Raw genomic sequence first — 267,874 nt, 5'->3', positions numbered from 1 at the left:
GCAGACTCAAGGACCATTAATGTCTAAGACCCAGACAAGAGAAGCCCTTAGAGGGCCTTCTCTGGCTCTCCTTAGGGTGAGACCAGGGGACATGCCCACACAGAATCTGTGCACTGAGGGTTGTGGCCTGGAACCTGCTGCCTAACTTTCCCATGACTGTATCTATGGCTGGAAGAGTCCTCTTCCCTGGGTCTGTGGCCCAGGTGGACTGCCCCTCAGCTGTGCAAATGTGCCTACGTGGCGGGAAGGGGAGGCGATTTGTGAGGTGCACAGGCAGAGCTCGGAATGTCCACCTGTGTGCCTGTCCCTGGGATGTGGGACAGAACAAAGCTGTAGGGAGAGACCAGCCCCCTAGGCTACCAAGTTCTGCTGCAGACCTCCAAATCTGAACATGGACTTCAGGTCATCATGAACATATATTTTTCAAGGTAGGAGGACAGAACACATTTCATTTTACATTTTGTTAGCGTGACGTACAACTTTTATATATTTAGTCATATTTTACCCCAGGTCCTAAAAAAGGTGGAGCTGATACTTAAAAAAAAAAAAAAGTTTTATTATGGAAAATTCCACACACATACAAAAATACAGATTAGTATAATCAACTCTCACGTACCCATCACCCAGTTTCAACAACTCTCAATTCATGGCTAGTCTTGTTTCTTCTTTTTTTTTTAAAATTTATTTATTTATTTATTTATGTATTTTTGGCTGTGTTGGGTCTTCACTGCTGTGCGAGGGCTTTCTCTAGTTGCGGCGAGCGGGGGCCACTCTTCATCGCGGTGCGCGGGCCTCTCACTATCGTGGCCTCTCTTGTTGCAGAGCACAGGCTCCAGACGCGCAGGCTCAGTAGTTGTGGCTCATGGGCCTAGTTGCTCCACGGCATGTGGGATCTTCCCAGACCAGGCTCGAACCTGTGTCCCCTGCATTGGCAGGCGGATTCTCAACCACTGCGCCACCAGGGAAGCCCCTCTTGTTTCTTCTTTACTTACCCTCACCCAATTCACCCCTCTCATGGTATTTTGAAGCAAGTTAGGGTGGTATCAGATTAACACATTTAGGACATGATTTGCAGGAGCTCCTGGAGTTCTGTCTTCCCAAAAAAACAGCACATCACAACCTGGGATAACCCATCAAAGCCTTGAAAGGCACAGGGGTGGGGACCCCTCTCCCTCAGGGGTACTCTGGTGTTGGGGTTCTGCTCCTGCTCCTTGCTGGCGGTGGCACTTCAGGAAATTGCTTAACCCTTTTAAGCCTCAGTTTCCACATCAATAAAATGGTGATAAACGTATCTTCTGACATTGTTACACAGCTTATAGTGTAGTGCTGGGAACACACTGTCAGCTTGCAGTAATTGTTAGCTATTCCCCATCACCCCTGTTTAGGCATTTTCCCTGTTTAGTGTAGAAGATGGACAGATAAGTTTCTCCTCCCTGAGAAAGGAGAGGCTCGGAGGAGGGCACCCATTTTGTGACTGCCTCCCTTGCCATGAGGAGGGACACCCAGACATGAAGAAGGTGCCAGAGGCAGTAAGGATTTCCCAGGTGACATCCCTGGACCCCAAGCCAACCTCCAACCCTGAATCCTAAATAAGTTATAAATGTCCTGGCGATTTAGTCACTGTTAGTGGGTTTCCAGGCAATGGAGTGGTAAAGAGCACAGACTTTGGGGCCTGTGTTTCAATCCCAGGTCTGCTGTTTATTACCTGGGCCTCCTGGGGCAACTTCTCGGTCCCCCAGTTTCCTGTCTACAAATGGAGATAAAAATGACTTCCTCCTTCCTAGGGTTTTATGCGGATTCAAGGAGGAAAGGTTTGTAAAAGGCTGAGAACAGTACTGCCAGGTACTCAAGGCTATGGAAGTCTCTGTTGTTGTCCGGGGTTCAACAGGCCTGTTCCTCCTGTGTTATGTCCCGCCCCCGCCCCCGCCCCCATGCTTAGATCCTCTTCCTTCACACCTCTGCAGCACAAGTTCTCTATCCTGCCAGCTGCGCCCTCCTTGCCCCCTCTTCCCAGAGCTCCCCACTCAGCCTTCACTCTCCAAACTACAGGCACCGAAGGTGTTCCGGGCGGACCTGCCCCGTGCCGTTGCCCCGCTGCCCGCGCCCCGCGTGGCCGCCCTGCGCGCTTTTCTCCGCCGGGAGCGCGGGGCTGGGGCCGGGCCGGGCCAGGGCGTCAGATGGCGCAGCGAGATTCCTCCTGGGAACCCCAGCCGGCGGGCCGTGCGCCCAGGCAGCGCCGCCCGCTTTGTGCTCGACCCCGTCAGGTCCCCGAGGCCCACGAAGCTTCCTGACTGCGCTTCTGCTCCCCTCGGCCCGGGGCATTTCTGGCCAGTCGTCTGGCTGAAGCGTGGGAGAAGCGCACGTGGCCCTCCCCTGGCTCTTCCCCAGCCGGCCAAAGGGGGCCACTTCGGTCGCCCCCGGAGCAGAAGCCTTTGTCCCCAGGGGGTGCTCCAGGCCGGCCCAGTGGGCCCTGGAGCTGGAGCCCACAGTCCCCAGACGTGAATCCACCCACCTGGCTGCTGTACAGGCTTTTAATACAGAAAAAAGTCTGTCAAAAATATTTTTCCTAGGTTATGTTGCTTTTTACTTAGGTTATTTTTGCAGGTAAGACTTTTTATGATGACCTGTCATTTCTGATTTCTTTTAAGCTTAATGTAACCCTCTTTAGAGATCTCATATTCACATTCAGCTCCCTCCTGTTTGATGAAGAAGTGAAAGCTTTTTTTATTTTTATTTTTTCCTTGCTCCTGGTGCAGACCCAAGGTAGTTTCATGCTAAGGCCCAGCATTTTTCTTATGTTTGTTGCCCCTGCTCAACGCACCCTCTTCGATTCATTCAGTCAGCAGTTCTTGGGCTCCTACGTTTGCTCACTTTCGTTCCTCTGCATAGTTCACAGAGCATTTGTGTGACCACACTGCCGAAGTTCCTTGAGTCAGACTAATAGCAAGCAGATGAGATGACACGCTAGCAGACCTGTTTGAGAATGAGGCCACCCCCTTTGGAGGGTAGCAGAGATGTCATTATAGTACAAGCACTGGGTTGACCCTGAGAAAAAAGGAATAAGAAACAGGAGTGGGGGGCAGTTGTCACCTGTTCTCAGAAAAGAGGATCTAAGGGTAAGGAAGTACTTAACATTCTGAGATTTGGGTTTAATCTGGAGGCTTGCAACTCTTTGTTATGTAAAGATTTCTGAAAATTCTAACCCCTTATAGCACTTTCAGATCTGATTCCCTTAAGACCTCAGTGAGATAGGACATGGGGTCAGTACATCAAGCAACCTTGGGAACAGGTGTGACTCGCCCAAGGTCACACAGTAACTCCCTGGAGAGCTGAGGCTGGTACCCAGGGCTCCCCTCCCTCCCTTCCTCCTTTCCATAATTTATTGAAAACTCACTGTGTGGCAAGCATGTACCAGGAGTGGGGTTACAGTATGGAACACAAAGGATGGAGTCCTTTCTGCCCTGAGGCTTTCATACTAGAGGGGGTACAGCCATACATACAAAATAATAATAATAATAATAAACAAGTGAACTGCAAGTTGTAGTAGGTGATATTAAACCCATCAACATAGACCCAACTTAGAAAATAACTGAGCTAGGTGTGAGGTATGCTCCACGTGGGTGCTCAGGGAAGGCTCCTCTTGGGAGATGACACTTTAAAGCAACAAGGTGAATCCCAGGGATAGGTGAGGGTAGGCAAGCCTTTTAGGACAAGGAGACAGTAGGCTCTGAAATTCCAAAGCAGGGATGGAAAGAAGCAGATAGTTCGAGATAGATTTTAGTGGTAGGACTAACAGAGTGAGGGAAAGCAATGGATCAGGGTGAGTCCCAGGTTCTGGGAGGACCAGCTGGCTGGATGGTGGTATGATTGCAGGGCTGGAGAACCCTGGGAGAGAGCAGGGGAGCAGCTAAGAATCAGGAGTTGACCATGTTAAGCTGGAAAGGCCTATTGAATATCCAAGGGGAGTTGTCATTGGGCACTTGGGGGAGAGGCCCAAGATGGAGGTATGAATTTGAGAATCATTAGTTTGTAGAAAGTATATAAAATTATGTGGTTAGAAGCAATCACCTAAGAAGAGAAGAGAAGAGAAGGGACACAGGACTGAGACCTGGGATACTCCAACATTTAGAAGTCAAGGTCAAAGAGGTAAAGTCAGAAAAGGAGACTGAGAAAGAACATCCAGTGTGGTGGATTTTAAAAGCATATATTTAAAAAGGACAAGTGCAGAATTCTCTGGCTATCCAGTGGTTAGGACTTGGCAGTTTCACTGCTGGGGCCCAGGTTCAATTCCTGGTTGAGGAACTAAGATCCTGCAAGCCACAAGACGTGGCAAAAAAAAAAAAAAAGACAACTGCTCAACCATGTTGAATGCTACTACATGGACATGACCACCAAATATGGTAATACAGAGGTAGTTTATGACCTTGATAACAGGAGTTTTAGTGGACTGGTTTGGGCAGAAGCCTGAATGGAGTGAGTTGAAGAGTAAATGTTGACTTCTGGATAAAAATGGCAGTTGGACAACAATGAAAAACAAAGGTGATCACTAACTCCAGGGAACACAAAAAGTTGTTCAACGATGGAAAGTTCATCATAATATACCATATGGTTTAGCTTGGAGGTTTAGCTTGCAGTCTAACTTGTAATAGTGACCTAACCATTATGACATTATTATATCAAGAAAATGGTGTGGGAGGGTACTGTGAAGGGTGGTGGGGAAGGACTGGTAAAAGAGTTAATCCTCTCTTTCCAAGTGACACTGAATCAAGATCATGAGCTAAGTTGTAGAAGATGTAAGGGTGGCAGAGGTGTGAAAAAGTAGTTTTGGAAAGGGAACATATAAGGGAAGTGAAGAAGGAAGGGGTGGGGGTGTCCTCAGGGTCCACGTGACCTGTGAGGTGTTATACTGGAAATGCAGCCAGTCAGCACAGTAACGGGACTTTTACCAGCCAGTGTGGGTTCCAAGAAGGTGGTATTGGGAGAAGCAGGCTCTCTGGTATCTGTGTGGAGGTGGGATTTGGGATCTTCAAGGGGCCCTGGTATGGGAGGCAAGTCTTAGAATGGTGATTCAGGTAGACACGGCTAGTCAGGACACAGCTTGTACCAGAGCTTGAGTCCTTCATTTCCTGTAGCTCCTTCAGTTTTCAGTTGGTAACTCAGACCGAAAGTGCAGAGAGGGTAAGGTGCTGGGCCAAGGCACAGCTGGCCTAAGCCAGGCCTCTGGCCGCCCCTCTCAGTCTGCCCCACAACGCAGAGTCTCAGGAGGGCAATGTCCAGACCAAGTTTATTTCTAGGCCATGAACGGAATGAAAAAGTTTATCCTGCATTAACTCAGGAAGCTACTCTCTCTGGAAGAAATCTCTTAAGGTCTTATTAAGAATAATGGCATTAATAATACTACAATACTACTATTAATTAACTTTACAGTGGTGCGGGCACTTTTCCAAATTTCTCCTACCTTACATTATCTCAGTCCTCACGACAACCTGGTGATGTGGGTGCAAGTATCTTCCCCAATTCACACTGTAGAAAAATGAGGCACAGAGAGGTCAAGTGATCTCCCGAGTCATGATGCTTTGAGGAACAGAGGCCAGATTTCAACAGGCTGCTGGGCTCCAGCATCCTCACAGCCCCCCGTCTCTGGGACCTGGGACCCTGCACTGCACGTGGTGGACAGGAAGCAGCTGGAGCTTCCCAGCAGCACTCTGGAGAGGAGGCCAAGCGTCTGGGGGCTGGGTGAGCTGGGGGCTGTGCAGAGCCTGAGAGGTGCAGGGTGGCTAGCTTGGATTCAAGGACCAGAGGGCCACTCAGGCGGCCCAGGGAGGGAGACTTCCATCCCTTAAACCCACCAGCCTGGGGTCATAAACCAAAGCCTGCTTCTCAGGCTGGGCCCATTTGGCTGTGGCTCTGCCCCTCCCCGAGCCTCAAAGCCCCCTGAGGCCCCAGGCCTGAGCTGGTACCTGCTCTGGTCCCCACAAACTAGCGTCCTGGTCAGGGTAGGGATTGGGGCAAACTGGCTGTCAGTTTACCCCCCGACCTTTGAACCTTACTGGGTCTGGATTTCCTCATTCCCCCATAGATACTCCCCTTACCCCATGCTCCTGCCTGGAAGGGGAGTGATGGGGACATGCCACGAAGCTGTCCCCAAGGTCCCCAGTCCCTGAGTCTTTGGACCCTGGTGTGGGTGTGTGTGTGGGGTGGGAGCATCCCCAGCTCCCCCCAGGAACCTGCCCCACCCACCAAGTGGGAATGGCCCCCTGATTCTATGTTCGTCTCTTGCCTCCATTACACGGGGCTGCAGGCAGCACTTTCTGTCCTAGTGCAGCCGGTACAAAGGCTTCTGTCTGCACCACCTCGAGTGTGTGCCGTTCTTGGTCACTTGTCCTCTCACAGGACTAATGCTCCTGATGGGGTCCTGCATACCGACTGTCCCCTGCTCATCACTCCTGGGCTGGGGCCTGACCTGCTCCTTACACAGCAGCCCCTCGGGTCCCCCCTGCCCCCTTCTCTGGGGTCTGTGTCGGGGGACAGGGCCTGTTGACCCCCAGCCTCTTCTGGGCACCAGAAAGCTTGGAGACAGTCTGCAGGTGACCGCCCCCCCCCCCACGTCTGTCTCTCTCCCTGAGTCCAGAGAGTCACAGTTACAGTCACAGCAGCTCCTGTCACACCGCAGCCACACCGCCGCCAGTGACAGCCCAGAGGCTGGCACCCCTCCCCCACCATCCCCTGCACAGGTCCACGTGCGTCCCCAGATGCCTGAATCACTGCTGACGACTGGGACCTGGTGGCCATGGGCTCCTGGGGAGCCACTGGGGAGGGGGGTACTGGCCACGTCACCTCAGAGGGAACACCTGCAGACATAAATAGGCGGCCAGCGAAGGCAGCACAGCACAGTCCACAGAGCAGCGCTGCAGACTGTGCCCACCTGTGCCAGGATGCCCGACGCCACACTGCCTGCCTGCTTCCTCGGCCTGCTGGCCTTCACCTCCGCTTGCTACTTCCAGAACTGCCCAAGGGGCGGCAAGAGGGCCATGTCCGACCTGGAGCTGAGACAGGTATGACCGAGGCCCATCTCAGGGCTGCTGGGCCAGGGCAGAGGCCCAGGGATGGCACCACAGTGCAGGGGATAGGAAGGGAAGTCGTGGGAGAGGCAGGCTTTAGGGGAAGTGCCCAACAGAAGAAGGGAGGCTTGGCATGGCCAGACAGAGGGGACCAGGCTGTCGGGCGGGCTAGGACGGGCTACAGGACTTCCTGAACACTGTCCCCATCCAGAGAAGGGATGCAGGAAAGAGAGGTTTCCCCAGTAACTGGACTTGGTGCTGGATCAGGGAGAACTGGATGGCAAGACCTCCTCTGTGCCCATGGCGGCCTCTCCTCCAGGACTAGCTGGAGCTTCGGAGGCTCTGTCTTCTCCAGCACTTGAGGCCTTCCCTGTTCAACTTCTGGCCTCTCCTAGCCATGGGCCCCAGCCCCCCAGCCCCCAGAAGCTGGCCATTGCCCTGAGCTTGCCTGAGTGGGAGGTGCCACCCAAGTATCCTGTAAGGAAGTTCTGCTGGGTACCTAGCCCAATTCTTTCATGCTGCATGTCTAGTGATTCCCTCTTATTCCACCTTCAGCAGAGCTAAAGGAAATCCAATCACCATGCTCAATTCTGCCAAGGCTACAGGTGGCCAGTTTTGAGCTGCTGAACAAACTAGGGTGGGTAGGTGGGCAGCCCCCACAAACAACCCTTCCCTCTGCTTGGCAGCTTTGGAAGCTGGAGTCACCTAGGTGCCTCATGCCCTCCTCTAGGGCTCATGTCCCTGCCACCCACAGGGTCAGTCCATAGGTGAGTGAGCAGAGGTCAGGGCCCCAGTGAGACCCACTGGTTTGAGGGGCAGGGTAAGACCAGAGAGGGAACAGGACATGGGAAGAAGGGCCTGAGTGTATTCTGGAGGGGGGCAGGGGCCCTCCCTGCACGGGGTGGGGTGGGTGTGGAGAGGGGGTGCGTGCTAGAGAGGGAGCTGGAGCAACGCGGGCAGAGGAGGAAGGTCAGCATTAAAGGGAGGGTAGTGGGCAGCTGAGAGAGGGGTGCACACCAGGAGGCACCAAAGCTGAGAAGGAAGGTCTCTCCCATGCAGCCCATGAGGGACCCCTCCCTCACCGAAGGGAGAGGATGCTGAGGGCTGTCACTGAGAGCTGTTCCTCAGTCACCTGAAAGCCAAAGCAGCCGAGTAGCTTTTGAGTCCCCTCCTTCAACCGCTTCTGGGGCCCAAAGAGCGCCAGGGAGACCCCGAACCTCCGGCGCTCCTCTGCCCTGTCCTCCCCGACCCGGCTCAGCCCCCCGCCCGCAGGGTCTCCCTCCCGGGCCCGGGCCCCTCCCCGCCCGCGGCTCACCCCCGCCCTCCCGCCAGTGTCTCCCCTGCGGCCCCGGGGGCAAAGGCCGCTGCTTCGGGCCGAGCATCTGCTGCGGGGACGAGCTGGGCTGCTTCATGGGCACGGCCGAGGCGCTGCGCTGCCAGGAGGAGAACTACCTGCCGTCGCCCTGCCAGTCGGGCCAGAAGCCGTGCGGGAGCGGGGGCCGCTGCGCCGCCGCCGGCATCTGCTGCAACGACGGTGAGCGGCCGAGTCGGCGGGGGGCGGGCGGGGCGCTGGGGCCGGGCCGGGGCAGGGGCCGGGCCAACCTGGGTCTGGCGGGGGCGGGGCCTGGGCACCTTGTTGCGCCCCCGCGCCGCGCGCTCAGCCCATGCTCCCCGCAGAGAGCTGCGTGACAGAGCCCGAGTGCCGGGAGGGCGCCAGCTTCCCTCGACGCGCCCGGGCCAGCGACCTGAGCAACGCGACCCTGCTGGACGGGCCGAGCGGGGCCTTGCTGCTGCGGCTGGTACAGCTGGCGGGGGCGCCGGAGCCCGCTGAGCCCGCCCAGCCCGGCGTCTACTGAGGCGCCCCCACCCCACCCCCCGCCCTCGCAGCACGAAAAATAAATGGTCTTAAAGGCATTGGCTAGCGTGCGTCTCCGTCTCTGGGGGTGGAGAGGGGAGAGGACAGGAGGGTGGGGGACCAGTTCCCGGACCCTAAGTCGTGGGCAGACCCACCCCAGAAAAGGGACAGATCCTGTCGGGAAGCGATCTTGGGCCAGCACGATTCTAGATAGAACTACTGACAGGGAGACCTGGGGGGCGGGGAGGGGAAGGGCCACTGTCCGGGAGTAGCCGTGGAGAGGCTGGGTTGGGGATCTGGCAGAAGGATGGAAATAAAGGCAGAGAGGGGGAAAGACATGGGTGGACAAGATAGCAAGAGACAGAGCGACAGCAGAACGATGGAGAGAGAGAGAGAGAAACATTGAGAGTCATGGAGAGAAGAGTGAGAGAGAGAGGCAAGGGGATGCACCAAGGGTGACCGCAGTTCTTGTCCCCGTTTACATCCCGGGAGGCTGAGGCACAAACAGCTTCAGGAATTCCCAGCCTATCTCATCCAAGGCTGTGCTTTATGTGCCCGCGTGGAGGGGACAACATCACCCCAGACCCAGCAGAGAGGGGGGCCAGGTACTGTCGGTCCAGGAGGAAACTCAGCATCCCCATTTGGGCCACTCAGCCAGCATGAGAGACAGAGCCCACGGAAACCCTAGGTACATCCCCCCTCCCCCCCAAAACAGCCACACCAACCACACACACACAGCCAGACAAACAGACAAGAAAAAAATTGTTTGGGACATGCCTGGTGATCTTTGACCACAGTCAGAGATACAGACCCTGAGATACACATTGGGAAGCACAGACACACCCAGAGAAACACAGACCCAGCTGACTGGACCATAGACAGGCACATGTACACACACACACACACACACACACACTCCACACACACACACACTCACATTAGGACCTTCCAGCCTTGACTATGCAGCTTCAGGGTAGAAGTCTGCTAGCATTTGGCAGATCCTCTTCTATGTGCCTCTGTCCCACTTTGTCCCCTCTATCCCATCTGCCCCTTTATCCCCTTTCCCCTCACTGGTCTCTTTTCCCCTGTCCACCCCCTGACCCCCAGCTCCTTGGCCCTCTCGTTCCTCTTGCTTCTCTCCTTATCCCTCTTCATCCCTTCCTTGCCTCTTCTGCCCCAACTTTCCCCTCCGTTACCTCCCATCCTTCTCTCTCTACCCCCTCTCTTCTCTGCATCCTCTCCTTGGGATTTCTTGCTCCAGGTCTTGGGACCACAGGGGCTGCATCTCCTCTGGAATCCTCCCACACTTGGAGGCCAGGAGGGAGGCCAGGAGGGAGCGCAGGCAGAGAGAAGTCACTCTGAGCCCTGACCCCAACACCCTGCCTTGGGCGGAACCTGGTGACTCAGTCTCAGTCAGCCCCAAGCTCTCTTCTGGTCTTAGAGCTCTGCTCTGCCATCATCCTGACCCAGCTCAGTGTCCAGCATGATTAAGTCTGGTCGGGGCAGGGCCCACACTGGCTTCTCTCCCTGCCATGGCATCCCGCCTCTACCCTAGTGTGGCACACTCAGGACCAGTCCCCAGGTCTAGGAAGACCTGGGGCAGGACCAGACCTAAAAGGAATTTAGTAACCCATCCAGACAGAGGGCGGTGGGAAGAAGCAGCTTGGTTTTTAAAAAAGGATCATATGCTCAACGTTGCTAATTATTACAGACATGAAAATCAAAACTACAATGAGGTATCACCTCACACCAGTCAGAATGGCCATCATCAAAAGGCCTACAGTTAATAAATGCTGGAGAGGGTGTGGAGAAAAGGGAACCCTCCTACACTGTTGGTGGGAATATAAATTGGTGCAGCCACTATGGAGAACAGTATGGAGATTCCTTCAAAAACTAAAAATAGGGCTTCCTGGGTGGCGCAGTGGTTAAGAATCCATCTACAAATGCAGGAGAAATGGGTTCCAGTCCTGGGCCAGGAAGATCCCACATGCTGTGGAGCAACTAAGCCCGTGAGCCACAACTACTGAGCTTGTGCTCTAGACCCTGCAAGCCACAACTGCTGAAGCCCGAGTACCACAACTACTGAACCCCGCGTGCCTAGAGCCCATGCTCCACAACAAGAGAAGCCATCGCGGGACTTCCAAGTGGCACAGGGGTTAAGAATCTGCCTGCCAATGCAGGGGACACGGGTTCCAGCCCTGGTCCGGGAAGATCCCACATGCCGCGGAGCAACTAATCCGGTGCGCCACAACTACTGAGCCCACGTGCCACAACTACTGAAGCCCGTGCGCCTGGAGCCTGTGCTCTGCAACAAGAGAAGCCACCACAGTGAGAAGCCCGTGCACCACAATGAAGAGTATCCCCTACTTGCCGCAACTAAAGCCCGCGTGCAGCAACGAAGACTCAACACAGCCAAAAATAAAATAAATTAAAAAAAAATTCTCTTTAAAAAGAAAAACAAAAACAAGAGAAGCCATTGCAATGAGAAGCCCGTGCACCGCAATGAAGAGTAGCCCCCACTCGCCGCAACTAAAGAAAGCCCGCGTGCAACGATGAAGACCCACCGCAGCCCAAAAAAAAAAAGAAAACTAAAAATAGAGTTGCCATATGATCCAGTAACCCCACTCCTGGACATGTATCCAGAAAAGACAAAACCTCTAATTCGAAAAAAGATACATGCACCCCAATGTTCCTAGCAGCACTATTCACAATCACCAAGACATGTAAGCAACCTAAGTGTCCATCAACAGATGAATGAAAAAGATGTGGTATATACATATACAATGGAATATTACTCAGCCGTAAGAAAGAATGAAATAATGCCATTTGCAGCAATATGGATGGACCTAGAGATTATCATTCTAAGTGAAGTAAGTCAGACAAACACAAATATCATTTGATACCACATAGGTGGAATCTAAAAAAATGATACAAATGAACTTATTTACAAAACAGAAGCAGACTCACAGACATAGAAAGCAATCTTATGTTTACCAAAGGGGAAGGCGGGGGGATAAATTAGACGAGTTTGGGATTAAAGTATACACAGTACTATATATAAAATAGGTAAACAACAAGGACCTACTGTTGCACAGGGAACTATATTCAATATCTTGTAATGAGCTATAGTGAAAAAGAATCTGAAAAAGAATGTATAGAAAAGAAAAAGAAAAAAAGAATATATATATTCGTATATATGTATAACTGAATCACTTTGTTGTATACCAAAAACTAACACAACATTGTAAATCAACTATACTTCAATTAAAAAAATGGATCATAGACTTAAATGTAAAATCTAAAATTATAAAACTTATTTTTTAAAAAATTTATTTATTATTATTTATTTATTTAGGCTGTGCTGGGTCTTCATTGTGGCGCACTGGCTTCTCTAGTTGTGGCACGCACACTCTAGAGCATGCCGGGCTCAGTAGTTGAGGCATGTAGGCTTAACTGGTACATGGGATCTTAGTTCCCGACCAGGGATCGAACCCAGGCCCCCTGCATTGAGAGAACAGAGTCTTAATCACTGGACCACCAGGGAAGTCCCTAAAATTATAAAACTTCTTGAAGAAAATATAGGGGAAATTCTTTAGGACCTCAAGTTATACAAAAATTTCCTAGCTCTGACACCAAAAGCAAGATCCATAAAAGAAGAAATTTGATACATTTGGAATTCATCCAAAATTAAAAACTTCTGCTCATTTTAATTAATTAATTAATTTTGGTTCATGATACGTCATATATACGACAATATATAATGTTTTTACAGCAGAATGACAATTTGGTTGTGTACAACTGGAACAATTTTGCCCACTAAATATATTTTAAAAAGTCTTCAATCAAAGAATAGACATCTGCTTTAAGAATACTGATGACTGGATTATTGGACATGTCACTAATTTGTCTGTCAGAAATATTCATACATTATCCATGAACATGTAGTTGTATTACCTTGTAGAAATTTTGAAGTTTTGTCTTTCATACATGAAATAACTGAATCCTTGGAAGACACAATGAGCATGTGTTAGCTTCAGTCCCAGGAGTGGCTTCGAACCTGGAAAGTCTGCCTCTTAGAGAGTCCAGATCTGACCTGAGCTTGCTGTACCTCCAGAGGAAGTGCTCCTGTACAAGGAACAAGTGCACTGACCCCAGCCCCATTTTCATTCCAATGTCACCATCCTCCAACCAGATTGGGGGAAGGAGAGCTAACCATGCAAATCAATGTCTAAGGGGGTGTGAGAAGCAATGGGACCATCCCACAAGACTGGGGAGTGTGAGGAGGTACAATTGTGGAGACAACACTTTACCACGATCAGATACACAGGACAGGAACAGGACAGTTTTAAAAGCTTTCTTTATATGAAAACAGAACATTCTGAAGTTCTTACCATACTTTGTTAGAGTACTACCCCAAAGGTACCCTGAGTCTAATCCTTGTGACCCATGAAATTCTATTACGTGGGAAAAGATGCTTTACACATGGAATGAAGTTAAGGATCTTGAGATGGAAAATGGCTCTGGAGTATCCGGGTGGTCCCTCCATGTAATCTCAGTGTTCTTACGAGAGAGAAAGAGGCAGAGGGAGGCTGGACTGTAGGAGTGTGGACGTGGTCATGAGAGCAGGAGAGAGCTTCTGCTCTTTAAAGTACACTGTTAAGAGAATGAAAAGACAGGCCACAGACTGGGAGAAAAGATTCACAAATCACACAACTTATAAAGGACTTATACCCAGACTATATAAAGACTGCCCTCTCAAAACTCAATAATAAGAAAATGACTCAACTTTTAAAATGGCTAAACAATTTAAGCAGATACTTTACCACATAAGATACATAGATGGCAAATAAACACATGTAAAGATGTTCAACATCATTAGTCATCAGGGAAATGCAAATTTAAACCACAGTGAGATATCCATTTCAGTGTCTTAAAAAAAAGGGGGGCGCTGACAATATCATGTGCTGATAGGGATATGGAGCAATCGTAACCGTCATATATTGTGGATGCGGATACAAAATCATTCATCCACTCTGGAAAACTGTTCTATAGTTTCTCGTAAAGTTAAACTTACAATTACCATTTAACCCACCAGTCCCATTAACAGGTAGTGATCCAAGTGAAATGAATATCTATATTCACACAAAAAGCTGTATGTGAATGTTTATAGTGGCTCTATTGTAATCACCAAAACTTTATAAGTTTTAAACAGATTAGAATTTAAACTGTGATCCATTTTGAGTTAATTTTTGTATAGGGTACAAGTTGTGAATTGAAGTTCATTTTTTACATCTGGTTATTCATTTGTTCCAGCTCTGTTTTAATTTTTTTTCTTTTCTTTCTTTCTTTTTTTTTTTTTTGGCCATGGGGCTTGCGGGATCTTAGTTCCCCGACTAGGGATTGAACCCAGGCCCTTGGCAGTGAAAGTGTGGAGTCCTAACCACTGGACCGCCAGGGAATTCCCTCCAGCTCTATTTGTTGAAATGACTATTCTTTCTCTATTCAATTGTCTTTGTAACATTCTCAAAATCATTTGACCATACACATGTAAGTCTATTTCTGGCCTCCCTGATCTGTTGCATTGATCAATAGGCCTGTCTTTTCTCCACTCCCACCCTGTCCTGAGTGTGGTAGCTTTACAGTAAGTCTGGAAATTAGGTAGTGAGACTCTTTCAACTTTCTTCTTCAAAACTGATTTAGCTATTTTAGTTCCTTTGCAATTTGAACCAAAAAAATCCTTCTGGGAGTTTGATTGGAACTGTGTAGTAATAGAATTGTAGCTACATTTTCCAGCTTCATTTGCACTGTGTGTCCATATGACCATGTGCTTGTCAATAAAATGTGAGTGAAAGGAATAGTGAACTTGGGGTCTTAACGACAGTGTGAGCCTCCTCCACACTCTTTCCCTTCCCACCCAGTGGAATCCACAACGTCCTGGTCTCAAATATGCAGACAAAGATGAGGCCTAGGGGATGACAGAACTATATGACAGAAGAAACCTGGGTCCCTAAGTGACAAAGTGGAACAGAGCTGGGAATGCTCACTGAGGACTGATAGGACAGGGGGAATTAAACAGTGACCTTCTCTACCTCCCTAAGGTCTCCTTACGGTTTGGGTGTTTTTATAATGGCAGCCTAACTTTAACTAACTATAACCCCTGAATTCTGAAACAATTAAAAAATGAAACAAAAGAATGTGACATTTGGAGGCCAGAAGACTACCTTTATTATTGATAGAACTGATATTAGACAATGCAACTTGGACCTGCTGGCGAGGAGGCTTCACAAAGCTGAGTAACAAGCTAGAGCTGTTTACTGTCCCAGACACAAGGAGCTGGACCTTCACAGGGCTTTCCGCTGAGCTCCTGCATTTGCGCTGTGACAGCACGTGCTTCCTGGGATGGCAGCCTCATCCCAAGAGGAATCAGAGAGGAAGGGGTGGCATTATACCTACTCCTTTCCTCTCACCCTGTCCCTCAAGTCAGCTACTCCCTGGGAGGAGTGTTATCTCAGGGAAACCCCTCTACACGGAAGAAAATATCGGGAAAGGGAAAGAATATTTCTGACCTCTGCCCCATGGACAATCACCTCCTATGAGGCTGGGAAAAACTTCTGGTATAATTTCAAACCATTCCAGATTTAAAAACTAAACTACATGAAATTTAGTAGGTATGGAAGCAGGGCAAACTTATTGTCCACATAGACCCTACAGAAAACTGAAATTGCTGTCCTTCAATGTTGTACTGGAGGAGCTGGATAGTACAGAGTGACGTAAAAATAAATCACAGCAATAAATGCTCAGTGATCCAGTCAATGATTATAGTTTTCAGACTGGAATGCTCTGTCCTAAAGCTTCTCACAGCTGTGAAGAGCTCATCTCTGAGATTGCCCACAGTATTCTGGTATGCACACATATGAATTTTTATTTTACAAATTAGTATTATTTCATAATGTACAGATACTAATTCACATCTTTTTTAACAAAGTAAATTTGGGGCATCTCTTCATATCAGGATATTTACCTCTACCACAATCTTTTTGTTTTTTTAGTTTTTATTAAGAGAAATTTCAAATATACAAAAAAGTAGGGCCACTAAACAAAGACCCCTTGGGTACCTACCCCCTCCTTCACTCCCACAATTATCAACACATGATCCTTCTTTCACCTCTACCTTCACCCCCTCCTCCCACCCCCAAGTCATCCCAGCAGTCATCCCATGTCATCTGTAAACGTTCCAGTGTGCATCTCAAATGAGAGGGACTTTTGTTAAAGATATGACCACAGACTGTTACCACACACATGCAAGCCCCAAGCCAAAACTCAACAATATATATTATCATCAAATATATACTGTTCAAATTTCCCCAGGTGTCCCATGAATACATTCTTTGTTATTCATTGATATCTGAGTCCATCTTTTCTTAAGGTACAAAAAAGACTATTGATCCTCATGGTGCTTTGACCGTCTTATTTTCCTGAATGTCCTGTAGAGGTTGGCTTCCAATCTCTTTTTACTGTATTTGATATAAGCAGATATAATCATGAGATGACCTTATTCTGTGTATGTCACCCAGTGTAGCCTGACCTGTTTAGCTACATATTAAAATAGTGTTATTTTGTACTAAATTACTTTCCTTTTCTCTACTTTATATTACTGCTAGGACTAATTATATGTTTTTGGAATTGTGTGTGGGTGGGCATGTTATCTCGGAATTTCATTCCCAGGTAGTTAAATGGGTTCACAAAGTACTAGTTATACAAAGCGGGGGTTGGGAACCACCACCCTGCACAAGCCCCAAGCACTTTGGTGGTTTGAAGGAGTCATTCCAAGGAGGACAAAGGCCATGGGTCTGAGCCAGGAGGAAGAGTGAAGAATGGCTTCTGCACCGTCTGGCCATTGAACCACTTCACTTAGCACACGTGGCAGCTCTCCCAGCTCCTCTTCCTCACCAGGCCCAGGTTGGTGCCACCTCTGCATCATCCCCTGAAAAAGAGGTGTCAATATGCCCCTGTGTTATTGAGACCAGAAAAGAAAACACTGCATGGGTGAGGGGACCCTGAACTCTCTCTCCAGGTGGGGAGACCTGGGCTGACATGGCTCTGCTCTATGGAATCCTCTGGGGTTTGAAGGGTATGCAGGGCACTCAGAGAGTGAGGTCCCAGAGGGAGATCCCAGGCTTCCTGCTGATGTGGCAGGTGGACGCCCAAGCTTGGAAAAGCACAAATCCCTAACCTTGTGTCTCTCTAGTTGAGTAGTGTGGTTCCTTCTGGTTGCTTCCCTCTTCATCTGTGTGGTTTCTGAGGGACCAAAGAACTTTGACATGGTTCTCAAACACCAATTTATGAGAATCACATACTTCCCCATAGTTGATTTGAACAGGACTCAGCTTTCAGTCATTTCTTGTTCCAGATATGGGGTAAGAGGAGGGACCTGCTCTCACAGCCTTGTCAGCAACCACTGGGGCTTTCAAAAGCTTCATCTCTATTCTCTTCATACATCTTGGTAATAATGATAATTTTTTCATTAAAAAACTTTTATTCTAGTATAATATACCTACAAAAGTGAACAAATCACAGGTGTGCAATCTGAATGAATTTTAATAAACTGAACACACTTGTTTTACCAGCTCCCAGGCCAAGAAACAGAATATGACCAGCACCCCAGAAGCCCCCTTACACCCCTTCCTGTCACCACCACACCCAAGACCTCTAGCACCATAGCTTAGTTTTGCCTGGTTTTGTAATTTATACAAAGAAAACCTTACAGTCTTCTTTAGTATACTTCTTCTCTCTCCACTCTGTGAGACGACACACTGCTGTGGTGGGTGGGAGACCTCTGAGTGAATTCTCATTGCTTCAGTGTGTGAGAAAGCCACAGAAATAACAATTAAAAATTACTAACAGATAGTGATGCGCTCCTGTTTTATTTGGAGTGGGTGTGTGGGTGTCTGGGCATGCACCTTCTGAAATCGCTTTTGTCCCACAGCACGAGTGAGTGAACAGCGGCACATTCTGGGGGAGAGGGGTTAGGCTTTTATAGATGCTCCAAAATGGTCTTTGATCCAGGAACGGATGAGAAGTGTAGGTTGCAGGAGTCTCTCTGTTAGTGTCCTCTGCATTTTGTGGTCATTTCTGTGGCTATGGGCTCTCAGGAACCCCTGTTCTGCAGGGTCCCCAGTGCTGTCACGTTTCTTTACTGCACAGTCAGGAGCAGGGCTCCTGGCTTCCATGCAACACTGGGAACCCAGGGCCTCATTGGTGGGACAACAAGCCACAGGGGTGGGTGGTGCTGGCCCTCCCGCCCAGCCTCCCCAGCTTGGCCACCCCTTCTGAGAATACAGGTGGCCTCCTGCGGCCTGAGAGTCCAGCTCCTTGGAAACATGAAGGCCCTTCAGCTGCCCCAGCCAAGCTCCCCTCCCCCAGGCCAGCCCTCATGTGTGGCCCAAGCCTGCTTCCAGATATCAGGAAGTCTTTCACTCTCTGCGACCAACCTCCTGCCCTTCCTCTGGTCCCCCGTCAGACTCTTATCTCTGCAGGCCCCACTCTGTCGCTTTGGACCTTAGACAGCTCCGCTCATGTCCAGCCTGCTGTAGGGCCCCAGCTCTGTCTGGAGTGGGAAGCTGGGGGCTGTTTCCGTCTCCCTGGGAGCCAGCCGTGTCGTCCCCCTCCTTCCTCCATCCACCCCTACAGGATGGCACCGCAGAACTGCACCCTTCTCCCCTCGGGGCGGCGGCTTTAATTCCCTATGAAGCGCCGAGAGCCGGCGATCTTCGACTCCCCCAACGCCCTCCCTTCCCAGTTCTGACACTTAGACGCGAGTCGGGTTGGAGGGGAAAAAATCTGCTTTATTTAATAGTCATAATTCCTGGGGGTGGCTACGGAGGGAGCGAGGGCTGCGCTCCGACGGTGTCGGGGGCCGGCGGGTCTCAGAGCTGGGAGAAGGCGGCCTCGGGGTCGCAGGCGGGGTCGCCGCGGCAGCCATCTGCATGGAGAGACGCCGGGTCAGGGCCCGCAACGGCCCGCCCCTCCTGGTCCCGGTGTCCCGATCCCGCCCCGGCCCCAGCCTGACTCACCCGGGCTGCAGCAGATGCCGGCGGCGGCGCAGCGGCCCCCGCTCCCGCACGGCTTCTGGCCCGACTGGCAGGGCGACGGCAGGTAGTTCTCCTCCTGGCAGCGCAGCGCCTCGGCCGTGCCCATGAAGCAGCCCAGCTCGTCCCCGCAGCAGATGCTCGGCCCGAAGCAGCGGCCTTTGCCCCCGGGGCCGCAGGGGAGACACTGGCGGGAGGGCGGGGGTGAGCCGCGGGCGGGGAGGGGACCGGGCCCAGGAGGGAGACCCTGCGGGGCGGGGGGCTGAGCCGGGTGGGGGAGGACAGGGCAGAGGAGCGCCGGAGGTTCGGGGTCTCCCTGGCGCTCTTTGGGCCCCAGAAGCGGTCGAAGGAGGGGACTCAAAAGCTACTCGGCTCCCTTGGTTCCCAGGCCAGGAGGGGCCGGCGCGGGGTCAGCGCGGGAAAGGGAGCGGCAGGGGCGACCCTGTGGCTGCGGGTTGCCCAGCCTCAAGCGCCGCGGGACTAGGGCTGGGCGCTCACCTTGCGTACGTCGAGGTCCAGCACGGCCCGCTTGCCGCCCAGGGGACAGTTCTGGATGTAGCAGGCGGAGGTCAGAGCCAGGAGGCCGAGCAGGCAGCAGGCGAGGCTGGGTCCGGCCATGGTGCGGGCGCGCTGGGTCCGGGGTCCGGCGGCTGCGCCGTCTCTCTGGTCCGGCTTTTTATGCCCAGGGGCCGCGTAGGCGGAGCAGTATCTAAGAGGGCCGCCGCATGACTGGTCACAGCAGGCCGCTGCGGGTCAGGCCCTGCGCCCCCGGCGTGCCCCCTCATTTGCAGGGGCCAGGCCGGGTCAAGGTCACCGCATCGGCTAATGGCTAACGGACCTGGCGATGATAGCGAATGCCGCTAGGGGAAGGAAGCAGCTCTGGGAGGAGAGCCGGTGCCGTGGCCTGGGCCCTAGGGTGGGACAGGGTTTGGGGGGGGGCCCTGCAGCCCCCTCCCCCATTCCCAATACCTTGGGGTGGGGGTCAGGCTGGACCCTCGGGCCCCTCCAAGCCAGAAGAAACTCCGGCAGGACTCCCCCTCTGCCCTCTCGGTCAACCACACACGCAGCCTAGCTCCCCTCTGCAAAGAAGTTATTCTCTTCCTGAACACAGATTTCCTGGAACCCCAGCCCCACTCCCCACACCAGCAACCATTTCCCTGCACCCGGAACTGGGATCGGAAAAGATTTTATTTTCTCTCACTTCTAACTGAAATTCAGCCTTTCCTCAACTGTGGGGTAGACAACAAACCACAGTGGAATTTGCAATACCCATGGCTTTGTTGCAAATCAAAATGGCAGATGTCCTCCTATCCCATTACAACATCTATTGCAAATGTCTCTAAACATCAGACTCATCATCACTTTGAAATTATGGCAGTTATTGGACCTGCCACTAGATCTTGTTATCTAATGCTTTAAATAAAGAAGCACAGTTGTGACTGTATCTCAAGTGTTTTTAATATTTTGATACCTGCTCATAAATATAACTGGTTTCATTTGTAATTCCATGTCTTTAGTTATGCATTTAAAAACAGTGATTTTGGGAGACTTCCCTGGTGGTCCAGTGGTTAAGAATCCGCCTTCCAATGCAGGGAACTAAGATCCCACATGCTGAGGGGCAATGAAGCCCGTGCACTGAAAGTACTGAGCCTGCGGGCCACTACTAGAGAGAGAAGCCTGCTCGCCACAACTAGAGAGAGAAGAAGGCATGCCACACGAAAGATCCTGCATGCCGCAATGAAGATCCGCGTGCTGCAACTAAGACCCAACACAGCCAAAAATAAAATTTAAAAAAACTTATTTTTTTTTGCATTTTTAATGTACAGTATCTTAAAATGAAAATAATTAAAAATAAAAGAAAGACAGACTGCCTCAGTGGAAAGGGTGTTGATCAGTGTTGTCATGACCAGGGAGGCGCTCAGCATGGATCCTCCTTCAAGAAGGGACTTGACACCCAGCTGCTGGGAGAGTGGTCAGCAGATAGCCTTTGGCTGACAGCCCATCCAAGGCCTGCCTCAGCTACAGAGAGCCGCCTGTCCCAAGGTCATAGTCACATCCTCCCCCAGTGGCCCACATCCAATGACTGGTCCATTCTGGCCTAATGCCGGACAACTCTGAAGGATTATTTCAGCTTAGGACATCCCTGTGGGGTCAACTGAGGCTTGCATGGAAGTTCTCCCTCCGCCTAGCCTTGTTTCCACCTCCTCCCTCCCACAAGTATGGGTCCCAAGGGCCCTTGGTAATAAGCATCCTGCATGTTAAACTCCATCTCAGTCTGCTCTCTGGGGATCCCAACGTGCAATAGGAAAAAATGAGGTCCTTGTCATCCCTGGGAGAGGAGACAGCCTCCTCTGCACTCCTGTTGACCCCCTCAAGGTGGGTGCTGAGGCTGCCAGGCTGAGCAGATCAGGCTGACCTGGATTACCAGTCAGCAGCTGGTCTTGTTTCTCACCCAAATCAGCTCATTGGCATTGCCGGGCTAGAAGGCCGAGGGCTTGACCCTGGAGGCAGCCCCAGAAAGGCCTCCCGCCTGCCCTGTGAGCACAGTGACCTCACCCAAGTTAACAACACATGCACATAGATTATTTTAGCATAGTGGCCCCCACAGGACAGCGTTCCCTCAGCTGTTCAACAACTGTCATCTGAAGATGCACCAGGTCCCAGTACAGATGCTTGGAAACATCAGTGATACAAACAGACAAAAATCCCAGCCCTCAGGGACTTATATTCTAGTGGAGGGGGAGAAGCAAGAAACATATTTCAGTGGGTTAGGAAGCAGTAAGTGCTATGGAGGAAAAGGTGCGACTTGTTGCAGTTTTCCTGAGATGCTCAGTCTAGGCCTGTTTGTGAAGGTGACATCTGACATTTGAAGGAGGTGAGGAAAGAAGCCATGTGGATATCTGAGGGTGGACTGGTTTTCTATTGCTATGTCACAAATTACCACAAATTTAGCAGCTTAAAACAACATCCACTTATTACCCCACAGTTTCTGTGGGTGTGGGCACGGCTCAGCTGGGTCCTCTGCTCAGTGTCTCACAGGGCTGCAGTCAAGATATCAGCCAGGCAGCATTCCTTTCTGGAGCCTGGGATATTGTTGGCAGAATGGATTGCCTTGCAGCTGTAGAACTCCTGTGATTTGCATCTTCAAGGCCAGCAACAGAGAGAAAGATTCTTTGGTACTTCAAGTCTCTAAGTGCAGGCAACCCTCTTTTATTTTATTTTATTTTTTAAATAACTTTTTAAACTTTATGTATGTTTTCTTTTTTTTAATGTAAATTTATTTATTTATTTATTTTTGGCTGCGTTGGGTCTGCATAGCTGCGCGCGGTCTTTCTCTAGTTGCTGCGAGCAGGGGCTACTTTTCGTTGCGGTACGTGGGCTTCTCATTGCGGTGGCTTCTCTTGTTGTGGAGCATGGGCTCTAGGCGAGCGGGATTCAGTAGTTGTGGCATGCGGGCTCAGTAGTTGTGGCTCTCGGGCTCTAGAGTGCAGGCTCAGTAGTTGTGGTGCATGGGCTTAGTTTCTCCGCGGCATGTGGGATCTTCCCGGACCAGGGATCGAATCTGTGTCCCCTGCATTGGCAGGCAGATTCTTAACCACTGCACCACCAGGAAAGTCCCCAACCCTCTTTTAAAAGGGCTCACCTGATTAGGCCAGGTCCACCAGGGTCATCTTTTTTTTTTCTTTTTTAAAAATTTTTATTTATTTATTTATTTATGGCTGCGTTGGGTCTTCGTTTCTGTGCGAGGGCTTTCTCCAATTGCGGCAAGCGGGGGCCACTCCTCATCGCGGTGCGCGGGCCTCTCACTATCGCGGCCTCTCTTGTTGCGGAGCACAGGCTTCAGACGCGCAGGCTCAGTATTTGTGGCTCACGGATCTAGTTGCTCTGCGGCATGTGGGATCTTCCCAGACCAGGACTCGAACCCGTGTCCCCTGCCTTGGCAGGCAGACTCTCAACCACTGCGCCACCAGGGAAGCCCCAGGGTCATCTTTTAACTCAAAATCAAAGTGATTAATTTGGATAATTGGGCCCTTAATTACAGCTGCAAAATCCCTTCATCTTTAGCTTATAGTATAATCGTGGGAGTGATCCTCCAACACTTTTACCATATTCTTCTATGGGTTAGAAGAAAGTTACAGGTCCTACCCACATGCAACTGGAGGAGATTACACAAAGGTATGGATACCAGGGGTGGGAATCACAAGGCTATTTTAGAATTCTGGAGGGAGACTATTCTAGGCAGGGGAAAGAGCCTGATGGTCCTGGTGCAGAGCCAGTCAAAGCCCACATGAAGTGGTCCCCCAGCAGCAGCTAGAGGAAGAGTAGGGCTGAGAGAATTTTGGTGCGTAATGGTGTCCCACACAACCTTGATCTTCAATGCTGCAGCTTCCTTCTCTATTCTTATGCCAGAGTGACTGAGTACGGCTAATGGAAATCTCACAGCTACAAAGAGTGAGCAGTTTCTAATTTCAACTAGTCTCTCAGTACTGTTCATGAATTATTTTCCTTTGTTGAGTCAGCTATTTTTTCCCACACCACTGCCTATGTGGAGACAGTCCCACACACTGATTGTAGATTCAGAAAACAATCCAACCCCAGGTGTTGTCTCTGAGCTGGCACCGTAACTCCATCTTCAATAGGCTGTTCTGGTGTTCTCCAAGGCCAGCTGCTTCTGATGAATGGGTGCATGGTAAGACCAGGAAAATCCACTGCCCTCTTTCTTTTCCTATAAAGGGAGCTCTTTGGTCAAAAGCAATTTGGCGGAATATCCATCATGCTGTATCTCAGTGTCTATAAATGTTGGTGCTAGCAGTGACTGGCTGGGTCCCAGGGAATGGTGCCCAACTTGGTCTCTGCTGTTGGTGGGTTAGATTCTCAGCGGTGCTGGTAGCCAGGTCAGCCTTCGTGGTTGAGCCCACACACAGTCTCAACCCCTGCCACCATGACCACTTTGTTCATGAGTCCACTGAGCAAGAATTAGGGTGGATGGGATAGAGGATGTCTGACATGCACAAGTCACCTTGTTCACCTGATTACTGACAGCCACCTCTGTAGTAGGTCCCTTTGGTGAGATTCAACAAATATTCCACAAATATTCTCCAACTTCATTCTGAGAGGTCCACTCACATACTTTTCCACAGGCCTCCAAGTTACCAACCTCCCATGATATTCCTGCTAAGTCCCAACTCCCTTATCATGCAGCCAAAACATTAGCTACTTCTCTGTCCCTAAGGTTCTCTCTAGTTCCAGGTTAAGTGGTTGCAATGTAACTTATCAAGTACAGCCAGTTGGAGAAAATTCATCTCCTTACTGTCTTTCAGGGCCACTTAAGCAAGTAGCCATCTGCCACCTGGATATGAGCTGTCTGAAAACTGGACTCCATTTTTTCCTCTTTGGTCAACTGGACATATAAGACTCCCCATGAGATCACATGTATGGGCTGGGGAAGGAACATGAGCTCAGGAAGAGTCCATCTGTCCATGGAGCTAATCTGACCCACAGCTGACCACATACCGTGAATGAGCCTGGCCAAGAGCAGAAGAATCATCCATGAGACTTAGAGACTCATGAGCAGTAATAAGTATTCATTGTTTCAGGCCAGTAATGTTTGGGTGGTTTGTGTAGAGAATAAGCTAACTGATACACCCTGGAGTCTCAGCATCAGGTAGTCTCCGACAAGGAGCTAGTGACTTGTCAGAAAGGGTCATAGCTTTGTTCTAAAACCCTAGGGACTTCTGATGTGAGACCCCACTGGGGCTTGCCACAGGCTTCCCCAGCATTCTGGTCACCCGTGGGCATCTTGAGCATGGGGGGGTCGGCTGGGTCCTAAGGCCTAAAAAGCAGAGCTGCCTGCCTTACAGCTGGATCTCCTGTGGTATCCTCTTGCCCTGGATGACCCTCAAAGCCCACAGCCCTTCTGGTTCTGCTAAATGGGTCAGAGTAGTACATTCAAATGTGGCCAATGTGGATTCCAATATCCGGAGGTCCACTGTTCAATGCATCTCTTTTTCAGGGTTAAAGGGCTCAAGGTATAGCATTGTATTTTTAGGGGTAGAAAGACATCTGTTTTGCTGTTACTATAAGAGCAACACACTTATTTACATAAGAGGGCATTCATATGATGCGCTCTCTGCTTTCTTGGCCAACAAATTTATGCAGTCATTTCTATCTATGTCACCTTGTCTCATGATGGGAAATATTTCTCCTTCACTTTTACTTATCAGAGTAAAATTTGCATAAAGTGCACAAATCTTAAATGTGCAGCTTAGTGGATTTTTACCCATTTATACTTTGTAAAACACTACAATGATCAGCACCCTAGAAGACTCCCACATGCTCTCTCCTAGTCAGTATCCTCTCAGAGACAACCTGTACTCTAATGCGTATCACAATAGATTAGTTTTGCCTGTTTTTGAACTTCATATAGATGTAATTATATGTCTGGCTTACTTTGCTCTATATAATCTCATTGAGGTTCATCCATGCATATGCAACAATGCATGTAGCAGTGGTTTAATTCTTTTTCATTGCTGAGTAGTATTCAGTTGTAAGAATATACTAACTTTTTTTTTTTTTTTTTTAATGTCTGTGTTGGGTCTTCGTTTCTGTGCGAGGGCTTTCTCTAGCTGTGGCAAGCGGGGACCACTCTTCATCGCGGTGCGCGGGCCTCTCACTATCGCGGCCTCTCTTGTTGCGGAGCACGGGCTCCAGACGCGCAGGCTCAGTAATTGTGGCTCACGGGCCCAGTTGCTCCACGGCATGTGGGATCTTCCCAGACTAGGGCTCGAACCCGTGTCCCCTGCATTGGCAGGCAGATTCTCAACCACTGCGCCACCAGGGAAGCCCTATACTAACATATTTATCTATTATTCTGTTGATGGACTTTTGGATTGTTTTCAGTTGTTAGCTATTGTGAATAAAGATTCTATGAACATTCTCCTACATACGCAAACATAAACATCACTTCTCTTGGGTATATACCTACAAGTGGAATTGCTAGATTCAAGAAATTTTGTACGTTTAGCTTTTCCTATCAGCACAGTGTGGGAATTCTCTTTCACTTTTGACAGGATATCCCAACATGGCCCAGGCCACTGCATTCCTAGAAACTTCATTGACGTGCAAGCCTCTGTATTTTCGTGAGATTTATCTCCTGCCCTCTAACACACATACATTTTATAAAGGTATGATGTTACTTCCTGCTTCCTACATCCTACTTACCTCCTGACTAAGGCAAGATTTGGCTCTGATCACTGGACCACAGTGGAACTTTGGGTCGCTGGGGATTAGTGTACCTTCTAGGAAGGTCTTGGTATTTTTTCCCCACTCCAGTTACACAGGTCACAGGTCTCTTTGGCAAATGCCAGGAGGAAGATTTACAGTACAAATATGTAACGTTATTGCAGGGTTCTTCCTTCATCTGGTCTTTCCTTCATCCAAGTGGCTCTGGGTCTGTAACCAAAACAGAGGTCTGGCAACTGGGTAAAGGACTAGGATGCTATGTTGTGGTGGCTTAGGTTAGGCCCTGATTCACCGCAGATGATAGAGTACTTTTGGTCATATAGAACAGGTGGGACCTTAATGGGCTTCCTGATTATTTCAGTCCTTGGGAGACTCATGACCACTTAGTGCCTCCCAAAGATCCCTGTGGATCAAACCATTTTTATTACCCAGCATATATACTCAACAAAGGGTTTGTAGTCAAAATCTAAAATAAATGCCTACAGGGAATTCCCTGGCAGTCCAGTGGTTAGCACTAAGCATTTTCACTGCCGAGGGCCTGGGTTTAAATCCCTGGTCAGGGAACTAAGATCCCACAAGCCGTGTGGCCCGGCCAAAAAAAAAAAGACACATGAACCAGAAAAAAAAAAAAAAAAACACGAAAAAAGCTATACAATTGTCTAATAAGAATGAAAAGGTACTTATCCCATTGGTTATTGGGGAAATTAAAATTAAAACCATCATGAGATATGCACCCACTGGAATAGCTAAAATTAAAAAAGGCTGGTATTTGCATAGCACAGGGAGATCAGCTCGGTGCTTTGTGACCACCTAGAGGGCTGAGATAGGGAGGGTGGGAGGGAGACGCAAGAGGGAGGAGATATGGGGATATATGTATATGTATAGTTGATTCACTTTGTTATATAGCAGAAACTAACACACCATTGTAAAGCAATTATACTCTAATAAAGATGTTAAAAAAAAAAAAGGCTGGTATTACCAAGGGAATACAGAACAATGGGAACCTTCATACACTGCTGGAGGGAGTGTAAGTTGGTACAACTACTTGGGAAACCTGGTTCGCAGTATTACGCAAGCTGCCCATGTACATACCATGTGGTCCCACAATTATGCTCCAGAAATACATACATGTGAGTGAGCATCAAAAGACATGTCCAAGAATGTTTACCATAGTGGCACTATTTGTAATAGCCCCACTGAATACAACCCAAATGTCCATTACCAGTAAAATGGAATAAGTAAATTTATACAACAGAATACCATAAAGCAATGAAAAATGCAGAAACTACTATTACATATGAAAACATCTCACAGACATTATGTCAAATGAAAGAATGCGTATGAATAGAAATGTATGATTTCATTTATATAAGGTTCAAAAAGAGGCATACTCAATCTACTGAGTTAGAAGTAAGAGGAGAGTGGCCACTATCAGGAGGTAGTGATTGGGAAGGGCATGAGAGGTGCTTCTATTTCTTGATCTGATGTTGACTTCACAGTATGTTTACTTTGTGAAAATTAGGTAAATACTGAAGATTTGTGCACTTTTATGTATGTATGTTATACTTTAATTTAAAAGTTTAAGGGACTTCCCTGGCAGTCCAGAAGTTAAGACTTGGAGCTTCCACTGCAGGGGGTGTGGGTTCGATCCCTGGTTGGGGAACTAAGATCCCACAAGCTGTGCAGTGCAGCCAAAAAACAAACAAACAAATAAATAACAGTTTAAAATAAAAAAAGTTTCTTGTTCTGCAGAAGATGGAACAAGCATACTCCACCTGGTCTCTCTCGTTGAATGTAAGTATAAATTTTGGACACAGAGTGGCTACATGAGGACTCTGAAATGTACATGGTAGCAGGCAGATAAGTAGACTAGCATTCAAAGTTCCCAGAACTGGCAGTGGGTTTACTATTTTTCTCCTCTAGTATTGCCTAGCTAGAACTCAAAGAGTGCATCAGATGTTGAACAGAAAGTATTCCAAGAGAATTCCTCCTCTCTTCCTGATCTGAGGAGTGAAAGGTATCTCCTAAAGCTCAGAGAGAGTAATTTCCCCTTTTTCTACCCCTCCCTTCCCCCCTTATCACACTGCAGCCACCAGGCAATGCTGCTATGGCCGCAGAAATGGTGGCAAAGGTGGCAGGAAAGCAAAAGCAGTGACATCCAGACAGGCGCCCAAACCTCTGAGGGAGGGAAATGCTTCCTCTCTGACCAAAGAGCATGGGGTCACTATCCATTGCTTTTCATCTTTCTCTATCTTTCTACCACTTGGCTCTGGACACAGATATAGTCACATGAAGGATGTGGCCTAACAGGGAATGTAAAACTCCAGCTTTCTGACCAGAGGACCAGGAAGGAAGGCCCTTAGAAGCTGGAAAGTATCAGGGAGACTGTTGAGAGTGAAGAGAGCAAATGCATAAAGTTGGGTATGAACTCCTGAGCCCATCTTCAAGCTGAATAGGCAGATCTGACACTATACAGTACACCACAGGCTTTAGAATTCAGCTAGACCATAGTGCAAATTTGAGACCGGTCACTGAGTGGCACACATGAGGGTCTGATCCAAATAGCATTGCAAATGCTTTGAAAATTGAACAAACATTAGAACCACAGCCCACAAAAGGCAGGTCAGAAATTGTGACCTGAACCTAACCTGGTCAACTATTTGCTAAAACAAACAAAAATTCTTAGGATTGAAACAAGACCTAGAGTCTCATAACATAATATTCAAAACATCAAGATAGGGACTTCCCTGGTGGTCCAGTGGTAAAGAATCTGCCTTCCAATGCAGGGGACGCGGGTTCAATCCCTGGTCAGGGAACTAAGATCCCACATGCCTGGGGCAACTAAGCCCGTGCACCACAACTGCTGAGCTCATATGCCTCAATGAGAGAGCCGGTGTCCCGCAACTACAGAGCCCACACATTCTGGAGCACGCACGTCACAACTAGAGAGAGAAAACCCACACACCACAACTAGAGAGAGAAAACCCACACACCACAACTAGAGAGAAGCCCACGCACCGCAACGCAACAAAGAGCCCGCACACCGCAACGAAAGATCCCACATGCCTCAACGAAGATCCCACATGCTGCAACTAAGACCCGACTCAGCCAAATAAATAAATAAATAAAATAAAGTAAATGATGATAACAAAGCATTAAAAAAAAATCAAGATACAATCCAAAATTATTTGGCCTATGAAGAATCAAGAAAATCTTGACTGGCAAAGGAAAAGACAATCAGCAGATACCAACAATGAAATGACATAAATGTTGGAATTATCAGAAAAAGACACTAAAACAGCTGTTATAACCATGTTCTATGACATAAAGGTGAAATCTCTTGAAATGAATGGAAAGATAGTCTCAGCAAAGAAATAGAAGACATAAAGAAGAAGGAAATGGAAAATTTAGAACTGAAAAACACAGTAACAACAACAAAACCCTATGGGCTCATGTATGATCAGGCCACCCAAGATGGCTGTTCTCTTGCTTTCTGTATATCCCCTGCTTGACCAGTCCCTGCTTCACCTACACACTACTCATGTGACTGACCTTCCTCTTAATCATAGAGCCTAATCTGTAAATGCCTACATACTTGCCTCTAGCCCCAGCTAGTGATTGTTCTAATCTTTAGATCAGAACATCTACACCATGATAGCTTCTCAAAGGCACAGTGAGGGGCATGCTGCTCTGCTGGTTTCCCTGGTAACTGATGAGCCAGCCTGATGTCAATTCCCCCTTCCTCTCCCCCGCGTAGCGAAGACTGCTGCCATGTCCTGCCCACCATCTGCCACACATGGTGGGGTGTCACTTCAGGGCTTTGCTTCAGACATGTAAGATCCCTCTATCCATTAAACCATTGATGTCTCTGTCACTGACTCTGGGCTCTTTCTTCAGTCTTGAGGCTGGGAAATACAGGGCTTGCTGGCCTGTAGGGTGCAGCCCAACAGCTCAGTAACACAATGGAGATAGCAGAGGAATAAGTAAATAAGCTTGAAGATAGAGCAACAGAAATTATGTAATCTGAACAACAGAGAGAAAACAGATTTTTAAAAATGTTTATAGAGCCTCAGGGACCTGTGGTATAATCTGAAGAGATTAGCATTTGTTTCATCAGAGTCCCAGAAGGAGAGAAGAAGAAGCTTGGAGCAGAAAAAAATATTTGAAGAAATAATAGCTGAAAATTTCCTAAATTTGGTGAAAGACATAAACTCACATATTCAAGAATTTCAGTGAAACTCAAATAGGATAATGTCAAAGAAATTCATGCCCAGACAAGTCATAACAATAGTGCTGAATACTAAATGCAAGCAAAAAATTTTGAAAACTGCCAAAGAAAAACAATCTATTACTTAATTGAGGAAAAAATTACATGACCGTGGATTTCTCATCAGAAACTATGGAGGCCAGAAGGAGGTACAGCTTCTTAAAGTACTGAAACAAAAGAGCTGTTAACTCTGAATTCTATTCCAGTTAAAATATCATTCAGGAGTCAAGAAAAAAGAAAGATAGTCTCAGTGAAGGAAAACCAAGAGAATGCATTACCTGCTCTAAAATAATTGCTAAAGGACATTTTGCAGATAGAGAAAATGATACCAAAGGGAATCAGAACATTAGGATTGAAGGAAAAGCTACAGTATAACATTGTCTAATGGAGTTTTAAAGTATGTAGATGTAATAATAAGACAACTACAATATAAAGAAGGAGGGTAAAGGGACATTTATTGTGGTAAGGTTTCCACTTGAAGTGGTAAAATGTTGATTCTAACACAACTGTGAAAAATTAAGTATTAAGTAATCCCTAGAGTGAACAGTAAAGGAAACTATATAAAGATATAGTCAAGTCACAATAGACTAATTAAAATGAAATATGAAAAAAAATCCAAATAACTCAAAGAAGGCAGAAGTGGGGAAATGGTAGCCCTAAATCCAAAATATCAAAAAATGCATTAAATGTAAATGGTTTAAGCATACCAATTAAAAGACAAAGATTTTCAGAATGGATTTTAAAAAACCATGCCCCAACTATATGCTTTCTACAAGAAACTCACTTGAAATATAATGATTTATGTAGATGAAAAGTAAATGGATGGACTTCTGGATTTATCTCTGATTTGTAAAGAGCTAGGAAATCATCACTCCCATCCTCACAACAATAAACCTGTTGAATAAACTGAAAATTATTGACTTTTCTTTTCTTTTCTTTTTTTTAAATTACACTATACTAGGTGTGCTTTATTTATTTATTTATTTATTTTTGGCTGTGTTGGGTCTTTGTTTCTGTGCGAGGGCTTTCTCTAGTTGTGGCAAGCGGGGGCCACTCTTCATTGCGGTGCGCGGGCCTCTATCGCGGCCTCTCTTGTTGCGGAGCACAGGCTCCAGACGCACAGGCTCAGTAATTGTGGCTCACGGGCCCATTTGCTCCACGGCATGTGGAATCTTCCCAGACCAGGGCTCGAACCCGTGTCTCCTGCATTGTCAGGCAGATTCTCAACCACTGCACCACCAGGGAAGCCCAATGACTTTTCTTAGATCCATCAGAGACTTAAGGTCACAGGGCAAACTGCCACCCTAAAAATTAGAAAGACTTGTGAATATAGATAATCAGAGCCAAAATCAGCTTATTGAGGAGCAGAAGCCACTGAAGCCAGCAATTTTTAGGAACACTCAAATGGTAATTGACTAATCCTGGAGGTGGAGTATGGACTAGTGATAGAAGAAATTTTCACATATTGAGGTATGGGGAAGTCATTTTGGCTTACAAATGATTTAACTTGAACTTTATGTTAACTGGAACAGCCTGTTTTGTGGACTGTCAAACATGAATTATACATCTGCTTTAACCATTAGAGAAAAGAATGCATTTAAAAATAAAAATGGAGTAACTGTGGTTCAGGCATTCAAAATGGAGCTGGGTGGCCATTGTGGATATGGTTTCAGACACGTTCCAGTATTACCGAGAAGTTGAATTTTCTGAACTGTATCAGACTCAAGGACACCAACAGCCATTCTCAAAACAATATCTGCTAGCAGCTGCCAGCTGCAGCCTTATAAGTCTTGAGACAGGCTGGGACCTGGGACCCTTTGCTGCAGTGCTGCAATGCTTGCACCTGGACACACCTCTCCTCAAGCAACAAAATACAAAGAAACTGAAAGTAAACTGCATGCATGCGCAGTTGGGGCAAATTATGGACAAAAAGATGCAAAAGACCAAAAAAACCCCTACTGCCACTTTGGAAGAGCCTGGAGCAAAAACAGGGTGTTGGGAGCAAAAGCAGGGTACTGAGCATGCCCCCTGCACACAACACCACCTAGGGGGTGAGCAAAACACCTAAGCCACCCCTCTAGCCTGACCACTGGACACATCCCTACCCTCACCCCATGTAAGGAACAAGCTCGTCCCCACTCAGGGAGCGAGCAAGCAGGGAACCTGTTGTTTGTTCTTGCTACCCCCTGCTGTAGCAGGGGTCCCAATAAAGCCTTGCCTGAATTTCTTGTCGAGCCTCTAGTCAATTTCTATTGATTGGGGAAGGCCAAGAACCCTGGTCGCTATCAGTTTCAAGGTCTCCCCTTGTGAAACTGAGTGGGGCCCTGTGGGACTCTCAGGCACAGAGGCCTTTTTGTCCCCCATTTCTTGGAGGAAAGACTCCAGCCTCCATGACCTTCCCTGAGTTCCAAAGGGCGGACTCGAACAGTTGCTAATCAAGGGAGGAACAGCCAAGAAACAACTTGAGACAAGATTAAGGGAGTGCAAGCCCTGCACATACCCTAATCTTGTCAGCAACACCACCCTTGAAGTATTGCTATAAAACCCCTCATCAAATCCTCCCAGTTTTTCGAGGCAGGAGCCCACTGTGTCCCCCTTTGCCTAGCAAACAGTAAAGCTATCCTTTTCTGCTTCACCCAAAACTCTGTCTCCGAGATTCAATTTGGCACCAGTGTACAGAGAAGCTGAGCTTTCAGCATCACTTGTAACTATGCAACAATTTCAGACCCCAAGCAATCCTTGCTTAACAAGCACCCTTACTTCTTGCCAGCTCCAATCCTAATTCTTGACAAACAATTTATGTAATTTTGTCTTTGTAAGCCTCCCCCATTTTATAGTCCAGTGGAACACAAGTGCTTCTTGAATCTGTGTCTCCTGGGCTATAGTCTTCAGTTTGGCTCAAATAAAACTCTTCTATTCTTTTTATAGATTGGTTATTAATTATTTCTGTCCATACCAACTTGAGAGTTAACTCCTAAGGGACCAGTCTTAGGGAAGACCCTTAGAGTTCTGTTGGTTTTGCCTTCAGGAAAGCCATCAATTCTCAAAGTGAAGATTGGAGAAAAATCCTGTAAAGATTTTGAAATACACCCAGAGCACTGTCTATAACAAAGGCCTTCCCTCAAGGGAAACTACTTTATCAAAGCCTTATCTGACCTGGGGGAAGGACAATTAGACACTTCCAGCCCCCTATAGCCTTCCTGTCTCAATTAAGGGGAGGAAAAAAAAGAAAGGCTAAAATAGGCTTCTGAAGGTCACAGCCTAGGGATATAGGCCCATTTAAAAAACAACAAAAACCTGAGATTAAATCATAAGACTGTAGAATGTCTCTCCTCTCCACACTTTACCACTACTTCAATAGCGCTCCAGTATAATACAGTGGATTACAATTGAGAAAGCTGCAAGACACCAACTCTATGTAAGAAGAAATACTTAAAGAAAAGCAAAGATAACAAGGGAGAAAAGCAAAACAAAACATTGAAACTAGAGAAAACGTACGCCCTGGGAACCTACAGCTACAGCAAAGATCTAGACACAGCCCAGATTCTAACCAGATTAACATAAAAAACCTCATACTAAAAGCCTGGTTACCTCAGTTTCTATTACCAGATATATTATGTCCAGCTTTCAAAAGTAAATGGATAGAAAAGGATTTGACATGAAAACATAAATCAAAAGAAAGCTGGAGTGGCTAAATCAGTATCAAAGTAGATTTCAGAGCAAAGAAAATTACCAGGGATAAAGAAATTCATTACATAATGATAAAGTGGTTAATTCATCAGGAAGACAACAATTCTAAGTGTGCATGTGGGACTTCCTTGGTGGTGCAGTGGTTAAGAACCCGCCTGCCAATGCAGGGGACATGGGTTTGAGACCTGGTCTGAGAAGATCCCACAAGCCATGAAGCAACTAAGCCTGTGTGCCACAACTACTGAGCCTGCGCTCTAGAGCCCACGAGCCACACTACTGAGCCCATGAACCACCACTACTGAAGCCTGCGTGCCTAGAGCCTGTGCTCTGCAACAAGAGAAGCCACCGCATTGAGAAGCCCATGCACCGCAACGAAGAGTAGCCCCGCTCGCCACAACTAGAGAAAGCCCAAGCACAGCAACAAAGACGCAATGCAGCCAAAAATAAATAAACAAACAAATAAATAAATAAATAAATTTACTTATTAAAAAAAAATGTGTATGTGCCAAGCAACAGAGTTTCAAAATACTGTAACAGGGAAGAGCAAATACTGACTCCATGTTGGTTCTGTTTCTTTTACTTTAACCTTTGCTTTTCGTTGCTTTTGTTATTATTATAATCACTGTCTATAGCTGTAAACATACATAATGGCCTGCCACAGGGACCCTGCCCCTCTGCCTGACTGTTAAACTAAAAGGCCTTTGTTCAGCTCACAGAGAGACATTCTGACCCTGCCCACCTGTGAATGGCTGCAGAAAAGAAGAAATTCACTCATCCCCTCCCCGGCGAGGGCAGATCGAGGAGATTTTGCAAGACAAATGGCCTTTTTACTTTACTTTCTCACCTCCTCCCCCTCTCTGTTCTATAAAAGAAACTGACATCCAGACCCTGATAAGACGGGGTTTTTTGGGTACACTAGTCTGCCATCTTCTCAGTCTGCCAGCTTTCCGAATAAAGTCATTATTCCTTGCCTCAACACCTCGTCTCCCGATTCATTGGCCTGTTGTTTGGTGAGCAGGGCGAGCTTGGACTTGGTAACAATTTGGCGAGCCAACCAGGAGCCTTGCTGCTCGGGGCTAGCAGGCCCTGGTCAGGGAATATTTGGGCAAGGCCCTCGCAGCTGCCGGGACAATTTCTCCTGAGGATCTTCCCTTCAAAATTCCCTGAAGCGTCACTTGCTACCCCAGCGCTTGGCAGTTGAAGCAAGGAAACGACAAACTTCTGAAAGTCGAAGGCCTCGATTTTGTAGGGTGCATCTCTCAGGTGTGCACACTGGGAACATATTCCCCCCTCAATTAGGGCTTTTCCTTTATGGGACAAGCCAATTTGTTTGATTGGGAACGCTGTTGGAGAGGGAATTGTTGTTGGACTTTACCTAATTTGGGAACTGGTTAGTTGGTGTTGGTTTTGGTTTTGTTTTTGTGTGCATTGATGTTGGAATTTGTTTGGGCCTTTTGTGTTGGAATTTGTTTGTATCTTTTGTGTTTTGGTGTTATCAAACTTATAAAAATGGAAATACTCCATCTATTTCGAAGGAGAGCCCTTTGGGGAGTATATTAGATAAATGGGCAAAACATAGCTGTGAGCCTATGCCTAAGAAAGATATGATATACTATTGTAATAGGGTGTGGACCCAATATATGTTAGGATCAGAAGAGCAATGGCCCCGAATGGCTCACTCAATTATTATACAATCTCTCAGTTAGAGGTGTTTTGCAAAAGAGCAGGGAAAAGAGATGAGATTCCATATGTAGAAGCATTTATGCTACTGCACCAGGAGGAAAAGGAGTCAGAGGGCTGCCACCTTATGGTGCAGTGGTCTGAAAGGAAAACCAAGGGGGAACCTGTTCTACAAGGGGAAGAGGGAGAAAATGAGAGTGGGGACATGTTACTTCAAAATTTAAACCCCCCTCTGGCATATCCAGCTCCCCCACTGGCTGAGCAGGCTGTACCAGCAGTTGTTCCAACTGCCCCTCCATGCCGCCAACATAGTCACTCCTTTCACTGCCTCCTGTTTCCCCTACCCATGGGGATCGAATAGAAGTCTCTATGTTAACTCCTGGAGCACAGGGACCTGGTTTAGTATCACCATCTAAGACCCGACAGGGCACCCAATTTGGACTGGGAGCCACTTCTGCAGCAGGGCAATTTCCCTTGCACCGGTATCCTGTAAAAGGCCAGGGGACTCCCTTGGACTTGAGGCATCCAATTCTAATTTCCCCACAGGAGCCCCGGGTAACTTTCACAGTGGGGAACAAGTTGATTGACTTTCTAATAGACACGGCTCCCCAAACCCTCCCTATTTATCTTAAGAAGTATTAAACAAAGGGGAAACAAAGTCATCTTAGGAGAAACTTGCCTGTATTGAGATGCAAATGTCCTATCTGGTCCTTTTAGGAAACCTCATCTCTGCCATCTTTTTAAAATGCAAATTTTGGGGGCTCCCCTGGTGGCGCAGTGGTTAAGAATCCGCCTGCTAATGCAGGGGACACGGGTTTGAGCCCTGGCCCAGGAAGATCCCACATCCCGTAGAGAAACTAAGCCCATGCGCCACAACTACTGAGCCTGCTCTCTAGAGCCCGTGAACCACAGCTACTGAGCCCGCATGCCACAACTACTGAAGCCCATGCGCCTAGAGCCTGTGCTCCACAACAAGAGAAGCCACCACCATGAGAAGCCTGTGCACTGCAACGAAGAGTAGCCCCTGCTCGCCACAACCAGAGAAAAGCCAGCGCACAGCAACAAAGACCCAACACAGCCAAAAATAAAATAAATAAAACGTAAATTTTGAAAAGAGGGTAAAGTAATTTAGAAATTGACTTGTCAAAGGTAAATAGAAATCCTAAGTGTCTTTTCTATAAATATTTAGCCATCTAGACAAGTGAGCTTGATTTTTTCCATCTGCCAAAAACCTAATTTTAATCCAACCTCTTTTGTAAACTGATGGGTTTTACAGTGCTGTACCCAACTCAGGGCTGAAATTTTGAAATGAGAACTATGAGGTCTCTCTGTTTGAGTGTTTGTATGTATCTTTGTCTTTGGATAACATTGCTGAGGTTATTTGTGGATGAGCTCTGTTTTTTTTTTTTTTTTCTGCAAAAAGCTTTATTGTTTCCATTTGGTCCAAGGCTTGGGAGAAGGCTCCAGGATGGTTAAGAAGTTGCCTACTGGCGGCAGAGGGGGGCTTCAGGTAGAAGCCCTGACACCAGAGGGGGTTCTCAAAGGCCGCTGGGCTCCAGAGGCTCCTAGTCATGCTTGAGGGTGAGCCTCTCAAAGAGGTACTCGCCCAGCCCAGCCTGGGGACCAGCCACCTTTCAGAGGTTGGTCAGGTGGTCACTCATCTTCTTGATGAGTTTCACCTCCTCATCTAGGAGGTGGCTGGGTGAGCTCTGTTTAACTGGCTTAAAGAAAAGTAAGTGCTTACAAACCAAACAATTCTAAACACAAGAGAAATTGAGATAAATGAGTTTCAGGGTCATGTGAACTGGAAAATAGTATTAAATTAATACCTGGTATTAATGTTTTTGTTGATCTAATTAATATAGACATGTCTTTAGGGTCATCAACATTAAGTATAATACTTTCACTGCACCTAGGTTTAATGGAAGTTAAATGAAATCTTGTTATACCTGCTGCAAGTTTGTCAGCAAGAAAAATAACTTGATATGATGAAAGCTTAAAGTAAATGTAAATGAGATAAGAGCCTCAGGTAACCTCTATATGAGTAATTATGTTCTGAAGATTATCTAAAATAGTCTCTCCAGATTTTGGTAACTATTACTTGCCTCTTGGTTTTCACTAGAAATTAAGACTTTTAAGAGTTGGGGATTTTAATTTAAATATATAATTAAAGCTACTGAAAATAATAAAACATTTCAGTATAGTAGAATGTATGCTTTCAGTTAAGAAGGTATGAGGGATGGAATTACATTTTACTGAGAAAGTTTTATACATGGTCAGGATTAACTAAATTTAGATTGAATTTAACTAAGTAAATGCATTTTGTTAAGTAAGCTAATACAAGACTGGAATTTGATCTCTCTGTTAGAAGTGCTCCTTTTTGATAACAGATTGTATGAGTTTCTGTGCCCTTAGGTGATCCGTATTTGCTTTCTTTTAATTGTTTTGTGACTTCGGTTAAATGAATCAGTATTGTTTCACAGTGACCTATGATCCTGTTTTATTTTAAAACCTTTTTGATATTTTTAACAAACTTCCCAAATATCAAAATCTGACAAAAGTTTTTTAGCCTCCAGCTGACTCTGGGTTACTTGGAAAGAACATCTCTGAGACATCTCAGAGAGGAATGTCAAAATAAGTTTATTTGGTATGTTAAATTACTTCAAAAACATTGTCAAGTGATTGCAGATGAACCTTAGTTTATAGTGTATGGATAAATGTCATTAATATAGATATTCCAAAATTTATATAGAATCCTTAACATCTGATATGTCCTGATATGTTATCAATCATAATTCCAGTTATTCTAAAATGTTATACATCACAGAAATATCCAAGTTTCCTGCTAATTTCATTGTACTCAAATCTTTAGATTGGAACCAAGATGGCAGAGTAGAAGGATGTGCTCTCACTCCCTCTTGCGAGAGCACCAGAATCACAACTAGCTGCTGGACAATCTTCTACAGGAAAACACTGAAACTCACCAAAAAAGATACCCCACGTCCAAAGACAAAGAAGAAGCCAAAATGAGTCGGTATGAGGGGCACAATCACAGTAAAATCAAATCCCATAACTGCTGGGTGGGTGACTCACAGACTGGCGAACACTTATACCACAGAAGTCCACCCACTGGAGTGAAGGTTCTGAGCCCCACATCAGGCTTCCCAACCTGGGGGTCCGGCAACGGGAGGAGGAATTCCTAGAGAATCAGACTTTGAAGGCTACTGGGATTTGATTGCAGGACTTCGACAGAACTGGGGAAAACAGAGATTCCACTCTTGGAGGGCACACACAAAGTAGTGTGCGCATCGGGACCCAGGGGAAGGAGCAGTGACCCCAGGGGAGACTGAACCAGACTTACCTGCTAGTGTTGGAGGGTCTCCTGCAGAGGTGGGGGGTGGCTGTGGCTCAGCATGAAGACAAGGACACTGGCAGCAAAGTTCTGGGAAGTACTCCTTGGCATAAGCCCCACCCCCCAGAGTCTGCCATTAACCCCACCAAAGAGCCCAGGTAGGCTCCAGTGTTGGGTTGTCTCAGGCCAAACAACCAACAGGGAGAGAACCCAGCCCCACCCATCAGCAGTCAAACGGATTAGTTTTACTGAGCTCCACCCACCAGAGCAACAGTCGGCTCTACCCACCACCAGTCCCTCCCATCAGGAAAAGTGCATAAGCCTCTTAGATAGCCTCATCCACCAGAGGGCAGACAGCAGAAGCAAGAAGAACTACAATCATGCAGCTTGTGGAACAAAAACCACATTCACAGAAAGACAGAAAGATGAAAAGGCAGAGGGCTATGTACCAGATGAAGGAACAAGATAAAACCCCAGAAAAACAACTAAATGAAGTGGAGATAGGCAACCTTCCAGAAAAAGAATTCAGAATAATGATAGTGAAGATGATCCAGGACCTCAGAAAAAGAATGGAGGCAAAGATCGAGAAGATGCAAGAAATGTTTAACAAAGACCTAGAAGAATTAAAGAACAAACAAAGAGAGATGCACAATACAATAACTGAAATGAAAACTACACTAGAAGGAATCAATAGCAGAATAACTGAGGCAGAAGAACGGATAAGTGACCTGGAAGACAGAATGGTGGAATTCACTGCTGCGGAACAGAATAAAGAAAAAAGAATGAAAAGAGGGCTTCCCTGGTGGCGCAGTGGTTAAGAATCCGCCTGCCAATGCAGGGGACATGGGTTCAAGCCCTGGGTCGGGAAGATCCCACATGCCGTGGAGCAACTAAGCCCGTGTGCCACAACTACTGAGCCTGTGCTCTAGAGCCCGCGAGCCACAACTACTGAGCCCACGTGCCACAACTACTGAAGCCCGCGCACCTAGAGCCCGTGCTCCACAACAAGAGAAGCCATCGCAATGAGAAGCCCGCGCACCGCAACAAAGAGTAGCCCCCGCTCGCCACAACTAGAGAAAGCCCGCACACAGCAACGAAGACCCAACGCAGCCAAAAATAAATAAATAAAATAAATAAATTTATTTTAAAAAAAAGAATGAAAAGAAATGAAGACAGCCTAAGAGACCTCTGGGACAACATTAAACGCAACAACATTCGCATTATAGGGGTACCAGAAGGAGAAGAGAGAGAGAAAGGACCCTAGAAAATATTTGAAGAGATTATAGTTGAAAACTTTCCTAACATAGGAAAGGAAATAGCCACCCAAGTCCAGGAAGCACAGAGAGTCCCATACAGGATAAACCCAAGGAGAAACACGCCGAGACACATAGTAATCAAAGTGGCAAAAATTAAAGACAGAGAAAAATTATTAAAAGCAGCAAGGGAAAAACGACAAATAACATACAAGGGAACTCCCATAAGGTTAACAGCTGATTTCTCAGCAGAAACTCTACAAGCCAGAAGGGAGTGGGATGATATACTTAAAGTGATGAAAGGGAAGAACCTACAACCAAGATTACTCTACCCGGCAAGGATCTCATTCAGATTCGATGTAGAAATCAAAAGCTTTACAGACAAGCAAAAGCTAAGAGAATTCAGCACCACCAAACCAGCGCTACAACAAATGCTAAAGGAACTTCTCTAAGTGGGAAACACAGAGAAGAAAGGACCTACAAAAACAAAGCCAAAACAATTAAGAAAATGGTAATAGGAACGTACATATCGATAATTACCCTAAACGTGAATGGATTAAATGCTCCACCCAAAAGACACAGGCTTGCTGAATGGATACAAAAACAAGACCCATATATATGCTGCCTACAAGAGACCCACTTCAGACCTAGGGACACATTCAGACTGAAAGTGAGGGGATGGAAAAAGATATTCCATGCAAATGGAAATCAAAAGAAAGCTGGAGCAGCAATACTCATATCAGATAAAATAGACTTTAAAATAAAGAATGTTACAAGAGACAAGGAAGGACACTACATAACGGTCAGGGGATCAATCCAAGAAGAAGATATAACAATTATAAATATATATGCACCCAACATAGGAGCACCTCAATATATAAGGCAACTGCTAACAGCTATAAAAGAGGAAATCGACAGTAACACAATAATAGTGGGGGACTTTAACACCTCACTTACACCAATGGACAGATCATACAAACAGAAAATTAATAAGGAAACCCAAGCTTTAAATGACACAATAGACCAGATAGATTTAATTGATATTTATAGGATATTCCATCCAAAAACAACAGATTACACGTTCTTCTCAAGTGCGCATGGAATATTCTCCAGGATAGATCAACATCTTGGGTCACAAATCAAGCCTCAGCAAATTTAAGAAAATTGAAATCATATCAAGCATCTTTTCTGACCACAACGCTATGAGATTAGAAATGAATTACAGGGAAAAAAACGTAAAAAAGACAAACACATGGAGGCTAAACACTACGTTACTAAATAACCAAGAGATCACTGAAGAAATCAAAGAGGAAATCAAAAAATACCTAGAGATAAATGACAATGAAAACAAGACGATTCAAAACCTATGGGATGCAGCAAAAGCAGTTCTAAGAGGGAAGTTTATAGCTATACAAGCCTACCTCAAGAAACAAGAAAAATCTCAAATAAACAATATAACCTTACACCTAAAGGAACTAGAGAAAGAAGAATAAACAAAACCCAAAGTTAGCAGAAGGAAAGAAATCATAAAGATCAGAGCAGAAATAAATGAAATAGAAACAAAGAAACCAATAGCAAAGATCAATAAAACTAAAAGTTGGTTCTTTGAGAAGATAAACAAAATTGATAAACCATTAGCCAGACTCATCAAGAAAAAGAGGGAGAGGACTCAAATCAATAAAATCAGAAATGAAAAAGGAGAAGTTACAACAGACACCGCAGGAATAAAAAGCATCCTAAGAGACTACTACAAGCAACTCTATGCCAATAAAATGGACAACCTGGAAGAAATGGACAAATTCTTAGAAAGGTATAACTTTCCAAGACTGAACCAGGAAGAAATAGAAAATATGAACAGACCAATCACAAGTAATGATATTGAAACTGTGATTAAAAATCTTCCCACAAACAAAAGTCCAGGACCAGATGGCTTCACAAGTGAATTCTATCAAACATTTAGAGAAGAGCTAACACCATCCTTCTCAAACTCTTCCAAAAAATTGTGGAGGAAGGAACACTCCCAAACTCATTCTATGAGGCCACCATCACCCTGATACCAAAACCAGACAAAGACACTACAAAAAAAGAAAATTACAGACCAATATCACTGATGAATATAAATGCAAAAATCCTCAACAAAATACTAGCAAACAGAATCCAACAACACATTAAAAGGATCATACACCATGATCAAGTGGGATTTATCCCAGGGATGCAAGGATTCTTCAATACATGCAAATCAATCAATGTGATACACCATATTAACAAATTGAAGAGTAAAAACCATACGATCATTTCAGTAGATGCAGAAAAAGCTTTTGACAAAATTCAACACCCATTTATGATAAAAACTCTCCAGAAAGTGGGCATAGAGGGAACCTACCTCAACATAATAAAGGCCATGTATGACAAACCCACAGCAAACATCATTCTCAATGGTGAAAAACTGAAAGCATTTCCTCTAAGATCAGGAACAAGACAAGGATGTCCACTATTATTCAACATAGTTGTGGAAGTCCTAGCCACGGCAATCAGAGAAGAAAAAGAAATAAAAGGAATACAAGTTGGAAAAGAAGTAAAACTGTCACTGTTTGCAGACGACATGATACTATACATAGAGAATCCTAAAGATGCCACCAGGAAACTACTAGAGCTTATCAATGAATTTGGTATAGTTGCAGGTTACAAAATTAATGCACAGAAATCTCTTGCATTCCTATGCACTAATGATGAAAAATCTGAAAGAGAAATTAAGGAAACACTCCCATTTACCATTGCAACAAAAAGAATAAAATACCTAGGAATAAACTTACCTAGGGAGATAAAAGACCTGTATGCAGAAAACTATGAGACACTGATGAAAGAAATTAAAGATGATACCAACAGATGGAGAGATATACCATGTTCTTGGGTTGGAAGAATCAATATTGTGAAAATGACTATACTACCCAAAGCAATCTACAGATTCAATGCAATCCCTATCAAATTCCCAATGGCATTTTTTACAGAACTAGAAAAAAAATCTTAAAACTTGTATGGAGACACAGAAGACCCCGAATAGCCAAAGCAGTCTTGAGGGAAAAAAACAGAGCTAGAGGAATCAGACTCCCTGACTTCAGACTATACTACAAAGCTACAGTAATCAAGACAGTATGGTATTGGCACAAAAAGAGAAACATAGATCAATGGAACAGGATAGAAAGCCCAGAGATAAACCCACGCACCTATGGTCAACTAATCTATGACAAAGGAGGCAAGGATATACAATGGAGAAAAGACAGTCTCTTCAATAAGTGGTGCTGGGAAAACTGGACAGCTACATGTAAAAGAATGAAATTAGAACACTCCCTAACACCATGCACCAAAATAAACTCAAAATGGATTAGAGACCTAAATGTAAGACTGGACACTATAAAACTCAGAGGAAAACATAGGAAGAACACTCTTTGACATAAATCACAGCAAGATCTTCTTTGATCCACCTCCTAGAGTAATGGAAATAAAACCCAAATAAACAAATGGGACCCAATGAAACTTTAAAGCTTTTGCAAAGCAAAGGAAACTACAAACAAGACGAGAAGACAACCCTCAGAATGGGAGAAAATATTTGCAAATAAATCAACAGACAAAGGATTAATCTCCAAAATATATAAACAGCTCATGCAGCTCAATATTAAAAAAACAAACAACCCAATCAAAAAATGGGCAGAAGACCTAAACAGACATTTCTCCAAAGAAGACATAGATGCCAAGAAGCACATGAAAAGCTGCTCAACATCACTAATTATTAGAGAAATGCAAATCAAAACTACAATGAGGTATCACCTCACACCAGTTAGAATGGGCATCATCAGAAAATCTACAAACAACAAATGCTGCAGAGGGTGTGGAGAAAAGGGAATGCACTGTTGCACTGTTGGTGGGAATGTAAATTGATACAGCCACTATGGAGAACAGTATGGAGGTTCCTTAAAAAACTAAAAATCGAATTACCATATGCCCCAGCAATCCCACTACTGGGCATATACCCAGAGGAAACCATAATTCAAAAAGACACATGAAAAAAAAAAAAAAAGACACATGCACCCCAATGTTCATTGCAGCACTATTTACAATAGCCAGGTCATGGAAGCAACCTAAATGCCCATCAACAGACGAATGGATAAAGAAGTTGTGGTACATATATACAATGGAATATTACTCAGCCATAAAAAGGAACGAAATTGGGTCATTTGTAGAGACGTGGATGGATCTAGAGACTGTCATACAGAGTGAAGTAAGTCAGAAAGAGAAAAACAAATATTGTATATTAATGCATATATGTGGAACCTAGAAAAATGGTACAGATGAACTGGTTTACAGGGCAGAAATTAAGACACAGATGTAGAGAACAAACGTATGGACACCAAGAGGGGAAAGTGGCCGGGGGGGATGGTGGTGGTGTGATGAATTGGGAGATTGGGATTGACATATATACACTAATATGTATAAAATGGATAACTAATAAGAACCTGCTGTATAAAAAAATAAAGTGAAATTCAAAAATTCAAAAAAAAAAAATAATGGAAAGCCTGATTGCTTCATCCAGATCAACAGGAATTAATTACATGGGACTGAAAGGACTGGTAAATATGATTTATAACTTTATGACTTTGGGAAATATACTGGCTTTAATCTTAGTTTTTCAGAAAAAAACTTTTCTCTTAGGCTATGACCTACAACAGGTTGATAAAGTATGCCTTTGTAAACAAAGAGAAAACATTTATCTTTTTCTCTCTACCTGGTTGATCCTGCCAGTAGTATATGCTTGTCTCAAAGATTAAGCCATGCATGTCTAAGTATGCATGGCTGGTACAGTGAAACTGCAGATGGCTCATTAAATCAGTTATGGTTCCTTTGGTTGCTCGTTATTGCAACTGGATTACAACTAGTTATACTAATCATTGTATTAATTTGTTCTTTGTTTCCAAATTGTTTGTGCTTTGTACTTTGTCAATGTTACTAGCTGCATTACTTATATCCTATTTTATAAGACTGTTTTCTCTTACAGTACCCAGTGTGAAACAAGGCCTCCAACAAAACTTTTATGGCTAAACATCTTGAGGAAATAGATCACATTTGTAACATAAAATAATTGTAATAATGTGATTCTAAGTATGGGAAGAAGCAACAAGGGAAAATGTCTCCTGGATCATAATTGACAGAGGATCCAGAGAATCTTTAATTATTGATAGGGCCTAATCCAAAAATTAGCACCTGGAGTTGCATTTTAAGAATTTTTGCCTGATCTGGGATGAGCCTCCCAGTGCTGTGGGACAAAATTTGATCATGAAGTGTCTCCCAAATATTGGTCAAATTCCTGACCAAGAGGAGAAGATCTAAGAAATGGAATGTTTCCTGCCATGTCAGCCATTAGACTGCAGCCACTCCCTATGGTGAGCCCCCAGGAAACTCAGGATATGAAAATACAGGATACAGCCCCCAGATAGCTGAGGTGCATATCAAAGGAATGATTCAGTGAGCCCAGGCTCTTGCATCTTCCCATACATAGAAAAGCACTAAATTCCTTAACTTGAGATGTTGCCTCCTGGGCTTGAAGTCCTCAAAATTCCCGTTGAATAAAATATAACTCTCAACTTTTTTTTTTTTTTTGAAATTCACGTTCTTTTATTTATTTATTTATTTATTTATGACTGTGTTGAGTCTTCGTTTCTGTGCGAGGGCTTTCTCTAGTTGCGGCAAGTGGGGACCACTCTTCATCGCGGTGCGCGGGCCTCTCACCATCGCGGCCTCTCTTGTTGCGGAGCACAGGCTCCAGACGCGCAGGCTCAGTAGCTGTGGCTCACGGGCCCAGTTGCTCCGTGGCATGTGGGATCTTCCCAGACCAGGGCTCGAACCCGTGTCCCCTGCATTGGCAGGCAGATTCTCAACCACTGCGCCACCAGGGAAGCCCAACTCTCAACTTTTAGGTTGTGAATATTCTTTAAGTCTACAGGTGTAAAGTAGACACTTTCCAAAGAGGAACAAAAGAAGCAACATTTGGAACACTGGCACTGATGGCAGACATTCCTAGAAAGATCCATTTGATGAGACACAACAAGAAGCAGTTAGAACGGTCATCGCCCCTTTTTCCACAAGACTGTGGAATGGACATTGACAGTGGGGAATTGTAACAGGGAAGAGCACATTCTGACTCCATGTTGGTTCTGTTTCCTTTACTTTATTTATTTATTTATTTATTTTGTTTCACACACACACTGTATTTTATTTTTACAAGAGATAAATAGACTGACATGAAGCATTGTACATGGATGACCACAACAAAAGCAACAATGATTGCAATTACCAAACCTGAAACACACTCATACTATGTCATAATATTGACATTCAGTCCAGTAATCCTCCACTGTAACAGCTCCTTTACTTTGCAGTGAAAATTGATTTGTATATTCTTTGCCCCTGAGTCCTTGTGGGATTTTTTTTTTTAATTCAGACAGAAAGTCACAAAAATTATACTAATCCTCATCAGTTCACTCAGTCCCATGTAATTAAATTTTTTTTTCATCTTGATCTTTTGTTAGCACTTTTATGAGTTCATCAGTTTTTCATTAGAGTTCTGAAAATGCTTATTCATTCAGTTCAGCAGTACAGTCAGTTACCAGAAACCTGTACTTGTCAGAGTCTTTTCCATGAATTTCTTGAAGATGAAACCCTTTTATAGGAACATATTTGCAAAAGCATCAGAGTACACACAGAACTGTCTGTAAATGACAAAAGACTTAAAAATGACCCCAGTTAAAAATTTGATGAAAGTTCATAACAAGGCAGTTGACAAGAAAATTAGTTATTTCTGAGATATACATTTTAAGGTAATAACTAGGATTATGACTTATAACATTATACCAGAACATATAAGATTTTTAGAAATTTCATGTAATGTCTGAAACATTTATATTAACATATTTCCATACAAATAACCCAATGAAAGTTTAGTATTAGTTGTTTTGTTTGTTTGTTTGTTTATACTGCAGGTTCTTATTAGGCATCAATTTTATACACATCAGTGTATACATGTCAATTCCAATCGCCCAATTCAGCACACCACCATCCCCACCCCACCGCAGTTTTCCCCCCTTGGTGTCCATATGTCCATTCTCTACATCTGTGTCTCAACTTCTGCCCTGAAAACCGGCTCATCTGTACAATTTTTCTAGGTTCCACATACATGCGTTAATATACGATATTTGTTTTTCTCTTTCTGACTTACTTCACTCTGTATGACAGTCTCTAGATCCATCCACTTCTCAACAAATGACTCAATTTCGTTCCTTTTTATGGCTGAGTAATATTCCATTGTATATATGTACCACAACTTCTTTATCCATTCGTCTGTTGATGGGCATTTAGGTTGCTTCCATGACCTGGCTATTGTAAATAGTGCTGCAATGAACATTCGGGTGCATGTGTCTTTTTGAATTACGGTTTCCTCTGGGTATATGCTCAGTAGTGGGATTGCTGGGTCATATGGTAATTCTATTTTTAGTTTTTTAAGGAACCTCCATATTGTTCTCCATAGTGGTTGTATCAATTTCCATTCCCACCAACAGTGCAAGAGGGTTCCCTTTTCTCCACACCCTCTGCAGCATTTGTTGTTTGTAGATTTTCTGATGATGCCCATTCTAACAGGAGTGAGGTGATACCTCATTGTAGTTTTGGTTTGCATTTCTCTAATAATTAGTGATGTTGAGCATCTTTTCATGTGCTTCGTGGCCGTCTGCATGTCTTCTTTGGAGAAATGTCTATTTAGGTCTTCTGCCCATTTTTGGATTGGGGTGTTTGTTTCTTTAATATTGAGCTGAATGAGCTGTTTATATATTTTGGAGATTAATCCTTTGTCCGTTGATTCGTTTGCAAATATTTTCTCCCATTCTGAGGGTTGTCTTTTTGTCTTGTTTATGGTTTCCTTTGCTGTGCAAAAGCTTTGAAGTTTCATTAGGTCCCATTTGTTTATTTTTGTTTTTATTTCCATTACTCTAGAAGGTGGATCAAAAAAGATCTTGCTGTGATTTATGTCAAAGAGTGTTCTTCCAATGTTTTCCTCTAAGAGTTTTATAGTGTCCAGTCTTATATTTAGGTCTCTAATCCATTTTGAGTTTATTTTTGTGTATGGTGTTAGGGAGTATTCTAATTTCATTCTTTTACATGTAGCTGTCCAGTTTTCCGAGCACCACTTATTGAAGAGACTGTCTTTTCTCCATTGTATATCCTTGCCTCCTTTGTCATAGATTAGTTGACCATAGGTGCGTGGGTTAATCTCTGGGCTTTCTATCTTGTTCCATTGATCTATGTTTCTGTTTTTGTGCCAGTACCATATTGTCTTGATTACTGTAGCTTTGTAGTATAGTCTGAAGTCAGGGAGTCTGATTCCTCCAGCTCCATTTTTTTCCCCTCAAGACTGCTTTGGCTATTCGGGGTCTTTTGTGTCTCCATACAAATTTTAAGATGATTTGTTCTAGTTCTGTAAAAAATGCCATTGGTAATTTGATAGGGATTGCATTGAATCTGTAGATTGCTTTGGGTAGTATACTCATTTTCACAATGTTGATTCTTCCAATCCAAGAACATGGTATATCTCTCCATCTGTTGGTATCATCTTTAATTTCTTTCATCAGTGTCTTATAGTTTTCTGCATACAGGTCTTTTGTCTCCCTAGGTAGGTTTATTCCTAGGTATTTTATTCTTTTTGTTGCAATGGTAAATGGGAGTGTTTCCATAATTTCTCTTTCAGATTTTTCATCATTAGTGTATAGGAATGCAAGAGATTTCTGTGCATTAATTTTGTATCCTGCAACTTTACCATATTCATTAATTAGCTCTAGCAGTTTTCTGGTGGCATCTTTAGGATTCTCTATGTATAGTATCATGTCATCCGCAAACAGTGACAGTTTTACTTCTTCTTTTCCAATTTGTATTCCTTTTATTTCTTTTTCTTCTCTGATTGCCGTGGCTAGGACTTCCAGAACTATGTTGAATAATAGTGGTGAGAGTGGACATCCTTGTCTCGTTCCTGATCTTAGAGGAAATGCTTTCAGTGTTTCACCATTGAGAATGATGTTTGCTGTGGGTTTGTCATATATGGCCTTTATTATGTTGAGGTAGGTTCCCTCTATGCCCACTTTCTGGAGAGTTTTTATCATAAATGGGTGTTGAATTTTGTCAAAAGCTTTTTCTGCATCTATTGAGATGATCATATGGTTTTTATTCTTCAATTTGTTAATATGGTGTATCACATTGATTGATTTGTGTATATTGAAGAATCCTTGCATCCCTGGGATAAATCCCACTTGATCGTGGTGTATGATCCTTTTAATGTGTTGTTGGATTCTGTTTGCTAGTATTTTGTTGAGGATTTTTGCATCTATATTCATCAGTGATATTGGTCTGTAATTTTCTTTTTTTGTAGTGTCTTTGTCTGGTTTTGGTATCAGGGTGATGGTGGCCTCATAGAATGAGTTTGGGAGTGTTCCTTCCTCTGCAATTTTTTGGAAGAGTTTGAGAAGGATAGGTGTTAGCTCTTCTCTAAATGTTTGATAGAATTCACCTGTGAAGCCATCTGGTCCTGGACTTTTGTTTGTTGGAAGATTTTTAATCACAGTTTCAATATCATTACTTGTGATTGGTCTGTTCATATTTTCTGTTTCTTCCTGGTTCAGTCTTGGAAGGTTATACCTTTCTAAAAATTTGTCCATTTCTTCCAGGTTGTCCATTTTATTGGCATAAAGTTGCTTGTAGTAGTCTCTTAGGATGCTTTGTATTTCTGCGGTGTCTGTTGTAACTTCTCCTTTTTCATTTCTGATTTTATTGATTTGAGTCCTCTCCCTCTTTTTCTTGATGAGTCTGGCTAATGGCTTATCAGTTTTGTTTATCTTCTCAAAGAACCAACTTTTAGTTTTATTGATCTTTGCTATTGGTTTCTTTGTTTCTATTTCATTTATTTCTGCTCTGATCTTTATGATTTCTTTCCTTCTGCTAACTTTGGGTTTTGTTTGTTCTTCTTTCTCTAGTTTCTTTAGGTGTAAGGTTAGATTGTTTACTTGAGATTTTTCTTGTTTCTTGAGATAGGCTTGTATAGCTATAAACTTCCCTCTTAGAACTGCTTTTGCTGCATCCCATAGGTTTTGGGTCGTCGTGTTTTCATTGTCATTTGTCTCTAGGTATTTTTTGATTTCCTCTCTGATTTCTTCAGTGATCTCTTGGTTATTTAGTAACGTATTGTTTAGCGTCCATGTGTTTGTCTTTTTAACGTTTTTTTCCCTGTAATTCATTTCTAATCTCATAGCGTTGTGGTCAGAAAAGATGCTTGGTATGATTTCAATTTTCTTAAATTCTGAGGCTTGATTTGTGACCCAAGATGTGATCTATCTTGGAGAATGTTCCGTGCGCACTTGAGAAGAACGTGTAATCTGCTGTTTTTGGATGGAATGTACTATATATATCAATTAAATCTAACATGGTCTATTGTGTCATTTAAAGCTTCTGTTTCCTTATTTATTTTCATTTTGGATGATCTGTCCATTGGTGTAAGTGAGGTGTTAAAGTCCCCCACTATTATTGTGTTACTGTCGATTTCCTCTTTTATAGCTGTTAGCAGTTGCCTTATGTATTGAGGTGCTCCTATGTTGGGTGCATATATATTTATAATTGTTATATCTTCTTCTTGGATTGATCCCTTGATCATTATGTAGTGTCCTTCCTTGTCTCTTGTAACATTCTTTATTTTAAAGTCTATTTTATCTGATATGAGTATAGCTACTCCAGCTTTCTTCTGATTTCCATTTGCATGGAATATCTTTTTCCATCCCCTCACTTTCAGTCTGTATGTGTCCCTAGGTCTAAAGTGGGTCTCTTGTAGACAGCATATATATGGGTCTTGTTTTTGTATCCATTCAGCCAGTCTATGTCTTTTGGTTGGGGCATTTAATCCATTCACGTTTAAGGTAATTATCGATATGTATGTTCCTATGACCATTTTCTTAATTGTTTTGGCTTTGTTTTTGTAGGTCCTTTTCTTCTCTTGTGTTTCCCACTTAGAGAAGTTCCTTTAGCATTTGTTGTAGAGCTGGTTTGGTGGTGCTGAATTCTCTTAGCTTTTGCTTGTGTGTAAAGCTTTTGATTTCTCCATCAAATCTAAATGAGATCCTTGCCGGGTAGAGTAATCTTGGTTGTAGGTTCTTCCCTTTCATCACTTTAAGTATATCATGCCACTCCCTTCTGGCTTGTAGAGTTTCTGCTGAGAAATCAGCTGTTAACCTTATGGGAGTTCCCTTGTATGTTATTTGTCGTTTTTCCCTCGCTGCTTTCAATAATTTTTCTTTGTCTTTAATTTTTGCCACTTTGATTACTATGTGTCTCGGCGTGTTTCTCCTTGGGTTTATCCTGTATGGGACTCTCTGCGCTTCCTGGACTTGGGTGGCTATTTCCTTTCCCATGTTAGAGAAGTTTTCGACTATAATCTCTTCAAATATTTTCTCTGGTCCTTTCTCTCTCTCTTCTCCTTCTGGGACCCCTATAATGCGAATGTTGTTGCGTTTAATGTTGTCCCAGAGGTCTCTTAGGCTGTCTTCATTTCTTTTCATTCTTTTTTCTTTATTCTGTTCGGCAGCAGTGAATTCCACCATTCTGTCTTCCAGGTCACTTATCCGTTCTTCTGCCTCAGTTATTCTGCTATTGATTCCTTCTGGTGTAGTTTTCATTTCAGTTATTGTATTGGTCATCTCTGTTTGTTCTTTAATTCTTCTAGGTCTTTGTAAATCATTTCTTGCGTCTTCTCAATCTTTGCCTCCATTCTTATTCCGAGGTCCTGGATCATCTTCACTATCATTATTCTGAATTCTTTTTCTGGAAGGTTGCCTATCTCCACTTCATTTAGTTGTTTTTCTGGGGTTTTTTCTTGTTCCTTCATCTGGTACATAGCCCTCTGCCTTTTCATCTTGTCTATCTTTCTGTAACTGTGGTTTTTGGTCCACAGGCTGCAGGATTGTAGTTTTTCTTGCTTCTGCTGTCTGCCCTCTGGTAGTTGAGGCTATCTAAGAGGCTTGATGGGAGGCTCTGGTGGTGGGTAGAGCTGACTGTTGCTGTGGTGGTCAGAGCTCAGTAAAACTTTAATCCACTTGACTGTTGATGGGTGGGGCTGGGTTCCCTCCCTGTTGGTTGTTTTGCCTGAGGCAACCCAACACTGGAGCCTACCTGGGCTCTTTGGTGGGGTTAATGGCAGACTCTGGGAGGGCTCACGCCAAGGAGCACTTCCCAGAACCTCCACTGCCAGTGTCCTTGTCCCCACGGTGAAACAGAGCCACCCCCCGCCTCTGCAGGAGACCCCCCAACACCAGCAGGTAGGTCTGGTTCAGTCTCCCCCAGGGTCACTGCTCCTTCCCCTGGGTCCCGATGCACACACTACTTTGTGTGTGCCCTCCATGAGTGGGGTCTCTGTTTCCCCCAGTCCTGTAGAAGTCCTGCAATCAATTCCCACTAGCCTTCAAAGTCTGATTCTCTAGGAATTCCTCCTCCCGTTGCAGGACCCCCAGGTTGGGAAGCCTGACGTGGGGTTCAGAACCTTCACTCCAGTGGGTGGACTTCTGTGGTATAAGTGTTCGCCAGTCTGTGAGTCACCCACCCAGCAGTTATGGGATTTGATTTTACTCTGATTGCGCCCCTCCTACCGTCTCACTGTGGCTTCTCCTCTGTCCTTGGACGTGGGGTATCCTCCTTGGTGAAGTCCAGGGTCTTCCTGTCAATGATTGTCCAGCAGCCAGTTGTGATTCTGGTGCTCTCGCAAGAGGGAGTGAGAGCACGTCCTTCTACTCCGCCATCTTGGTTAATGCCTGTTTCCTTTACTTTAACCTTTGCTTTTCGTTGCTTTTGTTATTATTATAATCACTGTCTATAGCTGTAAGCATACAAAATGGCCTGCCACAGGGAACCCTGCCCCTCTGCCTGACTGTTAAACTAGAAGGCCTTTATTCAGCTCACAGAGAGACATTCTGACCCTGCCCACCTGAGAATGGCTGCAGAAAAGAAGAAATTAACACATCTCCTCCCCATGCGGGCTGAGGGAGGAGATTTTGCAAGACAAATGGTCTTTTTTTTTTTTTAATTTATTTATTTATTTTTGGCTGTGTTGGGTCTTTGTTTCTGTGCAAGGGCTTTCTCTAGTTGTGGCAAGCGGGGGCTACTCTTCATTGCGGTGCGCGGGCCTCTCACTATTGCGGCCTCTCGTTGCGGAGCACAGGCTCCAGACGCGCAGGCTCAGTAGTTGTGGCTCATGGGCATAGTTGCTCTGCGGCATGTGAGATCTTTCCAGACCAGGGCTCGAACCCATGTCCCCTGCATTAGCAGGCAGATTCTCAACCACTGCACCACCAGGGAAGCCCGACAAATGGTCTTTTTACTTTACTTCCTCACCTCTTCCCCCTCTCTGTTCTATAAGAGAAACTGGCATCCAGACCCTGATAAGACGTGTTTTGGGGGTACACTAGTCTGCCATCTTTTCGGTCTGCCAGCTTTCTGAATGAAGATGCTATTCCTTGCCTCAACACCTCGTCTCCCAATTTATTGGCTTGTCGTGCTGCAAGCAGAGCAAGCTTGGACTCAGTAACAATACACGAAGCAAAAACTAACAGAACTAAAAGGAGAAGTAGACAAATCCACAATTATAATCAAAGACTTTAATAGTCCACTCTCAGTAATTGATAGTAGTAGACAGAAAATCAACAAGGATACAGAACTGAACTCCACCACCAACCAGCTGGATCTAATTGACATTTCTGCAATACTTAACTCAAAAACAATATACACGTCACTCAAAAACAAAATACACATTCTTTCTTTTTGTTTTTATTCCTGTTGGGATTTTCTTTTAACCACTTAAAAATATTGAAGTATAGTTAAGTTACAATGTTGTGTTAGCTTCAGGTGTATAGCAAAGTGATTCATATATATATATATATATATATATATATATATATATATATATATATATATATACACTTTTTCAGATTCTTACAACACATTGAATATAGTTCCCTGTGCTATACAGTAGGTCCTTGTTTTTGTTGTTGCTTTTTATTGAAGTATAGTTGATTTACAATGTGTTAATTTCTGCTATACAGCAAAGTGATTCAGTTATCCATATATATACATTCTTTTTTTAATATTCTTTTCCATTATTGTTTATCACAGGATATTGAATATAGTTCTCTGTGCTATATAATAGGACCTTGTTGTTTATCCATTCTATATATAATAGCTTATATCTGCTAACCCCAAACTCCCACTCCATCCCTCCCCTAACCCCCTTTCCCTTGGCAACCACAAGTCTGTTCTCTATGTCTGTGAGTCTGTCTCTGTTTCGTAGATAGGGTCATTTGTGTCATAACTTGTTTAAAATATACATTCTTTACAAAAGCACATGGAACACATTGACCAACAGACTATACTGTGGGTCATAAAATAATATCTAATTGATAAAACAATATCACAACTTTAATCAAAATTCCAGCAGGAATTTTTGTAAATACAGACAAGCTGAATCTAAAATTCAAATGGAAAGCAAAGGAACTGGAATAGCCAAAACAATTTGGTAAAAGAAGAATAAAGGTGGAGGAATCATACTACCTGATTTTAAGAATTACCATAAAGTTACAATAATCAAGACACATAGACCAGGGGGACATAATAGAGAATCTAAAAATAGGTCCACACAAATATGGCCAACTGATTTTTTCAAATACTGTATTTTAAAATATTTAAAGACTCACAAAAAGTTGCAAAAAATAATACAGAGATTTAACCTATACCTTTTACGCAGCTTCCCTCAAGATCCCCCATTGATAGTGTTTTACATAACCCAAAACCAGGAAACTGACAAAGTCAGTTTGTTTATTTATTTATTTATTTATTTATTTATTTATGGTTGTGTTGGGTCTTCGTTGTTGCGCGTGGGCTTTCTCTAGTTGCAGTGAGCGGGGGCTACTCTTCAATGCGGTGCGTGGGCTTCTCATTGTGGTGGCTTCTCTTTGTTGCAGAGCATGGGCTCTAGGCATGTGGGCTTCAGCAGTTGTGGCATGCGGGCTCAGTAGTTGTGGCTTGCAGGCTCTAGAGTGCAGGCTCAGTAGTTGTGGTGCACGGGCTCAGTTGCTCCACAGCATGTGAGACCCTCCTGGCCCAGGGCTCAAACCCATGTCCCCTGCATTGGCAGGCGGATTCTTAACCACTGCGCCACCAGGGAAGTCCCAAGTCAGTTGATTTTTGACAAACGTTCAAAGGCAATTCAAAGGAGAAAAGCTAGTCTTTTCAACAAGTGGTTCAAGAAATACTAGATATCATATGTAAAATAATGAAACTTGACTTAAACTTCACACCTTATACAAATATTAACTGACATGGATTATAGATCTAAATGTAAAACTGAAGACTATCAAACTTTTAGAATAGTAGAAAAAAATGTTTATTGCCTGTGATTAGGTAATGAGTCTTAGATATGACACCAAAAGCATGATCCATGAAAGAAAAAAAATTGATAATCTAGGCTTCATCAAAACTAAAAAATTCAAATAAAAATCACAATGAGACACCCATTGGGATCTATCAAAATCAACCAACCAAACAAAAACAAAAACAGAAAATAACGTGTTGGCAAGGATGTAGACAAATGAACCTTTGTGCACTATTGGTGGGAATGTAAAAGGGTACAGCTGCCATGGAAAATAGTATGGTGATTCCTCAAAAATTTAAAAATAAAATTCCCATATGATCCAGCAATTCTACTTCGGGGTATATATCCAAAAGAATTGAAAGCATGGTCTTGAAGAGATATTTGTATACCCATGTCCATAGCAACATTATTCACAATAGCCAAAAGGTGGAAGCCACCTAAGTGTCCATGGGTGGATGAATGGGTAAACAAAATGTGGTATATACATACAAAGGAATATCATTGTATTTCAATGATCAGTGTGACCTTTTTTAAAAAGGAAGGAGGGAATTCCCCAGCAGTCCAGTGGTTAGGACTTGGTGCTTTTACTGCTGGGCCTGGGTTCGATCCCTGGTCGGGGAACTAAGATCCCACAAGCTGCATGGTATGGCCCGAAAAAAAAAAAAAAAAAAAAAAGAAAGGAAATTCTGACACATGATGCAACATGGATAAACCTTGAAGACATCATGCTAAGTGAACAAGCCAGTCACAAAAAAGACAAATACTGCATGATTTCACTTATATGAGATATCTAGAATAGTCAAATTCATAGAGACAGAAAGTAGAATGGTAGTTGTCAGAGACTCGAAGGAGGGGGAAATAGGGAGTTGATTTCTTGCGTAGATAATAACATTAGAGTTATTTTGGAAAATGACCTTGTTCTGAAATGATATATGTCTAAATGTTTAGAGATAAAGTGTGATGGCTGCAACTCACTTTCAAGTGAGAGACAGAGAGAGGCAGACTGCAAATGTACAGAGAGCAACAGATTTAAGAGACAGAGTGATGTTAGAGGAAACAGACTGAGAGAACAACCACCTAGGTTCCTGATGCCCTTCCTTCTTTCATTTCTTTGTAAAAATAATGTAGTCAAATTTACCAACTTTTGAAGGCCCTGTCACTGTCTTGGTGAGGCTGCCCTCTGCTGGAGGTAGGGGCAGCTGCAGAGTGGATCTTGGCTTCCTCCGGCAATTGATTCCCAATTTTACCGTATTTGGCATATAATTCTTTTGAGGAATCACCATATTGTTTTAGTTCGTGGTATGAGTTTAAGGCCATTCTCTAGTTTCATTAAAAAATAGCATTTAGGGGCTTCCCTGGTGGCGCAGTGGTTGAGAATCCGCCTGCCAGTGCAGGGAACACGGGTTCGATCCCTGGTCCGGGAAGATCCCACATGCCGCGGAGCAACTAAGCTCGTGCGCCACAACTACTGAGCCTGTGCTCTAGAGCCCGTGAGCCACAACTACTGAGCCCACATGCTGCAACTACTGAAGCCCACGCGCCTAGAGCCCGTGCTCTGCAGCAAGAGAAGCCACCACAATGAGAAGCCCGCGCACTGCAATGAAGAGTAGCCCCCGCTTGCCGCAATTAGAGAAAGCCCGCGCGCAGCAACACAGACCCAACACAGCCAACATAAATAAATAAAATAAATAAATTAAAAAAAAATAGCATTTAACATGTATTGAGCACCTACTAAGTCCCAAGCACTGAACTTTAGCTTTACATGAATGTCTCATTTAATTACAATAATCTTATACGTAGATATCAGTATTATTCCTATTTTACTTTTGAGGAAACTGAGGCATAGAGAGACTAAGAAATGTTCCCAAAGACATTGGGAACAAAGTAGTATGAAGGGGAGCTAGGATTCAAACCCAGGCAGATTGCACCAGGTTTGTAACCACTAAGCTACGTAGCCTCTCACCATGCTTTCTCTATTTTTAACTTATTCATATGGATTTCTGGATTGAAGCAGTGAGCAGGGAAATCATGCAAACACTCCCATATCTCTTAGAGATTTTTAATTTCTACTATAAACTCACAAAAGCCCGGAAGCCACAAGGTGTGACTCAATCAGCTCAAGTCATCCCCAAATTAGTTTTCTGGAGCAGTTATTCCACTTGCAAAGATCATCCAAAAACAAAAACCTAAATTTTGCCAGGTCAGGAAGTAACTGAAATACTGGAAATTGTTATTATTGGCTATATAATTTTATTTTTTATTTTTTTATTGAAGTATAGTTGATTTACAATGTTGTTAGTTTCAGGTGTACAGCAAAGTGATTCAGATATATATATACACACACACACACACACATATATATATATATATATAAATTCTTTTTCATTGTAGGTTTTTTACAAGATATTGAATATAGTTCCCTGTGCTATATAGTAGGTCCTTGTTGGTTATTTTATATAGAGTAGTGTGTACCTGTTAATCCCAAACTCCCAATTTATCCCTCCCCCTGACCTTTCCCCTTTGGTAACCATAAGATTGCTTTCTATGTCTGAGTCTGTTTCTGTTCTGTAAATAAGTTCATTTGCATCATTTTTTTTGATTCTACATATGTGATATCATATATTTGTCTTTGTCTGATTTACTTCACCTAGAATGATAATCTCTAGGTACATCCATATTGCTGCAAATGGCATTATTTCATTCTTTTTTATGGCTGAGTAATAGTCCATTGTATATGTACACCACATCTTCTTTATCCATTCATCTGTTGATGGACACTTAGGTTGCTTCCGTGTCTTGGAGATCGTAAATAGTGCTGCTATGAACATTGGTGTGCATGTATCTTTTCTAATTAGTGTTCTCGTCTTTTGCAGATATACACCCAGGAGTGGGATTGCTGGATCATACGGCAACCCTATTTTTAGTTTTTTAAGTAATCTCCATACTGTTCTCCATAGTGGCTACATCAATTTACATTCCCACCAACAGCGTAGGACGATTCCCTTTTCTCCACACGCTCTCCAGCATTTATTATTTGTAGACTTTTTTTTTTTAATGTTGGGGAATGATGATTTATTGAAGGACTACTATGGGCTGAGTGATTTATTTGTAGACTTTTTGATGATGGCCATTCTGACCAGTATGAGGTGATCCCTCATTGTACTTTTGATTTGCATTTCTCTAATAATTAGCAATGCTCAGCATCTTTTCATATGCCTGTTGGTCTTCTGTATGTCTTCTTTGGAGAAATGTATACTTAAGTTTTCTGCCCATTTTTTGGTGGGGTTGTCTTTTCTTCTTGATACTGAGTTGTATGAGCTGTTTGTATACTTCGGAAATTAAGCCTTTGTTGGTCACATCGTTGGCAAGTATCTTTTTCCAGTCCATATGTTGTCTGGGAAATTTGTCATTTAAAAAAATTTCCAGGGGCTTCCCTGGTGGCGCAGTGGTTGAGAATCTGCCTGCCAATGCAGGGGACACGGGTTCGAGCCCTGGTCTGGGAAGATCCCACATGCCACGGAGCAACTAGGCCCGTGAGCCACAATTGCTGAGCCTGCGCGTCTGGAGCCTGTGCTCCTCAACGAGAGGCCGCGATAGTGAGAGGCCCGCGCACCGCGATGAAGAGTGGCCCACGCTTGCCGCAATTGGAGAAAGCCCTCGCACAGAAACGAAGACCCAACACAGCCATAAATAAATAAATAAATAAATAAATAAATAATGACCCCAAAGTTTTTAAAAAAAAAGAAAACTAAATTGAAGCGTTTCCACCTACATTAAAAAAAAAAAAAAAAAAAAGAAATGTGGCTGTCTGAATTGAGATGTGCTATAAGTGTAAAATACACTCCGGGTTAAAAAAAAAAAAAAAAAAATTTCCAAGTGCTGAATGTCACAGGCAGCAATAAAATATTCAGAGGGAAAAAACCATGTGTCTCACACAAAGAAGTGACAATTCTGATAAATGATGATAAAAGAGATGTATATAGAACAGCTGCTTACAAACTGCTGTTTTCAGAAATATGTATTTTAATGACCTTTGCCAAACAATAATTTGGAGATATTTTACATGAAACTCTTCTTGACAAATAAAATTTGTCTATTATTAAAAGTTAGAATTAAACTATATGTTTTTAGACAAAACTATATTTGAAAGTATCACATTTTTCAGATTAAAAAACAAGCTAGTGATACGCTGTTTGTTGCTATTGATAATTTTTGCAGAATTTCAGAAAGTATGAATCCCTGATTGCCAAAATATATGACTGTCTCAAATTTCATTTCGTCTTATTTTAAAGAAGTCCCCATAAAACAATTCTGCCTATACCATTCTAAATACTGTAAGTTGTGAGAAACAGTGCTTCTAAAAAAATTGGTTTGTACCAGTTATTCATCCATAGCTCTCAGATTCACAGGGGGCTGGAGGCCTGCACACATTTCCCAGCCTTCCTTGCCAGCTGTCTTCCATTATGACAGTAACATAGGAGTGACTGACAAAAGATTTGTTTTTAAAGCCAGAGGAAGGGCAAATCCACATTTCCCCTCAGCTTCTGGTACTTCCGGCAGCTGCAGCAGCAGTGGAGGCGGTTAAGTGTGGCTCCTGGGTTCCTTCCTGCACAGGCACTGCAGTTCCAGCAGCAGCAGCAACGGGTCAGCCAGCACCAGCACTTGTGGGCTTGGCTCTGGCAGTGACAGGCAAAGGTGCAATAGTCACGGTTGATGTTTATACCTCAGTTATGGGTTTCCCAGACACAAAGTCCCACTCTCAGACCATTTTCTCGTGCATGAGCCAGCATTAAAAAAATGAGTGTGAACATAACATTTCCCTCAGCGAGGGAAAATGCCCAAAGAATGGTGGAAGATTATTAGATATCAGTGACCCACAGAGCCACTGTAGAGTACTGGTGAGGGTGGGGCTTATGCAGCTCTGCCTTTCTTTATGTCACTTTATTGGGCCCCGTGGCAGTATGGTGTTCTTCCTTACAGGTTCTTGATCTCAAGGCTTTGTAAACTGCACTATGAATTTACCCAGACATGGATGTTCACATTCATGGCTTATGCATTTACCTGCACTGAGGAAATAATCATCGAAGCACCCCTCAGGAGAAATGCCTGTTTGTCTCAGGATTTGGGATTGCAAATATCGCTTTTGATTTCCTATTTGGGAAGGAAAAAGAGTTCCAAGCTTGACTCTTCCTGCCAGAATTCAGAATTGCCCTCATTTTAGCAGTCAACTAGGCTTGCTTCCTAGGTATCCATTTCACTTCTGTACTTGTGTCAGGAAAATAACCACAGGGTTAAGTTCAGGGGGAAATTTCCCAAAGATTTCAGGGAACATTGGATACACACAGAAAATTTGAAGTATACTGCAAAAATATGGGGAATGACTTTAGGCTTACTGAGGTCTAGGTGGTCTCCTTGACGGAACAGACAGAGGCACCCGGCACCCATTCACGTGGCAAATACATTCTTTTCTGTCCACCTGGACTACTACTAGCAGTATGCCTTGCCCTGGCAGCAGTATATCACCACAACCCAGCCCAAGAGGTGAATAACTCTGCACAGTCCAATCCTCAAGACCCTGACCACCCACCCCAAGGACATAATGGTGGTCCACTTCGCTGATGTCATGCTGCTTTTCCTAGAGAACTGGAAGTGGCAAGAATCCTGCGTGTTTTGGTAAAACACCTATGCTTTTTTTTTCTGGCCATACCACGAGGCTTGCAGGGGCTTGCAGGATCTTAGCTGCCCAACCAGGGATTGAACCTGTGCCACAGCAGTGAAAGTGCCGAGTCCTGACCACTGGACCACCACGGAACTTCCCAAAACACCTATGCTTGACTGGGGACATAAATCCTGGGAAAAAAGTGCTCACTCAACCAAGTTCTTGGGGGTCAGCATACCTCTCCCAACAAGTGAAACACAAATTCTACTTGTCCCCATCCTCTCTACCCTATTGTACACAAAGCACGGTAGGCCTCTTCAAATTTTGGTGAAAGCATTTACATTTGGGTATTGTGCTCCAAATGCATTTATTGGGTAGCCCTCAAATCTACTACTAAGTGGGGCCTTGAGCAAGAGAAGATTCTCTCTAGGAGGTACAAGCTCACGTTGTCTGTAGCAGATCCAAACCGTGTTTGGAACTTGAGGTAAGAATCAGAAGAGACCCTGGTGTTTCTGAGCAAGACTGCCCATCAGGTTAACTATTAGGGTTCTACTGGAGATTAGGCATTCTTCCATGGGACACCACATAACTCTGCAACCTGGACTGGGTATGATCTGACAGCTTACGTGTGCACCTAGCAGCACTTTACAATCCATTAAATGCAGGTACAGATGGCATTAGGCTTGAATTAACCCTGAAGTTACTAAACTGCCTATTTGTGCCAAAACCAGTAAGATGGCTGTGGGTGGAGAACAAAAATGTTCATGCTTGGTTTACAGGTAGCTCTGCATGACATGCTGCTATCAGCAATGAATGCTAAGGAATTATAGCCCCATGCAGGACACCAGTGAAGGAAAAACAGCCCAAAGACAGAGTTTCAAGAAGGTATGACACTGTCTCCTGTACCTGAAGACAGATGGCTTGTCTGGATCCTGATAGAGGAGCAGGGACTTCCCCAAACAGGCTCAATGTCCCATGTGAAAGCTCACCAAAGGCTTCCTCTGCAGGGGACCAGATGGCCCACTCCTCACCATAACAAAGCCCAAGGCTGTGGGCATAATCCATGGCCCACAATGTGTGCCCATCAGCTCTCACCCTAGAAATTACGCTGAGCACCTGAAATCCAGGACTCCACTGTGCTGTGCCTGGGCTCAGTGCCAGGGAAGAGCTATTACCAGCCTGAGGAGGGAGGCCATTGCCCTCAGGGATGCAATACCCTGATGGGGACTGTGTCCTAGGCACTATGATAATCATGGCCCTTTGCTTGCATCTCTATTACCTGCTTCCCTACCTGAACGTGAGGGATTGCCCATATTCCCGAAAAGGTTTTCATTTCTTGAGGGTCTCAGGTCCTATCTACAACATGGGCATTAGGGAAAGAAGCAAGGATTCCGTTTTGTTTTTTCCTCTGGTGGTATCTAGGCAAAGTTCAGTGAATGGTGGCAAAGGGACATAAGCTCTGGCTCAGAGAAACATGTCTCTTCCTCACCCTGGATGTTCTTGGAGGGCCTGCACCTGAGTAGGGGCTGTGGATCTGTATGCTCACTTATTCAACCTTGTGAACTTTATTTTATTTTAATATTTATTTATTTAGGCTGCACTGGGTCTTAGTTGAGGCCTGTGGGATCCTTTAGTTGTGGCATGCGGACTCTTAGCTGTGGCATGCATGCAGGATCTAGATTCCCAACCAGGGATTGAACCCGGGCCCCCTCCATTGGGAGCACAGAGTTTTACCCACTGGACCACCAGGGAAGTCCCCAACCTTGTGAACTTTAATCACAAGTATTTCTGGTTTGCTCCAAGTGCTTGACAAGCCACACTGACCTTATAAAGGTCAATCAAGCCTCTGCCAGCACCAATCTGGTGTGTGGTCCAACGAAGCTGGCACTGCCAGGGTAAATGTGGGTCACCGAGGCCAAGGGTGGAGAGGGCCACCAGAAGAAATGGGGTCTTCTTGCCTTCTGTGTCTTGGGCACACCAGACCCTGGCCAGCAAAACTCAGGGTCAAGCAGAAGCAGGTCTTTGGCCAATGGCTACTTTGTGGCTCAGTTACTGGGTGATACCTGCTCCTTGCTGGAGCCTGAAAGCCCTAGATCAGGGGTCAACAAACTTTTTCTGTAAGAAGTCATATAGGACTTCCCTGGTGGTCCAGTGGTTAAGACTCTGCACTTCCACTGCAGGAGGCACAGGTCTGATCCCTGGTAGGGGAAGTTCTGCATGCCGCATGGTGCAGCCCTCCAAAAAAAAAAAAAGTCATATAATGGGGGGGGGCAGCTAAATTAGGAGTTTGGGATTAAAATATACACATTACTATATATAAAACAGATAACCAGCAAGGGCCTACTGTACAGCACAGGGAACTATATTATCTTGTAATAACCTATAATGGAAAGGAATCTAAAAAATAGATGTATATGTATAACTGAATTACTCTGCTGTACACCTGAAACTAACAAAACATTGTAAATCAACTATATTTCAATTTAAAAAGGCACATAACAATATTTTAGACTTTGCAAGTCATAAGGTCTCTGTTGCACCTGCTCATCTCTGCCATTGTAGTGTGAAAGCAGTCAATGAATAGCTGTGGCTGTGTTCCAATACACTTTATTTACAAAAAGAAGCAATAGGTCAGATTTGGCCCAAGGACTGCAATATGCCAACCACTGACCTTGAGGATACTCAGGAGATGACCTGGCTGCCGAGGGGACTATGCTCCTCTGTGAGATGGAAACTTCTAAGGTCTGGTGTTTTGCTAAGAGTTGTACATGGGTGCAGAACAGGGCACTGTGTGTGTGGAGTTTCTGACCAAGTGGTGGGTGCTGAGGCCCAAAAGTGGAGGCTGCACTGGAATAGGTAGAGCCTCCTCCTTCATAAGAAACAACTGCTTTATTCCAGATCAGGCCCAATCCCCCCACCCCCACAGTCCCTGGGTGGGCACTGTCCTTACTGGGCCCTCAGGAGCCCTTGTGCTGTGGCCTGACCACCAGCCCCTCTCTGGTGATGGCCCAATTGTAGCTCTTGGGGGAGTCCAACGCTTCTTCCACCCGCGCCTCCACGTTCTCTCGGGTGATGAAGTTTTTTGCCTCCTCCTATTGGAAGAGAGAAGGCCAGCTGAATGGGAGCCCTCAGAACATGCCTGCTAGCCTTTAGCCCACTGAGGGAGGGGCTCCAGCTCTCCTGTGGGAAAGATGTCTGCAGCCCAGGTCTTCTCTGAGCACCCCGCTGACCTTCCAGTGGAAGAACATCAGGCAGCTTTGCCACTTTCAGTTCTCTTAGACAATCCTCCCCTGGACACTTCGGCCAAAACCCAGACACACCAGCTGTGACAATTCACTGGGTGGAATCAGTCTCTCAATATTGCCTAGATCTCTCAATGTCTCTCAAACTGTCCTTCTCCCTCTATTACTTTAACTCAAGCCTCATTCATTCTCGCTGGATCACTTCTAACTGGTCTCCCTGCTTTTAAGTCTCACACCTGCCATCCCAGGCCAAAATGTTTAAACCCTTCGGTGACTTTCCCACCCTCACGGCAAAATATAAACTCCTTGGGGAACGCGGGGGCCAGTCTCACAGACAGCGGCTAGCCACGTGAACACTGCAGTGTCAACTCTCACCTCCGGGTCTTCACGTCTGACAGGCACTCTCCCTGCACGCCTCCTCTTCCAAATCCTCACTTGCTAACCCCGTGTCAAGACTCAAGGCTACTCTCTTCCCTCTGCATGTAGCCGGGCCCCACCTCCCCCACCTGGCTGCGCGCAGGACTCGCGGCACCGGTGGAGTTCGCGGCCTGCAGCCCCACCCTCTGGAGACACGGCCCACCTGCAGCTGCAGCACTTCACGCTCCTTGAGCTGCGCCCAAGCCTGCGCTTCTCGGGCCTGCCGGGCCTCCTCCTCCGCCTGCCGCCGCTCCTGCTCCCGCGCCTCCTGCCGCAGCCTGGCCATCCTGGGAGGAGTGAGAGGCCGAGGTTGAGCGTGGCTGGGTGTCTCCGGGCCGGCAAGGTGGCCCCGCCCCGCCTCCCGCCCCGCCTCCCGCCCCACTCACCGCAGCTCGCCCAGCCGCTGGTTCTCCGCCTGGTTCCAGGCCATCAGCTCGCGGTGCTCAGCGGCGTCCTCCAGTGCCTTGCGCTCTGCCAGGACCCCGGCCCGGGCCTCGTGCACCTTCTTGCGCACCTCGGACACGAACTCCAGCCTGGACGGAGACGCGCCCAAGGTCGGCACTCTCTTCGCCCGCCCGCCCTAACACACACGCCGGACGGCACCGCCTCCCCCTCCGTCACACACACCTGAGGGCGCGCACCGTCTGGCGGTACTGACGGTAACGCTCCGTCAGCACGAAGAATTCCGCAGGATCCACAGCGGGGGGGGTCGCCACGCGCCCGACCTTGGACTTGGCCGGCGGGTCGTGGCGGGTCTTGCGGCAGCGCACGGGGAGCAGAAACGGGGCTGGGGGCCGGGCCATGGGCCGCGCGCCCCGGGCGCTCAGCGTGCGAAGCATGGCCAGACCGCCCAGCGTCCGGCACGCCGCAGGGCATTACGGGGGCCCGGAAGTGGCCGCGGGGCACCACGGGACGCGTAGTCCGCGGGCTCCGCCCCCACCCTCTGTTGCCCGCTGACATTTGCGTCCGCCCCCGCCCCCCGGAACCTGGCTGTGTCCTCTCTGCGGGGCCGGGTTCCGACCTGCATCCCTCCAGCCCCCACCCGGGGAAGGGTCTCAATGGAGAGAGAGGGGACAAAGGATGCAACAACTTCAGGGACCTCACACCTTTACTGGAGGGCAGCGGGGCGCGGCGCTCGGGGTCGGGTCTGCGGGAGGAGGGGGCGATCATTCCCCCGGACGCTCTGGTCACCTGACCGCCGAGCTGCGGCCTTACCCTCCCCCTCCTCTTCCCTCGCCTCCCGGCTTGGCCTCGCTGCGCAGGATTGGCCGACGGCCGGTGTTGCGGCTCCCACATCCTGCGGACGCCCCCTAGCCTCCTAGAAGACCCAGCCTGCGGGTTCTCTAGCTCATTGTGCTAACGGGCGTTGCCCACCTGATATCTAAAAACCGGAGCTCACACCGACTGAAATTAGGCGATAAGGTCTTGCCTTATAGGAATTTACGCTTTCTCCTTTAGTTATCGTGCTCCCATGGTGCACTTTAAAATACAATTTGCAAAATAATAAACCATCTCCCTACACCTATCTTCTGCTATTGGCCTTGGGGAGCTCTGCAATCACTGAGTCATTCCCAGTGCACGTATCAATGACCACCTGGTTATCGGGGCCGTACTGCGGAGTGTGAGGTCGCACCCCTCACCTCTTTCCACTGGCTGTGGGCCTGCCCACCTTGAGCCACATTGGCTTCACTTGGCTGTCTAGAAGTCTGGGGGACTTCACAGCCGCCACTGTCTTATTTATGGAGGTTTTTAGTACCTCCTTCTAGTCCACTAGTGACTTCTAATCTTTTACTTTAATCTAACATAGTATTTCATCATAAATTGTCTAGGATTGGGGCTTCCCTGGTGGCGCAGTGGTTAAGAATCCGCCTGCCAGTGCAGGGAACACGGGTTCGAGCCCTGGTCCGGGAAGATCCCACATGCTGCGGAGCAGCTAAGCCCGCGAGCCACAACTACTGAGCCTGCGCTCTAGAGCCCGCGAGCCACAACTACTGAGCCCATGTGCCACAACTACTGAGGCCCGTGCGCCTAGAGCCTGTGCTCCGCAACGAGAAGCCACCACAGTGAGAAGCCTGCGCACTGCAATGAAGAGTAGCCCCCCTTCGCCGCAACTAGAGAAATCCCGCACACAGCAAAAAAGACCCAAGGCAGCCAAAAATAAATAAATAACTCAGTGGTGTATCATTCCCCCTCACCCCCAGCCAGTTCTTAGCTGGCCCCTAGTGGCCAACGCTGGGGGCCTTTCACTCTACTTACCAGCAGTGTCTGCACCAGGTGCTGCTTCCTGCAGAGGAGCCACCGGGCCATGGTCCTACTTTCCCTGGGCACACTGTCCTTATGGGGACCCAGAACATCGCTTGGGAGGTTGGGGACAATTTGGCCTGGGCTGTGAGCTGCAGTGCCCAGAACCCTTCCTTAGAAGGGAACTGAGGCTGCAGCCTGCCCTCCCCACCTCCACCCAAGGCTTGAGGTAGATGAAAGAGCCCCAGCCAGCACCTTCTTCTTCTCACTTAGGCTGGGGAGACCCTTCAACTCACGTGGGGGCCCAGGAGTATGTTGGGGGTCATGGAGTGAGCTGGAGGCTTGCTTTCCTTCAGGGTGCCAGCTGTGGGACCAGTGCTGAGCCTTCGAGGGTTCAGGGTGGGTGGTCAGCAGCAGCACCAGGAGGCCTAGCCCAAAGCTGGCCATGGCAGGGCTGCTCCCAGGGACAGTGGACAGCACTCGAGGAGTGCTCCCATCCGTACCCCCTTCCTCTTCCTCCGGGGTCCCCTTGGACAACTGGCGTTGCAGGGGCAGCTTCAGTGTCTCCTCATGTTCTTCTCTCTTCTGCTATTGCTCCTTATACCAGGACTACAGGGGTCTGGACCCTGAGGGCTCCTGGCAACTAGCCACCTCCCAGAACCCCTGGGGCACAGAGGCTCCCCGCTTTGCCAGTTGAGGGCCTTCCCCAGTAGGGCAGGACTACCCTTTCTTCCCTCAGGGATCCCAGAAGTGAGAGAAGGTTGGAGAGGGGAACAGAGGAGTTGTTCAAGAGACAGGCAGCAGTGTGGGGGCATCTGGGGCACCCAGTGCTGGGGGATGTTATTGGCAGGCCCTCAGCTCCTTTTCCCTGTGGGTTGCTATCTCTCTTCCATGGCAGTTGGGGATGTGGAATGGATGTGTGGTGGTTACAGGGGCAAGGGTTTCTACCCCTTGTCCCTCCCACGCTAGGGGCAGCAGGCACAGGAATAGTGTTGTTGGGGAGAGATGAGGGAAAGGGGGCTTTTCTGGGCATGGGTCAGGGGTAGAGGGACTTGGGAGGGGGAAGAGGAGCAGTGTACCATGCACCCAGAATAGAGCTCCATCCCGGAGCCCCAGCCCTGGGGAGGGCAGCCTTTTCACTCACTGAGGGAGAGCTGTGGATGAAGTGGCTCCTTTGAGGTGGCTCCTCCAGGCAGCAGTGGAACCCAGGCAGCCAGACCCAAGATTTATTGCTCAGGTAGTTCCACCCACTGCTCTGGGCCCACAGACTCCAATGATGTCTCAAAGAGGGGACGGGTGGCAGCTCGCCACCAACTCTCTTCCCTTCCCAGTGTATGTTCAGCTGCTGGTCCTGGGGTCACCAGACAGACGCCTCCTTCTTCCATCTTCCCAGGGATCTGAAGTCACAGGACTCCTGCTTCAGCCTGGCCTATGCCCCTGAAGTCTCATCTAGCCACTTCCCTAGCTGCATTCTCAAGCTCCTGCCCTTAGGTCTAGAAAGCCCTCACAGCCCTCTCTGACACAGCAAATTATGGCCCTAAGAGAGGCAATGCCTGGGGTCTCCCTGAGTCCCACCCAGCTCAGGACTTTCTCTGGTAAAAAAGTGGGGGCCTAAGAGTGAGGAGCCCAGCAGCCTGTTAAGAAGTCTGGGGAGAGCTATGACCACTCTTCCTGAGGGCTTGTTTGCCCACTTGTAAAATGGGTTGGGTGGGATGGTCCTCATCCACACACCTGGGCACCAGGACTGGGTCACTCCAGGTGGAAGTAGGTTTGGGTGGGGCATAGCTACCCCACAGGTGGCCTCTCTCTCCTCCAAGCAGGTCTCTGACAGGGGGCCCAGTTAAGGGGGCAGTGCAGCCTTTGTGGGCCTATCCAAAGGTGGTAGGAATAATTTTGTCCCTCAAGGTTCCAACCCCTCCTCATCCTGTACTTGGCCCAGGACCATTCATGGATTTGGGCACAGCCCCTGGAATGCCAGAAACGGCTCCCGCCTTAGTCTGCATCAGCTCAGCTTTCCGCTGCCAGCCACCAGCCTCTGGGGGGCAGAGGCCAACTTATAGGGTTAGCCAATCTCCGCCTTTGGACAGCAATTTGAACAGCAAGTGCGAGGGCAGGGTCAGGCTGGGCATCGCAGTGGCTGGTCACTGGGAGAGCAGGTGTGTCAAATTCTGTGGCAGAGATGGGGGAGATGACATCATGGGCACCTCGACTTCAGCTGCCCAGGCAGAAGGGCATGGGTGAATTTCCAAACTGACTTACCTGAAATGAATATTTGGACTGTATGATCAGTTAAACTGTTTTGGGAAACAGATTTTGTCCCTTTATGTATTGGTTAACCAAGTAAATTTTAGGAAAACATTTGCTTTGTGGTTTAGTGAAAACAATTCTTTGAGTTCAGTAAACTAGCTTAGTTCTGGTTTGGGTTTACAGAATGTTTTATTCAAAGGCCCTGGTGTTTATTTTAAAAAAGGAATGGGGTGCCTTTATTTTTTCTGTAATTTGATTGTGGTTTTTCCTGAAAAATCCAAACAAGAACAAGCTTCCCAGGGGAAAGCTTCCCTTTCTTTCTGGCCACATACTTTGCCTTTCAGGAATATTTGCTTTCCCCTTCCAGATTATAAACTCTGGAATTCATCCTTGTATCCCTCTCAGCAGGACACAGAAAGCCATTTGTTCAGCACTGAGCTCTAGCTCACAATCAGCCCTGAGGCCACATTATTCCAGTCTGGGGGCTGCTGTAATCAGTTGGGAAAGCAGAGGTTTTGAGTTGAATGCTCAGGTGCTGTAGGAGCACAGAGGGGCACACCCCCTGAGCAGGTGGTCTGGGTGAAGGATGGAGAGTTAGGTAGTCTCAGCAATAGGGCTGCAGTGGGTGCTCTAGGGTAAGAGACAAAATGGAGAAGAGCTAACACAAGAACTACGGGGGGATCTGTGGGGGGAGCAGGCCTGTGGGTTTGGTGCTCAGTGGGAGTAGGGCTGGGACGGGGTGGGTGGGGGCAGAGAATGTTGGAGGCTGAACAAAAGGGCAGTGGGCTTTGGCGACTGGGCAAACCGCTGGGTGTGCAGAGCCCGAGACTGGTGCCTCTGGGCCACCCTGTGGAATCACAGTAGGAAGCAGGGTGTGTGGACCAGAAGCTCAGGGCTGGAGGAGGGCTGAGGGTCCACACCACACAGACTGCAGGAATGCCTGACCTCTGAGGAAGGGGGCTGTGGAGGAAAAGCTACAGAGTGAGGATAAAAGTCAGGAGGCAGTCATTACACCAAGCAGGGTGCTAGTGGACAGGGAGACAGTGGATCCCTGGGGCTCAGCACTGAGGATGAAAGGGTAAGGAAGGAATATGCGGGAATGGAAGAACTTAGGCATGGGGGAAGTGCTTGCTTTTTCTTCTTTTAAATGAAAGACGAGCATATTGGGCAGGTGGGGGTAGAGGATGAAGGAAAACCCAGGACAGAGACAATTTGATGAAGTGAGGTCTCTGCAAGTGTGGCAGGCCCCAGAAGTTTGGGTGTGCAGTGGGCACAGTCACAGCTGACTGGCTGAGGAGTGGGCACTAGATGAAGCAATCTCCTCTGCCCTTCCCACACAATTGTGCCATGTGAGCCTCAATACACTTCCCTTTGAGCCTGTCGGGTTTATGTCTCCTGACACCATGTGACCTCTGAATAATACAGGAAAAGAAAGAGGTGAAGAGGGAGAGAAGGAAGCAAAGAGCTGGGATAATTCCTGCTTGAAGATGTCTGTTTAGCAACCAGGGGATATGTTCGTTGCATGGCTTGCTGACCCACGGCTTGCCCTCCTCCATCTGCCTGGACATGGTTACACAGAGGCACCAATAGGTAGCTTGCAAAGAGACAGGGTTTCCTTCCCAAGCATGGCACCCCTCACCAGAAATTCTTTAGATTCTGTCTTTGCTTAATTTATCCATGCTTCTTTTAAACCTCCTGACTTTTGAGTTTATCGCCCCTTACAGTTCCTTGGTTCCTACAGAAGGACCAGAGTACACCTACTGACTTACACGACTTCACCCCTTGCAACCTTCCAGAAGGTGGTCTGTCGTGGCTCCTGGGCTTCGTGCATACACCCTGAATATGTGGTGCAGAACGTGGCTTCTATCTTGGAGCCACTGCGTCTTTGCTTGCCTGGAATCTGAGGCCCTCTGTAATGCTGCTCCGCTGATCTTTCCTCCTTTCGCTCATCTAAACTTCCAATATCCCGCAGGTCCAGTTCAAGTCCTACCTCCTCCAGCAAGCACGGCAGCAGTGATCTCTGTGCATGCCTCCATGGGCCAGATGGGGGTGCCACCTCTCACTCCTGGCAGCCCCGAGGTGCCCCTGGCCCCTGATCCTTAAGAAAGGCCCCGAGGGCTGCAAGGTTCTCTCAGCCCTGCACTGACAGTCATGGCAACCGGTTTCCTCTCCTGTTCCTGTGTTGGGCTGATCATGAAGAAAGGAGGCCATGAACAGACACACGCTCCCAGCTGTGCCCTCAACTAAAGACCACATTTCCCAGCACCCTTTGTAGCTCAGTGTGGTCTTATGACTAGGTTTTAGCCAATGGGGTATGAGTGGAAGTGAAAAGTGCAACTTTTGCTTCATGTCTTTAAAAATGAAATTGTTTGCCCAAGCTCTTTTTGCTTCTCCATGGGAAAAGACAGTGACCTCAACCATGAGGATGAGAACAACATCCTAAGGGACACTGGGACCATGAGATGGAGGATACTGGGTCTCTGGACTGGGTAGACTGTTAACATGAAAAATAAATGAACATCCACCTTATTTAAGACACTCTGTCTAACATGTTAGGCTCAATTTCGAGTTGGGATTTAAGACTCCCACCATCCTGGCCTCTGGATCTGAGGCACTTCCACATAAAAGTCCTGGAAATGAGGACAGATATGAAAGGAAATGGAAGTGGTTTAACACAATAAGTGTAGATATAAACACTTGCTCTGGACAGAGCGACATGATCCAGATAGTTTTGCAGCAAAGCACCAAGGACTGGAGAGGTCAAATTGACTCAAAGCCGAAAGCCAAGCCACCCCTCTCTCCTCCATGCCTCTGTACTTAGGGAAGCAGTGAGGACCCTGGCCATCTTCCCCAGGGAGCAAGGCTGGCTAGGACCACTGCACCAAAGATATGCTGGGAGTGAAAGAAGGGTCCTGATAACTACCTAAGAGCTAGAGGGGCTGTGTTTGTTGGAAAGAAGGAGCCAGGGAGACTGTGCCCTCTCTGCAGCCAGCTAAGACAGAACAGTAACGGCAGGGACGGGAGTGGCCCAGGAGAACCCCAGCCCTGGTATGACTGCCCCACCCCAGACAAAGGGAGAGACGTTTCCTCAGGGAGTCAAAGCTTTTATTACCTGATAATCCCTAGTGTGGTGCCAGAGATACCACTCTGGTCCCTCTACTCGCCATGGTGGGATGTAGGCGGTATGAGAAGGTGGGCAAGGGTGGAAAGGGGAGAGATTATTTACAGAGCAGGGAGGGGAGAGCGGTCTTAACTGGGGGCACTGGGACAACCAATTTCCTCAAGAGTTCTGATAACTTTGTGCTTTTTTTCTTAGTTAATGCCTAGCTACCTGGAATGAGTTTTGTGTTTCTTCTTTAGGAAAAGATGTATAAACCAAAGAACAATAGAGCCCAATTTCCAGGCAGAGGATTTCATGATATCAATCCAAACATCACACTATTTAATTCCCCAATAAAACATTGGAAAAAGGACTATCAGTACTAACACATTTACATATAAAATCTCCACCTAACAGGTAATAGAAGCCTATGTACCAATTTCTAAAACAGTTGTAAGATATATACACAATTTTGGGTATATTAACAAAACAGAATATTACAAAATATTAAAGGCAATTCTCCTGTCCACGGGGCCTCATCGCTTCTCACTTGAAGTTGGCGTAATCTGAGAACGCATCAATATATTCCTGCACCACCTTGTAGCAGAACTCATACTGTTCCTGCAGAGTGAAAGGTGGGGGAAAAGGCCAGGGTAGTTACTGAAGAGAAAAATGTACCTGCAGCTCCTGACAAACCCATTTTTAAAAAAATGGAAAATTAAGAGGAAATGAATGTTTTTGGATTTCCACCTGAGCCCTGAGCTGCCTGCCAGAGTTCTGACAGCATTCCCCTCTGGGCTGAGTGCAGCTACCTTCTACAGATAGAAGAGACTGGACATGCAGATGGCGGTCCTAGGCCTGCAGAGGTCAGACATGAGCTCATGTCTGTCCACATACTCAGTGGTTACTGGTCATCTAGGCTGTCAGGAGACCTGTTGAAAGGGAGCCTGAGGAGAGGAGGTACTCCTGAGTCTTCCCCACCTTGGACCCATGGAGAAGTGAAGAGCCCCATGGGGCACCTGGGCACCCTCTTCTAGCCTTCACAGAGGCCACTTGCATCTCTTACTGGTGTGGGGCTAGGTTATGCCCCCACTGCTCTCCTGCCTCCCAAAGCTCATTCTGTTTGTCTGAGGCACCTTGAGGAAGGATGAGTCTGTGGTTACACAGTCTTCTGACTATCAGATGGGCCCCTCAAAAGAGCCTCCCCCCTGAGGTGGCTTTGGCAGAGGAGCTGCAGATGGTGTGGTGGCATGGATAAACATGCAGGGCGGCATACCAGTGTCTGGACCATGTGTGGCCTCTGCAGCCGCAGGCTCTTGACGGTCTGGAAGACATCCAAAATCCCCTCTGCTTTCACCCGTTCCAGGACTGTGCTTAGGGCACAGAAGGTCCCTGTCCGTCCTGCCCCCGCACTGTAACAAAGCAGATACACTTATCACATCTGCAATGGCTCCCTGTGCCAAGGAGGCGAGTGACAGTGACAATGAGCAGATAAAGGCTGAGGCTGGTGCTCCTGGGAAGGTCAATCATCCAGTGGAACTGCTGGGGGTGGGCACAGGAGCTCACACAACTCTGGGGAGGTGGGTGCACCCCTGCTGCCCTTCTCGCACGACCCATTCTGCTTGCTGAGGGGCTCACTCGCTGCGCAGTGGTGAAGAACCTCACCCTCACCCCCAGCACTGAGGCTTCGCTGTCCACCTACAAACAAGCCGGGGTTGGGGTGGGGGTGGGGGAATCCCCTGGCAGTGGTTAGGACCCCGCACTACCAATGCCAAGGGCACGGGTTAGATCCCTGGTTGAGGAACTAAGATCCCACATGCTGTGTGGCGCAGCCAAAAAACAAACAAACAAAACACACAAAAAACAAAAACAGGCCTGGGGGGCCCTGGCCTGCTGCTCATTTATGTCAAGAGTTCTGGCCCCTTCTTTCCTGCCCCTCTGCACTGGTATATGGTTGCTGATTCTTTTCCATGCTGCTCATTTTCTTCCTAAATCCCAGGAATCCAGACTCTCACCTTGACACGGTCCACCTGTTCAATGTGTCATCACCAGACCCTTACTGAGTGCCTGCTGTGTGGTAGAGACTGCGGTGGGTAGCAGTACCCCCAGACAATAAGATATGCAGTATGAGAAGGAAAAAGAGAACAGCAGTTCTAGGCAGTGTGGGGAGAAGTGCTATTGTGAACAGGGTGGTCAGGGAATGTGAGCAGAGACCCTGAGAAGGTGAGGACAAGGCCCTTGGAAATGAGCATCTCAGGAATGACGCAGGAGTGTGTCTAGGTGCTGAAGCCACTGTAGCTGCATCTGAGGGAGGGAGGGAAGTGGGCAGGGTAAGGTCAGGGCCCTCAGGGAGAAGGCCAGGCCCCCGGTGCACTCCCTGCCTGGCCTGAGCAAGGAGCCCTCAGACATGTCGTACCTTGTGAGCCAGTGTTTGGATTCTGAGTAAAGGAGTGATGTGGTCTGACTGAAGTTTAAGAAGGAGCTCTCATGCTGCTGTGTTGAGAATAAACTACAGGAGGAAGGGTGGGAGCAGGGAAACCAGTGAGGCCAGTATAGTTACTGAGGAGAGAGCATGGTGGCTTGGACAGAGGGCCATGGTGGGGGGAGTGATAAACACTTGATTCTGAAATTATTTTGCAGGTAGAACAGATGTACATGTGTGAGAAAAAGAATGGTTCCAGGCTTCTTATCTGAGTTAAGTGAAATACCACTTCTTGATGTGGGGAAGGCTGTGAAACAGCAGGCTGGGAAAGAAAGATCGGGAGTTCTGAAATAACCCTTTAAAACTGAAGAGGCCCAAGTGGAAATGTTGAGTAGGTAACTGGATATATAAATCTGGAGTTTAGGGGAGAGGGTGAACTGGTGATAAAGATTTGGGAGTTGGTATTAAGCCAGGAGATTGGATGAGTTCACCTAGGAGAGTGACTGTCAGTTGACAGTGGTCCAAGGACTTGGCCCTTGACCACAGATGGGGAGGAATTAGCAAAGGAGACAGAGAAGGAACAGCCAATGAGGACAAAAACCCTGGAGAGAAGCTATGCTGAAAGCATTCCACAGAGAACCAAATGACCAACTGTGTCTAATGCTGATGAAAGTCAAGGATAATGAGTTAGGAAGTGATCACTGGACTCAGCAATGTGAGGGTCATAGGCGGCCCTCACAGGGCAGTTGCAAGGGAGTTATGTGGGGGGTTAACTGAAATGGGCTCAACAGAGGCTGGGAAGAGAGGAACTGGAGAGTTAGTATGAACAAATATTTTGAGAAATTTTACAATTAAGGAAAACAGAGAAATAGAGGGTAGCTGGAGGGGAACTGGAGGCAAAAGGTTTTAAAAATATTAAAATGGGAGAAATTATAGCACATTTTTATGAAGATAGTAGGTATCCAGAAGAAAACCTGATGATGTAGGATAGTGAAGTCAGGTCCCTGAAGAGACAAAAGAGGATGGAATTGGTATCCAAGTGGAGGGTGGGTGTGGCAGACTTTAGCTTGACTCCCAAGATCCCTGCCTCCTGGTGTTCACGTACTTGTGTGCTTCTCCTCCCCTTGAGTGTGGGCAGGACTTGCGATGTACTTCTAACCAACAGAATGTAGCAAGGGTGATGGAGCGTATACAATTACATGTATGTGATTATGTTACGTGGATCATAATGTCTGTCTTGTAAGGAAATACTCTCTTCTTTGTTGGTTTGGAAGAAGCAAGCACCCATGCTGGGAAGGTCCACCATGTGGCAAGGAACTTCAAAATACAAAATTCCACAAGGAACTGAATGCTACCAACAACCAAGTGAGCTCAGAAGTGGATCCTTCCCCAGTCAAGCCTCAGATGGGACCACAGCCCATCTGGTCAACACCTTGACTGCAGCCTTTTGAGACCCTGAAGCACAGGACTCAGCTAAGATGTGCTCAGATTCCTAACCACAAAGACTGCAAGATAAATGTGTGTTGTTTTGCGATGCTAAATGTGTGGTAATATTATTACACAGCAATAGAGGACTAATGTAGCTGACTTCAGAGAGAGTTCAGACAACTCATCCACTGAACAGGAGGGATGCAGGGTCCACAGCACTAATGCAGGTAGATGGGGAGCTGTGGTGGTTAAGAGCAAGTGGAAATTCTCTGATCGCTTCTTTTTTCCTAGGCAAATAGAAAACATGGTCATTTCTTAAATATGAGGATGGGAGAGGTATTGGAGGTTTGAGGTTTGAGAGGAGGATGAAATGATCATCCAGGACAAAGGCTGGCAGGCTTTTCTGTAAAGGGCCAAATAGAAAGTATCTTAGGTTTTGTTGGGAAGAGAGACAAAGTCAAGTTACAACTGCACAACTGTGCTTCTTGTGTGCTGAGCAGCAGTGTGAGGTAGTAAGAGTACCACGAATGGTCTCAATACTGCTGCTGGAGCAGGACAGCAGCCACAGACAATATATAAGCATAGCCATGTTCCAATAAAACCTTATATATGAACACAAATGTAAATTTCATGTAATTTTCACGTTATGAAATATTCTTCTTTTGATTAAAAAAAAATTTTTTTTAATGTAAACACAAGTCTTACCTTGCAGGCCCCCACAAAACCATGTGGCAGGCAAGCTCTGGCACTGGGCCCTAGTTTGCCTACCCCTGGTCTAGAACAGTGGGAGATGCAGAAGGACTGCAGGGCAGCACTAATGGCCAACGATGAAGTCATCAGAAACGTAAAATGAGGCTTGTAACATGGTGCTTTTCTTTAGCCATATTCAGCTGCATGGTGCAGGGTAGCTAGAGAATCTGGGGTTTGCCAAGAGAGGGTGACTAAGGGAGGGAGGAGCATGGGAGATTTAAAAGTGTGGGCAAGGAAGTATTTATTTTTGTAGTTCAAGGAATCCTTTTAATTTGCCAATCCAATGGACAAAAAGCCATGTTTTACTGTTTTCATCCCCATTTCTCATATTGCTAATAAGGATTAGCATCTTTTCATGTTTACTGTACATTTGTATTAGATGGTGGACTTTGCCACTTTTTCTTCTTAAAAACATTTTTTCAAATGATTTATTTTTGTACGGGTAATAAATTAGCATAGTTCAAATTTCAAAAAGGTCAGAAACAGTGGAAAGTCTCCTTCCTACTCTACTTCTTCATCCTTTTAGTTTCTTCCTGGGAAACAACCAATGTCATCAGGTCCTTGTGTGTCCTTCCAGAGATAATTTATGCATATACCCACATAAACAAATTCTTTCCCTGTCTCCCACTGCTTTTCTCACTAAGCAATAAACCTAGAGGATTACTGAATACCAGTACACAAACAGATTTCTAATTAATTATCTGAAGCTCTGTAGTATGAGATATATCAGAGCTTACTGAACCAGTCCCCTATTAATACATGTTTAGATTATTTACCATCTTTTTTTCAATTTTTTTTGGCTGTGCCGCATGGCATGCCAGATCTTAGTTCCCCAACCAGGGACTGAACCCGTGCCCCCTGCAGTGGAAGCCCAGAGCCTTAACCACTGGACCGCCAAGGAAGTCCCTACCATCTTTTACTATTATAAACAGTGCTTCAATTCTTGTAATTACATATTTCATTTTGGCCATTTGAAGAACATTTACTGGATACATTTCTAGAAGTTCCTTTGCTCACTTTTCTATCTTCAAAACCAATTTGTAGGAATTTTAAATATATTCTTCCTTCCCTTTTAAAAGAGATTCCCTTCCCCCAATTATAAAAGCAATACAAACTCAAGGTAAAATTTTTTCTAAAATGCAATCTCATACAATGTGCCCCAAACAAAATCCACCCCCTGCCCCATGGGTCCCCTTGCTATCTTTCTTCTGTCAGTGACACCAGCCATTACCCAGCCTCGAACCTAGGAGACTCCTCTTTTTCACAGCTATGTTTATAGTCTTGCTCATTTTTCTTCTAACTGTTTTCAAAATAGTTGCCCTTTTCTCTTTTCCTGTGTTTCTTAGGGAAACAGGCCTCATTCCCATGTTGCCCAACTGGTCTTCTCCACTGTCAGTGTCCCCTGCTGTTCCCCTTCTGCATCACCTCCCCTGCCCAATATCTTAACATTAGGGACTGCTGTTCCCTAGCACTTAAAGTGTGAAGTTCTTATCATCTGGGCCTGTCCTGGTCATCAAACTTGATTGCCACGTGCTCGCCAACATCCCGCTCTTGTCTGGCTTTCCTCACTGTCTGATACAGGCTCCCATCACACCCCTCTGCCTGCCTCCCATGCCTTTCTCTCTCTTCCCCCTGAGGGTTGGGGTGGGCATACCTGCAGTGCACGGTGATGGGGTGGTTCCCTGACTGCTGCTGCTGCTTCTGCACGGCTGCAATGATGCTGATCATGCCCTTTCCATCACTGGGGATGCCCACTTCAGGCCAGCCATGGAAGTGGAACTGCCGGATCTGCCGGCTCTTGTTCTCCTTTGGAGGAAGGAGGATCAGAGAGGTAGGTGCAACCCTGCTTTCCCTGTGGGAGGAGCCCACCCACCAGGCATCTTACCCTGGTGTTGGTGACCAGGAGGTCTCTGACGGTATAGCTCTCACATTCCTCCTCCTTCTTCAGCTCCACTGTGATGTCTCCATAGGACACCAGTCCATCAGAGGGCCAGTACTGGGCACACTTCTCCTGGGGGACAAATGGGAGAGGTGAGGGGCTCAGAATACCATGTGTGGTAAAAGCAGGGCTGCCCTGTGAGCAGACTGCTCCTCTCAACAGAGCCACTTCTTACACCGACACACTTCTTCCCCAAGGTGTCAAAAACTCAGAGGGTCCTTCTACTACTTAACATCACTCCAGTTTAACTTCTGATCCTCAGCAGGACATCCATATTGAACAACTTAAGTCCACTCATCACTTAACCTTTTGCTATTATTTATAGTCTAATTTGCAACACTGACAGGGTCTGTGAAGAACTCTGACCATCAGCTCATAGCTGCATCTAACACTCAATGGCAGGGTGGAGGGAGAGGAGGAATCAGTGTCTTTGTTCCAATTCCTTTTTCTTTGCTCCTTTGAGGTGTTTCCACATTTGTAGTTACTTATGTATGTCAGACCACTAACCCAGAAAAACTGAACCCAATTACATTCTCACCCAGCCATGGTGCTTCACCAAAGCCCAGTCCACAGTATGCTTTCATTCCTTTCCTCTTTAACACTTTTTTTTTTTTAATGTGTAACTTCTATTTTCTGTTTGTTTTAATTAATTTTATTTTTGGCTGCATTGGGTCTTCATTGCGGTGCGTGGGCTTCTCTTGTTGTGGAGCATGGGCTCTAGGTGCGAAGGCTTCAGTAGTTGTGGCACGCAGGCTCAGCAGTTGTGGCTCGCGGGCTCTAGAGAGCAGGCTCAGTAGTTGTGGCGCACGGATCCGGACCAGGGCTTGAACCCGTGTCCCCTGCATTGGCAGGTGGATTCTTAACCACTGCACCACCAGGTAAGTCCCTCCTCTTTAACTCTTTAATCTGCAGTGGCACGTTATAGTTGCTAGCTCTTGTGTTTTTTGTCCTTGTTAGTGAGCACAAGATGGTTTACTGTTGTCTCTGCTTGCACCTGGCTCAGTTCCTTCTATAGCTCCTTGCGGGCAGGGGCTGCCTCTTTTCATCTTTGTTTTCTCAGCACCTTGCACACTGCCTGCATCTGGTAGGTTCTCAATAAGTATCTGGTAAATGAATGCGTTTAATGTCTGCAGAACAAGCCAGGGTATAAATACATAAACAAAACAAAATACGGTTATGCTGTCCTTCCTTTAGAGCATTTTAGGGGAGATTTTAGATACTTCACTGTTGGCAATTTAAAGATACTCAACCATATGGGACTTCCCTGGTGGCGTAGTGGTTAAGAATCCGCCTGCCAATGCAGGGGACACGGGTTCGAGCCCTGGTCTGGGAAGGTCCCACATGCCGCGGAGCAACTAAGCCTGTGTGTCACAACTACTGAGCGTGCGCTCTAGAGCCCGTGAGCCACAACTACTGAAGCCTGCGCGCCTAGAGCCCACGCTCCGCAACAAGAGAAGCCACAACGAGAAGCCCGCGCACCGCAACAAAGAGTAGCCCCTGCTTGCCGCAACTAGAGAGAAAGCCCGTGTGCAGAAACGAAGACCTGATGCAGCCAAAAATAAAATAAATAAATAAATAAAGATACTCAACCATAAATGTACTCTATGTTCATTAGAACAGACTTGGGGAAATTAAATACAAAAATAAAATCACTGATAGTCTCTCAGTCCGAATAAAATCAGTATTAAAAGTCCATTTTAATGACTTTTCTTGCTTTTCATGTGTGATCATTCTTTACCCCCTTTATAAATGACACTGAGCTCATTTTAAAACACGGGATTATTAAAGTGGTAGATCAAGGAAATGTCACAGACCAGTGCTTTTCAATGTGTGCCCACTAGGAGCCCTGGGGATACCCTGAGGGTCAGAGCTCTGGGCCCTCTCTTCAACCAGAACAGCTTTAGAAAAATCTAATTAAGCCTCACCTTAAACAGAGACTACATTGGTTTTCAGGGCTTGGTGGGTGGAGTGAGCTTTGTTACCACAGTTCCTTCCCAACACTGCCTTTATACAGTTTTATCAGTCAGAACTAAAGACTGGGGCTTTAAAACCATTAGAACTGCTAAGATACAAACAGCTTTACAGCAACAGCGTGTAGGAGCTAGAATCACACTATGGCAAGAAAAGGAAATATTAATGGTCCCACACTTAACAGCCTTCAGACATTTTAGATCTTCTTAGTTTAGGAAAAGAGGCATAACAGAGAAGAAAAGGGGCAGACTGGAAGGAGGACTCCCAGGGATGCAGAGTTGAACCATCAAGAATCCCCTCTTGGCTTCCCTGGTGGTGCAGTGGTTAAGAATCCGCCTGCCAATGCAGTGGACACGGGTTCAATCCATTCCGGGAAGATCCCACATGCCGTGGAGCAACTAAGCCCGTGCACCACAACTACTGAGCCTGAGTGCCACAACTACTGAAGCCCACGCGCCTAGAGCCCGTGCTCCGCAACAAGAGAAGCCACTGCAATAAGAAGCCCGCGCACTGCAACAAAGAGTAGCCCCTGCTCGCCGCAACTAGAGAAAGCCCGCGCACAGCAACGAAGACCCAACGCAGCCAAAAATAAAAAGTAAATAGAATAAAGATAAATTAAAAAAAAAAAGGAGTCCCCTCTTTAGGGAATTCCCCAGTGGTCCAGTGGTTGGGACTCTGCACTCCTACTGCAGGGGGCATGGGTTTGATTCCTGGTCGGGAACTGAGATCCCACAAGCCACGCGGTGTGGCCAAAAAGAAAGTCCCCTCTTCAAACTCTGGACAAGGAGTTGGTCAACAGTGAAAGCATGTCTGCTCTGGCTGCCTAATGGGGACAACCAGCCAAAATGATTACCTGTGGTAGGACCAAGAAGTTAGATCAGTGCTGTTGTAGGGTGAATTTCAAGATGACACAGCTATTGTAGGGAAGCAGGTATGGTGTGCTGAGAGAAAGCAAGCCTGGTAAACTTATGGGGATAGGATTTAAGGGACGACATGAAATAAAGAGAAGCCACATAAGATGATCGCAGATGTTGGACCGATGGCAGGAAATTACCCTACTCAGCCAGGTGAAGGCTTATTTAATTTAGCCCTCTGGGTGGGCCCAACAACACAAACAGAAAAAATCAGGTTGGGCTTAAATGGGACTTGACTCCTGAGGTGCCTCTCATGGCTGTGGGGAAGGATATGGCAAAAAGAGCTGTAACAGAATCCAGAGCAGGGGCCAGCAGTGGCTGTACCCACTGTCGCCCAGGGCTACAAATGCCTTGGTATCCTGCTGAGGATGGAGACATGAGAGCACAGAGCTGGAGACTAGGCCTGTGGGGAATGCAAGGCTGTGACAAATATGGGACCTGACCCTCAGGGAGTAGAGGCTGTGGCTCACCTCAGAATCTATGCTCCACTCTGTACACAGAGGGCAGACGGGGATGAGGGAAAATGGAAACTAGGAGACTTAAAATAAGCAATGGAAACAGGAGAGGAAGAAGGACCCAATTCAAGTCTTGGGACTGGATTATCAACAGGAAAAGTTTCTAAATTTTGAATGCATGGGTAGATTTTCCCTCAAGATGAGGAAGCCCAAAGAGGATTTTAAGACAATGAGTGATATAATTAGATTTATATTTTCAAAAGGATCACTGGCCTCCATGTGGAGAAGTGACTAAAAGGGGATGGGAATGGAAGCAGGCAGACTGGCTGCCAGGCTACTTCAGTGATGCAGGTGAGAGATGATGGTCTGTATGCGGGTGACAGGAGTTACACTGAAGAGAAGTGGATATGCTCAGCATACATCAGGACTCACTGACAGACTGGTTGTGGAGAATGAGAAAAGGAGAGGAATAAAGGTAACTCCTAGACTTCTGATGCGAGCATCTGGGTGGAAGGTGGTACAATTTACTGAGATGGGTAGGGTGGGATGAACCAGTACGAGGGAAAGGAGGAAACCAAATTTTATTTGGGCCATATGAAGTTTGAGATTCTTAACAGACATCCATGAGAAGATATCAAGTAGCTGTGTGGGTACACTGGTCCACAACTGGGAAGATGGGGGGTAACTGGGCTAGAGACATAGATGTGAGAGCCCCTGACATACAGATAGTATTTAAAGCCACGGAGTTGGATGAGATCCTCAAGGAATAGTGTATCAAAAGAGAACAAAAGTGGGTTAAGGCCTGAGTGTTGGACACTCCAATGATTAGAGGTCATGCTGAGGAGGAGGAGGTCACAAAAGAAATAACAAAGGAGTTGCCAGGCCAGTGAGCGGGGAGGGGGTGACATCATCGAAGTCAAGGGAAGAAAGTGTCTTGAGGAGGAAGGAGTGTGTGTTGACGGTTTCACACGCTGCTACAAAGGAACAAGAAAGACAAGAAAAGAGAAATAACTTTTGCATTGGGCAGATGACGGTCACCGGTGATCTTGACTGAAGCAGTCCCAGAGGAGTCAAGCCTAGAAGGAACAGGATGAGGAGAGAATGTGAGGGGAGAAAGCCAACGCTTTTTAAAGGAGTTTTGCTGGGAAGGGGTCCAGAGAAATGGGATGGCAAATGGGAGGAAATGTGGGGTTAGGAGATCTTTGTTTTTTAAAGATAGGAAAGTAACAATAGGCTGATAAGAGTATAGAGGAGAGAGGGGAACTATTTACGGATGGAGGTGAGAGAAGATAATGAGAGCAGCAACATCCTTGAGAAGACAGAGGAGAGGAAGGGACCAGGGCACAGTGGCTAGTTGGACTGAGAAATGTAGGAACACTTTTCTACTGCAACCAGAGAGAAGACAAGAGAATGGATGAATGGATACAGATTCATCCAGCCCCAGGCTGGCTGCTTGGGGGTAAGAAGATGAGAGCATTCTTGTCTGCTTTCCTGGAGAAGAATGAGATCAAAAGATAAGGTGTGAGTGTGATGGGACAGGCAAGAGGGAATGTTGAAGGTCTGAGGAAAGAGAAGGAAGGGTAGTAGGATTGGTAGGTGACACTAATTACACATATTAGATTTGTGGTCACAAATTCAATGTGAGACCACTCAGCACCATTTTGCGTTTTCTCCCAGTAATGTCTGATACCAGATGCAGGCATATAATTGAGTTTAATAGGGTAGAGACCTTGCCATGAAAGTAAGAGACCATGAGGGAATAGTGGATGTTAACAAGGGAGGGATTATTAAGAATGACAAGTCACAAAAACTCTTAACAGAGTAAGAAGGAAGGTGGGGACATGACTGGGGTGATTGAGATTGAGAAAATGGAGGAACCAATGTATCTAAGGACCTGATGAGGACAAAGAATTACTGGAGTAAGAGATGAGAAGTAGTGAGGTGAAAGGACAGGAGATGGTAACAGGGCGGGATGCCTAATGTTGACATTCCAAAGTCAGTGCAGATATGGGGGATGACAAGGTTGTGGTTTGACCATGGAACTGGATGGCTAAGGAGGCTGAGAAGCTGAAAGACAAGAGTAGATGGATCACCCACATACATACTTTTGCCTCCAAGAATAGAAACAGAAATAGGAATCAAAAAAGGGGCAGCAAGCCAGGTGTTGGAGTCATCCGTGGGTGACTGGAGATGAGGAGCTTGGGAACTGGGGTTTAATCTAAGATTTATATTTTCAGGTTATGGACTCTAGGTATTGGTATCCCTAAAGAAGCTGAAACAGAGAAGTTTTTCAGTCTTTTCTCTTGCTGTCTTTGTTTACCCTCTTTCCCCTAGATAGCACTAAGTTTCTTGCTATGGTCTGGGGTTGAAAACAGTGATGGTGATACAGAGCTTTGTGGGCAAGGGTCTAACAAGGGTCTATCATGTTTTACTGTCTCTCTGGAGAAGTAGAATGTGGCCTTGGGTTGAGGTGACACCATGCAGAAACTGCTAGAGCTGCTCTGCCCACTCTGATGATGATGGTGGATGCATCAAGCTGCAGCTGATGAGAGGAACTCAGGCCTTACCAAGCCTCTTGGTGTACCCCCCTGGTTTAAATGGTGCAGAAAAATAAAACAGGGAGAAGAGAATTTTAGGTTTTAATTCCTTTGGAATTTTAATGTATACAGAATTTACATTTTTGGATCAGACTTTTTCTCGGAATTTAAATTGGGGGTAGGGAGTGGTGTCAGAATGTATAAATGGAGACACCCTTCATTGTCTCATTTAGGCTTACTGTGTTAATATCTCTGGGAGCTACACTTGATAAGATGAATGGGAGGTGGAACAGAAAGTAAAATTTTATCTTAGAGGCCGGTGAGGCTGGTAAAGAATGTTACTATAACCTGTTCTGTTCCACTTCAGAAGCTTCTGTTTCACTGGCCCTAAGACAGAAGCATAGGCACAGGCACAGTGTTAGTAGGTAGAGGGGAATGGGCCTCATCCAACTGACTGCAGGCCTGGCCAACGGGCAGGAAAACTTGTGTGTGCATGTCCCCTCTCTCCCCACCTCTACCGGTGAGAAATGCTTCCCACCCTTCTGCCCTGTACTCTCACTAGGTCTACTTCAAGGATGGAAAAGCCTGACAATCTGACTAGACAGAGTCTGAGGTATTCACTGGGCTGCTTTTTATTACAGGGCAGTGGACTGAGAATGTGCTCGCCATTCCAGCTTTTTCTGCCTGTTCTTTGGACCTGCCCATCATAGATCCAGAGGGTGGAAGTGTGGAGGGAACCTCATGTAGGTCCCTGGTCTATATGTACGTTCCCTCACAGCTTATCAGAGAGGGCCAGGAGACATGCACCTAATTCCTGATAACAAAGTAGCTCATCCCCCAACTGGCCTTTGTCACTCAGGTGTACGCTTCCTCCAAATCTCTCACCTCATCAGTATTGTTATTAATGATAGGTGAAGACCTATAATGTATGTCTGTTGATTAGGTACATGATACAAATCTGAGAAGAACAACTAATGAGTTAAATGATTAAATCTGAAAAAAATCTTGACATAACGGAACATCAGGGTGAGCAAATATCAAGGCTGTATCAAGGTTAAAATAAACAAACTGCCCAAGTACAGAATGGGAAAGATGTGGCTTGGAAAAACTAATGTAAAAAACGTATTTAATTCTTCCTCTCCCCCCTTCCCCCAGTCCAGTCCACCCCACCTCTGCACCATCTCTTGGGGCAGACCCCTTCTCACCACCCCTGCTGAGTCCAGGCCACCAGCATTACTGTTGCAGCTTCCTCTCTGCTTCTGGCTTGCTTGCTCATTTCTAATCTGTCCTCCTCACCAGAGCCAGATGGATTTTAAGAAACCTACAAATCTGATATTGTCAAGAGTTCTTAAACTGCTTTACAAAATTCAAACTCTTCACTATGGCTTAGAAGGACCTTTTCCCCCGGGCCCCTGCTGGCCTCTCCTGCTCTTTCTCTCGATTCTGACCCCTGTTAAGCTGCGCACCAGGCATCATGGAGCACCCATTTACTGCACTGTGCACCACAGCAGAAAGAGTCTGAAGATAATAAGCACTATCTGAACACAGACTGAGCCACACAGTAATACTGAGGGGGGTGGGGTGGGAGGTGGACACAGAAAGAGTGACTCCTGAGATTGAAAGTGCTCAGTAGAGGCTGCAAGGTTCTGACTCAGGAATAGTGTTAAGAGATTTCCTACACTGAATGGGAGCTGGCCTAGGGGGCCTCTAAGGTCCCTTTATATTCTGAGTATGCTGACAATTCTCAAGGGATTTTTTCTTTAAAAGATTTCCTTGTTATTGAATGTTAACTTACAAGTTTCTTGTTTTTGTTATTTCTCAAATTCTATTGTTTTCTTTTGTGTAGTCAGCAAAGAAGTGACCCATCTTCCCACCAGTCTTCTAGTTAATTTCTCTGGCTTGGAAGGCACTTTCTCCTTAGAGACACTCACACAAGCTCCATGTGGGAGCCTCAGTCTGTCTCTGTATCCCTCCTCTCACTAGTTCTGCCCTGCCCGTGGAGGTGGGGTGCAGAGGGTGTGCACAAAGCTAGGCTTGGGGAGACTGTATTCAGGAGAGAAATGAGAGGGTGTGAACCGTCTGGGAACCGAATGGAGGCTCAGACCAGTCCTGAGAGAAGCTGACTGTTCAGATACCAAGCAGCTGGGCAATGGCTCTTTGATTAGTTTAAGTCAAAGAAAAAGTCCAAATACCCTCTTAGCACCCCCCCCACCCCCCCTTTTTTTCATGTGTCTTTTGTCTCCTATGGCCCAGGACCTTTTTGAGCTCACCTGGCCTCTCTCCTCCAGTTCTGTTAGCATCACGATAGAGCAGGATTTCCACTCCCAGATCATTCGCCAGAAGTCCTCAATTGTGTGGAGAAGAGGGCCCTGGCTGGCGATGTAGGAGTCCTTCTGCCGGTAGCCCTATACAGTCCAGGTCAATGGCAGGAGTGAGATGGTTTGATCAGGGAGGGGCTAGTGGAGAAGACAGGCCACTGGGATGGGATGGGGGCTGCCTGGAGACAAACACATCCCAGGCAGAGCTCCCCTTTGGCCACGGACCAAACCCTGGCTGGCATGCTGGTCTTGTAAGAAGATGAGGGAAGTGGGGCTGGGGCTAGGATGGAGACAGCAGGAATGGGAAGGACCAGAGGTTAGTGTTTTTAGTCTTTGGTCTGTGCTGTGAACTTTTCCTTCCAAACTGGTGTTTGCCTTCTGTTCCCTCACTTTCTGCTCTTAGGGGCCCTGACAGACCTAGTGCACAGGAAGGGTATCAGTTCTGTATTTGATGACTGACTCAAAGACCACCCTTCCAAGCATTGGGAGGGCAGCACTGCAAGGCCCAGCTGAATCTCCATGGAGTGTTGGGAGCTCCGGGGACACAGCCACCACTTACATCAATGAAGGATGCGTTCACGTAGTCTGTGTTCTCCTCACCCCTCTTAACTGGAATGATCACTCTGTTGAATTCATCTGCAAGAAGGACAGCAGCTTGTGGCTCCCCAGCATCACCTGTCCTCTTCTCCCTCTCTTTCCATCTATCCCCCCCGACCTCAGCTCTGAGCAGATATAATTCCAGCTGGGCAACAACATGCCTGTTCCTAGCCTAGGAGGCAGAAAATCTTTGGGCTTCATGCTCTTTCCAGAAGCCACTGAAGAACTGGGAACAATAAGAGACAATGCCATAATTCTTGTCTCCAAGCTGATCATTACCTAGTACCCAAGAAGTTCAAAGGGTGAAGGGAAAGGGGGATGGGGCATTAAGGCTTTGGGTGGGGAGAGGGCTCTTACATGGAATGATCTGTAAAACCCGGTTCTTCTTCATGTTGGCTGGAAGGTTTCCGGTCCGCATCTTGTCATTCTGGATTTTGATTGATGTTAATTTCTGAATTGGGAAGGGGAGGGGAAACATTACTGATCTCAGTAACTGAACCTGACAAGATTATGTCTGTCACTGGACCTGCATCCAGGGCACACTGGCATACTGCTCTTCTCAGCAGAGCCCTGACCTCCATCATTTCCACATGTTCTTATCAGAACACAGTTTTTCTGTCTTTAATAAGCCAAGAGTGTTTGGGAAACACTGTTTTCCCGGCTCCTGTGGACCATTCTGGGATTCCCTTAGATTGAAACTTTATGATCCTGGAACAAGTAATCTAGTCTTATAGGAGACAGTGTGCCCTTCCTCCCTCTTCTCCCTGCTGTTCTACTCCCAGAGGCTGTCTTAGATTCTTTAGAAAACCTTATTCAAATATATATCCTCCCTTCTCCTTATTCCAAGGTTCCTTCTTGATTTTTGCTACTCAAAGTGTAGCCCATAAACCAGCATCAGCCTCGTCTTGTTATATATGCAGAATCTCAGGTCCCAACTCAGACCAGCTGAAACAGAACCTGCATCATAATAGGATCCCGAGGTAATTCATGTGTACATGATAGCTTCAGGAGTGCTTTAAGGCAGTTGGTCTTCCCCATCCCAATCCAGAATCTCTTGCTTCTGGGAGCACTTTTATTGATGAGAGTGTGACATGTCCCTTAGGTGTGTTGAGAACCACTGTCTAATGGCATACAGCAGGGGTCAGCAATCTATGGTCCACGAGCCAATCTGGTCTGCTGATTGCAAATGAGGTTTTATGGAAACACTGCCATGCTCATTTGTTTACGTGGTGTTTATGGCTGCTTTTGTGCTATAACAGCAGCGCTAAGTAGTTGCAAATAGAGACCGTATGGCACGCAAAGCCAAAAATATTTACTTTGCAGAGAACGTTTGCTCTTGCTGTACATTATAATTACCTGGGAGGGGGAGCTGGGGGACTTAAAAAAAATACCATTGCCTGTTTTTGTTTTTTTCCCCCCCTAAACACAACACAAGTGACTCTAACATGCAGGATGGGTTGAGAATGACTAGGGTATGAGTAAAGGGCCAGAGACCCACCTCCTTAACCACCCACATGCTTTGCAAGGGGATTCACCATTTGTTGGTAAATCCACAAGGAGTCAAGCATCCTGTATTCTGTAGGTCACACAGATCCTTCATCCTGAAAGAGCTCAGCTCCAACTTACCTTAAACTCCTCCTCTAATCCATTGTTGCTGGACCCTGGGATTTTGTTGTAAATTTTCTGCAGATGTGTTTCTAGAGAGGTGACTTCCAGTTCTGTATCTCCATAGAGATAATGCTCCAGAAGGGCTTGGTATATGAAGACGTACTGCATCTGAAATGCAGATGATGCCCCAGTTCCCAGTTACACACATGGTCCTGGTGGTGCCAGAGCACTCTCTCCCACTCCCATTTCACTTCAGTCCACTTCTTCAATACTAGCAGAGATAAAATGATTCACTCTTGTCCCAATTCAGGGAGGCAGGACTCGAAAGGCATGAGTCCCTCTGGGGGTGCTTAAACTTGGAAGGGAGGGTCCTACTCTGGTACCCTCCTGGAGAGGACAACTCCAACTCCTGCTCATTCAGAGAGCACAGACTGGATAGACTGAGGGGCTGTCAAATTCTGGTGACACACAAAACCTGTGCCAGCCCCCCTCCCCTCCCAGTGCTGTGCCCTTTGAACTCCATGCCCTAACCACAGAGCTGATCTCCCTGTTGCTCCTGGACCTGGCTGAGCTGCATCACAACTCTGTGGCAATAGCTCCCTTGGCTGCCCACATACCTACTTCCCTCAGGACCTGTTCCATATCCTTAGTCTAGTGCAAATGACATCTGCCCCACCTTCCAGATTCCCCTAGGCACAGCCTCCTCTGTGCTCCATAGTTCTTTTAATACGTAATTTATAAGGGCCCTTCATCACACTGTATGATGATCATTTACAATAACCTGGGAGGCTGAGTAATCCATGAGGCGGGTAGATGTTTTGGTCCTGGAATGCCCCCTACCCACAAACCACTCACGTCTGTTTGCACCATCTGGCAGCGCTGTGCCCGGATCCGGCTTACAAAGCCATAAACGTCCACCTTCCGCTCTGTATGCATCATGTCCAGCATGGCATCAATGACGACAAAGGTTCCTGTACGCCCTACACCCGCACTGTAGCCAGAGAGCAGGAGTATTACTGGGATGGCTAGCACGTCTTGTGGGAACACTCAGGGAGGGGGCAGCACAGGGTAGGGCTCTTTCTTCAAGGCTTTAAATTCTAATTCTGTATGGGGTAGAGCTGGGACTCTCACGGAGCCAACAACTCCACTGTACCCTGAACTCCTTACCTCTAGTTATCAGGACCAGAGAACCCTGACACTTAGAATGGTCTGAAGATTCCAAGTACACAAGGCAGCACTCAACCTAGCTTCTTGGCTTCACAGCAGTGGTCACCCCACCCCCAATCTTGGAGGACTGCCCTTCCCTCTTTCCTCAAGTGCTTTCCACCCAGCACCTAGTTTTCTTGAGGAGTCTCTCTGGATGCTGCCCTGGTGCCCCAAGAGCTCATCCGCTCTGTGCTAGCCTCCTCAGCCAGGACCCCTGTGCCTTCCCTGCTCTCAGCATGGGAGCAGAATGTGACATGAGTGGGGAGCCAAGGGTCAGGCCACACTGACCTGCAGTGTACCACGATGGCCCCTGCATACTGTGGGTTACAGGCCTTCACCTTCTTGAGGAACTTGAGCATACCAATCGGGGTGAAAGGCACCCCAAAGTCTGGCCAGCTGGTAAAGTGGAACTGAGTGATGAGGCGCTGTGGCTTTCTGTTGGTCACGTCGCCCACCTGTGAATTGAAGAGATCCCTGTGTGTTGGCCCTGATACCCTGGGGTAGGGCAGCACCAGGGGAAGGAGGGTGAGGCTTAGGGGCCAGGGCCAGCTGTGGCTATCACTGACAATGGGAAAGTGAGAGGACTAAACTTCCCAAGAAAGTTTTAACCATGGACAGAGAACCTTCCCAGGAACCCCATGGGGTAGGCAGGCTGTTACTATTATTCACAGCCTACAGATGTGAAATGTGAAACTCAGAAAAGTTAAATGACCTGGTCTAGGTCCCAGGAGTAGTAAAAGGCAAGGTCAGAACTAAAATGCAGGTCTCCTGACTCTTGGTAAGCCCTCTTTTCATAGCACCACACTGCCCTCAGCTGAAGGCAACCTTTGCTCAAGTCTCCAGGGTCGCCCTGGAGGGTCAGGAGCAGGGCCCACCACATCCTTGATGTCAGGAGCCTTTGGGGTAAGAAAGGAGGAGAGGTAAGTCAAGTACCAGAAGATACTGGTGCAATACCTCCTGATGCACTTGGTTCATACCTAAGATGACCAAACTCCATCTCAGTAATACTTTTTCTCCCAGCCATGAAAAGTCATGAAAATGTTCCCCCCTTAGCTTTGACCAAAAGAAAAAAACAAGAAAAAAGAAAAATCCCCTGGGAGCCCAGAACTCTGATTTCAGAGTTTGAACATTTTGCACACTCAGCAATTCCTGACCACCCTGAGTAAGACGGGGATGACTCAGCCTGTCTGCCCTCTTAATGGTCAGCAGATTCTAAATGAGAACCAAGAAAGGAGGTAGGAGACAGTACCTGTTGAATGCAGAACTTCCGCACTGTGTAGTCCACCAGTACGGTCACATCCTCTACTGACACACGGATATTCCCATAGGTCCAGCAGCCTTGGTCTGGCCAGTACTGGGCGCACTTACACTGGAAAGGAACAGACATGCATCCGCCTGACCTCAGACCTCCCGCCCCCAGCACGTGTAAAGGGCCCTAAAGAAAAGGACCACAAAAGCCCAGACTAAAATCCTCAGAAAGCCCTATGGCCTCTTCTCTCACCTCAGTCAGCTACAGACTTATTTAACTGTTCCTTTTTTTTTGCCACGCCATGCGGCTTGCAGGATCTCAGCTCCCTGACCAGAGAATGAACCCAGGCCACAGCAGTGCCCAGAATCCTAACCACTAGGCCACCAGGGAACTCCCTAACTGTTCTTTTTTTAAGTTCCTCAGCTTCCATCCTGTTTAGCATAATCTCTTAACTTATGCAGAGCCCCAGCCCTATACTTCTCACTCTTTCCCACCTCTAGTCTCTCAGTTCAGGGCAAATTGGAAGCCATTTTACCTACAAAATCTGTACTTCCACAATATCCCAGGTCATGCTCTAGGGGCAAGTCTGTCTGATCCCCTGGAATGAGCAACCTGCTATGAGGGAGTCACCAGGGTGGAATGATGCAGACTGTAAACCTGCCAAGAGAGGCCCAAGGCTTTCTCTGGTTGACTAGGCCTTGGACAGCTCCCAAGAGCCAGAGGTAGGGTTGGAGGAAATGAACCTAAAGCCCAGCCCTAAAGCTATCCCTCCTAAGCCAATCAATACATCCAACAGCCCAGTGTGGGTATCAGGTTGACTCTAGGGCCATCCTGGAGAAAGACTGTCACGAATCGGGATTCCTCTCTAGGGCCTGATCCAGGACTCAGGACTGGTGTTGGCTGTGGCCCAGTGATGGAGCTGACCAGGCATGGACTTGGCAGCCACAGAAAGAAAAGAACCAGTCAGAAGGCTGCCTGAAGGATCAGTTCAGGGGCTCACATTTCCTTGTGCCTTGCAGGGTCTCTCAGTTCATACAGCTCCCTCTGCTATCTCAGGAGGAGGAACAAAACAAAAACAAAAACAAAAAACCCAGGGGAGTGAGGGACTAGAGAAGCCAGGGGAGAAAAGCCCCACTATGGCTTTTCCTTGTCTAATGGCCCAAGTCTTTCTTCCAGGATGTTTTGGATCTAAGGTGAGCTGTTTGGCCACCAGACACAGGGTGTGCCCTAGGTATACCTCTGAGTTCATCGGAGGCTTCCAGGCCACAGGAAAATGTAGTAGGCACACTGGCCTGGGTTCTATCTGGATGAAGGACAGGCACAGAAGCCACAAAGGGTGGAGAGCCTAGGCTCAAACACAGAACTCCAGCAAAGCAGTCCCTCTGTTGGTCATGCCTGTATCAGGGGCCATTCCATCAAATTTCTCCACTCACCTCCTTTCTCTCCTTCAGATTGGTCACCATGACGATGGTGGCTGTGTTTTGTTCCCAGATCATCCTCCAGAAATCATTCACCGTTTCTTCTTTTGGTCCTATAGTAGCCAACAGCAAAGATGAGAACACACACCAAGAGGAAGAAAGATGCTGGGAAACTGGGAACATTCATTCCTGACTTTTGGAAGCCTGTGCCCACATGCCCCCAGCTAAATATATCACCCATCTACCCATCCACCTACTTACTAACTGAACATTTCCTGTGTATCCACCATGTATGTGCCAGGCACTTCACTAGGGAGTGAAGTGGGGATGTGAGGTTCTTAAAATAAAAAGAGAACATGAATAATGTTTCCCAAGGATACTACAGTTGAGGATTAGAAATCATGACCCCTATAGAATACCTATGTTATGGGCGAGATAGTGAGCTATGTGCTTTATATCTCATTTACTCCTTCTTACCATGCTCTGAGGTGGGTGTCATTAGCCAGAGAGGTTGGGTAAATTGCTTAGGCTGAAATTTAAAATTTACCTCCCACACAGCCTTTTCCAGAAAGTCACTAGAAGGGCACAAACAAAGAAAAAGAAAAAAGTGGGATCTAACACAGGAGAGAGACTAACAGAATTCCCGGGGTGTTGGTAGAGGGAAGGCTCAGGATAATTATTCTGCCAGAGGCTAGATCAATCCAGAATGGAACTGAAGGAAGAAGGTTCTAGAAGGATCCCAAGATAAAAAATTAAACTAAAAAAATTAAACCTCATGTATCTGAGAGTACTGAGAGGAAATACATACTTCTAGCAAAGAGTTTAAGAGAAAAAAAATCAGTGCTAGGTATATAAAAAACTAAGTGAATAAGGAAAAAAGGCAATTATTAACTCTTGGGAAAGAGGGAAACCAAAAACTGTACCAAAAAAATCATATATTATGTGCTTTAGCTGTGAATAATATTGGCATAGTAATAAGAATGTAAATAACAAGTATTATCTTCACCACAAATTGTGATTTAACTCCACTGGGAGAATGGGGAAAAGGGACATGTCTGTCTGAGTGTGAGGTAGTTTGTAAGAGGATTAAATAAGTTATCATCTGTAATAAGAAAAAGTCAACAGATAAAAATGGCTGCTTTAGACTAAAAAGTGTAGACGAAAGGGGGGAGAACTTTGTTTTTATAGACCTTGTAATACCTTTTGACTTTCTTAAAATTTGTATTCTTTTTGGTAAAAAGAAAAATATTAAAAAGAAAAACAAATAATGACAGAAGTGGACACATACTGGAAAGATGTACAGAGGCAGAATTGTTTCACTGCCTGGCAAGGTCAGGAAAAATCTCCTGGAGAAGATGACATTTGAGCCATATGTTAGGACAGATAAAGTAGATGGGAGTCTAGAAAGGAGGCATAGGGAGAAGAGGTACTCCAGGCAGAGGTGCAGGGGGCTAGCAGCAAGTAAGAGCATGAGACATCCAGGGACTGTAAGGAGTTCAGTGAGGTCACTGTGTAGGGTGTGTAGAAGGTAGAAGATGAAGCTAGAAAGATAGGTGAGGTACCAGGATCTAAAGGGATAGAGGCCAGGCTAAGGAAGGCTTGTTTTACAGATAATGAAAAATCATTCTAGGATTTTCATGAGAGTCTGACAAAAATTTTGCATTAAGAAAGGCCATTCTGGTGGAAGGAATGCAAGGAGCAAAGCTAGGGCCTAGAGGGATCAATCAGTAGGCTACTGCAACAGAGCTGGAACAAGAGATGAGAGTAAGGAAGTGTGGCAGAGAAGGCAGATTTTGGAGAGAGAAACAAGAGGACTAGTCATATGTAAAGCAAGGGACAGGTAGGAGATCTGGATGATCCCAAATCTGGTTTGGTTGATTAGGTAGATTACATTCCAGTCACCATGAATATAGATTACATTCCAGTCTCTAAAGAACATAGGAGAAAAAGCAGCTTTGGGGCTGAGGAAGAGTCACGTTTCACTTTCTGATGCTGAATCTAGAGTCTGTGGGGGTACTCAAGCGGAAGAGTACAAAGTTGGTTTGAAAATGTGGCTCTGGAGCTCAAGAGAGGCAGCAGCCAGTCAAACAGAGGTGGGTATTAGATGAGGTCTCTCAAAGAGGACACGGAGGGGGAGGAGTAAAGAAGGGGTCAAACACAGAATGCTGGGGATCTTCAAGCATTATTCAAGTTCAGACAGAACAAAAAGCCCGGGAGGCAGAAGAATGGACAGAAATGTGCCATGAAAGACAAGAATGGAGTTTCAAGGGAAGTAGTCATCCACAATATTGAAGAGAAACTATACTTAAGGGGCAGAAAGAAGAATAAGAGCTAGAGAAACAATATTTAGAAAAGTGAGAAAAATCAAGAGAACTGAATGGCAGGAAATAACAGGAGGGTTTCAAGGAGTGTGAAGTACTGTGGAGAAGTTCAAGAGGGAGGGAGTCTGATAAAAGGCTAACGGGGAAATCAAAGGTGAACTTAATTAAGAACTATTTTAGCATCAACAAGGCCCCATGGCAAACAAAGAGAGGATGAGGTTATATGTGGCTGTTGGTGCCAAAATCATCACTGAGTAGGTGGTAGCTGAGGTGGGCCTTGGAGGGTGGACCTGAATTGACAGATGGCTACAGAGGGAGGGAAAGTGGGGTCCAGTTAGGCAAGGGCCAGGTCCTGGTGGGAGACTGCAAGGGCAAGGAGGATCTAAGACTTCTGACCACCTCTGCCTCATTTTACCTCTATCCCTATTTTATCACGATCACAGTACTGTCCAACAGAACTTTCTGTGATGATGGAAATGTTTCATATCTGCACTAATATGGTAGCCTCTAGCCACATGTAGCTATTGAGCCTTAAAATGTGACTAGTGTGATTGAGGAACTGAATTTAAAATTTTATTTTATTTTATTATTTTTTGGCCTCGCCACACGGCTTGCGGGATCTTAGTTCCATACCCAGGGATTGAACCCGTGCCCTCAGCAGTGAAAGCACAGAGTCCTAACCACTGGACCACCAGGGAGCTCCCCAAAATTTTATTTTAAATAGCCACATGTGGTTAGTGGCTACCGTATTGAACAGGATAGCCACTTACCAAAGCTTCTGTTTATTTTGCTATAAATTATCCTCTACCAACTAAAGGCTCCAAAAAGGCAGAGACCATATTCTGTTTTATTCCCCTACATACTCCCATCACCTAGGCCAGTGCCTGGCACATAATATTAATAAATGGTCAATAAATATTTGTTGAGTGATTAAATAAATGGGCTTTGATGGACCATAATAACATCAAATACTTTTTAGTGCTGCAAGCATCAAGATTTTTTTTTTGCTAGGATCCCAAAGGTGAGGACACTTGTTAGAACTTCAGGCTATGGAAACATGTGCAGAGCATGTATAGGACCATGGCATTGGGTCCCTGCTCTGAGGGTTCTTAGACCACTTATCTGTGAATAATAGTGGAGCTCAGGCCCATGAGTGGGAGGAGGAGATGAGTCAGCCTGGACCAGTGAGGTGGCCAATCCTCTTTGGAGACTAAATCCAAATTCCAATTCTGAGCAGCCTGGTTTGAACTTAAGGTTCCCAAACGACCCCAAGACAGAGAACCTCATTAAACTGTGTTGTGTGTGTGTATATAGCCTTCTCCAGTACTTTTTATGCACATATATAAAAGAATTTCTTTCAAAGGATCCCTCGACACTAAGTCATCAAGATGAAGGCCCTTAGTTATAAACCTGCAAGGTAGATTATATTTCTTTCAGGTGGTAATAATTACAGAAAAGCTAATATATTCTGAGTAATCTATTAGCATTTGGAAGAAAAATCCCAAATCCATTCATGGTTAAGCCCAAGAGTAAAAAATTATCTTACTTTACCTTGTGCAGCAATGAATTTGTTCTTTTCTTGGTAGCCCTGGGGGTGGGGTGGGAGAGGAGTAGAGGAGAAACAGAAAGTGAAAACCCAAAAATGGATAGGAATGAAATCCTCCAGACTCCCAACCAGTTTACAAAGACTTCCTTGTGAAAAGGTCCAGGCAATTAACAAGGCTTTCCATTCTAGAAATTTTCATGTGATTAGCTTTGGATAGCAGGAAGCAAAGATTACATGGTCTAGGCAGTCTTCTTAAAGTGAATTATTAACAAACATTAGTATAAGAACATCCAAATAACAACTCCTAGGCTAGACCCTGTTCTGATGCTCTCTTAGCTGCTGACAATCTGGGTCTTAGTGTTAATGTGTAGGAACCCTCCAAGTCAGAAGCATGTGAGGCTGGGCCCACACGAGGAAGGAAAAAGGGTTATTTTCTTGCTGATGCTTTACCCAGGTGCAAAAGTTTTCGGGGAATAGCCCATGGGTATGGTGTAACAGCTCCTAGTGTTTGACAAGAGGGTTCTCCATTACAGGAAGTGGGAGACAAAGAAGCCAAGGAGCCTGGGGACGTCACTTAATAGATAAGGAGCCTCTGAAAAACTGACACTGGCAGTAACTTTCTTTACTGTTTAGTCATACATCTTTTCAACCTCATTGTTTAAATATAGTGTTCACTTGAGACGTCCCAGGTAAGTGAAAAATCATTTGATTTAAGGATTGTAAATCACCTTCTGCCTCTCTCAGACGGCACTAAGATGGGCAATGAGGGAGGCAGCTTCATGGATGGGATACCATACCAAGGTGATGATGTGAAATACTAGTCTGCAAGGCAGTGGCAGAGTAAAGGAGGGGGCCGAGTCTGAGAAGCCACTTCCTATTCCAGCTCAAACAAGGTCAGGGCAGGGTTGCTTCCCAGCACTGGAGAAAGCTTTAGGCCTCAATATGGACATGTTTAGAGTTAACAATAAGAAGCTTGTTAAGATTTTTATTAAGAGGAATTCTCCAAAAGTCTTCATCCATTAGAAGATGGAAACTGATAAAGCCTTAATTCAGGATGCTGCATTCTGCTTATAGCACTAAACCTGTAATTAAAACTGAGACGCTCTTAAGAGTATGTTAAGCCGTATAATATCCTTGCTCCAGGAGAAGTTGCTGCCAAGTTCTTGCTGGAGCATGTGGGTCATGAATAGCTTAAAAGCACTGTTGGAGGGCCCAGCCCCAAAGTGCTTCCTGCTCCATCTTTACCAGGAGTGTGCTATATATCCCCCATGAAAACATGCCTACATAGTGATATGCTGACATTGCTCAACCAGTAAGGAATAACTAGAATGAGGCAAAACTACTGATCTTCCTTGTGTTATGTGCAAGGGAAAGATGAAATGTGGCTCCCTGGTTCCTGAGACATCTTTGGATTCTGAAAGTCAAATGCCAAGTTGGCTCTAGGTGGCACCTACATTCCTACCAGTTTAAAAACAAAAACAAAACACTTCTAAAGACCCTCTATACCCTTAGACACCTCAAGGTGACAGAGGAAGCTGGTCCCTCCTAAGACTCCAGGAGGGAAGCCCAGTTGCCGTCTGTACTGCCTATTTCATCTTCTCCTGTTACCGATGTCAGGTTCACTTTCAGACCTTTGTATTCTCCAAACCATAGAACCCATCCCCCCTGCCTGCTGCCACCACTCCGTGGTACCACCTCTCTTCAAGATTCATGTGTGATCTTGGTTCTGTGCGCAAAAAGGGCTTGGTAAATGATTGCCAGGGGGTGGAAATGGGGAGTAACTGTATATGGACAAGAAGGTTCTTTCTGGGGTGAGCAAAAAGTTCTAAAACTAAGAGGCAACAGCTAAAAGGTACAGCGTTTCTCTTCTGAGGTGATGAAAATGTTCTAAAATTGGTCATAGTTGCACGTATCTGTGAATATACTAAAAACCACTGAATTGTAAATTTTAAGTGGGTGAAAATTATGGTATGTGAATTGCATCAATAAAGCCACTAACAAAGTTCTAAAACAATTATAGTGATGACAGCATAACTTGGTAAACTTACTAAAAATCACTGAATTCTACATTTTATTTATTTTTATTTTTTTATTTTTTAGGAAGTTTTTTTTAGTTATGTTGACTAGTTAACATGATAGTGTATGGTCAGATTAGTAATAGATTGCTTTTTTTTTTTAAATTTATTTATTTATGGCTGTGTTGGGTCTTTGTTTCTGTGCGAGGGCTTTCTCTAGTTGTGGCAAGCGGGGGCCACTCTTCATCGCGGTGCGCGGGCCTCTCACTATCGCGGCCTCTCTCGTTGCGGAGCACAGGCTCCAGACGCGCAGGCTCAGTAATTGTGGCTCACGGGCCCAGCTGCTCCATGGCATGTGGGATCCTCCCAGACCAGGGCTCGAACCCGTGTCCCCTGCATTGGCAGGCAGATTCCCAACCACTGCGCCACCAGGGAAGCCCTGAATTCTACATTTTAAATGTTTGAATTTCTGTTACATAAACTGTACCTCTATCATGTTGGGAGGAAAAAAGGGTTTCGTAAGTGTAACTGGCAGCCCACAACAAATGGCCACAATTTGTTTTAGCAAAGGTTATTGCCTGCCTCTATACTCCAAGTCCTAAGGACATCTGCTCCCTCTTTCCCACCGGATCTCTCATCTGCACTCAACCCCGCTGACCACCTAACACTTCTCCATGCTTTACTCTTTGCCCTCTGAGATGCTCTTCTCTCCTCGTCTCGTTCTGTCTCACTAATGAGCACCTCTTGCCCAGTGTGCCTTGGCAGAGGTTTGTGGGCTCCAGGGCCCACTCTTCTCTCTCTAATGACTTCAAAGGCCATGGCTTTGGAATCTCTCCCCTGAGCTCAGATTAATGATGCCCAACTATGCTGGTATATACATCCACGTGGATCACCCTATACTCTTTTTTTTTTAAACAAGAAAGGTATAGGTTGTTTTTTTTCCCCATAATTAAATTTCCACAGCATCTCCCCAAGCATAAGTATTACACAAGAATGTAAAAAATCACATTTTACACATTTACACAATGTGTGTAAAAAATCACGTCTTCAGCATTTAGCTCAAATCTCACCATCTTCAAAAAAATAGATCTCTTGCAAAACTCATCAGCTAAAAGTTCTATCAAAGCAGTGCGAAGATGGCCTTTGCTAGCCCATGGCAATTCTTTTCCCATTTTCCCTCGCCAGTTAGGGTTGAATAGCAGAGTGAGGCTCAGATTGCGGAGGTGAGGTGGGGAGGGACACAAGGGCTAATTTCCCCCAGTACAAGATGGCATCTAAAGCTTGATGGGAGAGCAGAACTGGAGAGACTGAAGGAAAGGGTCCAGGCCCTGTATTCAGTCAGAGTCACTGCTGGAAGAGGAGGAAGAGGAGGAATGCTTGCCATGCCTGTGGTGTTTCTGCTTCTTTTTATGAGCGTTCTTCATTTTCTTCTGCATCTCCTTGTCCATCACCATTCCTGGTCCTACCATGCCAGGAGCCAATACCAGGGTCAGGTGGTGGGTATGGAGGGGGGTAGGGACCTGAGGGTTGGCATCCTGGATACCCTAGTTGTGGCACAGGATGACAGGGCCCACCAGGGTGAAAAGCTGGATTCCCCTGGGGTGCTCCTGGGGGAGTGGGAGAGGGGTCTGGAGGAAAGGTCGGGTTGGCAGGTGGTGGATGAGCAGGACTGCAACCTCCAGGGTACCCGACGTTAGGGGGCTGTGGATATGGCCCTGGCTGCCCAGCACTGGGATTCCACATGTTCAGGTGTTTCCTCCAGCCCAGAAATGGAGAAAGAAGGAAACTCCACCCTAAATACACTCTACAGGGTTTCACCCTATACTCTCTCATATATTAATCAATCACCATATCCTGCTAAATTCTACCTCCAAAGTGGTTTTTACTTTGATGCTTCTTCTTCAACCCTTCTACCCTCACCATCTGTAGCATGCTCCTGTAACAGCCCTCAATCGGCCCTTCCTAAATCCATGTTGCACACGGTAACCTGAGTGATCAATATACAAATGTGGCCATATTGCTCCTTGTCTTTAACACCTTTCAAAGTTATCCCATTGCCTAGAAATCAAAACTCTTAGCTGGGGACTTCCCTGGTGGCGCAGTGGTTAAGAATCTGCCTGCCAATGCAGGGGACACGGGTTCAAGCCCTGGTCTGGGAAGATCCCACATGTTGCGGAGCAACTAAACCTGTGCGCCACAACTACTGAGCCTGTGCTCTAGAGCCCACAAGCCACAGCTGCTGAGCCTGTGTGCCACAACTGCTGAAGCCCGCGTGCCTAGAGCCCATGCTCCGCAACAAGAGAAGCCACCGCAATGAGAAGCCCACGCATCACAACAAAGAGTAGTCCCTGCTTGCCGCAACTAGAGAAAGTCCGCGCGCAGCAACGAAGACCCAACGCAGCCAAAAATAAATAAAAAACAAAAACTCTAAGCTGTACTGAAAATTTGTAGATACCATGAGGTGACTCAATCAGCATCCAGTCCCACCCACTTCTAGCTTGACTTTCTTTCTATAGAGGCTGAAAAACTAAAAGCTAAATTCCCTAGACTCTCTTGCAGCTCAGTTCTGCCTAAGAACCCAGTTTCTTCCTAGCAGTCCCATATAAGACTTGGGATAGAAGTGAGTAATGTGAGATGGTGACTGTGCTAGGAAGATCTGGTCTTTGGGCAAGCATGGCAGCGGAAGCATTGAGTTCTTCTATAGCACCTCTGCAGGGGTTTCACTACGAGAGTCATATGGGGTAGTTGGGTACATCTACGGCTGCTCTGTTCCTGGTGACTCTCCCGCAGATTCTGTAAGCCACCCACTATCTTATAATAAACCCCTTCCTGCTGAAAAGAATAGACAGAAAGTGGACTCTTGTCATCTGCAACTAAGAACCCCAACAGACACACTTGACATTCAATGTCTTCTAAGATCGAGTTCCTACCAATCCCCCAAGCCTCATCCCCCATGACTTCCCATCTTGTATCTTATAACTAAGACTACTGTTTCCAGTCTCTGACTTTGCCCATACTTCTCTTTTTGCTTTGAAGTTTCTGTCCATCTTTCTTCTCTTGAATTCAGACCTACCCTTCAATATTCAGCTCTACTGGCTCATCAGGTTGGCTGAATGTTTCTTTCTCTAAGTCCCAAAGGATCTGGGAATATCTCCTTCACACATGTTGCACACTAAAGGTTATGATCTACCTGTAGGTAGATCACACTAGGGACCATATCTTATCTCTGTAACCTTGGAGCCTACCCCCAGTGCTTACCACACAGCAGGTGATCAAAAAATGTTGACTGAATTTAATAAACCTAAATCTTCTTTAATCCCCGACTCTTACTCATGGTTAACCATAAGCTTTTTCCTGCTTTTCTATTTTCACTGACTTCATAAGTACCTCCACTTTAACCCTCTTCATCTAAACTTTCATATCACCTATTAATAACCTCCGATAACCATCAAGGCTTTATAGGATGCCCTATTGTGAGCTCCAACTAAGCATGGCCAAAGGAGAAGGCTTGTTTCCTTCTAGTGCCTTGCTTATCATGACCATGAATAGACCCATCTTACTTGCTTACCAGCCTTAACATCCAACTTACTTTTGTCTGTCTTCACCTTCAATGTGGGAAGGAGCCAAACTGGTTATGGTGACAGGCACTGCTGGTTACTAACTGAAAAGCTATTCCTTCCCTTTCTTTCTTGCCATCAAAACCATGCTTTTGTTCAGACATTTACCTTTCATTGGCTTGGAAGGTGATCATTCCTCAGCCCCAGAAGGGTAAATCATGATAATTCTCAGTGCCCTAGCCAGTGACTAGAGAGAGGGTGTAAGCATGTGATCCAGTCTTGGCCTGTGGGCTCTGAAGGGTACTGTACCGGAGAGGCTTCTGAGAAAGGTCATGCCCCTAATAAAAAGAAAAGCACATGCAGAAATTCTCCACCTCCTCCTCCTCCTCTATGTTGTTTGTTGTGTTTATAAGAAATGTTTGGAACTGCTGTAACCATCTTGTCAGCATGAGACAATGCCAATAGGCTGAAGATATGAGTAGAAAGATGGAAACACCTGGTTTCTTAAGGATGTCACTGAGTCACAGACTCAGCCCACCCTAGAACTGCTATACACTTGCCTTCAGATTATATGAGAAGTAAATGTTCCTGTGTAGACCACTTCTAGCTGAGTATTCTGTTACCTGCAGATGGAAACATTCTGATATTGCTATACTCTTCCATATAATGTTAAACTCAACCTGTTCCTCCCAAACACTTCATCATAATCTTTGATCTAAATCCTGGGACTCTTAGCTGGTTACTAGCCTTTTTCCATTTTCCTTATCTACTACATCAATCATTTCTACCAGGGTTCCTTTCTTTCTAACTATAAACATATGACCATCACTAAGAAACATATCCAGGAATTTCAGCAAATCCATACTAGTGAGGGTGCCTGCACTACTCCATTTCTGAAGTCCATCTGATAGCCTATTTTTTAGCCACAGCCTCTTGTTCTTCCATCTTTCTCCTTTTCTTATCCCAAGACTGCTCTTTCAATTTCTTGAGACCTAGTCCTTGATCCCTTCCTTTCTCTACTGAACCTGAAGCCCTCGGCTGACTACTTGAAGCAACAACTGACTTCCCTAGCCCCTTTGTCTGAGTACCACATGTTTTCTGTATATCACCAATCCTAGGGTACAACTGGAGAAAATCACACAACTGAGGCCCCTATATATCAAAGATTTCCATCTTAGGTAGTTCCTCGGTGCAGCTAAACATGCTTTTTTCATGCTCTTTTCAGTATTCTTTCTTACTGACTTCAGTACTCTCATGTCACAGTCCCATCCTCCCTTTTCAGCAGATAACCCTGACTTTACTTCTTAGAAAAAAGATGAGTTCCCTCAGCTTGATTTATTCACATCTACAAACCACCTCTATCTATTCTATATTCCTTTACCATCAGTCTCAGAGGAAAAAACATCCTTTCTTATGTTCAACAGTAATCTCTCCATCAGTATTCTTTTAAAAAAAATTGTGGTAAGGGACTTCCCCGGCGGTCCAGTGGTTAAGAATCCGCCTTCCAATGCAGGGGACGTGGGTTTGATCCCTGGTTGGGGAACTAAGATCCCACATGCTGTGGGCCAACTAAGCCCGCGCACCTCAACTAGAGAGCCTGTGTGCTGCAAACTACAGAGCCCACGTGCTCTGGAGCCTGCGTCCCACAACTGGAGAGAAGCCTGTGCACCACAACTAGAGAGAAGCCCTCACACCACAACGAAGATTCCCACATGCCGCAACTAAGATCCGACGCAGCCAAAAAAAAAAAAAAAAAAAAAAAAAAAAACTGTGGTAAAATATACGTACACAAAACTGATCATTTTAGCCATTTTTAAGTGTACAGGTCTGTGGCATTAAGTTTATTCACATTGTTGGGCAACCATCACCACCATCCATCTCCAAAACTTCTGCATCTTCCTCAGCTGAAACTCTGTACCCATTAAATGATAATTCCCTTCTCCCCCCTCCCTCTAGCCCCTGGCAACCACCATTCTACCTTCTGTTTTAATTAATTTGACTATTCTAGGTACCTCATATAAGTGGAATTATACAATATTTATTGTTTTGTGACTGACTTATTTCACTTACCATAATGTCTTCGAAATTCATCCATGTTGTAGCATGTGTCAGAATTTCTTCCCCTTTTAAGGCTAAATAATATTCCATTGCATGTATATACCACATTTTACCTATTCATTCTTCCATTGATGGACACCTGGGTTGCTACCACCTTTTGGCTATTGTGATTAATGCTGCTATAATCATGGGTGTACAAATTCCATCAGTATTCTCTTCATGCTTCAGTAGTCATGCTTGCTCTTTCTAGCTCTCTTGCTTGCTCTCCCTTCCTTTCAAACTCTCTCTTTACTGGTTCCCTCCCGTCAGCCTATAAAACATACTCAAGTCTCGCACACCATCTCTATAAACATTCTCTAAATCACCCCTAAAAACCTCCTTTCAGTTTCAGCTCTTCTCTCAATTCATAGTAGACATGACTAACCAGACTTACCCAGAGTCAGATATTCTAGTCCTATTTGGAGGACAAGGTGTGCTTTTGTTCTTAGTTATCTGAATAAGCTCAATAAAGGATTCACTGACTCTTACAGAAAAGTATACATTTAGGTTCAGATTTCTGCATGGGAAAATTCTGGGAATGATGACACGTAAACATAAGAATACATTTTAAACTGTTTGATCTTTAAAAAAATTTTTTCAGTCTTTTAAAAAAATCAGACTCCTCAGGGAAAAACTGAAATGACAAATATTCCTCCTAACATGCAGCTGAGAAGGAATCAAGGAAATAATGAGAAAAGCTCAAGTTCCTTACATTGATGAATGAAGCATTGATGTAATCAGAATCTGGAACTCCTTCAACTGGTGTCAGATGGACTCTAGAGTGGTCATCTAGAAAAAAAAAATTTTTTTTTCAATTAATTTCAATTTTATTTTTCACTGGTCCCAATGCAACCAGGCCAGTTGTGACATCTATGACTATGTGTAGAGAGACACACAAGTATAAAGTTGTCACTGCAGCACTATTTATAACAACAAAAATTCGGACACATCTCAACCATCATTAGGGGACTAAGTTCAATAAATTAAGATATATCCATAATATGGAATAGTAAGCAGTTGATAAAAAGGAAAGTGAACACTTCTGTTTCTTGACAATTACCAATACATATTAGTTTTGTTTTTATTTTACATTTCTCTATATTATAGTCATTTCGGTATATAGCATTATAGTTCAACATCTGTAATAACTATAGCGATCACCACAACAAGTCTAGCTACCATCCATCACCATACAGTAGGACCCCCCCCACCAATCCATTTCACCCACCTCCAACCCCCTTCCCCTCTGGTAACCAATGATCTGTTCTCTGTATCTATGAGTTTGTGTTTGTTTTGTTTTGTTGGTTTGTTTTGTTTTTTTAGATTCCACATGAGTGAAATCATATGGTATTTATCTTTCTCCATCTGACTTATTTTCCAATATATATGGGGAGAAAAAAGAAAAAAGTCAGAGCAATGTATACAGCATACCAGTTATACTAAAAATATATAATATATATACATGCATTTATACACAAATAAGACATAAGTACCTGTAAATGCCTAGTACAGTGGTCTTTAATATATTATGCACCCAAAATTACACCAGGAATTATTTAAAGGATGAATTTTTTAAAAAAGCAATTATAAAAAATAAAGCAAAGTTCAAACATTTTGCTGTCGCATCCCACTGGATTATGCATATTCCATTCTGGAGACCATTAGCCTAGAAAAATATCTCTTAGGTTATAGATAAACTGATTAGCAATGGCTAACTCTGGGAAGGAGTTACGAAGAGAACTCTGAATTGGAATTTCTTTGCGATGAGCAACAAAAAAACCCCACAACAACCACGTACTTGCTGTCTGGTCTTAGTGAAACTGCTCTCCTTAACTTCCTAGAAACTTTAGGCCTGCCACAAAAAACCTGGTCAAGCACCCCTACTGACTTTATGAGCACCTGGGGTTGCCTGGGGAGCCATAAAGGCTCTTTCAGCCCAAAGGCTTGACTCTATTCTTATTACCAGCTTTCCTATGATCAATCACAAGATTATTTCCATCCTCAGAAAATCTGGCTACAGATGCAGTTTCAGGTTACATCCCAAGAAACCCTACAAACACTCACAAGGCAAGATGTTTACATATCGATTTTTTTCCTTGTTCTCCTCCTTGGAGGCAGCTTCACAGGTGGCCTGGATAGGACAAGCAGGGAGAGCCTGAAAGGTTAAGAGAAATTACAGGAGTTATTAACAGGGATAAACACCAAACATGCAAACTGCTGCACCATACTCTGACCTGGCAGCAAGTTCTACCTTTTCTTGGGGGGAAAAGATGTGCCCAGGTGAATACTTGCACCTAATACAGAGAGTGCACCTCTCTTCTAAATAGTTTCTAAGCTCCTTAGAGTTTGAATACCCAGAGGGCAGAATGCCTTTCCTGTTACTATAAGCATAGCATGCTCTTTATATGATTACTATGTGGTTAGCAGCTTGTTACAATGCTGGGTCAAAATGGACCACCCCAGTATATAGGACTGGGGACATAACTGAAAGGATGGGCCATTTATCCCCATGCTGACCACCATGCAAAGCTGAGATGTATCTCAGAGTAAACCACACAGGAGGGGTCTGGATGGTCAGTTGAGTTAGGAGCCTGACAAGGGGGGTATGGCAGCCCAGCTTCTAGCAGCATGTGGTAAGGAAGCAAGGACAGGTGAGTGGGTGAGAGGGCATTCACATGGATGCAGCAGTTAGGAAGCAGAGGACTTGGATGAGGTAACACTGAATCTGCAGCAGTTTGGGAGCAAATGTAAATCAGCTAGCACTGGGAGGTATGTGGATAAGTATAAATGGTTTGACATGAGATAGTCTGGATTGTATGAACTTGAGCAAATCGGCCGAAGTTTCCCATAAAATTGGGATAATAATATCTGCTACATAAGGAGTAAATAAGATAATCTCATGTTTGGCATAGAATAAGCATTCAATAAATTCGTTTTATAGGAGCAGGAAGCTAAACTTTATTATTTGAACTGTTTTCTTCTGTGTTCTATATATTCAAAACTAAGAAAGCAAAAAGAGAAATAGTTTAAAATTACAACCTAGACAACCTTCCTGATAAGTGATTTGGAAATATGTTTTAAAGCCTTAAAAATATTCATACGCTTTGACCTAGCAAATCTGGATTCTAGCCTAAATAAATAAAAATCTCTGTTCAAATTATTTACTTCATCATTATTTAGAATGACCCCAAACTGAAAACAACCTTAGTATTCAGCAGTAGGAGAACAGTTAAGTAAATTATGGTTCATGTATTACTTTTCATTCATTCTTTCAACAAACATATAATGTGTACCTATTAGGTACCAGGTTAGGTACAGAGCAAACAGTGGTGAATCAATCATATACACAGTTCTTGCTCTCATGAACGATGCAAACTTGTGGGTGAAAGACAGATATTAAATAAATAAAACAAGTAAATATAAAATTACATACCATGATAAATGCAATGAGAGAACAGATTATTAGAGAAAGTATCAGAAAGCCCAAGGAATACCCCAATACAGATTAAGGGTAGGTCTCTATGAGGAAGGATGAGTATGGAAAATAGTATTCCAGGCAAAGAACAGCATGTATGATGACCCAGAGGCAGGAGAAGGCTTGGTTTGTGTAAGGAAATAAAGTGTCAGTGAGGGTGTTATGTAGAAAATGTTGCTGGTGGAGATGGCAAGAGGAAGTGGGAGGAGATGAGTTTTTTGACAAGGTTTATCACATATTTCTACATATGTCCTTGAATAGGAAGTTTGAATTTTACTTTAAGTGCATGAGGAAACCATTCAAGGTTTTTAAACTGTAACCCACTTTACCTGTTAAAGAATCACTCTGGCTGCTACATGGAAAATGGGCTGGGAGGAAAGCAAGTACAGAATGTGGAAAGATGATGGTACAAGGAAATAGATGTATTTGAGATATATTATGAAGTTAGAATGACTAGATTTAGAGATGGAATGAACAAAAGTTGGGGAGAGAAAGAGACAGGAATGAAGGATGACTCTCAGGTTTCTAGCTTGGATAAAAATAATAAAAAAGATTAAGTAAAGGAAATGCCAGCCTAAAAGGAACCAGTTTTACCAGAAAGAAACAAGAGTTTTAAGAAGGAGCAAATATACTTCTTAGGAACCAGCAAGATAGTGGTAGGAGAAATTAAAGTGAAATACCCCAAGATAACAGGAGTCAAGGTCTCATAGTCCATCTACCTTCACTTATTCAAGAGATTTTCTTTTCAGAGTTAAAACCCTGGAGGTTCTGCATGTTACTTTACTAGGAAAGCCAATTTCTTCAGACCCAGTGCTGTCAATACATAAAGGGGAAGAAGGAGTTTCCTGGACGAGAAGATTGGAATTTCCCAGTTTGCACAAACCCACAGTTTGCCTTCTCTTCACCCAGATAGGCTACATTTCCACCTTGATGCAGGGGATGAGACACAAGTTTTTAAAAGCCCTCAAGACTAATCCTGAGGTATTACTTTTCCTGTACATCCCTTGTCTAAAATGATGTAGAACAGATGTACTGACAACAAGATTCTTGAAAATAGTCCTCAGGGTCAGTAATGACAATGACCACATCTCAAAGTCCTGTCAGCATCCCTAGCTCCCCCAGTCATGATGAAGAAAAATTAGGTCTCCAGGTAGGCTGAGGCTCCTAAAAGCAAAGTTAGGAAGAAACAGGAGTCACTGTTTGACAAGAGAAAATAAAAGATTTGCTTTAGAGAACACTGTACTAGATGTAAAATATCAGATTAAAGAGCCTAGGTCAAGGATGAAAACAAGGGGAATCCTACTCCAGGCTGAAAATACCCAGCCTGGAGAGCTGGGCAGAAGTAGCTGAACCAGAAGGCTCTAAGATGTTAAATTCTCCACAAACAGTAGGTGGCATCAAAGACCACTTCATCCCTTGCTTAGGCCTTTACTGGAAGCAAGGCTGTCATTTTTTTTAAAATGTCAGTTAAAAAATTTTTTTTTTCAATTTTTACAATTATTTTTTTAAAAAGTATATCCACCACCCAATTTAACTTATAAGTTCTCTTTCGGCACTTCCTCATCACTTCCTCTTCCTTCTCTCACAAGTAAACTTGGAATTTTGTATTTATTATCCCCTTGCTTTATTTGTATACATATATTCTGTATCCTTAAAAATATATATATTTTTTGTTCAGTCTATTTTTTGATAAAAATGCAATGATAAATGGTGACTTGCTTTTTTTGCCCAACATTATGTTCTGAAGATTCCACTCAGGTTGTTCCATGTAGCCAAAGTTCATTCATTTTAACTACTTTGTAGTCCTCCATTTTTAGACCATACCAACATTTATTTATCCATTCTACTACTGGTGAATATTTGGGTTGTTTACAGTTAACCGTCCTGCTTTGAGCACTAACTGTATGTGTTTCCTCACGCACATGCGCAAGTTTCAGGTATGACTATCTTTAACCTTACCAGATGAGGTCAAATTGTTTTTCAAAGTAGCTGTACCAATTTACACTCCCACCAGCAATGTAAAAAGTATTCCAGTTATTCCATATCCTTGTCAACATTTGCTATGGTCAGACTTTAAATGTATCAAATGTAGGTTTAATTTATATTTCTCTGATTATTAATGAGGTTCACCATCATTTCATAGTTTACTGGTCAACAGGGTTTCCTCTTCTGTGAAGAACCTAGTTGAGTGTTTCCCCATCTTTCTACTGGATTATTTATCTTCTTACTACTCTGCAGAAGTTCTTTATGTGTTCTGGAAACTCATTCTTTATCAGTTATAAGTGTTACAAGTATTTTTTACCAAGTTTGTGGCCTGCCCTTTCATTTTCTTTATAGTATTTATTTATGAACAGAAGTTTTGCATTTTAATGTAATCAAGTTGATCAACCTTTCCCTTTATAAACATTTTAAGTCTTAAAAACACCTTCTTATGTGAGATCATAGTATATTTTCCTACATTATTGTCTCTACATTTTTTCCTTTAAATTTCAGTGTTTACATCAACTGGGACTGATTTTTGGTATGAGACAGGAATTCAATTTCATTTATTCCATGGGGTTACCCAGTTGTCTGAGCACTATTTATTGTAAAGACCATCCTCTACCCAGCAAAACTACAACAGCATTTGTCACAAATAGGTTTCCCTTTACATATGAATCTGCTTCTGGGTTCTCTATTTTATTCCGCTGGTCAATCTATTCCAGTGCCAATACAAAACTGTCTTAATTACTAAACTTTATAATGACTCTTTATACTGGTAAGGCGGGTCTCCTCACCTTGTTCTTCTTCTTCAGGAATGTCTTGGCTATTCTTGAATCTTTTCTCTTCCATATAAATTTTAGAATCAGCTTGTCAAGTTCCACAAAAAACCTGTTGGGATTTTTATTGGAATTGCATTGAATCTATATATCAGTTTGGGGAGAATTGACAACTTTACAATACTGAGCCTTCTAATCCATTGATCTTATCTCTTTCACTAATTTAGGTTTTTTTCTTTAATGTCTTCAAACATTTTTATAATTTTCTCCAAAGATTTTGTAAATATTTTACTAAATTTATTCTTAGGTACTTCACATTTTGGATGTTATTGTAAATGGCATCTTTTAAAAACTATTAGATTTCCTGATTGTGGCTTATGAATAGAAATGCATTCATTTTTTATGCTGTTTTTGTATCTATCAACCCTGTTAAAATAACATTAATTCTAATAATTTATCTGATGAGTCTTTGGATTTCTCTGGGACAATAATCTCCTCTGTGAAAAAAACTGACTTTTTTGTCTCTTCCTTTCCAATCCGTAATACCTTTCATTTCTTTTCTTGCCTTACTGTGCTAACGTCTCCAGTATAGTACTGAATCTCATTCACTTTAAAGTTTGAATCCCCTTCCAAATACTCTGGCCACAGTCACCAGTGCCTGAACACTCTGCTGTGATGGGGAGCCTACTACTTTCCAAGGAAGTTCCCCTGATCTTGGAACAGTTCTGTTTAGAAGGACTTAACACCCAGACACACAATTTGTTTTTCCCTTGTACTGACTAGTGTAAAACCCAGGAGGTCAGCTGGTGCCTTCTCTGCCCCTTGGAAATCCTGAACTCCCAATTCCCTGGACTGTTGAATTCTAAAGCCCTTGACATAGGTACTGATAATTCCCATAGGCCTTTGGCTCTGATACATTTATTTGGAGACAACTCATCAATGTAGAGACTATTCTGCCTCTGGTTCACTCAGATGCCACACAGTTCTGTCACCAAATTACACATAAATGCTTCTTTACCTGGAAATCCAAGAATTAAGCTGTCTCTACTAAAGATGCAGGGTCCTGCGTGGGTTGGGGGGTTTCACATTTCACAATTCACAGATTGTGACCGCCTCACTGCCTCTAGTTCTTTCCCTAGCTGTCTCCTATCCCCTTCATCTCAGGAGCTAAGTAAAGTCTATTTATTTATTTATTAAACCTTAAACATGTTTTAGGGACCTCAATAAGTGGCTTTTCAAAGTGTTGCTTTTAAACAAATTCAGTGCTTCCTTCCGAGACAAATGCTGGTCAGTAAAATGTTCCAGCTTATAACTTTAGGACAAAAGTTCCATTACCTGTAACTTTCAACCACGGTGGGGTTTCATAGAAATGTTACACACTCCCCATTTAGTCTGTCAGATATCCGAAAACAGCTGTCATTTCCTATGCTTATTGTTTCTTGAGCTGTTCACCCCCACGGTCCAGTTTTTCCTCCAAACAACTTCCCATTTAATGATATTCCTTTTCACAGAGACCAGACCACAAGACTCTTGGCACAGTTCAAGCTGGGGACACCAACTCTATTCTATATGCCATCTATACATTAAAGCATAATGGATACTATGCTAAGGCTAATAAGCTTGAATAGCTTTGTTTACTATATTAAAAAAAACTTTTTAAAGTTTTTTTTTCTTCTTCTTTTTGGCTGCACTGCGAGGCACGCAGGATCTCAGCTCCCCAAACAGGGATCGAACCTGCGCCCCCTGAAGTGGAAGCACGGAGTGTTAACCATTGGACCACCAGGGAAGCCCCTTTAAAGTTTTTAATGTCTGCTTTTAAAAATGCTATTTAAAAATATGCTTGTTGTAAAAGAAAGTCAAATAATTCAGTAGAAAGTGGAAGTTCCCTATCATGTCTCTCCTGTCTTCTACCCGTCCTTGTAGGCAACCACTGCTCAGTTCACAGTGTTCCTCCAGACTTAAAAAAAAAAAAAAGGCATTAACACACTCAAAGGCAGACATACATAGATTTTTTTTAAAAAGGGGATTATACCATGTAAAGTCCCTTGGAATATGTTTTTTCCCATATTTTTCTATGTCAACACATTTATTTTAATGACAGTACAGAATTTCATAATAGATGCAAGAAATTATTTAGCCATTCTGCTATTTGATAGATAAATATTTTCCACTTTATCTTCTTTGCTATTATAAGTAATGCTACAATGAACATCCTTGTACAAATATATATTTTGTTTACTGATAGAGTCCCATAAGTTAGGTCAGATAGTGTAAGCATTTAAAATTTGGTTGATACTGCCAAATCATCCTTCCAGTGCTGTATCAATTTAAACTTCCCCTACCTGTGTGAAAGAGTTTCTTTATCCCCATACCCCTGCCCATACTTGATATCAATCTTCTAAAATTTTCAAATCTAACAGGCCCAAAATAATGGTTAGTTTTAATCTGGATCTCCGGATTACTAGATATAGTTGAGCCTCTTTCCCTATGTTTATAGACCATTTGTTTTTCTCCTCTGAACTGCCAATTTTTCTCCTGCAATGTTTAACTTTTTTCTCACAGGTTTGGAGAAGCTCTATACATTATGGAAAATTCTCTGTCTACTTGTGGCAAATAGTTTCTCCCAGTTGGCCACTTTCTTATGGTGTTATTTTTCAGAGATGCTTAACATTTTAATATATTTATTATCTTTCAATCTATTCTATTCTAGCTTCTGAATCTTGTGTTTTGCTTAGAAAGGCCTTCCTCACCCTATGGTTACAAGAATATTATTCTATGATAGTGGACACAAATTGGTGTGTTTGTCCTATGTGTTAACTCTCCTCTTTCCTGCCAGGGCTGACCGATGCAAGCACAGTCACACCTGACCTACATTGTACCAACCAGATTCTCTTTTCCAGGATTTTGAAACCCAAAAGAAGCAGAGGCTTCCCTAGAGGGCCCAGACCCACCAGGATAGGACCTGCTCTGTCCAAAGGCTGGTAGTCTATCTCATCTTTTGATTCTGCCAGCTTCCCCACTTTTTTGCTTGAGTTGACTTCTCCTGTTTTTAAGTAAAAGACCTTAACTCACTTAGCAGTTAGTAACAGAGAGTGGGGTTGTAGGTGAGAGACTGATGGGGGAAATACGGGTGATGTGAACCTGATTACTGAGTTCAGATGAAGGGAAAGGAACTGTTAACCAATTTGCATTATGGGAAAGCTCAAGCCACTCATACCTCACGACTGTAAAACAGTTACTTCATATTGGCTTGCAATCACCTGGGAGGTGCTCTAGCTGATGGTAAAGGAGTTGGGGGAGGGGGAGTGCCAATTAAAAGGAGATGAGAAATGCTGAAACCAAGGAATAGGATTATTTCTGACAATTTTAGATAGTAAAACAAGAAAAAGCCCAGCTCCAAAATCAAATACTTATCTCCAAAGACAGCACAAAAGTCAGGGCCCTTCTATGACTGTGCTATGCATTTTGCTGAACCAAAAGTTAAGGTTTCAGAATTTTGCTGGTTGTTAAATGTTAATGCCAATGGAATTCACATCTTTCCTTGGTTGGTCATGTGAAAGACACGGCTTTAAAGTGAGATAATTGAAATGATGCAGAAAGGAAACAGAGGAGTTGGGGAAAGCCAACTTCTAAAAATCTCTATTATGCTCTCTACTGCATCCTGCTTTCATGATGAAAACTGCCCCACAACCCAGCTCTCATTGCGCATGGATAATCAGGATGCAAACATAACACGATCTGGAGGGTAAAATACATAAAGAAGGTAGAAAAGCAAAGAACTAACACCCAGAAGAAACTGCAGGCATTCACTGAGTTGGATCATCAAAAACCATAGGAATAGTTGTTGATATACATTTTGAGGATGTTAGGCCAAGGAGGGGTCTAATTCTAATTTTTGAATAGGGCTAGATTTCTAGTTATGGTATGGTTAACTGAACTTCTGCAGTTAGTGTAACCGCTCAGGAAACTGGCCACGGTTCTAATGGTGGGGTGGGGTGGCCAATAGGAACCTGGACTGAATGCTGGGTTCAGCTAGGTAGCAAAGAAAAGCCAGAAAACCCTTGGCACAAAGTAGAGGAAATCAGTGTTACAGGGGATCCAACAGCCTCAACCTTCTTACTGACACCTTCACCATGTCCTTGATGGGATCTACAATGCATGCCTCACTAGAGGCTGTACGTGGGTGAGGAAAGCACCTGCATCTTTTAGAAGAAGGAACTGACTTCAAAAAGGGATTCTTGATCTTAGTGGGATGAAAAAAGCCTCAGAGGCCACAGTTCACCAGGGCTCAGACTTCTCTGAGGTGGATAATTTGTTGTGAAGCTCCCAATAATGGAAATGGGAGGCAGCCAGCTCAGGTCAGTTGAGGGGGCCTGACTAGACTCTCATGCTAGAGAAGGGCTCCTTCTCATCCAACTCCCAGGCCTGAGTCAGTTCACAGACCTAGAACTCTTCAATGATGGGCACATGTAAGAAAGAACCCTGCCATAGCACATCAACACTCCTATACCATGAACCTTCCTCCTCATCTTCCCTTAAGAATCTGCAGGCATTTACCATGGTAACCACTGGGTAAAGGCAAATACATCTTTTGGGGTCTACTGGGTTCTGGCCTTCAGCTAACTAATTCCTGGGAACCCAGAATGCTATAATTTCATGCTAGTTTGAATGGAGCCTTTGTAGGCCAGGAGATGGAAGGAGTTTTGGCTTGAAGTGGTCTCATGTTAGGAGCTACCTATTTTCCCAGTGTATGGTTGGAATGGAATTCTACAGCAAGGAGCAGGAATAACCACATTGGTCCCCTAACCCTTTGGATAGGTACCATTCCAGTAGCTAGAGCAAATGCAAGCTGCTGGAGCAGTAATCTCCCTTTACCAAAAGGCTAGGTCCCTAGATGAGTCACAGAGCTCCTAAGTGCTACAGGAGACTTAAAAGTTGTGGGATAATGATGAGATAATCCATTTAGATGTGTGAGTTTAGTGATGGCGTGAAGTGAGTGCTCAATAACTACTAATATTAGCTATTCTGATGCTTCCTATTACTCTCCATGCAAGCTACCAAATAGATAAGCTGACAGTTTTTAAGAATGTCAGTATAATGTCATACATGAACCATGTGGAGCTGCAGATCTGCAGTTGCTTTTCCAGATGTTGTATTTCCTACAGATTAATATAACCTGTGGTACCTGAATTTCGCTATTAATGAGGCAAGTGAGCTTATTTTTTCCTTTATGATACACAAGGACTACATGAAGCAGTTTCCCTTTCTCACGGCAGGAGCAGCTTCAGTGATAAATCATCTTGACCTCTCTCTGCTGTGAACTGGTTCATTGGGATTTTGTCTCACTGTTTCACAGGACATCACCCTGACAACTGTATAGTGGCCTGCCACCTTGGCCAAGTTTTCCGAAAGTCAAAAGCCAGCAGCATGTCAGGATATCCCCTCCAACGTAAAGAATAAGTTGCCACTCCTTGCCCCCATGCCCTCCCCTTGCCCCCACTTCAAGGAGGAGTGATGCTTGCTGGGTCATTATGGATTTTGGAGACAGCATATACCACATGCTGGTGTCCTATTCTGACTCATTTATTGAGTGATCTGAAAAGAGAAGGCTCTCAAGCTGACCCAGGCCATAGAGAAATTAGCTCTGGTAGATTCTACGGGGCCCTAAGTGTCTGTGGTTCAGGCTGAGCAGGAGAATCATAATGAAAAACCTTAGGATGTGGGGACAAGTCCATGATCCTGTCAGCAAGATTATGTTCCTAGCTTAGCACTGGGGTCTGGTAGAGACTGTAAGCCTGACCATGGGACACTAGATATCCATATGATGTCAACTGCCCATCATAAACTAAGTATTATGTGATTCAATAAGCTATAAATTGGGACATGTCCAGAATTCAGCTGAAACCGATGTGTACAGAACGCGTGCCACACACCCACTCCTTCAATAGATTCCTCTGACTTCCTGATGATATTAACAGTTGACTAAAGGAGAAAAAAGTCCAGCCTAGTGTACAAATGGCTCTGTGAGACATGCTAGCCTATTCTGGAAGCAGATTGCTATGGGATAATCTACTTAAGGTATGGCTCTGAATGAGTATAAAAGAGAAACCCGTCTGGTGAACAGAACTTCAAGCAAGGTATCACACCATCCACTTCACTGGATGTCAGGATCTAAGCTGATCCCTGGGTAGTAGATAACTGGGACAAAAAAGACAGGAAATATTTATGCTCCATGTGTATGCTCACCGGATGGCACTCACTGCAAGAACCCAGGAGATGTTGGTCGGCCCTTTCCCTCACCACCCCAGTGCTGGCCCAATGAGCCCATGAACATAGTGGCCATGATAGCACGGCAATTGACTGTCACAATACCTATCTGAATTTGCCTACCATGCCTCTTAGGAACACCACCTCTATCCAGGTATTCACTGGAATGCCTTATTATGGGATCTCAGGGAATTACCTCTAAACAAAGAACCCATTTCACAGAAAAAAGTACAGCCACCAGGTCACATACCCATCACCCAAAAGTAGCTTGCACCATATTTAAAAAACAGCAGAGTGCCTACTGGAGACCTAGCTATAGTGTTGAGGCTGAGGTGCTATCCTGTGGCATGAGGTGAATGTTCATAATCAATAATGAGCATTAAATGGTGTTGTTTTTCTAACAGCCAGAAAAAAGGGTCCAAGTTATTACCTTAACTCTTGCCTGGTAAATGGTCTTCTGCTTCACCTCTTGCTTCCCTCCCATCTATTCTCCACATTGTAGCTAGTGATTTTCTCAGAGTGAAAATATGACCACATCACGCTCCACTCCCCCAAGCCCTTCAGAGGTGGAGCAGATATGAGTGGTAACCCACTCACCCAATAAACATTCCTCCTTGCTACTAGAGCTCCCATTCTGTCTTATCCGCCTATCCTCTACATGACACTGGAATAATGTGGATTGGTCTCAGCCAGTTGCGGTAAGTCTATTTCTCCCTTGCTTATGACTAGTTTAAGAAGGAATATGTGACCAGAGAAGTCTCCAGAAGCTTTTGGGAAAGTTTTCCTCACTAATAAAAGGAGACATACAGGAAGAAACAGTTATTCTCTTCTCACTGGACCTTATTTACCCCCATGTGGTGCCTAGAACTGGGGCAGCCATTATTTTTTTGGGGGGTCACGCTGCATGGCTTATGGGATCTTAGTACCCCAACCAGGGATTGAACCCGGGTCCTCGGCAGTGAAAGCGCAAAGTCCTAACCACTGGACCGCCAGGGAATTCCCTGGGCAGCCATTTTGGCAACATGAGGAAAGCCAGCCTAAGAGACAGGACTGACACATGGCTGAGTGGAAAGATATGAAGGAGACAGAGTTTAACAATGCCCAAGTTGATGAATTAGCCAACTCTGGAACTGTTCCTGTGTCCTTAAATCCATTCCCCTCTCCCTAATCATTACCACTTTACATCAATCTATCAGCGACTCTGGTCTTAACTGCTGCAGCCCCTAACTGTATTTCCTGCTTCTATCCTGGTCTTCCCATGGGCTATTCTCTAACTAGTAGTCTGAGTCATTTTTTTCCAAATTACAAATCTGGTTGGTCTGTGGCTTCCGACTTCTCTCATGACATTCTACAAGATCTACAGTCTGGCCCAGTCTTCTACATTTTCATCTCTTACTACTCCCTTAAGTCTCTGCCCTTCGGCCACTCATAGTCCTTCATTATTTTTTGAATGTGCCCTTCCCTCACCCACCCTCACTACTGACAGATTGCTCCTGATATTCCCAGTGCCTGGAATGTTCCCCATCCCCCTTTCCCCAATGCCCTTGCCTATGATTAGGTCTCAATTAAAATATCATTTTTAAAGGAAGTTCTGAACTGGTGGACTGGAATCATCAACTGGTAGATTCACAAACATGTTCTGCTTCCTTGAGAGAGTTATAAAACATGCAAATGTAAATACTACCCAAGATGAGGCCTGCACTCTGCAGTCTGCCATGGTCCTCATTTTCCACAATGACCTATTCCTACTGTCTACTTAAGATACCCTGTGACCCCTGGCTCTAGACTCTAAAAGGCCACCTCTTAATATAGGTTCCTATGCCTTTGCACCAGTTCTTCATGTTCTATATTGCTGTTTGAACTTACACAGCAATTTCCCTGAGTGTAGGGACTAGATCTGTTTTTGCTCCCCAGCAAATCCCTGGTACCTTGCACATATCAGATGCTTGATAAGTTTTTATTAAACAAAAGTAACAGATGCAATGATGAATGAATGGATAGATGGGTAGAAGTGGGAGGTATGGCAAATCTTTTTGCATTTCCTGTCCATGGTCACATAGGAAAGGAGTCAGATGAACCTGGTAAAAAATTTCTCACCTCTTAACCCATTAGAAACCTGTTTTCTGCCCCATGATTCAAAAGGTTTGACCTTAGGTCTGCCTTCCTCCCTGCTGACACACCAGCCTCAGCAAAGAACTCACGTTGAATTCTTCTCTGAAGAGCTTATTGTCATCAGCCATTCTCCGGTTAATCTCCTCTTCCAGCTTGTCCACAGGCAGGGGCGGATACTTCCTGTTGGTGCTTGGGGACCTGGCCAGAAGTGGTACGCTCTGGGGTTCTGCAGTGCATAAGGGGGAAGGTTGGTCAGGTGCTCTGGGGACACAGCCCTTCTCTGGAGACTAAATTAGGGGTTCTATCTCATGGACCAGGCATCCAGAAACTAGGGGTGCTTTCAAGTCTTTTTTTCTCTTTCCTTTTAGGATGGGGAAACTCCTATTTTCTTGATTTTTCTTCTCCATGAAGGTTCCCCATGTCATTTAGGGGTGTCTTACCCACATCCTCAGTGCGGCCATTGGATAAGCGGAAAGAATTGGAATGGCTCCCAGCTTGCTTGTATTTCTTAAACCTAATGAGAAAATGTTCATAGTGAAACACTAAGCACAGAGTCAGGAGAGACCAATCATTGGCTTTGTAGCTCCACTTACTGATTCAGCCTTTTAAAATATCCTTTACCAAAAAACAGGCTCTTTTAGAGACAGGTTCTGCACACACTGAAGCAGCTCCAGTGGTGACTGAGCACCTCAGTGTGCTCTTGCTCACCCTCAGCACACTAGAATCCAACCCAGAGAACCCCACAGTATGTTCTGGCTTGAATGGCTCCTCTGTGCAGCTCCAGTTCCAGGATTTGCTGCAGATCACAGCCACACCAGGTGGAGGTAGGATGTGTGGGTAGAATACAGTGCGGGGAGATAAGAGTATCAAACAAAAACCCTGGTACTTCCCTGGTGTAACCAGGGAGAAGCCCAGAGCTTCAGACTGGGTTGGCACAGGTCTGGCCACAAGTCTCCTGCAGAAAGGTGGAGACACAGGACAAACTGTAGGGGTGTACAAGGTTTCCCTCTCTTTATTCCTGCAGAAGAACAGAGGGAGCTCAGAGCAGCTTAAGCTAAAAATAAGGGCAGAGTTAAACCCAATTAGTCAGGGCGGTGACTTCAGCAGGAAGAGAACAAATGCACCTCCTTCTTCCCTCCCTTGGGTTTCCCTTCCTGGCTTTGGTACCTGTTTGAGGAGTAATACCTACAACAAGACCCTGGAAGAAAGTCAGAAAGAGAAACTCTGTAGCTCACATGGTTCAGTTCAGCATGCCAGAGTCAGGGGCCCTAGAGGGGTTTGGGGACAAAGCCCCAACTAGAAATAAAGTAGACCTTTACTGAGCACATAATCTTCATTGGGGTGCTTTCAGGGGTTGTTTCAATAGGGCTAGATCTGAAGATCTTAAAACGCCTATCAGTAACAACAGACTGTGGCTTCTTCCCTCAACCTCTAAACCACTGTCCTGGGTTTTAGGTTGAACCGGAGTTGAGGGACTGGACTTGGGACAGAGGGAAGCAAAGGGGAGGGGCTAGGTGTTAAGGAAGACTATGTAAAACTTTAAAACATTTCTAAGCAGAATTTTAATCTTAGGAGTGCTACCATGAGTCATTACCCTCTATCCCATTCACTGTCTTTATCCTACTGTCTTCTGGACTGTGGGGGCTTATTGAGACCCTGGGGTATTGAAACAGAGTCCAAGAGAATGCAGAAGCATTAGCACACTCACCTTAACATGTACAAAACTATGATAATAAACACGATCACTAGCAGAGAGGACAGGGCCACCATCACTGCAATAATTGGCGTCTCATCTGAAATCAAGAGAATGAAACATGTTATTATCATTGTATGTAATGGAGGGCTCAAGTCGGCTGCTCAGGGAAACACCCAGATGAGGAAGAAGGGCTCCTCCAAATGCTTATGTAGATGGCTGGGCATGGGGAGGGAGAGAAGGAGAGAAGGGGGGGCAGGAGGGAGAGAGGGAGAGAAGGGGGGCGCGGAGAGAGAGAGAGAAAAGAGAACACCTTTCACTGCCAGCCCAGGGCTACTGGGTGAAGAGGGGGGTACAGTAGGGTAAGAGCCCAGGGTGACATGTCCACCCCATCTCTGACTTATCATACATATGTTTATTTTGTGTCTCCCTGCATTACAATGTAAGCTCTTTGAAGGTAGAGACTTTCTTTCATTGCTATAGAGACTAAAACAAAAACAGTGCTCAGCACATAAGAAATACTCAGATATTTCATAGAGTATTCATCAATCCTGATGGTAAGCTGGGTGTGCAGGGCCAACAATGTACTTTCTCCCAGGCTCAGTGCGCTCCATCTAGAGGAAGATGGGAGAGAAAGGAAAAATGACAATTTTCCTATCATAAATCCAAATGGTTTCCTGGCACAGAGAATACTGTTCCTGATTAAAGCAAGGACACATTATTAGATCCTTAAGCACTGTGTCAAAAAACGCTGGGTACTCTTTTCTACCTCTTTCCACAGCTACCTTTTACCAGGACCCCAACTACAGCAACATCTGGCTTGGAGATACAGCAACTCTGCCCTCCATTCCATAGGGCCTGGCTTCCTTAACACCCCACACTGAACCTCATGGCAGCTGACCAGGTGCCGCCTCATCCTCTTCCTGCACTCTCATGCCCCCACCACGAACTATACAACCAGTCTGAATTTGTAACTGTCTTCACCATTTTCCATCTTTCCTAGCAGCAGCACTTTTCATCCTCTTTAGCAGATCCCCCTATGTAAAGGGCAATCCTGTCACATATGCTCTGTATTACATCTATTACTGTCACTTCAAAGACCTGTCTTCTTGACCTCATTTACCCTCCTCCAACCACAAACAGCCAGCCCCATGTCTCTCTTCACAGTTAACTTCTCACAACGGTTGTCTTATTTAACAGTTGTTTTCTCTAACCCCTTACCTCTGGGTACTCCTTAATCTATTTTGCTCTGACTCCTACCCTCAGTGAGCCATTTAAATTGCTCATCAAGGACACCAACAAATGGCATATTGCCAAACCCAATGGAAGCATTCCCATCTTCATCTGATTCAACCTCTTAGCAGCATTCATTCAAAAAATATTTATGGGGACTTCCCTGGTGGCACAGAGGTTGAGAATCCGCCTGCTGGTGCAGGGGACATGGGTTTGATCTCTGGTCTGGGAAGATCCCACATGCCTCGGAGCGACTAGGCCCGTGCGCCACAACTACTGAGCCTGTGCTCTAGAGCCCACGAGCCACAACTACTGAGCCCACACACCACAACTACTAAAGCCCGCGTGCCTAGAGCCTGTGCTCCGCAACAAGAGTAGCCCCGCAACTAGAGAAAGCCCACGCGCAGCAATGGAGACCCAATGGAGCCAAAAATAAATAAAATAAATAAATTTACAAAAAATATTTATGGACCAGCAACTGTATGCCAGGCACTGTTCCAGACACTGGGAATAGAGAATTGATTAAACAGACAAGCGACAGAGAGCTGACATTCTGGGGGAAGTGGGAGAAAACTGTTCATAAACAATTTCAGACAGGGGCAAGATATATGAAGAAAAGAAGGGTAAAGGGATAGAGAGTGATGGGTTTTGGGGAGGGGGAAGTGGCTGGCTATGTTAGAGTAGTTTGGGAAGGTCTGAAGTGGTTATACTGAGCCATTACTTAGAGTGGTCTAAATAATGTGAATAAGTGAACCACAAAAAGATCTGTGCAAAGAGCTTTCTAGGCACAGGGAACAGCAAGCATAAGAGCCCTCAGGAGTTTGGTGGGTTCAAGAAATAGCACAAAGACCAATTTCATACAAGATGTGGCTGGAGATGTGGGCAGAAGCCAGAAGACTTAGGGCTTTGCAGGCCATGGTAATGAGTGTGGATTTAGTCCTGAATGTGATGAGAAACACTATGTGATTGGAAGGGTTTGAACAGGGGAGAGATATAAATGGATTTACATTCTTTTAAAAGATCAGCTAGTTAAACTGACTCATAAGCAGCAGTCATGAGGTAGGAGGTAATCCAGCAGAATGTGGTATCATGCAAGCCAAGAACAGAGGTTTTCAAGAAGGAGGGAGTAGTCAACTCAATCAAATACTCAATCAACAGATTCAGTAGGATGAAAACAGAGATGTGAAACTGGATTTGACAAGAGGGCAGTTATTGGTGACCTTTTCAAGAGTGGTTTCAGTTAAGCAGTTGTTGAGAAAGCCCAAATAGAGTGAAATAAAGATGGAAAGAAGAGACAGTGAGATACCGACTCCTTATTTGAGGTAAGGACTTTTATCATAAAGAGATACAGAGAAAAGCAGCAGCTGGAGGGAGAAGCGGGGTGGAAAGTTTGTTTTTAAAGAGATGGTGCTTCTTTGTTGATGGCAATTTTCAATCATACCCTGGTATGTGGATCTCATACTGAAATGAGCATTCAAACTGGCTGACTACGCCCTCCTCTCTTTTTTTAAAATTAATTAATTTATTTATTTATTTTTGGCTGCGTTGGGTCATCGTTGCTGTGCGCAGGCCTTCTCTAGCTGCGGCGAGCGGGGGCTACTCTTCATTGCAGTGCGTGGGCTTCTCATTGCAGTGGCTTCTCTTGTTGTAAAGCACGGGCTCTAGGTGCACGGGCTTTAGTAGCTGTGGCAGGCGGGCTCAGTAGTTGTGGCTCGCGGGCTCTAGAGCGCAGGCTCACTAGTTGTGGCAGATGGGCTTAGCTGCTCTGCGACATGTGGGATCTTCCTGGACCAGGGCTCGAACCCATGTCCCCTGCATTGGCAGGCAGATTCTTAACCACTGTGCCACCAGGGAATTCCCTCCCTCCTCTTTGAAGAACTTTCCTCTCTTGGTTTCTACAACAAAGCACTCTTCTGATTCTATCTCTTGGCTGCTTCAAATTATTTTCCCTTGTCAGTTGTTCCTCTTCTAACACAGATCTCTAAATGTCTGATTTCCTCAGGGTTCTGTTCTTGGCATTCTTCTCTATATGCTATCTAGTTGATCAGATCAGGCTGGAAGCTCAAGTGATATGCTAGCAATTCCCACATCTGCACTGCTTGGTCAGACCTCTCTTCAAACTCTTCTGAAACTATAATGTCACCTCTACTTTAAATTTCACAGGCAATGCAAACTTCCTGGGTCTAAAATAATTTCCCTTACTGGTGATTCAGTAGCTAGTACTGCCACCCATCCACCCTGTTGCTCAAGTGAGAAATGTGAAAATCCCCTTAGTTTCTTCCCCATGCTTAGCTTCTATATCCAACCCAGCTGCAAGTAATGTTTTAGCACTAAAACCAACACCTCAAATTTGTCTGCCTTTTTTCCATTCTGTTGCCATCACTCTAGTCTAAATCTCTGTCCTCTCTCAACTGAATCATGGTAAGCCGCTATTCTCGGCCAGTCCATTTTCCAGAAAGCAGGGAGAGTGATCGCGAAGAAAGCAAATCAGATCATGTTCCCCTCTTAGGTAAAACCTTTCAATGGTTTCCCAAGCCTTTAGAATGAAATCTAATATCCTTACCCTGGCCAATAACAACCTCCCCCATTTAGCCCCTGCTTTCTCTATCTCCTCCCACTCTTTCCTTGCTCACTGAACTTCAGCCACTGGCATCCTTCCATGCTGGGTTCACTCTTTCCTTGGGCCTTTCAACATGTTATTCCTTCTGCTGTTATTCCTTCTGCTGTCCAAGGCTGTCTAGCCTCCCTCTGTTCTTTGCCTGGCTAACTCCTAGTCATCCAGTTCTCATTTCAAGTGTTACTTTTACCAGAGAGGTCTTTTCTGACTTAACACTAAATTAGGTAAGCCTTAGTTTCCTTATCTGTAAAATCAGTTATTCTAAAGATTAAATGAGATCATCCATGTAAAGTTCTTGGCACAGTAACTTGCACACACTATGTACACAGTCTAGTCGGTGTTAGCTATTATTGTTTTTTATTAGTCTCACAGAGCACTCTGTTATTTCTCTTGATAATACCCTCACACTTTGTAATTATATATTTATTTGAGTATAGCTGATTATGAGTGTCCTTCCTTTACACCATAAATTCCACAAAGGCAAGGATTATATACCTGCTTTGCTTTTCACCATATACCTAACACCTAGCACAGAATTTCACACATAGTGGGCACTAAACAAATACTGGATGGACTACACTGAGTGAATGAATAAAAGAATTAATGATTTATCACTAAATATGTCTTTGTTCAATGCCACTCACAGAGGGCTGTATACCAGGTATTAAAAGAAGGTAATTAGAGACATGTGGCTCAAGACAGTGGGCTGAATCCATAATTTTATTTCTTTCTCTTCCCAAAAGGACACTGAAACGATAGAAGAAACATAAAAATACGAATGAAATAAAAATTGCATCTGGGGCTTCCCTGGTGGCACGGTGGTTAAGAATCCGCCTGCCAATGCAGGGGACACAGGTTCGAGCCCTGGTCTGGGAAGATCCCACATGCCACAGAGCAACTAAGCCTGTGCACCACAACTAGTGAGCCTGCGCTCTACAGCCCAGGAGCCACAACTACTGAGCCCATGTGCCACAGCTACTGAAGCCCGTGCACCTAGAGCCCATGCTCTACAACAAGAGAAGCCACCACACCACAATGAAGAGTAGCCCCTGCTCGCTGCAACTAGAGAAAGCCCGCATGCAGCAATGAAGACCCAATGCAGACAAAAATAAATAAATTTATTTAAAAAACTTAAAAAAAAAAAAAGCACATCTGGAAGGCAGCAAAGAGTGGCATCAGCAGACCAGAAACTTTGAGGGATTTGTGGACGACAAAGCAGATGGGATTGGACTGCTGAAGAGATCAATCACAGCTGAAGAGCTTCCAGTTAAAAGGTAAGTACTAGTTCCATCGGTCTGAGCCTAGAAACACCTCAAGTTCAGCGTCAAACCAGGAATGGGGATGAAAGTAGGTCTTGGGGTAGTAGGGTATTTAACCAAAGGCTTGCCAATGCAGTCCGTACACCCACAGGCTGAGCAACAAGCTGTGGTATCTCATCTGGGCTCAGTTTGAAAAACAGCGCTCTATACAGAGTGGGGGTGTACTGATGGCTTCTTTACAAAAAAATATATATAAAAAATTATAAGCTGCATATACATTTTATAACTTGTTATTATGGAAAACTTCCAAACTTACACAGGAGTAAAGAACACTACAGTAAATCCCTATGCACTGACCATTTCACTTTGACAATATTACCAGATGTCAGTTTTTTCATCTCTACCGGGGTTGGGTTTCTCAGCCGCACACTAATAACATTTTGGGATAGATAATTCTCTGCTGTGGGGGGCTCTCGTGTGCACTGTAGGATGTTTAACATCATCTCTGGTCTCTAGCTACTAGATGCCAATAGCAAACCCTTAATTGTGATGACCAAAATCACCTTCAGACGTTGCCAAATGTCTTCTTGGGGGGGAAATCACCCTGAGCTGAGAACCACTGGATTATATTAAGGCAAATCTGAGACATATCATTTCAACTGTATTTACTTCAGTATGTGGCACTAAGAGATAAGGATTCTTAACATAATCACAATACCTTTACCTATTTAAAAAGCAACACTGTAGCCCCTGCTCCCCACAACTAGAGAAAGCCCATGTGCAGCAACAAAGACCCAACGCTGCCAAAAAAAAAAAAAAAACAACACTAATTCCTTGATATAATCTAATATTCAGTTACTGTTTAAGTATCCCTGATAGCCTCATAAATGCTTGTTTTGCTTTGGTTAAAATTGGCATCCAGAGAGGATGCACATGACTGCCAGACACACTAGGTCCACAGAGGGTTTCCTGGGTGGGCCCTAAAGACAGAGGAAGAACAAGAGTGGTACCTGAGGTAATTCTAGGCCACAAGACATGAAGGAGGGGAAAAGAAAGGCAGTGCCGCCTAGAGGATAACTGTGTCCAACTTCCTAAACAATGACTGAACCTCTAGTTAGGATATGTTCCTGTTTGTCCTCCTGAAGGGACACCTACTGTGAGCACATTCCAATCAACTCAGTGCTCCAGAGCAAAGCTCAACCACTGCCCTACAGGAGACCTTCACAAATACCAACGACAGCAGAGGCAGTATAAGAAACAGAATAAATCTTTAAAAATATACTGCAATTTATGCAAGAGGACCCTGCATCGATTAAAAAGAAAAGCCACTATAAAATGAGGAGCAATCTCATACCTATCAGGAAAAAAAAAAGTCCCAGAAAATAACAGGTGTTGGCCAGGATGTGGAGAAATTGGAACCCTTGTGCACTGTTGGTGGAAATGTAAAATGGTGTAGCTGCTGTGGAAAACAGTATGGCGGTTCCACAAAAAATTAAAAATAGAATTATCATATGATCCAGCAATTCCACTTCTGGGTATATGCCCAAAAGAATACCCATGTTCATAACTAAACACGGGTTTAGTCACCATAGCTAAAATGTAGAAGCAACCAAATGTCCTTTGACAGATGAATGGATAAGCAAAATGTGGTATACATATACAATGAAATATTTTGTCTTAAAAAGGAAGGAAACATATGCTACAATATAAGGATGAACCTTGAAGGCATTATACTAAGTGAATAAGCCAGTCACAAAAAGACAAACATTGTATGATTCCATTTATATGAGGTACCCAGAGCAGTGAAATTCACAGAAACAGAAAGTTTAAGGTATATAGTATGATGATCTGACTTACATACATCATGAAATGATTATCACAATAAGTTTAGTGAACATCCGTGATCTGATACAGATACAAAATTAAATAGAAAAATTTTTTCTCTTGTGATGATAACTCTTAGGATTTACTCTTAACAACTTTTCGTACTTAACATACAGTAGTGTTAATTATGTTTATCATGTTGTACATTACATCCCTAGTACTTATTTATCTTATAACTGGAGGTTTGTATCTTCTGACTGCCTTTATCCAATTGCCCCTACCCCTACCCCCTGCCTCTGGTGACCATAAATCTGATCTCTTTTTCTATGAGTTTGTTGGTTGGTTGGTTGGAAAAACATTTTAACTCTCCCAAGCTTTCAGGCCAGAAGAGTCCTCTATCATAAAAGTCAGATTTTACCTCTTGACATCTGAATTACACCCATGTTTTTAATACAGCTAAAGACAATACAGATAGTAAAGATGTTCCCAGGCCTGTGTGAGGGAAGGAGACTCAGATCTATTAATAAAGTAGGAGAGAATTTACAGCTCCCTGTATCAAATCTCAGACTTGGAGACAGGCTCAGAATCCAGCCACCCTCGTAGGGCTCCTCCCAAACCGGATGGACTCATCATATCATTGTGCTTAGCCTTCTCCTGATCTGGGCCCTCTGGAGATGTAGCCTTGCATGATGCAGGCAAGGCAGGAACAGTGGTCCATTCCCTGCCACTCCCACCCCCACGCCCCACTCTCCAACCACCCATTCTAGCAGAAGTTCACTCCCTAGACTCAGACCAGAGGACAGCATTTAAAAAATACTAAAATGGTGTTCTGGGACAACAGTTGTCTATTTGTTTATGTCCCCTTTCCAAGGAAACAAAGGGTCATGTTATTTTAAGGGCTCACATGTAGACAGGTGAATCACTCAAGGACTTAAGACACACCTTGGTCAACTGCAAAAATAATCAGTGAAGGGACCTCCCTGGTGGTGCAGTGGTTAAGAATCTGCCTGCCAATGCAGGGGACACGGGTTCCATCCCTGGTGCAGGAAGATCCCACATGCCACGGAGCAACTAAGCCCATGCACCACAACTACTAAAGCTCACGTGCCCTAGAGCCCACACACCGCAACTACTGAGCCCACGCGCCGCAACTACTGAAGCCTGCACACTTTAGGGCCTGAGTGCCGCAACTACTGAGCCCGTGTGCTGCAACTGCTGAAGCCCGTGCACCTAGAGCCCATGCTCTGCAACAAGAGAAGTCACCGCAATGAGAAGCCCGCGCACCGCAACGAAGGGCAGCCCCTGCTTGTCGCAACTAGAGAAGCCTGCACACAGCAATGAAGACCCAGAGCAGCCAAAAAAAAAAAAAAAAAAAAAATCAGTGAAGTAAAAGCCATACTCCTCTAGCCTCACTTCCTAAGGCCCATTTTTTGTCGTCTTCACACTTTTTGGTAGAAATATTTATCAACACTCAAAGGCAAAGTTGTTTTAAGTGCTTCTTATAGGTTGTTAAGTGCTCTAAAAACAGCAAAAGTCATCAAAAGTTGCCTCAAGTGCCCAAACCTCTGGGATGAACCCAATCACTGTTGTCTTGGGCCAAATTACCATTTGGAAACCTTAATTTCTATTGCCCATCCATCTTCCCTAGGGCCTCTGGAGTTATCTTTCTAAAACAAAAATCTGACCATGTCACTTCCTTCCTTCACATCACCAGGAGACACCCTGAGCTCAATGCACTGCTGCTGAGGCTACCTCTGACCACTTCCCACCTCATGCACGTCAACCATGCACAGCTCCTCAAACACACGACTGGCTCTTTCATGTCTCCTTGCTTTTTTTTTTTTTTTTTTTTTAATTTATTTATGGCTGTGTTGGGTCTTCGTTTCTGTGCGAGGGCTTTCTCTAGTTGCGGCAAGCGGGGGCCACTCTTCATCGCTGTGCGCGGGCCTCTCACTGTCGCGGCCTCTCCTGTTGCAGAGCACAGGCTCCAGACGCGCAGGCTCAGCAATTATGGCTCACGGGCCCAGTCGCTCCGTGGCATGTGGGATCTTCCCAGACCAGGGCTCGAACCCGTGTCCCCTGCACTGGCAGGCAGACTCTCAACCACTGTGCCACCAGGGAAGCCCCTGTCTCCTTGCTTTTACCCTGTCTCGTGAGTCCTCATTTTCCACAGTTACTATATTAAACTGCCCCAAACTCACCTTCATGCCTCCTTCCCACTCCCCAGGTATAGTGAGCCTTTTAAGCTCTCCTCATAGCACTTTGTATGGTATATCCAATAGCATGTAGCTGAGTGGGCTCTGATTTTTGGTGTTCACACGTTTCTTTCATGAGACAGGGAACTTTCTTTTTTTTTTCTTTCTAGAATCCTCAGCACCTCATAGGTGCTGAATGAATATATTATTAAAGGTGCTTAGGGAAAGCCATCATAAATGAAGTTCACTTAATAATGTCACTTACTATGATAATCTCAAAATACCTATTTTTTAAAAAAAATTATTTATTTTATTTATTTTTATGTTTTGGCTGTGTTGGGTCTTCATTGCTGCACGCAGGCTTTCTCCAGTTGCGGCGAGCTGGGGCTACTCTTCGTTGTGGTACATGGGCTTCTCATTGGTACGGTGGTACGGTGGCTTCTCTTGTTGCAGAGCATGGGCTCTAGGCATGCGGGCTTCAGTAGTTGCAGCACGCGGGCTCAGTAGTTGTGGCTTGCGGGTTCTAGAGCGCAGGCTCACTAGTTGTGGTGCACGGGCTTAGTTGCTACGCGGCACGTGGGATCTTCCTGGACCAGGGCTTGAACCTGTGTCCCCTGCATTGGCAGGAGGATTCTTAACCACTGTGCCACAAGGGAAGCCCCCAAAATACCTCTCTAACAAGAATGCCAACCCCCTTCTAGACTTCAACTCTAGCAAAGTATTGAAAGAGAAAGCCAGGGGGAGCAGGTGATCTGATTTGAGAGCTGAGAAACTTTAAGGAGCCTCTGGGGTGCAACAGAATATTTACCCTGCCTGGTTCTAGAACTCTGTAGCTCAAGGACTCCTTCACAAATACTAACAGGGTACTAGTCCAAATTTTTTGAAAAAACCCAGTTACAGAAATGATTACATCTAAAATAATGTAAAGTATGGTTAGAATAGTTTTATCCTGTATTCTTGCTATTTAACAAATATCAGTTATAAAGTCTTCATGTGAAAACCCTAATTTAAAAAACTATTAAAATAAAAAGTAAGATGAGACAGGTTTATGCAGAATTTTGTTTAAAAGGTACAGGGCAGAGGATAAGCTAATGTCTACAGTTGTGGTAGTAAACTGCAGTGTGACCCTGCCTTGGAGCGCACCCTTGTTTCCACAGATTCTGACTGGCTGGCTGAGATTCCTGATCCCCTTAGTCTCCCATCTAATTAACAGTAATAGTAACAGAGTGGTGGTGGTGGTAAGAGTTGCTGAGCAACTGCTATATGCTGACCCAGCAGTAGGCCAAGCACTAGTTCAATGTTAGTTCATTCCTCACAACAACCCTATGAAGGAAATTCTGTTCCCATCCTATTTTGCCAATGGCAAAAGGAGGCAAAGGAGTTAAATACCTACCCCACCCTGCTGGTAAGTGGTAGAGAGTCAACATACAAACTCAGGTGGTCTAGCTCCAGAGCCCATGTTTTAACCACATATACTAATGCTTTTGCTGCCTTTGCTCTGACCCCATGGTATCTCATTTCCTCCCTCTACCCAATACTACTGCCATCACTGTCTCACAGGGGCTGCATGAGAATCTTTATCTCAGAGTCTGTTTCCCCTAGAACAAAACTAATGAAACTGAGACTTAAAACTAGCAAAGACTAAATAATAACTGGAAAGTATACTCATGACCACTGACTTCATGGTGAAGAGCTACTTGGTAGATAATGCCAGAATTGGATTTAATACATTACTATATAGTACACAAATCATCCAAATTAACACCAGTGAAAATGTTTTAAAAGAAAAGCTGGTTACAAAAGAACAAATACTGTATGATTCCACTTAAATGAGGTACACAGAATAGACAAATTTACAGAGAAAGAAAGTAGATTAGTGGTTACCAGGGGCTGGGGGAAGGAGAAATGAGGAGTTATTGTTTAATGGGTTACAGAGTTTTAGTATGGGATGATATTAAAAAAATAAAATAAAAAATTCTGGAGACGGTGGTGATGATTGCACAACAATGTAAATGTACTTAATGCCACTGAACTGTGCGGTTAAAATGGTAAATCTTACATGATTTATATTTTTCAAAATTGGGAAAAGGCTGGCTCTACCAAAATAATTTGGAATACATTTAAAAAATAATACACATGAGAAAATAACTAGTTTCTTCAACTTTGAAAGAAAAGAACCAAAGTTGCTTGCCTCCCGTCCTCTCTTTTTTATGCTTATATGTGCTGGCAATTAAAACACCAGCTATTGCTGTTCAAAAGCATATCAAAGGCCAATGCATAAAAATTTATAACCCTTAATCATCTGCATAAGACATCATTTGCTTAGCAAACCCATTATAATGCAAATGTTTCAAAACAATAGCCTCATTTCTCAAAAAGCACTTGGCTTTAAAATTAGAATGTGATATCAAAATTTATAGCAATACTTCTAAGGATATGCTCTGGTAAAATCATCATTACATATGGGGCTGAGACTGTGTATGCCTCTTCATTTTCCTGTTTGGTCAAAGGCAATTATACAAAATTATTTTTTAAACTTAAAAAGATTTATTATATTAGTATGTCACAATTAGCAATAATCTAGATAATTAAGGTAATTTATTTCTTTTTAATCATAATACTGAAACTACTCACATCTATATTCGTCAGCTAGGTAAAACAGGGATAATATCTGGGGCAAGAAAAAGGCTGAAGAGTAAGAAAATACACACTAAGTAGAGGAAGGAATCAGAGATCTTATGTTTAATTTTGAAGGCTACCACTTTGACTTCTGATTTTATTATAAGATTGGTTAAAAGAGCAGTTTTAGGGAGCAAATATAAGTATCTATTGCAACATAAATCTATTAAGTTCTACATTTGATAGTGAGAATCTGGTTAGTGAAAGTGAATAGCAAGGGCACTACAGTAATCAAATCTAGTTCTTGAGTTTAAGAAAGCGAGAGCTGGAAAATCAAGGGAAATCTGTACACAGTATGATAACACCTCACTGTTCCTCACCAAACACAGTGGCAGATGGGCAACACTTTGGGTTATAGTATCTACTTTTCTTTCCTTTCTTAAATTATAGTTGCTGTACAGAGTATGTACTTTTCTGATTCAAATGCTCCCTACTTAATGGGACTTCATAAGCCTTCAAGTGTTCCATTACTTATGCAGGAAAAATTGTGCATGGTTAAATAATGGAATCAGAAAAAAACAAAACAAAACAAAACACAAGAAGCCTGATTTGATAAAATAGGAAATCAAGATGAGAAAAATTGCTTCACAGATTAACATTTTCCAAATTTAAATGCAATGATCATTTCTTAGACCATTGGATAAATCTATCTTATGCTCTTTGATGGTAGCCTTACCGTTGTCCTAAGAGAAATATGCCACTTCTACAAGAGTACCCATGTATTCTATTCTCTGGTGAACAGGGATTCTGCAGTCCTGCTTAGACCACTGACATAACATCTCCAGTCATAGGGATGTTACACATGAGGGCTGAAAATCCACAAAGTCCATATAAAGTGACAAGAGGTCAACATTTTATAGACTAGGGGAAAAAACAACATCTACATTTAAAAACGTAATGAATACTTATTTCTGTTACTCTTCTCCATGAGGTTAATATGGAAACAACTTAAGGAAAAATAAACATGTAACAGTCAGAGATGCACAAGGTTACCACAGACAGAGCAGAGGAAACGCAACAAATATTGTACACTGTAAAAAGGACAAGAAACATAAGGTGAATGGCTCACCTCTTCTGTCCTTGGAGTCAGAATTACCTGTGTAATAAGTAAAAAAAATAGAAACATTCACTCAGATTAAAGACAAACATTATTATTCAATCTAATGTAAAACAAAATAAGCTCTAGGAATATGGATACTTTTCCCTTTGTGTATGTTGGAGCTACAATGAGGCACCCTCCAACAACTGGGAAATAAGACTGCCCAGATTCACTAAACTTTTATCGATGGTTTGTCCTTCTCCCTGAGTACAAAAACAATGCAGCGTCAACATTCATAAAAAATACAAGAATGCCAAGAGAAATATAAACACAATGGTACTTGAGGTCTTTATGTCTTTTTAAGCCATTAAAATGCAACAGGGGCAAAATTAAGTTAAAAATATAAAAGACCTAAATGATAATAGATAATAAAATCTAAATGGCATAGACCAAACTCTGTATACTAACAGAAAAAACCTTTTCAAAGGCTTATGAAATATCCACAAGCCCTTATAAATTCCTCATAGTAGAAACAGTACAGACAATATCTTTTATCATGATGCAATAAAACTAGAAATTAACAAAGTAAGAAAACACTTGAAAATTAAAATCAAAACCAAACTGCAAAATGCCTAAACAAATAACAAATCACACTTGCGGCAGAATCTACCGACGCTCCCCCAATATCAGTCTCTTCCTCTTCTTGCCTTTATTACAGAACATCCCCCACTTTTAGCTGAGCACAAACCTGCCCATTTAGAGACTACATTTCTGAGACTCTAGGTGCAATCATATGAAGAATTCCAGTCAGTGTGATGTGAACAAAAGCAGTGAGAGTAACTTCTGGGTCACACTCTTTGGAAAATAAACTGTTTGTAACTATTCCCTCTGTTGCTCCTTCCCAGGGGCTGGAACCAGAACCCAGTGATGAGAGCCATCTCTTGACCAAGCAGATGAGGGCAACTGTCAGGACCAGAGGCACAAGAAAAAAGGAATTTGGTCTCTGATGAGGCAAAGCCCCCCTGTCTACTTCTGGAATGTGAAAGGGGAGAGAAAGACACATCTGTGTCTTAAGTGACTTAAGTGGTCAATGAATTTTGGTATGTCTTTGTCAGAGTAGCTTAGACCACTCCCTAACTAATATAACTACCTACAGGAACACTTATAGGATATGCCTAAAGCTGTGCTTATAAAAAATTCATAGCATTAAATACATATTAATTAAGAATAAAAATAAACAAATGAAGCATTCAATCCAGGAAGATAGAAAAAGCACAAAATCAATCTAAGAAAAGCAGAAAAAATAAGAATAAAAGAAATTAATGAAATAAAAAACTGAAAAATGACAGAACTAATAAATATACAACAGCAGGTTCTTTAGAAGAAAAAAGCAACAAACCATGAAATAGATAAATGGTTAGTCAACCTAAATAGGAAAAAGGACTTAAATATATAAAATAAGAAATAGTCACAGCTATGTAAGAAATTAACCCTAAGGGATGACTTTTCCTCACATCTATTTGAATAATTTTGAAAACCTAAATGAAATGCAAAATTTTCTAGGTAAACTTCAATTCTTTCTATGAAGCAAAACAAAACACTGACAAACAAAACTTATCAAAAATAGCATACATACAAAGGAAACACATATACCAATCTCATTTAGAAATAACTTAGAGGGACTTCCCTGGTGGTGCAGTGGATAAGAATCCACCTGCCAATGCAGGGGACACGGGTTCGATCCCTGGTTCGGGAAGATCCCGCATGATGTGGAGCAACTAAGCCCGCGCGCCACAACTACTGAGCCTGAGCTCTATAGCCCACATGCCACAACTACTGAAGCTCGCACACCTAGAGCCTGTGCTCCGCATCAAGAGAAGCCACCACGAGAAGAAGCCCATGCACTGCAACAAAGAGCAGCCCCTGCTCTCCACAACTAGAGAAGGCCCACGTGCATCAACAAAGACCCAACGCAGCCAAAAATAAATAAAAAATTAAATCTTTAACAAAAAAAGAAATAACTTAAAATATCAATGAAAAAATTCGAAATAAAATAATATCAAATAAATTGCAACAGTTCATTCAAGAAAAATACAAGACCAAGTGGAGCTATTTTTGCTGGAATGTAAATAGTTCAAAATTAGAAAATCAATTAATATGATTCACCGAAGCATATGATAAAAAAAGAAAAAAACCCATACAGATCTTGCTCATTGATGCTGAGCTGGCAACTGGCAGAATTTAACACCGCTTCTTGACATAAATACTCTTCAAAACAGGAATGAGTCAATAAATCCTGAACACGATAAATATGTTTATCTCAACGCAAGAGTCAACACCATGTTTAATGAAAAACAACTGAGATCATCCTCCTTAGAGTCAAGTACAAAACAAGGCTATCTACTTTTACTATTATTTCCTAACTTTGTTCTAGAGGTATTCACCAATTCATTTAAACAGAAGAAAAGAGATCTAAAAATTTGGAAATTTAAAAAGAGATATTTGCAGATGAGATGATTTGAAAACTTATGATAATTGAAGAAAATTATGTCAAACACAAAGGAAATTAATTAAGATGATCAGTATAAAATATATTGTATGTACAAAAATCAATGGCCTTATGTTGTACAGCTAAAACTAAAACAGTATTATATGTCAATTGTATCTCAATTAAAAAAAAATAGGTTTCATAGCCCCAACAGCAACCAGTTAGAAGATACCATATTCCACCTATACTAACAAAAAACAAAAACAACAAAACAAAAAGAAAAACCTTTGAAATATGTAGAAATAAGCTGAACAAAACACATGCAACACGAGTGGTGAAAATTTTAAAACACTTCCAAGAAATACAAAATAAAAGACTTTAGCAAATGGAATACGCAGCATTCTTGGATAGGAAGAATTAAAAATATCAATTGTCCCTGTTAATCTATAAACTTAACATGATCTATAAAAACTTTTTTCCAGCTATACAAGTTGATTATATAACACTTATGAAGAAAAATAATCAAGAATTGCTAGCAAAATTCTGAAAAATAAGATTAACAAGGGATGACTCATCTTATCAGACATTAAGTATTTTATAAAGTTACAGTCATTAAAACAGTGGGGGGACTTCCCTGGTGGCGCAGTGGTTAAGAATCCACCTGCCAATGCAGGGGACACGGGTTCGATCCCTCGTCCGGGAAGATCCCCCATGCCACGGAGCAACTAAGCCCGTGCGCCACAACTACTGAGCCTGTGCTCTAAAGCCCACGAGCCACAACTACTAAAGCCCGTGCGCCTACAGCCCATGCTCCGCAACAAGAGAAACCACCGCGATGAGAAGCCCGTGCACCACAATGAAGAGTAGCCCCTGCTCACGGCAACTAGAGAAAGCCCGCACGCAGCAACGAAGACCCAACGCAGCCCAAAATAAATAAATAGATTAATTAATTAATTAAAAAAAAAAACCCAACCTTAACATTGGCTAATAGGGCAGACTGGATAAATACATCAAGGTAAAGCCATACAATGAGGTAGCCCCTTACTATAATACAGAAAAAGTATGATAGGCTAACTGAAAAAAGTAATGTGTAGAAACATACACAGTACATTTATTATCTGTGTTATAAATGGAAGAAAAAAGGTATGTATGTGTGTGTGTGTGTGTGTGTGTGTGTATATATATATATACACACACTTGCTATTTTAGAAAAGTGAAAAACAAACTCAAAGCAAAGGTCAATAGGAAAGAAAAATTAAGATTAAAGAATTAATTCAGGATATGTCCAATATTCAAATAATAAGGATTTTAGACGAACAGAACAAAGAAAATGGAAGAGGGAAGAACATTTTTGAACCAATACAAGAAAAATTTCCAGAACTGAAGGACGAAAGCTCCAAAGCTCCTATCCCAAAATAATTAATGAAAGAAAAAGACCTACATCAAGACCCATTTCTATGAGATTTCAGGGCACCAATGATGAAGAGAAGATCTTTAAAGGCACACAAACAATTAGGAATCAGGATAGCAGTAGAATTCTCCAAGCCTGGGAATTAGAAGTCAGTTAGGACAATGCTTTAAAAATTCTAGGGAAAAAAAAAATCTCCTCAAATTCTATACACATCCCTAAAGGTATTTTTAAGACATGTAATTCCTCATGCAATTTACCTCCCATGGACCCCGTTCTCAGGAAGCTACTGGAGGATATGTTCTACCAAGTGATGGGGTAATCCATGAAAGAAGACAATATGGAAGCCAGGAAGCAGCAAAGGAAATTCCCAGAATGATAGAGAAGGGAAATCCCAGGCTGACACTTGAGTAGCAGCCCTAGTGATCAGAAAAAACCTAGGCTTCAAAAAAAAAAAAAAAAAAAAAAAACCAAAAACAAAAACCTAGGCTTCAATAAGACAATGACAATGGAGGACTCAGGAGGACGATCTCTAGGTAAAAAAGAAATAAACAGATTATCTAATAGGTCTGACTTTGTGGAAAACTAACTGTATTACAAGGCTATGGAAAGTCTGGGAAGAAGTGGCTTCCAATAGCAAAAAATAAAAGGTAATTATTAAATCCAGAAAAAATTGTACAAGAAAGAAAAAATAATCACATCACAGCTCAGCATGGAATAGTATTACATAGTCATAGTAATATAAAACATCAAATACTGATTTTTTAAAAATTTATTTATTTATTTATTTATGGCTGTGTTGGGTCTTCGTTGCTGCGCACGAGCTTTCTTTAGTTGCGGTGAGTGGGCGATACTCCTCGTTGTGGTGCACGGGCTTCTCATTGTTGTGGTTTCTCTTGTTGCAGAGCACGGGCTCTAGGTGTGCGGGCTTCAGTAGTTGTAGCATGTGGGCTCAGTAGTTGTGGCGCATGGGCTTAGATGCTCCGCGGCATGTGGGATCTTCCTGGACCAGGGCTCGAACCCGTGTCCCCTGCATTGGCAGGCGGATTCTTAACCACTGCGCCATCAGGGAAGCCCCTCAAATACTGATTTTACCAAAAGTTACAATGTAACAATTATGGAAGGATGATAAAATGGTGGTGACACGGCAGATGTGGGGTTTCAGGCTGTAACACCTGATGTACCATAAAGTTTTCCTTTTACTGATCTTGAATAAGAGCCACCAGTGAAAGGCAGTCTCACCCTCCTCTGAGACATGAAATGTGTTAACTGTATAGTAACTGGTTTCTCAGCTATGGCATAATTTGGACCTACAGCGGATTATATAAAACTCGGTTCCCTAACAGCAGTGAGAAATAGGTCTTACTTGCTCCTTGACAGCCTTCAGATCTAAGGCAAATTATTTAACCTCTAAGGTCTTACATCAAGCAACTACTAAAAAGAGATAATTACTCCTGGTCATCTCACAGAATTGTTAAATGAAAGACAGTACAGAATAGAAGAACATAGGCTGTGAAGACAGTCAGTGACAGTCTCACCTTTTCCATTTACTACTTCAGCTTATACAAGTTATTTTGCTTTTCCTCTCTAAGCAATGGCCATAATTTACAGAAAGAAATACATTTTTACACCATTACTCAGTATGTGTTTGTGTATAGCTGAAACAAAAGTTTTACAAAATAATATATGTAACATGAAAAGAATAAAAATGGAAGAGGACCATCCACACACACACAAATTTGTGGTGGCTCACTAAACTGATTTCAAGAATCGATCATGACCTGTGCTTTGAAAAACACTGTAAAACTCCTTCACCTATAAAACATAAAATAGAACCTACTTAATAGGATCCATAGGATACTTCACAGGAATTACTTCTATAAAACTCGTAGTACGATGCCTAACACTTAAAATTAGTGCTTACCATATGTAGGCCCCATTATAAATGTTTTACCCATATTAACTTGTTTAATCCTAACAGCTCCTTTATGAAGTAAGTACTATCATCATCATTCATTCTTATATACTGATGAAGAAACTGAGGTAAAGAGGTTAAATAGACTTGCCTATTGTCACACAGCTAGTGTATGGCAGAGTTAGGATTCAAAATCAAGTCGTGTGGCTCAGCAGATTGTGCTCTTAACTGCAAATGCTGCATAACCTTTATAGTAGAAAATATGGGATTAAAGCTGGCAGGTGCAGGGTCTGAGTTGTAAGGTGTAGCTAAAAGATGTCATCAACAAATGAGATTCAGTTCAGTAAATATGCCCCCCAGGAGCCATATGTGATTCCACCTGGGGCACTCACCTTCTAACAAGGAAAAAATATGAGCCAAGGGGATAAGACCAAAGAAGAGTAACAGTGATTTGTGCTAGAAAAGGAATGACAATTATATAGCTGTCAGGGAACAATTATTTCCTTTACTACTCACAGAAGCCCTTTGAGGGACCCCCTCCAGTCCTCGGAAATTTGCCCTACCCCACCTGGTCTCAGATTCAGGTCTCTGATTCTATCTTCAAAGCCACTTCCACTTCAACCAGTGATTGATTCAAGAAGAGAAGTGGGCTGGGCTGAGGCCCTGAACAAACTGGCAGTGTAACTTAACTGTTTCCCTGAATTCCTCTTCCTAACTCTACTCCTGGCCACAGGCCTTCCACTCTTATCTAATTGTTATAGACACCCAGACCCCTTCTCCTTCCCATGGTCTCCATGGATCCCTTCCTTTTCAAGGCTAATACTATTACTCAGTTTCACTATCCTTTCATCTTCAGTCTCTCACATCATCAATTAGCTCTCCTCTTTCTCTTATATTTTCAACCTTCTTCTCTACCATTAAACATGATTAAGTCTCCCCAGTCTAACCAGGATCCCATGCAAACCAGGATAACCTCCAGAATCTATCTTCTTACCTCCTTTTATATATTTTTTTGGCCACATGGCACCCAGGATCTCAGTTCCCTGACCAGGGATCGAACCTGGGCCCCCTGCATTGGAAGTGCAGAGTCTTAACCACTAGACCACGGGGGAAGTCCCCTATCTTCTTTTTTCTTAACTCTGTGTTAACCAGATATTCCTGAGAATCCCCTATATCTAGGTTTCGTTACTTTGTGCTTGGGCGATTTTACTTATTTCAAGAAATTTTACGGCTAGAAAACACAAACAAGAATAATAAAAGGGTGAACAAACTCAAAGAGGAAAAGAAAGAACAAATAGAAACCACCTCTAGTACCTGAAGGAGGAAAGGTTTCTGGAGTGGTTGCTGCAGTGCTGGCATTCCCCTCCCAAGGTTCTGTTCTGGTATCTGTGAACTGGTTATCTGGAAGCCATGTTCCATTTGGTGAAACTGCAGTGACTACAGAATTGGTGCTTACTGTTCTTGTGGTCCCATTGTCAGAGTCTGAAGAATTGACAGTGGTTACATAGGTGGGTCCCAGAGTTAGGCTTGGGCTGAATGTTGGTGCCAAGGAAGGAGAAGTTACCGAAGAAGTAGGATTTGAAGTTTTGGTCTCTTCTTTAAGTGATTCTGCTGTAGATGCTTTAGTAGATCTTGTAACGCCTACTGAAGGTGAAACTACAAACACGAAAAAACAAGAAAACATCACACAAAGAATTTGAGAGCTCAACAGTATGAGGCACAAAGCAGCAAGCCCTTACTACACTCTCAAACACTTGAAGACCAATGAGCAGATACACACACACACGTACACACACACACACACACACACTCACACTCTTTTACTTTATTATCTTTTTTAAAAAATTGAAGTATAATTGATTTACAATGTTGTGTCAATCTCTGCTGTATAGCAAAGTGACTCAGTTATACATATATATACATTCTTTTTTAATATTCTTTTCCATTATCGTTTGTCCCAGGAGATTGGATATAGCTCCCTGTGCTATATAGTAGGACCCTGTTCTTTATCCATTCTAAATGTAATAGTTTGCATCTACCAACCTCAAACTCCCAGTCCATCCCTCTCCCTCCCCCTCTCCCCCTTGGAACCACAAGTCTGTTCTCTATGTCTGTGACTCTATTTCTGTTTTGTAGGTAGGTTCATTTGTGCCATATTTTAGATTCCACATATAAATGGTATCATATGGGATCTGTCTTTCTTACTTCATTTAGTATGATAATCTCTAGTTGTATCCATGTAGCTACAAATGGCATTATTCGTTCTTTTTTTTCATTCTTTTTTATGGCTGAGTAGTATTCCATTGTATATATGTACCACATCTTTATCTGTCGATCGACATTTAGGTTGTTTCCATGTTCTTGCTATTGTGAACAGTGCAGCTATGAACATAGGGGTGCATGTATCTTTTTGAATTACAGTTTTCTCTGGGTATATGCCAAGTAGCACATACTCTTCTTTTAATGCTGAATCCTTCCCTCACTTCCAAAGGATTACTGTCTAATGGAGGGAGAAACTGGATTCTTTACTTAGTTCCTCAGAATCAATATATGAGTCTTAAATAGCAACCGTTTTCTTTTCTTTTTTTTAACTTTTCAGGAATGAATACATAATCTCTTTATTTAAAGTAGTATATGGTATATAGAACACTGCTGAGCATAGCATACACTATAACCCAGAGATGTGCAAAGACATTTTACTATCACTTTTTTTTAAAATTTTTATTTATTTATTTATTTATGGCTGTGTTGGGTCTTCGTTTCTGTGCGAGGGCTTTCTCTAGTTGTGGCAAGTGGGGGTCACTCTTCATCGCGGTGCGTGGGCCTCTCATTATTGTGGCCTCTCATTGCGGAGCACAGGCTCCAGATGCACAGGCTCAGTAATTGTGGCTCACGGGCCTAGTTGCTCCGCGGCATGTGGGATCTTCCCAGACCAGGGCTCGAACCCGTGTGCCCTGCATTGGCAGGCAGATTCTCAACAACTGCGCCACCAGGGAAGCCCTACTATCACTTTTAAGTAAAACTTTAATATTTTTTCTTTCTTCAGTACCACCGAGGCCTTCAAATTTGGGTCATTAAACATAAAACCAAAATTCTATTCCAAATACCAGTCTTATCAAATGGCACTTTACCTATGGTAGTGTTGTTGGCACCAACATGTATCAGACCACTGACAAGCAGAACAAGAAGGAACCAGGAATCCATGTTGACCTGGAAAATAGAGAGCCATTTTAGATAGGGTCCCATTATACTGTAACTACGTCCAAACTACTCACCAAAGGAGTATTTTGGGCAAACTCTTCCTAGCTATTAAAGTGCACACACAGGACCAATGATCTTTTGGGAGTCTGGTAAGCACAATTCCCCAGGAATCTGGCTACTTAATTGAATCTTTACACAACTATAAGTAAGAGCAGTGGTTCTCCACCTTGGCTGTACTTTAGAATCACTCAAAGAACTTAACAAAAAAAAAAATCCCTGTGCCAGACTACATCTCTGGGGGTGAGAGGCAGGTAGCAATCCGTTTAAAAGCTTCCCAGTTAATTGCTATGTGCAGCTTTAGTGTCTTCAGAATGAGAAGTATGGAGAAGGTAGGTTGACTGCATGAACGTACTGCCCTCCAAAGCAGACATTATACAGCTGTTCTCAACCTTTTATTTCACTTCAAACCATATCAGAGGGCTGTGGCACATTCCCATTGGTAGTAGTGGCTCATTCATCCATTCAGATGTCTATGCCCTTTACTAAGCTAGGTAGTAGGGAAACAATTAGGGAGCAATACACTCAGAGGTCCCATTTTCATAAGACTCACAGCCTAGAGGTAATTTAATATGGTAGTGACTCTCCAAGGGAATCAGAACATGCCTCTCCAAGTGGCACATGACAATCTCTGAGGGAGCATGGAGAAATGCAGGTGGTTTATGCACATCCCAGGAGTTTGCCTCTGGTACCAGTAACCATGCCTAGCAGGGAATTTGGGTTCAGCCAGTGGCTTTCCCAAGGTACAGCCATGCAAGATTTGACCAGTTCCCCACTCTTCCCCCCGACCATTATCCAAAATTGGGAAAGCATACAATTCCCTCCATAAGGGTTAGAAAACAGATTGGAAGGCTGATTATTATGTATGTATCCATGTCTATTCTTGATAAACCAATAGGACATGGTTTTAGGAAAAATAACAATGTATTTGCGGGGAGGGGGTTAGACCATCACCTCATTCCATATATCAAAATAAGATCCAGATGGGCTGAAAAATTAAATGCTTACAGACACATTTTAAGAGGGAATAAATGAAAATGTGAGTTCAGAGTGAGGAAGGATTTTCTAAACATAAATGCAATGTAAGAAATCACAAAGGAATAAATCACAAAGGTAAAAATGGAATACCTGACAACAGAAAAAAATAAAAGCTACAAAATATAAAAGAAATCAATCATAAACAATGTTCATGGATAGGAGGACTCAATATTGTCAAGACGTCAGTTCTTCCCAACTTGGTTTATAGATTCAGTGCAATCTCAATCAAAATCCTACCAAGCTATTTTGTGGATATCAACAACTGGTTAAGTTTATATAGAGATGCAAAAGACTGAGAATAGCTAGCTCAATACTAGCTAAGCAGAGAGAGCAAAGTTGGAGGGTTATTGTAAAAGCAAATAGTAATATAAAAAAGCAAATAGTAATCAAGGCAGTGTGGTATTGGTGAAAGAACAGACAAATAGACCAATGGAACACAAGACAGAATCCAGATACAGACCCACATAAATATAGTCAATGGATCTTTTACAAAGGAGCAAAGGCAATACAATGGAGCAAAGATAGTCTTTTCAAAAAAATGGTGCTGGAATAGCTCGGCATACATATACAAAAAAAAAAAAATCTAGACACAGACCTTATACTCTTCACAAAAATTAACTCAAAATGAATCACAGACCTAGATGTAAATGCAAAAGACTCCTGGAAGATAACATAGGAGAAAACTACATGACGTTGGGTTTAGCAATGACTTTTAAGATACAACACCAAAGGCAGAGCCAGAGAAAAATAATCAATAAGCTGCACTTCATCAAAATTAAAAACTTCTGCTCTGCAAAAGACAATGTCAAGAGAATGAGAAGACAAGCCACAGACTGCGAGAAAATATTTGCCAAACACACATCAGGTAAAGGACTGCTATCCAAAATAAAGAACTCTTAAAATTCAACAATAAAAAAACTATCAACCCAATTAAAAAACAGACCTGAACAGACACCTCACCAAAGAAGATACACAAATGGCAAAAAAGCATATGAAAAGATGTTCAGCAACATATGTCATTAGGGAATTGCAAATTAAAACAATGAGACACCACTACACACTTATCAGAATGCCCAAAATCCAAAACACTGACAACATCAAATCCCGGTGCTTCTGCGGAGCAGGAGAAACTCTCATTCATTGTGGGAATGCAAAATGGTGTAGCCACTTTGGAAGGCAGTTTGGTTGGTTTCTTAACAAAACTAAACATACTCTTACCATATGACCCAAGCAATTGTGCTCCTTGGTACTCAAAATAGAACTCAAACTACTGATGGGAATACCAATTAGCCTATAATAACAAACTCCTTTCCAGAAAGATTATACAAGAATCTTAAAGGTGCCCACATTGTTTTCTGACCCATTTCCAAGGTTCTGTTCTTGAGTATATATAAATAATCTGAAACTCAGATTAAAATGATATGGAGCTATTCATTAAGTGGAAAAATACAAACAATCCAAATACCCAAAAATAGGGAAAATAGGGAAAAGTCAGTAGTATTACGCTGCTATTCAAGACAATAATTGTTGCTATTCGATATGCTATATTCGAAGAATTTAAGAAAATGGAACAAGCCCATCATTTTTAAGCTTAAAAAAACCTGTCAGATCAAAATTGAATATAGGGACTTCCCTGGTGGTGCAGTGGTTAAGACTCTGTGCTCCGAATGCAGGGGACCTAGGTTTGATCCCTGGTCAGGGAACTAGATCTCACATGCATGCTGCAACTGAGTTCACACACCACAACTAAGGAGCCCGAGAGCTGCATCTAAGGAGCCCAAGAGCTGCAACTAAGGAGCCCGAGAGCTGCTACTAAGACCTGGCACAACCAAATAAATAATAAAAAAATAAGTAAATAAATACTAAAAAAACCCTCTGAATATACCATTTGATCTCAACTAAATTTATGTATGTATATGAATGTATATGCATGAAAGTAAGACTGGAAGGAAAAATCTATAAACATTTTAGCATAGCATTTTTTGATTTTTATTTTCTTTATATTGTATTTTATTTCCAAGATTTTTCAAATAAGGAGCATGATATTTTTCTAAATAAAAATAATCAATAAAAGTAAGTTAAAAAGAAAATATATTTCACTACAAAGCATGAATATAAGAAGCAAAACTAAAAGAAGGAAACTGCAGAGGAAAGTGAAGTGAAAGAATTCAAGGAAAAGAACAAATGCATACTGGATGGCAAGTTGGAGAGGATTTGTATGCATAAACTAGGGAGTGAGAGGCGTGTCAGAATTTAAGAAGAGCCATGTCAGTAACAAGGTATATCCATGGACCACAACCAGGAAAACCATCGTAAAGGCCTCATTCTTCCCAGAGGATATAAAGACCCTCAGGTAAATTCCTGTGACTTCTGACACCCTGACTAAACTGCAACCACACCTATGCTTACTTTCCCTCCTCCAGTCTCCAAGTCTTTCATTCCAAGTATTCCAAAGCTGCAAAGTCAGGAAGTAGAGTTGAGGCTTCCTCAGTCCTCTAGGATGCCATATGCAAACCACTTTTCCTGGAGTCTGCTCTAATACGCCCTGTTCTTGAGGGCTTTTTTGCCTTATGATTTCCTGGCACTCACTTGTCACTGAAGACACTGCATTGTGGCTCACAGTTTTCTTCCCATTCCAAAGTCCTGATATTCTCCTGGAAGATTTTGTTTCAACATCTTTACAGATGACAGCCACAGTTCACATCCAGACAAGTTTCTGAGTTCCCTGACTTCCTCAACTCCAATGACCTTATACCTCCACTCCACTGGGGCCGGTCATGACAATGGCTGCACTCTAGATTTTGTCAGCACCAGGAAAAGCTCTCATACTGAATCATACTTTCCCACTCTCCAACCATACTCCCTTACCCTTGCAGTTCACACTCTATTATGTCTACTATACCTGCACTTTGACCTCACCCAGGCTTTCAGTCCCTTGAACCTCTAATTTTCTTTCCAATATCTCTGTTCTGTCTTTATTTCCTTCTCTACTCAACCAAGAAAACTTGGTGTTAGCTCAATCACTACCTTGCTAATATCCTAAATTCTTTTGCAACGTTGTTCTTCTATTACACCTACATGGGGGAAATATTCCCCAACCCTGAACTAATCCAACTGTCAGCCCTACACCTGGACTGCCAAATGCTCCTTAAGAAAATCAAACAACCCATAAGGTTAAGATCACTGTTTCTGCCTCAATGGAACTCTGAACACTTTCTGCAATCTTTCTATATTTCCCTACTCAGCTCTCTCTCTAAGGCTCCAGTGATTTCAAAGAACCTCCTCTCCTCTCCAACCATCTCCTCTCATATCCTTGGCTGTTGGCCTTGCCTTCACTGCAGAGATAAGAGAAACCACTAGACTGGGACACCCTTAGCTACCAGTCACCTTATTTACAAATTTCTTCCTTCTCTGCAATTCCTCCCAAGAATCTCAGTCCCTTAGGAACCTTGTCCTGTAGATCCTCTAACACCATCTCCTAGCTTTAACGCCCTTTCATAACAGCGTTTAAACACAATTAAGAATTTCTCAAAGAAAAGAACTCCTTTTAATCTATATCAGTCCTCCAGCTAGCACTCTCTCTACTCCACTTCACAGCCAAATTTCTAGAAAGAGTTGTCTCCATGGCAATCTGGCTTCTTTTTCCACCATTCCACTAAAACAGCTACCTCCATATTTTTAAAGAATGAGCTCTTTAAAAATATTTCCTACTCATTCACAAAGGTCTATTTTCTTCGATATATAAAGGACTCCTACAGATTAAGAGATGGCAAAAGAGCAAGAGATGAAACAGACAATTCACAGAAAACCAAATAGTTCTCTTAAATACTGATATAAGAAAAAATGCTTAAAGTCACTCATGATCAAAGAAAGCCAAATTAAAGCCATACTGCGATATGATTTTTCACCTGTCAGATACGCAAATATAAAAAAACTTTAACAACACTGCGTTGGGGCAAGGGTTTGTGTAAACAAGTACTCTCATACGATCTGTAAATATTTATCAGAATTACGAAAGCACAAACACTTTGACACAATTCTACTTGAGAATTTTACAGATATACCCATACTTTTTTTTTTTTAAAAACATCTTTATTGGAGTATAATTGCTTTACAATGGTGTGTTAGTTTCTGCTTTATAACAAAGTGAATCAGTTATACATATACATATGTTCCCATATCTCTTCCCTCTTGCATCTCCCTCCCTCCCACCCTCCCTATCCCACCCCTCTAGGTGGTCACAAATCACCGAGCTGATCTCCCTGTGCTATGCAGCTGCTTCCCACTAGCTATCTATTTTACATTTGGTAGTGTATATATGTCCATGACACTCTCTCACCCTGTCACATCTTACCCCTCCCCCTCCCCATATCCTCAAGTCCATTCTCTAGTAGGTCTGTGTCTTTATTCCCGTCTTGCCACTAGGTTCTTCATGACCTTTTTTTCCCCCTTAGATTCCATATATATGTGTTAGCATACTGTATTTGTTTTTCTCTTTCTGACTTACTTCACTCTGTATGACAGACTCTAACTCCATCCACCTCACTACAAATACCTCCAGTTCGTTTCTTTTTATGGCTGAGCAATATTCCATTGTATATATGTGCCACATCTTCTTTATCCGATGATGGACACTTAGGTTGCTACCATGTCCTGGCTATTGTAAATAGAGCTGCAACGAACATTTTGGTACATGACTCTTTTTGAATTATGGTTTTCTCAGGGTATATGCCCAGTAGCGGGATTGCTGGGACGTATGGTAGTTCTATTTTTAGTTTTTTAAGGAACCTCCATACTGTTCTCCATAGTGGCTGTATCAATTTACATTCCCACCAACAGTGCAAGAGTGTTCCCTTTTCTCCACACCCTCTCCAGCATTTATTGTTTTTAGATTTTTTGATGATGGCCATTCTGACCGGTGTGAGATGATATCTCATTGTAGTTTTTTTGTTTGTTTTGTTTTTTTTTTCATTGTAGTTTTGATTTGCATTTCTCTAATGATTAATGATGTTGAGCATTCTTTCATGTGTCTGTTGGCAATCTGTATATATCTTCTTTGGAGAAATGTCTATTTAGGTCTTCTGCCCATTTTTGGATTGGGTTGTTTGGTTTTTTGTTATTGAGCTGCATGAGCTGCTTGTAAATCTTGGAGATTAATCCTTTGTCAGTTGCTTCATTTGCAAATATTTTCTCCCATTCTGAGGGTTATCTTTTGGTCTTGTTTATGGTTTCCTTTGCTGTGCAAAAGCTTTTAAGTTTCATTAGGTCCCATTTGTTTATTTGTGTTTTTATTTCCATTTCTCTAGGAGGTGGGTCAAAAAGGATCTTGCTGTGATTTATGTCATACAGTGTTCTGCCTATGTTTTCCTCTAAGAGTTTGATAGTATCTGGCCTTACACTTAGGTCTTTAATCCATTTTGAGTTTATTTTTGTGTATGGTGTTAGGGAGTGTTCTAATTTCATACTTTTACATGTACCTGTCCGATTTTCCCAGCACCACTTATTGAATGGGCTGTCTTTTCTCCACTGTATATGCTTGCCTCCTTTATCAAAGATAAGGTGACCATATGTGCGTGGGTTTATCTCTGGGCTTTCTATCCTGTTCCACTGATCTATATTTCTGTTTTTGTGCCAGTACCAAACTGTCTTGATTACTGTAGCTTTGTAATATAGTCTGAAGTCAGGGAGCCTGATTCCTCCAGCTCCATTTTTCGTTCTCAAGATTGCTTTGGCTATTCGGGGTCTTTCGTGTTTCCATACAAATTGTGAAATTTTTTGTTCTACTTCTGTGAAAAATGCCAGTGGTAGTTTGATAAGGATTGCATTGAATCTGTAGATTGCTTTGGGTAGTAGAGTCATTTTCACAATGTTGATTCTTCCAATGCAAGAACATGGTATATCTCTCCATCTATTTGTATCATCTTTAATTTCTGTCATCAGTGTCTTATAATTTTCTCCATACAGGTCTTTTGTCTCCTTAGGTAGGTTTATTCCTAGATATTTTATTCTTTTTGTTGCAATGGTAAACGGGAGTGTTTTCTTAATTTCACTTTCAGATTTCTCATCATTAGTGTATAGGAATGCAAGAGATTTCTGTGCATTAATTTTGTATCCTGCTACTTTACCAAATTCATTGATTAGCTCTAGGAGTTTTCTGGTAGCATCTTTAGGATTCTCTATGTATAGTATCATGTCATCTGCAAACAGTGACAGCTTTACTTCTTCTTTTCCGATTTGGATTCCTTTTATTTCTTTTTCTTCTCTGATTGCTGTGGCTAACACTTCCAAAACTATGTTGAATAATAGTGGTGAGAGTGGGCAACCTTGTCTTGTTCCTGATCTTAGTGGAAATGGTTTCAGTTTTTCACCATTGAGGACAATGTTGGCTGTGGGTGTTACCCATACTTTTAAAGTGACCAATATACAGGTTAATCAATGAAACACAGTCTGCAATAGAAAGAGACTGAAAATAACCTAAATGTTTATCAATGGGAGAGGGGGACGTGTTTAAATAAATTATGGCATATTCATAAAATGGAATACTATGCAGCTGTTAAACAAAATGAGGCTCTTTGGAGATCATTTTATTTCAGCACACAAGCCTTTTTTTTCTATTCTGAACCATCTTAAAAATAACTTTTGTGGGACTTCCCTGGTGGCGCAGTGGTTAAGAATCCGCCTGCCAGTGCAGGGGACACGGGCTCCATCCCTGGTCCAGGAAGATCCCACATGCCGCGGAGCAACTAAGCCCATGCGTCACAACTACTGAGCCTGCACTCTAGAGCCTGCGAGCCACAACTACTGAGCCCACGTGCCACAACTACTGAGCCCACGTGCCACAACTACTGAAGCCCGCATGCCTAGAGCCCGTGCTCTGTGACAAGAGAAGCTACTGCAATGAGAAGCCTGCACACTGCAACAAAGAGTAGCCCCCGCTCTCCGCAACTAGAGGAAGCCCACGTGCAGCAACGAAGACCCCACGCAGCCAAAAAAACAATAATAATAACTTTCGCAAAAACCTCAAAATTCATGAGAGGAGGGACTTCCCTGGTGGTCTGGTGGTTAAGAATCCGCCTTCCAATGCAGGGGATGTGGGTTCGATCCCTGGTTGGGGAACTAAGATCCCACATGCCGCGGGGCAACTAAGCCCATGCACTCCAACTACTAAGCCCGTGCACCATGACTAGAGAGCCAATGCGCCACAACTACAGAGAAGCCCGTGCACTGCAACCAAGAGCCTGCATGACGCAACGAAAGATCCTGCATGCTGCAACTAAGACCCAATGCAGCCATAAATAAATAAATAGATAAATTTTTAAAAAAATTCACAAGAGGAAAAGCCCACTGGTATTTCTTTCTCCTTCGCCCATCCCCCTTTCTCTTCCTCTCTTCCCCACCCTTCTCTGTGTGTGTCTGTCTCTCTCCCTCTCTCTCACTCTCTCTCACACACACACACACACACACACACGACTTCTTTGTTGTTAAATCCCTCAGCCTCTCTGTCAGATCTGATTTATTGACATCCCATACTCTCCCAAATTTATCTCTTCCCCATACCTCTCTCTGAATTGAGGATTTTGAAAGCTGGTTCTATGACAAAGGCCTAGTCTTGACACAGATGAACAGTTAAATAGTTTGAATCTGAGGGAAATATGCACTATCAAACGTCAGAAGGAAACCAGCCCTCCCTTTTAGCTATAGTCTGCACGATGCCAGGAAGCCTGTGCACAAATTCTACTAGTAGGAATGGTTCTGCCTTGTCACAGCATGATTTTTAGATGACCTATTTGTGATACTTTCATTTTATTTTAAAAATTAGTTTGTCTGGGCTTCCCTGGTGGCGCAGTGGTTGAGAATCTGCCTGCCAATGCAGGGGACACGGGTTCGAGCCCTGGTCTGGGAAGATCCCACATGCCACAGAGCAACTAGGCCCGTGAGCCACAATTACTGAGCCTGCGCATCTGGACCCTGTGCTCCGCAACAAGAGAGGCCGCGATAGTGAGAGGCCCGCGCACCGCGATGAAGAGTGGCCCCCACTTGCCGCAACTAGAGAAAACCCTCGCACAGAAATGAAGACCCAGCACAGCCATAAATAAATAAATAAATAAATAAAATTTAAAAAAAATTAGTTTGTCTGACAACTTCTTTTAAAACTAAATATACACCTAGCTTCATGACCCAATAATTCCATTTCTATAATATTTACACAAGAGAAATAAGAACATATGCCCAAAAAAAGACTAGTACAAGAATGTTTGTAACAAAAAGCTGAAAATAATCCAAGTGACTATCACTAACAGAATATATAAACGGAAAGTGTTTTTTTCTCACAATGGAATATTAGTAATAAAAAAGAAAGAACTACTGATACACACAAAAACATGGATGAATCTAAAAAACATCATGCTGAGTGAAAAAAGCCTTACACAAAAGAGTACATAACATATGACTCCACACAGATGAAGTTCTGGAAAAAGCAAAACTAATCTGTGGTGGAAAAATCAGAACAATGGTTGCCTGGGAAAGAGATGGAGGATTTACTGAAAAGGAACATGAGGGTACTTCGTGGACAACAGTAATACTCTGTATCTTGACAGGGAAATGGGTTGTGTGGGTGTATGCATTTTTCAGAACTCACTGAATGGTAACTTAAGATTTGTGCATTTCACTGTACATAAATTTTCTCTCTAAAAAGATTCCACCCATAAACACATGTTGTAAATGATATGTATGCTTAAATAACTGGGAAGAAGTACACTGATATACACAACTTACTTTGAAATACATTAAAAACAATATGAATTGATGAATACAGGGGATGGATAGACAGATACAGTAGAGTAAAATGTTAATTGTAGAATTTAGCTGGGTGGATATAAAATTCTCTCAACTCTTCTCTACATTTGAAATGTTTAGAATAAAAGGCTGCTTACAAAAATCACTTCTGAGAGAACTGGTATTTTCATGGTACTGCACTGCATAAACTTGGGACATAGTATTTTGCCCATTTATTCAAGTTTTTATGTTCAAAGTGTTACTGTATTTTTTGTCCTATTCATTTCTTCCTGGTTTTTTTATATTATATTACCATTGTGAATGGAATCTTTTTTTTTTTTAAATTTCAGCTTCACTAAGGTAAAACTGACATATAAAATTATAAGATATTTAAAGTGTACATTGTGGTGATTCTATATACACATACATTGTGAAAGAATTTCCCCCATCTAGTTAATTAATACATTCATCACGTCACCTGTTTATCTTTTTTGGGGGGAGAGAAAATTTAAGTTCTAATCTCTTAGCAAATTTCATTTATATAATAGAGTGTTGTCAAATATAGTTACCATCTTTTATGTTAGATCCTTAGACCTTACTCATCTTCTAGCTGAAATGAGTGGAATCTTTTAATGTTATTTATTAAAAGATTACTTTTCTTATATAGGAAAGACATTGGTCCTCCTCCCCTTCACTGAAATTATAAGCTATTAAAATAAATAAATAAAGCATGCTCATTACAAGACATACAAACAGGGAATTCCCTGGTGGTCTAGTGGTTAGGACTCAGTGCTTTCACTGCCATGGCCCGGGTTCAATCCCTGGTCAGGGAACTAAGATCTTGCAAGCTGGGCATGGCGCAGCCAAAAAACAACAACAACAACAAGACATACAAACAGAACAGATGGATATAAAGAAAAATCTAAGTCTCATTCACCTCCTGCCTGTCCCATTTCCCAAAAGTGATCACTAAATACTTTTTCATATCCTTTAGAGATTTTCTATACTATAAAATTATATACCTACACATAAAAAATAAATAAATAAACAGGATAGTAGATCTGCTGTCTACAGCTTGCATTTTTACTTAAATAATAAATCCTGGACATCTTCCACATCAATACTTTCTAGCTACTTTTCTTTTCAATAGCTGCATAGTGCTTTATCATATGGATATACCACAATCATTTTAACCAGTCTTTCTGTTTGCTTTTGTTAGGTAGGAGTTAACTGTATATGATTTCCTCTTCTATCTTACACATTTTTAATATTAATTAATTAATTAATTAATTTTTGGCTGTGTTGGGTCTTCATCGCTGTGCGCAGGCTTCCTCTAGTTGCGGTGAGTGGGGGCTACTCTTTGTTGCGGTGCGCGGGCTTCTCATTGCAGTGGCTTCTCTTTGTTGTGGAGCACGGGCTCTAGGCACATGGGCTTCAGTAGTTCTGGCTCGCGGGCTCTAGAGCGCAGGCTTGGTAGTTGTGGCGCACGGGCTTAGTTGCTCCATGACATATGGGATCTTCCCAGACCAGGGCTTGAACCTGTGTCCCCTGCACTGGCAGGCGGATTATTAACCACTGCGCCACGAGGAAGTCCTTATACGTTATTTTTGATTGGGCAACAAAGGCCTGAGTAAAGACAGAATTATATACTCCAGGAAAGCCAAATAATGGAAGAAACTCAAGCTTATACATTTTTCATTTTTTTCAAACACCTTGTGAATAATAAGCCTTTGGTTATGTGAGTATAGAATAAATGAGCAGGGAGGCTTTGGGAGATGAGTCATGAAGGTCTGGGCAGTTCCCTAATTTATTGGACACAATGGCATACACACTGTATCCTTTCTCCTACCCTACCACACCCAGACAAAAGGCTAATATACAGTTCTTTTTTCATTACAAAAACATTTCTTACTTAAAAAAATTTGTTTCCACTGCACATACATTAGGGAGATAAACCAGGAAAGTTTAACATTCAAATAACAAAGGAAAACCAAGATGCCATTAGCAATACTTAAAAGCCTTATTAGGACAAACAACAAAGGAAGTTCTGAAAAATTATAGCTATTGTTTTCCTAATATTTTAGTGTCTAAGAACATTTCCTAAATGTTCTTAAAATTCAAATTCAGCATAGCAGATCTGAGACATTCCCCAGGGAATCATGTGGAGGCTGAATTCTGCAGTGGGGACATGGATGGTGGGCAGTGTCCACTGGCTGTTAAATCACTCACACTTGCCCTCCCATCTCAAAGCCCAGTTTGCACTGAGCACTTGGTATGCTTCCTCTCACTTAATCCTTCCCAATCCTATGATGCTGATATTGGTGTTATTACAACTTACCATGCTGTGTACCTTGTGGGGGAGGGAGTCTCTCTTGAATTGCAATCAATTATACATGCTTACACACATTTCAAGGGTAGATTATTTGAAATATATATACTGCACCCAAGATGAAGGAACCATCACAGGCATATTGAGTATCTAGTAGAGAAAGAATTTTTGAGCTTCTGGCCAAAGACAAACACTCCTTGCCCAGATGTACACTCCCTGTCAATGGACCCTGAGGTCCGGAGAGACATGCCACCCTCACCTAAGAACAAGGAGAGGAAGAAAGAAAGAAAACTGGATGCTAGTACTAAGGAGAACACGCCCATTCCTCAGCTAGGTGTAGACAAGTGACTAAATTCTGGCCAAGGAGATATAAGCTAAAGTATATTATGAGATCTCTAGGAAGGTGGTTTAACAGGGAGGGAGGTAGGGAGTCTTTTTTCCCTGTCCTCTCTCTCCTGTAATCTAGAATTCAGATGTGATGATTAGAGCCCCAGCAGCCATTATGGACCCTGAAGAGACTTTCAAGATAATAGAATAGAGAGCTAGAAAGAGACCAAGTTCTCTGATGACACTGTTGAACTGCCATACCAGCCCTGCTTACTTTCAGATTTCATATATACAAGAAAGAAATAAATCTATTTTCTGATATATGCAACCAACCCCAATCCTGATACAGATAGTTATAAAGAATAAGAAGATCAACTCCTAACATTATGACTTGCTATGGATAAGGAATGGAAATAATGAGGGTGCTCTGAAATGCATTTTCCTTGGTGCTCTTGCTAGGAAGCACAATGTTGCATACATCTGCTAAAGAAAATATGTTACAAAGAATTAATATTATGAAGTTCCCACTAGCAAAGGAGAGCTCAGCCAATCTGCACATTCTCCAGAGTATAGACCCTGGCTGTGATAGCTTCCATTAAGAGTCCATCTATACAAAGTTAAGCATTCAATATTCAATACATTGATAAAATATGATCAAGTATCAGGTACAATTTATCTCAATATTTGGCCTTTTATCTCAGTTAAATCTCAGAGCAACTCTACATGAGAGATACTCTTCATATTCCCATTTTGAAGATAAAGAAATTGAGAGATGGTCACATAGCTGGTAGTTGTAGAAGTAGAATTCAAATCCAGGTCTACTGGACTTTTCTTCACATATCACTGTTTGACCCTTCAAAAGCTTAAAGACTGTTGAAAGATGTCTCCCAGATGTGGAAGAAACAAAGAAGTGGCAGCTTGGAGTGTTATGCTCTGCCTGAGCCTTCTTCTAGAGCTTTTCAGGTTCTCTGATTTGAGAAAAAGGCACCTAGATGGAGAGTTCAGTTCCTTCAGCTAACTGTTCACTCATCAACGTTATGTTATTTATTATTAAGATCAAAAACTATTTTTACAACTATAATCCTTGGTTGCCTGCTATATGCTAGGCATTTGTATGAGGCATTCTATATACTTTAACCCAATTAATCCCCACAACCACCTTTTGAGTTACTGTTTTTCCATTCTACAAATGAATAAAGATCACAGAGGTTAAGGAATTTGTCCAAGGCCACATACCTATTAAGTGCCTACTAGGATGCAAACTCAGGGCTTTGAAAACTCCAAAGTTCCCTCTTGCCAATGTCGGGGACACGGGTTCGAGTCCTGGCCCGGGAAGATCCCACATGCCGTGGAGCAACTAAGCTCGGGCACCACAATTACTGAGCCTGTGCTCTAGAGCCCGCAAGCCACAACTACTGAAGCCCACATGCCTAGAGCCCGTGCTCCACAACAAGAGAAGCCACTGCAATGAGAAGCCTCCACACCGCAACGAAGAGTAGCCCCCGCTCGCCACAACTAGAGAAAGCCTGCGCGCAGCAACAAAGACCCAAGCAGCCAAAAAAATAAACAAATAAAATAAATGAATAAATATTCCAAAAAACAAAAAACCTCCAACCAGATAATGGGAATACACAGACAGATTAGATAGGGACTAGGTATAGATTGCCATCAAGTAGTTCACTAATCAGCAGTGAGGCACAAATAAGCTATTTATTTCAAACCCTGAATTATCACCTGGCATAATGTTAGTCAATTAACACTAAGGCGAGGTAGTAAAACTGCACACCACAGAAGGAATTTTCAGGGGGGGTAATGCTTGAGATGAACTTGGAAGGATAAAGAGCAGTTAGCCAGGAGAAGGGTCAGAAACAAGAAAAAGTCTTTAAAGCAAAGAGGACTTTGAAGCTTGGAAAGGTCTATCTGGTTCCAGGAATGGCAAAGAGCTAGGTAAGGGCATCAAGCAGGACCTCGATAAACATTTGCTAAATGAACGTGAAAATGGCAGACATGAAAGACTGGGGTCTGTGAGGATATGTGGAGGAAATGCAGGAGATGAGGCTAGAAGAAGCAGCGAACAGATCACAAAGGGGCCTGTCAGGCCACAATAAAAAGTTTTGACTTTCCACTGAACACACTGAGGAACCACCAAAGGCTTTAACACAGGGAGGTTGACCATAACAATTTGGATTTTAAAACAATGACTGACAGTAGGGTAGAGGATCAACTGCTGTGGTTTGAGGTTAGAAGGGCTGCTGACTGACACTTTCTGAAATAATCTAGCCAATAAACCAAGAGGACCTCAGAGCAGGCTGATAAGTGTATAGGGGCAGAACTGAAAACTTAACAATGAGATGCCAGAGGTAAGGAAGGCCCAGGTCCCTGACTTAGATGAATCTCAATGCTATATGCAGGAGGATGATTGTTTTGAGACATACCATAGGGAAGGTGATGAGCTTAGTTCTGGACATTGAAAACAGTGCAGTACTACAGTACATGTTGTACCTACAGGGGAAGGAATGGGGGTGAAGGGTTGGAGAAGGGGCAGAACGGTAGACAGGCAATGACAGAGCAGCTGCCACGGAAGTCAGGCAGTAAGCCAAAGAAAAGAAGAAGACAGCTGTAGAGATGGACAAAAGCAGCAATGAGCAAGCCAGGCAGGAGACATCTGACAAGCACAGGAGGCAGGAGTAGGTGGGTGCTGATGAGTAAAAAACTGACACATGCCTGGGACTTCCCTGATGGTCCAGTGGCTAAGACTCCACATTCCCAATGCAGGGGCCTGGGTTCGATCCCTGGTCAGGGAACTAGATCCCACACGCCGCAACTAAGAGTTCGCACGCGGGCTTCCCTGATGGCACAGTGGTTAAGAATCCGCCTGCCAATGCAGAGGACACGGGTTCGAACCCTGATCTGGGAAATCCCACATGCTGCATAGCAACGAAGCCCATGCACCACAACTACCGAGCCTGCGCTCTAGAGCCCGCGAGCCACAACTACTGAGCCCACATGCCACAACTACTGAAGCCCGCGTGCTTAGATCCCATGTTCCACAACAAGAGAAGCCACCGCAATGAGAAGCCCGTGCACCACAACGAAGAGTAGTCCCCGCCCACCGCAACTAGAGAAAGCCCGCGCGCAGCAACAAAGACCCAGTGCAGCCAAAAATAAATAAATAAAATAAATAAATAAAAAAAAAAAAAAAAAAAAAAAAAAAAAAAAAAAGAGTTCGCACGCCGCAACTCTAAAGATCCCACATGCCGCAACTAAGACCTGGCGCAGCCAAATAAATAAATAAATAAATAAATAAATAAATATTCAAACAAACAAACAGCAAAATATAATTCTCAACTTAAAAAAAAAAATTTTGACACATGCCACTAAGGGAGGGTGGAGTAGGAATGGCACACACACCCTGGATACTTGCTAGTGAGAAAAAAGAACCTGAAAAACTGCTGAAGGGCTCCTGAAGAAGTCCTGGAACACCAGAAATCAACTTTCATTATAGGTCTTCAATGGAGAAAGAAAACGTGATACAGGTCCATAATAAAGGGGAGAGGAACCCCTAAAATTAATAGGAGTCTGAAGCTCTCAAGAGCAGCTCATTTCCAAAGATGAGCTTATGTAGAGAATGAAAAAGGACCACTAAGGCTGAGAAACAGATTGTTAAATTCTACTGTCTTTGAGTCACACCTAAGGCAAGATTCAATTTGGGGCCTGGAGAGAGATGAGCCTGGAGACAATGAAATCAGATTACTTCAATAAACAAAATAGTTTAGTATAAACTTATACTGCAGATTAATTAAGACAAAGAGCAATATGGAGAAGTATTTGTTCTGCTTAAAGCACATACTGGAATAAACTACTGGAGATATAAAGCCAAGATATAGTACAGGTTATGTGCATAAAATAAAATTTAAAAACAAACCAGAGACAGAGCCTGGCCAAGATGGTAGAGTAGGATGACCCTGAGCTCACCGCCTCTCGCAGGCACACCAAAATCAGAATTATCTGCAGAGCAACTATTGATGAGAAAGACTGGAATCTAGCAGAAAAGATCTACAAAGATATAAAGAAGGAAACCACAGCCAGATGGGCAGGAGGGATGGAGTCTCGATAGAGTCAAGACCCATAGCCCCAGGAGGGCAAAACGCAACAGGAGGATAATTTTTATTACAGAGGTTCTCCCCAAGCAGCAACGGGTTTGAGCTCCACACTGGGGTCCTGCACCACGAAGACAAACCCCCAGAATACTTGGCTTTGAAGGCCAAGGGGGCTTAACTTGTGGGAGTCCCAGAGAGCTGTGGGAAATAGCCTCTCAAAGGGCACATACAAAATCTCACATGCTTCGGTTCGGGATCCAGAGCAGAAGCAGTAATTTGAAAGGAGGCTGGGTCAGACCCACCTGCTAATCTTGGAGAGTCTCCCAGAGAGGCAGGAGGCAACTGGAGCTCACTCTGGGGACACAGACACTGGTGGCAGCCATTTTGGGGAGCTTGTTCTACCACGTGCACATTGGTGCTAGCAAGCACCATTTTGGAATCCTCCCTCTAGCTTATTAGCACTGGGACATTGCTCCACCCACCAGCCTGTCAGCCCCAGTACTGGGTCGCCTCAGGCCAAGCAACTAGCCAGGCAGGGGCACAGCCCCACTCACCAGCAGGTAGGCTACCTTAATACCTCCTGAGCCCACAGCCAACTTGGGACATGGCCCTGTCCACCAGAGGGCCTAGGACCTGGCCCTATACACCAGTGGGCAGGCACTAGCCCTGGAAACTCTGGGGACCTGCAGCCAGAGACCCTAGGACCCAGCTCCGCCCACCAGTGGGCAGGCGCACCAGTGAGCCAACACACCAACTCCAGGACCCCCAGGGCCCTGCAGCCAGAGACCCTGGGCCCTGGTTCTGCCCACCTGTGAGTTGGCACTAGCCCAGGGACCAGACTCAGACAACAGTGGGCAGGCACTAGCCACAGGAGCCCCTGGGCCCCAGCTCCACCCACCAACAAGCCAACGCCAACTCCAAGACACCTTGGGCCCCTCAGCAAGTGAGCCTGGTATCCGGTCCCATGCACTAGTGGGCGGGTACAGGCTTCAGGACACCCTAGAGAGAACAGCCAGCTGTGCTGGGAACTGGCCCCACTCACCAGAGGGCCAACACCAGCTCCAGGACTCCCAGGGCTCTACAGCAGAAATCACAGGACCCAGCTATGCCCATCAGTGAGCCAGCACTAGCCCCAGAACCTCTAAGACCTTGACCCCATTCACCAGAGGTTCAATACCAGCTCTGGGACCACTTAGCCCTGCAGCCAGAGACCCGGGGACCCGGCTTCACTCACTGATGGGCAGGCACCAGTCCTGGGATCCCTTGTACCCCAATCCTACCCACCAGCTGGTGGATACCAACCCCAGGGCCACCGCAGCCCTGCAGTCTGCCCTGTCAGGACCCAGATAACAAGCCAGCAGGTTGGCACCAGCCCTGGCACCCCCTCACCCAGGACCCAGTTCTGCCCACTAGCAGGTCAACACCAGCTCTGGGACACCTTGGGCCCCTCAGCCAGCAGCCCCACCCAACAGCAGGTTGAACCAGCTCTGGGACCTTGGGGCCCTGCACCCAGAGACCCCAGGACCCAGCTCCTCCTAGCAGCAAGCTGGCACTAGCCCCAGGACCCCCTGGGCCCTTGCCCCACCCACTAGTTGGTCAACACCAGCCATGGCCCCACATACCAACAGGCCCAACACCATCTCTGAGATGTCTTGGACTCCTCAGGCAGGTGCCCCAGGGTCCAGCCCCACTCACCAGTGGAGCAGCACCAGCTTTGTGACATCCTGGAACCTGCAGCCAGCCATGTCAGGAATTGGGCCCACTCACCAGCAGGCTACACTACATCCAGGAACCCTGGCCCTGCAACCTGCCTCCCCCGAATCCGGCTCTGCCCACCAGTGATCCAGCACTAGCCCTGGGACCCCCTCGGGGTTCCACAGCCAGCTGCCTCATGACCCGGCCCAGCCAACCAGTGGCCAGCAGCCTCCGCACAAGGTAGGGCCTGGCAACCAAATGGACCAGGGGCCAGCCACACCTACCAGACCACCACAACAGAAGGACCCATGCAATTCATATAGTGGGCACCCCTAGAGCATATAGGTCTGGTGACTAGAGGGGAGTGCACTGCTGGGATGCATAGGACGTGTCCTACAAAAAGCCATTTCTCCAAGGTCAGGAAATGTAACCTACCAGATACACAGAAATAAAAACAGCAAATTAGGCATAATGAGGTGACAAAGGAACATGTTCCAAATGAATGAACAAGATAAAACCCGAGAAGAAGAACTAAGTACAGTGGAGATAGGCAGTCTACCCAATAAAGAATTCAAGGTAATGATTGTAAAAATGACCAAAGAACTTGAGAGAAGAATGGATGAACAGAGTGAGAACTTAACAGTTTGTTTTTTTTTTAAATTTATTTATTTTATTATTTATTTATTATTATTATTATTTTTTTTTTATTTATTTATTTGCTTTAGCTGTGTTGGGTCTTCGTTTCGTGCGAGGGCTTTCTCTAGTTGTGGCAAGTGCGGGCCACTCTTCATCGCGGTGCGCGGGTCTCTCACTATCGCGGCCTCTCTTGTTGTGGAGCACAGACCAGACGCACAGGCTCAGTAGTTGTGGCTCACGGGCCTAGTTGCTCCGTGGCATGTGGGATCCTCCCAGACCAGGGCTCGAACCCGTGTCCCCTGCACTAGCAGGCAGATTCTCAACCACTGCACCACCAGGGAAGCCCAGAACTTAACAGTTTTAAACAAACAGTTGGAAAATATAAAGAAGAACCAGAGATGAAGAATACAACAACTGAAATGAAAAATGCACTAGAAGGAATCATCAGTATATTAAATGATAAAGAGGAACATATCAGCAAGCTGGAAGACAAAGTAGTGGAAATCACTGAAGCTGAACAACAACAAAAAAAAGAAATGAGGACAGTTTAAGAGACTGCGAGAACAACATCAAGAGTACTAACATTTGGGACCTTCCTGGTGGTCCAGTGGCTAAGACTCCACACTCCCAATGCAGGGCGCCTGGGTTCGATCCCTGGTCAGGGAACTAGATCCCACATGCTGCAACTAAAAAGATCCTGCATGCTGCAACAAAGATCCCGTATGCTGCAACGAAGAGCCAGTGTGCTGCAACTAAGACCCAGCGCAGCCAAAAAAAAGAGTACTAACATTAGCATTACAGGGGTCCCAAAAGAAGAGAGAAAGGGGCAGAGAACATATATGGAGATGTAACAGCTGAAAACTTCCCTAACCTGGGAGAGGAAACAGACATCCAGGTCTAGGAAGCATAGAGAATTCCAAACAGGATCAATCCAAAGAGGACCACACCAAGACACACTGTAATTAAAATGGCAAAAAAAAAAAAAAAAAAGATAAAGAGACAACATAAAAAGCAGCAAGACAAAAGCAACAAGCTATGTACTAGGGAACTTCCATAAGGCTATCAGCTGAATTTTCAGAAGAAACTCTGCAGGCCAGAAGGGAGTAGCATGATATATTTAAATTGATGAAAGGGGAAAACCTACAATCAAGAATACTCTACCTGGGGGCTTCCCTGGTGGCGCAGTGGTTGAGAATCTGCCTGCCAATGCAGGGGACACGGGTTCGAGCCCTGGTCTGGGAAGATCCCACATGCCGCGGAGCAGCTAGGCCCGTGAGCCACAACTACTGAGCCGGTGCGTCTGGAGCCTGTGCTCCGCAAGAGAGTCCACGACAGTGAGAGGCCCGCGCACCGCGATGAAGAGTGGCCCCCGCTTGCCGCAACTGGAGAAGGCCCTCGCACAGAAACGAAGACCCAACACAGCCAAGAATAAAATATAAATAAATAAATAAATAAATAAATAAATTTAAGGATTTCTGAGTTTTCCTATTAAAAAAAAAGGCTACAACTAGAAACATAAAAATGACAAAAGGAAAAAGCTCATCAATAAAGGCAAATAAACAGTAAAGTATTAAATAAACCACATACAAAAGCTAGTAGGAAAGTTAAAAGACGAAAGTAATAAAATCATCTATATCTACAGTAAGTAGGTAAAGGATACCCAAAACAAAGAGATGAAAAACATGATGTCAGAAACAGTAATCATGGGAGGAGGGAGTTAAAAAATAATGCAGGTTGTTAAAATGCATTTGAAATTAAGAGATCAGCAACTTAAAATCTATAATAGATACACACACAAAAAAGAGAAAGGATTCCAAAGATAACATTAAAAATAGTCATCAAATCACAAGAGAACAAAAAGAGCAAAAAAGAACTGCAAAAAAGAACTACAAAAAACCCCCCAAAACAATTAACAAAATGGCAGTAAGTACATTCCTATCAATAATTACTTTAAATGTAAATGGACTAAATACTCCAATCAAAAGACCAAGTGGCTGAATGGATACAAAAACAAGACCCATATATATGCTGCCTATGAGAGACTCACTTCAGATCTAAAGGCACACACATAGACTGAAAGTAATGGGATGCAAAAAGGAATTTTATGCAAATGGAAATCAAAAGAAAGCTAAGGTACAAACACTTATATCAGACAACTTAGACTTTAAAACTAAGACTGTAACATGAGACAAAGAAGGACAGTATGGAGGTTCCTCAAAAAACTAAAACTAGAACTACCATATGATACAATTCCACTCTTGGGTATATACCCGAAGAAAACAAAAACACTGCTTTGAAAAGATACATGCACCCCAATGTTCACAGCAGCATTATTTACAACAGTCAAGATATGGAAGCAACCTAAGTGCCCATCAACAGATGAATGGATAAAGAGGATGTGGTGTGTACAAACACACACACACACACACACACAAACACACACACACACAGGAATACTACTGAGCCATAAAAAAGAATGAAAAATTGTCATTTCCACAATATGGATGAACCTGGAGGATATTATGCTTAGTAAAATAAATCAGACAGAGAAAGACAAATACTGTATGTTATCACTTATATGTGGAATGTAAAAAATAAACATGGACTTCCCTGGCAGTCCAGTGATTGGGACTCTGCGTTTCCACTGCAGGGGGCATGGGATCCCTGGTTGGGGAACTAAGATCCCGCATGCTGCACAGGAAGAGAGGAAGGGAGGGAGTAAGGAAAGAAGGAAATAGAATAGAATAAATAAAATAAAATAAAATAAAAATAAAAACTAAACAAGCAAATGAATATAACAAAACAGAAACAGACTTACAGACATAGAGAACAACTAGTGGCTACCAGTGTGGAGAAGGAAGCGGGGAGGGGCAAGATAGGAGTAGGAGATTAAGAAGTACAAACTACTATGTATAAAATAAGTAAGCTACAAGGATATATTATACCGTAAAGGGAATTACAGTGAGTATTTTTATAATATCTTTAAATGAAGTGTAATCTATACAAATTTGAGTCACTATGCTATATACCTGAAACTAATATAATACTGTAAGTCAACTCTATCTCAATTAAAAAACAAAAACAAAAACCAGGGACAATTTTGAAAAGAATAAAATGTGAGGAATCTATTTACCCAGTGTTAAGGCTAAAATGTACAGATCTATGAAATAAAATTAAGAGCCAGAAACAGACCCACACAAATATGCCCAAATAATTTTTGACAAAGGTACAAAGGCAATTCAATGGAGGAAAGACAGCCTTTTCAACAAATTGTGCTGGGACAACTGGATATCCACATGCCAAAGAATGAGGTTGGACCCCCAACTTACACCATATACAAAAATTAACTCAAAATAGATCAAAGACCTAAACATCAAAGCTAACACTATAAAACTCTTAGAATATAAGGGAAAAGCTTCATGACATTGGATCTGGCAATGATTTTTTAAAATATAACTCCAAAAACACAGGCAACAAAATAAAAAAATAGCTAAATTATCAAAATTTAAAACTTCTGTGTATGAAAGGACACTATCAACAGAATGAAAAGAACACCCAGGGATGAAAGAAAATATGTGCAAACCACCTATCTGATAAGGAATTGAAAACTAGAATACATAAAGAACTCCTACAACTCAACAACCAAAAAGACAACCTGGTTTAAAAAAATGGGCAAAGGACTTGAATAGACATTTCTCCAAAGATACACAAGTTTCCAATAAGCCTATGAAAAAGGCTCAACATCACTAATCATTAGGGAAATCAAATCAAAACCATACGGAGATACCATTTCACATCCACTAGGATAGCTATTATTAAAAAAGAAAGAAAGAAAAGAGAGAAAGAAAAGAAAAATGAAAGAAAAGAACAAGTTTTGGCAAGGATATAGAGAAACTGGAACACTTGTACATTGCTAATGGGAATGTAAAATGGTGTACCCACTGTGGAAACCATCAAATTTTTTGATTCCTCAAAAAATTATACAGAATTATCATAGGATACAATATCACTACTTCTGGGTATATACTCAAAGGAACTGAAAGCAGGAATTCAAACACATACTTGTATACCAATGTTCACAGCAGCATTATTCACAACAGCCAAAAGGTGACCCAAGTGTCCATCGAAAAATAAATGGATCAACAAAATGTATATTCATACAATGGCGCCTTACACAGGAAACTGACACATACCACCACATGGATAATCCTTGAAGACATCATACAAGTGAAATAAGCCAATCACAAAAGGACAACTATTGTACGATTTCATTCATATGAAGTATGTAGAGGAGTCATATTCATAAAGACAGAAAGTAGAAAGGTGGTTGCAGCGGCTGAAGAAGGGGGAAATGGGAAGTTATTATTTAATGGGTACAGAGTTTCAGTTGGGGAAGATGAAGAAGTTTTGGAGATGGACAGTGGTAATGGCTACCCAACAATGTGAATAAAATTAAAGCCACAGAAACATACACTTAAAAATGGTTAAAACAGTACATTTTATCATATACTTACATATACATCTCTCCACAATTTTTTAAAAAGGCAAGCCACGCACTGGGAGAAAATCTTACAAAGCATTTATCTGATAAAGAATTGGTATCCACAAAAACTCTCAACCTTCAACAATAAGAAGCATCCCAATAAAATAATGGGCAAAAGATTTGAACAAATTTTCACCAGAGAAGATATATGTAAAGGGAAACCAGCACATGAAAAAGGCTACAAATCATTAATCATCAGGGAAATGCAAAGTGAAATGCAAGATACCCCTATCTGCTCACTGAAGTGGCTAAGATTAAAAGATCAACAATACCAAGTGTTGTCAAGGATATATAAAGAAATCAGAACCCTCACACTGCTGGTCGTAATGTAAAATGGTATAACCACTTTGGAAAATCATTTGGCAGTTTCTTTAAAAAGCTAAACATATACTATGATCCAGTCATTCTACTCTTGGGTATTCATCCAAGAGAAAAGAAAAGGTATGTCCATATAAAAATTTGTTTATTATTGTTCATAGAAGCTTTATTTGTAATAGCCAAAAACTGGAAATAACCCAAGTGCCCATCAATAAATGAATGCATAAGCAAATTTTGGTATAGACATATAATGAAATACTACTCAGCAATAAGAATGAATGAACTGTTGATACAAACAACATGGATGAATCTCAAAATAATTATGCTGAGTAAAAGGAGCAAGACAAAAGAGTACACACTTGTTTTAAAATGTAGGTTTTATTATTATTCAGGCATGGTGAGACCAACAAATCAGATGACTGCCCCTGAAAAGATAGTTTGTTAGTTTGTTACTCACAGTTCCCAAAAGGAGGTGGCACAAAAGGAGAGGGAGTGAGGGGAAAACCTGAGTAAGAGCCGTTATTGTGGTTTCTTCAGGAAGGAATGGGCAATGGACAAGGTAAAGTTTTAAGATTAGCTCTGGGGCTTAAAGGTTGTCCTTAGTCACCTGGTACATGGTCCCAGGGTGAATTGAGCACGACAACAGTGACCCAGAGTATGAGAGCCCAATAAAGGAGATATTTAGGGTGTGGGCTCTGGATTGGTTGGTTTGCATATGAAAGGCACTCTACCAGGTGAGTTGTTTACTGTCTACAGAAACTGGCTAACCCAGGAGGTGAAGTCTCTCCAAGGTCAGCAAGGTTCCAGATGTCAAAGCATCATAAACACATGATTAATAAAATAACACATGACTTCACTTAAATAAAAACTTAGAGGACTTCCCTGGTGGTTCAGTGGTTAAGAATCCGCCTGCCAATGCAGGGGACACGGGTTCGAGCCCTGGTCCAGGAAGATCCCACATACCGCGGAGCACCTAAACCCGTGTGCCACAACTACGGAGCCTGCACTCTAGAGCCCGTGAGCCACAACTACTGAAGCCCATCTGCCACAACTACTGAAGTTCGCGCACCTAGAGCCTGTGCTCCGCAACAAGAGAAGCCACAGCAATGAGAAGCCTGTGCACCGCAACGAAGAGTAGTCCCTCCTCACCACAACTAGAGAAAGCCCACGTGCAGCAACGAAGACCCAACGCAGCCCAAATAACTAGCTAAATAAATGAATTTATTTTTTTTAAAAACCTAGAAAATACAAACACCTATAGTGACAGAAAATAGGTCACTGATTGCTTGGGGATGGAGGAGTAGGCAGGGCCAAGAAGGAGGGATTACAAAGGGACATAAGAAAACTTTGAGGTGTGATGGATATTGTTCACACTCTCTTGACTGTGATGAGTTTCACCGCTGTATAGATATGTCAAAACGTACTAAATCTTAAACTTTAAATGTGTACAGTTTACTGTATGTCAATTATAAAGTTGTTTAAAAATTACAGAAATAGGGCTTCCCTGGTGGCGCAGTGGTTGAGTCTGCCTGCCAATGCAGGGGACACGGGTTCGAGCCCTGGTCTGGGAGGATCCCACATGCCGCGGAGCAATTAAGTCCGTGAGCCACAGCTACTGAGCCTGCGCGTCTGGAGCCCGTGCTCCGCAACAGGAGAGGCCGCGATGGTGAGAGACCTGCGCACCGTGATGAAGAGTGGCCCCCGCTCGCCGCAACTAGAGAAAGCCCTTGCACAGAAACGAAGACCCAACACAGCAAAAATAAATAAATAAATTTAAAACAATTTTTTAAAAAAATTACAGAAACAATAGACACAATAAAAGTACATAAAATATACAATAAAAATGAATTATGGTGAAAGGATGGTTCTTTGATAAACAAACAACAAAAAAAAGAGAAGGAACAAAATATTATGAGTGAAAAGTGCAAATAACTACAACTACAGCATATGAAAATCAATACTGTTTTCAATAACTATAGGCAAATAATTTTGAAAACTTCAAGGTGAACCAGCAGTTTAAAATTTTCCCACAAAGAAAACACTCGGCCCAGATGATAAGTGAGAAGAAAGAGGAACTAATTCCCAACTCATTCTAAGAGGTGAGTAAAACCTGACACTAAAACTGGACAAAAACATTAGAAGAAAGGAAATTATAAGACCACTTCCACTCAATAATATAGATTCAAAAATCCTAAACAAAATATCAACAAACTGAACTCAGTATACAAAAAAGATAACCCACGATCAAACTGAGTTTATCCAAGGTGTACAAGGATTTTTTAAAATTATTTATTTATTTATTTACTTTTGGCTGTGTTGGGTCTTCGTTGCTGCGCTCAGGCTTTCTCTAGTTGCGGCGAGCAGGGGCTACTCTTCATTGCGGTGCGCGGGCTTCTTATTGTTGTGGCTTCTCTTGTTGTGGAGCATGGGCTCCAGGTGTGCACACTTCAGTAGTTGTGGCACACGGGTTTAGTTGCTCCGTGGTATGTGGGATCTTCCTGGACGAGGGCTCGAACCCATGTCCCCTGCATTGGCAGGCGGATTCTTAACCACTGCGCCACCAGGGAAGTGCAAGGATGTTGTTTTCTTCTCTTTTCTTTTTTTGAAATTTATTTATTTCTGGCCGCGTTGGGTCTTTGTTGCTGTGCGCGGGTTTTCTCTAGTTGTGTCAAGCGGGGGCTACTCTTTGTTGCAGTGCACAGGCTTCTCATCATGGTGTCTTCTCTTGTTGCGCAGAGCACAGGCTCTTGGAGTGCAGGCTTCAGTAGTTGTGGCATGTGAGCTCAGTAGTTGTGGCTCGTGGGCTCTAGAGCGCAGGCTCAGTAGTTGTGGTGCACAGGCTTAGTTGCTCCGCGGCATGTGGGATCTTCCCAGACCAGGGCTTGAACCCGTGTCCCCTGAACTGGCAGCTGGATTCTTAACTATTGCGCCACCAGGGAAGCCCCAAGGATGTTTTAATATAAGATCTATAAATATAATTCACCCATATTAAAGAAGAAAGATCATATAATCATTTCAATTAATGTAGAAAAAGCACTGAATTAAAACACATGAATTCACGATAAAAAAAAAAAACTCTCTTAATTAGGAATTGAAGAAAATTTCCTAACCTGATAAAACAGCTATTTTAAAACAACAACAAAACTTTGCAATTATCATCTTCAATGGGGAATCATTGAAAGCATTCTCTTTAAAAAGGAAGAATAAGACATGGTTACGCACTATTACTTCTATTCAGTAATGTATGAGAGGTCCCAGCCTTTGCAATAAGAAGAAATCAGAATCATAAAATCAAAATCATAAAAATTAATCATTAAAATTACATATTTGCAGGAAATATTACCATTTACACAGAAAATCCACAAGAACATACAGGCAAATTATCAGGGGGTTACCAAGGTGACTAGATATAGGTTTTTATACCCTGCAAAAATAGTCACTGATTTGCACTCAAGAGAGGGTTGGTTTGTTAGGTGAAGAGAATGAATCATGTGTAAATGCTGGTAAGAAAGAATCAGAAGGGAAGGAAAGGAAGGTATATAAGAAAGATAGGAAGACATAAGAGAACTAGTAGAAAAGTGAGGGAGCCTTCATCTTCAAGATTTTCTGTGAAGTACAAAGCAAAATTAAAAGCTAAAAAGGAGGAGGAGATAGTGGGATAAAGCTTTAAGAAGTGATCAGACTAATAGTGCTGCTGCAGAAAATGGCAGTGTGTTGACACTGGACAGCCCTGAGGGCCCAAGTGAGATGAAATCCATTTTTCAAGGACATTTTTTTGGAAAAATGCTCTAAGTAATAATGGTTTGGAGAACATACAGAATTAAGGTTTTGCTGGATGAATGTAATAGAAATATAACCAACAGAGTTGAGTACTAGCAAGAGAACAGCTGAATTGCAGAACCAGTCTAACCTTGGTAGGAGAGGAAGGTAGATATTAAAGATGATTAGAGAAAATAAAGGATTTAAGTGACTACAAACTCAGAAACTGTTGGAGAATATTTTATAGTGGGAACAACAGAGTAAATAAACTGGAAGCCCCCCACCCTCCAAGAAACTAATTTCACCAGAATTGTTTGGAATTCATTGTAAATGATAGGCTGTAGTCCTTGAAAAATCAATAAATGTGGTTGTGGTAAACTTTATATACAGTTGACCCTTGAAAAATATGGGGGTTAGGAGCACCAACCCTCCATGCAGTTGAAAATCCGCATATAACTTATAGTCAGCCTTCCGTATACATGGTTTCTTACCCTTGGAATTCAACCAACTGCGGATCATGTAGTACTGTAGTACTTAACTATGGAAAAAAGTCAGCATATAAGTGGACCCACGCAGTTCAAACCCATGTTGTTCAACAGTCAACTGCAGTTATAGTTTCCTTGAGGTATACAGGGTGCCAATAAAATGCAAATCCTTTACTACCAGATAATGCCACAAGCAGCTTGCTTAATATCCCTTCAAAATTCCATGTTTAGGGCTTCCCTGGTGGCGCAGTGGTTAAGAATCTGCCTGCTAATGCAGGGGACACGCGTTCCAGCCCTGGTCTGGGAAGATCCCACATGCCGCGGAGCAACTAGGCCCATGAGCCACAACTACTGAGCTTGCGTGTCTGGAGCCTGTGCCCAGCAACAAGAGAGGCCGCGACAGTGAAAGGCCCGTGAACCGCGATGAAGAGTGACCCCCGCACTGCGATGAAGAGTGGCCCCCGCTTGCCGCAACTAGAGAAAGCCCTCGCATGAAACGAAGACCCAACACAGCCAAAAATAAATAAATAAAAATAAAATAAAATAAACTCCTACTCCCATTCCCATTTGCTGTGCGACCTTGGGCGGGAAAAAAAAAAAATTCCATGTTTACCTTCCTCCTCTACTCTTGCAGGCAAAACTTAAACAATTTCAGTGCTGACTGTCTTCTTTTAAAAAGTTAATTATGAGGGACTTCCCTGGTGGTACAGTGGTTGAGACTCCGAGCTCCCAATACAGGGCACCTGGGTTCGATCCCTAGTCAGGTAACTAGATCCCACATGCATGCCACAACTAAGAGTTCGCATGCCACAACTAAGGAGCTGGTGAGCCGCAACTAAGAAGCCCGCCAGCCACAACTAAGAAGCACATGTGCCGCAACTAAGGAGTAGGCGAACTGCAACTAAGGAGCCCGCCTGCCACAACTACGACCTGGCGCAACCAAATAAATAAATAAATATTTTTTAGAAAAGTTAATTATGAGTATGTAGATTGTTTGAAGCATTCATCAATCTCCTATCCAACTGATTAGACAAACTATCTATAGGCCAATTTTACATATAATAACTTTAATATAAATACTTATTAGGCTTTGACCTAATAATTTGGCAAAAATTAGGCTGCAAGTCACTATATCTATTAGATTCTAGCAGACACTAACTTTTGTAGCTATGACACTAATCAATACTGAATTCTCTTATCTAGAAGGAGGATTTTTCATATATTCAGTGTCTGCAAAGAGTTCCTGCTGAGCTAAACATAGTGCAGTGTGTACTCTATGAAAGAGTCAATGAGACAGGCATGGGGGGGTGGTGGTTTAATTCTTTTATAATGCCTGCAGAGAGTCTGGCAGTGATGAAAGCATAGAAAATTCATGAAAGGCCCTTTTATAACCAGAGTGAATGTGGAGCACAAAAGCAAAGTCAGGTGACCTACTTAAAGCTTTGCTTTTACTGATGAGAATTCATTCTCATTCCAGTTTAGTCTCTTTCAAGAAAAAGAAAACCTTACATAATGGTTGGAAAATTAAGAAACAGGGAGTGTGACTTTACTAAGTTCCAATCTTTCCCTCTCAAGTATCAGTTCAAGCCCTACGGTGTGTGGCCAGAGACAGAATACTTCATAAGGATCTGTGAGGTATGATCTTGTTTACCTCAGTGTAACAATGTGTTCTCTGACTGCTGGCTATGAAGAAATTTAAGTTCTATAATCCATCAATCAGTTCAGAAGTTTGGGCTAATAATATTATGAAAGGAAATAGTTTCTTAATCCCTCCCTGGAACTTATACAAAGCAAACGGATGGTAAACCGTCTGATAAGGTAAGGACAGCCAAAGTTGCTTCAAAGCAGGGAAACACTCATTTGCTAATTTGTTCAGGCAAACTCTTGTCTTGTGCCAAGTGGGGCTGCAAAGGAGAGAGAAGCTCCTGCCCTTGAGAAGCTCACATCTCAAGTGTTCTCTCATCCACCATTCTCATGTTACCCAAAATATTTTAGGGTAGTCAATAAAATCCTTGTCATCCAGGAGGTAGATGAATATGACTTTTCTTCATTTTGATTCATTTACTCTCTTTCCTTTAAGTAGTAGAGGAATAAGATGGAAAATTCTTATTCTTCTCTTCCATGATTAATTCCCCATTAAAAATATGATCTGATCTGTTCTCATTTTGCTAAATCAACAGGTGTACGATGCCTACTATACATGCCAAACAGTGCAAACACTTGTGAGGAATACAAAGAAACTTGACATAGTCTCTCTCCTCATGTGCTCCTTTCATTACTTCCCATCCCACCTCCACATTTGTCCCCTCCTTCTCTCCCTCCCTCCATTTTGCTCTGAATGAAGAATTAGGTAACTAGTCTAAGATCACAGAACTAGATCTAGTAGCTAGATTTGTCAATTCCCAATTCACTAATCTTTCTGAAGGAAAAAGAAACAAAAATGGCGGTGGCAGCAGGGTAGGGGGGTGTTGTCTCCCAGGCTCATTATTATGGTTCTAAATCAATCCCAACTCTCTCTCCCCACCTCTCCCCTTACCCACTTTTTTTGTTGCCATCCATCCTTTACACTGGCACTGCTGCTGTTTGAGTGCTTCTGCTCCCAATCTTCTCATATCAGCCAGATCTTGGCTTAAACAAAACCTGCCCCAGTTAGTTATAATAGGATCATTTTCACTCCATCCCCACCCCAAATATTCACTACCATAACAGCCTATTCATTGCTTTCCAAAAACTTAATTGTATATACATTTACCTGTCAATTGTAATCAATACTCTGTGCTCCATGTGAACCAAAGACTATGACTACTCTGCTCACAGGACCTACTCAGCACCTAGCAAAGTTCCCCACACATAACAGGTATCCTAGGTAGTGGACTGAAGTTGACCTGCCCCTGCTTAAAAGCAACTCAATCCCCAAAACTGGATTAAAACGATTCAAGACCCCTATGAAAGGCCAGAAACAAACGTAAATCCTCTAGAAAAAGATATCATCCTGCGTCTCATATTATTTCTATAAACAATTTTAAAAATACAATGTCTGGTCCATGAAGAAATAACATGAAAATAAGTAGAAAACAGACAAGTACTACAGCATTGAGAATTTCAGCCAAGAGTCAGTGCTATTAAAAAAGGTAATGGCAGAACTAAAAAAAGAAAAAAAAACAAACAGAAATTCTAGAACTGAGAAAATACAATAGTTGAAACAAAGATCTCAATAGAAGTAGTTAACAACAGATAAAATACAGCTGAAGAGAGAATTCATGAAATGGAAAATAGGTCAAAAGGATTAATCTATAATAAAGCAGAGGGAGACAAGAAAATAAAAAATACACGAGAGGATAAGAGGTAGAGAGAATATGAGTGAGATGATCTAACCTACACGTAATGTGAGTCCCAGATAAGAGGAAAGAGGGAAATGAAACAGAAGAAATATTTGAAGAGACAAAGGCTAAAAATTCTCCAAGACTGACAGAAGACATCAAGCCACAGATTTAAGGTGTTCCAAGAAACCCAAAAAGATAAATAAAAATGAAATCTGTGTCTAGATACACTGAAGTAATACTTCTGAAAAACAATTTTCTTTTTTAAAAATAAATTAAGCGTTCAAAAGGGAAAAAAAGACACTGTGGCAGACTGCAAAGATGGCTACAAACATTCCTCTCATTTCTGTACATATACATTTTATAATGAAACTTTGGTACTCTTCCTAGCAAAAGGTGAAATTTATTTCCCCATCTCTTGAATTTGAGCTGGCCTTGTGACTTGACTGAAACAATAAAATGCAGCAGAAATGACGGCATAACTTCTAAGTTGAGACCTAAAGAGATCTTACAGCTTCCATTTTGCTCTCTGGGAACACTGCTGCCATAATGTGAAGTAGCCCTTGCTGACCTCTTTACATAGAGAGCTCCAGCAGACAGGTAACACCAACTGCCAGACATGTACTTGAGACAATCTCAGTCCCAATCTCAGTCCTAGCTGACTACAGCTGCAAGAATGACTCCAGTCAAAACTACAGAGGAATCAAACAGCAAAGCCAGCACAGATTGCTGATTCACAGAATCACAAGCTAATTACAGATTTTCCTCAACTTGCGGTGGGGTTATGTCCTGATAAACGTATTGTAAGCTGAAAAAAGCCCAAGTCAAAAATGCATTAAAGGGCTTCCCTGGTGGCGCAGTGGTTGAGAATCTGCCTGCCAATGCAGGGGACACGGGTTCGAGCCCTGGTCTGGGAAGATTCCACATGCCGCGGAGCAGCTGGGCCCATGAGCCACAATTACTGAGCCTGCGCGTCTGGAGCCTGTGCTCCGCAACAAGAGAGGCCGCGATAGTGAGAGGCCCGCGCACCACGATGAAGAGTGGCCCCCGCTTGCCACAACTAGAGAAAGCCCTTGCACAGAAACGAAGACCCAACACAGCCATAAAAATAAATAAATTTTAAAAAAATAATAAAAATAAATAAATAAATAAATATGTTATCAAATAACTGCTTTAAAAAATGCATTAAAAATTTTTTTTAATGCATTTAATAATCTAACCTATACCAAACATAATAGCTTAGCTTGGTCTACCTTAAACATGCTCAGAACACTTACATTAGCCTACAGTTGAGCAAAATTTTATAATAAAGTGTTGAATATCTCATATAATTTATTGAATACTGTACTGAAAGTGAAAAACAAAATGGTTGTATGGGAACAGATGGTTATAAGGGTATCGGTTGTTTACCCTTGTGATCGCATGGCTGACTGGGGAGGTGTGGCTCACTACTGCTGTCTAGCATCACAAGGGAGTACTGTACCATGTATCACTAACCCAGGGGAAAAAAATCAAAATTCAAAATTCAAAGTATGGTTTCTACTGAATGCATATTTCTTTCACACTACCATAAAGTTGAAAAAATCGTAAGTCAAACCATTGTAAGCTGGGGACCGTTTGTAGATGGCTGTTGTTTTAAACCACTAAGTTTGGGGACCTTAGGTTTGCAGCAGTAGAAAATACAGAAATATTTTCTTCAAGAAAAAGCAATCAGACTAAACAGGTGATCATAGTATTTACATAGTGTTAACTTTATATCTAGTATTTAAGTTATAAGATATCAAGGAGAAAAGTAAACATCATCCAAGGCTTTGCATCCTCTTCTGGGAAAGGTTTAGTGAGTTTCTGGTTGTATGCAGGATAATTATATCATGTTAGGTGTAAGTATGGCCTTGCTATTGTCTTTATTTGGAGATTAAATATGGTTTAAGAAGATGTGTGTGGGTGCCAAGTTAGCAAGGGATAGACTTGTGATGGTTAATTTTATGTGTCAATTTGGCTGGACAACAGTCCCCAAATATTTGGTCAAACAGTCTGATGTTTCTGTGCAGGTGTTTTTGGATGAGATTTACATTTAAACTGGTAGACTGTGAGGAAAGCAGATTGTTCTTCATAATGAGGGTGGGCTATATCTTATCAGTTGAAAGCCTGAATAGAACAAAAGGCTGATTCCCTGAGTAAGAGGGAATTCTCCAGCAGGCTGCCTTCAAACTTCAACTTTGAGTCTCCAGCATATTGCCCAACCCCTCATCAGATTTTGTATTTGCCAAGCCACCACTATTGGGTAAGCCATTTCCTTAAAATAAATCTTTTTATATATACATGCACATACAACCTACTGGTTCTGTTTCTCTGGAGAATCCTGACTACTACAGACAGAAGCCAGAAGACAATGTAATATCATCTTCAAAGGGCAAAAAAAATTGCAAACCTAGAATTCTGTACCCAGCAAAAAAATCTTTTAAGAATCTTGATGTGAAATTTAAAAATTTTCAGACCAAGAAAAGGAAACAAAATTCATCACTGGCAAAACTACAGTGAGAAATTACAAAAGGACATTTTTCAAGCAGAAGAAAAACAATTCCAAAAAGATTCAGAAGGGAGTGGAGAAAAATGAAAATGGTGGGACTTCCCTGGTGGTCCAGTGGGTAAGGTTCTGCGCTTCCAATGCAGGGGGCCCGGGTTCAATACCTGGTCAGGGAACTAGATCCTGCAATGCATGCTGCAACTAAGAGTCCACATACTGCAACTAAGAAGCCTGCATGCCACAATTAAGAAGCCCACATGCCGTAACTAAAGATCCCACATGCTGCAACTAAGGCCCAGCACATCCTAAATAAATGAATAAATAAATAAATAAATATTTCCAAAAAAATGAAAATGGTAATACGTGGGTAGATCTAAGTGTATGCCAACCATATAAAACAATAATAATGTCTTTTGGGGTTTAAAACACATACAATTAAAATATACAACAAAAATATTTATGGGGAGGGAGACTGAAGAAAACAAGTGTTCCAAGATCTTTGTATTGTTTAAGAACCACTATATTGTTAACATTAATCTGATAGTCTACGTTGCTTGTTGTAATCTCCAAAGTAACCACTAAATGATATAGAGTCTATAACTTCAAAGGTAAAAGGGGAAAAAATGCAATAGTAAAAAAGCCAATCAATCCGAAAGCAAGAAAAGAGAGAAAAAGGAACCTAGAATAGATGGGTCAAATAGAAAGCAAGGAGTAAGGGCTTCCCTGGTGGCGCAGCGGTTAAGAATCCGCCTGCCAATGCAGGGCACATGGGTTTGAGCCCTGGTCCGGGAAGATCCCACATGCCCCAGAGTAACTAAGCCTGTGAGCCACAACTACTGAGCCTGCACTCTAGAGCCCGTGAGCCCCAACTACTGAAGCCCATGCACCACAATTACTGAAGCCCGCACGCCCTAGAGCCTGTGCTCCGCAACAAGAGAAGCCACCGCAATGAGAAGCCCACACACCACAACGAAGAGTAGCTCCAGCTCACCGCAACTAGAGACAGCCCACACACAGCAATGAAGACCCAACACAGCCAGAAATAAATAAATAAATAAATAAGTTTATTTTTTAAAAAAAGCAAGGAGTAAGATGGCAGATTTAAATTCAATTAATTACATTAAATGAACTAAATGTTCCAATTAAAATACGAAAATTATAAGACCTAATAACAAAAAAACCCAACTGTTTGCTGTTTGTAAGACACATTTAAAACGTAAGTATATAGAAAGTTGAAAATAAAAAAAAGAATAAAATAAAACATGAAAATAATAGGATAACTCTGATATCAATATCTGACAAGGCACACACACACACACACACACACACACACACACGCACACACACAGTAATTGTAAAGATCTTAAAATTCTAACCAAGAAAATGCAGCATGTATTATAATTATACTACAACATGACCAAGTAAAGCTTACTTCAGAAATTTAGCAATGGTCTCTTACTAGGAAACATATTAATAAAAATCCTCACAAAAATAATTCAAAATATAAAAAGCCTCATGATTACCCTGATGGTTGCCAGAAAAGCTGCTTGTAAACTCTTGATTTTTAAAAAAGGCATTCATTAGACAAAAAGATTTACTGAGCACTCATTTTGTGCTAGGTCCTATTACTGGTACTAGAAATGAAACAGTAAGCAAAACCTAACTGAATCCCTGCCTTCATGAAACTTACAGTCTAGGAGCAAAAAAAAAAACTGACATTAAACAACCCACCTCAGAGATAAACGTGAGAGAAGAATTACAAGACTTTAAGAGCCTATAAGAAGAAAATCTGACCTAGTCAGGGAGCTCAGTAAAGCTCCTTGAGAACTCCTGACTCCTGAACTGAGATGTCAAGGATGACTAGGAGTTAAGCAGACAAGGAGTACAGGGAACTCTATTCTAGCCAATAGTCTCAGAAATGGTGGGAACAAGGCCTGAAAGCAGCCGTTGTATCTAGAGCACAGAGAACAAGGAAGATCACGGTACCAGAGAGGGGTGGGGATGTATGCAGGTCAGGACCACATAAGGGGGATTTTTCTTTGTCCTAAGAGCATTAAGAAGCCTTTGAACACTAGAAGCATGACTTCTATTTCTACTAGAGAGTGATTTACCTGCCAGGCATTTTTGGAATGAACACTCTAGCTGGGTACGGAGGACAGAGTACAGGACATGGGTAGCCCAGTTAGGGGGCCAGGCTACTGGCAAAGATGTAAAGTATTACAAGTAGGGAGATATTTAGGAGGTAAAATGCATAGGACTTGATCGTGGATTTGCTCGAGCTGAGGGAGAGGAGGTGTCAAATGCTACTCCTCTTGGGTTTCTGGTTTACCTAGTTTGTGCCATTCAGTGAGTCAGAGAACAAAGGAAAACAATCACATTTGTGAGGGAAAATTCTCAGGAATCCTTAAAAACCAGAAACAGAATCTTTCAACTGGGAAAATTATCTCAAAATAATGGCCAACAATATACTGAAAAGCAAAATGCTGAAATCATTTATCACTAAACCAGGACAAAAAAAAGCATGTTGGCTATCACCATAATGATTTCATAATCTTCTACAACAGGGGCTGGCACACAGTCTCTGTTGTAAAGACTCAACTCTGTTACTGTACCATAAAAGCAGCCATGGACAATATGTAAATGAATGAGCACAGCTGTATTCCAAAAAGACTTTATTCATGAACACTTAAAATTTCATGTAATGTTCATACAGTATTCTTCTTTTGAGTCTTTTCCCATCCACTTAAAAATGTAAAACCCATTTTGAGCTCGTATGTTGTACCAAAAAAAAAAAAAAAAAGGCAGTAGGCTGAGTATGGGAGATGGGCCATAGTTTGCTGACCTGTTTTACAAGTTCTAGTTAATGGAGTGAGAAAACAAAATGAGGTATAATTATTGGAGAACCCCCCCCAAACTTATCTGTAGATGCATGACTGCGTACTTAGAATAAAAAGTACATAGGTGAAAACTAGTATTCATAAATTAATGTTTATAATTTAAAACTGAAACAGGGACTTTCAGTTCAGGACAAGGTGGAATAAGCATACTTCACCCTATTCCTCCCATTAATTACAACAACAACAACAACAACAACAACAACAACAAAAAGCCCACATAAAATTCATGAAGCCACTAACAGATGATTCCAAAAAGGAGAAAAAAGAAGATGGACTGGCTAGAGACCATGGGACACAAGGACTGACCCCGCAGGAAGTTTCCTATTTTTTGTTTGGTTTGACTTCTAATATGTCCTGTCCTCAGCTCTGGAGAGGTCCACAACCTGAAAACAACAATGAGCACAAACAAAAAAGTACCAAGAAAAGCCTGTTTTCTCTAGACAAAGGACCAGGGAAAGGGCAGCACAGCAAGACAGAAACATTTCGACATACATACTCCAGGCAAACAACAACAAAAAACTGGCACCCCTCCTTCTCCTCACCAGGCACTGTTTCCCAACCTTGTCCTGTATTAATGAGGCAGCACCTCCCCCACCCCCACCAGGCTGCAGTTTTGGAGAATGTGGGTGGAGCCCTGTCTTCCATTTTTACCCTGGAATAATAAGGTGGAGCTCCAACCCCAGCCCAACTAGAGAATGAGGGGAAGATTATGATGAGGAGGGAGCTAGAGAAATGAATCCTCTAAATATCAGTACAAAATCCTAGACTACCTCTGAGCGACCTATTTGTAAAAGTGACCAGAAGCAACACAGCAAAAGGTTTCAGTACAAAATACTGGTCTGAAATAATGCCCAGGTTTCAGATTGGTCTCTTGGTAGCACACAAGTAGGGCAGACCAGAATAGCATAGCAAGACTTCGAAAATTAAACTGGCTTTTGAACCACAGCCAACAAAAGTAGGCCAGGGTGTGTGCTCTAAACCTATGCAGGTTGACTGCCTGTTAAATAAAAAGATTTAAATAGGAATCAGAATACTCAAAATGTCTAGGACGCAATCCAAAATTACTTGTCACACCAGGAACCAGGAAAATCTCAACCTGAATGAAGAAAAGGCAATTGATAGATGCCAACACCAAGATAATACAGATTTTAAATTATTTGGAAATGATTTTAAAGTGGCTATCCTAAAAACCCTCCAAAAAGAAACTGTAAAAACTCAGCAAACAGAAGATATAAAGAGTACCAGATGGAAATTTTAGAACTAAAAAGTACAATAGCTGAAATTGAAAAAAACCAAAAAGCAAAAAAACACCGGACAGGCTCAACAGCAGAATGGAAATGACAGAGGAAACAATCAATGAACTTAAAAACAAATCAATAGAAAATGTCCAATCTGCACAACAGAGAGGAAAGAGATTAAATAGAAATGAACAGAGCCTCAGAGTCCTGTGGGACAATAATAAAGACCTAACATTTGTGCCACCAGAGTCCCAAAAAATGAGAAGAAAAACAATGCAGAGATAGAAAACATTATTTGAAAAATAATGGCTGAAAACGTCCCAAATTTAGTTAAGGATATAAACCTTCAAACTGCTGAAAACTAGTGAAAAAGTCCTGAAAGCAGCTAGAGAGAAATGATACACTATTTCTAAGAGAATAAAAATTTGAAGGACAGCATATTTTCCATCAGGAACTATGGAAGCCACAAGGAAGTGTACAGTATTTTTCAAATGCTAAAAGAAAGGATCAAGCCAAAATACTACATTAGAGTAAAAATATCCTTCAGGAGTGAAGATGAAAGAAAGACATTGGCAGATGAGGGAAACAATGTGTCATCAGCAAAACAGCTCTAAAAGAATGGCTAAAGGAATTTCTTCACATAGGAAATAAATGATAACAGAAGGAAACCTCAAACATCAGCAATAATGAGCAGTAGAGTGTGTGCACACGTGCATATATGCTGTACATGTACTGCATATATACATATACATAAATACATATACATTAATTAAACAATTTTTCCCTTCTTGAGTTTTTAAAATTATGTTTGATGGTTGAAAGTAAAAATTATAACACTGCCTTGTGGTTCTCAACGTATATAAAGGTAATACTTAAGACAACTGTATCATGAAGCGGGTAGGGTAAAAGGACCTAAAATGTAGTAAGGTTTCCACTTAAAGTGGTAAAAAGGTCGATTATTAGTAGACTGTGATAAATTATGTACATATATTTTAATCCCTAGAGCAATCACATAAAAAAACTATACAAAGAGATACACTCAAAACACTATAGAAAAACCAAAATGGAGTACTAAAAAAATGTTCGGGACTTCCCTGGTGGTGCAGTGGTTAAGAATTCGCCTGCCAATACTGGGGACATAGGTTTGATCCCTGGTCCAGGAAGATCCCACATGCTGCGGAGCAATTCCCGTGTGCCACAACTACTGAGCCCACGTGCCACAACTACCGAAGCCCGCGCACCTAGAGCCTGTGCTCTGCAACAAGAGAAGCCACTGCAATGAGAAGCCTGCACACTGCAATGAAGAGTAGCCTCCGCCTGCCACAACTAGAAAGCTTGCGTGCAGCAACGAAGACCCAACACAGCCAAAAAAAAAAAAATTCAAATAACCCACAAGAAAACAAGAGAAAGCAAAAGAAGAAAAATATGAAAAAACAAAAACATTCATAAAATGGCAAACTTAAATGCAAAATACTGAAAATTACATTAAATATAAATGGTCTAAATACACCACCTAAAACACAAGAATGAGCAGAATTGGTTAAAAAAGGAAAAAGACCCAACTATATGCTGTCTATAAGAAATTTACTTCAAATATAATATAATGATACAGACAAGTTAGAAATAAATGGATTCCGTGCTTTAGGGTGAGGGAAGGAAGGATAAAAAAGTAGAGCACAGAAGGTTTTTAGGGTAGTGAGACTATTTGGTATGATACTGTAATGGATACATGTCATTATATATGTGTTAAAATTCATAAAATGTACAATACAAAGAATGAACCCTAATGTAATCTATGGACTGTAGTTAATAATAATGTATCAATATTGGCTCATCAACTGTAACAAATTGACCACATTAATGCAAAATGTTAATAAGGGAAACTGGTGGGGGGTGGTGAGAAGAGGGTATATGGGAACTCTGCATTTTCTACTTTAAACTGCTTTTTTTTCTATTAATTTTTTTTAAAATGGATGAGGAAAGACACACCATGGAAGTACCAAACAAAAGAAAGCTGAAGTAGCCATATTAATATTGGATAAAGTATTCTTCAGAGCAAGGAAAATTATCAAGGACAAAGAGGAATAATACATAATGATACAAGGGCCAATTGTAAATAGACATAAGATTCTAAATATGTAGGTACCAAAAAACAGCTTCAAAATACATGAAGCAAAAACTGGCAGAACTGAAAGGAGACACGGACAAATCAATAACCCCCTCTCAGTAACTGACAAAACCCCTTGATTAAAAATCAGCAAGGATACAGAAGAAATCAACAATACCATCAACCAACAAGATCTAATTGACATTGATAGGACACTCCACCCAACAACAGCAGACTAGACTATTTTTCAAGCTCCTATGGAATATTCCCCAAGACAGCCCATATGCTGGTTCATAAAACAAACCTTCACAACTGTAAAGAAGGGTTATCACTATAGAAACCACAGACATCAAAAGGATAAGAGAATACTAAGAACAACTCTATATACAGAAATCCAACGACTCAGACAAAATGGATGAATTTCTTGAAAATCACAAACTCCTATAACTATTAAAGAAACATTTAACTTCAGAAAAAAAAATCTTGAGGCCCAGATGGCTTCACTGGCAAATCCCACAAATATTTAAGAAGGAAATAACACCAATTCTACACAATCTCTTCTAAAAAATAGAAGAGGAGGGAACACTTCCCAATTCTCATTTTTATACTGGCATTATCCTGATAAACACCGGACAGTAAACAAAAACAAAATTCCAGACCAATTTCCCTTATGAACACAGAAACAACAATGCTCAGCAGAATACTACCAAATCAAACGTAGCAATACATAAAGAGAACAATATACCATAAACAAGTGGGCTTTATCCCAGGAATGAAAGGCTGGTTCAAAAAAATTATTACTTTTTTTTAACTTTTAAATTTATTTATTTTTTTATACAGCAGGTGATTATTAGTCATCAATTTTATACACATCAGTGTACACATATCAATCCCAATAGCCCAATTCATCACAACACCATCCCCACCACCGCCCCCCATGGCTTTCCCCGCTTGGTGTCCATACGTTTGTACTCTACATCTGTGTCTCAACTTCTGTCCTGCAAACTGGTTAATCTGTACGATTTTTCTAGGTTCCACATACATGAGTTAATATACGATATTTGTTTTTCTCTTTCTGACTTACTTCACTCTGTATGACAGTCTCAAGATCCATCCATGTCTCAACAAATAACCCAATTTCGTTCCTTTTTATGGCTGAGTAATATTCCATTGTATATATGTACCACACTACTTTATCCATTCGTCTGTCGATGGGTATTTAGGTTGCTTCCATGACCTGGCTATTGTAAATAGTGTTGCAATGAACATTGGGGTGCATGTGCCTTTTTGAATTATGGTTTTCTCTGTGTATATGCCCAGTTGTGGGATTGCTGATCATATGGTAATTCTATTTTTAGTTTTTTAAGGGACCTCCATACTGTTCTCCATACTGACTGTATCAATTTACATTCCCACCAACAGTGCAAGAGGGTTCCCTTTTCTCCACACCCTCTCCAGCATTTGTTGTCTGTAGATTTTCTGATGATGCCCATTCTAACTGGTGAGGTGATACCTCATTGTAGTTTTGAATTGCATTTCTCTTAATAATTAGTGATGTTGAGCAGCTTTTCATGTGCTTCTTGGCCATCTGTATGTCTCCTTTGGAGAAATGTCTATTTAGTTCTGCCCATTTTTGGATTGGGTTGTTTGTTTCATTAATATTGAGCAGCATGAGCTGTTTATGTATTTTGGAGATGAATCCTTTGTCCCTTGATTCGTTTCCAAATATTTTCTCCCATGCTGAGGGTTGTCTTGTTGTCTTGTTTGTAGTTTCCTTTGCTGTGCAAAAGCTTTTAAGTTTCATTAGGTCCCATTTGTTTATTTTTGTTCTTATTTCCATTACTCTAGGAGGTGGATCAAAAAAGATCTTGCTGTGATTTATGTCAAAGAGTGTTCGGCCTATGTTTTCCTCTGAGAGTTTTAGAGTGTCCAGTCTTACATTAAGGTCTCTAATCCATTTTGAGATTATTTTTGTGTATGGTGTTAGGGAGTGTTTTAATTTCATTCATTTACATGTGGCTGTCCAGTTTTCCCAGCACCACTTATTGAAGAGGCTGTCTTTTCTCCATTGTATATCCTTGCCTCCTTTGTCATAGATTAGTTGACCATAGGTGCATGGGTTTATCTCTGGGCTTTCTATATTGTTCCATTGATCTATGTTTCTGTTTTTGTGCCAGTACCATATTGTCTTGATTACTGTAGCTTTGTAGTATAGTCTGAAGTCAGGGAGTCTGATTCCTCCAGCTCCGTTTTTTTCCCTCAAGACTGCTTCGGCTATTCGGGGTCTTTTGTGTCTCCATACAAATTTTAAGATTTTTTGTTCTAGTTCCGTAAAAAATGCCATTGGTAACTTGATAGGGATTGCATTGAATCTGTAGATTGCTTTGGGTAGTATAGTCATTTTCACAATATTGATTCTTCCAATCCAAGAACATGGTATATCTCTCCATCTGTTGGTATCATCCTAAATTTCTTTCATCAGTGTCTCACAGTTGTCTGCATACAGGTCTTTTATCTCCCTAGGTAGGATTACTCCTAGGTATTTTATTCTTTTTGTTGCAATGGTAAATGGGAGTGTTTCCTTAATTTCTCTTTCAGATTTTTCATCATTAGGGTATAGCAATGCAAGAGATTTCTGTGCATTAATTTTGTATCCTGCTACTTTACCAAATTCATTGATTAGCTCTAGTAGTTTTCTGGTGGCATTTCTAGGATCCTCTATGTATAGAATCATGTCATCAGCAAACAGTGACAGTTTAACTTCTTCTTTTCCAATGTGTATTCCTTTCATTTCTTTTTCTTCTCTGATTGCCATGAATAGGACTTCCAAAACTATGTTGAATAATAGTGGTAAGAGTGGACATCCTTGTCTTGTTCCTGATCTTAGAGGAAATGCTTTCAGTTTTTCACCATTGAGAATGATGTTTGCTGTGGGTTTGTCATATATGGCCTTTATTATGTTGAGGAAGGTTCCCTCTATGCCCACTTTCTGGAGAGTTTTTATCATAAATGGGTGTTGAATTTTATCAAAAGCTCTTTCTGCATGTACTGAGATGATCATATGGTTTTTATTCTTAAGTTTGTTAATATGGTGTATCACATTGATTGATTTGTGTATATTGAAGAATCCTTGCATCCCTGGGATAAATCCCACTTGATCGTGGTGTATGATCCTTTTCATGTGCTGTTGGATTCTGTTAGCTAGTATTTTGTTGAGGATTTTTGCATCTATATTCATCAGTGATATTGGTCTGTACTTTTCTTTTTTTGTAGTATCTTTGTCTGGTTTTGGTATCAGGGTGATGGTGGTCTCATAGAATGAGTTTGGGAGTGTTCCTTCCTCTGCAATTTTTTGGAAGAGTTTGAGAAGGATGGGTGTTAGCTCTTCTCTAAACGTTTCATAGAATTCACCTGTGAAGCCATCTGGTCCTGGACTTTTGTTCGTTGGAAGATTTTAAATCACAGTTTCAATTTCATTACTTGTGGTTGGTCTGTTCATATTTTCTATTTCTTCCTGGTTCAGTCTTGGAAAGTTATACCTTTCTAAGAATTTGCCCATTTCTTCCAGGTTGTCCACTTTATTGGCATAGAGTTGTTTGTAGTAGTCTCTTAGGATGCTTTGTATTTCTGCGGTGCCTGTTGTAACTTCTCCTTTTTCATTTCTAATTTTATTGATTTGAGTCCTCTCCCTCTTTTTCTTGATGAGTCTGGCTAATGGTTTATCAATTCTGTTTATCTTCTCGAAGAACCAGCTTTTAGTTTTATTGATCTTTGCTATTGTTTTCTTTGTTTCTATTTCATTTATTTCTGCACTGATTTTTATGATTTCTTTCCTTCTGCTAACTTTGGGTTTTGTTTATTCTTCTTTCTCTAGTTCCTTTAGGTGTAAGGTTAGATTGTTTATTTGAGATATTTCTTGTTTCTTGAGGTAGGCCTGTATAGCTATAAACTTCCCTCTTAGAACTGCTTTTGCTGCATCCCATAGGTTTTGGATCGTCGTGTTTTCATTGTCATTTGTCTCTAGGTATTTTTTGATTTCCTCTTTGATTTCTTCAGTGATCTCTTGGTTATTTAGTAACGTAGTGTTTAGCCTCCATGTGTTTGTGTTTTTTACATTTTTTTCCTTGTTATTGATTTCTAATCTCATAGCGTGTGGTCAGAAAAGATGCTTGATATGATTTTAATTTTCTTAAATTTACTGAGGCTTGATTTGTGACCCAAGATGTGATCTATCCTGGAGAATGTTCCATGCGCACTTGAGAAGAAAGTGTAATCTGCTGTTTTTGGATGGAATGTCCTATAAATATCAATTAAATCTATCTGGTCTATTATGTCATTTAAAGCTTGGGTTTCCTTATTAATTTTCTGTTTTGATGATCTGTCCATTGGTGTAAGTGAGGTGTTAAAGTCCCCCACTACTACTGTGTTACTGTCGATTTCCTCTTTTATAGCTGTTAGCAGTTGCCTTATTTATTGAGGTGCTCCTATGTTGGGTGCATATATATTTATAATTGTTATATTTTCTTCTTGGATTGGTCCCTTGACCATTATGTAGTATCTTTCCTTGTCTCTTGTAACATTCTTTATTTTAAAGTCTATTTTATCTGATATGAGTATTGCTACTCCAGCTTTATTTTGATTTCCATTGGCATGGAATATCTTTTTCCATCCCCTCACTTTCAGTCTGTATGTGTCCCTAGATCTGAAATGGGTCTCTTGTAGACAGCATATATATGGGTCTTGTTTTTGTATTCAGCAAGCCTGTGTCTTTTGGTTGGAGCATTTAATCCATTCACGTTTAAGGTCATTATCAATATGTATGTTCCTTTGACCATTTTCTTAATTGTTTTGGGTTTGTTTTTGTAGGTCCTTTTCTTCTCTTGTGTTTCCCATTTAGAGAAGTTCCTTTAGCATTTGTTGTAGAGCTGGTTTGGTGGTGCTGAATTCTCTTAGCTTTTGCTTGTCTGTAAAGCTTTTGATTTCTCCATCAAATCTGAATGAGATCCTTGCCGGGTAGAGTAATCTTGGTTGTAGGTCCTTCCCTTTCATCACTTTATGTATATCATGCCACTTCCTTCTGGCTTGTAGAGTTTCTGCTGAGAAATCAGCTGTTAACCTTATGGGAGTTCCCTTGTATATTATTTGTCATTTTTCCCTTGCTGCTTTCAATAATTTTTGTTTGTCTTTAATTTTTGCCAGTTTGATTACTATGTGTCTCGGTGTGTTTCTCCTTGCGTTTATCCTGTATGAGACTGTCTGGATTTCCTGGACTTGGGTGACTATTTCCTTTCCCATGTTAGGGAAGTTTTCAACTATAATCTCTTCAAATATTTTCTCTGGTCCTTTCTCTCTCTCTTCTCCTTCTGGGACCCCTATAACGTGAATGTTTTTGCGTTTAATGTTGTCCCAGAGGTCTCTTAGGCTGTCTTCATTTCTTTTCATTCTTTTTTCTTTATTCTGTTCCGCAGCAGTGAATTCCGCCATTTTGTCTTCCAGGTCACTTATCCGTTCTTCTGCCTCAGTTATTCTGCTATTGATTCCTTCTAGTGTAGTTTTCATTTCAGTTATTGTATTGTGCATCTCTGTTTGTTTGTTCTTTAATTCTTCTAGGTCTTTGTTAAACAGTTCTTGCATCTTCTCGATCTTTGCCTCCATTCTTTTTCAGAGGTCCTGGATCATCTTCACTATCATTATTCTGAATTCTTTTTCTGGAAGGTTGCCTATCTCCACTTCATTTAGTTGTTTTTCTGGGGTTTTTTCTTGTTCCTTCATCTGGTATATAGCCCTCTGCCTTTTCATCTTGTCTATCTTTCTGTGAATGTGGTTTTTGTTCCACAGGCTGCAGGACTGTAGTTCTTCTTGCTTCTGCTGTCTGCCCTCTGGTGGATGAGGCTATCTAAGAGGCTTGTGTAAGTTTCCTGATGGGAGGGACTGGTGGTGGGTAGAGCAGCTGACTGTTGCTCTGGTGGGCAGAGCTCAGTAAAACTTTAATCTGCTTGACTGCTGATGGGTGGGGCTGGGTTCCCTCCCTGTTGGTTGTTTGGCCTGAGGCAACCCAACACTGGAGCCTACCTGGGCTCTTTGGTGGGGCTCATGACAGACTCTGGGACGGCTCACTCCAAGAAGTACTTCCAGAACTTCTGCTGCCAGTGTCCCTGTCCCCATGGTGAGCCACAGCCACCCCCCGCCTCCGCAGGAGACCCTCCAACACTAGCAGGTAGGTCTGGTTCAGTCTCCCCTGGTGTCACTGCTCCTTCCCCTGGGCCCCAAAGCACACACTACTTTGTGTGTGCCCTCCAAGAGTGGAGTCTCTGTTTCCCCCAGTCCTGTCGAAGTCCTGCAATCAAATTCCACTAGGCTTCAAAGTCTGATTCTCTAGGAATTCCTCCTCCCGTTGCCAGACCCCCAGGTTGGGAAGCCTGATGTGGGGCTCAGAACCTTCACTCCAGTGGATGGACTTCTGTGGTATAAGTGTTCTCCAGTCTGTGAGTCACCCACCCAGCAGTTATGGGATTTGATTTTACTGTGATTGCACCCCTCATACCGACTCATTTTGGCTTCTTCTTTGTCTTTGGATGTGGGGTATCTTTTTTGGTGAGTTCCAGTATCTTCCTGTTGATGACTGTCCAGCAGCTAGCTGTGATTCTGGTGTTCTCAGAAGAGGGAGTAAGAGCACGTCCTTCTACTCCGCCATCTTGGTTCCTCCACCAAAAATTTTTTTTAATATATGTGAATCAACAGATCCTATCAACTAATGCAGAAGAAATATTTGACACAATCCAACCACCACTCATGAGAAAAACTCCTGGCAAGCTAGGAATTTAAGGATTCTCCCCTTATCTGATAAAAGGCATCTAAAGAAACAAAAACCCTAGTCTGAATACTTCCTCCTAGAATTATGAACAAGGCCAGGATATCTGCTCTCACCACTCCTATTCAACATAGTACCAGAAGCCCTAGCCAGTGCAGTAAGGCAAGAAAAGGAAATAAAAATTTCCACAGATTGAAAAGTTGACCTAAAACTGCCCCCATTTGTAGAGGACATGAATATCTTCATAGAAAATCCCAAGGAATCAATTTAAAAATTCTTGAAACTACTGAGTTTAACAATGTTACAAAATATTAAGATCAACACAGAAAAATCAGTAATGTTTCAATATACTAGCAATGACTAAATGAAAAACAAACTTACACATAACACCATTTACAATCACTCCCCCAAATAGAAAATATGTAAGCATAAATCTAAGAATAAAATGTTTAGGATCTGGTATGCTGGAAATTACAAAACACTAATGAAATAAGGCCTAAATAAATGGAAAGACATACTGTGTTCATGTTTTGGACAACTCAACATTAGTATAGCTGTCAATTCTCCCCAAAATGAACTATAGGTTTAACACAAATCCTATCAAAAATCACAGCAGCTTTTTTTTTTTTCGCCACACCACGCAGCATGCAGGATCTTCCCCAACGAGGGATTGAAACCATGCCCTCTGCAGTGGAAGTGCAGAGTCTTAACCACTGAACCACCAGGGAAGTCCCACAGCAGCTTTTTTTTAGTAGATATGGATAAGTTGATTCTAATGTTTACATGCAAAGACAAAGGATTTAGAATAAAACAATACTGAAAAATAAACTTGGAGGAACCATATTACCCAACTTAAGACTTACTATATAGCTACAGTAATCAAGAGTGTATGGTACTGGACTTCCCTGGTGGCACAGTGGTTAAGAATCCACCTGCCAATGCAGGGGACACACGTTCAAGCCCTGGTCCAGGAAGATCCCACATGCTGCGGAGCAACTAAGCCCATGTGCCACAACTACTGAGCCTGCGCTCTAAAGCTCGCGAGCCACAACTGCTAAAGCTTGCGAGCCACAACTGCTGAAGCCCTCATGCCACAACTACTGAAGCCTGTGCACCTAGAGCCTGTGCTGTGCAACAAGAGAACCCACCGCAATAAGAAGCCCGCACACCGCAACGAAGAGTAGCTCCTGCTTGCCGCAACTAGAGAATGCCCGTGCACAGCAACAAAGACCCAATGCAGCCAATCAATCAATCAATCAATCAATCAATCAAATCTATTTAAAAAGAAGAGTGTATGGTACTGAAGAAGGGACAGACATGGAGATCAGTAGACCAGGATAGAGAATTCAGAAATATACTTACAAGTATGCCTAAACTGATTTTTGTCAAAGATATAAAAGCAATCCAATGAAGGAAGAATAGTGTTTTCAATAAATGGGACTGGAGTAAATGGACTTCCATAGGCAAAGAAAAAAACAGAGATCCAAAATTTATGTAAAAATTAACTCAAAATGGATCCTAGATGTAAATATAAAAGGTAAAACTATAAAAATGTTACAAGAAAACACAGGAGAAAACCTCTGTGACCTAGGGTTGAGCAAAGAGTTCTTAGACATGACACCAAAGCAAGACCTACAAGAGAAGAAATCATAAATTGGACTTCATCAAAAATAAAAATCAAGTTTCTCAAATACCCTGTTAGGGAGATAAAAAGACATGACACAGATGGGGGGAAAACACATATCTAATAAAGAACATTTATCCAGAAAGTATAACTAACTCTCTAAACACAACAGTAAGAAAACAAAGAATCTCATTAGAAATGGGCAAAACACATGAAGAGACATTTCACTGAAGAATATATTCAGATGGCAAATAAGGACATGAAGATGTTCACCATCATCAGACATCAGGGAAATGCAAATTAAAGCCATGATGAGATACTATCACACATCTATCAGAATGACCAAAATTTTATAAAGGTGACAATGCCAAATGCTAGTGAGGATACAGAGAAACTTCATTTCTCATATACTGCTAATGGAAATATAAAATTGTTATAACCTGTCTGGAAAATAGCTTGGCAGTTTCTTTAAAAACTAAACGTACACTTACCACATGACCCAGCAATGGCACTTCTGGGCATTTATCCCAGAGAAATGGAAAACATGTCCACACATAAAATGTATACATGAATGTTCATAACAGTTTTTTGTATACCACCAAACTGGAAATAATACAAATGTCCTTCAACAAGCAGATGAATAAACTGTGGTACATCCACACAATGTAATACTACTGAGCTATAAAAAATAACAAATTATTATTATTATTGTTATTTTAGAACAAATTATTGATACACACAAAAACCTGCATGGATCTCAAAGGCATCATGCTGAGTGAAAAAGCCAATCTCAAAAGGTTACATACATTCCATTCATATACCACTCTTGAAATGAAAAAATTACAGTGATTAGGCTGCCAAGGTTTAGGCTGGGGAGAAGTTCTGATATAAAGGGGCAGCATGAGGGATTTTTTTTTCTTTGTGGTGATGGAACAGTACTGTATCCTGATTGTGGCAGTGGTTATACAATTTGATAAAATTTCATAGTAGTATAGTGCTGGGTCAGAAAGCCAATTAAAACCAGTCCTTGTCTTCAATGAGCTCATGGCCCACAGGCAAACTTCTTTTTTGTGCCCCTAACTTACACTATGCACTCCTTGAAAGCAGAATCTAAGTCTACTTCACTCAGCAAATGCCCAATACATGAGAAATTGAGAAAGCAATTATTTTCCTTAGAGAGGCGACAGGATGGAGTGAAAAAAGCATGGAATGTGAAGTCACACAAACTTGTATATGAATCTTAGCTCTGTCACTACTACAGATTAGAAAAGCTCTTGGTATTTAAGTTTTGAGTTTTCATCTCCTCATCTTTAAAATAGCAATGTCTCCCACTGATAACAGAGGACTACTGTGAGTACTATAAAAAATGCAATACAGGGAATTCCCTGGCGGTCCAGTGGTTAGGACTCCATGAGTTCACTGCAGGGGGCATGGGTTCACTCCCTGGTCAAGCATGCCGCACAGCACAGCCAAAAAAAAAAAAAGTAATATAAATGTAAATATATCTACATGTAATACTGTAAAACCACATCATAAAGTCTAGTATACAGCAGGCACTATCCAAGTTTCCCCCTACACATGTTCCTTATTCACTAATCCTTCACTATGGTTAAATGACTATTTGTATTCAAATTATACATTTCTTTGCCTTGATTTTTAAGGTGTACACTTTCAAGATGAGAAACTCAAATTCCATATAACTCAATTTCATAACACCCAAATTTGTAAGACTTTACACTTAAACTTTTTCCCTAAGAAGCATTCTACAGGTTCCTTGAACCTCAAAATTTGCACATGTAGTGATGAGAATGAAAACAGTAATGCAATTATGTTGGTAGTAACAGCTCACTCTGTTCCTCATTTCCACGGCCATATGTTGGTAGTAACAGCTCACTCTGTTCCTCATTTCCACAGCCACTCTGGGATGTGATTAGGGGCTGGGAGCTTACTCTGGGGTTCCTTCTACCATAAACTAGAAATCTTCTGACTCCAGGCAGCCTGGCTTAGGTGGGGTTTGGAGTATCCACAAACTTTTAAGTAAATTTTCTTCAGTCAGTGCCTGCTTCACTGCCAACATTTCCAGGTTCTGGGCCTTTCCTACTACAGATCCTTCCTGATCCAGAGCCCATCCCATGAGTTCTCTGGGCTGTGGCTTCCTCCATTTAGTTCCTCTCTTCCAATTCCCTTTCTTTCACCTACTATGGGCCCTATTCCAAATTTCTCATTGTTGAACTTTTTTTATTATTCCTCCACTATCGCTTCAGTGAGGTGTTATCAGGAAGAAAGAATAAATAAATGTCTTTAATCTGGCATCATGAACCACAAGTCTGCAACTTGATTTTTCTTTTTTTTGTCCTACACTATTTTATGGTCATTTTTTGATGTCAATACCTACAATCTTATCTCACTCATTAATGAAGACACAGTGTTCAAAAGCAGGGATGTACATTAAGTAAATAAGAAAGAATGTGTGCAAACACACAGCAAGGGCTAAAGTAAAGTTGGAGAAATAAGAAGAATAAAGAGAGCTAATGCTTTGGTCAAGCCCTCTGCATTCTTCAAAGTTTAATAGCCAGCTAATGCCCACTTAACTCTGCCAGCTGACAAGCCCTGCCTGTGTACTCAAAGCTCTTACTCAACTTTTCTAATCTTTCATTCTTAAAAATGAAAGAACAGGCAAGGATCACCAAAGATAAACAAGCAGGAAAAGAAAATGACTGGAGGAAAGAGGAATAATTCCAGAAAAAAAAAAACAACAACTTAAACTATCTTCAGAGAGAAAACAAAAACAGAATGCAATTTTTAAAAATCATAAAACAAGAAACAGTTCTAGAAATTTTTTAAATAAATTGAAAAAAATTCAATAGAAAGATTGAAAGATAAAGTCATGACAATCTCCCAGAAGAGAGAACCTAAAAAAGGAAACCAAAGGCAAAGAGTTCGAAAACAGGAGAGAATAGATAAGAACAGTATAAGATCAATCCAGGAGGCCCAATATCAAAGAGTTTCTGACAGAAAGAAACACGAAAATGGAGGGGAGAACATTATCTAAGAAAAAACATAAGACAATCATTAAACATGAAAAATATGGGTCTTCAGATTAAGGGGGCCCATCAAGTACACCACTATGGAATTCCAGAATACAGCTGATCCTCAAACAACTTGGGGGTTAGAGGTGTCGACCAGGACCCCCCTCCACTGCCCCCACACACAATCAAAAACCCACGTATAACTTTATAGTCCGCCCTCCTCATCCCAGGTTCGGCATCCCCAGATTAAACCATCATGTGGTGCTATAGTGCATTCAGCCACGCTTCCTTTTATTGCACTTCACTTTACTGTGCTTTGCAGAAATTGTGTTTTCTACAAATTGAAGGTCTGCGTCAATCCTGCATCAGCAGCTCTGTCAGCACCACTTTCCAATAGCATTTGCTCACTCCATGTCTCTGTACCACATTTTGGTAGTTCTCGCAATATTTTGAATGTTTTCACTATTATTACATTTGTTATGGTGATTTGTGATCAGTGATCTTTGATGTTACTACTGCAAAAAGATTACGATTCACTGAAGGCTCAAATGATGGTTAGCATTTTTCATCAATGAAGTATTTCTTAATTAAGGTACTTACATTTATTTTAGACATAATGTGATTGCACACTTAATATAGTATAAACTTTTTTTTTTTTTTTTGGCTGCACTGTGTGGCTTGTGGGATCTTAGTTCCCTGACCAGGGACTGAACCCGGGCCCTCAGCAGTGAATGTGCAGAGTCCTAACCACAGGACTGCCAGGGAATTCCCCCTAAACATAACTTTTATACGCACTGAGACACCAAAAAAATCTGTGAGACTCACTTTATTGCAATATTTACTTTACTGCGGTGGTGTGGAACCAAACCCACAATATCCTTGAGGTATGCCTGTTATTTATTGAAATAAATCTGTGTAAAAGTGGACCTGTGCAGTTCAAACCTGTGTTATTCAGGGTCAACTATATATGGAAAAAAGAGAAGCTTCCAGAGAAGGGAGAAAATAAATTTCCTACAGGAAACAAAATGAGACTAAATTTCACTTCTCACGAGGAACAATGGATGCCAGAGGAAACCAAGCAATGACTTCAAAGTTTAGAGGGAAAAAAACCTGCAACCTAGAATTCTAAACCCAACCAAACCATCACTCAAACATGAGGGAAGAACAGACATCAGAAAGAGTCAGTTTATCTGCAGGTACTCTTTCTCTCAGGAAGTTACCGGAACACAGATGTAGAGAACAAACGTATGGGCACCAAGGGGGGAAAGCGGGGAGTGGTGGGTGGGGGTTGGGATGAATTGGGAGATTGGGATTGACATGTGTACACTAATATGTATAAAATAGATAACTAATAAGAACCTGCTGTATAGCACAGGGAACTCTACTTCACTTAGCTGTACAGTAGAAACTAACACAACATTGTAAAACAACTATACCCTCTCCCCCAAAAAAAGTTACTTGAGAATAAACACCAGCAAAAATTTTAAAAAAATTTTTTTTAATTTAAAAAGGAAGACTGAGATCTAAGATCAGCGGGATGGATCCAACTCAAACATGCAATAAGGAAAATCCCAAGAAAACAAGCTGTTCAGATGACCTAAAGAACAATTAGTACAAATTGGAGCAGGGTCTTGATAGACTGTGTGTGATTGAAAGCTCGGGGGAAAGTAGGATAATAATAAAGACAGACAGATAAGAAAAACTCCAGGGAGAAAATTATATGAGAAAGTTATAGTCCAAACAAGAAATAAAGATATGACTGGAAGCAACTGATAGTTTCAAAAAGAGAATTAACTTTTTCTTCATTTTTTCCTTTGAACAGCGCAGGGTCCATGACATAAAACCCACAGAGAAAGAAATATAAACCCAGAAAACAATGCTTGGCTTGACAGTGAACAATATTTACAAAGCTATAATAATATAAATGCTGATTACTGGCTTTTCCAGTTTAAAGAGAACCTATGGACAGACCACGAAAGGCTGTGCGGTGTTTACAGGACAGTATGCAGAGGTTAACAATTCTGACAGCTTAAAATGAAAACTATACCTGACAGAAAGGCAGGGGTACTAATCTCCACATCTGACAAAGTGGAAGTTAAGTAATACTGCTCAAAATTAACACAACAAAAAACAGAAGTTCAAGAACACTTCTGATAAATGGAAAGGTAACCAACTTGTTATGGGTTGATTTGTATCCTCCCAAAAGTCTTAACACCCAGTACTTGTGAATGGGACCTTATTTGGAAATAGGGTCTTTGCAGATGACTAAGTTAAGATGAGATCATTAATGTGAACTTTAACCCAATGGACTGTTATAAAAAGCGCAAATTCAGACACAGAGATAGACATGCATAGAGGGAAGACTATGTGAAGATACAGGGAGAATGCCATCTACAAGTCAAGGAAAGCCTGAGGCTACCAAAAGCTTGGAGAGAGGCAAAGAACAGATTCTCCCTCACAGCTCTCAGAAGGAAGCAACCATAGCGACACCTTGATTTTGGACTTCTAGCCTCTGGAACTGTAAAGCAATAAATTTCTGTTGTTTAAGGCACACAGTTTTGTGGTACTTTATTAACAGCAGCCCTAGGAAACTAATACATAACAGAAGAACAAAAAACAATGAAAAATATCAAACGAGGGGTGGTGATGTGAGGTAACCCTCTCCTTTCATACTGAAGAAGCAGAAAATTGTGCTGATTTCTTTTAAGGTTAAACAGCAATATATATATATAATCTAGAATTATGGAGGTCATGAAAAAGTCTCAATTAAAGACTGCCTCAGCAGAGTGGGATGGGGAGCTGAAGAACATGTTTATTTCAGGCTCTTTCAGTTCTTTCACGTGTGCTGCAGATCCTTCATGTGTGCATAGTATAATAAAAATTAGAATTTTAAAAACAAGTTATTAAAACATGAATAATCTCACTTTTGAAAAAGAAATATGACAATGCAATTTTTTAAATGACCTAAGGACTTGAACAGACATTTCTCCAAAGAAGATATATGAGTGGCCAATAAGCACATGAAAAGATGCTCAACATCATTAATCATTATGGAAATACAAATCAAAACCACAATGAGGGCCTACCCGGCTCTTTGGCGGGGCTAATGGTGGACTCTGAGAGGGCTCACACCAAGGAGTACTTCCCAGACTTCTGCTGCCAGTGTGCTTGTCCTCACAGTGAGCCACAGCCACCCCCCACCTCTGCAGGAGACCCTCCAACACTAGCAGTCCCCCAAACAACAAACTGTTAAACGGAAAGCAACACAGGAAGCCAGCAGTACAGTTCTGTTGCCACGGAGCCTCAGCATACGTTTTCTTAAGTATGAGAAATTGAACGTTCAGAGCGGTCAAGTAACTTGCCCGAAGTCCCTCATTTGGATGGTGCAAGAATCACGGAATCATGACAGCAAGAGCCTTTACCACCTCGGCACAGCACAGCCTGCAACATCTGTGCTTCCCAGCAACCAAGCTGTAAAACACCCTTCCCTGCTCTTCAGGAAACAACTGTCAGACAGGCTGACACCCACAGTAAGGGCAAAGCTTACAAAACGCTACAAAAGTTTCTGTTGATGAGGAGTGGGCTCCGAAGCTGACTGCTAGGAGCCTGACAACAAATGCACTGGTGAGGCGCACCTGAGCCCTTTGAATTACTGTTCTTGTCATCTGCCTGGTGAAGGCTTATTAAGAACCTATGAGAGAAGCAAGAAGAACTACAATCATACAGCCTGTGGAACAAAAACCACATTCACAGAAAGATAGACAAGATGAAAAGGCAGAGGGCTAGGTACCAGATGAAGGAACAAGATAAAACCCCAGAAAAACAACTAAATGAAGTGGAGATAGGCAACCTTCCAAAAAAGAATTTAGAATAATGATAGTGAAGATGATCCAGGACCTCGGAAAAAGAATGGAGGCAAAGATCAAGAAGATGCAAGAAATGTTTAAAAAGACCTAGAAGAATTAAAGAACAAACAAACAGAGATGCACAATACAATAACTGAAATGAAAAATACACTAGAAGGAATCAATAGCAGAATAACTGAAGCAGAAGAACGGATAAGTGACCTGGAAGACAGAATGGCGGAATTCACTGCTGCGGAACAGAATAAAGAAAAAAGAATGGAAAGAAATGAAGACAGCCTAAGAGACCTCTGGGACAACATTAAACGCAAAAACATTCGCATTATAGGGGTCCCAGAAGGAGAAGAGAGACAGAAAACACCTGAGAAAACATCTGAAGAGATTATAGTCGAAAACTTCCCTAACATGAGAAAGGAAATAGCCATGCAAGTCCAGGAAGTGCAGAGAGTCCCATACAGGATAAACCCAAGGAGAAACACGCCGAGACACATAGTAATCAAACTGACAAAAATTAAAAACAAACAAAAATTATTGAAAGCAGCAAGGGAAAAATGACAAATAACATACAAGGGAACTCCCATAAGGTTAACAGCTGATTTCTCAGCAGAAACTCTACAAGCCAGAAAGGAGTGGCGTGACGTATTTTTAAAGTTATGAAAGGGAAGAACTTACAACCAAGATTACTCTACCCAGCAAGGATCTCATTCAGATTCGATGGAGAAATCAAAAGCTTTACAGACAAGCAAAAGCTAAGAGAATTCAGCACCACCAAACCAACTCTACAACAATGCTAAAGGAACTTCTCTAAGTGGGAAACACAAGAGAAAAAAAGGACCTACAAAAACAAACCCAAAACAATTAAGAAAATGGTCATAGGAACATATATATCGATAATTACCTTAAACGTGAATGGATTAAATGCTCCAACCAAAAGACACAGGTTTGCTGAATGGATACAAAAACAAGACCCATATATATGCTGTCTACAAGGGACCCACTTCAGGCCTAGGGACACATACAGACTGAAGTGAGGGGATGGAAAAAGATATTCCATGCTAATGGAAATCAAAAGAAAGCTGAAGTAGCAATACTCATATCAGATAAAATAGACTTCAAAATAAAGAATGTTACAAGAGACAAGAAAGGACACTACATAATGAGCGAGGGATCAATCCAAGAAGAAGATAAACAGTATCTTATACATGCAACAATAAATATATATGCACCCAACACAGGAGCACCTCAATACATAAAAGGCAACTGCTAACAGCTATAAAAGAGGAAATCGACAGTAACACAATAATAGTGGGGGACTTTTAACACCTCACTTACACCAATGGACAGATCATCAAAACAGAAAATTAATAAGGAAACCCAAGCTTTAAATGATACAATAGACCAGATAGATTTAATTGATATTTATAGGACATTCCATCCAAAAACAGCACATTACACTTTCTTCTCAAGTGCGCACGGAACATTCTCCAGGATAGATCACATCTTGGGTCACAAATCAAGCCTCAGTAAATTTAAGAAAATTAAAATCATATCAAGCATCTTTTCTGACCACAACACTATGAGATTAGAAATCAACAGGGAAAAAAACGTAAAAAACACAAACACATGGAGGCTAAACAATACGTTACTAAATAACCAAGAGATCACTGAAGAAATCAAAGAGGAAATCAAAACATACCTAGAGACAAATGACAATGAAAACACAATGATCCAAAACCTATGGGATGCAGCAAAAGCAGTTCTAAGAGGGAACTTTATAGCAATACAAGCCTACCTCAAGAAACAAGAAAAGTCTCAAATAAACAATCTAACCTTACACCTAAAGGAACTAGAGAAAGAAGAACAAACAAAACCCAAAGTTAGCAGAAGGAAAGAAATCATAAAAATCAGTACAGAAATAAATGAAATAGAAACAAAGAAAACAATAGCAAAGATCAATAAAACTAAAAGCTGGTTCTTCGAGAAGATAAACAGAATTGATAAACCATTAGCCAGACTCATCAAGAAAAAGAGGGAAAGGACTCAAATCAATAAAATTAGAAATGAAAAAGAAGAAGTTACAACAGACACCGCAGAAATACAAAGCATCCTAAGAGACTACTACAAGCAACTCTATGCCAATAAAATGGACAACCTGGAAGAAATGGACAAATTCTTAGAAAGCTATAACCTTCCAAGACTGAACCAGGAATAGAAAATATGAACAGACAAATCACAAGTAATGAAGTGGAAACTGTGATTAAAAATCTTCCAACAAACAAAAGTCCAGGACCAGGTGGCTTCACAGGTGAATTCTATCAAACGTTTAGAGAGCTAACACCCATCCTTCTCAAACTCTTCCAAAAACTTGCAGAGGAAGGAACACTCCCTAACTCATTCTATGAGACCACCATCACCCTGATACCAAAACCAGACAAAGATACTACAAAAAAAGAAAATTACAGACCAATATCACTGATGAATATATATACAAAAATCCTCAACAAAATACTAGTAAACAGAATCCAGCAACACATTAAAAGGATCATACACCATGATCAAGTGGGATTTATCCCAGGGATGCATGGATTCTTCAGTATATGCAAATCAATCAATGTGATACACCATATTAACAAACTGAAGAATAAGAATCATATGATCATCTCAATAGATGCAGAAAAAGCTTCTGACAAAATTCAACACCCATTATGATTAAAAACTCTCCAGAAAGTGGGCATAGAGGGAACCTACCTCAACATAATAAACGCCATATACGACAATCCCGCAGCAAACATCATTCTCAATGGTGAAAAACTGAAAGCATTTCCTCTAAGATCAGGAGCAAGACAAGGATGTCCACTCTTACCACTATTATTCAACATAGTTTTGGAAGTCCGAGCCATGGAAATCAGAGAAGAAAAAGAAATAAAAGGAATCCAAATTGGAAAAGAAGAAGTAAAAGTGTCACTGTTTGCAGATGACATGATACTATACATAGAGAATCCTAAAGATGCCACCAGAAAACTACTGGAGCTAATCAACGAATTTGGTAAAGTAGCAGGATACAAAATTAATGCACAGAAATCTCTTGCATTCCTACACCCTAATGATGAAAAATCTGAAAGAGAAATTAAGGAAACACTCCCATTTACCATTGCAACAAAAAGAATAAAACACCTAGGAATAAACCTACCTAGGGAGACAAAAGATCTGTCTGTATGCAGAAAACTATAAGACATTGATGAAAGAAATTAAAGATGATACAAACAGATGGAGAGATATACCATGTTCTTGGATTGGAAGAATCAATATTGTGAAAATGACTGTACTACCCAAAGCAATCTACAGATTCAATGCAATCCCTATCAAATTACCAATGGCATTTTTTACAGAACTAGAACAAAAAAATCTTAAAATTTGTATGGAGACACAAAAGACCCTGAATAGCCAAAGCAGTCTTGAGGGAAAAAAACGGAGCTGGAGGATCAGACTCCATGACTTCAGACTATACTACAAAGCTACAGTAATCAAGACAATATGGTACTGGCACAAAACAGAAATTAGATCAATGGAACAGGATAGGAAGCCCAGAGATAAACCCATGCACCTATGGTCAACTAATCTATGACAAAGGAGGCAAGGATATACAATGGAGAAAAGACAGTCTCTTCAATAAGTGGTGCTGGGAAAACTGGACAGCTACATGTAAAAGAATGAAATTAGAACACTCCCTAACACCATACACAAAAATAAACTCAAAATGGATTAGAGACCTAAATGTAAGACTGGACACTATAAAATTCTTAGAGGAAAACATAGGCCAAACACTCTTTGACATAAATCACAGCAAGATCTTTTTTGATCCACCTCCTAGAGTAATGGAAATAAAAACAAAAATAAACAAGTGGGACCTAATGAAACTTAAAAGCTTTTGCAAAGCAAAGGAAACTACAAACAAGACAAAAAGACAACCCTCAGAATGGGAGAAAATATGTGCAAACGAATCAACGGACAGAGGATTAATCTCCAAAATATATAAACAGCTCATGTAGTTCAATATTAAAAAAACAAACAACCGAATCAGAAAATGGGCAGAAGACCTAAATAGACATTTCTCCAAAGAAGACATACAGATGGCCAAGAAACACATGAAAAGCTGCCCAACATCACTAATTATTAGAGAAATGCAATTCAAAACTACAGTGAGGTATCACCTCACACCAGGCAGAATGGGCATCATCAGAAAATCTACAAACAACAAATGGTGGAGAGGGTGTGGAGAAAAGGGAATCCTCTTGCACTGTTGGTAGGAATGTAAATTGATACAGCCACTATGGAGAACAATATGGAGGTTCCTTAAAAAACTAAAAATAGAATTACCATATGACCCAGCAATCCCACAACTGGGCATATACACAGAGAAAACCATAATTCAAAAAGACACATGCACTCCAATGTTCACTGCAGCACTATTTACAATAGCAAGGCCATGGAAGCAACCTAAATGCCCACCAACAGACGAATGGATGAGGAAGATGTGGTACATATATACAATGGAATATTACTCAGCCATAAAAAGGAACGAAAGTGGGTCATTTGTAGAGACGTGGATGAATCTACAGACTGTCATACAGAGTGAAGTAAGTCAGAAAGAGAAAAACAAGTATCATATATTAACGCATACATGTGGAACCTAGAAAAATGGTACAGATGAACTGGTTTGCAGGGCAGAAATTGAGACAGCGATGTAGAGAACAAACGTAAGGCCACCAAGGGGGGAAAGCGGCAGGGGGGCGTGGTGGTGTGATGAATTGGGCGATTGGGATTGACATATATACACTAATGTGTATAAAATGGATAACTAATAAGAACCTGCTGTATAAAAAAAATAAATAAAATTCAAAAATTCAAAAAACCCACAAAACCCCGCAATGAAATACCATTTGACACCCATTAGAATGGCTATTATCAAACAAACAAAAAAACAGAAATTAGTGTTGGTGAGGAAGAAAAACTGGAACTACTGTGCACTGCTAGTAGAAATGTAAAATGGTGCAGCCAGTATGGAAAATACTACGGTGGTTCCTCAAAAAATTAAACATAGAATTACCATCTGATCCAGCAATTCCAGTTCTAAGTATGTATCCAAAAGAATTGAAAGCAGAGACCTGAACAGGTATTTGTACACCAGTATTCATAGTAGCATTATTCACAACAGCCAAAAGGTATAGACAACCCAAATGTGCATTGAAGGATGAATAAACAAAATGTGGTATATACACACACTAGAAGATCATCCGGCCTTAAAAAGGAAGGAAATTCTGATCCATGCTACAACATGAATAAACCTTGAAGACATTATACTAAGTGAAATAGCCACAAAAGGACAAATACTGTACGATTCTACTTACATGTGTACCTAGCGTAGTCAAATTCACAGAAACAAAGTAGAATGTGGTTGCCAGGAGCTCAGGGGAAGGGGAAATGGGAAGGTAGTGTATAATGGGTACAGAATTTCAGTTGGGGAAGATGAATTTCTGGAGATTGTTGGTGGTGATGGCTGCACAACAATGTAGATGTACTTAATGTCAATGATTTGTACACATAAAACTGATTAAAGCGATAATTTTTATGTTATGTACGACACAATCTTTATTTTGCACAACAAAGAAAAATATGTATATGAATACATTAACATGTAAAACCTTTTCAATGCTGCTGTCTCATACCTCCTCTTTCTCCCACCTCCTGCCAGAGGAACCACTAGTCTGATTTCTATCATCATATCTTCTGGCAACTGAACTATATCTACTTTTTTTCCATCTGGCTTCTTTCACTCAAACTTGTATCTGTGAGATTCATCCACGTTGTTGTACAGTAGTTCATTCCTTTCTATTGCTGAGTAGAATTCCACTATATGAATATATCACAATTTGTATCTCTTTTCACCTGTTTTTAGACATTTGATTATTTCCTTTTTTCTTTTTTTGCTATTTTATAAATAAAGCTACAGTGAATATTCACATGCAAGTCTTTATGTAGACATATGTTTTCATTTCTCAAGGGTAAATACCTAGGAGTGGAATTTCTGAGTCATTGGATACATGTATGTTTAGCTTTGTAGAAAATATTCGACAGTTTTCCAAAACTGTAGTGCTGGTTATACTGCCATTTAAAACTTAGAGTGATGGGAAAGTTGAATAATGAAAACCTGTTTTTCCTTTTTAATACAAGTTGTTTAATGCTACACAAACTGAGTATTGAATTCTTTGAATCTCTCAGTGCATCAGTTTTTCAACAAGGATCCATATTTGGTGTCTACCAAAAATTGCACAACGTGAGAGTTGTGAGTTAAGTTTTATGTGGGGCAAAATGAGGACTACAGCCCGGGAGGCAGCACTTCAGATAGCTCTGAGAAACTGCTCCAAAGAGGTAGGGGGGAAGGTCAATATATATGTGATTGGTGAAGGTGGAGTACACGCAATCAAGCACACATTTTTGCAGAAGGTTGCTGCTAGTCTCGTGAAGGTTACTGCCAGTCACAAGGAGCAGATGTCACCATGAAAGATTTTAGTGCTTTTCTAGATACAAGGAGATGCAAGAATTTGGCTCATAAAATCTTCTCCTGAAAATATCTATCTGAAGGGCTCTTCTGCCAGTTTTTCCCAGAGCACAGAATGCCTCATTCCTCATCTCTGACCTGAACTCCTTTCAGGGTGTGTTGAAGGTCAGCGGTCGCTGCAGCTTGTGATTTGATCCTTGTAGAGGCAGATGGCAAGTGCCAATTTATAGTTGACGTCAGGATCACCTGTGCTCTACCCACAGAAACTTTAATTCAACAAGGGCAGGACAGCAGGCCACAGACTTTGGTTTTTTATTTCTTAAAGCTCTTTAAATGATTGTGATTCACGACCAGGTTGAGAACCACTGTCTTAAAGGATGATAATTATAACATTTTTAATCATAAAAAATAAACTACTCTTACAGCTTGGAAATAAAATAGAGTGAGAGAAAATCTGATTTTAGCTATATTTTGTGAGGACAATAAGTTGGGTGACAAAGTTTCCTTGCAGCTCAGGTTTTATTTCTCTTACTTTAGTCATTTGAACTGCATCATCCATCAACACTCATTGGAATTCCATAAATAACTTTTTTCAGTTGTGCCACCTGCAATTACAGGAAAAAACCTTTACAAAGATAAATCAGCCCTATTTAAATACCACTGGTTGTTCCAGGGGAGAGGAGTACACTCTAACAAGATGTCTCATAGAGCTGTGCTGAACATTTCAGGAGCCACAGGACAAAGCTCCATCTTAAACAGTTAATTCAGATCACTGAAGAACTCATGAGAACGGAATTCAACAATATATTAGGTCCTTCCTGTGGAGGACCTTCCTCCCTAATCCCAAAACCTGGACTATTCCACTGCAGGGTTGTTTACGTACCATAAGGTCCTCCCAGGGGACATTTGGCAATGTCTGAAGATAGTTTTTTTTTTTTTTTTAACATCTTTATTGGAGTATAATTGCTTTACAATGGTGTGTTAGTTTCTGCTTTATAACAAAGTGAATCAGTTATACATATACATATGTTCCCATATCTCTTCCCTCTTGCATCTCCCTCCCTCCCACCCTCCCTATCCCACCCCCCTAGGTAATCACAAAGTACCGAGCTGATCTCCCTGTGCTATGCAGCTGCTTCCCACTAGCTATCCACTTCACGTTTGGCAGTGTATATATGTCCATGCCACTCTCCCACTCCATCACAGCCTACCCGTCCCCCTCCCCATATCCTCAAGTCCACTCTCTAGTAGGTCTGTGTCTTTATTCCCATCCTACCACTAGGTTCTTCATGACCTTTTTTTTTTTCCCTTAGATTCCATATATATGTGTTAGCATACTGTATTTGTTTTTCTCTTTCTGACTTACTTCACTCTGTATGACAGACTCTAACTCCATCCACCTCACTACAAATAACTCAATTTCGTTTCTTTTTAGGGCTGAGTAATATTTCATTGTATATATGTGCCACATCTTCTTTATCCATTCACCCGATGATGGACACTTAGGTTGCTTCCATGTCCTGGCTATTGTAAATAGAGCTGCAATGAACATTTTGGTACATGATTCTTTTTGAATTATGGTTTTCTCAGGGTATATGCCCAGTAGTGGGATTGCTGGGTCGTATGATAGTTCTATTTTTAGCTTTTTAAGGAACCTCCATACTGTTCTCCATAGTGGCTGTATCAATTTACATTCCCACCAACAGTGCAAGAGTGTTCCCTTTTCTCCACACCCTCTCCAGCATTTATTGTTTCTAGATTTTTTGATGATGGCCATTCTGACCGGTGTGAGATATCATCTCATTGTAGTTTTGATTTGCATTTCTCTAATGATTAATGAGGTTGAGCATTCTTTCATGTGTTTGTTGGCAATCTGTATATCTTCTTTGGAGAAATGTCTATTTAGGTCTTCTGCCCATTTTTGGATTGGGTTGTTTGTTTTTTTGTTACTGAGCTGCATGAGCTGCTTGTAAATTTTGGAGATTAATCCTTTGTCAGTTGCTTCATTTGCAAATATTTTGTCCCATTCTGAGGGTTGTCTTTTGGTCTTGTTTACGGTTTCCTTTGCTGTGCAAAAGCTTTTAAGTTTCATTAGGTCCCATTTGTTTATTTTTGTTTTTACTTCCATTTCTCTAGGAGCTGGGTCAAAAAGGATCTTGCTGTGATTTATGTCATACAGTGTTCTGCCTATGTTTTCCTCTAAGAGTTTGATAGTGTCTGGCCTTACACTTAGGTCTTTAATCCATTTTGAGTTTATTTTTGTGTATGGTGTTAGGGAGTGTTCTAATTTCATACTTTTACATGTAGCTGTCCAGTTTTCCCAGCACCACTTATTGAAGAGGCTGTCTTTTCTCCACTGTATATGCTTGCCTCCTTTATCAAAGATAAGGTGACCATATGTGCGTGGGTTTATCTCTGGGCTTTCTATCCTGTTCCATTGATCTATATTTCTGTTTTTGTGCCAGTACCATACTGTCTTGATTACTGTAGCTTTGTAGTATAGTCTGAAGTCAGGGAGCCTGATTCCTCCAGCTCCATTTTTCGTTCTCAAGATTGCTTTGGCTATTCGGGGTCTTTTGTGTTTCCATACAAATTGTGAAATTTTTTGTTCTAGTTCTGTGAAAAATGCCAGTGGTCGTTTGATAGGGATTGCATTGAATCTGTAGATTGCTTTGGGTAGTAGAGTCATTTTCACAATGTTGATTCTTCCAATGCAAGAACATGGTATATCTCTCCATCTATTTGTATCATCTTTAATTTCTTTCATCAGTGTCTTATAATTTTCTGCATACAGGTCTTTTGTCTCCTTAGGTAGATTGTCTAACAAATCACAGGACAGCCCTTCCATGACAAAGAATTATCCCAAAGGCCGAAGTTGAAAACCCCAGCATTGGTCCAAAACTCCCCTTCAGGTCCAAGCTCTGTAACCCATTAGCTAAGTGACCCAGGCCAAATTTATTAACCTCTTTAAGCCTCAGTTTTCTCCCTTGGAGAAAGACTAGAGTCTGAATTTAATGTTCTCTCCCATTCTAAATCTTAAGATACTAAAATAATCAAATTTATATTGAAATAATACCTAACCCTTAAGCATATGCAATGGGCCAGAGATCATACTAAGTGTTTTTATGTTTTCTACCTCATTTAACCTTCAACATAGCCCTATAAGGCAGATGCTACCACTATCCTTCTTATTCAGATGAATAAACTGATGCACAGAGACTTGCCTAAGGTCACAAAGTGGTAAGCAGCAGAGCCAGGATATGAACCTGATCAATCTGATTCTGGAGCCCTCATTCTTAACATATCTTCTCCATCCTTTTGGACCTTTGGACAGAGGATTGAGTTAACCAAATCCCTCAATTCACAGCCCACTAAAGACCATACAGACTGTGGGTCAGAAACAAAGAGACACTATTTTTAAGCTACAAATTAGACAAGATTAAGAAAACAAAATCTGAAACTGTTGAGGATCTGATGCTATAGGCTGCTTATACCTTGCACTGACACTGTAAAAGAACTTTCAACATGAAGAGCCATAAGAATGTTCACACTCTTCAATCTACTTTACTTCTTGGAGTCTATTCAAAGAAAACAATCCGAAGTACGGTAAAGAACTTCATAGAAAGATGCTCATTGCTCTATTTTTATTAATATAGAAAATTTAGAAACTTAGGGAATGGATATATAAACTTGTTAGAATATTATGTTAGAATATTATGTATCCATTTAAAAAGTTTAGAAAAATTACAAAATAACCCACTTATGTAAATAGGAAAAACGGGAAATTTTTTTTCATTTTTTTATTGTGTTAAAACACATATAACATAAAATTTACCACCGTAACCATTTTTAAACGCACAATTCAGTGGTGTTAACTACATTAGCATTGTTATGCAGCCATCATCACCATCTAGCTCCAAAATTCTTTTGATCTTGTAAAACTGAAACTCTATATACATATTAAACAATAACTCCCCATACTCCCCTCCCTCAAAGCCCCTGGCAGCCACCATTCTTCTGTCTGTCTCTATGATTTTAACCACTCCAAGTACCTCATATAAGTGAAATCACACAGTATTTGTTACTGGCTTATTTCACTTAGCATAATGTCTTCAAGGTTCATCCATGTTGTAGCATACCGAAGAATTTCCCAAGGCTGAATTTTACTCCTCTGTATGTATATGCCACATTTTGCTTATTCATTCATCTGCTGATGGACACTTGGGTTGTTTCCACGTTTTAGCTACTGTGAGTAATGCTGCTATGAACGCTGGTGTATAAATATCTCTTAAAGATCTTGCCTAAATTCTTTGGGGCATATACCAGAATCAGAATTGCCAGATCATATGGTAATACTATAATTTTTTAAAGAATCTCCATACTGTTTTCCACAGCTGTTATACCACTTTACATTCCCACCAACAGTGCACAGGGTTCTAATTTCCCCACATCCTCACCAACACTTGTTTTCTGGTTTGTTTTTTGGATAGTAGCCATCCTAATTGATGTGAGCAGGACAGAACAATTTATGTCGTAGCAAACACAAAGATATACTGCTCAGATACCCCTTCAATAAAGGAATTCCTGTCTAGTTGCAAGGACTGTGGTTAGCTGACAGCTTCCTGCTGTTAACCCCTTTAGAATCCACCTTAGCTTTCAAACAGAGTGTACCCTTTCCTCAGGACTGCCCCCAGCCAATGACTGGGCAATGTGGTGGTACAATGGCTTAGCCCTTTCCAACCAGTGAGGCAATCTGGCAATCTGGGCTGGCAGAGATTTTGTCAGGTGTGAACTGCAGTCTGATGGCTTCCCATGTCCAACCTAATCCTTTCTCTTTTTCTTTACAGGCATTACTCCTCAATAAGCCCTTTGCCCTCCTACTGCATCTCAATCTAATTCCTGGAGAACCCAACTGGCACATATATTAAATGTACTCTGATTGAGAAACAAAAACCAGTGGGGAAAAATAAGACTACCAATAAATAAACTAAAATGTTAGCAACAACGGTGGGAACTCTGTACTATCCAAGTATTCCTTAACCAACATCTATTGCTTGTACATAATAAAAAACATTAAAAGAAGACTCTATACTAAATTTTGCTCCTGAGGAAATATTCTAATGGTAGGATAAATTGGTATATTTTGTACACAATGTGCCCAAAAATTCACCGAGGGGTGAGTCATAAACAAACTGCTGGTGTTCTTCAAAAAAAGCACATGCCCAGGTACTAAGGAACTAAAAGATCAGGCAGTGGGCTTCACAGACATTTCACAGGCTTTACATAGACATTTCATAGGGTTCCTCATTTGTGTAATTAAAATTTGTACTCACTTAAATTAAAGATTTTTAGAAGAGATAATGGAGTCTGTTCAGTTCACCCTCCTATTCTCATGGATGAGGTCAATGCCCCAGACAGGATAAGGGAAGAACAGTTGTTGGCCTTGTTTCTCAATGCCTATGTCCATTTCTCTTTCCAGCTATACAGATAATGTGTCCAAATGCAGGAAGCACATTAAACATACAATTCCAAAAAGGATAAAATAAGATTATTCCAAGAACTATTCAAAATCTATCTCTTTCTATGAAAAACTGAATGGTGGCACCTGATATTGCCATTCCAGGCAGTTTCCTCGCCAAATGCTGACTCCCTCAGTACATGAATAGACACAAGCATTTATCATCTTAAAGAATCTCTCAAACCAAATCTCCAATGCCTCCCCTTCCCAGCTATCAATTTCTCCCCTTTCCTTCCCTGCCAATCTTCTCAATAGTACACTCAGTTTCTCTCCTCCTCTACCTCAAACCCTTTGATGTACACTCTCATTTGGTCTCCACAGAAACTCCTCTTGATAAGAGTCAACAACGATCTCCAAAGAAGACTTCACAATCCTTATTTACAACGCCAAACTGTGAATCTGACCATTGCCACAAGTCCCATCATTACTCAATCAGCACTTCATCTCAGTAGATATAGAACTGCCCCTTAAATACTGGTTCCATGCCCAACCTTCTCACTCTATCCCAGCAGTTCCCAAAGCTGGCTGCACATTAGAAGGCTGGGGAACTCTTTAAACCACCTCCCCACCGCCCCCAACTCAAGGACATCACAATCTCAGAGGGTGGGGGTAGGAAGTATCCCTGGCAGTGTGTGTTTGGGTCTTTTGGGTTGTTTTTAATTAAGTACCCAGGGTGATTCCAATGTGCAGCCAGGGCTGAGAACCACTCCTCCATCAGGCTTTCTGGATCTCATCTTTTCTCCCCCCATGTATCTCCAGCCTCAAATTCTCTTCAGAATCCCATATCTATATATGCCCTTGCCTTCTAGACCTGCATAGCTCACAAGCACCTCTGATTCAAATAACCAACATTCATAGAAATATGTTATTTTCTCCTATATCTATTCCTCCTTAATCGCTTACCTCAGTGGATAAAAATCACCATCTATTCCAGGAATCAGCAAACCTTTTCTGTGAAGAGCCACATAGTAAACATTTGGCTTTGTAGGTCATACAGCCTCTGTCACAATTATTCAGCTCTGCTGTTGTAGCACAAAAGCAGCAACAGACAACAGGTAAAGTTTGAGTGGAGCTATAGTCCAATAAAACTTTATTTATGAACACTGAAATTTGAATTTTAAATAATTTCCACAAGTCATAAAAAATCATTCTTCTTTTGATTTGACTTTTTCCAACCATTTAAAGATGTTAAAACAGTTCTTAGTTTGTGGGCTGTGCAAAAAACTGTCAAGCAGGTCGGTTTGCCAACTCTGGTCTTCCCCCTTACCCAAGCCAGAGATCCTAGATGTCCCAATTCCTTCCTCTCTTTTAGCCACAAGAATCAATCATTACCTCTAGTAAAGTACTTGTCACAAACTATTGTAAGTGTTTATGGCCTCCTTCAACTGACAGTAAGATCCTTGAAGGTAAGAAACATGCCTGTTCTAAGACATTAGTTTCTTTTTAGTTCAGCTCATTTTTGAATTTAACAGTAAGGTTTAAAGAGAAAAGAAAAACACAACAAATTTTAAAATGCATTAAATAAAGGCTCAGGCAAACGTGGAGGATATTCCTTATCAAGTACAAATAATAAAGATCTTTGCTATTCAATGCTTCAATAACTGCTCAATTTCTGTTTTCTGGGTGTTTTCTGCTTTTCAAGGCCATGAAATGTTGTATGGATCTTTGCAACAATCAACTTGAGATGCCAATACCGTTGCTGATCACCACGAGAGCTGGGTTTATAAGCAGCCTTTATGCTTTCTACACACGTCTCCTTTCTAAGTGGCACCTTCAACTATAATCACGTCTTGAAAGTCATTCAATAAAGAAGGAAAAACCAGGCATACTAAGAAAAAAAATTTAAAGACATAACCAGAAACATCAAAAATCAGCAGCTCAACAAGGATCAGAATAATAACCATTTGTTAATGCTTAGTATGTGTCAGGCGCTGTGTCAAAGTGTGTAATGTTCAGTATTTAACATACCTTCAAAACAAGCACAGAAAACAGATGCTTCATTTTGCAGATGAAGAAACTGTGCCACAGAGTAGTTAAATAACTTGTCCACAGTCAAACAATTGGTAGGTGACAAGACTGAGACTCAAACCCATATATGATTTCAAAATCTATGCTCTCCCCACTGGCTGAATAGGGCCTATAACCTAGGTAGGTCAATAGCCACTGGAGGAGAAGGGCTTCCTCCAGAAGGAAAGTTTCAAAGCCTTGTTTGAAATGTATCATAATTGTCATATAATTACAAAACTCCTGAGTATGGTGCCACGTACACAACCAGTGAGGCTTTCTAATCACTGTCTAACTAAATGAATAAAATAAACTGAAAGAGCCAGTTCCTTGATATAGCGGAACCTCTTACTCTAAAGATGGGAAACAAAATCTTACAGCAAATTAGAACACTGCCATGGTTCCATTTCCTACTGTTAATAGAACCATTGTCAGGAAGTCCCATGCTTACTATAGCAACCACTGGTCTTGCTATTCACAAAGTTTCTGCCTTTTTGCTTCCTCAGGAAACAGACAAGAAAATCAGGCTCCTGATCTCTTTCTTTAAAGGGAAAGCTGTCGTTTAAAACTGGAAATTAATAAATGAATATGTAAAAGTAATTTTATACTTTGGCTGACACCCAATATTTCTGTACATTAAACTCAGTCTTTACAGCACACAGTCTTATCTTTTTTATCTTCAAATACAGGAGTCTAGAAAATCTGCTAAAACTCTCCAGCCACAAAAATCTAAAAATACTGGATAAATGCTTACATCCTTTGAAAAGTTTAGCTAAGTTCTCAAGAAAGTAGAGGAAACTGCTAGAGCCATAACAAGTTACCATAAGGTTAGAGGTCAGAAGTCCAGGCACACCATGGCTGGATTTTCTGCTCAGGATCTCATCAGGATAAACTCAAGATTTATGCCATGCTGTGTTCTCATCTGGAGCTCAAGATCCTCTTCCAAGTTCACATGGTTGTGGCAGAATTCAGTTCTGTGCAGTTGTAGGACAATGGTCCCTGTTTCTTTGCTACTTCTCATTCAACTGTTGCAGGAGAAGGGGGCACAAGAGAATGGTCACATCCCAGGTCTCGGGCAAGTCCCTGGGATAGGCCGCCAAGTGAGGGTCCTTGGCTTCGCACAGGGAAGAATTCAAGAGCAAGCCAGAAGTAGAGTGAAAGCAGATTTATTCAGGGAGATACACACTCCATAGACAGAGCATGGGCCGTATCAGAAGGTGAAAGAGCCCTAGGAGATACGCATTCCATAGACAGAAGGTGGACCATCTCAGAGGGTGAGAGTGGCCCCAGGCTGTGAGGGTGATTAGTTTTTATGGGCTGGGTAATTCCAACTATTTTGGGGAAGGGGCAGGGATTTCCAGGAATTGGGCCACCACCCACTTTTTGGCCTTTTATGGCCAGCCTCAGAACTGTCATGGCGCTGGTGGGTGTGTCATTTAGCATGATAATATATTACAATGAGCGCATAATGAGGCTCAAGGTATGCTGGAAGTCATCTTACAGCATCTTGGGCCTAGTTGGTTCTAACCAGTTTTTATCATATTCTCAACGGCTGTGTCACTCTTTCAATGGTTGTGCCCTGCCCCCTTCCCTCCTGTCTCACAAGGGCCATTCTCAGCTGCTAGAGGCCATCTGCAATCCCTGCCATATGGACTCCTCCATCTTCAAAGCCAGCAATGGAAAAATCTCCCTCTTGTTCAATCCTTCTCATGTTTTAAATCATCTGACCCTTCCTTGCTGACTCTGGACCCCCAAATTACAACTTTCTGCTCTTTGAGAAACACCATTAAAAAATAAAAAAGCAACTCACAGGCTGGGAGAGAACATTTATTTTATTTATATAGTTGGCTAAAAAGTTCATTCAGTTTTTTCCATAAGATGGCTCTAGTAGCACTTAGTTGTCTTTAACTTCATTCAGAACAATTTTGTTCGACTGTATGCGACAACTGTCATATCAGCATGCATTTAAAAAAAGACTTATCAGGGACTTCCCTGCTGGCACAGTGGTTAAGAATCCACCTGCCAATGCAGGAGACACGGGTTTGAGCCCTGGTCCGAGAAGATCCCACATGCCGCAGAGCAACTAAACCTGTGTGCCACAACTACTGAGCCTGTGCTCTAGAGTCCGCATGCCACAACTACTGAAGCCCGTGCTCTGCAACAAGAGAAGCCACCTCATTCAGTGAAGCCCTCGCACTGCAACAAAGAGTACCCCTGCTTGACGCAACTAGAGAAAGCCCGCACACAGCAACGAGGACCCAATGCGGTAAAAAATATTTAAATAAATTAACTTTAAAAATAAATAAATTAAATAAAATAAAAGACATCAAAATTGGTGAATTTTTGTGTAGCCATTTTAATATTGAAGATGGAAGAAAAGAAGCAACATTTTCGGCATATTATGCTTTCTTATTTCAAGAAAGGTAAAAATGCAACTGAAACGCAAAAAAAGGTTTGTGCAGTATATGGAGAAGGTGCTGTGACTGATCAAACATGTCAAAAGTGGTTTGCGAAGTTTAGTGCTAGAGATTTCTCCCTGGACAATGCTCCATGGTCAGGTAGACGAGTTGAAGTTCACAGCAATCAAATCAAGACATTAATTGAGAACAATCAACATTATACCATGAGGAAGATAGCCGACATACTCAAAATATCCAAATCAAGTGCTGAAAATCATATGCACCAGCTTCGTTATGTGAATCGTTTTGATATTCTGGTGCATGTAAGTTTAGCGAAAAAACCTTCTTAACCGTATTTCCGCATGTGATTCTCTACTTAAACATAATAAAAATGTTCCGTTTTTAAAACAAATTGTGACAGGAGATGAAAAGTGGATACTATACAGTAATGTGGAACAGAAGAGATCGTGGGGCAAGCGAAATGAACCACCACCAACCACACCAAAGGCCGGTCTTCATCCAAAGAAGGTGATGTCTTGCAATAAAACCTTTTCCGCTCCCAATTCCACGTTTTGGTTTGTTTGGCCTCACTGTGGGTCTGGCACACGAACTTGGGTTCGACAACAATTTCACTACTTATTGAGCCCCAAACTTATACACCATACTGAACATCTGCCATTGGCCCTCCCACAAACACCTTGAACTCAACATGTCCAAAATTGAATTTAGCAACTTGGAAGTATAATGGTTAGGAGGCAAAGGTTCTGGAATGAAGACTACCTGGGTTGAAATCCTGGCCCTGCCTCTTTCTTATTAAATGCCTGACCCTGGAAAAGATACTCCAATCTTTCTTTGACTGTTTCTCTCATCTGTAAAATAGAAATAACAATTTAAACTATCCCACACCAACAGGTTATAGTTTATGACAGCGAATAAAATCAAGGTCTGAAACGGTCAATCCTTGTTTCACCATGGAGGCTCATGCTATGTTGAGATGTGAGTTTCATGACAATGGGTTTGTGAAACCAAAAAACTACAGTGCTTCTTAGAATCAAAGATGTAGTTTCCATACCACCACATTTTAACCACATTTCTGTTATCAATGATGTGTACATCTTAAAATATTTTTTTGAAAAACTGACATTAACTTGATGATAACGAAGGAAATACTGAAGTAGATATTGCCTCTCAAAAAAAAAAAAAAAAAGAAGGTGATGTTGTGTATATGGTAGGATTCGAAGGGAGTCCTTTATTATGAGCTCCTTCTGGAAAACCAAACGATTAATTCCAACAAGTACTGCTCCCAATCAGACCAACTGAAAGCAGCACATGACGAAAAGTGTCCAGAATTAGTCAACAGAAAACGCATAATCTTCCATCAGGATAACGCAAGACGGCACGTTACTTTGATGACCAGGCGAAAACTGTTACAGCTTTGCTGGGAAGTTCTGATTCATCGTCATATTCACCAGACATTGCACCTTCAGATTTCCATTTATTTCGGTCTTTACAAAATTCTCTTAATGGAAAATTGTCAATTCCCTGGAAGACTGTAAAAGGCACCTGGAACAGTTCTTTGCTCAAAAAGATAAAAAGTTTTGGGAAGATGGAATTATGACATTGCCTGAAAAATGGCAGAAGGTAGTGGAACAAAACAGTGAATGCGTTGTTCAATGAAGTTCTTGGTGAAAATGAAAAATGTGTCTTTTATTTTTACTTAAAAACCAAAGGCAATTTTTGGCCAACCCAATATTATATACATATAATATATGTATATATGATTAATGAACTGTATCCAGAATATATAAAGGACTCTTAACAACTCATGTGTAAGATAATTTTAACAAATGATAATCCAAAAAAAAGGGCCAAAGATTTAAGATGACACTTCACAGAAGCAAATATGGCCAATAAACACATAAACAGATGCTCAACATCATTAGTTATTAGGAAAATGCAAATTAAAACCACAATGAGACACAACCACAAACTCGTTACAATGACTAAAATTTAAAAGCTGACAATACCAAGTGTTGGTGAGGATGTGGAGGAACTAAAACTCTTGCACACTGCTGATGAGAATATAAAGTGTAAAACTATGAAAAACAGTTTGGCAGGTTCTTGTAAGGCCAAACATACATTTAAACCATAAAACTCAGCAATTCCATAAAAACATATATCTACAAAAAGACATGTACACATATGATCCTAGCAGCTTTATTCATAAGGGAATCAAATTAGAAATAACCTAAACGCTTATTAACGTATGGAAGATAGACTACAGTATATTCATACAATGCAAAACTGCTCAGAAAAAAGAAAAAAGGAATTAACTACTAATATACCTAACAGCATGGATAAATGTCAAAAACAACATGCTGAGTGAAAGAATCCAGACGGAAGAGTACTACTATATGATTCTAGTTACACAACACTCTAGAAAAGACAGTCTAATCTACAGTGACAGAAAGCAGATCCACAGTTGCCTGGGGTGCAGGAAGTAAGGGGAGAGAAGAATGACTGAGAAGGGCACAGGGAACTTTCTGGGGTTAAGGAAATGTTATATATCTTGACTGTGGTGATGGTCACTCAGGTATATAAATTTGGCAAAACTCATTCAACTGTATATGGAAAATGGGCACATTTTATTGTAAGAAGATTGATTATACCTCAATAAAGTTGATTTTAAGAAGATAATATCATTTAGTATTTGATATCCTGAAGACATGCCTGCAATACAATCTTGCAGAACAGTCATTCATAATAAACCCTACGTACAATGCAAAAGATAGGATAAAACACAAGCTAACAGCTAATTAATTACTACTTAAAAGTCTATGTATCAATGTCATACATCACATTAATAAAAGGGAAAAATACATGATCATCTCAACTAATGCAGAAAATAATCACTTAACAAAAATCAAACACCCTTGCAAGACAAAAACGCTCAACAAACTAGGAATAGAAGGGAACTACCCTAATATGACAAAGGGAATTATGAAAAACTCACAGCTATATTGAATGGGGGAAAACTGAAAGCTTTCCCCCTAATAGCAGGAATAAAACATGAACACCCACTTTTGCTGCTTCCATTCAACAAGGTACTGGGAGTTTTTGCCAGAGCAATTAGGCAAGAAAAAGAGAAAAAAACAGGCATTCAAAATAGAAAGGAAGAAGTAAAACTATCTCTCTTCATATACAGAAAATCCAAAAAAAACCACACAGAAACCGTTACAGCTAAAAATTAAAGCTAAGCTGCAAGATACAAGATCAACACAAAAAATCAGTTGTAGGGGGCTTCCCTGGTGGTGCAGTGGTTAAGAATCCACCTGCCAATGCAGGGGACACAGGTTTGAGCCCTCGTCCAGGAAGATCTCACATGCCGCGGAGCAACTAAGCCCATGCGCCACAACTACTGAGCCTGCGCTCTAGAGCCCGTGAGCCACAACTACTGAGCCCACATGCCACAAATACTGAAGCCCGCGTGCCTAGAGCCCGTGCTCTGCAACAAGAGAAGCCACCACAATGAGAAGCCCGCACACCGCAACAAAGAGTAGCTCCAGCTCGCCGCAACTAGAGAAAGCCCACATGCAGCAACGAAGACCCAACAGCCAAAATAAATAAATTAATTTTTAAAAAAAATCAGTTGTAGGGACTTCCCTGGTGGTGCAGTGGTTAAGAATCTGCCTGCCAATGCAGGGGACATGGGTTTGAGCCCTGGTCCAGGAAGATACCACATGCTGCAGAGCAGCTAAGCCCATGCGCCACAACTACTGAAGCCCACGCACATAGAGCCTGTGCTCCACAGCAAGATAAGCCACCACAATGAGAAGCCCGTGCACCTCAACGAAGAGTAGCCCCTACTCGTTGCAACTAGATAAAGCCTGCGCGCAGCGACAAACACCCAACACAGCCAAAAATAAATTAATCAAAAAATAAAATAAAATACATCTTTAAAAAAATCAGTTGTATTTCTATACACTAGCAATGATCAATCCAAAAATAAAGTTAAGAAAAATCCCATTTAAAATAGCATCAGAAAATAAAATACTTAGGAGTAAATTTAACCAAGGAGGTACAAGACTTGTAAACTGAAAAGTACAAAACACTGCTGAAATAAATTAAACATGACCTAAATAAATGGAAAGACATCCTGTGTTCAGGGATTACAGGACTTGATATTGTTAAGATAGCAACACTCCCCAAATCAACCTACAGAGCCAATGTAATCCCTTTCAAAATCCCAACAGTACTTTTTTTTTTTTAACAAATAAAAAAGCTGATCCTAAAATTAACATGGAATTGCAAGGGACCCCAAACAGCCAAAACAGTCTTAAAAAATAAAAAAGATGGAGGACTCATACTTCCCAATTTCAAAACTTAATACAAAGCTACAGTAATCAAAACAGTGTGGTAATAGCATAAGGTGATAAAGATCAAAGGGATAGTATTGAAAATCCAGAGATAAACACATACATCTTTATTTAATCAACTGATTTTTTGATATGAGTGCTAAGATTATTCAATGTGGGGAGGGGGGGGAATAGGCTCTTCGATAAATGGTCCTGGGAAAACTGGATATCCACATGCAAAAGAATGAAGCTGAACCCTTACCTCACACTGTTTACAAAAATTAAAACAAATCAGAGACTTAAATATAAGAAAAGAACAATAAAATTCATAGAAGAAAACAAAGGGGTAGGTCTTCGTGATACTGGATTTGGAAATGGAGTCCTAAAAATCTTATCTAAATGTGACACCAAAAGCACAAACAACAAGGACTTCCCTGGTGGTCCAGTGGGGATGACACTGTGCTCCCAATGCAGGGGGCCCGAGTTCAATCCCTGGTTGGGGAACTAGATCCTTCATGCATGCTTCAACTAAGAGTTCGCATGCTGAAACTAAGAAGTCTGCATGCCACAACTAAAGATCCCTCATGCCACAACTAAGACCCCGTGCACCCAAAATTAAACAAACAAAAAAACACCCTAAGGGCTTCCCTGGAGGCGCAGTGGTTAAGAATCTGCCTGCCAATGCAGGGGACATGGGTTTGAGCCCTGGTCCGGGAAGATCCCACATGCCGCGGAGTGACTAAGCCCGCGCACTACAGCTGCTGAGCCTGTGCTCTAGAGCCCGTGAGGCACAACTACTGAGCCCGCATGCCACAACTACTGAACCTGCGTGCCACAACTACTGAAGCCTGCGTGCCTAGAGCCTGGGCTCTGCAACAAGAGGCCACCGCAGTGAGAGGCCCACACACCACAACGAAGAGTAGCCTCCACTTACCGCAATTAGAGAAAGCCCGTATGCAGCAACGAAGACCCAACGCAGCCAAAAATAAAAATTAATTAACTAATTAAAAAACCAAAACAAACAAACAAAAACACCCTAAGCATTAAGGGCACAATTTAGATTTAAAAAACAACAGCAACAAAAAGCACAAATAACAAAAATATAAAGTGTACTTCATCAAAATTTTAAATTTTGCACACCATAGAACACTATCAAGAAAGTGAAAAGAGGGGCTTCCCTGGTGGCGCAGTGGTTAAGAATCCGCCTGCCAATGCAGGGGACACGGGTTCAGGCCCTCGTCCAGGAAGATCCCACATGCCGCAGAGCAACTAAGCCCATGCGCCACAGCTACTGAGCCTGCGCTCTAGAGCCCGCGAGCCACAACTACTGAAGCCCGTGTGCGTAGAGCCCGTGCTCCGCAACAAGAGAAGCCCAGGCTCGCTGCAATTAGAGAAAGCCCGCACTCAGCAACAAAGATCCAACGCAGCCAAAATTAAATAAAACTTCAAAAAAATTTTTAAAAATAGAGTGAAAAGACAGAATGAGAGAAAATATTTGTAAATCACGTATCTCATAAGGGTCTTGTAACCAGAATATACAAAGAACTCTCACAACCTGGCAACAGAAAGACCCCCCCCCAATTAAAAAATGGGCAAAGGACTCGCCTAGACATTTCTCCAAAAAGAAGATATACAAATGGCCAACAAGCACATGGAAAAATGTTCATCATTAGTTGTTATGGAAATGCAAGTAAAAACCACAATGAGATCCACTTCATTGAGACACCTTGTACATTGCTGGTGGTAACGTAAGATGATGTGGCCACTGTGGAAAACATATTGGTGGTTCCTCAAAATGTTAAACAGAGGATAACTATATGACCCAGCAATTCCACAACTAGGTATATATCCAAAAAAATTGAAAACAGGTATTCGAACAAAATTTTGTACATGAACGTTCACAGCAGCATCATTCACAATAGCCCAAAGGTGAAAACAACCTAAATGTCCATTGCTAGATGGATGGATAAACAAAATGTGGTATACAAATACAACAAAATATGATTCAGCCTTAAAAATAAAGTACTGTGAGGAAAAATAAGGTAAGGATGAAACCAGCATAGTGAGAAAGAGCTGAAAGCATCATAAACAAATGGATATGCAGCCTTAAAGATACCATCAAAGTATTTATCCTCTAGCTCTAAACTTTTCAGCTAGTTAGCCAAAAAAGTGCCTTTATTACTAAATGAGTTAGTTGAATTTTATGTTATTTTCTCTGACTGATATTCTAAATATTCTAAGTAATATAGATAGATGATAGATAAATATAAAAAAGTAAATAGATATATATTGGGTTGGCCAAAAAGTTCATTCGGATTTTTCCATACCATCTTACAGGAAACCCAAATAAACTTTTTGGTCAACCCAATACATAGATGATAGAGCACAAACTTCATGACACAGGATAAAGAAATAAGATGTATTTGCCCTTAGAATAAAATGGGATAACTTACTGGAATGCATATTTACCTGTGTGATGTATGAAAAAATCTACCTGATTTACTGGTTACTAGAATACTTTAGTTTTCTAAATGCTGAAAGCAACCAAACTCTTATATATGACCATCTTGATTTCATCAAAACAGATCATGTAGGTGACAGTTGGTGATCAATCTTCCAGTGCAATATTCGAAAGAATACAACGACCATATGTTAGTTGATCCAGTTGAGTTGCATATAAATGATTACCTTCATTCTGAATTTGTTTTTATAAAGCAAAAAAAAACCACTTTTTTTTTTATAACCTCTAAAGGGCAGCAAAAGGAAATGTTTAGTTTTTAGAGGATAAACTAACAGTAGTCTCAATACAGTGTGAAGCTAGCAAACTATCACTTGAATTAGAGCATTTTATGTCTAAAGAACAAAATTAAATACCTAAAATTTGCCAACCAAAATTTGAATAAGATTTTTTTTCTCCCAATATAATAATGGCATTATTTATGGTAAAGTAATTTATGCAGATTCAGAAGAATAGGGTTGAATTCTTGCTCTGCCATTTCTTGCTCTGCCATTTAACCATTGGTAATCTGAAGCAAGCTATTAAACCTCTGTAAATTCCATATAAATTCTAAATAAGTGATAGACATTATTGTTTCAAAAAAAAAGGAATAAAGTACTGATACATGCTCCAACATGGATGGACCTCGAAAATGTTACACTAAATGAAAGAAGCCAGAAAACAGGTCACATACTGTATAATTTCATTTATATGAAATGGAATACTTAAATCCATAAAGACAGAAAGCAGATTAGTGGTTGGTTGCCGGGGATAGGGAGGAATGGGGATTGAGTACCTAATGAATACAAGGTTTCCTTCTGGGCTGATAAAAATGTTTTGGAACGAGACAGAGGTCTTGGTTGCACAGCATTGTGAATATACTGAATACCGATGAACTGTACACTTTAAAATGGTTAATTTTATGTTATGTGGATTTTGCCTCAATTTTAGCAAAGTCCATGTAATTTAAAGTATGACTAAGAATTTAGCTATGCAAGCAAAACCAATTAAGGTGCTACAGTCTGCACAAGTGAGGTTTTTATACCAACTGAATTTGAGATAACCTCTTTTTCTGCCTGTGATACCTCTTCACATGTATGCCATGAACAGTGAAATCTTTACTTTGAGATTCTCAAATGCATGTGTAGAGAGGAAGGATGGGACCAATCACAAACTGGGAGAAAAGCTAAGACTGATTTTTTAACAAGGTTTTTCACAAGTGATACTAAGACTAAAGATAATAAATGATGCTACTTCTATATGGAGAATAAAAATCAACTGTTTTGGGACTTCCCTGGTGGCGCAGTGGTTAAGAATGTGCCTGCCAATGCAGGGGACACAGGTTCGAGCCCTGGTCCGGGAAGATCCCACATGCCGCGGAGCAACTAAGCCCATGCGCCACAACTACTTAGCCTATGCTCTAGAGCCCTCAAGCCACAACTGCTGAGCCTGCATGCCACAACTACTGAAGCCGGCGCACCTAGAGCCCGTGCTCCACAAGAGAAGCCACTGCAATGAGAAGCCCGCGCACTGCAATGAAGAGCAGCCCCCACTCGCCACAACTACAGAAAGCCCGCGTGCAGTAACGAAGACCCAATGCAGACAAAAAAATAATTAATTAATTTTTTAAAAAATCAACTGTTTTCTTAAAAAAAAACAAAGTAAAACTACAGCCAATGCTTGCTATTCGTGGTAGTTATGTTCTGTAAAGTTGCCATAAACACTGAATTAGCAAATACTGAACTACTGTTCCTAAGGAGAAATACAGGATTATGTTATCATGGTCACAACATTTTGTCAACCAAAATGCCGTTTGTGTTAATATAAGTTCATTCGTCAATGTCTTTATAAAACAAACCAATCTCAGAATTGAAAACCTACCTTTCCACATAACCCTTTCCCTGAATGACACTTAGCAGGTATTTAGAAATTATTTTCCGAAGGTTCCTGATCTGTAGAACTTGCACTGCCTGCAAGTTTACCATTTTTCACACAGTATCACCTTTAGAAACGTAAACCAGCCAGCACTAGCCAAGAAGGGTTTAATATTTTCTTTGTCCTGGATAATGTAACTGTAAACTTCTTTGGCCTTCAGCCTTGTAACAGTGCTGTCCACTATACCTTTTTCATGTTTATCGCCTCACAAATCCACATATTTACCCAGTTTCCCCTCTTTTCCATAGATTCACATGCACTATACATGTTACCTTAGTACTTTCATGTATAGATCAGCAAATTTCCCTTTCCTTTTTCTGGATGTTGATTCATTAACACTGAATTTACAGCCAACAGCACTGTAAGATATGACTGAATGAGGTTTACCTAAAACATGTATTTTCCCCATAAGGCCCATCACAGCCTTCTCGAAACTTAGGAATACTAGACAGCACACTTGGAGGTCAATTCCAATAAAAGCACAAAAATGTAAAAAAACATAACACTAAATAGACTGTAAAAAAGGACACTTGTTGACAGTATGAAAGCTGAAACAAGAAGGCAGAGCATCACCTTGTTTGACTTTAACTGGGAATATACGTGTTGGATGATTCAAATTTTTCACCCCTCTGCACATGTCCCCAAACAACCGTGAAAGCACAAGTACTGATTCTGGGGTCACAAATAAATTTTAGCAAGTAGATAAATCTACAAATAATTTTGATCCACTGCACTTCCTTCCTTCTTGAATAATTAAGTCTAAAACTCATTAGGTGGTGCTGAGCAAGGCTGGCATCCACCTGGTCTCAGAAGGAAAGACTAGGTACATTAAAGGGATGATCTGAGCAGGGACTTCCCTAGTGGCACAGTGGTTAAGAATCTGCCTGCCAATGCAGGGGATATGGGTTCCAGCCCTGGTCCAGGAAGATTCCACATGCCGTGGAGCAACTAAGCCCATGTGAGCCTACTCAGCAACTATTGAGCCTGCGCTCTAGAGCCTGCGAGCCACAACTACTAAGCCCACGTGCCGCAACTATTGAAGCCCGTGCGCCGCAACTACTGAAGCCCATGTGCCTAGAGCCCATGCTCCAAAACAAGAGAAGCCACTGCAATGAGAAGCCTGCACACTGCATCAGAGTAGCCCCCGCTCACCGGAAACAGAGAAAGCCTGTGCGCAGCAACGAAGACCCAACGCAGCCAAAAATAAAAATATATATATAAAATAAATATATAAATTTATCTTAAAAAGGGGTCTGAGCAATTAAATAAATATATTAAGAATAATAGGAGCAAGATTCTCTGTCAGAGAAGGGTGTTTCAAGTACAAAAAAGGGAGAAAATAAAATGAACTCTGAGGTGTTAGCCTAGAATTGGAGGTTCCAATGTGAACTCACAGCATTTTATATATATGTATATATACAGAGAGAAAATATAGATATGGATGCATATGTAAGAGAATATTTTGTGTATGTATATGTATATTCCCTAGCTCTGTCCAGAGAGGCTTACAAGCAGCAATGTCTCAGTATAACAATCATACCTAGCGTCCAGACCTGCTTTTTTTTTTGGCTGTGCTGTGCAGCTTTTGGGATCTTAGTTCCCTGACCAGGGATCAAACTCATGCTCCCTGCAATGGAAGCTCAGAGTCCTAACCACTGTACCACCAGGGAATTCCCAGACCTGCTTTTTTTTTTTTTTTCTTAATTATTTATTTATTTACTTTTGGCTACGTTGGGTCTTCGTTGCTGTGGGCGGGCTTTGCCTAGCTGCAGTGAGTGGGGGCTACTCTTCGTCACGGGCTTAGTTGCTCCGTGGCATGTGGCATCTTCCCGGACCAGGGCTCGAACCTGTGTCCCCTGCACTGGCAGGCGGATTCTCAACCACTGCGCCACGAGGGAAGCCCAGACCTGTTTTTTTCTTTTTCTTTTTTTTTTAAATTAATTAATTAATTTATTTTTGGCTGCGTTGGGTCTTCATTGCTGCATGCGGGCTTTCTCTAGCTGCGGTCAGTGGGGGTTACTCTCCGTTGCGGTGCACGGACTTCTCATTGCAGCGGCTTTCCTTGTTGCGGAGCACAGGCTCTAGGCAGGCGGGCTTCAGTAGTTGTGGCTCGTGGGCTCTAGAGCTCAGGCTCAGTAATTGTGGCACATGGGCTTAGCTGCTCTGCAGCATGTGGGATCTTCCCAGACCAGGGATCGAACCCGTGTCCCCTGCACTGGCAGGCAGATTCTTAACCACTGCACCACCAGGGAAGTCCCATAGACCTGCTTTTTAAATATGCTCTTCAATAAAAGGAACCAGGGCTTGTTGAAATGACTGATTCTAGGGCTGAGGGAGGAAAAGTATAATACAAGAGATTGGAACATCTTGTTGTGCTAGAAGGTAAAAAGGGAAGTGATTAAAGAATGATAGGACATGTCAAAAGGATATAGGAGCCAACTTGAAGGGTTTCCACTGGCCAAATGTGGGACAAATTCAGGCTCAGAGTAACAAATTATATTAATAGATAATAACTCGCTGAATAAAATAGGAATCCATAAGTCCATATCAATTTAATAAATGAATGGAAGAAAAGAAAGCTTTTTGTTACAAAGGAATGTCCACTGATGAATGTGGAAGGAATAATAAAATTAGAAAACTGTCATTTGGCAACCATCATAGTAATAATCCTGCCAAAAGTTATCAATAGATGCTAAAACCAGTGGGTGAAAGTTTGACAAGAAATGAGATAATTTACATGGTCTCAAAGTACCTCTTCCTCGCAAAACACTTATTAACTACAAAGGGAAAAGTGAATAAATTTACAGTAGAGAAAACTGGTAGACACCACCTTAGTATCAAGTCATCAAGGCTAACATTACGAGAAACAGGACACAATGGAAATTGTGAATAAGATTAGAATAAAAATACACCACCCTTTATGCGGTATTCCTGACAAAATGCATATTCTGAATCAAACCATGAAGAAACATCAGGCCCAAATTGAGGAATATTCCTCAAAATAACTAGCCTATATTCTTCAAAAGTATCAAGATGATCAAGTCAAAGACAGACATGACAACTAAATGCGATATGTGATTCTGAACTGGATTCTCCTGCTATACAGTATTTTTATCAGGACAAATGATATCTATGGATCTCTGTTATCAGGGAAATCTAAGGATTAGCTGGTACTACTATATCAATATTAAGGTCCTGATTATATGGGTATATTGAGGTTATATAAGAGAATATCCCTGTTTGTAGGAAATACACACCAAAGTACTCAGGACTGATGGGGCATCAAGTGAGCATCTTACTCACAAATGGTGAAGGAAAGGAAAAGGCTCTTTGTACTACTATTGCAACTTATCTGTAAATTTAAAATTATTTCAAAATAAAGGACAAAATGCAAGTACAACAATAAAGGACACACCAATGTCTCAGTATTATAAAAATCTAATTCTTCCTTAGCAAAATTTCTGGACAGAAAAGTATCCTTATACCCCAACTTACTTTTTACTAGCTTTTCTAATAATGTATCTCATTTTTGAAGCACTCCCCAATAGAAATTTCTGTGATGTTGGAAATGTTCTACATAGCGCTACCCAATACACCAGCACACGTGGCTGATGACTATCATACTGGGCAGTGCAGTTCGAGAGAACAGCAGTAAAAGCCATAAAAGATTTAAAAGCTTTTTCATAAAAAATTAGTTTAATACTAATTAGATTTTAAGATAAGTTAAGTTACTTTACTTTTTCTATATTTGCTGATAGACTAATATACCCTGTATATTTTTCAGTACTCCTATCTTCTAATTTCTTATTCAAGTCTGAATGGCTATTAGAAGCAACCACCTATCTTTAGTTTGAGAGCAGTTTTTGTTTTTTTCTAAACTGACGTTCTTTTTGGTATACCACTCCTATTGATTCATACCCATGTCTTCTCTACCTTTTTGAAGTATGTCTTCCTAAAAATCTAGGGACATGTACATGCCTATCCAATATTCCCACTTCTGTCTCTCACAAAGTTAGATCACAAAGTCACTTTCTCTCAAACTTCTTATAATTTATACTTTACTTTTACTTACTCTCTCTTACTCATCTTCCCCCAATCATAGCTGCTACACTGTATGTAATTGGTGTTACAAGTTTATTTCCTGCCATGCTTAGGATAAGGTTCCTCCTGATCAGATCAGCTTATTTCAGGACAAGCATATTATTCCTTTTCCACATGAAATATACTTAATTATCACTTAGTCAATCAGTGTTTTAAACCAAGATCTAAAAGTCAAAGTCTCCTATAATGAAATCATCTACATAGAAAATAGGAAAAGAATAACACAACATGCTTCATACACATCAAATTCTACAACTCCTGATTTGAAAAGAAATGCAAAGTAGAATTCTCATCCCTTGTGATTCACCTTGCTAACCTAATGCCTTGAGCAAATGCAGTAGCAGTCACACACCTACCAGGTTCGGTTATTGCTCATGACTGACTTAATTCAGAACTAGAAAAAGAAAAAAAAGCAAAAAACTGGTTTGTATACAACAGGCCCACAAAGTGTTAATACCTATGCCAAACATCTTTAGAAATATTTAACAAATCTAGGAAAATACAGAATCCTATCAAAATTAGAACTATTTTAAACACGAATTGGTTTAGAAAATTCTCTCCACCCTCTTGCTTCTATTAATAACTATTTAAAACAACAAAACTGGAATTAAAAAGCAATTCAAAACTCAACATCAAAGTTATTTATAAAATGCTTAATGGAACCAGCAAAGTTCTAGTTTCATTTGAAAAATCAAACTCTAGACTTCAAGGTCAACAAGGTATCAAATGCAAGCAGTGCTCATCATGCTTTCCCAGTAAAACACCCAAGATGATACAAAAGACTGGGGTGGGGGAATTTTCTGGGGGCTCAACTCCACATGCTCTGGCTTCTGAACCGAAGCAACATGTATAGTACAGCAGAGGCAGGAAAGGGACAGGACTCACCCTCTTCTACCTCTGTTCAGGAATACAGAAAACTTAGGTACCAGAAAAATAAGCAGCAATTCAAAAATTACAAGAAAACTTTTTTTGGTTTCTAAACACTGATAAATGTAGTATTTGCTTGCTGTAAAAGTCTCAAGCAGTACGCAAGTTTATGAAGTGAAAAGTGAAAGCCTCCCATGTTTTCATTTGCCTTTCCGGGTTCAGTATTGGATCAATAGTTCATACAGTTACTGACATTTGTATTTATTTGATGAATTGTCTTTGCCCATTTTTCTAACAGGATATTGGTCTGTTTCTTATCCGTAGGTACTCTCTCATATTAGGATGATATTCTTTTCCTGACATATGGTTGCAAATATTTTTTCCCCCAATTTGCAGTTTATATTTTAGTTTTGTTTATATTATCTTTTTAAGCAGTCAAATTTTATGCAATCTTTTCCTTCTTGATTTGGGCCTTGTGTAATGCTTTACCCTAAATAGAGGTGAGCAAATCATCTGATTTTAGTAAGACCTGCAAGCTAAGAAACAATTTTACATTTTTTAATGGTTGGAAAAAATAAAAAGAATAATATTTCATGATACGAAAATTATATGAAATTCAAACTCCAGTGTCCACAAATAATATCAAACACAGTGGTACTCATTCATTGATGTATTGGCTATGTATGGCTGGCTTCAACATTACAATGGCAGAATCGAGTGGCTCCCTGTATATGTTGTACTCACAGAGCTTTGCACTGCTGCTCAGTGTACCACACATCGCAGTGATGAAGTTGCAAGTCAACAGCTTTTGAGTGCCACACATGCATACTGGCATACTGTGATAGTTTTTTGGGTTTTTTTTTTTACCAGTGCATAGCCATCAAGTCAAAACAAGAAAAGAGAAAAGTGGACTTTGTCATGCTTTTAAGGCACAGTGGAGAGTGTGGATTATTTTGTTATCAAGTCAGATGGGAAAGCATTGTGTTTATTATGCAATGACACTACAGCTGTGCTAGAAAAATTCAATATACATCAACATTACCAGACTAAGTAGTCATCTCAATATTCCCAATTCACAGGAAAGCAATGGTCAGAAAAGTAGAAAATTTGAAGTGGAATATCTCATCACAGCAGAATTTCTGGAAGGAAGAAAGGGAGGGAGAGAAGAAAAAAAAATGAGGCTGCAACCAAAGTAAGTTTCCAAGAAGCTCATTTGTTAGCCAAGCAAGGAAAGTAATTTGCCAATTCTGAGTTGATAAAATCATGCTGGGAGTTCCCTGGCGGTTCACTGGTTAGGACTCTGTACTTCCACTCCTGGGGGCCTGGGTTCGATCCCTGGTCAGGGAACTAAGATCCCGCAAGCCATGTGGGGTGGCCAAAAATAAAAATTAAAATTAAATAAAATAATGCTTGACTGCAGGAGCTCAAGAACTGTATTCAGAGAAAATAAACTTAAGACTATTATTAGCCTTTCAGCAAAACCAGCTGCTCCAAAAGTTGAGGACAATGGGAATAAAATTAATAATCTATTTTTTAAAAAAGGCAAATGATTTCAAGTTGATTCCCCTGTCCCTTGATGAGTTAGATGTTACTAATACTGCTCAGTTGCTGTTGTTTACTAAAGGAGTCAATGCCAAGTTTAAAGTATTTGAAGAATTAGCTTCTATGAATAGTCTGTGTGGCCAGAAGCTGAGAAAATACTAATTTAGAACAACTTGAAGTAGAATCTGCTAAGATGAGTTATAATTGATGATGTTTATAAAAATATATATGGAGTAGAAAAAGGCTTAGTTGGAACTTACAAAGCTTGTGAAGATATAAGGTGGTTGTTTATTATTTTTCATCAGCAGGTACTGTGGAAAATATTTGAATTTATCATGGTACTGAACCAATAGTGTCAATGGTGAACTTCATTCACTGTCATGGGCTAAACCACTGTCAGCAGCAGAAGCAGAATAACCTGTCTTGCCTGCCCACGCAGTAGTTTGATGGCTTAGCAGCTGTAAAGTTTTACTGTGATATATATTTTTTAAAGCTCAGGGTTGAGATTGAAGTTTCAGAACAATAAGACCGTTTTCAGTCACTATTATTACTATGATCACAAATGAAACTTAGCTTTTGCTGCAGATTTTATACTATTTAATAAATTCAACCTAACATTATAGGGCAGAACTGGACTTACATGTGAAACTTAAACTGCAGTTAATTCATTTACACAAAAGCTAGTAATGTCAAGCTGCTGTCAAATTTAAAACAAAAAGTGAGATCTCAATTCTCAAATTTGCAGTGGATATATATTTTTAGCTCAAACTATAATTCTGGAAGCATTTTTAGGACTTCAATGCAAGTGCAAAGAAAATTTCCATCTTTCAAAATCTATTTAACAGTGCAATTATGGCACTTACACATAACCTTCAACTGGAAGTAATTTATCTACAATGTAATGATATGCTAAAAGGCAAATACTAAGAGAAAAATCTAATGTAATTCTATAAATGTTTCCCAATTGATTAATATGTTCAATTAAAATCATATGCTGTGGGCTGACACCAATATTTGGCTGTACATTTGTGTGAAGATATTTCCAAAGATGAAATATGTAAAATCTCATTACAGATCAGCATTAACAGATGAACATTTGCAATCAATTTTGATGACAGGAAACAGTAACTCTGAACCCCAATTAAGCAAAATGTATCACCTAAAAAAGAAGTCCATTTTTCTCATTAGTGTACCTGTATTACAAAAAGTTGTACTCAGTAATAAAAATAATTATTATTACTATTAACATATTTGAATTTCATCAATAATAAATTTGTGGAAATGTGTTTTCTTTCTTGTTATAAAGTACCTACAAAAGAGCCTCAATTTTGATTTTTGGACTGCGAAGTCTAAAATATATACTCTTTGGTCCTTTACAGAAATTGTCTAATTACCTTGCTTTGGAGAAAGGGTTTTCTTTAGCCTAAGCACATAAAAGCATCACCTCTTACTTCCTCCAGGGAATGGTAAAAACTTTTACCCAACACAAATAGGACCCGGGCCTGGTTGGTTACATGAAAAAATACAGTAAATCAGATAATCAAAAAATATATATATGTATGTAACTTAAATATTTGATTTTTACTTAAAAAATACATGTACATTCATCTGCCAATATTTTGGTAGAATACCAAGGCATCTTCTTTAAGTACAGATATGCTAATTAATGTTTCTTGCATAGATCATCATATCCATAATACATACTGATTATTTCAAATTTCAATTTCTTTAGCGTGGAACAAAAACTTAGACAACTGTGAGACAAATGGGCACAGAACCTTTAATAAGATTTTTATGGTTTCTTTCCCTTAATCTTTTAAAGTGTTCATGCCCAAAACTAGTAAGAAAGTAACCTGGAAGGGAGGGACTTATATTTATCCAATCCTTTCAGGATCTTCAACTTAACTTTCTTTCTTAAAAACAACTATTTTTACATATTTCCTTGGTTTAATTAATATTTAATTAGGTTACAAAATTACAATAAGTATAATTGGCATAAAAGCAGGTTTAGAACATACTGACCCCTGAAAGTATAAATTCAACTAGTGATTGCAGAAGGCAAGGTATACTAGACAGTAGTCTGTTAGCCATCAGTGTTCAGATCATTTTAAGAATCATTCAGCACATTCTAAAGAATGCAAAGTGTGGTTTGCAATTCCCTGGCGGTCCAGTGGCTAGGACTCTACACTTCCACTACAGGCAGCACGGGTTCAATCCCTGGGGTTGGGGAATTAAGATCCTGCATGCCGCGTGGCACGGCCAAAAAAAAAAAAGTGTGGTTAATTCAGTAATCTGGTTAAGCATACTCTGTAATCTCGTGATTATTTGAGCATAGTCTAAATTAGTAATCTTTATGTATTTTCCCCCAAAACAGCCTACTGTGGCAGGACCATTTATTGAATACTCCATCCTTTTCTCCCTGATTTTTTTTTTAAAATAAATTTATTTATTTATTTATTTTTGGCTGCGTTGGGTCCTCGTTGCTGCACGCAGGCTTTCTCTAGTTGCAGTGAGCGGGGTCTACTCTTCATTGCAGCGCACGGGCCTCTCATTGCAGTGGCTTCTCTTGTTGCGGAGCACAGGCTCTAGGCACGCGGGCTTCAGTAGTTGTGGCGCAAGGGCTCAGTAGTTGTGGCTCGCAGGCTCTAGAGCGCAGGCTCAGTAGTTGTGGCGCACGGGCTTACTTGCTCCACCACCTGTGGGATCCTCCCAGACCAGGGCTCGAACCGTGTCCCCTGCATTGGCAGGTGGATTCTCAACCACTGTGCTACCAGGGAAGTCCTCTCCCTGATTTTTATGTGTTATTTTTATCACATTCTAAATTCCCCCCATATCCAGGTCTGTTTCTGAACTTACTATTCTGCTCTAAATACTTGTTTTGTCTATTCTAACACAAATGCCAAACTGTCTTAGACACCTTTAACTTCCTGGTATACGGTACCATCTGGAGGGTCAAGTGTCACATACCCTCCCCACTTCTACTGCCCTCCAATTATTGTTCTTCTTCAAAGTTTTTCAAAATTTTTCATCTACCGCATTTATTCTTCCAAATGAACTGTATATGTCATTTGTCAAGTTCTCGAAAAGGCTCACCTCACTGGGTTTACAAACAATTTGCATTAAATCTGTAGAATAACTTGGGGAGCACTGACATCTATATAATATCTTTATAATATTTAGGTCTCTCACATTGAGGAACAGAGCATAAATATTGAATTTATTTGTATCTTTTTAAAAATCCTTCAGTGAAGCTTTAGTTTTTTCATATTAGTTTTGCATATTTCTTATTAAGTTAATTTGTGCTCTCTCCTATCACCGTATCATTTTTTTTTTAATTTAAAATTCTGCTAGTGTAGCATTTAACACAATTTATAAAGAATTAAGTTTAAAAAAAAAAAAAAAAAAGAATTAAGTTTTGTAACAATAGGTCATTCTCACTTCTTCACCCTTCTCCATTCATACCCCTCCAAAACAGGATGCGCCTCATTCACCTTTGAAATCTAAGTACCTACCTAGTATGTAGCAATCGATCAAACAATTACTGTTTCCCAAACTGACAAATATCTTGCTAAGTTGTGTAAACCCAATACTAAATCTTTAAAAGGGAGAAGAAAACAGATGGTTTATTCATTTGGGATAGGGAGGAGATTCTAAATCCTCCACCACCCTTGTTAATCTAAAAAATAGTACACGTCAAAAAAGATATCTTGGGACTTCCCTGGTGGCACAGTGGTTAAGAATCCGCCTGCCAATGCAGGGGCCACAGGTTTGAGCCCTGGTCCAGGAAGATCCCACATGCCGCGGAGCAACCAAGTCCATGCACCACAGCTACTTAGCCCGCACGCTAGAGCCCACACGCCACAACTACTGAAGCCCGCACACCTAGAGCCCGTGCTCCGCAACGAGAAGACACCGCAGAGAGAAGCTCGCGCACTGCAACAAAGAGTAGCCCCCGCTCGCCGCAACTAGAGAAAGCCCTTGCGTGGCAACGAAGACCCAATGCAGCCAAAAATAAAATAAATTTTTTTTAAAAAAGATATCTTCCTTCCTTTAAAAGTCTTTCATAAATGAACTCAGTACAAACCTTCTCTGAATTTAGTTATTTTTCAGCCTTTACAACCTCACCAATAATTCTATTCCTTATGTATAAATGGAATGACCAACATTTGCTGAATGCTCCTGGTAAGTTTGGTGTGTTACATAATTTAGCTCATTTACTCCTCACCACAACCCTATGAAGTGGATGTTATTATGCCCCATTTTGCAGAGAGGAAACTGAGGCACAGAGAGGTTAAGTAACTTGCCCAAGGTTACATATCTAAGATGGAATTTGAACCAAGGCTTCAGAATCCACAAAAAATATTTTAAAGAGCACATCATTTCATATTTTTATTTCATCAGTGGATAGCCTTTAGTGGGCTAGTTGAAAACCTTCATTGTGCTAAATAAAGGTCAGCGTATCTACAATTCTTAACATTTTAAATTCATAAAGTTAAAAACAAAAAATAAAATCTTCAAATTATACTTAGGAATGTTTTAAAATATTCTTAAAAAGGACTAAACATTAATAATTCTGTATTTTAAATTCCTGTTTAAATTAGGCATAAAATCTTTAGTTAAATCACTGCAGTTTTGTTTAGCAAGCTCTTAATACTTAACCGAATCACATTTATTTAACAGCATTCCCAACAACCCCTCTGGGATGACCTGGAATCATCTGGCCCCAACCTTCCCAAAATGAATTATTAAAGAATCTCATGCCTTTAAAAGAAAGGATCAGACCAGTGGTGGCAGCTGCCAAGAATGAGTTTACTGCCTGGTTTCCATGACTACATCAATCTGAGACCCGTGTAAGAGAGAAGACGTATCCTTGGAAACCAACTCTTTGCTTCTCTCAATTAAGAAAAGGAGTGGGGAAAAAAAGAGAAAAGGCTTCAGAATAATTTAACTTGTGTTTAATGTGTTCATTGCACATGATAATCAATGGCAAAAGTCCTGTCCCAATCAAACTTGTGAGAAAGTTATATGGTGCCTAGTGGAAAACCCCAAATTGGTTTTACAGAGACTATCTTATGACCCATAAACAATTATTTTCATTTCAGACTTTAAAAGAAAATCACAACAGAAGCTCTACCAGTAGAACTTCATAAATAACATCTAATTGGGACCAGTATTTGGTACCCCCTCAACTGTACAACTGCATGCCACCATCTGAACTGTCCACACACATCCCATATACTCTAGAGGTGTCCTTTGTTTTAGGTGCTACCAATTGTGAAATTTCAAAATGGAAGGTTTTTCCAAATTCAGGAGCAGATTGAATATACTTATGAAAATAACTGTACTTCATAAGATAAGTTACAGGTCCATTCATTTCAACTTCACTTCCTATGAAGTGCAAATGAGCTTTAATGAAATATATTAAGTACAGCCTCCCAGGTTTTCTTAAACCAGGACCCTGTTTCCCTGGAGCTATAAATATACTTCCTGTCATCAATAGCAATGGCTGGAGCAACCCCTCTGTTCAAAAGAACTAAAAATACATTTTTGTACATATCCTCTCTTCCTCTACCCACCCACCATTCCAAGAGGAACTGACAGAGGGAAATGCAGAGCTGTGTAAAGTTAAGCTGAGAGCAATGCAGAGACTGTAATTTTCCTTTAAAAAATAAAAAAAGGCTACCTTCAATTGAATACTGTCTAGGGGAGGTACTAATCAGCTATTACAGGGTCAGAGTAAATTTTAAATTTTTTGGAGAAGCTATTCCTGATTACAAGTTATATTTAGTTATATTAACTGTTATTTGGGGACCAGTGTCATTCAGTTAAACCATGTTAGAAATTTATGCATATTGGAACTATGCAAAGTGAGAATTTTCTGTATATAAAAGTGACTCATGGAACTAGATGGGGGTGCTCAGCCAGCACTTTCAGTGGGGCTGGGGTCAATGAGATAGCCCACAATGGGGCTGGAGTAAAAAAGATGGAAAGCTAGATTCTAAATGTCAGAGAAAGGAGGTACAAATTCAGAAAGGGGAAACACTAGAAAAAATCCTGTGGTACTGAAACAGAACTAAACATATCAGTGTGAAATCATGGCCTTCAATATTTATAGGCATATATTGATGTTTGTGTATGTTTTGTGTATACATGTGTATGTATATGTATAAATTATTACAAACCCTCCAACCACAAACCCCAGCATCTGTGTTTCACTTCCTGCCCAATAGGGAAAATTTCCACCTAACAACTTCCCACCACCACGATGATAAAGGCCATCATCCATATTTTCCCCTCATTCCTTCTGCCTCCTGATTGACCCTAGTGCTTCTCCCATGTGGCCCTGCATAGCATGGTGCCTCCTGCGTCTGAGGAACTATGAGTAATAAACTTCCTTCAATGGCATTGACCTCTTCATGCCATCACTCAGTCGTACTTATAAATTAAATCCCAGATACATTTTAAAACAATATCCTACCTCTGGCCTCTAATAGAGCCTAAGAGCAATGATACCCCAGAAGAAAAGAACATATCTGGTATTCAGATCTTGTTTTCTAAATATAGCCCCTAATAAAAGGTCTGAACCAGAGTTCCTTGATGAAATGGTTGATTCCACAACTGGTGCAGTGAAAGTACAAGATGAGCATGGAAAATCTCACTGTGCAAAAAAGTTAAGAAAAGTAAGTGATCAAAGAATGATGGGGACATGAAAAAAGGGCACAGGAGCCAGCCTGAAAGGGTTCCTATGGCCAAATCTGGGACAATTCGAGCATCAAAATAAATGATAAATGAATAACACAGGAATCCAGGAGTTCATGCTAATATGTTTAAATGACTTTAAAAAAGAAAAAAGGGACCACTTGATGGTCCAGTGGTTAAGACTGCACTTTGGGACTTCCCAGGTGGTGCAGTGGTTAAGAATCTGCCTGCCAGTGCAGAGGACACGGGTTCAATCCCTGGTCCGGGAAGATCCTACATGCCACAGAGCAACTAAGCCCGTGCGCCACAACTACTGAGGCTGAGCTCTAGAGCCTGCGAGCCGCAACTACTGAACCTGCGTGGCACAACTACTGAAGCCCGTGCGCCTAGAGCCCGTGCTCCGCAATGAGAAGCCACCGCACCTCAATGAAGAGTAGCCTCAGCTCGCTGCAACTAGAGAAAGCCCATGCGCAGCAGTGAAGACCCAACGCAGTCAAAAATAAATAAACAAGTTTATTACAAAAACAAAAAACAACAAACGGACTCCGCACTTCCACTGCAGGGGGCACGGGTTCGATCCCTGGTCAGGGAACTAACATCCTGCATGCCATGCGGCATGGCAAATATATAAATAAATAAATACATAAATAAATACAAAGAAAAAAAGGGGGAGAGAAAACTTTTTCTTACAGTGAAATGCCAAATGATGAACACAGAAGGAATGATGAAATTTTAAAAATTTTACCATCTGGTAACCACTATAGTAATAACTGACTCAGGCACAAATCATCAATAGATGCTAAAACTAGTAGGTAAAAAGTTGATGAGAAATGAACTATTAATAGAGCCTCAAAGTATCATCTCACAAAATGTATAATGTTTACTTACTAGGAAGTGCAAAACACTTCTGAACTAACTTTAACTGAAGAGACACGAAAACTAAATGCAATGTATGGTCCTGGATGGTCTCTGAATTAGAAATATAAGAGGGAAAGGAAGAGGTTTTTCTGCTTTTGTTTTTGGAGGGGGGAGTTGGGTTTTTGTTATCTTTTGGGTTTTTTGTTTGTTTGTTTTTACTGTAAAGAACATAACTGGAAAATCAGCGAAATCTGAGTGGTGTCTGTGAATTAGCAGTATTATATCAATATTTATTTCCTGATATTAATGAGTGTGCTGTGGTTAAACAGAAGAGTATCCTTGTTTTGAGGATATACATACTGATTAAGAGGTTACAGAGCCTTCTGTCTGCAATTTACTTCTCAAATGATTCAGAAAAACTGTATAGCTACATGGATATAGTGACAAAGATAAAGCAATTACGGTAAAATGTTAACAATTTAACATTAACAATGTGTAATCTCAGTGAAGAATATACTTGGCCAAACAGCAAATAAATACTAATTTCCAAAGGACTAAAATCATATAGGCCATATTCTTTAACTACAATGCAATTAAATCTATAAGCCAATATTAAAAAACCTCACAGTTGAAAATTAAAAGACACACTTATAAATAACCCACGGATCAAAGAATAAAACCACAATGGAAATTAGAAAATAGTCTGAACTGTTACTGAAGAAATTCCAACCAAAATATTAGTAATCTGATGCCATCAATGTATAAGATAAAAAGATAATATGGTACACACCATGACCAAATTGTGTTTCATTTAAAAGCTACCTTTCTAATTAATGAGAGGTAGTTGCCAGGGGCTAGAGGGAGGTAGAAACAGGAATGTCCTGTTTAAGAGTTCCAGTTGGGGATGGTGAAAAAGTCCTGGAGATGGATGGTGGTGATGATATCACAACAATCAATATGAATGTACACTGAACTGTACGTTTAAAAATAGTAAAAATGGTAAATTTTGTTATGTATATTTTACAATAAAAATTATATAAAATGAGCTCAAAAGAATAAAACAGCATTTTCTCATGGAAAGTTGATTAATGTAATTTATTATACTGACAGATTAAAGAAATAGCATATGAATATCAATAGATGCAGAAAAAGCATGGGATATAATTCAACATCCACTCATTAAAAACTCTTTGCAACAAGGAATGGAGGGGAACTTCCTTAATCTGATAAATGGTGTCTACAGCCCTAAGATAACAGGGTAGGATTCAACAGACTCCTGCCAGATCAGATAACACTGCAGAGAATATAAAACCTTACACCCTTCTTTTAAAATTCTACTATAATTATTTGAAATGTAGAAGACAGAAAAAGTAGTTATCTCTTCTGTGCTGATAAATATTGTTTTGATGTCAAGAACAATTACCTTAACAGAAAAGTGATTCTTCTAAGCTACTAACAGAAAAAATGGCTTCATATCAACAACTTTAAAATCAAAATGAGGGAGAGGGCAGACAACAGAAGCAAGAAAAACTACGATCCTGCAGCCTGTGGACCAAAAACCACAGTTACAGAAAGATAGAGAAGATGAAAAGGCAGAGGGCTATGTACCAGATGAAGGAACAAGAAAAAACCCCAGAAAAACAACTAAATGAAGTGGAGATAGGCAACCTTCCAGAAAAAGAATTCAGAATAATGATAGTGAAGATGATCCAGGACCTCGGAATAAGAATGGAGGCAAAGATTGAGAAGATGCAAGAAATGATTAACAAAGACCTAGAAGAATTAAAGAACAAACAAACAGAGATCACCAATACAATAACTGAAATGAAAACTACACTAGAAGGAATCAATAGCAGAATAACTGAGGCAGAAGAACGGATAAGTGACCTGGAAGACAGAATGGTGGAATTCACTGCTGCAGAACAGACTAAAGAAAAAAGAATGAAAAGAAATGAAGACAGCCTAAGAGACCTCTGGGACAACATTAAACGCAACAACATTCGAATTATAGGGGTCCCAGAAGGAGAAGAGAGAGAGAAAGGACCAGAGAAAATATTTGAAGAGATTATAGTCGAAAACTTCCCTAACATGGGAAAGGAAATAGCCACCCAAGTCCAGGAAGCGCAGAGAGTCCCATACAGAATAAACCCAAGGAGAAACACGCCGAGACACATAGTAATCAAAGTGGCAAAAATTAAAGACAAAGAAAAATTATTGAAAGCAGCAAGGGAAAAACGACAAATAACATACAAGGGAACTCCCATAAGGTTAACAGCTGATTTCTCAGCAGAAACTCTGCAAGCCAGAAGGGAGTGGCATGATATACTTAAAGTGATGAAAGGGAAGAAGCTACAACCAAGATTACTCTACCCGGCAAGGATCTCATTTAGATTTGATGGAGAAATCAAAAGCTTTGCAGACAAGCAAAAGCTAAGAGAATTCAGCACCACCAAACCAGCTCTACAACAAATGCTAAAGGAACTTCTCTAAGTGGGAAACACAAGAGAAGAAAAGGACCTACAAAAACAAACCCAAAACAATTAAGAAAATGGTCATAGGAACATACATATCGATAATTACCTTAAACGTGAATGGATTAAATGCCCCAACCAAAAGACATAGACTGGCTGAATGGATACAAAAACAAGACCCATATATATGCTGTCTACAAGAGACCCACTTTAGACCTAGGGACACATACAGACTGAAAGTGAGGGGATGAAAAAAGATATTCCATGCAAATGGAAATCAAAAGAAAGCTGGAGTAGCTATACTCATATCAGATAAAATAGACTTTAAAATAAAGAATGTTACAAGAGACAAGGAAGGACACTACATAATGATCCAGGGATCAATCCAAGAAGAAGATATAACAATTATAAATATATATGCACCCAACATAGGAGCACCTCAATACATAAGGCAACTGCTAACAGCTATAAAAGAGGAAATCGACAGTAACACAATAATAGTGGGGGACTTTAACACCTCACTTACACCAATGGACAGATCATCCAAAATGAAAATAAATAAGGAAACAGAAGCTTTAAATGACACAATAGACCAGATAGATTTAATTGATATATATAGGACATTCCATCCAAAAACAGCAGATTACACGTTCTTCTCAAGTGCGCACGGAACATTCTCCAGGATAGATCACATCTTGGGTCACAAATCAAGCCTCAGTAAATTTAAGAAAATTGAAATCATATCAAGCATCTTTTCTGACCACAACACTATGAGATTAGAAATGAATTACAGGGAAAAAAACGTAAAAAGGACAAACACATGGAGGCTAAACAATACGTTACTAAATAACCAAGAGATCACTGAAGAAATCAAAGAGGAAATCAAAAAATACCTAGAGACAAATGACAATGAAAACACGATGACCCAAAACCTATGGGATGCAGCAAAAGCGGTTCTAAGAGGGAAGTTTATAGCTATACAAGCCTACCTAAAGAAACAAGAAAAATCTCAAGTAAACAATCTAACCTTACACCTAAAGAAACTAGAGAAAGAAGAACAAACAAAACCCAAAGTTAGCAGAAGGAAAGAAATCATAAAGATCAGAGCAGAAATAAATGAAGTAGAAGCAAAGAAAACAATAGCAAAGATCAATAAAACTAAAAGTTGGTTCTTTGAGAAGATAAACAAAATTGATAAGCCATTAGCCAGACTCATCAAGAAAAAGAGGGAGAGGACTCAAATCAATAAAATCAGAAATGAAAAAGGAGAAGTTACAACAGACACCACAGAAATACAAAGCATCCTAAGAGACTACTACAAGCAACTTTATGCCAATAAAATGGACAACCTGGAAGAAATGGACAAATTCTTAGAAAGGTATAACCTTCCCAGACTGAATCAGGAAGAAACAGAAAATATGAACAGACCAATCACAAGTAATGAAATTGAAACTGTGATTAAAAATCTTCCAACAAACAAAAGTCCAGGACCAGATGGCTTCACAGGTGAATTCTATCAAACATTTAGAGAAGAGCTAACACCCATCCTTCTCAAACTCTTCCAAAAAATTGCAGAGGAAGGAACACTCCCAAACTCATTCTATGAGGCCACCATCACCCTGATACCAAAACCAGACAAAGACACTACAAAAAAAGAAAATTACAGACCAATATCACTGATGAATATAGATGCAAAAATCCTCAACAAAATACTAGCAAACAGAATCCAGCAACACATTAAAAGGATCATACACCACGATCAAGTGGGATTTATCCCAGGGATGCAAGGATTCTTCAATATACGCAAATCAATCAATGTGATACACCATATTAGCAAATTGAAGAATAAAAACCATATGATCATCTCAATAGATGCAGAAAAAGCTTTTGACAAAATTCAACACCCATTTCTGATAAAAACTCTCCAGAAAGTGGGCATAGAGGGAAACTACCTCAACATAATAAAGGCCATATATGACAAACCCACAGCAAACATCATTCTCAATGGTGAAAAACTGAAAGCATTTCCTCTAAGATCAGGAACGAGACAAGGATGTCCACTCTCACCACTATTATTCAACATAGTTCTGGAAGTCCTAGCCACGGCAATCAGAGAAGAAAAAGAAATAAAAGGAATACAAATTGGAAAAGAAGAAGTAAAACTGTCACTGTTTGCGGATGACATGATACTATACATAGAGAATCCTAAAACTGCCACCAGAAAACTGCTAGAGCTAATTAATGAATATGGTAAAGTTGCAGGATACAAAATTAATGCACAGAAATCTCTTGCATTCCTATACACTAATGATGAAAAATCTGAAAGAGAAATTATGGAAACACTCCCATTTACCATTGCAACAAAAAGAATAAAATACCTAGGAATAAACCTACCTAGGGAGACGAAAGACGTGTATGCAGAAAACTATAAGACACTGATGAAAGAAATTAAAGATGATACCAACAGATGGAGAGATATACCATGTTCTTGGATTGGAAGAACCAACATTGTGAAAATGAGTATACTACCCAAAGCAATCTACAGATTCAATGCAATCCCTATCAAATTACCAATGGCATTTTTTACGGAGCTAGAACAAATCATCTTAAAATTTGTATGGAGACACAAAAGACCCCGAATAGCCAAAGCGGTCTTGAGGGAAAAAAATGGAGCTGGAGGAATCAGACTCCCTGACTTCAGACTATACTACAAAGCTACAGTAATCAAGACAGTATGGTACTGGCACAAAAACAGAAACATAGATCAATGGAACAAGATAGAAAGCCCAGAGATTAACCCACGCACCTATGGTCAACTAATCTATGACAAAGGAGGCAAAGATATACAATGGAGAAAAGACAGTCTCTTCAATAAGTGGTGCTGGGAAAACTGGACAGCTACATGTAAAAGAATGAAATTAGAATACTCCCTAACACCATACACAAAAATAAACTCAAAATGGATTAGAGACCTAAATATAAGACTGGACACTATAAAACTCTTAGAGGAAAACATAGGAAGAACACTCTTTGACATAAATCACAGCAAGATCTTTTTTGATCCACCTCCTAGAGTAATGGAAATAAAAACAAAAATAAACAAATGGGACCTAATGAAACTTCAAAGCTTTTGCACAGCAAAGGAAACCATAAACAAGACGAAAAGACAACCCTCAGAATGGGAGAAAATATTTGCAAATGAATCAACGGACAAAGGATTAATCTCCAAAATATATAAACAGCTCATGCAGCTCAATATCAAAGAAACAAACACCCCAATCCAAAAATGGGCAGAAGACCTAAATAGACATTTCTCCAAAGAAGACATGCAGACGGCCACGAAGCACATGAAAAGATGCTCAACATCACTAATTATCAGAGAAATGCAAATCAAAACTACAATGAGGTATCACCTCACTCCTGTTAGAATGGGCATCATCAGAAAATCTACAAACAACAAATGCTGGAGAGGGTGTGGAGAAAAGGGAACCCTCTTGCACTGTTGGTGGGAATGGAAATTGATACAGCCACTATGGAGAACAATATGGAGGTTCCTTAAAAAACTAAAAATAGAATTACCATATGACCCAGCAATCCCACTACTGGGCATATACCCAGAGAAAACCGTAATTCAAAAAGACACATGCACCCGAATGTTCATTGCAGCACTATTTACAATAGCCAGGTCATGGAAGCAACCTAAATGCCCATCAACAGACGAATGGATAAAGAAGATGTGGTACATATATACAATGGAATATTACTCAGCCATAAAAAGGAACGAAATCGAGTCATTTGTTGAGACATGGATGGATCTAGAGACTGTCATACAGAGTGAAGTAAGTCAGAAAGAGAAAAACAAATATCGTATATTAATGCATGTATGCGGAACCTAGAAAAATGGTACAGATGAGCCAGTTTGCAGGGCAGAAGTTGAGACACAAATGTAGAGAATGGTCATATGGACACCAAGGGGGGAAAACTGCGGTGAGGTGGGGATGGTGGTGTGCTGAATTGGGCAATTGGGATTGACATGTATACACTGATGTGTATAAAACTGATGCCTAATAAGAACCTGCAGTATAAAAAAACAAACAAAACAACTAATACTAAACTTTCATTGGGTTATTTGTATGGAAATATGTTAATATAAATGTTTCAGACATTACATGAAATTTCTAAAAATCTTATATTTGTATTTGTATGGAAATATGTATGGAAATATGTTAATATAAATGTTTCAGACATTACATGAAATTTCTAAAAATCTTATATTTGTATTTGTATGGAAAAAAAAAAAAAAAAATCAAAATGAGGGACTTCCCTGGTGGTCCAGTGGCTAAGACTCCACGTTCCCAATGCAGGGGGCCTGGATTCGATCCCTGGTCAGGGAACTAGATCCCACATGATGCAACTAAGATCCGGCACAGCCAAATAAATAAATATATATTTTTTTAAATAATAAAAAATAAAATCAAAATCACTTTGAGCAGGAAGTTAATATCCAACAATTTTTTAAAATAGTACAATTCTGTTTTCTAGAGTAACCTTTTCCAAAAGAGTTGTCCTTATTAGAGGACTCAGCAGAAAACTATGCTCTTTGAAATTAGGCAGATTAGTGATATCTTTCTATAGCTAAAATAAATAACCAGCTACTTCAACTTTGACATTTTTTTCAGACTAAACTCATTCAAGTCATGCTCTCTTCAACTGAGCAGGTTGGAGCCTGGTCTGTCCATTCATTCGTGCGTTAGAGCAGGTGAACTCTTTCTTGATAACCATCTCAGTCCTGCCTGCAGTTGCTCCATGTAAACAGAGATGGAGTCACCACCTATTCAAGGCACCACCGCTGTCTTCAGCCTTCTTTATTTTCAAAGTAAGTTGGATGTGTCATTAATCAGCAACTGTACTCATGATTTCAAAGTTTTTTCCTAATTCAACAAAATTCAATTATGAGAAATGATCAGTAGAAAACTGCCTCTTATTTGGGCATCTGTGGACTCTGCTTAGAATAAGCAAAGCTGTAATCACTACTGCAGGATTTCTCAAATTTGAGAGATACAAATTACCTTTTAAAGGAAACAAAATTTTTAACACACCTTCAATGCTAATTAAAAAATTTTTATTAATGAATAAATATAAACATAACACTGTGCTATTATACAGCTATAAAACCAAAATAAACTTACATAAAAATATAAAACCAATAAGATTCAAATTAACAATATTAATAGATAACAATAGATTTAATGCTGAAATTAAATCACCACTCACAACACGGCTATTGCATCACCTACTACAACAGTTTTGTTTTTTTTTTTAAGCTTGGCATGCCTAAACACATAAGTCATATAATACTAATTCTCCCATCACTTTCCCATTCAAACAACTGCAAACAAGTTGCCCAGCGTGCCCAGCACTACTTGGCCTTCCACTGACTAGTCCCACAAACTACTTACTTAAAAATAAAGACGCAGATAACCAATGATCCTAAACACACACACAAACATGGGCACTGAAATTGTGTGGCAATACTCAGTTACAAGGTGGGCAGTCATTCATATGCTTATAGTTCAGGTTACTGAAATTTTAAAAACTATTAGAGTCTACTCAGAGAAACTTCTCTTCAAAATATATCCAAGGACCCCCATTTGAGATACTGCATTACAGTATGACTGTAGAGGTTCTATTGAAAACATTCACCATATCACACAATATCCCATTTAAGAGGAAAATGCCTCAAACCACAGTGCCAGGAAAGGCTGTTTCTCACTACTGATGATGGTTTATATCTTGTAAGTCAAGTGAATCTCTTGGAACCTTCAGCTAATATAACTTGAGAGCTCAATACACAGTCTTCTTTAAATAACTGCATAGGATCTAATGGACTGCACTACCATCCCCGTGCCTCTCTCTTACCATAAGACCCTTACTTTCCCTTTACTGACTTCTTTATGTGTATGTTATATATTAAAATTTATTTGTCCTTATTGGGTAGATAATCAAGCACACACTATAAAAATCAAAGATTACAAAAGAAAATACGCTGAATAGAAGGTATCCTTCCCACCAGGCATCCAGTTCCCCACTCCCCAGTGATCATTATTACTGACCAGCTTCTTTGGTGTTTTTCTGGAGAACTCCTAAATGCACTCTCTCTAGAAACACACACACGATGGTATTATATGTGTATCAGTAAATTACTTCAAATTCTCCTTAGAATGAGCTAGGCCATGAGTATTTCCTTCACTGGTCCTAATATTTTAGAAATTACAGTGTTTGTTTGTTTAGTTGTTTTTGTTTTGTTTTGTTTTTATTTATTTTGGCTCCGCTGGGTCTTAGTTGCGGCATGCAGGATCATCATTGTGGCATGCAAACTCTTAGTTGCAGCATGCATGTGGGATCTAGTTCCCTGACCAGGGGTCGAACCCAGGCCGCCTGCATTGGGAACACAGAGTCTTACCCACTGGACCACCAGGGAAGTCCCGAAATTACAGTGTATTAGAATTAAATAATTTTAGGGATAGAAGGATGTTAAACCATCAAGTCCCTTATCACTTTACAGAGGAAGAAACTGTGATCGGGAAAGACTTGCCTAAAGTCACAAGGCTAATTAGTACTACCAGAAATAGAACTCAGGTCTGCTTACTCCAAACCCTTTCTTTATCCAAGGTGTACTCAAATTTCTTTATATTTTCCACAGTCATCAGGTGATTAATTTGTCTTAACCGTATGAAATTAGAAGCAAGAAGTTCCCCTTGTAACAGATCTTTTCTCAGGGGATGAACAACAGACTATTTGCAATCAAGTCTGTTTAGTCACCATCGGTACACAGAGCTGTCTGCACCAAACACAGCAACATATTGGGTTGGCCAAAAACTTCATTTGATTTTTTTTCCCTCAGATGGCTCTGATAGGGCTTAGTTGTCTTTAACTTCAATCGGAACAATTTTGTCAGATTGTATTGTGACAGCTGTCATATCAGCGTGCATTTTTTAAAAAAACTTATCAAAATTGGTGATTTTTCTGTAGCCATTTTAGTATTGAAGATGGAAGAAAAAAGCAACATTTTCAGCATATTACGCTTTCTTATTTCAAGAAAGGGAAAAATGCAACTGAAACACAAAAAAAGGTTTGTTCAGTGTATGGAGAAGGTGCTGTGACTGATCAAACATGTCAAAAGTGGTTTGCGAAGTTTCGTGCTAGAGATTTCTCCCTGGATGATGCTTCACGGTCAGGTAAACCAGTTGAAGTTGATAGCGATCAAATCGAGACATTAATTGAGAACAATCAATGTTATACCATGTGGGAGATGGCCGACATACTCAAAATATCCAAATCAAGTGTTGAAAACCATTTGGACCAGCTTGGTTATGTGAATCACTTTGATGTTTGGGTTCCACACAAGTTAAGGAAAAAAACCTTCTTGACCATATTTCCACAGGTGATTGTCTACTTAAATGTAATGAAAATGTTCCGTTCTTAAAACAAATTGTGACGGGTGATGAAACGTAGATATTGTACAATAAAGTGGAACGGAAGACATCGTGGGGCAAGCGAAATGAACCACCACCAACCACACCAAAGGCCAGTCTTCATCCAAAGAAGGTGATGTTGTGTATATGGTGAGATTGGAAGGGAGTCCTCTCTTATGAGCTCCTTCCGGAAAACCAAACGATTAATTCCAACAAGTACTGTTCCCAATTAGACCAACTGAAAGCAGCACTCGATGAAAACTGTCGGGAATTAGTCAACAGAAAATGCATAATCTTCTATCAAGATAATGCAAGACCGCATGTTTCTTTGATGACCAGGGAAAAACTGTTACAGCTTGGCTGGGAAGTTCTGATTCAACTGCTTTATTCACCAGACATTGCACCTTCAGATTTCCATTTATTTTGGTCTTTATAAAATTCTCTGAATGGAAAAAATTTCAATTCCCTGGAAGACTGTAAAAGGCACCTGGAACAGTTCTTTGCTCAAAAAGATAAAATGTTTGGGGAAGATGGAATTATGACGTTGCTTGAAAAATGGCAGAAGGTAGTGGAACAAAACAGTGAATACTTTGTTCAATAAAGTTCGTGGTGAAAATGAAAAATGTGTCTTCTATTTTTACTTAAAAACCGAATGGGGCTTCCCTGGTGGCGCAGTGGTTAAGAACCTGCCTGCCAATGCAGGGGACACGGGTTCGAGCCCTGGTCTGGGAAGATCCCACATGCCACGGAGCGACTAAGCCCGTGAGCCACAACTACTGAGCCTGCGTGTCTGGAACCTGTGCTCCGCAACAGGAGAGGCCGCGACGGTGAGAGGCCTGCGCACCGCGATGAAGAGTGGCCCCCGCTCGCCGCAACTGGAGAAAGCCCTCGCACAGAAATGAAGACCCAACACAGTCAAAAAAAAAAAAAAAAAAAAAAAAAAACCGAATGAACTTTCTGGCCAACCCAATAATCGATCATCCTTAACATTCTTGGTAATTTCCAAGAAACAAAGCTGAAATTTAGGGTAGCTACACAGCCCTTCGAATCATCAAAAGAAAAAGAAATGTTATATTACAGAGCCCCCAGATTTTGGTATCGATACCTGTTCATCAACAAACATGTCTGTTTACTATATGCCTAGCACTTGGCTCAATGTTCAACACCAATGTATTGAACACCTAATAGAATTAATAGACATGCTCCTCAATACATAACTGTCCTCAATAAACTAACAGGAAATTAAGACATGAAAATGAGTAATTAAAATACATTGTGACTGGAACTTCCCTGGTGGCTCAGTGGATAACACTCTGCACTCCCAATGCAGGGCGCCCGGGTTCGATCCCTGGTTAGGGAACTAGATCCCACACGCATGCTGCAACTAAGAGTTCACATGCCACAACTAAGGAGCCAGCGTGCCAAAACTAAGGAGCCCAAGTGCTGCACTAAGACCTGGTGCAGCCAAATACATAAATAAATATTTTTTTAAAAAACCAAAAAACATTGTGATCAATACTATATTTGTTATACCAACTCTAAAAGGAGGAAAAAACAATTCCTAGGAGAATTCAGGAGACTCCCGTAAGTGGGTGATACTTCAGCAGGGTCTAGAAGACTACGTAGTAGTACGGTTACTTAAGTTTTTGTTTATTTAATGAATTCAGTTTCAAAGAGAAAGATAAACTAAATCGTATAGGTACAGTCTTTGGCAATTACAGTGAAGGCTGCAAACTGGTAGCACACTGTGTTATAAAAATATTGAATATGAACTCCTTTAGATAGGCCACGGAAACTCCAGTATGACATATGACCCAAGAGATCTACCTCTCTCATTCATATAAGCTGCCCAGCTTCCAAAGACATATTTGAGTTTGCATCCCCTGACAAACTTAATGCCAAAGATAAGGGAGATGGAAAGAAGAGAGGAGAAGAAAAAGACGTCTTAAAAACCTTATGAGTTTTCAAGCCATTACACGGGCTTACAGTTTCTTGTTTAAATGTATTTTCCAGCTTGGGAATCAGAAAACTTACAAAACTAGAAAATGAACAGGAAAAAGAAGGAAATAATAAAAAGACAGCTTTAGATGCTGAGTGAGGTTATAGGCTCACTGAAGAACTAAGGGAACTCACGGGCTGCCACCAAACTCAAAGTGCAAGTAATATGAATCCATGCCTCAGCAAAATTACATATTACTATATATCCTGGACCACCAAGATCCTTCTAAAACCATTAATCTGCACGTGTCGATGTATGGATTATTATCTAAGTGTCTGGATTATCACACAATATGATTAAGTGACTTGATAGAAATAGCACAAGGATCTATACCTAGATCAGAATTGAGACAGTCAGTAAGGTAATGCTCATTGGAGGAGCTGATCCCTACCTAAGAAATTATAATGCAAGGTAAAAAAGAGGGAGATGGGCAGTCCAAAAGACAGAGGGTCTGAAAGAGCACAGCACAGTCAAGGATATGGGGGAAAGGTAAGGCTAAAAGGTTAAGAGGGGTTGGTCGCAAAAACTTGCTCTGATAAGGAGTTTGGATTTTATCCAGAGGATTTTAAACTGGGGAGTGCTATGATTATTAGATAGGGAAGTCAAAAAGATCACTCTTGGCAGCAGTGTGATACATGACCTGGAATAAAGAAATAATAATGGGTAGACAACTAGGGAATCTGCAGCAGTCATCTAAATGAGAAGAAACCAGAACTAAGGGACAGAAGAGGTGGGGGAAAGCAGGCAAATTTGAGAAATATTAAAGGTAAAACAGATGGGAATGCATCACCAACCAGAAGAACAGTGTCATCCAAATTTCTGGTTTGGGTTACAGGGTTTTGTCATTCATCAAGACAGAGAATACAAAAGTAACACATTTAAAGGGAAGATGAGGTCAGTTCTGAGCCTGTTACAGGTGCCTGGGAAACAGTCCAATGAAGACGACCAGTAGGTTGCTGGCTATCATCCAGCGCGAGGACGAATTTTCTCCTAATTAGCAAGGAGCTGGCAGCCGAAACCCTGGGCATAGGCATGTGCTTCCAGGAACAATGCGTAGGATGAAACACAAGAGGGCTAAGGATGTACTCTTTGGTAAGTCAAAGAGTGGTCACAGAAGAGAGGCCTAAGGGAACTGAGGAGTGGCCAGAAAGGTAGAGAAAAACCAAGAAAGTGTGTCACAGAACTCCGGGGAAGATGGTTCAGGAAGCAAATGTTGTACAGTTTATCCCATTTACTCGATTCTTCTCCCTCTCTCTTCCCTCTCCCATCCTTGCCACATTTCCCCCCACTGAAACCCCAGGAAGATAAAAGTTACTCTGTGATCAGTTATGCAGCTACACTGTATCCTGACCAACTACTACAGAGGAAAGACAAAAATCAAGGTCATTATAATATTTCCTAACATTTGCTGGAAGTTTACTACATGCTAAGAACTCTGCTAAGCACTTGGGGTGAACTATCTAATCCTTAAAACAAACATGCAGTAAAAGAGTACTACTGTTGAACCCATTTATTAGGTGAGGAAACAGTCTCAGAAGGGTTAAGTATTAATACTCTGCCCATGTTCACAAAGCATGGCAGGTATGGGATATGAACTCTAGTCACTTCCAACTCCCCAAATTAAAATAACTATAAAGCCTGACAAAGAAAATATGAAAGAAATACAAAATCCAATCTGGGGACTTCCCTGGCAGTCCAGCGGTTAAGACTCCATGCTTCCAATGCAGGCGGTGTGGGTGTAATCCCTGGTCGGGGAACTAAGATTTCCACATGCCATGCAACATGGCCAGGGGGCGGAGGGGGGAGGAACTAATCTGATTCAAGGACTGGCAGTGTTTGACAGACTGACAGTATAAATGTATTTTAAATATCTAAGAAAATTTAATTCACTAACAAAGGGGTATGAAGGAATTTAATCAGTTAAGCTTGAATTAACATTAATTAAAGAGCAAGTGAAAGTTATCGTTCTTATTTCTGTGCATAAATTACAATGCTTACAAGTACAATAACAAGACTAAAGAAAAACTAGGTTTTTAAATTTGCCACTTAAATAAAGTGAACATTAATTTGAAACCCAAGTAATTTTTAGTCCTTTTCATGAACAAAAGCCCCACTCAGACATTACAAAACACACATAACTGAACTGCTCTGTTAACCACTACTTGCTCGACAACAGCCTTCTTCAAAGTAGAACTTCTGAAAGCTAAGTGCAAGTGAATAAGCAGGAAATGTTAGTTGAAATGTCAAACTTAAGTAACTCTCACAGTATACCGGCATGACTCTTTCTGGAAGGTTTCACAAGTACTGTTCATAATGCCTAGGGATGCCTCTGAGAAGGGAAACTTGGAAGATGAGGGAGACAGAATTACCTTTTTTACTGTATATTTTTAGTACTAATATTTGAATATTTTAACATGTACATGTACCATTCAAATGCATACATGATTTTAAATGAAGCAAATTTAAAAATATATACACTGATTAACAAACATATAGCCATTATTTTTTCCATTTTCTAAAAAGATGCTTTTTCAAATTTACCTTCTCCTTCCCACCACAGTCAGTCACTATTGAGAATCACTGCCTCAGAGGTTCACAACTGCTACCAACAGCACTATTGCTAACTGGGTACAAACTATAGGAAGAAAAAGGATCTTCTATCACTTCCACCAACTAGTAGCAAGATTCTGGGCCAGGCTAACTCCCCAGAATGGAGAAACAGAGAAACACCAGTTGGAAGTCACTGTATATTCAGCCCCTGTTAACAAAGTAAGCAGGTCCAGGTGGGAAGTAAGGTGCACTGGAGAGCAGTGGTCTCACAGACAGCAGCAGAAGCACTGATTCAGGAACTGGCCTCATTCCTTGAAAGGTGGGTAAAGCCTTCAAATCAATGGAGACATGGAAAGGGGCACCAGAACAGAAGCATTCCTGTGAAAGCTCTCCCCCACACTTCCCCACCTTTCCTTTTAGAGGAACACTGGAAGTCCTGGAACTATTCCATATACTGATGTACTGCTGATACACCAAATGGAAGACATTCTCTTTATTAATGGGGTACTAATGCGTTTATACTATTGCATTAAGCCACCTGTCAACTAATGTTTGAAAACTAATTGATGGTTATTTGTCAATCAATATTTGAAAACTCTTGAACAATTTATAGCAGCTGGGTTTTAACTTCTCCCCACATACAAAAGCTCAGTTCACTTTCAAAAAAGCCAAAAATGTGGAACCCTACTAATGCTTCTACTGCTTAAATCATGCTTATCCACGTATCTCCATCCCCTATGCCAAACCAGTCCAGAACACCATCAACCCTGGCCAAATATGCTCTAACAATCACGAAATTAGTCTCTATGCTCTGTCCAGTTCATTCTCCACAGTAATGACAATCAAATTTTTTGACTGCACACCAGCCAATCAATCAACACGCACATCCCCAACATGTGTTCACCAATAAATATGACAAAGATACTAATATATATAAATACCACAAAAACAGTCATTCATTTCCAAATGTAATAATGATTGCAATAATGGTTTTCATATGGGAAAATATAAAAACCATTACTGCTATCACTGAGATGTTAATACTAACCTTGTTTTAAAAATATTTAGTGTGATCCATATGATCAAATATTTCCTATTATGCTTGGAAAATCTCATTTTAATACTTTGTGACAAAGCAATCTGAAAGTCTGGTTTCAAATCAATACTTGGTTTTAATGGCTATCATAGTCCAAAAGAAATATGGGTCCAAAAGGAAGAAGCACTACGGTTGTGCTTACTAAAAAGTGGTATTTCTTTTTCCAACCCCATCCAATTATACAAACATTTCCCTTCAAATTTGGCTAGCAAATGTCTATCTTCCTTTGAAAAGGAAACGACTCTTGAAATTACTCTTGAAAACTAGTCAGAAGATTTTACTTTTTAAATTTCTAACAAATGGATGTGAAACCCACTAAAACTAAGAGCAAGAGTAACTCTATAATAAACCCTTATATACCTATTATCCAGCTTCAATGATTATCAGTAATGGTAAATAACCTACAACCCTCAGACACAATGAATTATCTTAGAGCAAATTCCAGACATCCTATCATTTCATCCATAAATACTTCAGTACATATCTCCAAGAAAAAAAAGTTTTTTCTTTTAATATAACTATAATACTATTATCATATCTTTAAAAAATTAAAACAATTGTTTAAAAATCATCTAATATATTAAGTGGTATTCAAATTACTCCCAATTGTCTCATAAATACCTTTTTACAGTTGATTTGTATGACACAGGATCTAATCAAGGTCTACACATTACATTTAGTTAATATGTCTCAAGTCTTTTCTAACCTGTAATAGTTGCTCCACTTTTTTTCTTGCCATTTATTTGAAGTAACTGGGTTCATTTGTCCTACTGGATTTCTCACATTCTGAATTTTCTAATTACATTCTATAAGTTGATTGTTAGATCTAGATGCTTAATTAGAGTCAGGTTTGATTTGATTTGGGTAGGGAAAGACTATTTCATGAATGGTGTTATATTTTTCCTATTGTACCGCATGAGAGGAACATAAAGTTTGGTTGTACCCATTTTAGAGATATTATGACTGATTAGAAGATTGTCATTCTGATTCTTCTATTATAAAGTTCCCTACTGGTTTTAATAGCAACTGATGATCAATGTCTAGGTCTTTTATTTCATTAGATCATCTGGAAATTTTTTTGGAAATACATTTGGAGATGTTTATCAGGTAAGAAATTTATGTTTCCAAGTTTTTCATGTGTAAAAATATGAGAGTTTTTATAGATGCAACAAAATCACAATGAGCTCATGAGTCACTGGGGAAATGCAAATCAAAACTACAATGAACTATCACTTCATACCACTAAGATAGCTACAGTCAAAAAGACAGCATAACAAATATTGGTGAGGATGTGTAGAAACTGGAACCCTTGTGCATTGCTGCTGGGAATGTAAAATGGCACAAGTGCTTTACAAAATAGTTTGCCAATTCCTCTAAAGTTAAACAGACCCATTCAACCCAGCAATTCCACTCTATATCCAAGAGAAATGAAAACGTATGCCCGCACAGGTACTTGTGCATGAATGCTCACAGCAGCATTAATCGTAATAGCCAAAAAGTGGAAACAACTCAAAAATTCACTAACTGATGAATAGATAAACAATATATCTATACAATGGATTATTTATTCAGCTATAAAAAGGAATGAATGAATTCATGCTACAACATGAATGAACTCTCCAAAACATTATGCTAATTAAGTCAGTCAACAAAGGCCACATTTTATATGATTCCATTTATATAAAATGTCCAGAATAGGCAAACAGAAAGACTAGGGGCTGCCAGAGGCTGGAGGGAGGGTGGGATGGGGAGTGAAGGTAATGGGTGCAGGGTTTCTCCTTGGTGTGATGAAAATGTTCTGAAATTAGATAATGGTGATGGTTGCACAACTCCACAAATACACTAAAAATCACTGACTGTACACTTTAAAAGGCTGAATTTTATAGTATGTAAATTATATCATGATAAAGCTTTTTTTTTAAATTACAAGGAAAATGCTATCCCATAGCATACTTGTAAGAAAAAAGACGTTACTTTCTCATTCACTGTTAAAATAACGTCTTTACTTGAAGAGACAGATTAAGGATATTAACTTCTCAAATAATGTTAGCTAGATAGCCATTTATCACAGAAAAAGTAGGCTTTTTTTTTTTTTGGTAAAAGTAAAATGTATAACATCAACAACTCCACCACAAGATAGCCAACAAGATAACCTGCCTCAATAGTTCATGAAGAGGCAATGAACGCATTTCATTCAAGTGGCTGTTCTGTTTACATTTAGACAATTATTTCATACAGCAATGTTATGAAGGCAGTCATTTACTATTAAGAATGTCTTCTCCAGTATAACTTTCTCCAGTAGCTCACAAAAGAAGTGATTTTTCTTGGATTTCTTTTAATAAAGAGAATCTAGCAAATACTAAGGCATGCTAGAAGCTTCTATACTTTTAAAACTATGTAGCAAACCTCCAACACTGAAAATTTTATTCTAATATTGCTTGTTCAAATCTTCAGCAACATTTACTACATCTTACAAGAGTATATGCGAACAAAATTTAGTCTTAGCTTCTTGATATATTATTTTCCATACACTATATCAGCCTTTTTGCGGGTGCAGGCAGTGCGGACAGGAGAACCTGCCAATGGTATGTGCCTTTTGCTCATTTATAAGAACAGAAAACCTTGAAATAGATACTTTAATCATTAGGTTAGTAAAATTATGTACAGCATCTGATTGAATAGCCTATGCCTTTTTTTCTTTTTTTTTCTTTTCTTTTTGGCTGCACCGCATGGCTTGGGGGGATCTTAGTTCCCCCACTACGGATTGAACCTGGGCCACGGCAGTGAAAGCGCTGAGTCCTAACCACTGGACCGCCAGGGAACTCCCCAGGCTATGACTTTAAACATCATTGGGGGGAAAAAACATGCAGAGCTTCTCTTTATGCTCCAGATGCTTAGTTTTCAAATGTCTTGTCACTAGTGATAGCCTCATATTTTACTATTTAATATCTCAGGTTCCACATAATCTTAAAACAAGATTCCTATAATGACAGAGGATGTAAGTCTATGTTTCAAATAGAGTTCTTGATACTTTCCAATGTAATACGAGTTGACTTATTTAATCTGACCCAATAGCTCACTGAGCGGGGACTTCCCTGGTGGTCCAGTGGTTAAGACTCCGAGCTCCCAATGCAGGGAGCCCAGGTCCGATCCCTGGTCACAGAACTAGATCCCACGTGCATGGTGCAACTAAGATCAGGCGCAGCCAAATAAATAAATAAATACTAAAAAAAAAACAAAACTGCTCACCAGGACTTCATAATAGGAGCTAGACAAGGGTCAGCTCTGCCATTTTGTTTGTTTGTTTCCTTGTGCTTCGTTATTAATATTTTCTTCAATCACTGGTTTCTTTGCAGGGATCTTTTTAAGCCGCTTGTTCATTTTGTGAAGGTTAGTTTAATGAAAACTGAATAATATAAACTGTTATCAATATGTTGCAATACACTGAAAGCAAATGTATGTATACAGGGACTTCCCTGGTGGTCCAGTGGCTAAGACTCCGTGCTCCCAATGCAGGGGGCCTGGGTTCGATCCCTGGTAGATCCCACATGCTGCAACTAAGAGTTCACATGCCGCAACTAAAGATCCCGCATGCCGCAACAAAGATCTCTCGTGCCACAACTAAGACCCAGCTCAGCCAAATAAACAAATAAATAAAAAATTTTTTAAAAATGTATATATACAGCTGTGCTTGCTTACTGCAGAACTCCCCTCTCTTACTTCTGGACACCCAAACACTGTTTGACCTACAGACCCAAGAAGATGCCAGTGACAGTCCCTAAATGTAATGTTTTATCATTTTTTAGATAAAAATAATAAAAAGTTCAGCATCCCAGCATCTTATCCACCTCACTTGGAAAACTACTGCTCTGGATTGCAGCCACAGTGAACTTTTCACAACTGCAAATCAGATCAGTTCACTCCTCTTTGAAATCCTTCAATGGCTTAGCTCTGCCTTCACGATAAAGTCCAAAATTCTTGCATGGTGTATAAGGCCCTCAACTCTGGCCCCTGCTTCTCTCTAGTCCAGTGGTTCTCAACCCTGGCTGCATATGAGAATCACCCAGGGAATTAAAAAATATATATACATATATATATATACCTAAGGTACCCAACCCCTTCCTAGCTCAGGGTCTCTGTGTTGTTTAAACTGCAAGCATTGTTGAACTTCTCTGGCGTTCCCAAGACATCTTATTCTTCCCCTTTGATCACATCTATAATTACCATAAGGTGATTAATGTCTGCCTTCTGCATTAGCCCATAAGGACAGACATCACATCCATGTTACTCTGGAGTATCCCTAACTACCAGCACAATGTCTGGTATTTTCTACTGAACAGCACCCAGTTTTCTATTTCATACCAGTATGATCTTATTCTAAATTTCCACAATATTTCTGTCCTATCAACCATGTCTTTCTTCAAAAAAAAGTTGACTTTAGCTACATAACACTTGGATATGATATATAACACAGCACCGTACTTCATTCAAAATCTAAATGAGCTACTAAAACTCATTTAGTAGCTCATTTAGATTTTTTTCTAAAGTTTTTCTAAAGAAGCGTAAATTAAACCTAACTCAAAGTACTACTACATTTCTTTTAAATTAACACAATCAAATATTAGGTTTTTTTAAATTTATTTTATTTTCGGCTGCGTTGGGTCTTCGTTGCTGCGTGTGGACTTTCTCTAGTTGCAGCAAGCGGAGGCTACTCTTCATTGCGGTGCGCAGGCTTCTCACTGTGGTGGCTTCTCTTGTTGCAGAGCACGGGCTCTAGGCGTGCGGGCTTCAGTAGTTGTGGTACACGGCTCTCAGTAGTTACAGCGCACGGGTTTAGTTGCTCCACAGCATGTGGGATCTTCCCGGACCAGGGCTCGAACCCATGTCCCCTGCATTGGCAGGCAGATTCTTAACCACTGCACCACCAGGGAAGCCCAAATATTAAGTTTTGTTTGTAATAGCATTGGCTGTATTGTCAGGAAATAGGGCCACAAAAATTGCTGATGATGTTGTAAACTAGTTCAACCTTTCTAGATAGCAATTCGGCACTGAAACCATATTCTGATGCAGTGAACCCATTTTAGGGGCAAGAGTGCAAGAAAATAATCCAAAAGAAGTATTTGAACAAGGGTGCTCAGAAGTACCATTTATAATAGTAAAAAGGAGAGAGAAAAAGAAAATAAAAAACGATCGCACAAACTACGGCTATCAATACATAGAATACTATTCTGTGATTTAAAATGATAAACAAAATGAGTAAATATAAAATATTTGATGTTATTCAAGAATACAAAAATCATATGCTGTATGTACTTTACTTGCCATGTACATATAAAAGGTTATAACTATTAAAAAAAATCTACGCCTATACACTGACACAAATGGATGTGAATTTAAAGTAAATACAATTTCACATTTAATGGATTCTCTTTTCTACAGAGAATATACTAAAACAAATTTTAACATTGGGTTATTTGAGGGTTTGTTGCTCAATTGTATTGTTAGTGTTATATTATTGCTATTTTTGTTGTACTCAGACTCACTAAAAAAATTTCTTCAAATTTGTCATTTGGGAACATTTATTAGTTATTACATTAGAAGTAAAAAGACAAGATTGTATATTTGGCCAGATTCCTGCTTATAGCTTAAGCTTCACCTGCACCTCATTTTTCCCACATGAAAGTGGAGAAAAACAATGCAACAATGTTTACAAACTGACTCTGAGAACCTCCAGTGAAAGATGCTGGGCAAATACAAATATCAGAGCCACTTAAAAAAACAACCACCACCCACTGTCTTGCACAAGTCACTTTATCCTTCTGAGACTCAATGTCTCCTTCTGCAGATAGAAAGAAATAGGCTAGAATCCCATGAGGGGAGGAGGTTAGGTGAGGGGAAAGCATCTGAAAAAGCAGTCTATCTGAAAAAGCATCCCAGGCTACCCTGATACATACTCTGATGAAGATCTGTTTGAGGTCCACTCACATTTTTGGAAAGAGGATAAGTTAGTACAACCCCCTCCAAGGGGTGGTAATTTGGCTACATGTCTACAAATTTAAAATGCACACGTATCCTTTGACCCAGTAATTCCACTTCTAAAAATATACAATTCAGATAATTTTACACATGAGCTCATAACAAAGTATGTAGAAGGATATTCATTATAATGCCATAATAGAAAAACCTGGAAACAACTTAAATGTTGTTTAATCCAAAAACTAGTTACAAATAATGGTGCAGCCAAACAATGAAATAAGTAAAAGAATAACAATAAAATAAAAAGAATAAATAGCTCTATATGTACTAATATGTAATGATTTCCTAAGTTAAGTAATGATTTTCCTATGTTAAGTAAAAAAGAGCAAGATATGGGAATTCCCTGGCAGTCTAGTGGTAAGGACTCTGTGCTTTCACTGCAGAGGGCCCAGGTTTGATCCCTGGTCAGGGAACTAAGATCCCACAAGCCAAGCCGAACAGCAGTGAAAAAAAAAAGAGCAAGATGTGACTGGTATGTACCATGGGGTAGGAGTATGGATAGGCAGATAAATGTTTATACAGCAAGAGTGTCTATGTAAAGCCACAGAAACTGGAAACTTCAACCATCTCAGGGGAGGTCAGGGTAGAAGGGAGGCATTTCTCTATACATACGTTTTCATATTGCTGGAATTTTTTCTCATAAGTATGACCTGTTCCCAAAACTCAGCAGTATTCTCTTTAGGCCTCACTCTGGGTCTAAGAGGCTGTGATTCTGCCTCTGTGAAGCCTCACCATTGCCTCCTAAATTGGAGGGGTATTAACATCTGGCCCCACACTGCCCCTGAATGACCTTTTGAAAGCCTGGTCTGCCCAAGTCCCTGACCTCCTTTATCTTTTGTTTTTTAAATTTATTTTATTTTGTTTATTTTTATTTTTGGCTGCCTTGGGTCTTTGCTGCTGTGTGCGGGATTTCTCTAGTCGTGGCGAGCGGGGGCTACTCTTCGTTGCGGTGTGCGGGCTTCTCATTGCAGTGGCTTCTCTTGTTGTGGCGCACGGGCTCTAGGTGCACCGGCTTCAGTAGTTGTGGCACGCAGGCTCAGTAGTTGTGGCTCGCGGGCTCTAGAGCACAGGCTCAGTAGTTGTGGTACACGGGCTTAGTTGCACTACGGCATGTGGGAACCTCCCGGACCAGGGCTCGAGCCCATGTGCCCTGCATTGGCAGGCGGATTCTTAACCTCTGCACCACCAGGGAAGTCCCCCTGACCTCCTTTAAAATCCCCCTTTAAAGTCTCCACTGCCCAAACTCTAACACAGCACTTACAGCCCTTCAAGCCAACCTAATCTCATCTCCCACCCTTCTTCCCTCTACTCAATCCAACTACGTTTAACCTCTCCCTGCTCCCCAAGGACAATGGGTTCCTTCCACCTCCAAGCCTGCCTGTGCTGCTCCTTCTTTCCTGTATCCTGTCCACCATACATAAACTCCTATCTATCCTTCATGACCCAAAGGCTCCCTTCCAGTCAAGTTTTCTCAGACCACCCACGGAGGGAATGCTGTCTATACAGCCAGGCAGATACTCTGTAACTAGACTGCCAAGATTCAAATCCTGACTATTCCCTCATCTGCACACTGTATGGGCTCAGTTTCCACCCTTGTCTAGTAAGAATTAGCCACCACATGATGGTAGAAAGGATTATATAAGATAATTCATGGAAAGCATTTATTACCTAGCCTGACACAAGGCAAATAAAAGGTATTATTACACTCTCATAGTACCTGTGATATAAGTATTTGTATCCACTTGTCCTGCATTAAGCTGTGAGCCCCTCAAAGGTAAAGATGTTACTTCCCCACTTTTATCCTGTATGCCAAGCACTTCGCCTGGCAAACAGAATACATGTGAATGTAGTTCAGTCAGAGGACTGGCTTTTCTGGTTTCCGAATTTCACCTAGGTGGTAAATTAGTGTCTAAAAGGTACCCAGTGAACAGCCTCCTAGATTGTACCCTGCCTTACAGTACGCACATAGCCAGGCCACTTCAGGCAGGCAGAGGTGAAAAAGAGATGGTGGGGCTTTTAGCCTTTCAGAGACAGCTGAGCAGATTGAAGGCCAGTGGGATATGAGACCTGCCAGTTTCTGCCTGTTGATTACTTATGGGGGCTGGATAGGATGGACATGAAGAGATGAGGAATCAAGATACTAAAAGTCATAAGTGTGCACGCCAAGCAGGAAACACTCAGGAAAGATCCTCTCAGGGGACTTCCCTGGTGGCGCAGTGGTTAAGAATCTGCCTGCCAATACAGGAGACACAGTTTTGATTCCTGGTCCGGGAAGATCCCACATGCCGCGGAGCAACTAAGCCCGTGCGCCACAACTACTGAGCTTGCGCTCTTGAGCCTGCGAGCCACAACTGCTGAGCCCATACGCCGCAACTACTGAAGCCCATGCACTCTAGGGCCCATGCTCCGCAACAAGAAGGCACGGCAATGAGAAGCCCGTGCACTGCAACAAAGAGTAGCCCCACTTGCTGCAACTAGAGAAAGCCCATGCACAGCAACGAAGACCCAACGCAGCCAAAGAAAGAAAAAAGACTCCATTGAATTAAAAAAAAAAAAAAGATTTTCTCAGGAAGTGGGTACCTGGAAGTAAACATAAGTGGAAGAGATAGGACAATAAGACAATCGGGAAGAAGAAACCTCTCAATATGGAAGATGAACAGTTGAACAAGACACAGCTCCTGCCCTCATCAAGCTTCTCAAATGAGAAGGGCTTTAAAGGAAGAGGTGGAGGTTGGCAGATAAAGGTGGGGAGGAAAAAGGATCACACAAGCAAAAAAGAGGCAGTCAAGCAATTCTGATTGGCCAGAGAGGGGGATAAAAGGAAGGAGAATTGAAGGATTCAGCTAAAAGTAAAAGAGTTAAGTTGAAGCAAGACTGTCAAGTGCCCTGTAGGACCTGTTAAGGCATTTTGGGCTTCATTCACCCTATGGGTAAAGGAAAGCAAGGGAGTTTTAAGTAAACAAGTGACAGCACCAGATCTGTGTTTTGTAAAGGAGTGGTCGGACAGGAAGATGTTCGCCCATCTTCCACCGCCAGTCCTCTCCTTGCCCACCATCTTCTGGTTCTAGAGCTGCCTTAACAGCAAGCAGGTGGCAAGAGAAGAGATCTTCCGGGAGATGTGACTGGTTCTAGAGCAGGGATCCCTACCCTGGGCAAAGGCTTCTGAAGGCATTCACCCTCTTAGAGAGGTTTTAAACATTCCTATTTTCCTGTCTTACAAACATCATTCACTGACCTCAAAAAAAAAAAACAAACAAACCCTCAACATTGGGCTCAGCTCTGCCATTATTATTTTTATCTTCAGGAAATACAATTAGGAACTAATTTTTCAAAAAACGGTATTCTTTGTGTTATTCACCAAAAGTAAAAAAAAAAGGAGGGGACCTGCATTCCCAATTGGCTCATTTTAAATTCTGGGCAGCACTGAGCCCCTGCTTCCCTTCCTAAGAGGCCTCAACTGTAGGGAGTGGACGGTAAAGAGAGGGGCCCGGGGAAGAAAAGTTGGTCACTGCAAGAGCAAATTTTCTCGTGCCAGGAGTTCTCCTCTTTCTTCCCATTAAATGGACCTGAGCAAATTCTGTTCTCACTGTCCAAATTTCTTCTTTCAAAATGAACTATGGCAGCGCCCCGGCCCGACCCCAGGAGGACACACGCAAAGTTCCTGGGCAGTAGAGAGGGGTCGGCGCCCGGGCCGGCGCGTTTCCGGGGACACCCCCCACCCCACCCCACCCCACCCACACACGGACAGCGTTTCCGGGGACACCCCCCACCACAAACAGACACAGACACACACACACACGGAAAGCGCAAGGATGTGGGATCCCTGGAGAAGCCGGATGGATCCGGCCCGGAAAAGATGGATTTGGGATCGGGCCGGGGACCCCTCCCACCCGCTCCCGGGAGCCGCCCCCCCCCCCCAACCGCTCCCGGGAGCCGCCCCCCCCCCCAACCTCCGGAGCCCGCCTGGGCGGCGGCAGCCGCAAACACTCACCGAGTCCGGCGTTGGGCGGGACCGCTGGGGACGAGGACGGCGGCTCCGCCTCTGTGCCGCGGCGGCGTCTCGGCCCGCCACACGCCCTCAGGGCCGCCGCCCGGCCCACGGCTCGGAGCCCCGCGGCGGCGGCGGCGGCCTCGCCTCCATGGCGAGGGGAAGCGGCTGAGAGGCTACCGGGCGGGCAGCAGTGATGGCGGCGGCAGCCTCGGGTCCGAGGTGGAACGCGCGCGCGCGCGTCTCTGTCAGCACCGCACTCGCCGCAGCCTCACTCCCGACCCGGCCTTGGCTGTAAAGAGCCTCCTCATTGGTGGTTCAGAGACGGGCGCTGGTTGGCCCAGACAGAACGGGCGTCTCCTGGCTCTCCTGGGCCCCGCCCTTGCGCGCCTCCGAGCTCTAGCTCGCCTGCCAATCTGGGGCGCAAGGCCGGGTCTCACTGTCACCGTCTCACTGATGGCCCGGGAGATGTGCGCCCCACGGCAGCGCACATGACCCTGGGAGCACCGGCCGACCGTGCACCAACACCTTCCGCCTCTCTACTGTCCCACCTCCCTGGATGTGGGCCTTCTTCCCAGTTTACAGATGCGGAAACTGAGGCTAAACACAAGTTACACCAATGTCTAGCGATCAGGGCGGCCTGGAACTCAAAAGTCGTCTTTCCACTCCTGTCTCCAAACGGGTTCCCAACAACCCCCCCCCCCTTTTTCTAATTGCTGCAAGGTATTTAAAGGGCGGAGGCTCTCAATGGGTAGGGAGAGGAACCTGCAAAACCCCTAGAAGAGGCCTAGCACCGTGGCTGTGGTCTTTCATCAAGTCAGCCTAGCCATCCCCACCCGAGCCCAGGGAAATCTCCCCAGCTTTCCAGATGCGCATATCCGGGCCTGCCTTGCACCGAGCCGGGTAGAAACACGACACACGGTGCTCTGCGGTGGGGGTGTTTGCGATAGGCCTGGCGGGGGAAGGGGAGGTTCAAAGCGCCGAGAGGACCGGGAGATGCGTCTCCCCCTGAGGCCAGGGACCAGGGGCCGGGTGGGAGGTGCGGATCTCCTCCCCAGCGCACCCCGCCGCACGTGGGCACTTCAAAGCCATCGGTTAGTATGCCCGGCAACAGCGGGTTCCCAGGCTGCAGGACTTCAGGAATCGCTGAAGGCCGATTACACAGTCGTGGTGGGTGCCGGGTGAGACACTCCTCAGGTTGTAGTCCCCACGCAGGGTCCCTCGGACGCACCAGGACCCGCACAGGGGGAGTGGCGGGGAGTCTGTAGGCTGGAGGAAGATTGCCCAGCAGCGTGCAAGCAGAGCTTGCTGGGAGACCCTTCATTCCTGACCCGCAGCCTGAGCTGCCTGGAGTTAGCGGTGGGGAGCCTCCCTCTCCCGTCCGTGGCCCGGAAGACAGTCCCACGTTCAACGCGCCCCAGGGGAAGGGTCTGTGGCTGGTTGCAATCCGTTTTCGTGGCGGGGACATTTAGGCGAAGGAGCTGAAGCCCACATCAGCGACCACCTCCAGTCCCCACCACCGCCTGCAGTTGGGGCGTCAATTTGGAACTCTATGCACCCCGCTGCCCCGATTTGTGGAATAAGCGTGTGCTGACCAGAGCCACGGCCTGGGAATACCGGGTGCGGCAGGCGTCCTTCGGGGCATCCCCTCCCCAGCAGGGAAGTCCCTCCTTGAGTAGGACTTGTGTCTCCCACTCCCTCTCAGCAGGGTTGGCCCAGAGGTGTTGTGAAATGACCGAATCCTAGACGCCTCTGCCCGACAGACACCCCAGCCCAAAGACCAGAGGCCACACACCCAGTCTCCTGTTAGAGCCCCAAGGGCAGCGAATGAGGGCAGGTCCTTCTATACACCAACCACTTAGTTACCCAGAAAGTAGAAAAACTCACTCTATCCACACACTGAACTGCAAAGGTGAAAAAGCCTGAACTCAAGTGTTTGGAAACCCTGAAAAATAATGACTGTGAGTGCTGGAGATCCCTGGGTAGCTAGGATAGCAGTATGCTAGAACTAAACCCCACCAGGCTTGCCTTACCTACATCTGACCTACACTACTATTTCTTAGTATGTTTCTTTTGGTTTATTTTTTTATTTATAGTTTTACTTATACTACCATAAAAGGGTTTCACATGCTACTTATATTTCCTAACCTACATTAATATAAATATATATTATAATAAAAAGCATTCATCCTTGAGGTCATCTGAAGGATCCCCACCAGATCTGACCACACTTGGGAAAATGCTGTGGTTGGGTGTGGTAGTCAGAGAGCCCTGGGGTTCAAGCCTCACCACCGGTTGCTTGACCCGAGTCTCCCTCTGCTACTCTTCCTGGAACCTCCCGAGGCTGTACCGAGAATTACAGGCATGTGCAGTTTGGCAAGTAACCCATCCTCAGGAAATGCAGTTCCTTCTCTCCATGAGACAGCTGCATTGGGGTCAGAGCATTTGTGGTGTGTGTGCAGAGGTGACAGGACCTCACACCAAGGAGAGACAGGGCCTTGCATATTCCATCCTGGAGACCCTGAGAAGGAAATTTCAGTTTGGCGACCACACAGACCCTATTTGCAGTGGGAGAGGACAGAGTCCCATCCTCAGCTGCCCGCCTGTGGAGACCTGTCCAGACTCCCCATCCTACCTGATGCCCAGGGTGTCCACAGCTCCACCCATCACCACAAGGCAAAGGGCTATCTTCCAAGAGGAGAGGAGAGGAGAGGAGAGGAGAGGAGAGGAGAGGAGAGGAGAGGAGAGGAGAGGAACTGAGAGAGGGTGGGGAGGCAGTCTTCTGCTCTAGACCCTGCTTTAGTCCCAGCCCAAAGGAGCACACACCTAGCGGTAGGCACTTGTCAGCCACCCCACAGGTGCCCCAGAAGTCACAGGTTTCATGAGAGAAGGATTAGACTAGGAGAACTGGAGGGTGTGAGTAAAGGACTCCTGTTCCTTTAGGCAAGTCACTTCCCCTTTCGGGGCCTCCTTTCCCCATCTAGTAAATGGACCAATGAGTCATTTGTTCAACAAATACTTATTAAGTGCTGCCGACCATGAGCTGGACACAGCAGGGAGTAAGACAGAAAAGGTCTCTGCTCTCAGGAACTTACGGTCTAGATGGGGAGACAGACAATAAACAAGTGAACAAAAAATTTTCCTAAATGCTATAATGAAAATAAAGCAAGGCAGTATGATACAAAGTTGAAGTAAATGAGAGCCAAGTGACTTCCCAGGCCATTCACTGTTCTATTCCCAAGGGTCATTTGCCGGAGTTTTGTACCTAAAAGAAACTGCAGCCCCCTCACCCTGAGAAGATGGCTTATAGGAGCCTTTGCCCCAACTCTCACTCCAGGGATATCCATGGATATCCTAAACCAGAAGAAATGTTTCCAAATTCTCTGCCCCCAGGCCCAAAATCCTGGTCCAAGGCTCAATCCTAGTTCCTTCCATTGGCCAAGATGACCCTACCTGTGACTGTAGGCCCAGGCCTGCTGTGCAAATCGCTCAGGGTAGAGAAGGCATTTTACACTAAATACAGTTGAGCAACCAAGGATTTGAAAAATAAATCTTAGTTGTTTTTTTTTAAATTTTTTTGTGCAGCAAACTAGTTGTTTTTAATATATCACTATTTAGGGACTTCCCTGGCAGTCCAATGGTTAAGACTCAAGGCTTCCAATGCAGGGGTTGTGGGTTCGATCTCTGGTCGGGGAAGTAAGATCCCACATGCCACATGGCATGGTCAAAAAAAAAAAAAACAAAAAACACAAATCACTATAAGTGTATGCATTTGTCAAAACTCAGCAAATGTACACTTAAAAGCTGAGCATTATATATATTTTGTCTGAAAAGAAAAAATTGCACACAAACAATGAACTCTAGTTAATGAAATGCATTCTGAAGTATTTAGAGGGAGGTACTATACCAATGACTGCAACTTACTCTGAAATGCATCAAAAATAAGATGGATTAATAAAATGGATAGAAGGATGGATAGAGGGATAGACAGATGTATGAAAATTAAGCATAGTAAAATGTTAATGGTAAAATCCAGGTGGTGGGTATA

General features: G+C 42.1%; 5 protein-coding genes and 1 pseudogene across 9 annotated transcripts; 1 reads left to right on the top strand and 5 right to left on the bottom strand.

The window, feature by feature from the left end:
• The first annotated feature begins 6,893 nt into the window (after window positions 1-6,893).
• Window positions 6,894-8,975, top strand: LOC118881415 (arginine vasopressin). Its single transcript, XM_036826328.1, has 3 exons — window positions 6,894-7,055; window positions 8,394-8,595; window positions 8,739-8,975. The coding sequence occupies exons 1-3, from the start codon at window positions 6,936-6,938 to the stop codon at window positions 8,915-8,917; spliced, it is 501 nt and encodes a 166-aa protein (XP_036682223.1). The 5' UTR covers window positions 6,894-6,935; the 3' UTR covers window positions 8,918-8,975.
• A 9,770-nt stretch (window positions 8,976-18,745) lies between these two features.
• OXT (oxytocin/neurophysin I prepropeptide) lies at window positions 18,746-19,711 on the bottom strand. The gene is made up of 3 exons (XM_036826315.1): window positions 19,503-19,711; window positions 18,990-19,191; window positions 18,746-18,898 (listed from the first exon to the last, which is right to left on the bottom strand). Exons 1-3 carry the CDS (start codon window positions 19,620-19,622, stop codon window positions 18,843-18,845), a joined length of 378 nt encoding a protein of 125 aa, XP_036682210.1. The 5' UTR covers window positions 19,623-19,711; the 3' UTR covers window positions 18,746-18,842.
• A 44,520-nt stretch (window positions 19,712-64,231) lies between these two features.
• On the bottom strand, window positions 64,232-66,191 carry MRPS26 (mitochondrial ribosomal protein S26). Its single transcript, XM_036824179.1, has 4 exons — window positions 65,927-66,191; window positions 65,686-65,832; window positions 65,463-65,586; window positions 64,232-64,732 (listed from the first exon to the last, which is right to left on the bottom strand). The coding sequence occupies exons 1-4, from the start codon at window positions 66,136-66,138 to the stop codon at window positions 64,598-64,600; spliced, it is 618 nt and encodes a 205-aa protein (XP_036680074.1). The 5' UTR covers window positions 66,139-66,191; the 3' UTR covers window positions 64,232-64,597.
• Window positions 66,192-66,694: 503 nt separating this feature from the next.
• On the bottom strand, window positions 66,695-67,987 carry LOC118881598 (progonadoliberin-2). Its single transcript, XM_036826730.1, has 3 exons — window positions 67,837-67,987; window positions 67,556-67,692; window positions 66,695-66,703 (listed from the first exon to the last, which is right to left on the bottom strand). The coding sequence occupies exons 1-3, from the start codon at window positions 67,985-67,987 to the stop codon at window positions 66,695-66,697; spliced, it is 297 nt and encodes a 98-aa protein (XP_036682625.1).
• A 4,887-nt stretch (window positions 67,988-72,874) lies between these two features.
• On the bottom strand, window positions 72,875-264,112 carry PTPRA (protein tyrosine phosphatase receptor type A). Of its 5 annotated transcripts, XM_036825605.1 has the most exons (23): window positions 263,830-264,106; window positions 230,155-230,251; window positions 143,330-143,408; window positions 141,513-141,854; window positions 134,418-134,444; window positions 121,557-121,641; window positions 120,289-120,362; window positions 119,938-120,074; window positions 107,300-107,390; window positions 105,948-106,024; window positions 97,572-97,608; window positions 93,715-93,812; window positions 92,282-92,401; window positions 91,321-91,487; window positions 90,682-90,817; window positions 89,845-89,994; window positions 88,576-88,669; window positions 88,181-88,257; window positions 87,574-87,708; window positions 79,373-79,498; window positions 79,142-79,293; window positions 74,164-74,299; window positions 72,875-73,508 (listed from the first exon to the last, which is right to left on the bottom strand). In XM_036825605.1, the coding sequence occupies exons 3-23, from the start codon at window positions 143,400-143,402 to the stop codon at window positions 73,434-73,436; spliced, it is 2,409 nt and encodes an 802-aa protein (XP_036681500.1). In that variant the 5' UTR covers window positions 143,403-143,408; window positions 230,155-230,251; window positions 263,830-264,106; the 3' UTR covers window positions 72,875-73,433. The 5 variants fall into 5 exon arrangements, with proteins under 5 accessions (XP_036681500.1, XP_036681501.1, XP_036681502.1 ...); XM_036825606.1 differs by lacking the exon at window positions 230,155-230,251 and having other exon boundaries at window positions 263,830-264,112; XM_036825607.1 differs by lacking the exon at window positions 134,418-134,444.
• Window positions 100,864-101,325, bottom strand: LOC118881127 (annotated as a pseudogene).
• Window positions 264,113-267,874: the final 3,762 nt, after the last annotated feature.

This window comes from Balaenoptera musculus, chromosome 15 (genome assembly GCF_009873245.2).
Source record: "Balaenoptera musculus isolate JJ_BM4_2016_0621 chromosome 15, mBalMus1.pri.v3, whole genome shotgun sequence".
Lineage (NCBI taxonomy): Eukaryota > Metazoa > Chordata > Mammalia > Artiodactyla > Balaenopteridae > Balaenoptera > Balaenoptera musculus.
Note: the sequence above shows the minus strand (reverse complement) of the source record. Positions and strands in the feature narration are given on the sequence as shown.

Bases quoted from the DNA above. Each gene is read 5' to 3' on its own strand.
- LOC118881415 (XM_036826328.1), top strand. From the start codon at position 6,936: ATGCCCGACGCCACACTGCCTGCCTGCTTCCTCGGCCTGCTGGCCTTC. The intron at 7,056-8,393 runs GTATGACCGAGG...CCCTCCCGCCAG, and splicing joins CCGACCTGGAGCTGAGACAG to TGTCTCCCCTGCGGCCCCGG. The intron at 8,596-8,738 runs GTGAGCGGCCGA...TGCTCCCCGCAG, and splicing joins CGGCATCTGCTGCAACGACG to AGAGCTGCGTGACAGAGCCC.
- OXT (XM_036826315.1), bottom strand. From the start codon at position 19,622: ATGGCCGGACCCAGCCTCGCCTGCTGCCTGCTCGGCCTCCTGGCTCTG. The intron at 19,192-19,502 runs GTGAGCGCCCAG...CCCTCCCGCCAG, and splicing joins TGGACCTCGACGTACGCAAG to TGTCTCCCCTGCGGCCCCGG. The intron at 18,899-18,989 runs GTGAGTCAGGCT...CTCTCCATGCAG, and splicing joins CGGCATCTGCTGCAGCCCGG to ATGGCTGCCGCGGCGACCCC.
- MRPS26 (XM_036824179.1), bottom strand. From the start codon at position 66,138: ATGCTTCGCACGCTGAGCGCCCGGGGCGCGCGGCCCATGGCCCGGCCC. The intron at 65,587-65,685 runs GTGAGTGGGGCG...CACTCCTCCCAG, and splicing joins CAGCGGCTGGGCGAGCTGCG to GATGGCCAGGCTGCGGCAGG. The intron at 64,733-65,462 runs GTGGGCCGTGTC...CTCTTCCAATAG, and splicing joins GTGAAGTGCTGCAGCTGCAG to GAGGAGGCAAAAAACTTCAT.
- LOC118881598 (XM_036826730.1), bottom strand. From the start codon at position 67,987: ATGGCCAGCTTTGGGCTAGGCCTCCTGGTGCTGCTGCTGACCACCCAC. The intron at 67,693-67,836 runs GTGAGTTGAAGG...TGGGCACTGCAG, and splicing joins ACATACTCCTGGGCCCCCAC to CTCACAGCCCAGGCCAAATT.
- PTPRA (XM_036825606.1), bottom strand. From the start codon at position 143,402: ATGGATTCCTGGTTCCTTCTTGTTCTGCTTGTCAGTGGTCTGATACAT. The intron at 91,488-92,281 runs GTACTGTCTCCT...TTCAATTCACAG, and splicing joins GGAAGTTCTGCATTCAACAG to GTGGGCGACGTGACCAACAG. The intron at 73,509-74,163 runs GTATGCCGCCCT...TTCACTCTGCAG, and splicing joins CACACATGGTCCAGACACTG to GAACAGTATGAGTTCTGCTA.